The 288,358-nt window shown below is 44.1% G+C and overlaps 1 protein-coding gene across 3 annotated transcripts; it reads right to left on the bottom strand.

The window, feature by feature from the left end:
- Positions 1-78,783: 78,783 nt before the first annotated feature.
- On the bottom strand, positions 78,784-227,747 carry AQP4 (aquaporin 4). 3 transcript variants are annotated; one of them, XM_063923639.1, is made up of 6 exons: positions 227,682-227,733; positions 227,126-227,200; positions 153,666-154,080; positions 151,667-151,831; positions 112,012-112,092; positions 78,784-84,558 (listed from the first exon to the last, which is right to left on the bottom strand). In XM_063923639.1, the coding sequence occupies exons 3-6, from the start codon at positions 154,044-154,046 to the stop codon at positions 84,295-84,297; spliced, it is 891 nt and encodes a 296-aa protein (XP_063779709.1). In that variant the 5' UTR covers positions 154,047-154,080; positions 227,126-227,200; positions 227,682-227,733; the 3' UTR covers positions 78,784-84,294. The 3 variants fall into 3 exon arrangements, with proteins under 3 accessions (XP_063779709.1, XP_063779706.1, XP_063779707.1); XM_063923636.1 differs by lacking the exon at positions 227,126-227,200 and having other exon boundaries at positions 227,682-227,747; XM_063923637.1 differs by lacking the exons at positions 227,126-227,200; positions 227,682-227,733 and adding an exon at positions 181,884-182,041.
- Positions 227,748-288,358: the final 60,611 nt, after the last annotated feature.

Below are 288,358 nucleotides of genomic sequence, written 5' to 3' on the forward strand. Positions count from 1 at the left end.
GATTGGGGAATTTAAAACAAGTCTATCTCACTAGTCACCTGAATACAATGATACTGTATATCATAAATAAATAATATTGCCTTTTTCCATGTCGATCTAGTGATCATGTCGACCTAGTGGTCGACACAATGTATGTCAACCTAACTCATGCCGACCTAATGATTGCCATCCCTTAGGACCACATGTGTTCAAAATTAATCTCAGTCCACATAACGGTTAATGTTCTCAATAATAGTCCCAGAATAATATCCAGCAATACTGGGTGATGTTACCAACTTATGAAGAAACTCCACATGTCCGTCCTGACGATTAGCAGTCACTACAGTTTATGAATGATAGATGGTAAACATTGATGCAGCTGGATTAGTCCAGTGTTCTGGTCCAGAATGAGTTGATGTAAGGTCCAAAATGTTCAGAGAGTCCAAGTGGGGTAAGCTCAACGTGCTTCATCGTGTAAGGAAACCACAACTTTCTCAGAAGCATGTACTGTGTCCCCAAAGATGGATGTCCTTATATACCTGAGAACAGGTACAAACAAGAAGCAGTTGGATGTAGCTCATACTAATTATCTAATTAACCAAGCCACATTTAAAAATGCGATGGATATAAGTTAGTAGTATACCAAGGCCGGGATCCCTGCTGTCAGGGGGGCAAGTACAACAAAGCCTCTTGCAGGCTCACTGCACTCGCAACACTGAGGGCTCGGTGGCTTTCTGCACTCACCACAGGTTCTGTTTCCGCTCTATGGGTGTCGTGGAAACCCACAAGTGGGAATAGCCACTGTTAGCCGGGATTCCGGCTGTCTGCATTGTCAGCGGTCGGGATTCCGGCATCTATATCCTGACCGCCGGAATCCCAGGCTCCGGCAACGTTACTGCATCCCTTAGAAACATGTGCATTACATTCTTAAAATGAGACATTTTAATTACATAGGGCAGTATGGATGGTGTAATGGTTAGCATTACTGCCTCACAGCACTGAGGTCATGGATTAAATTCCCACCCCAGCCCTGACTGTGTGGAGTTTTTATGTCATCCACATTTTTGCGTGGGTTTCCTCCGTGTACTACAGTTTCCTCCCACAATCCAAAAATATACTGATGTTCATTGGTTCCCAACAAAAATTAACCCTAGTGTGTAAATGTGTGTGCATGGGCAGACTAGATGGGCCAAGTGGTTCTTATCTGCATTCAAATTTTATTTTTTCTATATACACTAGAGATGAGCAGGTTCAGTTTACAGAAAACTGAACCCACATAAACTTATTCAATCCAAGCCGATCTAATTCCCAACTTGGATCTCCCTGCCATTTTCGGATCCTGAAATGAGGCAAAATGTAATCTTCCTGGCACTGGATTCTATGTGTTTGGATGGTATATAAAAGTCCCTCCCTTATGATCGGCATCATTTCAACACTGTAGACCATATGAAGAGTGTGTTGGTACTGTGCTGAACATTTTAGGGGGCACTTAAAAAAAAAAGCAAAACATAAAATGATAAGGAACACAGGAGAGGGTGTTGAGACTGCGTTGAATGTCTTAGGGGCACCTTCCAACCCCCCCCCCCCCCCCAAAAAAAAAAAGAAAAGAAAAAAAAAAAAGATAAGGAGCACTGTTCTGCAGGCAGTGGTACTATGGGGCAGTGGCACAGTGGGCTGGCTGCAGCAGGAGAGGGTGTTGGGCATTGGGGACTGGGCTGGAGCACTTATTCCTAGGGGCACTTTGTAATAAAAAAAAAAAGAAATGATTAGGGGCACTGTTGTGCAGGCAGTGGTAATGTGTACTGTAAAGCAGGACCTTCATGCACAGTTTCAATTAGGTGCCAGTATGCCTATAAGTGCGTGAGTCACAGCAGTGTGTGAACAAAAGAGAAATAAAAAACAAAATATAAACCGAAAAAACTTGTTTGTGTTCAAGGAACGGCAGTGGCACTGTGTTAAACAATAATGCTCAGTAAGTGTCAAGCTACCATGTTAATAACATAAGCGCTGTGAGTTGCAGTGTGAAGTTGTCATTTGTTAATAAACTGAAGAACTGTTTTTGTTTTTAAAACTTGTGTGTGTTCAGAGCCATACAGTGACACTGTGTTACAATAATGCTCAGTAGGTGCCGTGCCACCACATTAATAATATAAGCGCTGCGTAAACCAGTTTGAAGTTGTTGTTATTTGTTAAAAAAACAGAAAATGCTTGTTTTTTTCCCCTAAAACTTGTGTGTGTTTAGTGCCAGGCAGTCTTGTTGTGTTAAAATAATACTCAGTAGGTCCCGTGCCACTGTGTTAATAATATAATTGCTGTGAGTCGATATGAATCACAAACAGTTGATAGAAGAGCAGGCACAGCAAACAATTATGTGTGCTGTGGCTGCTGCCAGTCATGATGATGATACTAGTACTTCAACATCTACTAAAGCCGGTGCTCAAGGGCATAGAGGGTTTATGAAATGGCACCTGTAATCACAATGATATTTTACAATATTAAATATACAACATACCATACACAACATAGTGGCAAGGAAAGGCTCAGACCTTGGCCTTTGTTTGTGATTGGTGGTTCTAGAACTGCTGTCAGTCAGGCATCTTCTGTGACCTCACATGATAATGCAACACATTCTCTCATAGACTAGAAGAGGTGTCAAATGAAAAACAGATAAATCAGTTCAGAAACCCCCCCCACTAAAAAACAAACTCTGTATTCAGAAACATTAGAAATCCTTGAGGAGAGTAAAAGGGCATCCATGGGATGAATAGCACAAGTATAGATGGTGACATACAAATTGGGGATGTCACTGTGGAAGTGCAACAAGATGAGGGGGATATTAGTGGAGCTGAAGCGGTTAATGAGGATGTTGATGATGAAGATGCTGTTTATGTAAATCAGGCACCATTGGCAGCAGTTCTTTCATAAGACAAAAAAAAATCCACATCATATGTGTGGAATAAGTTTTACCCAAGTCCTGACAACAATTGCAAAAGTCATCTGTAGTGTTTGTTGTGCCAAAGAAAGTAGCGGTAGAAACATTAACCATCTAGGAACCTCCTCACTGTTATGTAATTTACTGCAAGTTCATGCAAAGTTATCAAAATCTGAAAAATCTGCTAAAAAAAATACCAAACAGTCCTGCATCAGCTACAGTAGCTCTCTCTCAACTAGATCCCTGCACATGGAACCTCCACCGCCAATACCTTCATCATCAATCTCCTCGGAAGTAGTCCTCTTGCATTGCTAATGCTAACTGACCCCTGCTAGTGATCTTCTTAGGATTTGTCATTTCTGATAATGCCAGTAATATTGTGAGAGCATTACAACTAGGTGAATTTGAACATGTCCTATATTTTTTGCACATACATGGTGGTACAGAATTTTGGCATTCAGTAACAGCATGTTGAAGATTACAGCAGCTGCAAGAACAGTTCAATTTGCCATGTCACCAACTGAAGCAAGAGATAAGAACAAGGTGCAATGCCACTCTTTCTATAATTCAGAGAATGAAGAAACAGCAAAAAGTCATCCAAGCATACACAGCAAGCCATGACATAGGGAGAGGGGGGGAAATGTACCTTAGTACAGTACAGTGGATAATGCTTTCCATTCTATGCAAATAGGAATAAAGCAATCTACTCCTCCAACCCAGAGGTATTGTTTCTGCGGGCAAAGGGAATAGGAAGCATATCCACAGCAACAGAAGATAATTCAGATCAAAACCAAATAAACATAGGCAGAGAGATGACCATAGCTAGGAATAGGAAAAGTACAAACAAAACTCTAAAAGCTATGTGTGCAAAATGCTAGGAGCTTAGGAAATAAAATCCAAGAACTAATTGCAATAATGACAAAGAATGATCTAGATATTTTGGCAATTAGAGTCATGGTACAATGAAAATCATGACTGGGACATAGCTACTTTATTTAGGAAGGAAAGAATGTGAAGAATAGGAGGAGGGGTAGCAATGTATGTAAAAAAAAAAGCATAAATACTACCTTAATACAAAGTAATGAAGAAAAAACTGAGGCCCTTTGGGTAACCATAGAAACAGGGAGAAGTCGATTCTTCGTATTGGTGTAATATACAGGTCATCAGGTCAGGAAGAGGAACTGGACAAGAACCTATTGCAGGACATAACTAAAATGGCATTAAAAGGACAGGTAATAATCATGGGAGCCTTTAATCTTCCTGATGTAAACTGGGAGGTGTCTGTTGGGGTTCACTACGGGTGGCCGGCGGTCGGGCTCCCGGCGACCAGCATACCGGCGTCGGGAGGCCGACCGTCGGCTTACCGACAGTGTGGCGAGCGCAAATGAGCCCCTTGCGGGCTCGCTGCGCTCGCCACGCTACGGGCACGGTGGCGCGCTACGCGCGCCACACTATTTTATTCTCACTCTATGGGGGCCGTGGAACCCCACGAGGGAAAATAAGTGTCGGTGTGCCAGCTGTCGGGCTCCCGGCGCCGGTATACTGAGCGCCGGGAGCCCGACCGCCGGCATACAGAAGACCACCCGTCTGTTGCTAGTTCCACTAGAAGTAGGGACATTTTACATTCCCTGCAGGGAGCATCCCTCCACCAATTGGTGAGGAAGCCCACTCAGAAAGACTCCATATTAGACTTAATACTTACAAATGGAGACAGAATATCGAACGTAAAAGTGGGTGAAAACCTGGGATCCAGTATGGTTCAGCATAAAGACAGAGACTGACTAATCCCATACAAAAATAAAGGTGTTATATTTTAGGAAGGCTGATTTTGTAGCGACGGAAAAATGTCTGCCAAAGCGATTCTTTGGCAGAGTGGAGGAACTTGGAATCTGTGCAGGAGAGGTGGGAAACACTAAAAAGTGCAATATTAAAGGCAACAGACCTTTGTATCAAAGGTGTTAGGAAAAGGAAGCCAGTGTGGTTTGCTAAAGAAGTGGCAAGTATTCTGAAAGCATAAAAGATGGCTTTTAGTAAATATAAGCTGGCACAAAATAATGAAGACAAAGAGATATATCTTGTTAGACAGAAGGAGACATAGGGGTACATTTACTAAGCAGTGATACGAGTGGAGAAGTGAGCCAGTGGAGAAGTGGCCCCATCAACCAATCAGCACTGAAGTAACATCTATAATTTGCATACTATAAAATGATACAGAGCTGCTGATTGGTTGATGTGGAAATTTCTCCACTGGCTCACTTCCCTGTTCTTATCACTGCTTAGTAAATGTACCCCTAAGAAGGTAATCAGATGTGCAAAGGCACAAGCTATGGAGAAAATGGCCCAGTCAGTGGGTAAAGAAGGCAAAACTTTTTTCAGGTATATAAGTGAAAGGAGGAAAACAAAAGGCGGAATAATAAAACTTAAGACAGACTGGGAGTCTTGTTGAGGGAGACTATGTAATAGCAGATCATCTTAATAATTATTTTTGCTCAGTATTTACTACTGAAAGAGAGGTTAAGGGGCCACAGTTAAGTTGCAGGGATATTCAGGAAACACATTTACAGAGGAAAAAGTCCTAATAGAACTCTCTAAGCTGAATGTGGATAAATCTATGGGGCCAGATGGAATACATCCAAGGATACTAAAAGAGCTTAAATAGGTTCTGGTAGCACCAGTAACAGAATTATCCAACCAATCATTAGCTACAGGAGTAATTCCAGAGGACTGGAAAAGAGCGAACATAGTTCTACTGCACAAAAATGGAAGCCAGGAAGAGGCAAATAACTACAGACCAGTGAGGTAGTAGGGAAACTGATGGAAACACTCTTAAAATAAAGAGTTGCAATTATCTAAAATCCCGCAATTTACAGGATCCCAAACAGCATGGATTCACTGGGGGGAGATCATGTCAAACAAACCTTATTGACTGTTTTTGACTGTGTGATGATTAAAGGTGAAGATGTGGAAATAACTTATCTAGACTTTAGTAAGGCTTTTGACACTGTTCCACATTGCAAATTGCTAAATAAACTCAAAAGCTTGGTATTGGATACTAAGATTGTTGAATACATAAGATCTTGGTTGCAGGATAGAAACAAGAGAGTTGTAGTAAATGGAGTACATTCACAGGAGGGAAATGTTACCAGTGGAGTACCACAGGGATCTGTACTTGGACCAGTGCTTTTTAATATATTTATTGGGGACATTGCAATGGCATTAAAGGGAAAGTATGCCTTTTTGCAGATGACACAAAGGTATGCAACAGAGTAGACACACCAGGAGTTGGAAAACTAATGATTGAGGATCTAGGTCAATAGTGTGGCAATTACAGTTTAATGCCAAAAAATGCAAAATCATTTTCTTGGGTCTCAAAAATCTAAAGGCTAAATATAGTATTAATGGCACTATGCTGGAAACTACTGAGGAGGAAAGGGATTTAGAAGTCACTATTTCAGGTGACTTAAAGGCAGGTAAGCAATGTAACAAAGCAATGAGGAAGGCTAGTCAGATGCTTGGCTACATTGGGAGAGGAATCAGCAGCAGAAAGAAAGTAGTAATAATGCCACTGTATAGGTCATTGGTATGGCCTCATCTAAAATACTGTGTTCAATTCTGGAGGCCCTATCTTCAAAAGGATATTAATACACTGCTCAAAAAAATAAAGGGAACACAATGTAACTCCAAGTCAGTCACACTTCTGTGAAATCAAACTGTCAAGCAACACTGATTGACAATCAATTTCACATGCTGTTGTGCAAATGGAATACACAACAGGTGGGAATTATAGGCAATTAGCAAGACACCCCCAATAAAGGAGTTGTTTTGCAGGTGGTGACCACAGACCACTTCTCAGCTCCTATGCTTTATGGCTGATGTTTTTATCACTTTTCAAAGCTGGCGGTGCTTTCACACTAGTGGTAGCATGAGACGGAGTCTATAACCCACACAAGTGGCTCCGTTAGTGCAGCTCATCCAGGATGGCACATCAATGCGAGCTGTGGCAAGAAGGTTTGCTGTGTCTGTCAGCATAGTGTCCAGAGCATGGAGGCGCTACCAGGAGACAGGCCAGTACATCAGGAGATGTGGAGGAGGCCGTAGGAGGGCAACAACCCAGCAGCAGGACCGCTACCTCCACCTTTGTGTAAGGAGGAACAGGAGGAGCACTGCCAGAGCCCTGCAAAATGACCTCCAGCAAGCCACAAATGTGCATGTGTCTACTCAAACGATCAGAAACAGACTCCATGAGGGTGGTGTGAGGGCCCAACGTCCACAGGTGGGGGTTGTACTTAAAGCCCAACACCGTGCAGGACGTTTGGCATTTGCCAGAGAACACCAAGATTGGCAAATTCGCCACTGGCGCCCTGTGCTCTTCACAGATAAAAGCAGGATCTCACAGAGCACATGTAACAGACAAGTCTGGAAACGCCAAGGAGAATGTTCTGCTGCCTGCAACATCCTCCAGCATGACCGGTTTGGCAGTGGGTCAGTAATGGTGTGGGGTGGCATTTCTTAGGGGGGGCCGCACAGCCCTCCATGTGCTCGCCAGAGGTAGCCTGACTGCCATTAGGTACCGAGATGAGATCCTCAGACCCCTTGTGAGACCATATGCTGGTGCGGTTGGCCCTGGGTTCCTCCTAAAGCAAGACAATGCTAGACCTCATGTGGCTGAAGTGTGTCAGCAGTTCCTGCAAGACGAAGGTATTGATACTATGGACTGGCCCGCCTGTTCCCCAGACCTGAATCCAATTGAGCACATCTGTGACATCATGTTGCACCACAGGAGCATGCCCAGGCGTTGTAGGGAGGTCATACAGGCACGTGGAGGCCACACACACTACTGAGCCTCATTTTGACTTGTTTTAAGGACATTACATCAAAGTTGGATCAGCCTGTAGTGTGTTTTTCCACTTTAATTTTGAGTGTGACTCCAAATCCAGACATCCATGGGTTAATAAATTTGATTTCCATTGATAGTTTTTGTGTGATTTTGTTGTCAGCACATTCAACTATGTAAAGAACAAAGTATTTAATAAGAATATTTCATTCATTCAGATCTAGGATGTATTATTTTAGTGTTCCCTTTATTTTTTTGAGCAGTATACATTAGAGTCTGTACAAAGAAGGGCATCTAAAATAGGTACATGGCCTACATCACAAAACTTACCCAGAAAGACTAAAAAATCTCAATATGTATAGTTTGGAGCAGAGAAGGGAATGGGGGGACATGATAGAAACTTTGAAATATATCAAAGTCCAGGAGGGAAACATTCTTCAAATGAAGAGAAGCAATAGAACATGAGTACATGCAATGAGACTGGAGGATGATAGGTTCAGTGGAAATTTGAGGAAAAATTACGTCACAGAAAGGGTAGTTAACAAATGGAATAGCCTCCCATCAAAGGTGGTAGCGGCTAATACAGCAGAGTAATTTAAACATGCATGGGATAGACCTAAGAATATCCTTACAAAAAAATAAGGATTAAATAAGGTTTGCGATAAAAAATATGGTAAAAAAGGGCAGACTAGATGGGCCAAGTGGTTTAATCTGCTGAATTCTATGTTTCTATGTTTACTGAAACATTTTGAAGTAGCAGCCTATGAAGTAAGTTCATACATTGCCAGCTTGCATCAGATGATTCCCTTAATTAGACTAATAAAAGACAGTTCAAGAAACTGAATGAGGAGATGAAGTGAAGCAATTCCATCAAGTATGTTGAACTTGTAAATCAAGTTCTTTATTCACTTCACCAGGAACAAAGGGTTGTCTATTGTCTTGAAATCAGATCACTAAATTTTTGCAACTAAACTTGATCCTAGGTTTATGTCATACATAATGATTTTTCTCTCCAACTGGCACAGATCTTCTGAGATGCAAAGAGCTCCTTGTGAGCAAGTTGGCAGCTTAAGTGGCACTTGACACAACAATGTCTCCACCTTCAGCTTCTCCTGAAACTACTGCTGGCAGAAAAAAACAGAGCTTTTTCAAGATACCAACTGGTGATGCAGATGTGTCAGTTCATAACTAGAATGTTGTACTTGCCAGGTCACATGATGTATACAAAATGCATGTGACTCTGCGGAACTTTTGAGGAAGTTGTGGGTACTATTTATTTATTTATTATTTATTATTATTTATTTATTTATTAACAGTTTCTTATATAGCGCTTTACAATTGGAAATAACAATGATATAACAAACTGGGTGATAACAAACAGTCATAGAGGTAGAAAGGCCCTGCTCGCAAGCTTACAATCTATAGGGAAATAGGCATGTAAACACAAGGAAAGGTGCTATCTATTGCATAGTTGTCCACCAGATAGCAAAGGCTCTTGGTTGGCTGTATGATATGGTCATACAGCAATGAGGAACCGGGTTCGAGAGGAAGGGAAAGTGAAGAATGAGAAGACATGTGAGGATATGTGTGGACTGTACAGAGTGGATGCAATTTGATAGGAAGGTTTATGAAAGTTATGTGGGCGGTTCTGGAATTTGATACGCTTGCCTGCAGAGGTGAGTTTTCAGGGAACACTTGAAGGTTTGGAGACTAGAGGAGAGTCTTATTGTGCGTGGTAGGGTATTCCACAGAGTGGCTGCAGCCCGATGAAAGTCTTGCAATCGTGAGTGGGAGCGAGTAATGAGTGTGGATGAGAGACGCAGATCTTGTGAAGAGCGAAAAGGTCGGATTGGGAGATATTTTGAGATAAGCGAAGTGATGTACATTGGTGTAGTTTGGTTAATGGCCTTGTATGTGAGTAAAAGTATGTTATACTGAATACGGTAGAATACAGATAACCAATGGTGGGACTGACAGAGTGGATCTGCAGATGATGAACATCAAGCGAGGAAGATAAGCCTCGTTGCTGCATTCAGAATGGATTGTAGTGGTGAGGGTCTCGTTTTGGGAAGACCAGTTAGGAGACTATTGCAATAATCAATGCAGGAGATAATGAGAGCGTGGATTAGAGTTTTAGCAGTGTCTTGTGTAAGGTATGGTCGTATTTTGGATATGTTTTTTAGATGCATGTAACATGATCTTGAGACAGATTGAATGTGGGGAACAAAGGACAGATCAGAGTCAAGGATGACACCTAGGCAGCGAGCTTGTGGGGTACGGTAGATAGTCGAGTTTTCAACAGTGATAGAGATATCAGGTTGGTACCTACTATTGGCCGATGGAAATATAATTAACTCTGTCTTTGAAATACTCAATTTATGATGAAATGCATTAAGCTGTTACCCTTACCTGCACTCTCTGGACATTTTGGACCTTTCATGAACACATTCTGGACCAGACTAATCTATTTACACTAACCGTCTTTCATTCATCTATTGTAGAGACTGCTTTGCTAAACGTCAGTATGGACAGTTGGAGTTTCTCCATAAATTGGTAATATCATCCATTATTGATGGGTATTATGCCGTTACTATTTGTTATGATTACACTCAGTTCTGTAGGTTTATAGGCAGTGCCTTGTGATGCTCATGCAATTACCCACTGCCCAACAGTCTTTTAGCCTCCTGCAATGCTAGGCTTTTCCTATAGCAGCCACCTTTCCAGGGTGAATTATGTCCACCCCATACTCAGATGCCCCCAGATTTTACGTCTGGACAAGGTGACTATCAGAGGCTGGGCAGGGTTAAATGAAGTACGGTGAGATGTTCACTGGACACAACCTTACTACTATACTAAGGCACAGACTGATTAATATATAAGGACTGCACATGACTACAACAATGCACAGGATGTTATTAACAATGAGTCAGTATATACAAATGATTTGTAAATGCAACAATGCACAGGATGTAATAAGCAACTTAATAAAATATTAATGTAACAATGCACAAGGTGGATACAATAAATAAATGTAGGCAAGACAGTGCCTGTGTGGAAACTCCACACAAAAACCTGAATACAAGGCTAGCTGGATCAGATCAGGAAATCAGTCAGGCAGGGTCTCAGAATCATGGGTATTTCACAGACTGACAGGTTCTCACATGAGCAGGAACTATCACCAGTGATTTGGGAGAGACCAGGAAGGGAATATAAATGGTGCTTGCACCAATGAGAATGCTGTAATCTAATTATCAAAATTCTATGCGGCTGCCCTGCTGCACGTACATCAGCTCCTAAGCAACGGGGAATGCCATCTGCTTTGGGCGTCCTCGTTGCTAGGAGTCCGGTGGCTCCCATTGCCCAGCATCCGCCTGTTGCTAGGCGCCGGGTCGGGGACCAGGAGGCATTGCGCCCGGTATCAGCCTGTTGTTAGGCGCCGGGCAGAGATCAGCGGGAGACGCGGCGTCCCGGATCCCAGGCAATTTCCGGGACGTGCGTCTCCTGCTGCAGCTGCCGCTGACACTATTATTTTGAACACTAACCATTATGTGGACTGAGATTGATTTTGAACATGTGTCCTAGTGTAAGTCCATGTATTGGCTATATAATGCTACTCATATATGCTTATTTACTTTGACGGTTTATGAAAATATCCGTTTTACCTGCAGTTAATAAATAATCCACTTATTTTAGCTTGATCAAGCCATATTTGGACTCCTTTGTGCAGTGATGATTATAGACAATACTATTTATTTATGATATATCATTGTATTTGGGTGACTATTGACAGAGAATAGCTTAAAATTCTCCAATCTTTTAACTGTATCCATCTCTGTTTATTCTTTTTTTGTGTGTATTTACTCTTTATATTATAGGCTGACATCCTCCCTGAACTAGCTGCTGGTTTAAGACAGTGCCATTTTTCATCTGTTTTTCTAATATTCAGAGACTCTCTTTGCTTGGTCTGCTCTGATCACTCTCCACAGTCACCTGTCCTCATCCTGTTCACCAGTCCCTCCTGGCAATCAGTGACTGTAAAGGGGGGTACACACGGAGCGATAATCTAAGCAATCTGACTAGATTACTTAGATTTTCAGCAAGATCACTCCATGTGTAGCCCTAACAGCTATAGCTATGCGCAGCCCCATGCATCATTATCGCTGGTGCTAGATTGGCCTGCCGCGCAGGCCAATCTAGTGGGTCGCTCACTTCACCCGCTGGGTGAAGTGAGCAGCCCCCCCGTCTCCCCCCGCACGCTCAGCACAGATTGCGCTTTGCTGAGCGGCGGGAGAGATGTGTGCTGAGCGGATCGCTCAGCACACATCTCTCCCGCATCGACCCATCTATATGGGCCTTTATATTGTTTCTACTCAGATCGCTATCTGTGTCTGAGCCAGTATCAATTCCACTTCACCTATGATAGGAACCCTCATTAAACCTCCAAGTTTTCTATATCCTTTATGGCCTCCAACAATGGGGGTCTTTCTGAGTTGAATGCATGCTACCGATTTTCGCAGCGATCAGGTAAAAAAACGGCAAAACTGCACATGCACTGCAATGTGCACACGCGTCGTACGGGTACAAACAGCATAGTTGCTGTGCAATGCTTCTAGCGACTATTCCATTAGCACAGCAGATCGCAGTGAGATTGACAAAAAGAGGGCGTTTATGGGTGTCAACTGACCGTTTTCTTGGAGTGGTCGGGAAAATGCAGGCGTGACCAGGCATTTGCAGGGCGGGTATCTGACGTCAATTCCGAGACCTCCGTCGCTGGAATCATCGCACAAGATTAGTAACTACAGGGCTGGTATGGTTTTGCGCAAAATGTTTTTGTACCGCTCAGCTGCACATGCGATCACACACTTGCAAAGCACAAATACACTCCCCAGTGGGCGGCGACAATGCGTTTGCATGGTTGCTAAAGGTAGCTAGTGAGCGATCAACTCGGAATGAGGGCCTATATACAACCTACAGGTCCTGCTAGATTCCAGAAAAACTCCCAGATTCTGACAGAGCAGTCCTACGAGATGGTTGTTTTCCAAGCATATGCTCATCTGCCACCCAGTTTTAATCTGCAAAAGCTAATTTCACAGATGATGATAAATGTCTGAGAGTTGTCCAAGTTAAAATTTGCCAGACATGGTGTTTGTAACAACCTAGTCCCCACCTTTTCATCTCCAACATCGTGCATCTCCTAGCAATTACTGAAACCTGGATTACTCCGCCTGACACCACTTCTCTCACTGCTATCTCTGCTGGGGTCTCACAGTCTCACCAGAGCCGGCCCTAACCAATATGATGCCCTAGGCAAGATTTTGTCTGGTGCCCCCTAGCACCGCCGCTAGTTCTGAAGGAGATGCCTGGCATGAGTCAGCTGGCAGCTCTGCTAACGTCGGTTGCCTTTTGTTTATGAAAATGCATCTTATTTGCATTACTATGTGGCTAGGATGCACAAGCAGCTTCTGCTGATTAAAATGATATGCAGCATGCCTATATACTGTGTACGACTGTGGCTGTATCTGCATACGAAATGCTACATTACAGTGATTTCCAGCAATACACTGCAACGTAGCATTTCTTATGCAGATACAGCCGCAGTCACACACAGAATATAGGCATGCCGCATATCATTTTAATCAGCAGAAGCTGCTGGTGCCCCTAAGCATACCAAATGCCCTAGGCATTTGCCTAGTTTGCCTATACCTAAGGCCGGCTCTGAGTCTCACACACATCCTACCCAGAGGTCACCATGGTGGTGGTTTCAGGGTACTTTTACCCTCATGCTCTAAGGCAGACTTCCTCCAGTTCAAACTCATGGGATATATTTACTAAGCTCCCGATTTTGACCGAGTTGGTGTTTTTTCATCAAAGTGTCATCTCGGGAATTTACTAAACTCAAATCTCGGCAGTGATTAGAGCATTCATATTTTTTTTTTAAGTCAAAGAAAAAAAATACGAATGAATACACCATCGGTCAAACACGCCTGTTATTTTATACAACTCGGTAATTTACTAAAAATTAGAATTCAAAATCACTGCCGGCAATGGTCAAACACTGCCATGAAAAAATACAAATCGTAAAAAAAGCAGTTTTCAAATAGACCTGCTTTTTTTTTTACCGTGATCTGATAGTCATGCACGGATCAGTGAGATCCGTGCATGTTTATCAGTGGGAAGGGGTGTGAAAGAGTTAAAAATCAGGAAAAAAAATTGCGTGGGGTCCCCCCTCCTAAGCATAATCAGCCTCAGGCTCTTTGAGCCGATCCTGGTTGTAAAAATACGGGGGGAAAATTGACAGGGGTTCCCCTATATTTTAACAACTAGCACTGGGCTCTGCGCCTGGTCCTGGTGCAAAAAAATATGGGGGACAAAAGATGTAGGGGTCCCCCGTATTTTTAACAGCACCGGGCTCCACTAGTCAGAGAGATAATGCCACAGCTGGGGGAAAAATTTTTATTGGTCCCTGCAGCCCTGGCATTAAATCACCAACTAGTCACCCCTGGCCAGGGTACCCTGGAGGAGTGGGGACCCCTTAAATCAACGGGTCCCCCCCTCCAGCCATCCAAGGACCAGGGGTGAAGCCCGAGGATGTCCCCCCACCCAAGGGCGGCGGATGGGAGGCTGATAGCCTTTTGTGTAAAAAAAAGAATATTGTTTTTTGTAGCAGAACTACAAGTCCCAGCAAGCCTCCCCCGCAAGCTGGTACTTGGAGAACCACAAGTACCAGCATGCGAGGGGAAAACGAGCCCGCTGGTACCTGTAGTTCTACTAAAAAAAAAATACCCAAATAAAAACAAAACACACACACCGTGATAGTAAAATTTTATTAAACATACATGCCTGCTGTCAAAGATGGTCCCTTCAGCCAATCAGGGAGCGCCACGTTATGGCACTCTCCTGTTTGGCTGTGCGCTGCTGAACTGTCAGTCAGGCTGCGCACTGTAGATACAATGTAGCGCAGAGGCGCTCCCTGATTGGCTGAAGGAACCCTCTTTGACAGCAGTCACGGGGGGTCCCGCCAGTCGGGGAAATGGGATCCATGTGTAAACATGGATCCCCTTTCAGTGCGTGGTTCAGGTATTCCGTTTTTTTATTTTACCATGTCCCTGGATTATAATTTATAAGAAGAGGACCAATCTACCCCGGATTCTTTGTAAGTATAATTTTATTAACAGGTACCCCTGGATTCTACTGGACAAGGGGACCGATTGCTTCGTGTCAACATAGGTAAGTATGTATGTATGTATGTATGTATGTATGTAAGTGTGCATGTATGTTTAATAAAATTTTACTATAACAGTGTGTGTGTTTTGTTTATATTTGTGTTTTTTTTGGTAGTAGAACTACAGGTACCAGCGGGCCCATTTCCCCCCGAATGCTGGTACTTGTAGTTCTCCAAGTACCAGCTTGCAGGGGAGGCTTGCTGGGACTTGTAGTTCTGCTACAATTTTTTTTTTTTTTTACACAAAAGGCTATCAGCCTCCCATCCGCCACCCTTGGATGGGGGGACAGCCTCGGGCTTCACCCCTGGTCCTTGGGTGGCTGGAGGGGGGGGGACCCCTTGATTTAAGGGATCCCCACTCCTCCAGGGTACTCCGGCCAGGGGTGACTAGTTGGTGATTTAATGCCAGGGCCGCAGGGACCAATAAAAAAGTGTCCCCCGGCTGTGGCATTATCTCTCTGACTAGTGGAGCCCGGTGCAAGTGTTAAAAATATGGGGGTCCCTACGTCTTTTGTCCCCCATATTTTTTGCACCAGGACCAGGAGAAAAGCCCAGTGCTGGTTGTTAAAATATAGGGGAACCCCTGTCAATTTTCCCCCCATATTTTTTACAACCAGGATCGGCTCAAAGAGCCTGAGGCTGGTTATGCTTAGGAGGGGGGTTCCCGCGCAATTTTTTTCAGGTTTTTTAACACTTAAAACACTTTTTATAAGGTACACAATGAAGCCCTGCACAGATCTCACTGATCTGGCCGAGATTAATTGTGTTAAGTTTGGCAGTATTTTAAAAATCACTCCCGTAAAACACTGGCCAAAATTACGAATGACCTCGACATCGGAAAACACGAAAATGCAGAATACGACAGCATAGTAAATGAGGCGTAAAAAAATCAAAAAGTTGCAAATTCACACATTCGATGTCATTCGTATTTAATCTCCCACCAAATCGACACAAATACGAATCTTAGTAAATATACCCCATGCTCTCATCTTTCCGTGCTACCCTTTCCCTCACTAAACAGTCATACGTCAATAAACTCATCTCCTCCTAATCTTCGAACCCGCGGAGCCTCTTTGTCACTGTGAACTCACTCCTCTGCTCACCCCAATCTCATCTCCTTTTCTCACATTCTGCCCTTAACTTTTCCACTTATCTTACATTCAAAATTGACTCTATACGTCAGGACATCCCTCCAGATCATAAGCAACCAGCCACCTCCTTTCCCCTACCACCCCTCCCCATCCCTCTTACCAACTCTGACATCTTTCCCCTATGAATCTGGTGAGGAAGTTATGGTCCTCATCCATTCCTCCTGCCTTCACCTCACCACATGATCCTATCCCCTCCCACCTCCTTCGCTACCTCTGTTCTTCTGTCTGTTCCCATCTTGCCCACCTCCTCAATCTATCCCTCTTATCAGGCACTGTCACCTCTGCCTTCAAACATGCACTTGTGTCCCCTATTTTTTTTTAAAACCTACTCTTGATCCTAACACCCTCTCCAACTACTGACCCATCTCTCACCTCCCTTTTGCCTCCAAACTTCTTGTGTGTATTGTCTACAACCGCCTTACTGGCTTTCTTTCCTCAAACTCACTGCTTGACCCATTCCAGTCTGGCATCCATACTCTCCACTCCACTGAATCTGCCCTCACAAAAGTCTGCAATGACCTCCTTGCTGCTAAATCCAAGGTCCATTACTATCAGCTTATTCTCCTTGATCTCTCTGCTGCTTTTGACACTGCGGACAATCCTCTCCTTCTGAACATCCTTCACTCCTTTGATCTACATGATACTGCCTTCTCCTGGCTGTCCATCTACCTCTCTGACTGTTCCTTCCCTGTCTCCTCTCATGACTCCACCTCCCCCACTTCCACTAACAGTTTCTCCACTAACTGTCTCTCTCTCTCTGGTATCTCTTCTTGAATGTCCGAGTGCTTTCTTAAGCTCAAGACTGAGCTGATCATCTTCTAACCCTCCTGCACAACCTCCCCTCCCACAATTTCATTATCTGTTGATGGCACTACTACAACCTATAGCTCCCAAGCGCACTGTCCTGGAGTAATCCTTGACTATTCCCTCTCCTTCAAACCAAACGTTCAGTACCTCTCACAAAGCTGTCGTTTCCAAATTTCTTTCCAGGATCAGACCCTTTCTCACCCAGGATGCTACTTAGACCCTTATCCACTCACTGGTTGTTAAAATATGGGGGAACCCCTGTCAATTTTTCCCCCATATTTTTACAACCAGGATCGGCTCAAAGAGCCCGAGGCTGGTTATACTTAGGAGGGGGGTCCCCACGCAATTTTTTCAGGTTTTTTAACACTTAAAACACTTTTTATAAGGTACACAATGAAGCCCTGCACAGATCTCACTGATCCGGCCGAGATTCATTGTGCTAAGTTCAGCAGTATTTTACTAATCACTCCCGTAAAACACTGGCCAATATTACGAATGACATCGACATTGGAAAACACGAAAATTCAGAATACGACAGCATAGTAAATGAGGCGTAAAAAAATCAAAAAGTTGCAAATTCACACATTCGATGTCATTCGTATTTAATCTCCCACCAAATCGACACAAATGCGAATCTTAGTAAATATACCCCATGCTCTCATCCTTCAGTGCTACCCTTTCCCTCACTAAACAGTCATACGTCAATAAACTCATCTCCTCCTAATCTTCGAACCCGCGGAGCCTCTTTGTCACTGTGAACTCACTCCTCTGCTCACCCCAATCTCATCTCCTTTTCTCACATTCTGCCCTTAACTTTTCCACTTATCTTACATTCAAAATTGACTCTATACGTCAGGACATCCCTCCAGATCATAAGCAACCAGCCACCTCCTTTCCCCTACCACCCCTCCCCATCCCTCTTACCAACTCTGACATCTTTCCCCTATGAATCTGGTGAGGAAGTTATGGTCCTCATCCATTCCTCCTGCCTTCACCTCACCACATGATCCTATCCCCTCCCACCTCCTTTGCTACCTCTGTTCTTCTGTCTGTTCCCATCTTGCCCACCTCCTCAATCTATCCCTCTTATCAGGCACTGTCACCTCTGCCTTCAAACATGCACTTGTGTCCCCTATTTTTTTTAAAACCTACTCTTGATCCTAACACCCTCTCCAACTACTGACCCATCTCTCACCTCCCTTTCTCTAACGTCCTAGTGGATGCTGGGGACTCCGTCAGGACCATGGGGAATAGCGGGCTCCGCAGGAGACAGGGCACATCTAAAAAGCTTTTTAGGTCACATGGTGTGTACTGGCTCCTCCCCCTATGACCCTCCTCCAAGCCTCAGTTAGGTTTTTGTGCCCGTCCGAGAAGGGTGCAAACTGGATGGCTCTCTTAAGGAGCTGTTTAGTAAAGTTTTTTTTTAGGTTTCTAATCAGTGATTCCTGCTGGCGACAGGATCACTGCAACGAGGGACTTAGGGGAGAGACTTGCAACTCACCTGCGTGCAGGAGGATTGAAGTTTTAGGCTACTGGACACTGAGCTCCAGAGGGAGTCGGAACACATGTCAGCCTGGGGTTCGTCCCGGAGCCGCGCCGCCGATCCCCCTTACAGACGCTGAAGAAAGACGGCGGAACGGAGGTCCGGAAACAGGCGGCAGAAGACTTCACAGTCTTCAGAGAGGTAGCGCACAGCACTGCAGCTGTGCGCCATTGTTGTCACACGGCTCACTGACACGGTCACGGAGGGTGCAGGGCGCTGCTGGGGGCGCCCTGGGCAGCAATATAAATACCTATTTGGCAAATAAATACATCACATATAGCCATTAAGGCTATATGTATGTATTTTAACCCAGGCCAGTTATTAAAAAACCGGGAGGAAAAGCCCGCCGAAAAGGGGGCGGAGCTTATTCTCCTCAGCACACGGCGCCATTTTCCTGATCAGCTCCGCTGGTGAGGAAGGCTCCCACTCTCCCCTGCACTGCACTACAGAAACAGGGTTAAAAGAGAAGGGGGGCATAAATTGGCGATATAATTATATATTAAGAGCGCATATATAGAAACAACACCTTCTAGGGTTGTTATATACATTATAGCGTTTTTGGTGTGTGCTGGCAAACTCTCCCTCTGTCTCCCCAAAGGGCTAGTGGGTCCTGTCCTCTATCAGAGCATTCCCTGTGTGTGTGCTGTATGTCGGTACGTGTGTGTCGACATGTATGAGGAAAATGTTGGTGAGGAGGCGGAGCAAATTGCCTGTAATGTTGATGTCACTCTCTAGGGAGTCGACACCGGAATGGATGGTCTACTTATGGAATTACGTGATAATGTCAACACGCTGCAAGACGGTTGACGACATGAGATGGCCGGCGGACAAATTAGTACCGGTCCAGGCGTCTCAGACACCGTCAGGGGCTTGTAAAAACGCCCATTTACCTCAGTCGGTCGACAGACACAGACATGGACACTGACCCCAGTGTCGACGGTGAAGAAACATACGTAATTTTCCTTTAGGGCCACGAGTTACATGTTAAGGGCAATGAAGGAGCTGTTACATATTTCTGATACTACAAGTACCACAAATAAGGGTATTTTGTAGGGGGTGAATAAACTACTTGTAGTTTTGCCTGAATCAGATAAATTAAATGAAGTGTGTGATGATACGTGGGGTTCCTCCGATAGAAAGTTATGGGCGGTATACCCTTTCCCGCCAGAAGTAAGGGCGAGTTGGGAAACACACCTTAGGGTGGATAAGGCGCTCACACGCTTATAAAAACAGGGCGTTACCGTCTCTAGATACGGCCGCCCTCAAGAAGCCAGCTGATAGGAAGCTGAAAAATATCATGACAGTATATACACACATACTGGTGTTATACTACGACCAGCAATCGCCTCAGCCTGGATGTGCAGCGCTGAGGGGGCTTGGTCGGATTTCCTGACTGAAAATTTTGATACCCTTGACAGGGACAAGATTTTATTGACTATAGAGCATTTTAAGGATGCATTTCTATATATGCGTGATGCGCAGAGGGATATTTACATTCTGGCATCAAGAGTAAATGTGATGTACATATCTGCCAGACGAAGACACGACAGTGGTCAGGTGAGGCAGATTCCAGACGGCATGTGGAAGTATTGCCGTATAAAGGGGCGGTCCATCGGACCTGGTGGCCATGGCAACAGCTGAAAAATCCACCTTTTGTTACCCCGAATCACATATCGGCAAAAAAGGACACAGTCTTTTCAGTCTCAGTCCTTTCGTCCCCATACGGGCAGGCGGGCAAAGGCCAGTCATATCTGCCCAGGGGTAGAGGAAAGGGAAGAAGACTGCAGCAAGCAGCCCATTCCCAGGAACAGAAGCCCCTCACAGCTTCTGCCAAGTCCGCAGCATAACGCTGGGGCCGTACAAGCGGACTCAGGTGCGGTAGGGGGTCATCTCAAGAGTTTCAGTACGCAGGGGGCTCACTCGCAAGGGAGCTCCGGGATCCTACATGTAGTATCCCAGGTGTACATTGGAAATTCGAGACATCTTCCCCTCACACAATTCACAGGCTGTATTCCCAGCAGGTGATAATCAAAGTACCCCTCTTACAACATGGAAGGGGGTAGTATTCCACACTATATTGTGGTACCGAAGCCAGACGGCTCGGTGAGATCTGAAATATTTGAACACTTACATACAAGCGTTCAAATCAAGATGGAGTCACTCAGAGCGGTGATAGCAAACCAGGAAGAAGGGGACGATATGGTGTCACTGGATATCAGGGACGCTTACCTACAGGTCCAAATTTGCCCTTCTCACCAAGGGTACTTCAGGTTCCTGGTACAGAACTGTCACTATCAGTTCAGACGCTGCCGTTTGGGTTGTCCACGGCGCCCCGGGTCTTTACCAAGGTAATGGCCGGAATGATGATTTTTCTTAAAAGGAAACATGGACGCTTTCCTGATAAGGGCAAGGTCCAGAGAACAGTTGGAGGTCGGAGTAGCACTATCTTAAGTAGTTCTACGACAGCACGAGTGGATTCTAAATATTCCAAAATCGCAGCTTTTTCCGATGACACGTCTACTGTTCATAGGGATGATTCTGGACACAGTCCAGAAAAACGTGTTTCTCCCAGTGGAGAAAGCCAGGGAGTTATCCGAGCTAATCGGGATCCTCCTAAAACCAGGAAAAGTGTCAGTGCATCATTGCACAAGAGTCCTGGTAAAAATGGTGGCTTATTACGAAGCAATTCCATTCGGCAGATTTCCCGCAAGAACTCTTCAGTGGGATCTGCTGGACAAATGGTCCGGATCGCATCCTCAGATGCATCAGCGGATAACCCTATATCCAAGGACAAGGGTGTCTCTCCTGTGGTGATTACAGAGTGCTCATCTTCTAGAGGGCCGCAAATTCGGCATTCAGGATTGGATGCCGGTGACCACGGAGGCCAGCCTGAGAGGCTGGGGAACAGTCACACAGGGAAAAAATTTCCAGGGAAGTGTGATTAAGTCTGGAGAATTCTCTCCGCATAAATAAGCTTAGAGCAAATTTATAATGTTCTAAACTTAGCTAGACCTCTGCTTCAAGGTCAGCCGGTATTGATCCAGTGGGATAACATCACGGCAGTCGCCCACGTAAACAGAAAGGGCGGCACAAGAAGCAGGAGGGCAGTGACAAAACTGCAAGGATTTTTCGCTAGGCGGAAAATCATGTGATAGCACTGTCAGCAGTGTTCTTTCCGGGAGTGGACGACTGGGAAGCAGACTTCCTCAGCAGGCATGACCTCCACCCGGGAGAGTGGAAACTTCATAGGGAAGTTTTTCAACATGATTGTGGACCGTTGGCAAAGACCAAAGGTGGACATGATGGCGTCCCGCCCGAACAAAAAACGGGACAGGTATTCCGCCAGGTCATGAGACCTTCAGGCGATAGCTGTGGATGTTCTGGTAACACCGTGGGTGTACCAGTCAGTGTATGTGTTCCCTCCTCTGTTTCTCATAACCAAGGTATTGAGAATTATAAGACATAGAGGAGTATGAACTATACTAGTGGCTCCGGATTGGCCAAGAGGGACTTGGTACCCGGAACTTCAAGAAATGCTCACAGAGGACTAAGGGCCTGGGGAGCTAAGAAGGGACTTGCTTCAGCAAGTACCATGTCTATTCCAAGACTTACCGCGGCTGCGTTTGACGGCATGGCGGTTGAATGCCGGATCCTGAAGGAAAAAAAAGGCATTCCATAAGAGGTCATACCTACCCTGGTCAAAGCCAGGAAGGAGGTGACCGCACAACGTCATCACCACATGGGGTGAAAATATGTTGCGTGGGTGAGGCCAGGAAGGCTCCACGACGGAAATTCAACTAGGTCGATTTCTACACTTCCTGAAAACAGGAGTGTTTTGGGCCTCAAATTGGGGTTCATTAACATTTAAATTTCGGCCCTGTAGATTTTCTTCCAGAAAGAATTGACTTCAGTTCCTGAAGTTCAGATTGTAAAGGGTGTATTGCATATACAGCTTTTTTGTGCCTCTAGGGGCACCGTGAGGTTTCAACATAGTGTTGGGATTTCTTAAAATCATATTGGTTTGAACAGCTCAAATCTGTGGATTTGAAATATCTCACATGGAAAGTGACCATGCTGTTGACCAATATCTCACATGGGAAGTGACCATGTGTTAGCCCTGGCCTCGGCCAGGCGATTGTCAGAATGGGCGGCTTTGTCTTACAAAAGCCCATATTAAAATTTTCCATTTGAACAGGGCAGAACTGGGACTCGTCTCCAGTTTCTTCCTAAAGGGGTGTCAGCGTTTTCACCTGAAACAAACCTGTTGTGGTGCCTGCGGCTACTAGGGACTTGGAGGACTCCAAGTTACTAGACGTTGTCAGGGCCCTAAAAATATATATATATATATATATATATATATATATATATATATATAGTTAGGACGGCTGGAGTCAGAAAGTCTGACTTGCTGTTTATATTGTATGCACCCAACAAGCTGGGTGCTCCTGCTTCTAAGCAGTCTATTGCACGCTGGATTTGTAGTACAATTCAGCTTGCACATTCTGTGGCAGGCCTGCCACAGCCGAAATATGTAGATGCCCATTCCACAAGGAAGGTGGGCTCATCCTGGGCGGCTGCCCGAGGAGTCTCGGCATTACAACTTTGCCGAGCAGCTACGTGGTCAGGGGAGAACACGTTTGTAAATTTTACAAATTTGATACTCTGGCTAAGGAGGACCTGGAGTTCTCTCATTCGGTGCTGCAGAGTCATCCGCACTCTCCCGCCCGTTTGGGAGCTTTGGTATAATCCCCATGGTCCTGACGGAGTCCCCAGCATCCACTAGGACGTTAGAGAAAATAAGAATTTACTTACCGATAATTCTATTTCTCGTAGTCCGTAGTGGATGCTGGGCGCCCATCCCAAGTGCGGATTGTCTGCAATGCTTGTACATAGTTATTGTTACAAAAATCGGGTTATTACTATTGTTGTGAGCCATCTTTTCAGAGGCTACTTCGTTTTGTTATCATACTGTTAACTGGGTTCAGATCACAAGTTGTACGGTGTGATTGGTGTGGCTGGTATGAGTCTTACCCGGGATTCAAGATCCTTCCTTATTGTGTACGCTCGTCCGGGCACAGTACCTAACTGAGGCTTGGAGGAGGGTCATAGGGGGAGGAGCCAGTACACACCATGTGACCTAAAAAGCTTTTTAGATGTGCCCTGTCTCCTGCGGAGCCCGCTATTCCCCATGGTCCTGACGGAGTCCCCAGCATCCACTACGGACTACGAGAAATAGAATTATCGGTAAGTAAATTCTTATTTTTGCCTCCAAACTTCTTGTGTGTATTGTCTACAACCGCCATACTGGCTTTCTTTCCTCAAACTCACTGCTTGACCCATTCCAGTCTGGCATCCATACTCTCCACTCCACTGAATCTGCCCTCACAAAAGTCTGCAATGACCTCCTTGCTGCTAAATCCAAGGTCCATTACTATCAGCTTATTCTCCTTGATCTCTCTGCTGCTTTTGACACTGCGGACAATCCTCTCCTTCTGAACATCCTTCACTCCTTTGGTCTACATGATACTGCCTTCTCCTGGCTGTCCATCTACCTCTCTGACTGTTCCTTCTCTGTCTCCTCTCATGACTCCACCTCCCCCACTTCCACTAACAGTTTCTCTACTAACTGTCTCTCTCTCTCTGGTATATCTTCTTGAATGTCCGAGTGCTTTCTTAAACTCAAGACTGAGCTGATCATCTTCTAACCCTCCTGCACAACCTCCCCTCCCACAATTTCATTATCTTTTGATGGCACTACTACAACCTATAGCTCCCAAGCGCACTGTCCTGGAGTAATCCTTGACTATTCCCTCTCCTTCAAACCAAACGTTCAGTACCTCTCACAAAGCTGTCGTTTCCAAATTTCTTTCCAGGATCAGACCCTTTCTCACCCAGGATGCTACTTAGACCCTTATCCACTCACTGGTTGTTAAAATATGGGGGAACCCCTTTCAATTTCCCCCCCATATTTTTACAACCAGGATCGGCTCAAAAAACCCGAGGCTGGTTATGCTTAGGAGGGGGGTCCCCACGCACTTTTTTCAGGTTTTTTAACACTTTAAACACTTTTTTTAAGGTACACAATGAAGCCCTGCACAGATCTCACTGATCCGGCCGAGATTCATTGTGCTAAGTTCAGCAGTATTTTACTAATCACTCCCGTAAAACACTGGCCAAAATTACGAATGACATCGACATTGGAAAACACGAAAATGCAGAATACGACAGCATAGTAAATGAGGCGTAAAAAAATCAAAAAGTTGCAAATTCACACATTCGATGTCATTCGTATTTAATCTCCCACCAAATCAACACAAATACGAATCTTAGTAAATATACCCCATGCTCTCATCCTTCAGTGCTACCCTTTCCCTCACTAAACAGTCATACGTCAATAAACTCATCTCCTCCTAATCTTCGAACCCCCGGAGCCTCTTTGTCACTGTGAACTCACTCCTCTGCTCACCCCAATCTCATCTCCTTTTCTCACATTCTGCCCTTAACTTTTCCACTTATCTTACATTCAAAATTGACTCTATACGTCAGGACATCCCTCCAGATCATAAGCAACCAGCCACCTCCCCCTACCACCCCTCCCCATCCCTCTTACCAACTCTGACATCTTTCTCCTATGAATCTGGTGAGGAAGTCATGGTCCTCATCCATTCCTCCTGCCTTCACCTCACCACATGATCATATCCCCTCCCACCTCCTTCGCTACCTCTGTTCTTCTGTCTGTTCCCATCTTGCCCACCTCCTCAATCTATCCCTCTTATCAGGCACTGTCACCTCTGCCTTCAAACATGCACTTGTGTCCCCTATTTTTTTTAAAACCTACTCTTGATCCTAACACCCTCTTCAACTACTGACCCATCTCTCACCTCCCTTTTGCCTCCAAACTTCTTGTGTGTATTGTCTACAACCACCTTACTGGCTTTCTTTCCTCAAACTCACTGCTTGACACATTCAGTCTGGCGTCCATCCTCTCCACTCCACTGAATCTGCCCTCACAAAAGTCTGCAATGACCTCCTTGCTGCTAAATCCAAGGTCCATTACTATCAGCTTATTTTCCTTGATCTCTCTGCTGCTTTTGACACTGCGGACAATCCTCTCCTTCTGAACATCCTTCACTCCTTTGGTCTACATGATACTGCTTCTCCTGGCTGTCCATCTGCCTCTCTGACTGTTCCTTCCCTGTCTCCTCTCATGACTCCACCTCCCCCACTTCCACTAACAGTTTCTCCACTAACTGTCTCTCTCTCTCTGGTATCTCTTCTTGAATGTCCGAGTGCTTTCTTAAACTCAAGACTGAGCTGATCATCTTCTAACCCTCCTGCACAACCTCCGCTCCCACAATTTCATTATCTTTTGATGGCACTACTACATCCTATAGCTCCCAAGTGCACTGTCCTGGAGTAATCCTTGACTATTCCCTCTCCTTCAAACCAAACGTTCAGTACCTCTCACAAAGCTGTCGTTTCCAAATTTCTTTCCAGGATCAGACCCTTTCTCACCCAGGATGCTACTTAGACCCTTATCCACTCACTGGTCATTTCCAGACTGGCCTACTGTAATCTCCTCCTATGTGGCATCACTGACAAATGCCTCTCTGAACTCCAATCTATCCTCCGTGCCACAGCCAGACTCCTCTTCCTCACCAAATGTACTACGTCCACCTTCCCTCTCTTACATGTCCTTCACCTGGCTCCCCTTCCCTTTCAGAATTCAAGCTTCTCACAATCACTTACAAAGCCCTCACCCACTCATCTTCCATTTACATCTCTAACCTTGGGGGTAATTCAGATTTGATCGCTGCTGTGCGTTTTTCGCACAGCGGGCGATCAGGTCATAAGCGCATCCCAGCATTCACAGCGGCAGAGGACAGCCTATGGTGAAGGAGAGGGACAGCTGCAGCAGTGCCTCCACCAATTACACTGCGCTGCTGCAGCTCCCTCCTCCCCCTTCCTCCTCCTACTTCTCCTCTGCCCGGGATCTGCCAGAAGCTGCTGCACAGAGGAGCATGACTGCCAGTGGAGACAGTAATTATAATCAATCTTTCTTTCTTTCTTTCTTGTCTGCCTTAATGTGTAAAAAGGGAGACGCTGCCTGCCGTAATGTGTAAAAAGGAGGACGCTGTCTGCCGTAATGTGTAAAAAGGGGGACGCTGTCTGCCGTAATGTGTAAAAAAGGGGACGCTGTCTTCCATTATGTGTAAAAAGGGGACGCTGTCTGCCGTAATGTGTAAAAAGGGGACGCTGTCTGGCGTAATGTGTAAAAAGGTGGATGCTGTCTACCATAATGTGTAAAAAAGGGGACGCTGTCTTCCATTATGTGTAAAAAAGGGGACGCTGTCTGCCGTAATGTGTAAAAAGGGGACGCTGTCTGGTGTAATGTGTAAAAAGGTGGACGCTGTCTACCATAATGTGTAAAAAGGGGATGCTATCTGCCGTTATGTGTAAAAAAGGGGACGCTGTCTGCTGTAATGTGTAAAAAAGGGGACGCTGTCTGCCGTAATGTGTAAAAAGGGGGACGCTGTCTGCCGTAATGTGTAAAAAGGGGACTCTGTCTGCCTTAATGTGTAAAAAGGGGAATCTGTCTGCCGTAATGTGTAAAAAGCGTACGCTGTCTGGCGTAATGTGTAAAAATGGGACGCTGTCTGCCGTAATGTGTAAAAGGTGCACGTTGTCTGCCGTAATGTATAAAAAGGGGAATCTGTCCGCCGTAAGGTGTAAAAGGGTCTCTACCTGGTGTAGTGGTGCTACTGTGTGGCATAATTTGAATAATGGAGACTACTGTGCACCGTTATATGAATTGGTATTATTTTGTGGCCACACTCCTTCCCCACAAAGCAACACCCCTATATTTTTTGCGCGTGCCTGTGGCACGCACTGCCCCTGTTTTACATAGGAAGGGGGCTCCGATGCTGTTTCTTGCACACAGTGCTAAAATGTCTAGTTACGGCACTGTTGCTAGGTATCCATTTCTATGGCCCTGAGCAGGTCCCCCTCACCAGATCCTCTCCAGGTGTGAGGGGGTGGACTTGGATGGGATGAGGGGGGGAAACCCAAAGCATTTTGTTGCACCTGGGCCCACCGCTCGCTAGTTCCGCCACTGATCAGTATGATATATCGATGGTTGGGATGCCGACCGTCCGTATGCTGACAATGGCATCCTGGCCATTAGTATACTGACAATGGCATCCCAGCTGTTCATATGCCGGCAGCGGGGCAAGCGCAAAGAGTTCCCTTGTGGGCTTGCTGCATTCGCCACGCTGCGGGCTTGGTTCTCTTCCCACTCTATGGGTGTTGTGGACACCCACGAGTGGGAATAGCTCCTGTTAGCTGGTCTGTATTGTCAGCAGTCGGGATTCTGGCATCTGTATCCTGACCGCTGGGATCCTGACCACTGGCAAATTAACCGCATCCCCTGATTACTTCCTCCCTCTACTACCGCCAAGATTTTTCATGTGCTGCTCTCTATCTCTGGAATTCTTTAGCTCTCTCTGTCACTCTCCACCTTTCTACAGAACTGTAAACAGGCTTTCAATACCCACTTCTTCACCAAACCCAGCCAACTCTCATTGTAACCCTCTGTCCCAGTTTCACTGTCTACCCCATCTGTGTCACCCCTATCTATCTGACCCTCCCCTTTAGAATGTACGGCCCTCTTCCCTCATGTGCCTTTCCTTCTCTTACTTAAACCATCTTCTCCATACTTCATTGATGGCATGAAATCCCTCGGTTTTCTGCCACCCTAATACTTATTTCAGTGCCGTCTGCTGATGCAGCTATGTTTATATAACCTGTACTTGTCCTATATTGTCTTGAACTGTAAGTCACTGTTTTCCTGTATTGCTTATTTGTTTATGTACTCTGTAACTGGGCACTGCGGATTCTTTGTAAATTAATAATAATAATAATAATAATACAAGCCAATTGCTCTGGTATCCTCTGGCAAGGTGCATAGGCATGGGGCAATGCATGGGCAATCTGCTGATAATCTCAGTATCAGGCCCTTTGTTGTAATCTTTGATGTAAAAGAAACTATGTTGAATGTGAATATTTGATATACAGTAGTTCTACTGTATTTTGCAATAATTTTCAGAGTTGATGCACCATTTTCCAAGCAGGAATGTTTTTAAGTATGCATTTAATTGTCAAACACCATCATATACTGTTGGTGGTGTAGGACTGTTTAACCCAGGCCATACTAATAGTAATGTGACTGATGCCCCCACCCAGCGCGCAAAGATAAGGAGAGTGCCAATATGGCTTCTGTGCCCAGGTCAGGGGACATCACTGCACGGCACCCGAAAGACCAGCCCAGTGAAGCTTATTGCAGGTGATAGGCTGAAGTGATCACAAGCGCTGAGAAACTGCACAAACTGTTTTTGCAGATCTCGGCTGCACAAGTGTTCACACTTCTGCTAAGCTAAAATATACTCCCCAGTGGGCGGCGGCATAGCGTTTGCACGACTGCTAAAACTAGCTAGCGAGCGTGCAACTCGGAATGACCCCCATAGCACTTGGATCTGCAATGCTAGCAGTGAGTGTCTATTGCCTTCATACACCTCCTGAAGCATTAGCATATTTATGCACAGCTGTTGCATCCAAAGATACAGCTGCTGTGAAAACTGTATCCATATCTTAATCAGGCCCTGACTATGTAACAATATGGTCATATGCTAAATACCCAGGATTGTGTACAATGGGGGTCATTCTGACCCGTTCGCTCGCTGCTTTTTATCGCAGCCGAGAGAACGGGTACCCACTGCGCATGCGCCGGTGCATGCCAGACGGCCGAAGGCCGTAGCTGGACTGCGATTGCCTCTGCCTGATTGGCTGGCAGAGGCGGTCGCTGGGCGGGAGGGGTTGAATGGTTGAAACGGTGGTGTTTGGCCGCCGTTTCGTGGGCGCGGTCCGGCCAATGCAGGCATGGCCGAACCATGCGGGGAGCGGCCCGCAGCGGCTGCCTAATGTCATACGCAGCTGCTGCGGGCTGAGGAGCAACAAGTTGCTCTTGGCCAGCGCACTAAAGCTGCGCTGGTCAGGAGCTACTCTTGAAGTGCAAAGGCATCGCCGCTGTGCGATGCCTTTGCACTTCTTGGGGGGGCGGCACTGACATGCGGAGCGGACTAGCCCTTTGATGGGCGTCCCCCCGCATGTCAGTGTGAATGATCGTAGCTGTGCTAAATTTAGCACAGCTACGATCATCTCGGAATGAGGGCCAATAACATTGTCTTGTCCACCTACAATTATGTGAAATATAGTAGTGATGTGCACCGGACATTTTTTGGGTTTTGTGTTTTGGTTTTGGATTCGGTTCTGCGGCCGTGTTTTGGATTCGGACGCGTTTTGGCAAAACCTCACCGAAATTTTTTTGGCGGATTCGGGTGTATTTTGGATTCGGGTGTTTTTTTCAAAAAACCCTAAAAAACAGCTTAAATCATAGAATTTGGGGGTCATTTTGATCCCATAGTATTATTAACTTCAATAACCATAATTTCAACTCATTTCTAGTCTATTCTAAACACCTCACACCTCACAATATTATTTTTAGTCCTAAAATTTGCACCGAGGTCGCTGGATGGCTAAGCTAAGTGACACAAGTGGCCGACACAAACACCTGGCCCATCTAGGAGTGGCACTGCAGTGTCAGGCAGGATGGCACTTCAAAAAAATTGTCCCCAAACAGCACATGATGCAAAGAAAAAAAGAGGCGCACCAAGGTCGCTGTGTGACTAAGCTAAGCGACACAAGTGGCCGACACAATCACCTGGCCCATCTAGGAGTGGCACTGCAGTGTCAGGCAGGATGGCACTTCAAAAAAATTGTCCCCAAACAGCACATGATGCAAAGAAAAAAAGAGGTGCACCAAGGTCGCTGTGTGACTAAGCTAAGCGACACAAGTGGCCGACACAAACACCTGGCCCATCTAGGAGTGGCACTGCAGTGTCAGGAAGGATGGCACTTCAAAAAAATTGTCCCCAAACAGCACATGATGCAAAGAAAAAAAGAGGCGCACCAAGGTCGCTGTGTGACTAAGCTAAGCGACACAAGTGGCCGACACAAACACCTGGCCCATCTAGGAGTGGCACTGCAGTGTCAGGCAGGATGGCACTTCAAAAAAATTGTCCCCAAACAGCACATGATGCAAAGAAAAATGAAAGAAAAAAGAGGTGCAAGATGGAATTGTCCTTGGGCCCTCCAACCCACCCTTATGTTGTATAAACAGGACATGCACACTTTAACGAACCCATCATTTCAGCGACAGGGTCTGCCACACGACTGTGACTGAAATGACTGGTTGGTTTGTGCCCCCACCAAAAAAAGAAGCAATCAATCTCTCCTTGCACAAACTGGCTCTACAGAGGCAATATGTCCACCTCATCATCATCCTCCGATTCCTCACCCCTTTCACTGTGTACATCCCCCTCCTCACAGATTATTAATTCGTCCCCACTGGAATCCACCATCTCAGGTCCCTGTGTACTTTGCGGAGGCAATTGCTGCTGGTGAATGTCTCCACGGAGGAATTGATTATAATTAATTTTGATGAACATCATCTTCTCCACATTTTTCTGGAAGTAACCTCGTACGCCGATTGCTGACAAGGTGAGCGGCTGCACTAAACACTCTTTCGGAGTACACACTGGAGGGAGGGCAACTTAGGTAGAATAAAGCCAGTTTGTGCAAGGGCCTCCAAATTGCCTCTTTTTCCTGCCAGTATACGTACGGACTGTCTGACGTGCCTACTTGGATGCGGTCACTCATATAATCCTCCACCATTCTTTCAATGGTGAGAGAATCATATGAAGTGACAGTAGACGACATGTCAGTAATCATTGGCAGGTCCTTCAGTCCGGACCAGATGTCAGCACTCACTCCAGACTGCCCTGCATCACCGACAGCGGGTGGGCTCGGAATTCTTAGCCTTTTCCTCGCACCCCCAGTTGCGGGAGAATGTGAAGGAGGAGATGTTGACGGGTCAAGTTCCGCTTGACTTGACAATTTTCTCACCAGTAGGTCTTTGAACCTCTGCAGACTTGTGTCTGCCGGAAAGAGAGATACAACGTAGGTTTTAAATCTAGGATCGAGTACGGTGGCCAAAATGTAGTGCTCTGATTTCAACAGATTGACCACCCGTGAATCCTGGTTAAGCGAATTAAGGGCTCCATCCACAAGTCCCACATGCCTAGCGGAATCGCTCTGTTTTAGCTCCTCCTTCAATGTCTCCAGCTTCTTCTGCAAAAGCCTGATGAGGGGAATGACCTGACTCAGGCTGGCAGTGTCTGAACTGACTTCACGTGTGGCAAGTTCAAAGGGTTGCAGAACCTTGCACAACGATGAAATCATTCTGCACTGCGCTTGAGTCAGGTGCATTCCCCCTCCTTTGCCTACATCGTGGCCAGATGTATAGGTTTGAATGGCCTTTTGCTGCTCCTCCATCCTCTGAAGCATATAGAGGGTTGAATTCCACCTCGTTACCACCTCTTGCTTCAGATGATGGCAGGGCAGGTTCAGGACTGTTTGGTGGCGCTCCAGTCTTCTGTACGCGGTGGCTGAATGCCGAAAGTGGCCCGCAATTCTTCGGGCCACCGACAGCATCTCTTGCACGCCCCTGTCGTTTTTTAAATAATTCTGCACCACCAAATTCAATGTATGTGCAAAACATGGGACGTGCTGGAATTTGCCCAGATGTAATGCACGCACAATATTGCTGGCGTTGTCCGATGTCACAAATCCCCAAGAGAGTCCAATTGGGGTAAGCCATTCTGCGATGATCTTCCTCAGTTTCCGTAAGAGGTTGTCAGCTGTGTGCCTCTTCTGGAAAGCGGTGATACAAAGCGTAGCCTGCCTAGGAACGAGTTGGCGTTTGCGAGATGCTGTTACTGGTGCCGCCGCTGCTGTTCTTGCTGCGGGAGGCAATACATCTACCCAGTGGGCTGTCACAGTCATATAGTCCTGAGTCTGCCCTGCTCCACTTGTCCACATGTCCGTGGTTAAGTGGACATTGGGTACAACTGCATTTTTTAGGACACTGGTGACTCTTTTTCTGAGGTCTGTGTACATTTTCGGTATCGCCTGCCTAGAGAAATGGAACCTAGATGGTATTTGGTACCGGGGACACAGTACCTCAATCAAGTCTCTAGTTGCCTCTGAATTAACGGTGGATACCGGAACTACGTTTCTCACCGCCCAGGCTGCCAAGGCCTGAGTTATCTGCTTTGCAGCAGGATGACTGCTGTGATATTTCATCTTTACTCGCAAAGGACTGTTGGACAGTCAATTGCTTACTGGAAGTAGTACAAGTGGTCTTCCGACTTCCCCTCTGGGATGACGATCGACTCCCAGCAGCTACAACAGCAGCGCCAGCAGCAGTAGGCGTTACATTCAAGGATGCATCGGAGGAATCCCAGGCAGGAGAGGACTCGTCAGACTTGCCAGTGACATGGCCTGCAGGACTATTGGCTTTCCTGGGTAAGGAGAAAATTGACACTGAGGGAGTTGGTGGTGTGGTTTGCAGGAGCTTGGTTACAAGAGGAAGGGATTTAGTGGTCAGTGGACTGCTTCCGCTGTCACCCAAAGTTTTTGAACTTGTCACTGACTTATGATGAATGCGCTGCAGGTGACGTATAAGGGAGGATGTTCCGAGGTGGTTAACGTCCTTACCCCTACTTATTACAGCTTGACAAAGGCAACACACGGCTTGACACCTGTTGTCCGCATTTGTGTTGAAATAATTCCACACCGAAGAGCTGATTTTTTTTGTATTTTGACCAGGCATGTCAATGGCCATATTCGTCCCACGGACAACAGGTGTCTCCCCGGGTGACTGACTTAAACAAACCACCTCACCATCAGAATCCTCCTTGTCAATTTCCTCCCCAGCGCCAGCAACACCCATATCCTCATCCTGGTGTACTTCAACAGTGACATCTTCAATTTGACTATCAGGAACTGGACTGCGGGTGCTCCTTCCAGCACTTGCAGGGGGCGTGCAAATGGTGGAAGGCGCCACCTCTCCCCGTCCAGTGTTGGGAAGGTCAGGCATCGCAATCGACACAATTGGACTCTCCTTGGGGATTTGTGATTTAGAAGAACGCACAGTTCTTTGCTGTGCTTTTGCCAGCTTAAGTCTTTTCATTTTTCTAGCGGGAGGATGAGTGCTTCTATCCTCATGTGAAGCTGAACCACTAGCCATGAACATAGGCCAGGGCCTCAGCCGTTCCTTGCCACTCCGTGTCGTAAATGGCATATTGGCAAGTTTACGCTTCTCATCAGACGCTTTCAATTTTGATTTTTGGGTCATTTTACTGAACTTTTGTTTTTTGGATTTTACATGCTCTCTACTATGACATTGGTCATCGGCCTTGGCAGACGACATTAATAGCATTTCATCGTCTCGGCCATGACTAGTGGCAGCAGCTTCAGCACGAGGTGGAAGTGGATCTTGATCTTTCCCTATTTTAACCTCCACATTTTTGTTCTCCATTTTTTAATGTGTGGAATTATATGCCAGTATCAATAGCAATGGCCTACTACTATATATACTGCGCACAACTAAAATGCACCACAGGTATAGAATGTAGATGGATAGTATACTTAATGATGACACAGAGGTAGGTACAGCAGTGGCCTTCCGTACCGTACTGCTATATATAGTATACTGGTGGTCACTGTGTCAGCAAACTGCAAAACTAAAATGCACCACAGGTATAGAATGTAGATGGATAGTATACTTAATGACGACACAGAGGTAGGTACAGCAGTGGCCTTCCGTACCGTACTGCTATATATACTGGTGGTCACTGTGTCAGCAAACTGCAAAACTAAAATGCACCACAAGTATAGAATGTAGATGGATAGTATACTTAATGACGACACAGAGGTAGGTACAGCAGTGGCCTTCCGTACAGTACTGCTATATATAATATACTGGTGGTCACTGTGTCAGCAAACTGCAAAACTAAAATGCACCACAGATATAGAATGTAGATGGATAGTATACTTAATGATGACACAGAGGTAGGTACAGCAGTGACCTTCCGTACCGTACTGCTATATATACTGGTGGTCACTGTGTCAGAAAACTGCAAAACTAAAATGCACCACAGGTATAGAATGTAGATGGATAGTATACTTAATGACGACACAGAGGTAGGTACAGCAGTGGCCTTCCGTACCGTACTGATATATATAGTATACTGGTGGTCACTGTGTCAGCAAACTGCAAAACTAAAATGCATCACAGGTATAGAATGTAGATGGATAGTATACTTAATGATGACACAGAGGTAGGTACAGCAGTGGCCTTCCGTACCGTACTGCTATATATACTGGTGGTCACTGTGTCAGCAAACTGCAAAACTAAAATGCACCACAGGTATAGAATGTAGATGGATCGTATACTTAATGATGACACAGAGGTAGGTACAGCAGTGGCCTTCCGTACCGTACTGCTATATATAGTATACTGGTGGTCACTGTGTCAGCAAACTGCAAAACTAAAATGCACCACAGGTTTAGAATGTAGATGGATAGTATACTTAATGACGACACAGAGGTAGGTACAGCAGTGGCTTTCCGTACCGTATTGCTATATATAGTATACTGGTGGTCACTGTGTCAGCAAACTGCAAAACTAAAATGCACCACAGGTATAGAATGTAGATGAATAGTATACTTAATGACGACACAGAGGTAGGTACAGCAGTGGCCTTCCGTACCGTACTGCTATATATAGTATACTGGTGGTCACTGTGTCAGCAAACTGCAAAACTAAAATGCACCACAGGTATAGAATGTAGATGGATAGTATACTTAATGATGACACAGAGGTAGGTACAGCAGTGGCCTTTCCGTACCGTACTGCTATATATAGTATACTGGTGGTCACTGTGTCAGCAAACTGCAAAACTAAAATGCACCACAGGTATAGAATGTAGATGGATAGTATACTTAATGATGACACAGAGGTAGGTACAGCAGTGGCCTTCCGTACCGTACTGCTATATATAGTATACTGGTGGTCACTGTGTCAGCAAACTGCAAAACTAAAATGCACCACAGGTATAGAATGTAGATGGATAGTATACTTAATGACGACACAGAGGTAGGTACAGCAGTGGGCTTCCGTACCATACTGTTTTATATGTAGTATACTGGTGGTCACTGTGTCAGCAAACTGCAAAACTAAAATGCACCACAGGTATAGAATGTAGATGGATAGTATACTTAATGACGACACAGAGGTAGGTACAGCAGTGGCCTTCCGTACCGTACTGCTATATATAGTATACTGGTGGTCACTGTGTCAGCAAACTGCACAACTAAAATGCACCACAGGTATAGAATGTAGATGGATAGTATACTTAATGACGACACAGAGGTAGGTACAGCAGTGGCCTTCCGTACCGTACCGTACTGCTATATATAGTATACTGGTGGTCACTGTGTCAGCAAGCTGCAAAACTAAAATGCACCACAGGTATAGAATGTAGATGGATAGTATACTTAATGACGACACAGAGGTAGGTACAGCAGTGGCCTTCCGTACCGTACTGCTATATATAGTATACTGGTGGTCACTGTGTCAGCAAACTGCAAAACTAAAATGCACCACAGGTATAGAATGTAGATGGATAGTATACTTAATGACGACACAGAGGTAGGTACAGCAGTGGCCTTCCGTACCGTACTGCTATATATACTGGTGGTCACTGTGTCAGCAAACTGCACAACTGAAATGCACCACAGGTATAGAATCTAGATGGATAGTATACTTAATGACGACACAGAGGTAGGTACAGCAGTGGCCTACTGTACCGTAATGCTATATATTATATACTGGTGGTCCCTGGTCAGCAAAACTCTGCACTGTACTCCTCCTATATAATATTATACTGGTGGTCCCCAGTCCCCACAATAAAGCAGCACACTGAGCACAGATATGGAGTGTTTTTCAGGCAGACAACGTATACTGGTGGTCACTGTCAGCAAAACTCTGCACTGCACTGTACTCCTGCTATATAATACAGCTGCTCCCCAGTCCCCACAATTAAGCAGTGTGAGCACAGATATATGCAGCACACTGAGCACAGATATGGAGTGTTTTTTTTCAGGCACACAACGTATTACTGGTGGTCACTGTCAGCAAAACTCGGCACTGTACTCCTCCTATATACAGCTGCTCCCCAGTCCCCACAATTAAGTAATAAGCAAGCACAAAATATTTGCAATGCATCAACATAAACGGAGAGGACGCCAGCCACATCCTCTCCCTAACATTTCCAATGCACGAGTGAAAATGGTGGCGACGCGTGGCTGCTTATATAGAATCCGAATCTCGCGAGAATCCGACAGCGGGAAGATGACGTTCGGGCGCGCTCGGGTTACCCGAGCCATACGGGAGAATCCGAGTATGGCTCGGACCCGTGTAAAAAGGGTGAAGTTCGGGGGGGTTCGGTTTCCGAGAAACCGAACCCGCTCATCACTAAAATATAGTAGTTATAAAGATATTCAAATAGCTATTGCCAAATTTGCATAAATTAACTGAGTCTGGTATAATCCAAGGATTAAAACATAGGGACTATCCAATTAGCCCCGATGCCAGCACCTATCTGGGATTTTCTTGGGGACCTGCTTTGGTCCCCAATAAATGACCTGTTTTCACGGCCGCAGTTGCGTAAAAACACATAGGTATGGGAACTTATCCAGGATCCTATGTGTTTTTGCCCAAATAAATGGTAAATTTTTGGCCGAAAAAAAAATAGGCTTCAGTTGAATTGCCTGAAAAAACAAAAACAAAACATAGGTGAAAAAATTGCGGTAAAGACCATTTTATTTCTACTGATAATTGTTCGCACATAGAGTAATTTAATTCCCCCATAGTGGTAATGGGTTACGGTCGTTAGGTCGACACAACTTAGGTTGACACTCATTAGGTCAACCACTGAAGGTCGACAATGCCATTAGGTCGACATGCATTAGGTCGACGTGGCTGTTAGGTCGACATGTACTAGGTCAACAGGCAGAGGCGTAACTAGCATCGGGCGAGCAGGGCACGTGCCCTGGGCGCCATAGCAGCCCCAGCAGAGGGGGGCGCCACCGCCACCTGCACGGCCCGCTCGCCCCATGCGACATGGTTTCCGCCGGCGGGCTCTCCCTGGCTCCCCAGCCCCGGCTGCTGTGCCTGTCACACTGTACAGGCAGCAGCAGCTAGGACAGAGCTTCCCCCTACTCCCCCCCCCCCCCCCCAAGCAGTGTCTAATTGTGGAGGCGCGCGTGCGCGACCTCGGAGGTGCGCGCGCACGGAGCTTCGGAGGCGGCAGGTGAGCAGGCAGACGGCGGCGGCAGTAGTTTATTGTCGGGAGGGGGGGTGCGGTACAGTGTGTGTGTGCGTTAAGTGTGTGTGTGTGGGACAGTGTGAGTGTAAGCGAATATTTGTAGTCCTGTGTGTGGGGGGGAGGCGAAAGTATGAGAATGTGTGTGTAGTCTGAGTGGGTGTGTGTGGGGTTTGGGGGGTGGCCAGTCTGTGTGTGTGTGTAATCTGTAGATTACACACACAGACTGGCCACCCCCAAACTCCACACACACCCACTCAGACTACACACACATTCTCATACTTTCCCCTCCCCCACACACACTGGACTGCAAAAACTGACACACACTCACACTGTCACACACACACACACACACACACACACGGGAAGTTAGTAATTTAGAACTAATGGAAGACTGACAGTGGATGAGACCTTAGAAGTATCATCCATTTTGTCGTAGTCGGTCTTCGAACTATAACAAGAATTTCCAAAAGTCAGTTACTAACCCTAGGATTTCCCACCTGATGGTGTGCTGAGTGACGACGCAGGTGGAGGTGATGGTGTGCTGAGTGAGTGACGACGCAGGGGAGGTGATGGTGTGCTGAGTGACGACGCAGGGGGAGGTGATGGTGTGCTGAGTGAGTGACGACGCAGGGGAGGTGATGGTGTGCTGAGTGACGACGCAGGGGGAGGTGATGGTGTGCTGAGTGACGACGCAGAGGTAGGTTATGGTGTGCTGAGTGCGCAGAGGTAGGTTATGGTGTGCTGAGTGACGACGCAGGGGAGGTGATGGTGTGCTGAGTGACGGCGCAGGGGGAGGTGATGGTGTGCTGAGTGACGACGCATGGGGAGGTGATGGTGTGCTGAGTGAGAGACGACCAGAGTCGTAACTTACTTATTTTTTAATTAGCAGACAGCAGCAGCACGTAGGAAGGAGGCCCTGTAGGATTCACGCCTGCACCTGTCACCAGAGCGACCAGAGCCATCCGCGCTGAGTGGAGAAGATGCCGCAGAAGAGTCCAGCCAGATGCAGGACCGGGGAAGGACATCCAACCTTCGGTGGACCGGGACACTGCAGCAAGGGAGGAGACTGACCAGCAATGGGAGCACCGGCAGAAGACCCTGGCTGGCTTAAAGAAGACGGCACGGAACAACGGGGAGGATGGCGCAGATCGGGATCCTGCAGCAGGAGAGAAGATTCCCCTTCGGAGCGTAGCAGACCACACTGAAAAGGGTGCATCCCCAATGCGGTGCTCTGCATCCCGGGTGGCGCCGAAGATGTGGAGTGTCGGAGGTGGCAGAAGCGCCGCAGCTTGGGGTGAGAAACCGCTGCAACCCTTCCACTGCTAAACTCTGCAATTAGTCGATTAAGGGGGTAGGCTCCCCTCACCACAGTGCCCCACAGGCCTTGTTAATTAAGGGGGTTGAATCCCCTCACTCTATAATGTGAATTTCGGCTCCTACCGTGTGTTATAATATGAAAGGGGCACCAGTACTTGATAGTATAATGGGTCCTACTACACTGAAGGCCAAGCCCCTTCTGAGTGGCCACGCCCCCTTCTCCAGGGCGCGCGCGCGCAATGCAAACCTCCACTTTTTCATACCCCCCTTCAAAAATTAAACTTCGACCACTGTACCTACATCTATACATACACACCCTGACATCTTTATACACAGTGACACTTATTTGTGTAGGAGATGATGATGGTAAGGTGCATGTGGAATTGAAAAGAATGTTCCCAGTATGACCTGAAACAGCTGGCGTGTCATGTTGGCACATCGCCATTAGCGTGCGCACATACTTTCCTTTTGTATTTTATTTATTATTATTTATTTCTTTATTTTTTTTGGGGGGGGGGGGGCGCCATTTTTGATCTTGCCCTGGGCTCCAAAACCCCTAGTTACGCCTCTGTCAACAGGTCAAAAGGTCGACATGAGTTTTTCACATTTTTTTAAATTTTTTGTATTTTTTCATACTTAACGATCCACGTGGACTACAATTGGAATGGTAATCTGTGCCGAGCAAAGCGGTAGCGGAGCTAGGCAACTTGCCCGAAGGGGACACGGTGCACTAATATGGGTTCCCCGTCACTTTACGGAGAAAACAACACCAAAAACAGTCAAAAACCTCATGTCGACCTAGTACATGTCGATCTAACGCACATGTCGACCTAATGCACGTCGACCTAAAGGCAATGTCGACCATCAGTGGTCGACCTAATGAGTGTCGACCTAAGTTGGGTCGACCCAATGACTCATACTCATGGTAATAAGGCAATGGAAATCAGTTGCACTTTTTTATGTATAGATCATGCAATAGCTTGTATTAATATTTAAGATATATATATATATATATATATCTATATATATATTTTTTTTTTTTTTTTTTTAATTATTAAATAAACTGCTATTGGTTTGAAAATTGAAAGCTATCTACATGCTATTTTAGGCCGTGCATTACTTTAATCATCTGATAGGAATAAAACATGAATATTAAAACTGTGCACATGTAGAGACTTTTCCTATAGCAAAAAATATCTCACAAAGTCCCTTTTTTGCCAGGAAACTGAACAGTTTGAGCTGCAGTGGAGGAAACCACTATTAGGAGAAAAAGAAGGGAGAACAGCAAGGCACAAAAGGGAATGGATACTGTACATAGCTGGCAGGCTTTCCCTCCCACACATATGATTTACTGTTGTTCAATGTCTCACATGGGAAAATGTTGCCCTGCTGACAATATAACTTACAGGCAGAACTGCCTCAGAGACATTCCATATGCATATTGATAACATGCACTTTGTTTTGCCTGAAGATGCTGTTAGCAAAGCATGCTTAAATGTACCAACACTTCTTATTTATATCATTCTGGCAGCCACAGATGATACAAATGCTGGCTTCCTGGTGGCCTGTCTTCTGCAAGCGATATATGTATTTTACAACATAATAGACCATATGTACAGTATGTCTAATTTATAGCTGGAGTCAATATAAACCTGCTTTGAACTTTAATAAAAAGAATATACCGTAATTAATCTAGATTATTTTTGTGTTTGTAGCAACTGTTCAAATTGTAAGAAAGGTGATCAGAATTTAAATATTATTTGACAGTATCAACATAACATCTGCTGTATCTCTTCATACAGATACAGTATTGACCTGTTTACATGGAGATGCTGCAACTGTAGAAAGGATTTGTGGATTAGAGTGCATGTATAAGAGTAGCACTGAGGTGTCTGGGTTAGTCAAGACTAAAGGGTTGTTTTATTCACAAACAGAAAAATGAAACTTCTATATGAATAAAATGGGGACGACTCAATCACATTCTGTATGAACTGCTTAGCATGTTATTTTCAACGTAATCCATGTGCACTAAAACAGTTGCGTAGCAATAGCCCCTGCAGCCCACGTGGTGGCTTGGGAGTGCAGAAGCCTTGTTTATGCAGATGAAAATGTCCCTTCAAAAATGGCAGCTGGCTTAGGAGACCGATGCAAGAGGTCCTACTGGACCTCTAGTGTCTGCAGAGAAGCACAACGTGTTTAGCTTTAACCAGAAGTGAGGGAGGGAGGGGGTAGTAGCTGAAATCTTTTTTGTCAGAGTGTGCAAAATTTATAGTATGGGGGGTTAGGGTTAGGCTGCTCAAGGGGGAGATTAGGGTTAGGCTGCAGGAGGGGGAGGTTAGGGTTAGACTGTGGGAGGGTGAGGTTATGGTCAAGCTGCAGGAGAGCCGGGTTAGGGTTAGGCTGCAGGAGGGGGAGGTTAGGGTTAGACTGTGGGAGGGTGAGGTTATGGTCAAGCTGCAGGAGAGCCGGGTTAGGGTTAGGCTGCGGGAGGGGAAAAAATACTTAACGCCATGTGTCAGGATTCTGACTGATGGTATTTAGTACCCAATCCAATTGATTAGCTCTTAATGTAGTCCTATCTTAACTCTTTTAGTATCTTACTCTGAAAAACCTACGTGCCACACTGTAACTGTAGGTGCACTTTAACAAACCAAGAATAGCAGCAAGTCTACCTGTGCGCTGTGCTTCCTAACTGGCTGCTTTGTGCTTCAATCAGGTGTGTATGGAATTGCTATCATTTAGCTACTATTACATAAAGGGGGACATGTACTAAGCAGTGATAAAAGTGGAGAAGGGAGCCAGTGGAGAAGTTGCCCATGACAACCAATCAGCTTTGACATAACATTTATAATTTGCATTCTATAAAAGTATACAGAGCAGCTGATTGGTTGCCTTGGGCAACTTCTCCACTGGCTCCCTTCTCCACTTTTATCATTGCATAGTACATGTCCCCCTTAATGTGTTATGTAAAATATTTTCTGCCTTATAGTTTTTAATCTGCTATTGACATTTTCCCACAGACTGAAATTTAGCAGTTAGTTCTGACCTATTTAGTCTGGCAATGCGATGTATACACATTTGCCTGTAACTCAGAATCAGCCCTTTATTACTTGGCATGAAAAAACTCTGAACAACTCCTCCATCGGCTGGTGCAAGATTCAGCTTCTCAGGAAACCCTTCCATTTACTCCACAAACCATGAGCGCTGGTAGAACTTTTTTGCATATTGGAGTAGCTCAGCTCCCATTAAGGGGATTTTTCTAAATCACTTCCTTTGTGTCTTCTTAAGCTGTGTATATTCATTGATTACACAGTATCTGTCTATAAACATCAGTTAGCAAGATGACCCAGCCATGCTTTTGAGAAGGCAAGACCTCACCCCCTTCATTGGGCTGCACACCATGTAAAGAGGGCATCAGTATTCATGGTAGGGTGTGGCCATCAGTGGCGGATGTTACATATGTACTACAGGCCTGCATTCCCCCCCAGTAAATTCCGCCACTGCAGGGAGTGAGCAAGTTGCAGTCTGTGACTGCACTGGCTACACAGTGACTGGCAGTTATGACTTCTATTAGAAGTCCTACCTGACAGTCAACCCCAGCACAGTAAGTCTCATTAGGAAGGGTTTCCTCCCTTCCAGACTGTCAGACTGGGCTGCGATCCCCTAGGAGAGATTGGCGCATGCGCAGTCAAGTGGTGTCTTGACTGCACATGCGCAAACCCTGGCTTCTATATACTTCAGCCAGTACAGTCCTTAGATGCTGGGGGTCTGCACATGCGCAGTCAAGCCACTGCTTGACTGATCATGTGCGTCCCATGGGGACCTGTCTGGCGGCAGCAGCAGTGGCTATCTTCCTCTCCTGGGACCTGGACCCGGCAGCCCCCCTCCTCCTCAAAGGTATAAGCCACAGTTGGTGGCCATAAACTCACATGGTTGCACACATGCCCATATTTCAGGAGCTGTCTAAGTGGATGACACTGAGTAGAGTGATGAAAATGGGGGCAAGCCATGAAGCCACGTTCCCTCCACATGAAGCCATGCCCCCTTCCTCTTTGCACTAGGCGACACTATGCCTAGAGACACCACTGCCCTTGTTCTAAATTGTAATAGATCTCTGGGGAATACTGAAAACAGTTACAGTATGTATTTATACATCAATCTTTTTTTTTATTTGCTCATTAAAATCTGCATCTGGTTAGAGACACATTCTTATTTCAGGAAGAAGGAGGAAGGGGGAAAAACCTGGGTACTGGTTTTGAATGAACAAAGATATGGTAGATTTACTCAATGGTAAACACATATCAGTTAAATACATCCAATTTGACCATGACAGTGCAGCTATTAAGAAATCCTCACAATGAGGTGAAACGTGTGTCTGGCAACCGGAGGGGTAGTCAGTGCTGCTACTACCCTCCTTGTCACCCCCAATACAAGATGAACATCACGCAGTTATTTTCTTTCTTTTCTGTACACTGTGTCACTGCTCCATTAGGCTAGCCTAGGCTGCTCACATAGCATCAGGCAGCCTGGGGTCACCGGTAAAACACAGTACATGCTCTACAATCTACCAAATCAGAGTCAGGGGCTACATTTGGGGCCGCTCAGCCTTAGTCCAAATTAAATTTTTATTTTTTTTTAAACTCAGGACAACAGAACCCCTCTGGAAACCATTTCCTCACTATCCTGTATCTTCTACTCTGGTACTCTCATTAAGAGATAGATTTCCTATATACTGTGGCATTGCCTGCACTACTTAGTATCAAACAGCTGGGAAAGAGTCACTTAACAGCAGATACCCCTCACCCTTTCCTTCTACACCCTCAGATAAGAACAATAAATCCGCTCACATGTCATCTAATGCTTTGCACATGAAATGCAGCAGCCATTAGCATTCAAGTTATCAAATGGTATCTATCTCTTGTCTGTGGGGGTGATTCAGACCTGATCGTAGCTCTGCAAAATTTTGCAGGGCTACAATCAGGCACGCTGACATGCGGGGGGAGACGCCAAGCACAGGGGCAGACTAGATGGGCCAAGTGGTTCTTATCTGCCGTCAAATTCTGTGTTTCTATGTTTCTATGTTGGTCTGCCCTACATGTCAGGCTCACCTCCCCTTCCCAGCAGAAGTACAAAAGCATCACAGAGTGGCGATGCTTTTGCACTTCAGGAGTAGCTCACGGCCAGTGCAGCTTTTGCGTGCTGGCCGGGAGCTACTCGCCTCTGCCCGAGTCGCAGTGGCTGCGTGTGACATCACGCAGCTGCTGCGGTCCGCCCCCCGCACAGTCCAGCCATGCCTGCGTTGGCCGGACCGCGCCCACAAAATGGTGGCCAAATGTCGCCATGCCGCCCCCTCCCACCCAGCGACCGCCTCTGCCTGTCAATCAGGCAGAGGCGATCGCTGGGCAATGACAGTCGTTGGCTGTCAGCGCACTGCGGTGCCATTGCATGCGCATTTCTGACCTGATCGCTGTGCTGCGATGAACGGCAGTGTGCAATCAGTTCAGAATGACCCTCAATAAACGGATCAGACTGATCTCTGTCAGTTATAGGTGTCAATATTTACCTGAGCTCACACATTGAACTATGACCTTGTATTTACTGGTACAATGTATTACATGAGTGGTCACATGTAAATCACTATATACTATTGCAATGTGCAAAATGAGAACTGGTCACGTTTAAATTACTACATGACTGGTCACATTCAGATCATTATATTCTGCTACAATGTGCTATATAATGACCCATATTAGACACAATCCAACATTAATGGTTGCCATTTAAATTTATTCAGAATATGGGCCAGATGTAATGACGTCTGAGTACTGCGGCTGTGCGGATCCCAGCTGAAGTTGGACTTTTTTTTAAAGGGGCAATAACTTATAAGGCAAAACCATACCTTGTAAGTAATTGCCCCTTTAAAAAAAAACGCCTGAGTTCAGCTGGCATATCGCATAGCCTCCTAACTCAGATGTCATTACATCCGGCCCTTTGTATCTGTTTATTGTAAAAATGTTTCTTTATTTTCACCAGGGAAAGACACTTGGAGCCTAATTCTGACCTGATCGCTAGGGTGCGTTTTTTCCTTCCGTGCGATCAGGTAGTCGCTGCCTACAGGGGGAGGGGGAAATCGCTGTGCAGGGGTGCGATTGCATGTGCAGGAGAGCTGCACAAACAGTCTCTGCACAAACCAGGACTTACTCTTCCAGTGCGATGAATGGGGCTGGAGCTGACGTCAAAAACCCTCCCTTCAAACGCCTGGTTCCTCCTGCGTTTCTCCGGACACTCCTTAAAAATGGTCAGTTGCCACCCACAAACGGCCTCTTCCTGTCAGTCACCTTGCGATCGCCCATGCGATCGCTTTTATGGCACCATCCCGTCGCTGCCTGGCGCTCCCCATCGCTGCGGACCGACGCACCTGCGCATTGTGGTGCATACGCATGTGCAGTTCAGACCTGATCGCAGGCTATACGAAAATGCAGCCTAGAGATCAGGTCTGAATTAGGCCCTTACTCCCTAACTGGAAATTAGTTAATACAGTATATAATATCTGTCAGCCTTGGTTCCCTTGCTGGTGAACAACTATTCCCAATAAGGAATTACTTTCTATACATTTTATATCAACTCTGCTTCATTATATGCTTTTCCTATATTGGTTATCATGTGTACTCTGATGGATAGCACCATTCTAGATCATTGTATCAGTCCATGGAAATTATAAACGAGAGTATGATGTTTACATTTAATTATATATGTTCTCTATGTTGTGCATCATATGAGGTTTCAAATATGATTTTTGAACTTGTACCACTAAAATGTAAAAGTGATATATTTATTTGTATTATATCTCTATTTGTGGTAGATTAGTGCCCCAGGTAAGAGCGTACCTTTTTTTGTCTCTCTCTTTTTTTTGTACCTAGAAAGATACACATTCTACCAAAAGACACATTTTCCAGAGAAGTACCGTATACTGCTGCACACTACATGTAAAAAAGTGTATCCAGCAGAGTATCCTTTTCATAATATCTTAGGCAGTGACCTCTCCTGCTTGAACTGTCTCAAGAAACAAGCGTCTTTGTAACATATGCGGTTTTCTGTATATATAATAGACAGTACAGCTGCCTCAGTTGTATCTTGGTGGATTCTATGCAGCTGTTTCTCTGGAGCTGTACCTAAGGCAAGGAACAGCGCAGTCCATCACTTGTGTATGTATCCCAATCCTTCTGGTCCATTTTATCTACAGTCTGTCGTGTTTAATCATTAAGTCTTACTACTTAGTTGACACCTTTCTCTTACTGTAAACCGACTGGCTTCGTTATTTGCAGGATGAAGGGACAAGTTGGACAACTATGTACAATGGTTCTTTTATAATCACTTTCTTTAGAGGTCACAGATCTTGGGGATGTCATGACTATTGTGCTATGCCTTTAGCAATGAAATATGTATTTATATTGCATTGTGCCCATATCCAACTGTAATTTCTTTTGACTACTGATGAACTTGCCAGACAACTTATATTTCCCAGTAAACCACAAAACATAACATACAGTAGCATTGAATGAAGTACTGTACTGTTTTATTCTAAATTGTAAATTATAAAAATAATTGTGAAAAGTAAAATGAGTTACTTAGTCTTAGAATATACTGTGCAAATGAATCAAACTTTTTGCAATCTGAAATATCTCTTTATAATTATAGTCAAACTCCCAATTGCATGCTTTTATAGTACCAGGAAAAAATGGTGTAAGATCCGGGAAAGGAGAAAGTCTAAAATAGTCCACATTTAATAAAGTAAGACACAGTAACACAATACATGGCAATTTGCAATTGATTACTTTGTATTACAGTAGTTTGAGCAGTTACAATGTTTGTACATAGTATACAGGTTGAGTATCCCTTATCCAAAATGCTTGGGACCAGAGGTATTTTGGATATCGGATTTTTCCGTAATTTGGAATAATTGCATACCATAATGATATATCATGGCGATGGGACCTAACTCTAAGCACAGAATGCATTTATGTATCATATACACCTTATACACACAGCCTGAAGGTAATTTTAGCCAATATTTTTTATAACTTTGTGCATTAAACAAAGTGTGTGTACATTCACACAATTCATTTATGTTTCATATAAACCTTATACACACATCCTGAAAGTTTTTTAATACAATATGTATAATAACTTTGTGTATTAAACAAAGTTTGTGTACATTGAGTCATCAAAAAACAAAGGTTTCACTATCTCACTCTCACTCAAAAAAGTCCGTATTTCGGAATATTCCGTATTTCGGAATATTTGGATATGGGATACTCAACCTGTACTTCCTGTCGTCTAAGGAAATGTGAATATTGCGTCAAACCTGTACTTACTGTATCAGATAACAGATATTTAGACAAATAGGGCTTTACTTCGCTTACAGGCCGCTATGAGGACATTTTATATTGGCGCTCACAGTCAGTGTTAAGTGTGGTGTACTGTATACTGACTGTGAGTGCGGTTTTACATTCACCTCCAGCCCGTCAGGAACAGCCACCACTGAGTAAATAAAGCCTGTAGGGGCTGATACCGAGAGGAAAGTTCTGTACATCCATTTGAGGATTGCACCGTTCAATTTCTGAATTCACACTGCGCACATTGAGAAAACTTGTCACAAGCAAGTGCAGGAGATGCATTTCATTTTTAATCACAATAAGCAGAACTGAGTTGTGCTGAGGCACTCTCACATAAGCAAAGCTCGGTGTGGGCGTGTCCATGCATGTGCTGGCTATGCAGATGTGGATGTAAGCAAAAACACACCTGTTTGTAGACACATTTTTTTGCACCTAGTATAGGGAAGATGCAAGTGCACTTTGATTGTGATGATCACTAGTAGCAAACAGGTGCATCTGCTACACATGCATTGTTTCTTGTCATGTGACTCCTCTGCATATTTGCGAATATGCATGTTTTTTTTAACCATGTTTACCAGATTTACTACCTTTGCATTAACCCCATATGTAATACCCAAACGTAAGTATCACACAGCCTTGTAAAAATAAACATCAATGTCAGTACACAACACAATACAATACAATACAAGGTAGATTACACACAGACGGTCATTTTACGACTTCTTTGTAGGAATGTATGTATGTGGAACGCTGCAATGAAGCTCTCTCTGTTGTGAATAAAGCATGCACGACCACTGTACAAAACAGAAGACTACATTTCAACATTTGACATCTTAACAAACTAATAGAGGCAAATATAAATGATCACTTATGAGTTGTACTACTAATAGGGGCCCCATATACTAGTTTATGTCCACTAAATAGTTCACATTGACATACCTCCCAACTTTTATGCCTATGGAGTTGGGACGCTTGTGCCCAGAAAGGGGGCGTGGCCTTATGTGAAGTGGGCATGGCCTTGTTTGAGTGGGCATGGACTCATGGCACTGACCTGGGTCTGGCATTTTGGGGGCGTGCCCAGCACTACCGGAGCAGCTAGGTAGCCCCCTTCTCACCTACCAGCACTGAATAGATGATGTGCGCAGCATCTATTCAGAGATCACTGGCTGCTTTACAGAAGAGAGCAGAGGGTGATCAAATCCTCCCCAACTGCCCCCTCCCACCCGTGGGACACTACTGCCCGTGGGAGGGACAGGGGGACAGTATCTGAATAGTGGGACTATCCCGCTGGATTTCGGACAGTTGGGAAGCATACATTGATGTACTCAACTGTAATCCCTATAGTGCCTTATCTGGTTTTCCCAACTCATTCCGATCCGTCCGCACACTGCTTTTTTCACAGCCGTGCCAATGGATCCAAACTGTGCATGCTTGTGGGCGCATCGTTGCCCAGGGGGACAGCCTTCACCGGGCAGCGACCATCTCAATGAGGAATGCATTCGTGGCGGCGAACTCAAGAAGATTGACATCAGAAAAACATTCCTGGGTGGCAACTGACTGTTTTCTGGGAGTGGTGAGGAAAACGCAGGCATGTCCAGGCGTTTGCAGGGTGGGTGTCTGACGTCAATTCCGGGACCTGACAGGCTGAAGTGATCGCAGTGGCTGAGTAAGTTGAGAGCTACTCAGAAAATACACAAAACTTTTTTGCTCAGCTCCCCTGCACATGACTTTGCACACTTGCTAAGCTAAATTATACTCCCCCATAGGCGGCGACTATCTGATCCCACGGGCTACAAAAAGTTGCAGCGTGCGATCAACTCGGAATGACCCCCAGAGTCTGATGCTAAATATGTACATTCTGCAGGAGTAGGCTAATTATGGTCCAAAGGGGAAAGTTTCCCTTTCTTTGTATTAAAAGATGGCACTGTTCAGCTCATAGTCCGGTGTAACTTTGTAACTTTCTCCAGGTATCTTTCGCAACAAAAGTGTCTTCTTCCAGCTGATATTTGGAATCTATAACTCGGTCAGATCTGGGGGAGAGACTGTAAAATTCCTGCTGCTCTGGCACATATAATACACAGGTGGTGCAGAAGTCACTCTCTCTCTATGTATGGTTGGTTCTATATCGGAGGGGCTGAAGGGACCTTGTGACGTTTTGAGGGGAGGAGCAACGTCACCAGGGGGAGGAGCTACGGGCGAACAGGGTACCCGAAAAGTACCCTCGCGGGCTCGCTTCGCTCGCCACGCTTCGGGCACGGTGGCTCGCTCCGCTCCGCTTCGCTCACCAGCTAATTAGTAAAGGTAATAGTTGGTGGCGTGGATAGTAGAGGAACTATCCCGCTGGCCTAGCTCCTCCCCCTTGCGCCGTAACTCCTCCCCCTTATAGAAAAGGTCCCTTAGCCCACTTGATTCTAGCATCTACCCTCTAGGTATGCCAGTCACTCTGTCTTGCATTCAGCAGCATCTAATCAGAATCACTATCACTGTCCTGAAGAAGTGTAATTGGCTGTGCAATGTTCACAATGTCTCAGCTACTGTGGCAATGTATCTCCTCCTCCTCACTAACAGTGTAGGGCTTTGCGCTGTGAGGTTAAGGCTTCCTATATGTCCTGCAATTACCTCCTCTGCTCCTCCTATTGGCTGTCACTCCAAAGCATGGCCGCCTCCAGAAGCTGTGACATTCCAACAGGAGGCTGTTACTCCCGATCGGTTGCTGCATTGGTGATCTCCGGTCACCAGGAACAGAAGTTGGTTTTCCGTAAGCTATGCAATGCTCCCATAAAAAAATGGCTACCACATTCCCCTGTCCCATTCCCAGAAATGCCATGCTTAACTGCTACAACTGCCCTGTATGGCTCTCTAACAGCACAAGTTCTCTGTTCCCTGTCAGAACCGCTGGTCACTCTCAGTAGCCGGCGCATGAGTGAGAGCTCCCAGTCATCACGTGCCGGTTCTGTAGCTGTTGCCTCTACTTCCAGCATCGCACTTAAAGGTTCCAACTTGGGGCCCATACTGACACACCAGCAGTGGGGCATCACACATACAGTATACCTGGTTTTGCCTTTAAATGATTGACGCTTTATATCTGCAGCTGAGATCGCTGAAATCACGCTGCTTCACAGAACTGGGACCCGATTACATAAACCCTGTAGTGTATAATTCTAGAAGTGGACCATTGAGAAATTCAAACAATATGAAATGGGATTCGGCTGCTTTATTAAAGTACAGATGTTCCCATACTAAGTTTTGATAAATTTGCACAATAGACCCCTCAGTAGTCGCATGTGTCTGTATTGGCGCAATGTTTGAGGCTGTTTCTCTCAAAACATGCCTGTTTGTATACATGAAATATGCAGGAAAATAGCACTTTCAGTGGTGTAAAGTAGCCTAATATTAGCAACCATCTAGCATCATATTAGTAAAATATAATAATAATAATAATAATAATAATAATAACAAATAACAAATAGTGTGAAGTCCCTGTAATCAACATTACTTTCTATCCATGCATCTAAATGTGGAAAATCATATCATACTGTCAATGCTGAAAGTAGGGTGGTACAGAGTACCATTAAGAAATATGGTGGCGGTACTCAGTACCATAGCCCACCACTGGGGCATAATTTATAAGGGACATTTTTTGTAAAATGGTGTCAGTGACATAACTGTATGTGTCATAATATGTAATAGGCATTATGGTGTGTGGTATAATTAGGGTTACCTCCTCACCCCTTTAATTCTGGACACATATTAATTACACAGGTTCTGTGGCTGATTAAAACCAGGTGAACTGGAGTCTTGAAGTCAGCCAGCCACAGAACCTGTGTAATTATTATGTGTCCAGAATTAAAGGCATGAGGTGATAATTTATTTATTTATTTATTTATTAACAGTTTCTTATATAGCACAGCATATTCCGTTGCGCTTTACAATTAGAACAGTAATAGAACAAAACTGGGCAAAAACAGACAGACATAGAGGTAGGAAGGCCCTGCTCATAAGCTTACAATCTATAGGGAAATAGGCATTGATACACAAGGATAGATGCTACCTATTGCATAATGGTCCACCAGATTGCTAGGTTCTTAATCGGTTGTATGATATGATCACCCCGCAATGTTGGCCAAGTGTCAGGAGGGTGTGAGAGTAAAGAAAGACAAGATATGTGATGTTATGTGTACTGTACAGAGAGGATGTAATTAGATAGGGAAACACTGAAGGTTATGTGTGTGGGTCTGGAATTTGATAGGCTTGTCTGAAGAGGTGAGTTTTCAGGGAACGTTTAAAGGTTTGGAGACTAGAGGCAAATCTTATTGATAGCCCTAGGCATAATGTGTAATGGGCATTATGGTGTTTGGCATAATGTGTAAGGGGGATTACGGTGTGTGGCATTATGTGGCCATGCCCCTATTGACATGTAAACACTCCCCTAGTTTTTATGACCATGCCCCCATGACATGTGGTCACGCCCATTTGTTTACTATCAGTACCAATAAGAAAAAAATTCTACTTGCACCACTGTACGGTACATTGTTTTACATCATGTATGTCATAGATCATGGTATGGGGTATATTTACTTAAATTCGTATTTTTCTGAATTAGGTTAAAGTTCAAACACGAATGACATCGAATGTGTGAATTTGCAACTTTTTGAATTTTGTACGCCTCATTTACTATGCTGTCGTATTCTGCATTTTCATTGTTTCCGATGTCGATTTCATTCGTATTTTCGACCAGTGTTTTACGGGAGGGACTAGTAAAACACTGCCGAAATTAACACAATGAATCTCGGCCGGGTCTGTGAGATCCGTGCAGGGTTTCATTGTGCACCTTTAAAAAAAAAAAATGAAAGTATTAAAAATCAAGAAAAAAAATTGAGTGGGGTCCCCCCTCCTAAGCATAACTAGCCTCGGGCTCTTTGAGCTGGTCCTGGTTGTAAAAATACGGGGAAAAAATTGACTGGGGATCCCCCATATTTTAACAACCAGCACCGGGCTCTGCGCCTGGTCCTGGTGCAATAAAATACGGGGGACAAAAATCGTAGGGACCCCCTTATTTTTTGAACCTACACCGGGCTCCACTAGTCAGAGAGATAATGCCACAGCCGGGGGACACTTTTATCTTGGTCCCTGCGGCTCTGGCATTAAATCACTAACTAGTCACCCCTGGCCGGGGTACCCTGGAGGAGTTGGAACCCCTTAAATCAAGGGGTCCCCCCCTCCAGACACCCAAGGGCCAGGGGTGAAGCCCGAGGCTGTCCCCCCCACCCAAGGGCGGCGGATGGGGACTGATAGCCATAGTTTAAAAAAAAGAATATTGTTTCTTGTAGCAGTACTACAAGTCCCAGCAAGCCTCCCCGCAAGCTGATACTTAGAGAACCACAAGTACCAGTATGCGGTGGAAAAACGGGCCCGCTGGTACCTGTAGTTCTTCTACAAAAAAAATACCCCCCAAAAAACAGAACACACACACACCGTGACAGTAAAACTTTATTACATACATGCACACCTACATACACACATACTTACCTATGTTCACACGAGGCTCGGTCCACTTCTCCACGTAGAATCCCGGGGTACCTGTAAATAAAATGATACTCACACAATCCAGTGTAGCTCCGTCCTCTTTGTAATCCACGTACTTGGCAAAAAAACAAACCGAAAAACCCGATCCACGCACTGAAAGGGGTCCCATGTTTACACATGGGACCCCTTTCCCCAACTGCCGGGACCCCCCGTGACTCCTGTCAAAGAGGGTCCCTTCAGCCAATCAGGGATCGCCACGTCATGGCACTCTCCTGATTGGCTGTGCGCTCCTGAACTGTCAGTCAGGCTGCGCACTGTAGATACAATGTAGCGCAGATTGGCTGTGCGCTCCTGAGCTGTCAGTCAGGCAGCGCACGGCAGAGATACAATGTAGCGCATAGGCGCTCCATTGTATCCAATGGTGGGAACTTTGCGGTCAGCGGTTGAGGTTACTCGCGGTCAACCGCTGACCGCAAAGTTTATAAAGTACCAGCCAATCAGCTCCTAACTACCATGTCACAGGCCGGGTTTGAAAAATGACAGTTAGGAGCCGATTGTCTGGTACTTTATCTCCATCCACCTTATCTTCATCCAAGGCTTAGTAAATAGACCTCTATGATTGAATCATAATTGGATTAACTGTAATTTTCAGTAAAGAAAGAATGATCTAACTTCATTGCAGTCTGTGGCATGAAATACTGCTCTGCAGAGCTTCATGAATGTGTAACATAAGTCATTAGAGGAAGGGCATCTGTACTCTCTTTATTTCCTGTGTTACTTTACTGTAAATGTAACTTTTTTATGACAATGTTATTTGTGATGTAAGTATAAGCTTTCTCAGTAAAAGCGCTCCTTGTTGGTGCAAAATGTGCCAATTAAAAGTATTGACTGATACTCGATCTCCAGATCAGAGAATGGCAATTGCTCAAATCAATATATGGGCCTAATTCAGACCTGATCGCTGTTGTGTGAATGCAAAAGGCGTCCGATTATCAAATGACTGTGCATGCATATGGGCCCTCATTCCGAGTCGTTTGCTCGGTAATTTTCTTCGCATCGCAGCGTTTTTCTGCTTAGTACGCATGCGCAATGTTCGCACTGCGACTGCGCCAAGTAATTTTGCTATGAAGATAGTTTTTTTACTCACGGCTTTTTCTTCGCTCCGGCGATCGTAGTGTGATTGACAGGAAATGGGTGTTACTGGGCGGAAACACGGCGTTTTATGGGCGTGTGGATAAAAACGCTACCGTTTCCGGAAAAAACGCGGGAGTGGCTGGAGAAACGGAGGAGTGTCTGGGCGAACGCTGGGTGTGTTTGTGACGTCAAACCAGGAACGACAAGCACTGAACTGATCGCAGATGCCGAGTAAGTCTGAAGCTACTCTGAAACTGCTAAGTAGTTTGTAATCGCAATATTGCGAATACATCGTTCGCAATTTTAAGAAGCTAAGATTCACTCCCAGTAGGCGGCGGCTTAGCGTGTGTAACTCTGCTAAAATCGCCTTGCGAGCGAACAACTCGGAATGAGGGCCATGGATCATAATGCATGCGTGCAAGGCCAAACTGCAAAAGAAATCCGCATCTTTTTTGATCGCTAGGAGAACGCAGGTTGATTGACAGAAAGCGGCCGTTTGGGGGTGGTAACTAGCCGTTTTCTGGGAGTGTAGGGAAAAACGCAGGCCTTCAAAAACGTTTTTAGGAAGAGTGTGTGACGTCTGCTCTGGCCCGATCAGCCTGTTTCTTTCACACTGTAGGCATAAGTCCTGGGCTATGCACAGACTGGAAAAAAAAACATTAGATGGTGAGTGAGTTGCGAACGGATTTGCAGCTGATAGGTGTTTGGAAAGCTTTGTGCATGGCGCAAGCAGACTTGCACAAAGTGGTATTTCACTCTGTCTGGGCGGCGACTATCCAATCACAAACTTCTACAAATTTGCAGAGGAACTATCAGGTGTGAATTAGGCCCTATGGTCCATCACAGGTGCATATAAGGGAGGGGTCAATCTAGCTTAGGAAACATAAACAACATATTCCCCCAGCACACCATAATGGACCAGCAAATGAGACATACATCCTGCATAATAGCAATGCAGAGATCTTACATACATTTGCAAATATACTGTACGGTAAGCCACAAGCCACGGAAAGGCGTCTCTGCTTTGGTGTTCCTACACTACATGATGATATTATGCACATACAATAATATACTATGTCTATAATTAATATTAAGGAACAAAACTTTGCATGCTGCTAACAGGATGTGCCAGGTCTGTTTATACGGATTCAGTATGATATCCCGATAGACGGGATGTCGGTGGTCAGAATACTGAGAGCGGCATCTCGACCATCAGAATCCCGACAGCCCCCAGAAAGTACCCTAATCCTCCCCGGTGGTGCCTAAGCCTAACTCTCCCCAATGGTGCCTAACTAGAGCCTGTTTAACAATGGGGCAGATTGAACTGCAGCTCCAGGCCCACCATTGAAAATAGGCCCACAGAAGGAGGCTGACAGCGTTGACAGGAAAAACGTAATCCTGTCACAAACTGCCAATGGCCATCCTCTCTCACATGCCCGCCTCCTCCTGCACTCTCACCTGAGATCTCATGCAGCCATGCAGGCAGTGTGATGGCTGCCCTCTCTTCTCCTCCAGTCTCTCCTTCACTTGGGGTCCTGCTGTCACTCACAGTCCCAAGCTCCACCTCCAGATTGCATGGGGAGCTTCTGCTGCATAAAGCCTGGCAAATTTAATGCCTTCTTGATTAGTGTGTGTATACTGTTTGTGTGGTGTGTGTATGGGTTGTGTGTACTGTGTGTGTATACAGTATGTGTTGGGGGTGTTTGTGTGTTCTGGTGGAGGTATTTGTGTGTTCTTATTGTGTGTGTGTAGTTTGTATTGTGTGTGTGTGTCCTCTGTGTATATGTGATGGTGGGTGTATGTGTACTTTAGGTGTGCAGTGTGTACTCTGTGGGCGGTATTCAATTCTTTTCACCCTCTTGCACACCCGTTCTGTTTCTGCTGATGGGCATGGTATAATCATTTCAGTTTGCTACCCCCGCGGTAGCAAGGGCATCCAGCCTGTTATGCAGCTAAACCTGATTACTGTGGGCGATATATGCACGATAACAGGGACCATGTTAGAAAGGAAATTGGGCATGATATATCATTTGAATTCCCCCTGTGTGTGTATATGTGACGGTGTGTGTGTACTTTATGTGTGTGTGTACTATCTGTGTATATGTGGTGGGGGGTGTTTGTGTGTACTTTATGTGTGTCTACTGTGTATGTGTTATGTGTATTTGATGGTGGGTGGGTGTGTACTTTATGTGTGTGTAGTGTGTGTATGTATGTGGTGGAGGTGATGTTTGTGTGTGTACAGTGTGTGTGTGTATATGTGGTGGTTGGGGGAGGTGAATGTGTTATGTTAATGGGCACTGGGATGTTGAAATTGATCAATGAATGGCTAATGAGTGCTAAGGGGGGGTAGATAATGGGTGCTGCTGTGTGTGATAACAGGTGCTGCTGTATGTGTAATAAGGTTTTCTGCAGTGTGAGTGTAGTAAGGGGTGCTGCTGTATGAGTGTAGTAATGGGTGCTGCTATGTGTGTAGTAAGGAGTTCTGCGATGTGAGTGTAAAAATAGGTGTTGCATGTGAGTGTAGTAATGGGTGCTGCGTGTAAGTGTTGTAAGGGGTGCTGCTGTATGTGTTTAGTAAGAGGTTCTGCTGTGTGAGTGTAGTAAGGGGTGTTGCTGTATGTGTTTAGTAAGGGATGCTGCTCTGTGAGTGTAGTAAGGGGTGCTGCTGTGTGAGTGTAGTAAGGGATGATGCTATGTGAGTGTAGCAAGGGGTGATGCTGTGTGAGTATAGTAAGGGGTGCTGCTGTGTGAGTGTTGTAAAGGGTGCTGCTGTATGTTTTTAGTAAGAGATGCTGCTGTGTGAGTGTGGTAAGAGGTGCTGTTGTGTGAGTACAGTAAGGGGTGATGCTGTGTGAGTGTAGTAAGGGGTGCTGCTTTATGAGAGTAGTAAGGGGTGCTTCTGCTTTGTGTGCAGTAACCAGTGCTGTGTGTGAGTGTAGTAACGGATGCTGCTGTGTGAGTTTAGTAACAGGTGCTGCATGTGAGTATAGTAACGGGTGCTGCTGTGTGAGTCTAGTAACAGGTGCTGCTGTGTGAGTGTAGTAAAGAGTGCTGCTGTGTGAGTTTAGCAATGGGTGCTGTTGTGTGAGTGTAGTAACAGGTGTTGCTGTGTGATTGTAGTAAGGGTTGCTGCTGTGTGAGTGTGGTAAGGGGTGCTGCTGTGTGATTGTAGTAAGGGGTGCCTCTGTATGAGTGTAGTATTGGGTGCTGCGTGTGAGTGTAGTAGTGGGTGCAGCTCTGTGAGTGTAGTAGTGGTTGTTGCTGTGTGAGTTTAGTCATAAGTGCCACTGGTCATGCCCCCCACATCGCTAGTCACACCCTCGGCAGTCTCATATAATAGGCCCTTTGTAAATTTCAGCTCCAGGCCCATGTGGACCTTAATCTGGCACTGTGACTAACCCTAACCATCCCTTCCCCACTGCCTAAACCTAACCTTCCCCACTTGGTGCCTAACCCTAACCATCCCTTCACCGCTGCCTAAACCTAACCTTCCCCACTTGGTGCCTAACCCTAACCATCCCTTCACCGCTGCCTAAACCTAACCTTCCCCACTTGGTGCCTAACCCTAACCATCCCTTCACCGCTGCCTAAACCTAACCTTCCCTACTTGGTGCCTAACCCTAACCTCCCTTTCTTAGTGGCTACACATAGCCCCCACTCACCGGTACCTAACCATACCCTTGCCATCCCAGCACCCTAACCACCCTTCTAATGCCTAAACCTTACCTCCCACTCCACACGTCAGGATGCGAGTGTGACCCACTAAAAGAACGATCAGGATTCTGGGCTTCGGTAATTTGACGCTGAGATCTTGACCTATGGGAGGTGTATATTTTTGTACATTACTGACATCAGTGAAACTATATTGATGCACAGTTGGCATAAAGTAAAGGTCAATCCGTATTTTGAGCGGGTCTTTCCACAAGATACTTACAGAGCCAAATTAATGTTTGCCATCTTCAGAGCAACTAATTTGTGGGCTCCTACCAATAAAATTGTCAATATGATATACTAGTGATGTAATTTAAAAGTAATGTATAAATACTCCCAGCACCACAAATGTGTTAAACACACTGTAATGCCCCCAGTTCACATTATGCCACACAGAAACACCAGTTCACATATGCCACAGTAACTCTATGCTGTTGATGTAGCTATGCCAAACAGCTATTAATCCATGCGCTTACCCCATCAAGGGGCTCCAAAATTGATATATGCTTACAAACATAAATAAATACATAATTAAGCTCTGGCTTGCCCTGCCAAAAGCAGTAGGAGGCATCTAGAGTAAAGTGACGCCTCCTGCATGCTTGTGTGATCTGCTGCTACATGAACAGTGGCCTTCTGAGTAACCCACACGTTATGCAGAATGGCCGGGCTGTACAGGCTGCTGGGACAAGGAAATATGCATCCAAAGACACAGACCCTGGGCTCACCACTCCTAGAGAACATGGGCAACAATCCCTGCCCACCCCTGGCCCCCAAACACCGTCTGTCTGTTACTCAGACTGCGGCTTGGGGGCACTGTGTGTGAAGACGCATGCACCCACCATCAGTGATGTTCGTAAACCATTGGGTCTACGCAGGCCTAGTGAACTTTTTTTGGTGCCCTAGGCAAAATTGCTGACTACTGCACCCCACCACGACCACCAATACCCACTTCCCAACTCCTTAAAGAGGCAGAGTCTTATAAGATTCACAGCCACCACCTACATAAAGTAAAACTGTAACGCAGTGGCGCTCCCCAAATCCCTGTGCCCCATGCAGCTGCCTAAATCTGCCTAATGATAGATCCGACCCTGGGTTTACCTACATCTTTGAAACAGGCCCTTAGTACACTCATTTTATGGGATTCATAATTAGCAAAATTAAAATTATGCCAGCACCTTTCCGATACCATGCTATATCTGCCTCTTATCTGGCCAGAGTATTACTGTGCAATCTTAGCAGGCAAGGCGGCTGGCTCAGTACAGTATGTGGGTGGACCACGGAATTGGATATGGAAAGTGGTGCCCTCTATACACCAGTCCTGTTATTATACACAGTGTATTGATATAATATCAGTTACAGTTTCAAAGAAATAGCATAAAATGACTGCTCATTAACAGAAAGACTGGCTGTCCATAATGGTGAGAAAAGCATACCGTATGTTAACTGAAGTAATGTGGTTTGAGCATCAGCAATTTCTCTGTACACTATTATCCTAATGTAATGTAATGCATTAGTGATTTCTACTTACATACCTGTACTTTGTTTACTTCAAAAAGAACCCCTAATTTAACAAGAGGGGAAAGAATGGCCATCAATACCCTTAAAAAGAATACTGAAATCATCATTAAACTGGCCGATAAGGGGGGGGGAGTGGTTATCCTTAATCGGGATGATTACCATCAAGAGGTCCTAAGACAGTTAGCTAATAAGGACACCTATAAGAAATTACGGGGAGATCCCACAAATAATATCCAGAAGAAACTTGAGGTTTTTTTGGCATTATATACCACTGTGGAAGTTCTCACAGAGGAGGAATCAGGCTTTATATTACTGGACAAACCAGCTGTCCCAGTGATATACATGTTGCCCAAAATACATAAAAATAAGGATAACCCACCAGGCCGCCCAATAGTGGCAGGAGTTAATTCAATTACATCGAACCTTTCCTGTTACCTTGACCATAAAATTCAACCTATGGTACATCTTACAAAATCTTACATTAAAGATACCATTACTGTAATTAAAAAATTGGAGGAAATAACATGGTTACCACACTATATATTGGTGACGGCTGACGTCACCTCATTATACACGGCTATTCAGCACACATTAGGATTGGAGGCAATAAAATATCATTTAAATAAACATCAGGTTAATAATAAGGAACAAGAATTCATTATGGAAGGTATCTCCTTCATTTTGAATAAAAAATTGTTTTGGTATGAGGGAGATTTTATCTTACAGACCTCCGGAACTGCGATGGGCACAAGGCTGGCACCCAGCTATGCTAATCTTTTTATGGCACATTGGGAGGACCTATGTGTGTGGGCAGGACACCAATGGGGTGCCAGCCTTGTGTCCTGGTTCCGGTATGTGGATGACAACATGTTTATATGGGGGGGTACGGAGACAGCCCTACAAGAGTTCTGTTCGTTTTTGAATTTTAACGATAGACATATTGAATTAACATTTGTTATAAGTAAAACAGAAATAAATTTTTTGGACCTAACAATCTTTCCGGAAGGTGACAAATTGGGTACTAAGAATTACTCTAAACCGACTGACTGTAACTCATATATTGATTCCAATAGTAATCATCATGCTAATTGGATTAGAAGTATACCTAGCAGTCAATTTCAGAGACTTAGAAGGAATTGCTCTAATTTGGAAACCTATGAAGAACAGGCTAATATTATGGAAGAACAATTCCGTAGTAAAGGTTTTGAATTGGAGACAATCAGAGAGGCCAGACAAAAATGCTCTAAGATGAATAGGCATAGTTTATTAAATGGCACTAATAAAAAGAAAAATAATTGGAGTCAAAATAAAGAGGTTTTATTTATTACATCCTACTCTTCACAGTACCATCAAGTGGAAAAAATTATAAAAAAAACACTGGGGGATCCTCATGAGAGACCCCCTTCTGAAAAAATATATTACAGACCGCCCGAAATGTATATATAAAATGGCAGAAAATCTACGGTCAAAATTGGTGAAAAGTGCCCTGCCTATACAAAAAATGACCACTAGAATTACCTCTAAGGGCTTCTACAGATGTGGGCAATGCCAAATGTGCAAAAGTTGTAAAACCCCAAACAAGGTGATCAGTTACAAATCCAATATTACGAATATTGAATACCCAATCAGGGAATTTATTTCATGTAATAGTAAAAATATTATATACCTTTTGGAGTGTAACTGTGGAATTCAATATATTGGACGCACAGGTAGAATGTTAAAGGAACGCTTGTCGGAACATGTTAGAAATATTAGAAAAGGGTTTGAGAATCATAGTGTGTCGGTACATTTCAAGGAAAAACATAGATGTGAAATTAAAGAACTAAAATCATTTTGTGGTATAAAAATAGGGAAATGTAACTGGCGCACTAAAGATGTAGAAGCAGCGTTAGCAAAACTTGAAATGCGCACTATTTATGACATGAGAACTTTAACACCGAATGGATTAAACATCGAATTTGAATCTAAATGGTTCCTTTAAATTAATGGTATTATTGGGGAAGGGATGTTGTCTATGATGAAATATCTGATACTTGTTCTTTTGTTTTCTTTTCTTGTCTGTTCGCAAAAAACCCCCGGCTTCTGACAACTTAGAAGGATTTTTGTGGGAGTAATCAGCTTTAATTAATTAATTGTTTCATGCATTGTTGGATAATCCAGTTAGATAAATTTTATGAATATTGTATATAATTAATTTTAACATTTTTTAAGCATTGTATAAATCATGTATGAAGGTTTTTATAGCCATCAGTATAGATGCCCTTATGTTAAACTAGCATGCTTGATTAATGATTGAAGAAGCCGGGTGTAGGTCTTTAATCATTGGACAATTTGAGTCAGATGACCAGGGACTCTATAGAATATATACCAGAAAGGATGGCTAGGACGGCAACTCTTGAAAAAGGATAAAGAATTATCTGAAACGCGTTGAGGCCGTCGTCCCTGGAAGCTGTGGAAAATCACTGCGGGGAGAGCGTGAGTGACATCTAACATCAGGATTCCACCGACACCGATCGTGATCTGCAGCACGTACGGAGATCGGGTGAAGCGCGCCCCATTCACCATTCTATCAGTGACTTGCACAGCAAACCAGGACTTTTTTTTACATGTCTGTCTAATAAATCGTTTTATCGTTGGACCCATGGGTTTCCTGTATTGCTCGGGAGGAGAGGAGTTTTAAAGAAACCTTTTGGTGCACGCGGGACAGAATTTAAATGTAAGTCTCGTTTGCTTTTACATATACCGTTATTGAGAAATCCGGTGCTGTGGAAAAAGATACCTTTCTTTTTCATCCACTAGGGGTCACTGGAGTACTCTTGGGATATGGACGGCTTCCACCGGAAGAAGGCACTGAATAAATTAATTTTGAGACTACTCCTCCCCTCCATATCCTGCAGCACTTCAGTGTTTTTTCTGTGCTCGACACAGTTAGAAGGCATAGTGGAGCTCGTCCACAAAGTATTGGAATTTTTTCTAAGTTTTTTTTTTCTTCAATTTCCACGTCCTTTCCCCCCTTCTAACAGGCGTGGGTCAGGGACAGTGGAAGCGGCTGAGTAGCCGTGAGTGTCGGACCACTCTGTAAAGAGCTCCCTCACTCCACTTGCAGGCTGCCTGCAGGAAAGCTGGACGGAGCTTGGATGAAAGCCCCGTCATAGACTTTTGTCACGGTCCAGGTATGTTGGGTTGGGGCGGTCAGCGCTTGCTGCCGCTCCACTGTTGGGGATTGTTGGGTACTCACCGCTGCCCGGAGCGCGTGTACATGGGCCGCTTCACGGTCCATGCGGCGCGCTCTCACTCTCCGGCTCCCAGCATCCTAAGAGACCGCTGTTCCCTGCGCAGCAGCAGCGCTGCTTGGCTACACAGACACGCCGCTATGCTGTGTGTGGCGGGCGGGAGCACGTGTGCATAGGCCGCTCCACGGCTCTATGCAGCACGCTCTCTGCTTCCGCCATCCGCCCGCAGCAGCCGAGGAGTTCCGTTGTCCGGGGTCTACAGGACAGGCCGCTCACACGGCCCTTTGCAAAACTTCCACAGGCCCAGACCCGGTGCTGTACACGGAGGTCGTGGGAGTGGGGGGGGGAGACTTTAACAGTATTTGGCAGTGTCAAGCTTTTAGGAAAGACTTGGTGCTTAGTATGTTTAATGTTCTCCTGTCTGTTCCAGGTTTCCTATTTTACATCTCGGCTAAGAGTGGTACTAGGGGAATTTTGGGGTCAGTTTTCGTATTGCTGGCAGGCACTGCACTTGCCTAGATATATACCAGGAACTTTGGTGTTATTACTGAGTCGTGCAGTCTGTCTGTGTGGAGTTTGTATTGTCTGTCTTCATAATGAGTAAGACACCAGCAAAATCTAAGAAACATTTGTCATGTCATGTCTGTAAGAGTGTGTTGCCTGATGGATCCACCACATGTACAGCATGTGTTGTTAATACAGCCATAAATACGATTTCCATTCCAGAAGTAAAGCCAGCATCTCAGGACCCTCCATGGGCTTTACTTGCAGATGTATTAGTTGGTTTACAATCAGAGCTGGCCGCCTCTCGTGAAGAAAGAGAGGCGGCAAGATCTGAGTTTAAGATGAGACCATTTGAGTTACCTGGGGAGTCTCAAACTGGTCATAAGTCCACCTTGAGTGGAAAAGATAAGTTTCCTTTTCCTACTAATTTTCCTGTCTCTGGGATACTAGATCTCACTGAACAGGAGTATGAGGAGGGCGAAATAGAACAACAGTCAGAAGGTGACGACTTTGACAGCCCAGGTATTGACAATCTCATCAGAGCAGTTCGTCAGTCGCTGGAGTTTACGGAAACTGAGGAGCCACTGACGAATGATGAAGTAGTCTTTACTAAACGACAGAGATCTCCGATGTGTTTCCCTATCTCGGAATCTCTTAATAAAATGTTACTGGAGTCACGGAAAAATCCGGACAAACGGTTTTCTATTCCTCGTAGATTTAAATCGAGTTACCCGTTTCCAGAGGCCATGACAGCTACATGGGAGAACCCACCATTGGTGGATTCATCCGTATCTAAACTTACGAGGAAGTTAACCATACCAGTACCAACTGCTACTACGCTTAAAGACCCTGCAGATCGTAAAATAGAGGCTATGCTAAGGTCCATGTATACAGCAACTGGAGTGCTGTTAAGACCTGGGTTGGTTGGCATTTGGGTTACTAAAGCTTTAATGGTATGGATAAAAGAGCTCAAATCGGCTCTGCAAGAGGATCATCTTATACTTCTCGCGGATCAAATCTGGGAAGCTGCTGAATATCTATGTACAGCTTCTACTGACGTCTGTCAGCTTACTTCTCGCCTGTCCTCATCGCTAGTCACAGTACGACGAGCACTTTGGCTGCGTTCGTGGCAGGCGGAGACGGAGGTTAAAAAAGGTATAGAGGCATTGCCTTATGATGGCGAGAAACTTTTTGGTCCTGAATTGGACAAATGGATTTCTGAGGCTACTGGAGGGAAGTCTGTTTTTCTTCCATCGCCTACAACTATACCTAAACGGAAATATTCTGGTCCGGCGTTCAAATCCTTTAGAACTCAGCCCTTTCGTGGGCAGGGAGGAGCAGTCACGCCGGGCAGAAGAGGTCGGGGACGTAGTGCCCGACAATCCAATGCACGTCGTCAAGACACCAAGACCACTAACAAACCAGTGGCATGACGGGCTCCCAGCCAATCTCGGATCTCCAATTGTGGGAGCACGCCTTCAGAGCTTTCAGGGGGCGTGGCTGCAGACGTCCACAGATGGGTGGATCCGCAATTTAGTATTAGAGGGTTACAAAATAGAGTTCGATTATCTTCCGACAGGAAGATTTTTCACGACAGGACTGCCTGTGTCGGACGACAAGAAAGCAGTTCTGCAGGTTGCCATTCAGTCTCTGCTGAATGCTGCAGTGATAATTCCGGTCCCTGTGCAGGAACAGGGGCAGGGTTATTATTCCAGTCTGTTTCTGGTACCAAAACCAGATGGCTCAGTCAGGCCAATATTGAACCTAAAAGGTCTCAATCATTACGTCACTTACCACAGATTCAAGATGGAATCTCTCAGGTCAGTAATTGCAGGGTTAGAGCCACAGGAATTCATGATTGCACTAGATCTCAAGGATGCGTATTTGCACATTCCGATCTGGCCACCTCACCAGAGTTTCTTAAGGTTTGCGATAAGGCGAGACCATTACCAATTTCAGGCTCTACCGTTTGGCCTCTCATCAGCGCCTCGGGTATTCACCAAGGTAATGTCCGTGATGACAGCTCATCTCAGGTCCCTAGGGGTAATAATTGTTCCGTATTTAGACGATCTACTCATAAAGGCTCCGTCTCAACAATTGCTTCTCCAACATGCCTTACTAACGTACAATGTACTAGTTCAGCACGGTTGGATAGTCAGTTTAAAGAAATCACATCTAATTCCGTGTCAACGACTTCAATTCCTAGGGATGATTCTCGATACAGTAAAACAAAGGGTTTTCCTGCCACAACAGAAAGTACAGGGCATTCGTCATCTGGTGCAATTAGTGCTCAAGCCACGCACAGTCTCAGTACATTTGTGCATTCGCCTTTTAGGCACAATGGTGGCGGCTTTCGAAGCACTTCAGTTCGGAAGATTTCACTCACGTCCGTTTCAACTGGAGGTGTTAGCACAGTGGTCGGGATCACATCTGCAGCTGCACCACAGGGTGAGGTTGTCACCACAAGTCAGGGTGTCTCTTCTCTGGTGGTTAAAAATACACAATCTATCTGCAGGGAGACGATTCGGCGTCGCGAATTGGATAATTCTGACAACAGACGCAAGTCTCAGAGGTTGGGGAGCTGTAGTTCAGAGTTATCGGCTCCAGGGCCTCTGGGCGGATCACGAAAGATCGCTATCCATAAATGTTCTGGAACTCAGGGCGATTTACAATGCTCTAAGACAAGCGGTGTACATGTTTCGTTTTCAGACTGTTCAGGTGCAGTCAGACAACGCGACGGCAGTCGCATACATAAACAAACAAGGAGGAACGAGAAGCCGCATGGCTATGCGGGAAGTAGCTCGGATCCTCAGATGGGCCGAATATCACCAGGTGATATTATCGGCAGTGTTCATTCCTGGAGTGGACAACTGGGAGGCAGATTTTCTCAGTCGTCGGGATTTTCATCCAGGAGAGTGGGCATTAAATCCAGAAGTATTTCAGATGTTGATCCAGAAGTGGGGTTACCCTCAGGTGGATCTAATGGCATCCCGCCACAATCATCAGGTGTCAAGATATGTGTCCAGAACAAGAGATCCAGGGGCAGTGGCGGTGGATGCTCTCACAGCCACGTGGCCATACAGCCTTGTGTATCTGTTTCCACCGTTTCCGCTGCTCCCGTTGGTGCTAAAACGGATCAAGAGAGGGTTCGTCACAGTCATTCTAATAGCGCCTCATTGGCCTCGGAGGGCTTGGTTCTCGGATCTCCTCGGGTTACTCGCAGACGATCCGTGGCCACTCCCACTACGTCCGGACCTGTTACAACAGGGTCCGTTCCTTTACCCCGATTTAGCGCGGCTGCGTTTGACGGGGTGGCTGTTGAAAAGGCCATCTTAAGGAAAGAGGGCATTCCTGAGTCTGTTATACCAACCATGGTACGAGCTAGGAAGCCGGTTACGGCAGCTCATTATTATAGAATTTGGCGTACTTATATAGGTTGGTGTGAAGCTCGGAAATTTCCGACATCGTCTTTTAAATTATCCCGTCTTTTGTTATTTTTACAAATGGGGTTAGATGGAGGACTACGTCTTTCCACACTAAAGGTGCAGGTATCTGCGTTGTCAATTTATTTTCAAAAGAAATTGGCCTCGTTGCAGTCAATACATACGTTTCTACAGGGTGTAAAGAGGATACAGCCTCCTTTCATTCCACCTACAGCACCATGGGACTTGAATCTGGTTTTAGATTTCTTACAGTCCGATTACTTTGAACCCTTACAACAAGTGGATATTAAATTTCTCACTTGGAAAACGATTTTTCTTTTAGCCTTAGCTTCGGCTAAGCGTGTTTCAGATTTGGGTGCCTTGTCATGCAAGTCACCGTATTTAATTTTTCATGATGACAGAGCGGAACTTCGGACGAATCCCGTTTTTCTACCAAAGGTAGTGTCGTCTTTTCACATCAATCAACCAATAGTAGTTCCTGTGTTAACAGGAGATTCTGGAACGTTGGATGTGGTTCGCGCATTGCGCATCTATGTTTCCCGATCGTCTACTGTGCGTAAGACAGATACGTTGTTTGTTCTCTATGACGCAGCTAAGAGGGGTTGGCCAGCCTCTAAGCAGACCTTATCCAGATGGATCAAACTGACTATACGTCAGGCTTACCTTTATGCTAAGTTACAGCCACCTACTTCAGTAACAGCTCATTCCACACGTTCTGTGGGGACGTCATGGGCAGCGAGTCGTGGGGCTTCTACGACACAGCTTTGCCGTGCGGCTACTTGGTCGTCAGTGCACACGTTTGTGCGCTTTTACAAGTTTGATACGTTCGCGGCATCAGCATCTAGCTTTGGCCGTTTAGTGTTACAAGTGCCAAACAGCTCTCCCGCCACGGAGGAGACTTTGGTACATCCCAAGAGTACTCCAGTGACCCCTAGTGGATGAAAAAGAAAATAGGATTTTGGTACTTACCAGGTAAATCCTTTTCTTTGAATCCATAGGGGGCACTGGACGCCCACCCAGAGCAGTTTACCTGTTTTAGGAGTCCAGTGGTTCTTATGGTAACACACTTTCACGACTGGTTTAAATTTAACAAGGGTTAATCAGTTATGGTGTCAACTGTTTAGTTGTCTGTTACGTTGTGTCAACTTTATTGTTGTCTGTGAGACTATATGTAATTCTCCTTTTGTCAATCTCTCTATCGATCCTGTTCGGCTCAGTAAAAAACACTGAAGTGCTGCAGGATATGGAGGGGAGGAGTAGTCTCAAAATTAATTTATTCAGTGCCTTCTTCCGGTGGAAGCCGTCCATATCCCAAGAGTACTCCAGTGCCCCCTATGGATTCAAAGAAAAGGATTTACCTGGTAAGTACCAAAATCCTATTTTTTATGACTGCGGGTGAGAACACTAAAGTAAGTGTCTGCCCATATGTTAAATCACAAAGAGGAGGAAAAAAAAGAAATCAAGTTTAAGCAGTAATTCAAGTGCTCATCTGGTTTGGAAGAACACTCCAACATTTTTATACTTTTAATATTACACATATATATTGTGGGCAAAAGAGTATAGGGGGAATTAAAGAAATAATTTGCCCACTCCAGACACCTATTGTGTGGGAAACAAGCTTTGGTTTTCTTGGTATATATAAATGGTATCTATATCTCCAATTAGAAGGTGTAGAACACTATAATTAAATCCATATATATAAAACCATTTGGTATAGCGCAGGTAACCTGAACTTTTCTTATTTCATAACTTTGTTACAGGAGTTTACTGAAACTATGCCACATAGTAATCTGGAAACATTTGCTAACCTTTAGCTTTTCGGTGTTAAAAGGCTCTCAAATTCTGCACATTTCCTCCCTGTTGTTTTGCTCATGACTTACCTAGATGGGTTGGGGATGGAATCCTGTCGGTTGGGATCCCATCCTACCTACAGGACTGCTAAACTCACTACTGATGTGGCTGGTATGTAGACATTTCTCTTTTCACAAATTCAACAACAGATGCATAAAACACATACTGTATAAACTTTATTTTAATACTACTGTTGTCTAAGCCACTATACAACTGATATAAATGTTTTAGTACACACTTTACAAAGAAAATAAAGATTTTTGGAATACAGTAACCCAGATAAACATTTCCCTTAAAATATAAAGCTGCATCTGTCTGAATTGCTGTTGTGAAATAATATTAGTTTAGTTATTTTTCAAGTATTAGAGCAAACTAGAATTACCCCCAGGGCACAACATGAATCCACAAAATTATGATTTCATAGAGTTTCATATTAAATGCCGTTGGGAATCTCCCCAGCAATGAAAACTTTGTATGTGTTGGTAGAGCAGTTCCCAGTGCAGAAGTAAATACATGGAATGGTTTAATGATTAAAAAAACTAACAATAAAACATCAACATGGATTTATAATTTAACCCGTTCATCTCTATAATGTGTTTTTGCAAAAGCCTGGTTGTCTGGTAATGTTGAAATTGTGCTTACAGATACTAATATCATTAATGACCACTCCATATTTAAAAAAAGTATTTAATAAAAGCTAATATTTGCCAAAAGAATTGTGTCTGTGTTTTTTTACATTTTCTTATTGTGAATCTATAAATGCACTAGAAATCAAGACAATAAAATATATAATACTAGCTGTTTTACGCTTTCTTCGCACAGGAGTTTCTGATTTTCACGGTTGTACATATACATAAGAGCTAATAATTTGGTAAATCTAGATATGTAAATTTGAGACGTGTTAATGTAAATACATATTAATCCATGGTAGTCATAGCAGATACAGTAAAAAGTGACAGGACCATTTTTGTAGTTTATGAAATTCTACCCACTGCAGGTGCAATCCAAATTTTGATCTGATTGTCCGTTTGGGCGTTATCGTTCAATCAATGCAAGCCGCGCATCGCTAATGACGTCATTATGTCAACCCCCTTTTCATCCCCTTAGGGGAGGTTTATTAAAAATCAAATTACTTAGTTTTCCTGGGGTCATTCCGAGTTGTTCGCTCTGTATTTTTTTTTGCATCGCAGCGATTTTCCGCTTAGTGCGCATGCGCAATGTCCGCAGTGCGACTGCGCCAAGTGAATTTGCTATGCAGTTAGGAATTTTACTCACGGCTTTTTCATCGTTCTGGTGATCGTAGTGTGATTGACAGGAAGTGGGTGTTACTGGGCGGAAACTGGCCGTTTTATGGGTGTGTACGGAAAAACGCTACCGTTTCTGGGAAAAACGCGGAAGTGGCTGGAGAAACGGAGGAGTGTCTGGGCGAACGCTGGGTGTGTTTGTGACGTCAAACCAGGAACGACAAGCACTGAACTGATCGCAGATGCCGAGTAAGTCTGGAGCTACTCAGAAACTGCTAAGAGAGGTGTAATTGCAATATTGCGAATACGTCGTTCGCAATTTTAAGAAGCTAAGATTCACTCCCAGTAGGCGGCGGCTTAGCGTGAGTAAATCTGCTAAAAGCAGCTTGCGAGCGAACAACTCGGAATGACCCCCAATGTATCGGTGATGATGTCATTATGTCAACCCCCTTTTCATCCCCTTAAGGGAGGTTTATTAAAATTCTGATTACATCATTTTTCTATTTTCCACCTGAAGAATACCTATGTCAAATTTCAGATTTCTAACATATCGGAAAGTAAGAGAATTAGTGATGAGTCAGTCAGTGAGTCAGTAAGAGATATGGTAAAAACTAACAGGACCATTTTTGTAGGACATTAAATTATACACACTGGAGGTGCAATCCAAATTTTGATCCGATTGTCCATTTGGGTGTTATCGTTCACGCAACGCAAGCCGCGCATCGCTAATGACGTCATTATGTCAACCCCCTTTTCATCCCCTTAGGGGAGGTTTATTAAAAATCAAATTACTTAGTTTTCCTATTTACCGCCTGTAGAATACCTGTGTTAAATTTCAGCTTCCTAACATACAGGGAAGTAAGAGAATTAGTGATGAGTCAGGCAGTGAGTGAGTGAGTGAGTAAGTAAGAGAGTGAGTGAGTGAGGGCTTTCACATTTGTATGTGTGTATTGTATATATATATATTAGTGATGAGCGGGTTCGGTTCTTCGGAATCCGAAACCACCCGAACTTCACCCATTTTACACGGTTCCGAGGCAGACTCGGATCCTCCCGCCTTGCTCGGTTAACCCAAGCGCGCCCGAACGTTATCATCCCGCTGTCGGATTCTCGCGAGATTCGTATTCTGTATAAGGAGCCGCGCGTCGCCGCCATTTTCACTCGTGCATTGGAGATGATAGGGAGAGGACGTGCAGCATTCTCTCAGTTTCTGTGTTCAGTGTGCTGCAAATATCTGTGCTCAGTGTGCTGCAAATATCTGTGCTCAGTGTGCTTGCAAGTATCTGTGCTCAGTGTGCTGAAAATATCTACATTCTCTGCCTGAAAAACACTCCATATCTGTGCTGCATTGTAGTATATAGTAGGAGGACAGTGCAGAATTTTGCTGACCAGTGACCACCAGTATTATATAGCAGTACGGTACAGTAGTCCACTGCTCTACCTACCTCTATGTCGTCAAATATACTATCCATCCATACCTGTGGTGCATTTTAGTTGTGCGCAGTATATATAGTAGGACAGTGCAGAATTTTGCTGACCACCAGTATATAATATATAGCAGTACGGTACAGTAGGCCACTGTCTACCTACCTCTGTGTCGTCAAGTATACTATCCATCCATACCTGTGGTGAATTTTAGTTGTGCGCAGTATATATAGTAGGAGGACAGTGCAGAATTTTGCTGACCACCAGTATATAATATATAGCAGTACGGTACAGTAGTCCACTGCTCTACCTACCTCTGTGTCGTCAAGTATACTATCCATCCATACCTGTGGTGCATTTTAGTTGTGCGCAGTATATATAGTAGGAGGACAGTGCAGAATTTTGCTGACCACCAGTATATAATATATAGCAGTATGGTACATTAGGCCACTGCTCTACCTACCTCTGTGTCGTCAAGTATACTATCCATCCATACCTGTGGTGCATTTTAGTTGTGCGCAGTTTATATAGTAGGAGGACAGTGCAGAATTTTGCTGACCACCAGTATATAATATATAGCAGTACGGTACAGTAGGCCATTGCTATTGATATATTACTGGCATATAATTCCACACATTAAAAAATGGAGAACAAAAATGTGGAGGGTAAAATAGGGAAAGATCAAGATCCACTTCCACCTCGTGCTGAAGCTGCTGCCACTAGTCATGGCCGAGACGATGAAATGCCATCAACGTCGTCTGCCGAGGCCAATGCCCAATATCATAGTAGAGAGCATGGAAAATCCAAAAACAAAAGTTCAGTAAAATGACCCAAAAATCAAAATTAAAAGCGTCTGATGAGAAACGTAAACTTGCCAATATGCCATTTACGACATGGAGTGGCAAGGAACGGCTGAGGCCCTGGCCTATGTTCATGGCTAGTGGTTCAGCTTCACATGAGGATGGAAGCACTCATCCTCTTGCTAGAAAAATTAAAAGACTTAAGCTGGCAAAAGCACAGCACAGAACTGTGTGTTCTTCTAAATCACAAATCCCCAAGGAGAGTCCAATTGTGTTGGATGTGATGCCTGACCTTCCCAACACTGGATGGGAAGAGGTGGCGCCTTCCACCATTTGCACGCCCCCTGCAAGTGCTGGAAGGAGCACCTGCAGTCCAGTTCCTGATTGTCAAATTGAAGATGTCACTGTTGAAGTACACCAGGATTAGGATATGGGTGTTGCTAGCGCTGAGGAGGAAATTGACAAGGAGGATTCTGATGGTGAGGTGGTTTGTTTAAGTCAGGCACCCGGGGAGACACCTGTTGTCCGTGGGATGAATATGGCCATTGACATGCCTGGTCAAATTACAAAAAAATCACCTCGCCGGTGTGGAATTATTTTAACAGAAATGCGGACAACATTTGTCAAGCCGTGTGTTGCCTTTGTCAAGCTGTAATAAGTAAGGGTAAGGACGTTAACCACCTAGGAACATCCTCCCTTATACGTCACCTGGAGCGCATTCATCAGAAGTCATTGACAAGTTCAAAAACTTTGGGTGATAGCGGAAGCAGTCCATTGACAACTAAATCCCTTCCTCTTGTAACCAAGCTCCTGCAAACCACACCACCAACTCCCTCAGTGTCAATTTCCTCATTAGACAGGAAAGCCATGTCACTGTCAAGTCTGACGAGTCCTCTCCTGCCTGGGATTCCTCCGATACATCCTTGAGTGTAACGCCAACTGCTGCTGGCGCTGCTGTTGTTGTTGCTGGGAGTCGATGGTCATCCCAGAGTTGAAGTCGGAAGACCACTTGTACTACTTCCAGTAAGCAATTGACTGTCCAACAGTCCTTTGTGAGGAAGATGAAATATCACAGCAGTCATCCTGCTGCAAAGCAGATAACTCAGGCCTTGGCAGCCTGGGTGGTGTTAAACATGTGTCCGGTATCCACCGTTAATTCACAGGGATTTAGAGAATTTATTGAGATTTTGTGTCCCCGGTACCAAATACCATCTAGGTTCCACTTCTCCAGGCAGGCGATACCGAGAATGTACACAGACGTCAGAAAAAGAGTCACCAGTGTCCTAAAAATAGCAGTTGTACCCAATGTCCACTTAACCACGGACATGTGGACAAGTGGAGCAGGGCAGACTCAGGACTATATGAATGTGACAGTCCACTGGGTAGATGTATTGCCTCCCGCAGCAACAACAGCAGCGGCGGCACCAGTAGCAGCATCTCGCAAACGCCAACTCGTTCCTAAGCAGGCTACGCTTTGTATCATCGCTTTCCATAAGAGGCACACAGCTGACAACCTCTTACGGAAATTGAGGAACATCATCGCAGAATGGCTTACCCCAATTGGATTCTCCTGGGGATTTGTGACATTGGACAACGCCACCATTGTGCGTGCATTACATGTGGGCAAATTCCAGCATGTCCCATGTTTTGCACATACATTGAATTTGGTGGTGCAAAATTATTTAAAAAAACGACAGGGGCGTGCAAGAGATGCTGTCAGTGGCCCGAAGAATTGCGGGCCACTTTCGGCATTCAGCCACCGCGTGCCGAAGACTGGAGCACCAGCAAACACTCCTGAACCTGCCCCGCCATCATCTGAAGCAAGAGGTTGTAACGAGGTGGAATTCAATCCTCTATATGCTTCAGAGGATGGAGGAGCAGCAAAAGGCCATTCAAGCCTATACAGCTACCTACGATATAGGCAAAGGAGGGGGAATGCACTTGACTCAAGCGCAGTGGAGAATGATTTCAACGTTGTGCAAGGTTCTGCAACCCTTTGAACTTTCCACACGTGAAGTCAGTTCAGACACTGCCAGCCTGAGTCAGGTCATTCCCCTCATTAGGCTTTTGCAGAAGAAGCTGGAGAGATTGAAGGATGAGTTAAAACAGAGCAATTCCGCTAGGCATGTGGGACTTGTGGATGGAGCCCTTAATTCGCTTAACCAGGATTCACGGGTGGTCAATCTGTTGCAATCAGAGCACTACATTTTGGCCACCGTGCTCGATCCTAGATTTCAAACCTACGTTGTATCTCTCTTTCCAGCAGACACAAGTCTGCAGAGGTTCAAAGACCTGCTGGTGAGACACTTGTCAAGTCAAGTGGAACGTGACCCGTCAACAGCTCCTCCTTCACATTCTCCCACAACTGGGGCTGCAAGGAAAAGGTTAAGAATTCCGAGCCCACCCGCTGGCGGTGATGCAGGGCAGTCTGGAGCGAGTGCTGACATCTGGTCCGGACTGAAGGAACTGCCAACGGTGACTGACATGTCGTCTACTGTCACTGCATATGATTCTGTCACCATTGAAAGAATGGTGGAGGATTATATGAGTGACCGCATCCAAGTAGGCATGTCAGGCAGTCCGTACGTATACTGGCAGGAAAAAGAGGCAATTTGGAGGCCCTAGCAGAAACTGGCTTTATTTTACCTAAGTTGCTCCCCCCTCCACTGTGTACTCCGAAAGAGTGTTTAGAGCAGCCGCTCACCTTGTCAGCGATTGGCGTACGAGGTTACTTCCAGAAAATGTGGAGAAGATGATGTTCATCAAAATGAATTACAGGTTGAGTATCCCATATCCAAATATTCCGAAATACGGAATATTCCGAAATACAGACTTTTTTGAGTGAGAGTGAGATAGTGAAACCTTTGTTTTTTGATGGCTCGATGTACACAAACTTTGTTTAATACACAAAGTTATTAAAAATATTGTATTAAATGACCTTCAGGCTGTGTGTATAAGGTGTATATGAAACATAAATGCATTCTGTGAATGTAGATACACTTTGTTCAATGCACAAAGTTACAAAAAATATTGGCTAAAATTACCATCCGGCTGTATGTATAAGGTGTACATGTAACATAAATGCATTCTGTGCATAGACTTGGGTCCCATCACCATGATATCTCATTATGGTATGCAATTATTCCAAAATACGGAAAAATCCCATATCCAAAATACCTCTGGTCCCAAGCATTTTGGATAAGGGATACTCAACCTGTATAATCAATTCCCCCGTGGAGACATTCACCAGCAATTGCCTCCAGAAAGTACACAGGGACCTGAGATGGTGGATTCCAGTGGGGACGAATTAATAATCTGTGAGGAGGGGGATGTACACAGTGAAAGGGGTGAGGAATCGGAGGATGAGGAGGAGGTGGACATCTTGCCTCTGTAGAGCCAGTTTGTACAAGGAGGGATTGATTGCTTCTTTTTTGGTGGGGGCCCAAACCAACCAGTCATTTCAGTCACAGTCATGTGGCAGACCCTGTCGCTGAAATGATGGGTTTGTTAAAGTGTGCATGTCCTGTTTATACAACATAAGGGTGGGTGGGAGGGCCCAAGGACAATTCCATCTTGCACCTCTTTTTTCTTTTATTTATCTTTGCATCATGTGCTGTTTGGGGACTATTTTTTGAAGTGCCATCCTGTCTGACACTGCAGTGCCACTCCTAGATGAGCCAGGTGTTTGTGTCGGCCACTTGGGTCGCTTAGCTTAGTCACACAGCTACCTCATTGCACCTCTTTTTTTCTTTGCATCATGTGCTGTTTGGGGACTATTTTTCAAATCGGCCATCCTGTCTGACACTGCAGTGCCACTCCTAGATGGGCCAGGTGTTTGTATCGGCCACTTGGGTCGCTTAACTTCGTCATCCAGCGACCTCGGTGCAAATTTTAGGACTAAAAATAATATTGTGAGGTGTTCAGTGTTCAGAATAGACTGGAAATGAGTGGAAATTATGGTTATTGAGGTTAATAATACTATGGGATCAAAATGACCCCCAAATTCTATGATTTAAGCTGTTTTTGAGGGGTTTTTGTAAAAAAAAAAAATTGAATCCAAAACACACCCGAATCCGACAAAAAAATTTCAGGGAGGTTTTGCCAAAACGCGTCTGAATCCAAAACATGACCGCGGAACCGAATCCAAAACCAAAACACAAAACCCGAAAAATTGACCCCCAAATTCTATGATTGAAGCTGTTTTTGTGGGTTTTTTGTAAAAACAAAAATCGAATCCAAAACACACCCAAATCCGACAAAAAATTTTCTGGGAGGTTTTGCCAAAACGCGTCTGAATCCAAAACACGACCGCGGAACCGAATCCAAAACCAAAACACAAAACCCGAAAAATTTCTGGTGCACATCACTAATATATATATATGGGGAGAGCAGGAACCCAGCGGCAGCGTCCACCCGGCTCCAATAGCTAGGTCGCGGCCGTAGCAGGAGAATGGGGCACTGCCACCGCTGACGGCAGCGTCCACCCGGCTCCAGTAAGCGAGGTCCCACTTGCTGGAGCTGAGTGGACGCTGCCGTGAGCCTCCAGTTACACTGCTGCAGCCGCTTCTCTACCCGTCTCCTCCTCTCCTCCCCCGTGTCCTCCTCTCTTCCGCTCCATCTCCTCCTCCTACGCTGCTCTCCCCGCTGCTCCCCCCACCACTGCAGACATCTCCCCCCCCCCCCGGCACCGCAGACATCTTCCCACAGCAGCCACTGACAGCTCCCCACCCTCGGCGCCGCTGACAGCTCCCCCTGCTGCCGCTATCAGCACACCAGGACAGGACACCGGGAATGGCCAAATCCGGCATTCGGATTTGGACGGTTTTTGAATAGGGGTTGTCAGGTCTATTCCGATCAACTGCATGTTGGAATGGACCCGACTCTTATTGAATATACCCCTAAGTCTTGTTTGATTTATTTCACTGAGTGCTGACATAAGCTGGTCACTCTTTCTCTCATTCTCTCTCTCTTTCTCTTCTCTCCTTAATACTCCCTGTCATACCAGTTTCAATACAAAATATATCATCAGACCTCATATCCACACCATTATCATTGTGTCATCACACAAATATAACCCACACACACAAACTCATTTAATGGAACCATTGCACTAGTTTATTCTACAGCCACAGTAGGTAGAATCATAATTTTCTTGTACAGGTGAAAAGAGCAAACATTACTGTACATGTAAAATAGTTTCATATGGGCAGAAGTAATGAAGAAAGGTCCAAGAAGCAGCTACAGTAGTTTGTGCTGCCAATTGTCATCCATGTACACTTGCTGACTTTTAGGTTCTTGTATCTCTGTAAGAAACCCGGAAAGCAGGTGCAAGTGGTCGCTGAAAGGAGCAGAGCTGGACTACTCATGTCATTAGGTATAATCTATGAAGAGGGGATGGGGCTAGAATTACGTGATTCTCATAGAAAAGCATCATATTGCACTCTTTGGGTTGATTTTCGTGCCCGATCTCCCGTCTAAAGTGATCGTGCCCATAAAGGTCGGGTTTAGCCACGTAAAGCAGCTAAACCCAACCAAAGTGTTGGAAGCGATTGCAAAAAATGCCATTTTGGCACCCAAATTGGTCACTTTTCTGCTCACCACCCCGGGGGGGTAGTGAGCTGAAATTCAGTTATCAGCAGCCATTTGTTCCCGAACGGAGCTACAATTGAATAGCTCTCTTCGATGCCATCAAAAGTTTCCAGTTCCCCCCACGGCTAATTGGAAATAAAATGTTATTGTTTTTTATAAGCACAATCCCTGGTAACATATTCTGAAATTGATAGCTGCAGTTGCCGGTAAGGTCAGTGCTACTGACTGTTCATAACTGGCCACATCACTTTGGTGTCCCATCTAGAGCTCTGATAGTGACAGTGGCGCATCATTCTGACCACTTCAGGAAGGCGTTAACTGCAGCACATAATGTGCGCAGTTACTGATTATAGAAATAATACCACTTCTAACATCTCCCCCATGGTCTGAAACTGCAGATCGCCTGTGCTTTGAGAATATTTGCTAGCTCAGAATTCTGCAGTGAGTTTACTTGGCATTGGTCCTCCTGAGAGGATGGAGCAGCTGATAACGAGTAGGTAAGTAAGTGTTTTGCATTTATTTTTTTGCTGCAATGTCAAAAAAATTTTTTTCTCATATTTCTCCTGCAATTGCCTCTAGGCACCCTCCATGGAGTGCTGGGATTTGATGGGTTTAAGGTGGGGAGAGACCCCTACAAGTATATTGTCTAGGGGCCCTATGGAGTCCTGACTTGTACATTTACTTTGACCATCAAAAAAACAAGAAGGTGGTGGTGGTGGTGGTGGGGTTTCTCATGTGCCACACATAGCTCCATGGTCCCTGCTTGCTTCATTTGTAGTGGGTCCCACTTTACTGGCAGCAGCCCTAAATTTAGTAGTATTGACAAGTGCTGAATTGGGTGGTCTTTAGGTTGCAGAATGTCGGGATCCCGGCGCACAGTATACCGGCGCCGGAATCCCGACACCCGGCATACCGACAGATATTCTCCCTCGTGGTGGTCCACGACCCCCCTGGAGGGAGAATAAATAGCGTGGCGCGCGTAGCGTGGCGTGCATAGCGCACCACTGTGCCCACAAGGGTCTCATTTGCGCTCACCACGCTGAATTAGAGGAATTAGATTACAGAGACCTGTTGTATTTATCTCTGGTATGGGTCACATAATCATTAGGATGCAGATTACAAAAATACAAACAATAATTATTTACACCTTCTGATTACCACCAATTCAATGGCATCAGCAGGACTACACTCAAATTTGGTATTGCATGATACATGATTGGATTAAGATTGGTATCGCATTCATCTGATCTAAGGAATTGGTCACAGAAATGAAAATGACTAATAAATCATTTTATTCAAACATGACACAGATAAACATGAAGTGTAAATCAAAGCACCACACACCCGGCACTCAATTGTAAAATAGAATGGAGATATAAAGTATCTCTTGTATAGGTGAAATCCAGGTCATATGATTTAGATCAATTATTAAGTTGCTTCATTATATTTAAAACTATCTCTCAAAACAGTAAACAAAGGAAGAATAAATTAAGTAAACATAAAATTACAATTTCTCTTGATTCAACAATGCAGAACAAAACAATTGAAGCAATATATGGCATACAGAGATTTTGTTGGATTACATTTTAAAGATTGCAAACAACATATTGGGATCTACAGCATCACAATCTTTTTGAATGTAATCACAATTTTTTTTGAAAGTTTGCTATCTGGTTGTCTGGTTAGTGTTGTGTATAACTTCAATTTCTGCCCTGTGGTACTTGTTGTGGATGGCTGTGATGAATTCTTAAGCTGGCAACTAGCTGCAGCTTATTATATATTATTATTAGTGGAGTTGCAGGTATGTATGACATCTTAGATGACTTGTTTTTCCAAAAAAAGAAGGTAGGTTGTTATAAACAAACAATGCAATAAAGCAAACAGTCACTCACTATAGGTTCCTTCCCAAAAGCCTCAGGAGCAACTGAGAAAAAATATGGAGTCCTCACAGAACATTTAGCCCATCTTCTTCAGTCCAGGCAATAGAACAGCTCTGAGAGTCTTTTACAAAGAAACCTGTAATGAGGGACTGTTTGCCTCTTGCATTGCTTCTACATGCTATACTGAGATCAGCTCACATTAGGCTAGTACAGAGAACCATGGTTATTGTATTACTGATGATGTGGTGTACGAGAATCAGACAGTTTACACATTATTATAGGTAGGATATCATTACTTTAACACTTGGGTTCCTTTGCTGTTTGGTAACTTCTCTCTGTTTTTATTATTTTCCTGAATGTACTGTAGCAACTCCACCTAACCTTAGCTGGGCATTCTATAGCCCCCTCTACATCCACTACTCCATGTCCCTACATTTAGATTCCAACCCTATCTAACAACACTCAGCATCTTGGTGACCATTTATGTCAGTTTCTTACTAATAGACTTTCTGCTAACTGTAATAGCCTCCTAGAACCTGGTTGGTTTTGGCTTGTAAATGATTGCCACTTTAAAAAAAAACGTGCAGACTCACAAAAAACTTCCTGCACCTCTGGAACTCGGAGGCTATTACATTTAGCAGATTGTGTTGGCCTTATGGTGGGGCATGGGACATTTGCTGTTTACTAGGTTCCAAGGAATAATTTTTTTCCCCCCTTAATACATTTTTTAATAACATTTTTCAAAACATAGAGAAAGGGGTAGAGACACAGGGCCTAATTCATGCTTGTATGGTATTGCACAGCCAATAACTGTAGCCAATCAGCGCGTGGATATTTCTATGTTTGGAAAAAAGGGAAATCATGGGTAAGCAATCTGTGGCACCCATTGGCATATTTACAGTGGCTGCAGTGGGTGCTGTGCACACAGGCCCCCGTGATCCAGTGGGGCCCACACCGCACACCCTGTACCCATTATTTTTAATACTTACCCTCTGGAGTCCCACGTCGCAGCAGCAGTGCTGTAGAAATCACTGGGAACATTTTCCCAGTGTTTCGTGCCTGCGTAGTAGGAAAATCACTGGGAAAATGGCTGCCGCGCCATTTTTCCCAGAGATCTGCGCATGCACTTTAGGCTCTGGGACAGCCCTAGGGGCCTCATGAAACTGTTGTGCCTTGAGCAACAGTGCTGCCGGCTAAAAAGGAGGGGGCCAAGACAGATCCTGCACACGGGCCTCCTCCTCTCTAGATATGTCCCTGGTGACACACCTGTGAAACTACACATCCCAGCATGCTCTGCCACCATTTTAGCATTCCCTAACACTTAATCTTTGGCATGGTATAATGGAATCATTGTTACACTGCAGCTGGGATGCTACCTACCCCTGCACGAATGACTGTAAATTGTCACTGAGGACAGGGCTATATTTGATGGGAACATTTTATTGATCAGAGGAAGTCAATGGAGACAGATGAATGATGAATAGTAGAAAGATCAAGGTTCCACTACAGCACAAACTAATGTTGATGCTCCTGGTAAACTGTTACAAGAAGATTGTAAAGTCAAAAGAAGATATATAAAATACGGTACATATATTCAATTTACTGTATTTGTCAATTAGCTGCATTTCCTTTAGATTGTAAGCTCTATAAAGCTAGGCCATCTCACCTTGCATACTTATTATGCAGAGTTAATAAGAAATGTTTTGCAATAGAAAAAAAAGACATCAATTAGGATGGTGCTATGTGGATGCAGTGGTGAATCTCCCATTAGGCATGTGCCTAGGGGCGCCACTTGAAATAGGAGTAGGCACTTAGACACTTGTTCTTTTACTGTCAGTCCAAAATTTTTCTTAGTAACTACAAATTATTTACACTATATTGTACAAGGTGTGTGCAATAAGTTTTCGGATGTGCAGTGCATAGGTAGAGTAGACACAATCTGACTGTCTGGTAGTGAACTGTAATCTCTTACTAACGTTCTTGTGAAATGTCAAGGCACTGTATGCCATAGTTGTCAGCATATTCATTACCTTCACAAACTCATTATGGAACTCATCAGAGGCCTCTGGAGAGCTATTATCTTCTATGACTATAAGAGTGGTCAGCGACAGCAGGAGAGTTTTGAACAACTGCAAGTTACTCTTGGTAAGGAAGCATCATTCTGTACCACTTTGTTTGAGTGCTTTGCAGAATTTCAGTATCGAAGACGGTCTCTGGAAGACAAGGAAAGATGCCGCCAACCCGTGTCTACAATCCCCAAGGACAACATATGTGCCATGAGGGCCAAGCAGATGGTCTCTATTTTTGTGGCCAATACTGGCCATGTAGCTTCCGTACCACTTGTACAGCAGTGCACCATCACTGGGGACTGGTATGCCAACCAATGCTTGCCGTACATGCTGGAAGCCATTTCTAGGTGCTGTCCAAGAACTTGCGCTCGTATGCCCTTCTCCATCATGACAATGTACCTACCCACAAGTCCAGGACAGCAGTGGATTTTATGGCACATTAATGCATCCAGGAGTTTAGTCACCTGCCGTACATTCCAGAACTGGCCCCCTGCCACTTCATCATATTGCTACAAATCAAGCACAAGATGCATGGGATTCATTTTGAGTCACTGGAAGCTGCAGTGGAGACGTCATCCAGTACGTAGAAGACATACCTGTTTTGGACTGGTCGAGTTGTTTTAGTTTGGGGGGAATTTAATTAGCCGCAGTAGATTACTGTACCACAAATTCATTGATCCCCCAGGGTTATTTAATCAGCCCTGAGGCCAGCAGTCATTGGAGATCTTTTTTCACTTGTCTCAGTGGGTCGAAAAAAAATCCCACATGACTTGGGGGTAAATGGGTGCCGCAACCACGTTAATGATCAAATCCGTATACTCCTCTGGCATATACTTTTAAAAAATGTAATATTAAATTTGTTTGCAAATCTAATACTTTTTGTGCATCCAGAAACTTTTTGCACACCCCTCGTACCTTACACCAACTTAGACTGAATATAATGTCATAGGTTATGACTTGTTTATTAGCATATTATTTTCAACTTCCAATATCCAATTAGTGTTTACATATAATCAAACAATGAAAATCTCATATAAAGTTGGGAGGTGAACACTAGTGTTGTGCCTACGGTTGCCCTGACCATTAAATCTATCCATGGATAGATTAATATTTTTAGGCCTACATCCTAATGGCATTAATGCATAAGACAAACACACTCAAATAGTTTTGCATGTTAGCTCAAATATATCTATTTTTAAATAATTGTCTGAATAACCTTTTTCCTTTCTAGATTTCCACAAAATGACAGCAAACAACTGGAAAGCATAAAAGCATGCTACTGGCAGTATAATAAAATATACAACCAATAACGTGGTTTTTACATTAAATGTAAATAAGTTGCACTTTTTTTAATTATGTACAATAGCGTCATCGAAGTCCCACCCCCACTATACAGTGCCTGTTTTTTTGGTGCTGTATAGTGGGTTGTATAGCGGGTGTTGGCAGAGCCACGATGACAGACCATAGGCAAGTATGCATTGAAGCCACACCTCTTGACATATTCTTGGCACATCTTCCCCTGTAATTTGCAGGGAATTTAGGAGCATTTACGTGCCTACCTATGCATCATCCATTTGCATCCAACTCTGCATCTGTAGCAAAATGCTAATTTTTTTGATTTTAACCCAAATTGCGTCTAATTCTAATAAGGCCCTCAATGTGTATTCCCAAAGTATCTCTGCAGCATAGTGCACTAAGAGGCTAATGTATCAAGCAGTGAAATGAGTGAATAAGTGGACCAGTGGAGAAGTTGCCCCTGGGTTGTTAATAAGCACTTCCAAAGAGTTCCACAGAATTCCATTATATTTTACTGGGCATTAATATTTGTGAATTCTGAATGTACTGTTGTTATTGCAAGATGCAAAGCAAGTGCATATTAGAAAGTATGTGTGTACACATCCATTCACTTGTATTGCTTATTGCACATCTGTGAGAGCTTACTTGGCTTGGTTGCTTTGTGTTAAATACGCTTGGAGCAGTTGATTTTCATATCAATGAATAAAAGGTCTTAGATAACATCAAAGGATTTAAATAAGTTAATTACAATAAAATACATACACTGTGCTTATAACATACACTGGAAACAGACAATCTTTTATAAAACTAACAGAAAATGCCTTTTCTATTTTTAGTGTGTGAATCAGACTATTTTGTGTGGTTCTGATAAATTGCTGCAGTCAGTCAACAGATCAAACAAAGGGAAAGATACATGGACAGGAAAGATAGAACGGTGCTTAAAGATTTTCTCTTTTCCTGAAGCCATTTGATGTTTTTCAACCTGTTTCTTCATCTGTAAACTACTTTTTCAAAACTTTACTGTAATTAACAAAAAGTGAGAAGTAGACTAATACATTTTTAATAATTATTTCATATTTTAACTTTCATTGTTTTGCCCATCTGCTGTTGCAATGCTCCTGGATAGTGATTAAATAGGGGCACATCTTAATCAGTGCTGACAACAGCCAATTATGTGCCAGAGGGAAAACCATTTGTTTGAATTTGCTAGTGGGTGTTCTAAACTAATGTGCACTGTCAATCTAAATGCTAAACGGGCAGCTTTTAGGCTCAATATTGACTACTTGTTAAATTAAAGATCACTCTTATTTACCTTAGATTTTGCCAAAAGGACATAGAACTAATGTATAAATGTTATATAGTGATACAGGTTTTACATAATAGCATAATTTGATATAAGTTTGGTAATATATTCATTTAGTTAAGTGATTTAGACTGTAATATACGTAGCTGCTTTATAATATATCAGTTTCTTTAATTGAAAAATATTTTGGTGATGTTGTTGGTGATGGTTTTTCTATGGCTTCAGTGACCGGTGCTAGTCATACCGAAGATAAAACCTCACCAGAGGGGTCCTTTCCTTTTGTCACATCCAAAACATGAACAGTCCCTGCTTTCAGTAATAGATCATCCGACTCTATCTGACTTTTACTCTCTTCCACTTCACTGTATTTCCCCTTGGATTGTTGCGTTGCCTTAGTTAAGACATCTTTTAAGCGATTCTTCAGTTCAACATCTGGACAGAAGATATATTCATATAGGGTTCCTGCAAGAACTGCGCCTATCACTGGTCCAACCCAATAGACCTAAGAAATAAATACAATTGATATTATTTGTAAAATGGTTCCAGAAAAAAAATTATACTGTTTAATTCACTTTTAGCTTTATTAAAAATATATTGGCCCTCATTCCGAGTTGTTCGTTCGTTGCCTATTTTCTCTATATTGCGATTAGTCGCTTACTGCGCATGCGCAATGTTCGCAGAGCGCATGCGCTTAGTTATTTTACTCAACAGTTAGGTATTTTACTCACGGCATTACAAGGATTTTTCTTCGTTCTGGTGATCGGAGTGTGATTGACAGGAAGTGGGTGTTTCTGGGCGGAAACTGGCCGTTTTATGGGTTTGTGTGAAAAAACGCTGCCGTTTCTGGGAAAAATGCGGGAGTGGCTGGAGAAACGGGGGAGTGCCTGGGCGTACGCTGGGTGTGTTTGTGACGTTAAACCAGGAATGAAACTGACTGAACTGATCGCAGTGGCAGAGTAAGTGACAAGCTACTCAGAAACTGCTAAGAAATTTCTATTCGTAATTTTGCGAATCTTTCGTTTGCAATTCTGCTAAGCTAAGATACACTCCCAGAGGGCGGCGGCTTAGCGTGTGCAATGCTGCTAAAAGCAGCTAGCGAGCGAACAACTCGGAATGAGGGCCATTGTTTTGTCTCGTTTCACTGTTTGGTCATCTGATCACTTCATGGGCTGAGCTGGCCCATATAGGGCTTAGTCTCACCATTCCACATATCTCGCACATTAAAGGGTTGTCTCAGAGAAGTTGTGGATGAAGATCAGAACTTCAGGCCTTTGCATGACTAAATACTGGTATTGTGGTGCAAGTGCCCTGGACAAAAATTATCCTTAAAAGAAAAAGGTCTGTATTCAAGGTACTGTCCCATGTCATCAAGCGAGAAATAGAATTAGAAGACAACCACTTTAGAAGATGATGGTTGATGATGACAACAAAATGAACTTGCCCCAAGGCAATATCACAGAGCCCAGACTACCCATATCACAGCAAAGTATTTATTAGAGATGAGCGGGTTTGGTTCCTCGGAATCCGAACCCGCCCGAACTTCAGGTTTTTTTACACGGGTCCGAGCGACTCGGATCTTCCCGCCTTGCTCGGTTAACCCGAGCGCGCCCGAACGTCATCATCCCGCTGTCGGATTCTCGCGAGGCTCGGATTCTATCGCGAGACTCGGATTCTATATAAGGAGCCGCGCGTCGCCGCCATTTTCACACGTGCATTGAGATTCATAGGGAGAGGACGTGGCTGGCGTCCTCTCCGTTTATAGAGAAGAGAGGAGAGTGAGACTAGAGTAGAGAGAGACACAGTAGTAATTTTGGGGAGCATTAGGAGGAGTACTACTACTTGCTGAAGTGATAGATAGATAGTGTGACTGTATAATGTATATCTGACTTGTGGGGGAGACACTGACAGCGGGGAGCAGTTAGAGTCTGAGAGCAGGACTCAGGAGTACATATAACGTACAGTGCACACTTTTGCTGCCAGAGTGCCACACTGCCATTGTGACCACACTGACCACCAGTATAATATATATTGTGATTGTCTGCTTAGGAGTACTACTTGCAAGTTGCTGATAGTGTGACCAGTGACCTGACCACCAGTTTAATAATCACCACCAGTTTAATATATATATATATATATATATAATTGTATATAATATATATATAATATTGTATACCACCTACCCGTGGTTTTTTTTCTTTTTCTTTCTTCTTTATACATACTACTATAGTAGCTTACTGTAGCAGTCTGCGGTGCTGCTGAGCTGACAGTGTCCAGCAGGTCCGTCATCAGTCATTACATAATAAATATATATACCTGTCCGGCTGCAGTACTAGTGATATTATATATATATATATATTGATTTCATCTCATTATCATCCAGTCTATATTAGCAGCAGACACAGTACGGTAGTCCACGGCTGTAGCTACCTCTGTGTCGGCAGTCGCTCGTCCATCCATAATTGTATACCACCTACCCGTGTTTTTTTTTTTTCTTTCTTCTTTATACATACTACTATAGTAGCTTACTGTAGCAGTCTGCGGTGCTGCTGAGCTGACAGTGTCCAGCAGGTCCGTCATCAGTCATTACATAATAAATATATATACCTGTCCGGCTGCAGTACTAGTGATATTATATATATATATATATATATATATATATATTGATTTCATCTCATTATCATCCAGTCTATATTAGCAGCAGACACAGTATGGTAGTCCACGGCTGTAGCTACCTCTGTGTCGGCAGTCGCTCGTCCATCCATAATTGTATACCACCTACCCGTGTTTTTTTTTTTCTTTCTTCTTTATACATACTACTATAGTAGCTTACTGTAGCAGTCTGCGGTGCTGCTGAGCTGACAGTGTCCAGCAGGTCCGTCATCAGTCATTACATAATAAATATATCTACCTGTCCGGCTGCAGTACTAGTGTGATATTATATATATATATATATATATTGATTTCATCTCATTATCATCCAGTCTATATTAGCAGCAGACACAGTACGGTAGTCCACGGCTGTAGCTACCTCTGTGTCGGCAGTCGCTCGTCCATCCATAATTGTATACCACCTACCCGTGTTTTTTTTTTTTCTTTCTTCTTTATACATACTACTATAGTAGCTTACTGTAGCAGTCTGCGGTGCTGCTGAGCTGACAGTGTCCAGCAGGTCCGTCATCAGTCATTACATAATAAATATATATACCTGTCCGGCTGCAGTACTGGTGATATTATATATATATATATATTGATTTCATCTCATTATCATCCAGTCTATATTAGCAGCAGACACAGTATGGTAGTCCACGGCTGTAGCTACCTCTGTGTCGGCAGTCGCTCGTCCATCCATAATTATATACCACCTACCCGTGTTTTTTTTTTTTTCTTTCTTCTTTATACATACTACTATAGTAGCTTACTGTAGCAGTCTGCGGTGCTGCTGAGCTGACAGTGTCCAGCAGGTCCGTCATCAGTCATTACATAATAAATATATCTACCTGTCCGGCTGCAGTACTAGTGTGATATTATATATATATATTGATTTCATCTCATTATCATCCAGTCTATATTAGCAGCAGACACAGTACGGTAGTCCACGGCTGTAGCTACCTCTGTGTCGGCAGTCGCTCGTCCATCCATAAGTATACTAGTATCCATCCATCTCCATTGTTTACCTGAGGTGCCTTTTAGTTGTGCCTATTAAAATATGTGTCACAACTGAGGGCCTGAGCTGACAGGAGGCAGCCTCAGTTGTAGGGGCTGAGATGTACCGGAACCTGGGAGGTTGTATCAGACCCCTGGACATGTAAGTAACATGAATAATAACTGCCCGAAGGCGTGACCACGACAACTTGGCTAAAAGTCAATGATGTTTATTATGACAACTCCGCAACACAGCAGCAGTAAAAGAAAACGTAAAAGTCAGCAAAGAATAAATACAGTTCCTGGGTACTACAGGATGGCAGGAGCCACAGGGCACTGGTAGTGTGAGATAGTTCTTATGATCTTCTAGATGGAAAGTCCTTACCAGGCCCGACTGTAGCAATGGAGATAACCCAGGATTGTGCCAGCTGGTGTTCCAGGAAAAGCTGGGTTGCTGAAGATAAAACAGCTGCTGTGGATACTGGCTGGAACCAGACTGTTGTTAGCACGGAGTGGATACTGGCTGGAACCAGTTAAATAATAAATGAACTTGGGAGCGATGAAATATGAACTGAAATGTAGAACTTGAGAGCGGAGAAATAATAATACCGGTGGAGAGTGGTAAAGTGTAGAAAGGACACCGGCCCTTTAAGGGAAGCTGTACTCTGCTGGAAGCTGAGCTGGAAGCAGGTAATGTTGTAGCTGGAAACAGATGAATCCACAATGGATTGGAGAGTCAGGCTACACCGCAGGTGGAATGCTGGTGCGGGTCTCTATGGTGGAAGTCTTGAGACAGGAGCTGGAACCTGGAAGACAATCACAGGAGAGAGACAAACAGGAACTAGGTTTGACAACCAAAGCACTGACGCCTTCCTTGCTCAGGCACAGTGTATTTATACCTGCAGCAAGGAAGGGATTGGCTAGGCAATTATGCAGATTAACAATACTGACAACAGATTGGAGGAAATGATCAGCTGACAGAATCCAAGATGGCTGCGCCCATGCAGACACTTGGAGGGAAGTTTGGTTTGTAATCCATGTGGTAATGAAAACAGTAATGGCGGCGCCGGCCACTGGAGACAGGAGACGCCAGGCTGACAAGTGCACATCCAACCACGCGGACACAGCGGAGGCCGCGGCTGACGTAATCGCCACTCTGACACTCTGCATGCAGAAGCTCAGGGACGGCGGCGGAGGCCGCGGAAGACGCCATGCCAGATGTAATAAGGCGTTACTGTGACAGCGTCTCAGAGAGACAGGAGAGGATGCAGGAATGTGAACATTAGGATAACAGATGGGATCCGGTCCTGGAGCGCTGAGCCAGCCTTAGGAGGCATCTGATGGGTAAGAAATGGCGTCCAGATACCCGGATCGTGACAGCACCCCCCCCTTTAGGAGTGGCCCCAGGACACTTCTTTGGCTTTTGAGGAAACTTGGAATGGAATCTCCGGACCAAGGCAGGAGCATGGACATCAGAAGCATTGGTCCATGAACGTTCCTCAGGGCCGTAACCCTTCCAGTCAATAAGATACTGTAGTTGACCGTAACGGTGACGTGAGTCCAGGATCTTGGCCACTTCATACTCAACGCCTCGTTGAGTTTGGACTTTCGGAGTTGGAGGAAGTGAGGAATGAAACCGATTCAAGATCAGCGGTTTCAACAGGGAAACATGGAATGTCCTGGGTATTTTTAAGAAGGGAGGCAACTGAAGTCTGTAAGCAACAGGATTGATGACTTGTTCAATCTTGAAAGGACCGATATAGCGAGGTGCAAACTTCATACTGGGAACTCTTAACCTCAAATTCTTCGTGGATAACCATACCCGATCACCCACCTTGAGAGCAGGAACTGCTCGACGCTTCTTATCCGCAAACTTCTTGTACCTGAATGATGCCTTGAGCAGAGCTGATCGTACGCTCTTCCAGATATTGGCAAACTGATGCAAGGTGATATCCACTGCGGGAACAGAAGTTGCTGGAAGCGGTTGGAACTCAGGGACTTTAGGGTGGAATCCAAAGTTAGTGAAGAATGGTGTTGAAGCAGATGAAGAATGATACTGGTTGTTATGACAGAACTCGGCCCAGGGAAGTAATTGAACCCAGTCATCTTGAGAGGAGGACACATAGATGCGGAGGAAGGCCTCCAAGTCCTGATTCACCCTCTCGGTTTGACCATTGGTCTGAGGATGGTAAGCCGTGGAAAACTTTAGCTTGACTTGGAGGACTTGACATAAACTTCGCCAGAATTTGGCTGTGAATTGAACTCCTCGATCTGAGATAATTTCTTCAGGAAGACCGTGGAGTCGGAAGATCTCTTGTATGAATACTTGAGCCAACTTGGAAGCTGACGGAAGACCGGTGAGAGGAATGAAGTGTGCCATCTTGGTGAACCGGTCAACTACCACCCAGATGGTATTGAACTTGTTGCACATGGGTAAGTCTGTAATGAAATCCATCGACAAGTGGGTCCATGGTCGACGGGGAACGGATAGTGGAACCAGTTGCCCCGCAGGCGACTGGCGGGATACTTTATGTTGGGCACACTTTGGGCAAGATGCAATAAACTCCAAGACGTCCTTTTTCAGAGTTGGCCACCAATAGGACCTACAGATAAACTCCAGGGTTTTTTGGATACCTGTATGTCCGGCAAAACGGGAAGCATGGGCCCAATGCATGAGCTTCTTCCTTAGCATCGGCTTCACAAAACTTTTCCCTGATGGGGGCGTAGAGTCCATCCCTACCGTGGAGAATGCCAACGGATTTATAATAGGATGCTTGTCTGAAGACTCTGACTCATTTTCTTGCTCCCATGAGCGGGAAAGGGCATCGGCCTTGCGATTCTGAGAGCCCGGACAGAACTGGAGTTTAAAGTCGAACCTGGAAAAGAAAAGAGCCCATCTGGCCTGACGAGGGTTGAGACATTGTGCGCCCTTCAGGTATAAAAGGTTCTTGTGGTCTGTAAGTATGGTGATTGAATGAGAAGCTCCCTCCAACAGATACCTCCACTCTTCTAGAGCGAGCTTGATGGCTAGCAACTCCTGGTCGCCAATGGCATAGTTGCGCTCAGCTGGGGAGAACTTCCGGGAGAAGAAACTGCAAGGGTGTAAATGGCCATCTTTAGCCCTCTGAGATAACACCGCTCCTACTCCAACGGAGGAGGCATCCACCTCTAAGATGAAAGGAGAGTTGATGTCAGGCTGTTTCAGAACAGGCGCAGAGATGAACCTTTGTTTTAAAAGATGAAATGCTTGCATGGCTTCTTCAGACCACTTGGACGGGTTAGCACCCTTCTTAGTGAAAGCAGTAATAGGCGCCACAATGGTGGAAAAGTCTCGTATAAACTTTCGGTAATAGTTGGCGAACCCTAAGAACCTCTGGACCCCTTTGAGGGTTAAGGGTACCGGCCAATTTTGGATTGCTTGTAGTTTCTCAGGATCCATCTCTAGTCCGGAACCGGACACAATGTACCCTAGAAACGGAATGGACTTGACTTCAAAGACGCATTTTTCTAATTTGCAATAGAGATGATTGACACGGAGACGGGACAGAACCTCTTTAACCCAAAAACGATGTTCCTCTAAATCGTTGGCAAAAATGAGGATATCGTCTAGATAGACCACGACATGACGGTATAGAATGTCTCTGAAGATCTCATTGACAAAATGCTGGAAGACAGCTGGAGCATTGCTCAATCCGAAGGGCATTACGAGGTACTCATAATGTCCGTCACGGGTGTTAAAGGCGGTCTTCCACTCGTCACCCTCACGGATCCGGATGAGATTGTATGCACCTCGCAAGTCCAGCTTTGTAAAGATGGTAGCTCCGCTAACTCTGTCAAAGAGCTCAGTAATCAGGGGTAAAGGATAACGGTTCTTGATGGTAATGTCGTTCAAACCTCTGTAGTCGATGCACGGCCGCAGACCACCATCTTTCTTTTTTACAAAAAAGAAGCCTGCGCCGGCTGGAGAAGAAGAAGGTCGAATGAACCCCTTTGCTAGGTTCTCTTTAATATATTCCTCCATAGAATGCGTCTCAGGCAGAGACAACGGATAAGTTCGGCCTCGAGGTGGAACCTTCCCTGGAACGAGATCAATCGGACAGTCCCATTCTCTATGAGGAGGAAGGATATCAGCAGAAGCTTTACTGAACACATCCGTGAAATCTTGATATGGAGGAGGTGGAACATCAGACGACCTGGGGGAGGAAGAACAGACAGGCAATACTTTAAACAAACATGTCTCAGCACAGGAGGAACCCCATGCCAAGATTTGCGTAGTCGTCCAATCAATTGTAGGATTGTGAAGACGGAGCCATGGAAGGCCCAGGACCACAGGATGTGTGGCTCTTGGAATCACTAAAAAAGAAATAAGTTCGGAATGAAGAACTCCCACTCTCAGACGAACTGGTAGAGTCCTTAAAGAAATAACTGCATCAAAAATTTTGCTGCCATCCACGGCAGTTAAAGAAATGGACGAAGGAAGTCTCTCGGTGGGTAGGGACCACCGTTTAACATAGGCTTCGGTAATAAAGTTCCCAGCTGCTCCGGAATCAAGGAGGGCAATGACGTTCCGATAACGTTGAGCAACTTGAAGCGAGACTGGGAGATTACAATCTTGAGGAGATGGAGAGGAGATCATTACTCCTAGCCGGCCCTCTCCTTGGCGAGCTAGGATTTGGAGTTTCCCGGACGTTTGGGACAGGCATTAATGGTGTGAGACGGAGCTGCACAATAGAGACAGAGAAACTCGGAGAGACGTCTTCGGCGCTCAGCAGGAGTTAAACGGGAACGGCCAAGTTGCATGGGCTCATCTTTAGATGGTGACAGTTGACGAGGAGGAGGAGCAGAAGATTTTGGAGCAGATGATCTTCCACGCTCAGTTGCTCTCTCTCTGAAACGTAAATCAACTTTCGTGCAGAGTGAGATTAGCTCATCTAACTTAGAAGGTAAGTCTCTGGTAGCTAACTCATCTTTAATATGCTCAGATAAGCCATGCCAGAATGCAGCATACAGGGCCTCGTCGTTCCATGCCAGTTCGGATGCCAGGATCTGGAACTGTATCAGATATTGTCCTACAGTACGTGACCCCTGGAGTAAACGGAGAATCTCGGATGAAGCTGAGGTTACCCGGCCTGGCTCGTCGAAGATGCGCCTGAATGTTGACACGAAGGCAGTGTAGGAAGATAGCAGGGTGTCGGACCTCTCCCATAACGGTGATGCCCAATCAAGGGCTGAGCCACTGAGAAGAGAAATAATGTAGGCAATTTTTGTACGGTCACTGGAAAAATTGCCAGGTTGTAGCTCAAACTGAATCTCACACTGGTTGAGAAATCCCCTGCAGAATCTTGGAGATCCGTCAAATTTTGCTGGCGTTGGAAGATGAAGACGTGGAGCAGAAATGGGTAAGGTGGGTGGGGTTATAGCTGGAGTCACTGTGGTTGACGCACCAGACGCGCCTGATCCACGGAGAGTTGTCTGAATCCCATCCAGCCGAGTAGAGAGATCCTGGAGACAGCGGATGATGTGGCCCTGTGCAGCCTCCTGATGTTCTAGTCGGGCTGCCAGTTCTTGCATCGGCCTGGCCGCTTGATCCTGGTCTCCGGCTGGATTCATTAGGTCAGTGCTTACTGTCACAACTGAGGGCCTGAGCTGACAGGAGGCAGCCTCAGTTGTAGGGGCTGAGATGTACCGGAACCTGGGAGGTTGTATCAGACCCCTGGACATGTAAGTAACATGAAAAATAACTGCCCGAAGGCGTGACCACGACAACTTGGATAAAAGTCAATGATGTTTATTATGACAACTCCGCAACACAGCAGCAGTAAAAGAAAACGTAAAAGTCAGCAAAGAATAAATACAGTTCCTGGGTACTACAGGATGGCAGGAGCCACAGGGCACTGGTAGTGTGAGATAGTTCTTATGATCTTCTAGATGGAAAGTCCTTACCAGGCCCGACTGTAGCAATGGAGATAACCCAGGATTGTGCCAGCTGGTGTTCCAGGAAAAGCTGGGTTGCTGAAGATAAAACAGCTGCTGTGGATACTGGCTGGAACCAGACTGTTGTTAGCACGGAGTGGATACTGGCTGGAACCAGTTAAATAATAAATGAACTTGGGAGCGATGAAATATGAACTGAAATGTAGAACTTGAGAGCGGAGAAATAATAATACCGGTGGAGAGTGGTAAAGTGTAGAAAGGACACCGGCCCTTTAAGGGAAGCTGTACTCTGCTGGAAGCTGAGCTGGAAGCAGGTAATGTTGTAGCTGGAAACAGATGAATCCACAATGGATTGGAGAGTCAGGCTACACCGCAGGTGGAATGCTGGTGCGGGTCTCTATGGTGGAAGTCTTGAGACAGGAGCTGGAACCTGGAAGACAATCACAGGAGAGAGACAAACAGGAACTAGGTTTGACAACAAAAGCACTGACGCCTTCCTTGCTCAGGCACAGTGTATTTATACCTGCAGCAAGGAAGGGATTGGCTAGGCAATTATGCAGATTAACAATACTGACAACAGATTGGAGGAAATGATCAGCTGACAGAATCCAAGATGGCTGCGCCCATGCAGACACTTGGAGGGAAGTTTGGTTTGTAATCCATGTGGTAATGAAAACAGTAATGGCGGCGCCGGCCACTGGAGACAGGAGACGCCAGGCTGACAAGTGCACATCCAACCACGCGGACACAGCGGAGGCCGCGGCTGACGTAATCGCCACTCTGACACTCTGCATGCAGAAGCTCAGGGACGGCGGCGGAGGCCGCGGAAGACGCCATGCCAGATGTAATAAGGCGTTACTGTGACAGCGTCTCAGAGAGACAGGAGAGGATGCAGGAATGTGAACATTAGGATAACAGATGGGATCCGGTCCTGGAGCGCTGAGCCAGCCTTAGGAGGCATCTGATGGGTAAGAAATGGCGTCCAGATACCCGGATCGTGACAATATGGAGAACAAAAATGTTGAGGTTCCAAAATTAGGGAAAGATCAAGATCCACTTCCACCTCGTGCTGAAGCTGCTGCCACTAGTCATGGCCGAGACGATGAAATGCCAGCAACGTCGTCTGCCAAGGCCGATGCCCAATGTCATAGTACAGAGCATGTAAAATCCAAAACACCAAATATCAGTAAAAAAAGGACTTCAAAATCTAAAATAAAATTGTCGGAGGAGAAGCGTAAACTTGCCAATATGCCATTTACCACACGGAGTGGCAAGGAACGGCTGAGGCCCTGGCCTATGTTCATGGCTAGTGGTTCAGCTTCACATGAGGATGGAAGCACTCAGCCTCTCGCTAGAAAAATGAAAAGACTCAAGCTGGCAAAAGCACCGCAAAGAACTGTGCGTTCTTCGAAATCCCAAATCCACAAGGAGAGTCCAATTGTGTCGGTTGCGATGCCTGACCTTCCCAACACTGGACGTGAAGAGCATGCGCCTTCCACCATTTGCACGCCCCCTGCAAGTGCTGGAAGGAGCACCCGCAGTCCAGTTCCTGATAGTCAGATTGAAGATGTCAGTGTTGAAGTACACCAGGATGAGGAGGATATGGGTGTTGCTGGCGCTGGGGAGGAAATTGACAAGGAGGATTCTGATGGTGAGGTGGTTTGTTTAAGTCAGGCACCCGGGGAGACACCTGTTGTCCGTGGGAGGAATAGGGCCGTTGACATGCCTGGTGAAAATACCAAAAAAATCAGCTCTTCGGTGTGGAAGTATTTCACCAGAAATGCGGACAACATTTGTCAAGCCGTGTGTTGCCTTTGTCAAGCTGTAATAAGTAGGGGTAAGGACGTTAACCACCTCGGAACATCCTCCCTTATACGTCACCTGCAGCGCATTCATAATAAGTCAGTGACAAGTTCAAAAACTATGGGCGACAGCGGAAGCAGTCCACTGACCAGTAAATCCCTTCCTCTTGTAACCAAGCTCACGCAAACCACCCCACCAACTCCCTCAGTGTCAATTTCCTCCTTCCCCAGGAATGCCAATAGTCCTGCAGGCCATGTCACTGGCAATTCTGACGATTCCTCTCCTGCCTGGGATTCCTCCGATGCATCCTTGCGTGTAACGCCTACTGCTGCTGGTGCTGCTGTTGTTGCTGCTGGGAGTCGATGGTCATCCCAGAGGGAAAATCGTAAGACCACTTTTACTACTTCCACCAAGCAATTGACTGTCCAACAGTCCTTTGCGAGGAAGATGAAATATCACAGCAGTCATCCTGCTGCAAAGCGGATAACTGAGGCCTTGGCATCCTGGGTGGTGAGAAACGTGGTTCCGGTATCCATCATTACTGCAGAGCCAACTAGAGACTTGTTGGAGGTACTGTGTCCCCGGTACCAAATACCATCTAGGTTCCATTTCTCTAGGCAGGCGATACCGAAAATGTACACAGACCTCAGAAAAAGAGTCACCAGTGTCCTAAAAAATGCAGCTGTACCCAATGTCCACTTAACCACGGACATGTGGACAAGTGGAGCAGGGCAGGGTCAGGACTATATGACTGTGACAGCCCACTGGGTAGATGTATGGACTCCCGCCGCAAGAACAGCAGTGGCGGCACCAGTAGCAGCATCTCGCAAACGCCAACTCTTTCCTAGGCAGGCTACGCTTTGTATCACCGGTTTCCAGAATACGCACACAGCTGAAAACCTCTTACGGCAACTGAGGAAGATCATCGCGGAATGGCTTACCCCAATTGGACTCTCCTGTGGATTTGTGGCATCGGACAACGCCAGCAATATTGTGTGTGCATTAAATATGGGCAAATTCCAGCACGTCCCATGTTTTGCACATACCTTGAATTTGGTGGTGCAGAATTTTTTAAAAAACGACAGGGGCGTGCAAGAGATGCTGTCGGTGGCCAGAAGAATTGCGGGACACTTTCGGCGTACAGGCACCACGTACAGAAGACTGGAGCACCACCAAAAACTACTGAACCTGCCCTGCCATCATCTGAAGCAAGAAGTGGTAACGAGGTGGAATTCAACCCTCTATATGCTTCAGAGGTTGGAGGAGCAGCAAAAGGCCATTCAAGCCTATACAATTCAGCACGATATAGGAGGTGGAATGCACCTGTCTCAAGCGCAGTGGAGAATGATTTAAACGTTGTGCAAGGTTCTGCTGCCCTTTGAACTTGCCACACGTGAAGTCAGTTCAGACACTGCCAGCCTGAGTCAGGTCATTCCCCTCATCAGGCTTTTGCAGAAGAAGCTGGAGACATTGAAGGAGGAGCTAACACGGAGCGATTCCGCTAGGCATGTGGGACTTGTGGATGGAGCCCTTAATTCGCTTAACAAGGATTCACGGGTGGTCAATCTGTTGAAATCAGAGCACTACATTTTGGCCACCGTGCTCGATCCTAGATTTAAAACCTACGTTGGATCTCTCTTTCCGGCAGACACAAGTCTGCAGGGGTTCAAAGACCTGCTGGTGAGAAAATTGTCAAGTCAAGCGGAACGCGACCTGTCAACATCTCCTCCTTCACATTCTCCCGCAACTGGGGGTGCGAGGAAAAGGCTCAGAATTCCGAGCCCACCCGCTGGCGGTGATGCAGGGCAGTCTGGAGCGACTGCTGATGCTGACATCTGGTCCGGACTGAAGGACCTGTCAACGATTACGGACATGTCGTCTACTGTCACTGCATATGATTCTCTCCCCATTGAAAGAATGGTGGAGGATTATATGAGTGACCGCATCCAAGTAGGCACGTCACACAGTCCGTACTTATACTGGCAGGAAAAAGAGGCAATTTGGAGGCCCTTGCACAAACTGGCTTTATTCTACCTAAGTTGCCCTCCCACAAGTGTGTACTCCGAAAGAGTGTTTAGTGCCGCCGCTCACCTTGTCAGCAATCGGCGTACGAGGTTACTTCCAGAAAATGTGGAGAAGATGATGTTCATTAAAATGAATTATAATCAATTTCTCCGTGGAGACATTGACCAGCAGCAATTGCCTCCACAAAGTACACAGGGAGCTGAGATGGTGGATTCCAGTGGGGACGAATTGATAATCTGTGAGGAGGGGGATGTACACGGTGATATATCGGAGGATGATGATGAGGTGGACATCTTGCCTCTGTAGAGCCTGTTTGTGCAAGGAGAGATTAATTGCTTCTTTTTTGGTGGGGGTCCAAACCAACCCGTCATTTCAGTCACAGTCGTGTGGCAGACCCTGTCACTGAAATGATGGGTTGGTTAAAGTGTGCATGTCCTGTTTATACAACATAAGGGTGGGTGGGAGGGCCCAAGGACAATTCCATCTTGCACCTCTTTTTTCTTTAATTTTTCTTTGCGTCATGTGCTGTTTGGGGAGTGTTTTTTGGAAGGGCCATCCTGCGTGACACTGCAGTGCCACTCCTAGATGGGCCCGGTGTTTGTGTCGGCCACTAGGGTCGCTTATCTTACTCACACAGCTACCTCATTGCGCCTCTTTTTTTCTTTGCATCATGTGCTGTTTGGGGAGTGTTTTTTGGAAGGGCCATCCTGCGTGACACTGCAGTGCCACTCCTAGATGGGCCCGGTGTTTGTGTCGGCCACTAGGGTCGCTTATCTTACTCACACAGCTACCTCATTGCGCCTCTTTTTTTCTTTGCGTCATGTGCTGTTTGGGGAGTGTTTTTTGGAAGGGCCATCCTGCGTGACACTGCAGTGCCACTCCTAGATGGGCCCGGTGTTTGTGTCGGCCACTAGGGTCGCTTAGCTTAGTCATCCAGCGACCTCGGTGCAAATTTTAGGACTAAAAATAATATTGTGAGGTGTGAGGTATTCAGAATAGACTGAAAATGAGTGGAAATTATGGTTTTTGAGGTTAATAATACTTTTGGATCAAAAGGACCCCCAAATTCTATGATTTAAGCTGTTTTTTAGTGTTTTTTGAAAAAAACACCCGAATCCAAAACACACCCGAATCCGACAAAAAAAATTCGGTGAGGTTTTGCCAAAACGCGGTCGAACCCAAAACACGGCCGCGGATCCGAACCCAAAACCAAAACACAAAACCCGAAAAATTTCAAGTGCACATCTCTAGTATTTATTCTCTGTGATGGAGATAGAGTTAGGGATAGAGAATGCTCAACCCCCTTATAGTCCTACAAAGATGAGGTCTCTTTTCAGAATGTTTGACGCACTTCTATAACCTCTTACAATATCTAAAAACAAGCATTTTTTTCTTATAGAGCATCGAGGGATAGTCAGATTTATGAATTAACTGATTAAGATAAATATTTCCCTCAATATACTCCCTATTTTTGTCTTTATATTATTTTCTCAGGGCACATTTCTTGAAGTTGGCAGCGACGCATATGGGCCCTCATTCCGAGTTGATCGCTCGGTATTTTTCATCGCATCGCAGTGAAATTCCGCTTAGTACGCATGCGCAATATTCGCACTGCGACTGCGCCAAGTAATTTTACAATGGAGATAGTATTTTTACTCACGGCTTTTTCATCGCTCCGGCGATCGTAATGTGATTGACAGGAAATGGGTGTTACTGGGCGGAAACAGGCCGTTTTATGGGCATGCGGGAAAAAACGCTACCGTTTCCGGAAAAAACGCAGGAGTGGCCGGGGAAACGGGGGAGTGTCTGGGCGAACGCTGGGTGTGTTTGTGACGTCAAACCAGGAACGACAAGCACTGAACTGATCGCACAGGCAGAGTAAGTCTGAAGCTACTCTGAAACTGCTAAGTAGTTAGTAATCGCAATATTGCGAATACATCGTTCGCAATTTTAAGAAGCTAAGATTCACTCCCAGTAGGCGGCGGCTTAGCGTGTGTAACTCTGCTAAAATCGCCTTGCGAGCGATCAACTCGGAATGAGGGCCATGGTGCAGAGTTACTGAAGGATTGCACACAGTCTATTTAGAAAGACCTATTAATGGAAAATAATTAAGTATTCTTTATTATCCTTTTGGAAATATTGGTAATTGTATTGCTACAAATGCACACACTTTCTAGAGCAGGGGTGTCAAACTCGTGGCGTGCGGGCTACATGTGACCCCTACCACATCCTTTTGCGGCCCACAGCCAGGGTGAGGGTACCTTTTGCGGCCACATTGCAGGAATTATCTTGCGGCCGACCTGCATCCCCGGCATTCCGCCTCAACCCACATTGCCCCAGTGTCTGCACCGCCCACTGGCACACACCCGGCGCACCAGCAACAGATTGGACAGGGAGAATGAAGCCACTGCAGATGGCAGCTGGGGTCTGGGAGCTCTATTCCCAGCACCCCAGCATCACAGCAAATAGGGAGCTGGCACTATACTGGGAGCATTATGTGTAACTGGCACTATTATGGGATCAAAATAAAAATATTCCAAAATACAGAATAATACAATATCCAAAATGCTTCTAGTCCGAGTAAGGGATACTGGACCTATAGGTATAATATATATATATATATATATATATATATATATATACACTGCTCAAAAAAATAAAGGGAACACTTAAACAACACAATGTAACTCCTAGTCAATCACACTTCTGTGAAATCAAACTGTCCACTTAGGAAGCAACACTGATTGACAATCTATTTCACATGCTATTGTGCAAATGGAATAGACAACAGGTGGAAATTATAGGCAATTAGCAAGACACCCCCAATAAAGGAGTTGTTCTTCAGGTGGTGACCAAAGACCACTTCTCAGCTCCTGCTTTCACTCTAGTGGTAGCATAAGACGGAGTCTACAACCCACACAAGTGGCTCAGGTAGTGCAACTCATCCAGGATGGCACATCAATGCGAGCTGTGTCTGTCAGCGTAGTGTTCAGAGCATGGAGGTGCTACCAGGAGAAAGGCCAGTACATCAGGAGATGTAGAGGAGGCCATAGGAGGGCAACAACCCAGCAGCAGGACCGCTACCTCCGCCTTTGTGCAAGGAGGAACAGGAGGAGCACTGCCAGAGCCCTGCAAAATGACCTCCAGCAAGCCACAAATATGCATGTGTCTACTCAAACGATCAGAATCAGACTCCATGAGGGTGGTATGAGGGCCCGACGTCCACAGGTGGGGGTTGTGCTTACAGCCCAACACCGTGCAGGACGTTTGGCATTTGCTAGAGAACACCAAGATTGGCAAATTCGCCACTGGCGCCCTGTGCTCTTCACAGATGAAAGCAGGTTCTCACTGAGCACATGTGATGTGACAGACGTGACAGAGTCTGGAGACGCCAAGGAGAACGTTCTGCTACCTGCAACATCCTCCAGCATGACCGGTTTGGCAGTGGGTCAGTAATGGTGTGGGGTGGCATTTCTTTGGGGGGCCGCACAGCCCTCCATGTGCTCGCCAGAGGTAGCCTGACTGCCATTAGGTACCGAGATGAGATCATCAGACCCCTTGTGAGACCATATGCTGGTGCGGTTGGCCATGGGTTCCTCCTAATGCAAGACAACGCTAGACCTCATGTGGCTAGAGTGTGTCAGCAGTTCCTGGAAGACGAAGGCATTGATGCTATGGACTGGCCCGCCCGTTCTCCAGACCTGAATCCAATTGAGCACATCTGGGACATCATGTCTCGCTCCATCCACCAACGCCACGTTGCACCACAGACTGTCCAGGAGTTGGCAGATGCTTTAGTCCAGGTCTGGGAGGAGATCCCTCAAGAGACCATCCGCACCTCATCAGGAGCATGCCCAGGCATTGTAGGGAGGTCATACAGGCACGTGGAGGCCCCACACACACTACTGAGCCTCATTTTGACTTGTTTTAAGGACATTTCATCAAAGTTGGATCAGCCTGTAGTGTGTTTTTCCACTTTAATTTTGAGGGTGACTCCAAATCCAGACATCCATGGGTTAATAAATTTGATTTCCATTGATAGTTTTTGTGTGATTTTGTCGTCAGCACATTCAACTATGTAAAGAACAAAGTATTTAATAAGAATATATTAATTCATTCAGATCTAGGCTGTGTTATTTTAGTGTTCCCTTTATTTTATTGAGCAGTATATATATATATATATATATATATATATATATTTATTAGGGATGAGCGGGTTCGGTTCCCCGAGAACCAAACCCTACCGAACATAATTTCCCGAGCCAGGATCCGAGTCCGGCTCGGGACTTCCCACCAGATCCGGAAACCAGAATGAGTCAAAACATCATCATCCCGCTGTTGGATTCTCGTGGGTTTTGGATTACATATAAGGAGCCGCATGCCACCGCCATTTTCACTACAGTCCTGGAGAGTGTAGCAAGAGGACGTGTCTCCTAAGTGTGCGGGAAAGTGGTGTGGCTCGTGGGGTGATGACCTACTCGTTTGTGTCATTCCAGTGTTGTCTTGTGCTGCATCAGTCAAGTGGTGGTGTCATGTGCTGCATCAGTCCAGTCACAGTGGTGGTGTCCTGTGCTGCCATAAGTCCAGTGCTGCTGTATAAGTCCAGTCCAGTACAGTGGTACTGTCTTGTGCTGCATCAGTCCAGTGATGGTGTCCTGTGCTGCCATAAGTACAGTGGCGGTGTCCTGTGCTGCCATAAGTCCAGTGGTGCTGCTGTATATGTCCAGTACAGTGGTGCTGTGTTGTGCTGCATCAGTTCAGTGGTGGTGTCCAATGCTGCCATAAGTCCAGTGGTGCTGTTGTATAAGTCCAGAGGAACTGCTGTATAAGTCCAGTCCAGTGGTGTAGCTGTATAAGTCCAGGGGTACTGCTGTATAAGTCCAATGGTACTGCCATATAAGTCCAGTCCAGTGGTACTGCCAAATAAGTCCAGTGGTACTACTGTATAAGTCCAGTAGTACTGCCGTATAAGTCCAGTGGTACTGCAATATAAGTCCAGTGGTAGTGCCATATAAGTCCAGTGGTACTGCCCTATAAGCCCAGTCCAGTGTTACTGCCATATAAGTCCAGTGGTACTGCCGTATAAGTCCAGGGGTACTGCCATATAAGTCTAGTGGTACTGCCGTATAAGTCCAATGGTACTGCCACATAAGTCCAGGGGCACTGCCGTCCAGTGGGTACTGCCATATAAGTCCAGTGCTACTGCCATATAAGTCCAGTAGTACTGCCATATATGTCCAGGGGTAATGTTGTATAAGTCCAGTCCAGTAGTGCAGCCGTATAAGTCCAGTGGTACTGCTGTATAAGTCCAGTGGTACTGCCGTATAAGTACAGAGGTACTGCCGTATAAGTCCTGTCCAGTGGTGCAGCCGTATAAGTCCAGTGGTATTGCCGTATAATTCCAGGGGTTCTGCCGTATAAGTCCAGTGGTACTGCCGTATAAGTCCAGTGATGCTGTCCTGTGCTGTATATTATTTACTCCAAATAAAGGGGTTATTAATATTTAATCCAAATACATTTTACAGGATTTTCCCTGTGTGGTGTAGGGGTACGCTCTCCTGTGCCGCATATTGGCCCTCATTCCAAGTTGATCGCTCACTAGCTGCTTTTAGCAGCAGTGCAAACGCTAAGCTGCTGCCCTCTGGGAGTGTATCTTAGCTTAGCAGAAGTGCAAACGAAAGGATCGCAGAACGGCGACAACATTTTTTCAAGCAGTTTCTGAGTAGCTGCAGACCTACTCCTACCTTGCGATCACTTCAGACTATTTAGTTCCTGTTTTGATGTCACAAACACCCCTGCATTTGGCCAGCCACTCCCCCGTTTCCCCAGGCACGCCTGCGTTTGTATCTGACACGCCTGCGTTTTTCAGCACACTCCCTGAAAACGGTCAGTTGCCTCCCAGAAACGCCCCAATCCTCTCAATCACTCAGCGATCAGCAGTGCGACTGAAAAGCGTCGCTCGACCTTAGGGGTTATATACTAATATTCGTGTTTTAGCCATTTTTAAGGGTGTTTGAACTCGAATGGTATCGGGTGCATTTTACTGCAACTTTTTGAATCCTGATACTGTCATTTACTAAGCTGCCGAGTTTTCCTCATTCGTTTTTTCCGATGTCGATGTGATTCGTAATGTCAGGCAGTGTTTTACGGGAGTGAAGCGTAAAACACTGCCTGACAAAACACTAGGAATCCCGGCCGGATCTGTGAGATCCGTGCAGGGCTTCATTGTGTACCTTAAAAAAGTTTTTAAAGTGTTAAAAATTCTGAAAAAAATTGCGTGGGGTCCCCCCTCCTAAGCATAACCAGCCTCGGGCTCTTTGAGCCGACCCTGGTTGTAAAAATACGGGGGGAAAATTGACAGGGGATCCCCCATATTTTAACAACCAGCACCGGGCTCTGCGCCTGGTCCTGGTGTAAAAAATACGGGGGACAAAATAAGTTTTTTGTAGCAGTACTACAAGTCCCAGCAAGCCTCCCCTGCAAGCTGTTACTTGGAGAACCACAAGTACCAGCATGCAGGGGGGGAAATGGGCCCGCTGGTACCTGTAGTTCTACTACAAAAAAATACCCAAATAAAAACAGAACACACACACCGTGACAGTACAACTTTATTACATACATGCACACCTACATACACATATACTTACCTATGTTGACACGAAGAGCCGGTCCCCTTCTCCACGTAGAATCCACGGTGTACCTGTAAATAAAATTATACTCACAACAGTCCTGTGTAGATCGGTCCTCTTCTGTTTATAATCCAAGTACTTGGCAAAATAATAAAACGCATTACCCGGACCACGCACTGAAAGGGATCCCATGTTTACACATGGGACCCCTTTCCTCGACTGTCGGGACCCCCCGTGACTCCTGTCAAAGAGGGTCCCTTCAGCCAATCAGGGAGCGCCACGTCATGGCACTCTCCTGATTGGCTGTGCGCGCCTGAACTGTCAGTCAGGCTGCGCACTGAAGATACAATGTAGCGCATAGGCGCTCCATTGTATCCAATGGTGGGAACTTTGCGGTCTGCGGTAGACCGCGAGGTTAAGTGGGGCCAGCCACAAGAGTGACCCCACTTAACCTCGCGGCCCGTTTCCCCCCGCATGCTGGTACTAGTGGTTCTCCAAGTAACAGCTTGCGGGGAGGCTTGCTGGGACTTGTAGTACTGCGACAAAAAACAATATTCTTTTTTTTTACACTATGGCTATCAGCCCCCCATCCGCCGCATTTGGATGGGGGGGACAGCCTCTGGCTTCACCCCTGGCCCTTGATGGCTGGAGGGGGGGACCCCTTCATTTAAGGGGTCCCCACTCCTCCGGGATACCACGGCCAGCGGTGACTAGTTGGGGATTTAATGCCAGGGCCGCAGGGACCGGTATAAAATTGTCCCCCGGCTGTGGCATTATCTCTCTGATTAGTGGAGCCCGGTGCTGGTGTGAAAAATACGGGGGACCCCTACGTCTTTTGTCCACCATTTTTTTCTTACACCAGGACCATGCGCAGAGCCCGGTGCTGGTTGTTAAAATATGGGGGATCCCCTGTCAATTTTCCCCCCTATTTTTACAACCAGGACCGGCTCGAAGAGCCCGAGGCTGGTTATGCTTAGGAGGGGGGACCCCACGCAATTTCTTTTTCAGTTTTTACACTTAACAGACCCTTTCCCATAGATAACCATGCACAGATCTCACTGATCCGTGCATGATTATCCAAACTCGCCTGAAAAAAGCAGGTCTATTTTTTTTGCTGCTTTTTTTAACGAATCGCAAAAAAATATGACCGCAATTGAGCACTCAGAGACTAACACCCAAATACGAATGAATAGTGAATACCCGTGTTGTATGAAATAACAGCCGTGTTTGACCTTTGGTGTATTCATTCGTATTTCTGAACTTTGCCATTAAAACCATTACGAATAGCCCAAACACTGCCGAGATTTGTGCTTAGTGAATTCCCGTTTTGGGACTTAGAAAAAACAAAACAAATCGGACAAACTCGGATTATTAGTAAATATAGGCCCTTGTGTGAAACTACATCGGCTTTTGTGAAAGTACGTCGTGCGTGTGCGCACTGCGTGCATACACATGCGCAGAAGTGCCGATTTTATGCCTGATCGCTGCGCTGCGAACAATGGCAGCTAGCGATCAACTCGGAATGAGGGCCATTGTGTTATATTCATGACTAGTGGTTCAGCATCACATGACGATGGAAGCCCTCACCCTCCCACTAGAAAAATTATAAGAGTTAAGCTGGCAAAAGTACAGCTTAGAACTGTGCGTTCCAAGATGGTATCACAAATCTCCAAGGAGAGTCCAAGTGTGTCGGCGGTTGCGATGCCTGACCTTCCCAACACTGGATGGGAAGAGGTGGCTCCTTCCACCATTTGCACACCCTCTGCAAGTGCTAGAAGGAGCACCCACAGTCCAGTTTCTGATATTCAAATTGAAGATGTCACTGTTGAAGTTACCAGAATGAGGATATGGGTGTTTCTGGCGCTGAGGACGAAGTTGACGATGACGATTCTGATGGTGATGTGGTTTGTTTAAATCAGGCACCAGGGGAGACAGTTGTTGTCCGTGGGATGATTAAGCCCATTGTCATGCCTGGGCAAAATACCAGAAAAGCCAACTCTTTGGTGTGGAATTGTTTCTACACAAATCCGGACAACAGGTGTCAAGCCGTGTGTTGCCTTTGTCAATCCGTAATAAGTAGGGGTAAGGACGTTAGCCACCTAGGAACATCCTCCCTTATATGTCACCTGCAGCGCATTCATCAGAAGTCAGTGTCAAGTTCAGAAACTTTGTGTTAGAGTGTAAGGAGTCCACTGACACCTAAATCCCTTCTTCCTCTTGTACCCAAGCTCCTGCAAGCCACGCTACCAATTCCCTCAACGTCAATTTCCTCCTCAGTCAGGAATGTCAGTAGTCCTGCAGGCCATGTCACTGGCATGACTGACGAGTCCTCCCCTAACCGGGATTCCTCCAGAGGATCCTTGAGTGATACGCCTACTGCTGCTACTGCCGCTGCAGTTGTTGCTGCTTGGAGTTGATCTTCATTCCAGAGGGGAAGTCGGAAGACCACTTGTACTACTTCAACTAAGCAATTGACTGTCTCCAACAGTCCTTTGCAAGGAAGATGAAATATGACAGCAATCATCCTGTTGCAAAGCAGATAACTGAGGCCTTGACAGCTATGTTAGTGTTAGATGTGCGTCCGGTATCCGCCATTAGTGCAGTGGGATTTAGACAATTGAGGGAGGTAGTGTGTCCCCGGTATCAAATCCCATCTAGATTCCAATTCACTAGGAATGCGATTCCCGACTGTACAGGAACGTTAAGAAAAGTGTTCTCAGTGTCCTGAAAAATGCGGTTTTACCCAGTATCCACTTAACTACGGACATATGGACAAGTGGAGCAAGGCAAACTAAGGACTACATGACTGACAGCCCACTGGGTAGATGTATTGCCTCCCGCAGCAACAACAGCAGCGGCACTAGTAGCAGCATCTCACAAACGCCAGCTCGTTCCTATTCAGGTTAGGCTGTGTATCACCAGTTTCCGTAAGAGGCACACCGCTGACAACCTCTTACGGAAACTGAGGGACATCACCACACAATTGCCTACCCCACTTAGACTCTCCTGGCGATTTGTGTTATCTGACAACGCCACCAATATTGTGAGTACATTACATCTGAGCAAATTCCAGCACATCCCATGTTTTGCACATACAATTAATTTGGTGGTGCAGAATTTTTTGAAAAATGACAGGGGCATGCAGGAGATGCTGGCATTGACCCGAAAAATTGTAGGCAACTTTCGGCATACAGCCACTGAGTGATAAAGACTGGACCACTAGCAAACACTCCTGAACCTGCCCTGCCATCACCTGAAGCAAGAGGTGGTAACGAGGTGGAATTCAACACTCTATATGCTTCAGAGGATGGAGGAGCAGCAAAAGGCCATTCAAGGCTATACATCCACCTACGATATAGGCAAAGGAGGCGGAATGCACCTGACTCAAGTGCAGTGGAGAGTGATTTCAATGTTGGGCAAGGTTCTACAACTCTTCGAAATTGCCACACATGATCTCAGTTCAGACACTGCCAGCTTGAGTCAGGTCATTTCCCTCATCAGGCTTTTGCAGAAGCAGCTGGAGAGATTGAAGGAGGAGCTAAGATGGAGCGATTCCGCTAAGTATGTGGGACTTGTGGATGGAGCCCTTAATTCGCTTAACCAGGATTCACGGGTGGTCAATCTGTTGAAATAAGAGCACTACATTTTGGCCACCGTGCTCGATCCTAGACTTAAAACCTACATTGTATCTCTCTTTTCGGCAGACACAAGTCTGCAGAGGTTCAAAGACCTGCTGGTGAAAAAATTGTCAAGTCAAGCGGAACGTTACCTGTCAACAGCTCCTCCTTCACATTCTCCCGCAACTGGGGCTGCGAGGAAAAGGCTAAGAATTCCGAGCCCACCCACTGGCGGTGATGCAGGGCAGTCTGGAGCGAGTGCTGACATCTGGTCCGGACTGAAGGACCTGCCAACGATTACTGACATGTCGTCTACTGTCACTGCATATGATTCTGTCACCATTGAAAGAATGGTGGAGGATTATATGAGTGACAGCATCCAAGTAGGCATGTCAGACAGTCCGTACATATACTGGCAGGAAAAAGAGGCAATTTGGAGGCCCTTTATTTTACCTAAGTTGCCCCCCCCCCCCCCCCCCCCTCCAGTGTGTACTCCGAAAGAGTGTTTAGTGCAGCTGGTCACCTTGTCAGCAATCGGCGTACGAGGTTACTTCCACAAAATGTGGAGAAGATGATGTTCATCAAAATGAAATATAATCAATTCCTCCGTGGAGACATTCACCAGCAGCAATTGCCTCCAGAAAGTACACAGGGACCTGAGATGGTGGATTCCAGTGGGGACGATTTAATAATCTGTGAGGAGGAGGATGTACACAGTGAAAGGGGTGAGGAATTGGACGATGAGGAGGAGGTGGACATCTTGACTCTGTAGAGCCAGTTTGTGCAAGGAGAGATTGATTGCTTCTTTTTTGGTGGGGGCCCAAACCAACCAGTCATTTCAGTCACAGTTGTGTGGCAGACCCTGTCGCTGAAATGATGGGTTTGTTAAAGTGTGCATGTCCTGTTTATACAACATAAGGGTGAGTGGGAGGGCCCAAGGACAATTCCATCTTGCACCTCTTTTTTCTTTCATTTATCTTTGCATCATGTGCTGTTTGGGGACTAATTTTTGAAGTGCCATCCTGTCTGACACTGCAGTGCCACTCCTAGATGAGCCAGGTGTTTGTGTCGGCCACTTGGATCGCATAGCTTAGTCACACAGCTACCTCATTGCACCTCTTTTTTTCTTTGCATCATGTGCTGTTTGGGGACTATTTTTGAAATCTGCCATCCTGTCTGACACTGCAGTGCCACTCCTAGATGGGCCAGGTGTTTGTGTCGGTTACTTGGGTTGCTTAGCTTAGTCACACAGCTACCTCATTGCACCTCTTTTTTTCTTTGCATCATGTGCTGTTTGGGGACTATTTTTTAAACCTGCCATCCTGTCTGACACTGCAGTGCCACGCCTAGATGGGCCAGGTGTTTGTGTCGGCCACTTGGGTCGCTTAGCTTAGTCATCCAGCGACCTCTGTGCAAATTTTAGGACTAAAAATAATATTGTGAGGTATTCAGAATAGACTGGAAATGAGTGTAAATTATGGTTATTGAGGTTAATAATACTATGGGATCAAAATGACCCCCAAATTCTATGATTTAAGCTGTTTTTGAGGGTTTTTTGTAAAAAAAAAACACCCGAATCCAAAACACACCAGAATCCGACAAAAAATTTTCAGGGAGGTTTTGCCAAAACGCGTCCGAATCCAAAACACGGCCGCGGCACCGAATCCAAACCTAAAACACAAAACCCGAAAAATTTCCGGTGCACATCTCTAATTTATAAGGAGTTATATGGATTTATACTGCAGGATAACTGGAATTATACGGTAGTATTCCGAGAATTATATAGCAATATCACAGGAATTATACAGCAATATGATAGGAATTATATGGCATTATTCCGAGAATTATACGGCAATATCACAGGAATTATACGCCAGTATCACAGGAATTATACGCCAGTATTCCAAGAATTATATGGCAATGTCACAGGAATTATACGCCAGTATCACGGGAATTATGCAGCAATATAACGGGAATTATATGCCAGTATCACGGGAATTATATGGTAGTAACACTGGATATATGGCAGCAGAGGACACCACCACTGTGACTGGTCACTGGACTGACGCTGCACAAGAGACTTTCCCTGGTCTAATGCAGGACAACACAGCACCACTGAAAGGGACTTATACAGCTACACTGAATATATGGCAGCAGAGGACACCACCACTGTGACTGGTCACTGGACTGATGCTGCACAAGACACTTGCCCTGGTCTGATGCAAGACAACACGGCAAAAATGCAAGGGACTTATACAGCAGCCAGCAGCACTGGGGACATATAGCAGCAGATGACACCAACACTGTGACTTGCTGGACTGATGCAGCATAAGACACTGACTACACTGGACTGGACTGAGCAGCACCACACAGCACAATATTCGCCATCCCACTTTCCCGCCCCCACACAAACACTGAGGACGGAGACACGTCCTCTCGCTACACTCTCCGAGACTGGAGTGAAAATGGCCGCGACGTGCAGCTCTTTATATGGAATCCAAATCCCGCGAGAATCCGACAACGGGATGATGACGTTTTGCCTTGTTCGGGTTTCCGAGTCAGGCGGGAAAACCCGAGCCTGACTCGGATCCAGGATCGGGTGGTGAAGTTCGGGCGGGTTCGGTTCTCAGGGAACCGAACACGCTCATCTCTAGTTTTAACCAATTTGTATAAACGACAGGATTTGTCCATTTTCCAGTGTTTGGTAGCAAATGGTCGATTGTCAGTTGCTCTCATCCATTTCCAGGTTTTTAGTCTAACCACTTATTATCTCGCAGGTAATTGTATAGTCGACACACCCCTGACTAAGTCTAACGATGAAACCGGTTAGGCGTGGCCTGTGGACTGAAGCTGACAAACGTCATAGTCTGTGTCTGTGAAGAGCGGAGATCTGAGGCCCGGGAAACGCTTTAATACACTGCAGACAAGCGTTCTGCTAGCGAGAGACCTGGAGCCGGAGCCGCTGCTGCTACCTGCCATAGAGCGTTTACATTGTGAGCCATCCAGAGGTATCGCAGAAGGAGCATGAGGCTTATGATTTTTTTCTTGGATATATGTGAACCTTTTACTTTGTCATTAAATCATTGATACTTTTATACCTGGTGCGCCCCTCACTTTCTATCTTTTACATGTGTCCGATGAACCTGTGGTAAGGTTCAAACCAGAGGAGACAGCACTAAACATCTATATTAAGGACAAAGAACTTGCTTTGGAAGCTATAATAAGGACCTGAGTGGACACTGCGCAACATATTTCTTTGTATACAGAGTCGGACTGGGCCACAGGGGAACAGGGGAAACCACCGGTGGGCCCCACTACCTATGGGCCCTCCTCCTCCTCTAGGGATCAGGTTCCAGTCTCTATCCTAGTGCATATAAATTATGCATTATACTTATGTTACATTATACTTCACAAGAATACGGTTTATTATATATTTACCAAGGGTCACAGAACATGTACTCTGTAATGGTCAGCCAAACCTTTGTGGTGGCTGGCCACACCCTTAAGCATGGGCCCCTACAACAAGATTCCCCCGGTGGGCCCTTCATTCCTCAGTCCGACACTGTTTGTATATATATATATATATATATACCACAACAACCACCTAGGTGGAAGGTGCACTCACGGGGCGTGAGTGCACCTTCCACCTAGGTGGTTGTTGTGGTATATTGGTGGCCTCTCTGGTCATTAGGAGCACCCGCCGTCGTTATTACTTTTGATGAGAGTGCAGGATCTTCCAAGACTATATATATATATATATATATATATATATATATATATATACTGATCTTATTGTAACTTTGTTAATGTTTTTTGTTTTAAAAATGTATATAGCTGGAGTCCCTGTTAATTTTATTGAGAATTTTAAACACAACAGAACAGGCCATGTAAGAAAGTTCAATACTGCAAATCTACGGTCTATTTTCTGACAATATATATATGTATTTCCACATAAATTAATAATAATAATAATAATCCTCATCATCATCATCATCATCATCATTACTATTATTATAACCACCCTATGTAACTGCCACCTGTATTGCTTATGACTGTATTATACCAGTTGTGTTAATACAAGAGCAGACATGTATTACTGTTTTTCCTTAGCTCAGCAATCCCTCAGTTGTCATCTGCTGTAATGACACAAGTTACCTCCTGAATAAAACAGCACCAATTTGTTTTTTTGAGAAATTAGAAATGATACCTTAAACCTGTTTGCTTGCTATAGCCACCACTTTTAATTTAGAAGCTTTGTACTCTACTTCATAATATGGCAGTATTAATAAAATTGGCTGGTCTTACCCAATGATTTTCCCATTTATTCATAATGACTGCTGGTCCAAAAGATCTTGCTGGGTTCATGCTAGCTCCTGTATAATTGATCTATTGAAAAAATTAGAATGCACACAAAAATGTTAGTGGAAATAATAATAATAATAATAATAATAATAATAATAATAATAATAAAAAAAAGAATAATACAAGTGCTATGATGTTATTTATAAAATGTAAATGATATAGTATAACAAAAAATATTGATGTAAAACAGCATGATATATGATAATGTGCATCGACAATTCATAACAAATCATAGGCCTAATTATATTTGTTGTCAAATTATTGTTGTCAATTGACGATTGGTGAATCCTAATAATACAGTGCACCAAAAACATGAATGGAAGGTTTAACTTTTTCGGTGGTTCTGTAATAAAATGAATAATAATAATTAACAGCAGGAACAGAAAGAACTACAGTTAGATAGAAAGGGGTTCATTTTTTTAATTAAATGCCATCCACCCATTTTATGCCAGCATCATTACTATTATTATTATCATTATTATTATTATCCTTTATTTATATGGCGCCACGATGGTTCCGCAGCACCAAATTACAGAGTACATATACACATAATCAAAACAGGAAAACAGCAACTTACAGTTGACGACAGTATAGGACAAGTACAGGGTAAATAAACATAGCTGCATCAGCAGATGACACTGGAATAAGTATCAGGTGGCAGAGGACTGCTGGATTTGGTGCAGTTGAAGATTATTAAAGTACAGTAAGAAAAAGGATAAGCACATGCGGGAAGAGGGCCCTACTTGTGAGATTTTACATTTTAAAGGGGAGGGCTAGACAGACAAGGGTGACACAGATGGGGTACATAGAGAGCATGGAACAGAGGGTTAGGATGAGATTTGGCTGGGTTTGGTGAAGAAGTGGGTCTTGAGAGCCCGTTTGAAGTTTTACAGAGAGGTGGAGAGTCTGAGGGGGAGAGGTAGGGAACTCCAGAGAAATGGAGCAGCACGTGAAAAGGTAGGAGTGGGAGGAAGTAATCAGTAGACAGCAGAGTTGGCATGCATTAGAAGAGCAAAGAGGATGGGTGGGAGTGTAAAGGGAGATATGGTCAGAGATGTAGATGGGAGAGGAGTGGGTGAGGGCTTTGTAAGTGAGTGTGAGAAGCTTGAAATGGATTCTGAAAGGGAAGGGGAGCCAGTGAAGGTCTTGTAAGAGAGGAGAGGTGGACGTAGTGCGTTTGGTGAGGAAAATGAGCCGGGCAGCAGCATTGAGGATAGATTGGAGTGGAGAGAGTTATTTGTCAGGAATTTGTCAGGAATGCCAGTCAGGAGGAGATTACAGTAGTCCAGTCTGGAGATGACCAGCAAGTGAATAAGAGTATTAGTAGCATCCTGGGTCAGAAAGGGTTTGATCCTGGAAATATTTTTTAGATGAAAATGGCAGGATTGCGAGAGGTGCTAAATGTGTGGTTTGAATGAGAGGGAGGAGTCAAGGATTACTCCAAGACATCGCACTTAGGGGCTAGAGGAGATAGTAGTGCCATCAATAGATAATGAGAATGTAGGAGGTGAGGTTATGTGGGAGGGAGGGAAGATGATCACTCAGTCTTAGACATGTTAAGTTTAAGAAAGCGCTGGGACATCCAAACAGAGATAGCAGAGAGACAGTTGGAGATACGAGTGAGGAGAGCAGGGGAGAGGTCTGGAGAGGAAAGATAGATTTGAGTGTCATCAGCATAGAGATGATATTGGAAACCAAAAGAACTAATGATCTTACCTAGTAAGGACGTATAGAGAGAGGAAAGAAGAGGACCAAGGACAGAACCACCTTGGGGTACACCTACAGTTAGTGGAAGTGAGGGGGAGGTGGAGTCATGAGAGGAGACAGAGAATGAATGGTCAGAGAGGTAGGAAGACAGCCAATAGAGGGCAGTATCATGCAGACCAATGGAGTGAAGGATTTGCAGTAGAAGAGGGTGGTCCACAGTGTCAAAAGCAGCAGAGAGACCAAGAATAATAAGTAGAGAGTAGTGTCCCTTAGATTTAGCAGCATGGAGGTCATTGCATACTTTTGTAAGGGCAGTTTCAGTGGAGTGGAGAGGATGGAAGCCAGACTGGAATGGGTCAAGCAGTAAGTGTGAGGAAAGAAAGGAAGTAAGGTGGTTGTAGACAATATGCTCAAGAATTTTGGAGGCGAGACAAGGTGGAGGTGGGCAGAGGAGTGAGTAGTTGAGAGTGACAAAGAGGCGTCGGGGGTTGGAAGACTGGGAGGAGAGGAGGTTCTTGAAGTATGACTGTTTAGCAAGAGAAAGGGCAGCACTGAAGGATGAGAGCATAAGTTTGAAATGGAGGAAGTCTGCCTTAGGCGTGATTTCCTCCAGTGTTGCTCAGCAGTACATGAGCATTTTTGCAAATATGTGGTGCATTTGGTGTGCCAGGGTTGAGGTGTTAATTTGCGAGGGTGAATATTGGTTGGTGGAGCATCAGAGTCAAGAGCAGAAGTAAGGGATGCATTGTATATGGAAGTGGTTTCTTCAGGGCATGAGAGAGAGAGAATAGGAGAGAGAAGTGAGTCAAACAGGGAGGAAAGGAATGTTGTGTCAATAGCCTCAATGGTACGCTTAGTGATGGTAACCTTAGGAGGGAGAGATGGGGAAGCAGAGAGAGATAGGTTAAAGGAGAGCAGGTGGTGGTCAGAGAGGGGAAATGGGGAGTTGGAAAAATCAGAAATATCACAACGGTGTGTGAAGACCAGATCCGGTGAGCTCCCATTCACATGGGAGGGTGAGGAAGTCCACTAGGAGAGACCAAGTGAAGAGGTGAGGTTAAGTAGTATAGAGGCAGGGGATTGTGTGGGGATATCGATAGGGATGTTGAAATCGCCTAGGAGAATGGAGGTAATGTCAGAAGAGAGGAAGTGAGGAAGCCAGGATGCAAAGTTCGCGATGAATTTGGAAGCAATGCCAGGGAGGTTGGTAAATGACAGCTACTCTAAGATGAATCGGTTGGAAGAGGCATCAGTGCTCACACTTTAGCTCAAGCTCAGTGTGTCACAACTGAGGGCTGGGGCTGACGAGAGGAAGCCTCAGTTGTAGGGGCAGAGATGTACTTAAACTTGGAGGGCTATATCAGACCCTTAGACATGCAGGAAAAATGCAGTACCAATGCCAGAAGGCGTGACCACGACGACAGGAGTAAAAGTCAATGGGTTTTTTATTAAGCACAGTTCTGCAAAAACATTGGCCGTACTATTCAGGTATGGAATGAGCAAATAAAAACTATGAACAGTTCCTTGGAATGCTGCAGAGCAGAGAGTACCCCTGGGTGTGGTAATATCAGGTACAGTTTAAATAGACCAGGAGATGGAATATCCTTAGCCAAGGCCCGTCTGCAGAGTAATGAAATAAGAATGGGAACTGGCCAGCAGGTGTTTCACTGGAAGCTGGTAATATAGTTGAAATGAGAGTTGACTGCCGAGTATGCCGGGTGAAACTGGGTCAGATGATGAACTGTGGAATTATTATACACAAGCTAGAGATCGATGATTATGGAGATCGATGGTTTGTTGATAACCGATAGCGGAGCACTGATGATACTTGGAAGCTGGACACCGCTGGAGCTGAATGCTGGAAGTCGGTGTTAGTAAATAGCCAGGAGCAGAAGGCAATGGCAGACTGGGCACCGCTGGAAGCTGAATGCTGGAAGCCGGTGTTAGTATTAACCAGGAGTCAGGCTGCACCGCAAGGTGGTAGGCTGGTGCGGGTCTCTAATGGAGTTTGGAAGCAGGAGCTGGGAAACCTGAAGCAAAAACAACCACAAGTAGAAGAGACTGGTACACAGGGTTTGACAACCAAAGCACTGACAATTTCCTGGTTCAGGCACAGGATACTTATACCTGCAGCAAGGCAGGTATTGGCTGAGCAATTATGCAGATTTCAGTAGGGCAGCGATTTGGTGGAAACTGAAGCATGTGACTGAAACCAACATGGCTGCGCCCATGTCCGCACTTGGAGGGAAAGTTAGTTTGGAAAACCATATTGAGATTCAGCAATAATGGTGGCAGAAACCGCGGAGGGCAGGAGGCGCCACACTGGCAACCTGCACACTAGAACCGCACGGATGACAGCAGAGGCCGTGGCAGGCATGAGACGCCACACCAAGAAATCCGTACACAGGAACGGCGGCGTAGGCCGCGGATGACCGGAGATGCCACCCCGACATTTAACATGAGGCCGCTGTGACAGCGCTGCAGGATGACAGGAGAGAAATGCAGCATGTGGACATCAGCCACACAGGTGAGATCTGGCCCCGGACCACTGAGACAGCCTCAGGATACTAGAGATGTGCACCGGAAATTTTTGGGGTTTTGTGTTTTGGTTTTGGATTCGGTTCCGCGGCCGTGTTTTGGATTCGGACGCGTTTTGCCAAAACCTCCCTGAAAATTTTTTGTCGGATTCGGGTGTGTTTTGGATTTGGGTGTTTTTTTTACAAAAAACCCTCAAAAACAGCTTAAATCATAGAATTTGGGGGTCATTTTGATCCCATAGTATTATTAACCTCAATAACTATAATTTACACTCATTTTCAGTCTATTCTGAACACCTCACACCTCACAATATTATTTTTAGTCCTAAAATTTGCACCGAGGTCGCTGGATGGCTAAGCTAAGCGACACAAGTGGCCGACACAAACACCTGGCCCATCTAGGAGTGGCACTGCAGTGTCAGGCAGGATGGCACTTCAAAAAAATAGTCCCCAAACAGCACATGATGCAAAGAAAAAAATAGGCGCACCAAGGTCGCTGTGCGACTAAGCTAAGCGACACAAGTGGCCGACACAAACACCTGGCCCATCTAGGAGTGGCACTGCAGTGTCAGACAGGATGGCACTTCAAAAAAATTGTCCCCAAACAGCACATGATGCAAAGAAAAAAAGAGGCGCACCAAGGTCGCTGTGTGACTAAGCTAAGCGATACAAGTAGCCGACACAAACACCTGGCCCATCTAGGAGTGGCACTGCAGTGTCAGACAGGATGGCACTTCAAAAAAATAGTCCCCAAACAGCACATGATGCAAAGAAAAAAAGAGGCGCACCAAGGTCGCTGTGTGACTAAGCTAAGCTACACAAGTGGCCGACACAAACACCTGGCCCATCTAGGAGTGGCACTGCAGTGTCAGATAGGATGGCACTTCAAAAAAATAGTCCCCAAACAGCACATGATGCAAAGAAAAAAAGAGACGCACCAAGGTCGCTGTGTGACTAAGCTAAGCTACACAAGTGGCCGACACAAACACCTGGCCCATCTAGGAGTGGCACTGCAGTGTCAGACAGGATGGCACTTCAAAAAAATAGTCCCCAAACAGCACATGATGCAAAGAAAAAAAGAGACGTACCAAGGTCGCTGTGTGACTAAGCTAAGCGACACAAGTGGCCGACACAAACACCTGGCCCATCTAGGAGTGGCACTGCAGTGTCAGACAGGATGGCACTTCAAAAAAATAGTCCCCAAACAGCACATGATGCAAAGAAAAAAAGAGACGCACCAAGGTCGCTGTGTGACTAAGCTAAGCGACACAAGTGGCCGACACAAACACCTGGCCCATCTAGGAGTGGCACTGCAGTGTCAGACAGGATGGCAGATTTAAAAAATAGTCCCCAAACAGCACATGATGCAAAGATAAAAAGAGGTGCAATGAGGTAGCTGCAGAGCCAGATTAAGGGGGGGGGGCCCGGGGGGTATGTACCCCGGGCCCCCCTTCCTAAAAGGGCCCCCCCCAACAGCTCGGAGCTCTTACCGATCTGCGGCGCTGCGCTGCATTCCCGGCTCCCGTTTGGTTGCCCTGGCAACCTAACACCTGAGCCGTGGCGCCGGCGCCGCCTATTAGTACAGGACAGCTGAGCGACGGCTCAGCTGTCCAATAGTGTGTAATGTAACAGCCTGCGGCTCAGTCACCATCTGAGCGCGCAGGCTGTATGAGAGAATGTAGTGTAGGAAATGGCAGCAGGTACGGAGCGGTGTTTGGAGGAGAAAGAGAAGGAGATGAACGAACACTCACTCTCCTGTCTCCTGTACTACAGCAGCCTGCCAGTAAAAGTTAGGCTGGATGGCTGTATTATTATGGCTCACGTCAAGTTTGTGTCTATACATATGTGCATAAATGTTTGTTAGTATATATATATATATATATATACTTCACAAATGTACCGGCACTCCGAAAAAGTAAATAGATCTCCCTTGCTGCGGTGCCCTCCAGGTCAAAAGCTGACGAACATAGAGTGAAATGATGGCGGCACTCAGGCAGTCTTTATAAATGCAAAGAAAGTCCCTTTATTCGCCTACATGTTTCGGGAAACTCCCCGTCCTCAGGGCTAGACAAACAATGAATCACCACAAATACAAGCTTTAAATACAACACAAACATAGACATCAGTGTGAAAATTGTACTCACCTGTCCTCACGGCGCTACCATCCGCCTGCACACGTTGCACATTTCCATGTCGCCGGGCTATGACGTCACAGTGCGCCGCGGGGCAGGGAGATCGTCATGACAACGAGTACAACACCAGAATAACAATACAGACTCCCATAGAACGAACAGAGTCTGAAAGAAAGACATGAACATGAATAAAACAACACATTTAAAATACATAAACATTGCTGTTTAAGGGGAAGGTCCTGATAAATATTAGCTGTCACTAATAATAATAGTAATGAATTTATCTAGTGAAAAAATTCTTAAGGTATTAAAAATACAGAGACCAAACAATTATACGTGATCTCACTAGCTATAAATATTTCAGTGTGACCCTAAAAAATAGAGAACTCAAAGGAAACACTGTAACCCCAAATTTTCATTCAGGCCACCAGGGGACAGTGTTCCTAATTTGAAAATCCAACGAGATTCTTTCTGTAAAAGAAGTCTATCCCTATTGCCACCCCTCAGAGAAAGGGGGGTATGGTCAATAAGGATAGCACGGATGCTGGCCACCCCATGTTTGGCTATGAGACAGTGGCGCGCAAATGGCTGGTCACTGGACCCCTTCTCAAAAGCTTTTTCAATAGCACTCCTATGGAGTGCCATCCTTTCTCTAAATTGTCGTATGGTCTTGCCTACATAGGCAAGACCACACGGACATATAAGCAAATAGACTACATGTGTAGTGGTGCAAGTAAGACGGTATCGAATAGGTATCTTCTGACCCGTTTGTGGATGATTGAAAAAAGTACACGTTTGTAAAGTATTACAGGTGGCACATCCTAAACACCTGTAACAACCCATTTTTGGTCTAAGAAAATGGGTTTGGTCACATCTGGTCAAATCAGTGACATCCAAACGTACCACATGATCCCCTATATTATTGCCCCTAGTATGGCTGGGCAATAATCTAGTACTAGAGAGATTACTCAAAGCTGTCTCAGTTTGAATAATCGGCCACAACTGTTTAGCTTTTTTTACTGACCGTTTTGAGCATGTGGTGAATCGACTTACCCATGGTAATCTATCAGCTTTGATGGTCTGATCACTTCTGGGATCCAGTAACTGCTGCCTAGGGATGCGGAGAACCGCCTCTTTTGATTTCTCCAGTTCCCTAATCGGGTAACCCCTTTGGGCAAATTTTAACAGCATTTCATCAAGGGCCCTGATGGTATCCACTGTCTCATAGCCAAACATGGGGTGGCCAGCATCCGTGCTATCCTTATTGACCATACCCCCCTTTCTCTGAGGGGTGGCAATAGGGATAGACTTCTTTTACAGAAAGAATCTCGTTGGATTTTCAAATTAGGAACACTGTCCCCTGGTGGCCTGAATGAAAATTTGGGGTTACAGTGTTTCCTTTGAGTTCTCTATTTTTTAGGGTCACACTGAAATATTTATAGCTAGTGAGATCACGTATAATTGTTTGGTCTCTGTATTTTTAATACCTTAAGAATTTTTTCACTAGATAAATTCATTACTATTATTATTAGTGACAGCTAATATTTATCAGGACCTTCCCCTTAAACAGCAATGTTTATGTATTTTAAATGTGTTGTTTTATTCATGTTCATGTCTTTCTTTCAGACTCTGTTCGTTCTATGGGAGTCTGTATTGTTATTCTGGTGTTGTACTCGTTGTCATGACGATCTCCCTGCCCCGCGGCGCACTGTGACGTCATAGCCCGGCGACATGGAAATGTGCAACGTGTGCAGGCGGATGGTAGCGCCGTGAGGACAGGTGAGTACAATTTTCACACTGATGTCTATGTTTGTGTTGTATTTAAAGCTTGTATTTGTGGTGATTCATTGTTTGTCTAGCCCTGAGGACGGGGAGTTTCCCCGAAACATGTAGGCGAATAAAGGGACTTTCTTTGCATTTATAAAGACTGCCTGAGTGCCGCCATCATTTCACTCTATGTTCGTCAGCTTTTGACCTGGAGGGCACCGCAGCAAGGGAGATCTATTTACTTTTTCGGAGTGCCGGTACATTTGTGAAGTATTTTTGGACTGATACTTTTACAGTAGTCTTTCCTGTCATGGCACCCGCTGCTGAATAACCTATTCAGGATCTAGACATCAGCTGTGGCTGTACTCACTGGCAGCCTTTTAAAGTCACATCATTGTGTTTGGGGGACTGTACCGATAAATTCTGTCACCATCATTTGTTTGTCTCATTATGGAGCATAATCCCGATATGGACGCTACACTTGAACTGGTGCATCAAGATGCACGTGAGCGTTTGAGTTTCTCAGACGCTGAGGCCACTGCCATTCTGGTGGACAGGAGGTTGATGGATGAAACAGTTTCTAGCACTAATGAGGAGCTATTTCGACAATGGATTAAACTGAAACAAAGAGAATGTGATTACACTTACCACGGGATCACATTATCCGATTATTATCGAAGTAATCTGATTCCCCGTGGTTTCAGGATCACTAATTCGCCGACAATAGGCCGCTTTAATGCACAATTTTGCCGCCGGTGGGTGGCAATTTTGAATAAGTGCTCTATGGACCTCATCTTGTTGGTAGTGGAGGAGTCTACCCGAGAACTAAATCTGGTTAAAGAGCAGATACAGTCTTTTGAGCAGCAGCACAAAGCCAATATATGTGCGGACGCACAGGCAGACTGGATGAACAAACTGAATACCCAGATTGATAAATACCGTCAAGATCTTATACGGTTTAAAAAGGACAAACTTGCTAAAGTCCAGCGAGACTATGCACAAAGGCAGGTCTATCCCTGGCTGGGGAGCTCAAGACCTAACCAGCCTCCAAATCAAGCAAGACGCCGACAACAAAACTGGCGACGCAGAGATCAGCCCGGTATGTCGTCCTCTGCCAGTGACTTTGATGTAACTTCAGCTCCATCAACATCCACGGAGAGAACGGTCCCTTTAGGACAAGCCAAAGGGAGTGCTCAAGGTCGTCCCAACCGCAATCCTACAAGCGGACGCGGTCGAGGACGAGGAGGTCCAACCAAAACCAAAGGATCATACGAGCTAAGACCTCCACGACACTAAAAGAGCTTGTCTTTAATCTCTCATCAACTCCTCTTACTGATCAAGAATATGGCCTTTTGGCCAAAGGACTTTCATTTGTCCCTACAACGATCCCTGATCCACTGGAATGGAAAGCCGATATGTATCGTCTGAATAGGACTTTAAAACGAAAGGAATTCTTCAATTGTAGAGGTCCCCTGCAGACTCCTCGGGAGGGGACTTCCACTGAAATACCTTCACAGCTCCTGAAAATAACTCCTAAATCTCAATTTGACCCCCCCAGTCAAAATTCGTCCATCCGGACATTTATCCGCATGGTGGAGAGAGAAGGCCTTCAAGCAATGAATGAGCCGATATATCCTAATCTCACCGTTGAAGATCGTATCACACTTAAGAATTTGTCTAAAAGAACTGACATCACAATCCGTAAGGCGGATAAGGGAGGGTCTATTGTTGTCCAAGACATTGGGGTTTATGTAACTGAATGTGACCGCCAATTGAAAGATTCTTCTGTTTATAATAGCCTTAAAAAAGGTCCTACTAAGGACTTTAAAAATGAGTTGGACTTATTTCTGAGAGAGTCCTGTGATTTGGGGATTATATCCCATGAAATGCTTACTGCCCTTAGGGTGGACTTCCCGGTAGTACCGCTCTTCTATACCTTACCCAAGGTACACAAGACCCTGGAGAACCCTCCGGGTCGCCCAATTGTGTCAGCAAGGGGCTCGCTATATCAGCCTATTGCGGTCTACCTGGATGCCTACCTTAATCCATGTATTCAATCTTTACCTTCCTTTCTCAAGGATACCTCGTCCCTTTTACTGCAACTACAGCAATTGGGCACAGTTCCTACTGATGCCCTGTTGTGTAGTGCCGATGTTACCAGCCTCTACACCTGTATCCCACATGATGCAGGTGTGGAGGCGGTAAAAACACTTATTGAAGGTAATGCCTCTTATCAGGGCCCAGAGTTATCATTTTTTTTACATCTGTTGAGTCTGGTCCTGAAAAGAAATTATTTTTTGTTTAATGGGGCTTTTTATTTACAAATATCGGGGTGTGCGATGGGGTCTGCAGTGGCCCCGTCGTACGCTAATGCATTTATGTATCATCTTGAGAATATCATGTTCCACCTTGACCCCTTGGTAAGCTCGTATGTTATCTACTATAGGCGTTATATCGACGACCTTATAGTGCTTTGGAGTGGTTCTAGGGAAGATTTGATCACGTTATGGGATCAACATAATGCAACAGAACATGTGGTGAAATTCACATATGTTATTGATGATAAACAAATCAATTACCTGGATGTTTCCATTTCCCTTAATTCTGGTCAGCTTAGTACTTCCCTTTTTGTCAAAAATACAGATAGGAATACTTTTTTAAATTACCAAAGTTTCCATCCACTCTCATTAAAGAAAGGCTTACCATACTCGCAGTTTTTGCGGGTACGGCGGATCACGTCAGATCCACTGGATACCATCAGGGCCCTTGATGAAATGCTGTTAAAATTTGCCCAAAGGGGTTACCCGATTAGGGAACTGGAGAAATCAAAAGAGGCGGTTCTCCGCATCCCTAGGCAGCAGTTACTGGATCCCAGAAGTGATCAGACCATCAAAGCTGATAGATTACCATGGGTAAGTCGATTCACCACATGCTCAAAACGGTCAGTAAAAAAAGCTAAACAGTTGTGGCCGATTATTCAAACTGAGACAGCTTTGAGTAATCTCTCTAGTACTAGATTATTGCCCAGCCATACTAGGGGCAATAATATAGGGGATCATGTGGTACGTTTGGATGTCACTGATTTGACCAGATGTGACCAAACCCATTTTCTTAGACCAAAAATGGGTTGTTACAGGTGTTTAGGATGTGCCACCTGTAATACGTTACAAACGTGTACTTTTTTCAATCATCCACAAACGGGTCAGAAGATACCTATTCGATACCGTCTTACTTGCACCACTACACATGTAGTCTATTTGCTTATATGTCCGTGTGGTCTTGCCTATGTAGGCAAGACCATACGACAATTTAGAGAAAGGATGGCACTCCATAGGAGTGCTATTAAAAAAGCTTTTGAGAAGGGGTCCAGTGACCAGCCATTTGCGCGCCACTGTCTCATAGCCAAACATGGGGTGGCCAGCATCCGTGCTATCCTTATTGACCATACCCCCCTTTCTCTGAGGGGTGGCAATAGGGATAGACTTCTTTTACAGAAAGAATCTCGTTGGATTTTCAAATTAGGAACACTGTCCCCTGGTGGCCTGAATGAAAATTTGGGGTTACAGTGTTTCCTTTGAGTTCTCTATTTTTTAGGGTCACACTGAAATATTTATAGCTAGTGAGATCACGTATAATTGTTTGGTCTCTGTATTTTTAATACCTTAAGAATTTTTTCACTAGATAAATTCATTACTATTATTATTAGTGACAGCTAATATTTATCAGGACCTTCCCCTTAAACAGCAATGTTTATGTATTTTAAATGTGTTGTTTTATTCATGTTCATGTCTTTCTTTCAGACTCTGTTCGTTCTATGGGAGTCTGTATTGTTATTCTGGTGTTGTACTCGTTGTCATGACGATCTCCCTGCCCCGCGGCGCACTGTGACGTCATAGCCCGGCGACATGGAAATGTGCAACGTGTGCAGGCGGATGGTAGCGCCGTGAGGACAGGTGAGTACAATTTTCACACTGATGTCTATGTTTGTGTTGTATTTAAAGCTTGTATTTGTGGTGATTCATTGTTTGTCTAGCCCTGAGGACGGGGAGTTTCCCCGAAACATGTAGGCGAATAAAGGGACTTTCTTTGCATTTATAAAGACTGCCTGAGTGCCGCCATCATTTCACTATATATATATATATATATATCTGTATATATATATGTATCTGTGTATATATCTGTGTGTGCATATACAGTATATGTAAACATACTGTATTTGCGTGTGTATATATGTATTTGTATTTATATGTGTATGTATGTATACGTGTGTGTGTGTGTGTGTGTGTGTGTATATATATATATTTATATATTGTGACAAGAACACTGGGATAGTGTTTGAGGGCAGGTATATTTGTCCCAGGTTCTTGTCTTACATGTTTTAGAAAATGTTAACTTCTAGGAAAAATGCTTTTTGTTTTGTCTGAACCTTTTCAGTTTGCTGTAAAAGCTGGGTAAAGGCTCTGAGAGAGAGATAAGGCGAGTTCTAGACATTGGGCCCAGTTCGGGTCTTTGGCCTCACAGAGGGCTAATCAGGGTTTCAGCTGTGTAAGAGTGATATAGTGCTTCTAACCTGATTAGTATGGGCAGACTGCCTGGGAAGGCTGCAGGATCTGTGTGTGAGAGACACGCTTTCTGATGCAAGTAAGCTATACAGTATGTACTGAAGAACTCTGTGTTTTGTTTAGTGACAGTTAGGAACATCTTATGTTTAGTTAGTGCCGGACAGGCAAGGTATTTTTATTTTGGGGTTTGTTTTATTTTCTGTTTCAATAAAACTGGCCGGGGTCAGTTGTACCAGAAACTGGACTTGTGTTGTTCCTCAGCTGCTGCGTGCTGCCATATTCCCCAGGAAAAGGCACCTTGCACCCCTACAGTGTTACAACTTGGTGGAGAATGCGAGCAGGCCGTTCTGCGCATAAGTGAAAGCAGCAGCTTTGTGAGGCCTGCAGAAAACGGTGGTTTATGCAGATACAGCCCAGTGTGAAGTTACTGAGACTCACCCCTGAGGGTTTGATATATGTCCTGGGTGAAAGCAGCTGCAAAGCCGCCTGAAAAATCTGTTGACATGGAGGATCTGCTTAAAGCCTTGCTGCAAGCTACAGCGGCTCAGCAGGAGGCCAACCGACAGCAGCAGGTGGCAATGGAGGAAAATTGGAGACTACAGCAGGAGGCCAACAGACAGCAGCAGGTGGCAATGGAGGAAAATAAGAGACAACAGCAGGCAGTTGTTGATGAACTTTACAGGCAACAGCGTCAGGATAGAGAGGCCTTAGCAGAAGTGGTGCAGAGACTTGCAGCTCGGGTTGGAGATGTGGCCGTCAGTGCTCCAACCAGCTCTAGTTCTATATGAGCCAGTCACTTCCTGCAGAAAATGACAGAGGCTGATGATGTGGAGGCCTATCTGACCACGTTTGAAAGGACTGCCGAGCGTGAGAACTGGCCGAAAGCACAGTGGGCCAGTCTGCTGGCACCTTTCCTGTCAGGTGAGCCCCAAAAAGCTTACTTTGATTTAAGCCCTGCTGAGGCTCGGGACTATGATAAACTAAAGACTGAGATCCTGACCCGCCTGGGAGTCACGCTGTCAGTACGAGCACAACGGGTGCACCGTTGGCTGTACGCCATGGAGAAGCCTCCGCGCTCCCAGATGCACGACCTTATTCAGCTAACAAAAAAATGGCTACAGCCAGAGACATTAACTGGTCCCCAGATGGTGGAAAGAGTCGTCATGGACCGCTACTTGAGATCTTTGCCCATGGTCCTGCGCAAGTGGGTGAGCCATGGAAACCCGGGTACTGCTGACCAATTAGTGGACATGGTAGAGAGGTATTTGGCAGCAGAGGAACTACTGATGACCACCCAGCAACCCATAGATCCTCGACAGCGCCCTTCAGTAAAGACTGGTAAGACTGTTCCGTGGGAAAACGTTGCTGGGCGGTTAAGAGAACGCAAGGCTGGAGAGACTGTAAACACTGGCCCTGGAAACAGGCCAATGGGGCTAGAACGGTCTATGCTGCCCAAATGGGTTGATAATCGTGTGGTTAAATGTTTTAGGTGTGGTATGCCAGGTCATGTTATTGCCAATTGCCCAGTCACGCAAGAACCCATGCAATGTGATGCTGCCTTTGAATGTCGCAGAATGTCTTTCTTTGTTAGGTTAGCCTGTACTGTGGTACCTTCACCTGAGCTGGAAAAACAAATGTGTGATGTGTTCTTAGAAGGTAACCGGGTAGAGGCCTTGCTAGATTCAGGAAGTTTAGTTACCCTCGTGAAAGCTGGGATAGTGAACCCCTTAAAGGTCCAGCAAATACCTATTGGGGTAACTTGCATACATGGGGATACCCAACATTATGCCACTGCTGAGGTGAATATAGAAACTTGTTGTGGGTCAGCAATGGTTAAAGTGGGACTGGTCCCTACCTTGGTGCATGAGGCCATAATAGGGAGGGATTTTCCTCATTTTTGGAAACTGTGGGAATCACGGTTATCAACAGATGTGAGAAGTAAAAAGCCAGTTGATAATACCGGTGATTTTATGGATGTACGTGGGTCTTCGGAACTTTCTGGCCCTTTGCCTTTTGCTAGTTTGGCTGGGGAAGTGACAGATGGGGAGTCCAGTGAGGACCCTCTTGCCGGGAACAGAGACATAGTAGTTAGAACTGAAAGCGTGCCTGACCTGGAGGTAAAGAAGGATCTGTTTGCGTCTGAACAGTTAAAGGGATCCTACCTTAATAAAGGCTAGAGAGAATGTTAAGATTGTTAATGGGGAACCTGTGGTACCAGGTGACAGGGTTACGTATCCCCACATGGCCATCTGTAATGAGCTCTTGTACCACATTGTCAAAAGGGGTGAGGATGTGGTGGAACAGCTGGTAGTTCCCCAGCCTTATCGGAGAACGGTACTAGATTTAGCTCATAGTCACGTTACCGCAGGACATTTAGGGGCAGAAAAAAACCACTAAAAGAGTTTTACAAAGGTTCTTTTGGCCAGGGGTTTATAAAGAAGTGTCTGAATATTGTTCTTCCTGTCCTGAATGCCAGTATCATGCCCCTAGACCCCATTTCAGGAGCCCACTAGTTCCCATGCCTATTATAGAGGTCCCGTTTGACAGAATAGCCATGGATCTCGTGGGGCCCTTGTTAAAGTCTGCTCGGGGCCATCAGTATATCCTGGTAATTATGGACTATGCCACTCGATATCCTGAGGCTGTCCCTTTACGCACTATCACAACCAAGGCGATAGCTAGGGAGCTGGTGCAGGTATTTAGTAGAGTGGGAATACCAAAAGAAATTTTGACTGACCAAGGTACTCCATTTATGTCAAGGATCATGAAAGAATTGTGCAAGTTATTTAAGGTCACTCACCTCAGGACGTCCATCTACCATCCCCAAACTGACGGGTTGGTGGAAAGGTTTAATAAAACATTAAAAAGTATGTTAAAAAAGGTTGTTGAGAGAGATGGGAAAAACTGGGATTGTTTGTTGCCCTACTTGTTAATGGCCATCAGAGAAGTTCCTCAGTCCTCTACGGGGTTTTCTCCATTTGATTTGTTGTATGGTAGACACCCCAGAGGGCTGTTGGATGATGCCAAAGAGACGTGGGAAGGACAGCCCACTCCTTATAGAAGCGTTATTGAGCATGTAACACAAATGCAGGATAGGATTGCAGCCGTGGTACCTGTTGTCAGAGAGCACATGGAAGAGGCCCAAAGTGCTCAACAGAGGGTCTATAACCGGAGTGCCAAGATACGGGAATTTGCTCCTGGAGATAGAGTTCTTGTTTTGGTACCCACTGTGGAAAGCAAATTCCTAGCTAAATGGCAGGGTCCATTTGAGATTAGGGAAAAAGTGAATGAGGTTAATTACAAAATATACCAGCCGGGAAAGAGAAAACCCGAACAGATCTACCATGTTAACTTAATCAAACCCTGGAAAGATAGGTTGTCTCTGTCAGCGGAGCCTTGCCCTTCGGTGTCTTCACCCCGGTTGCTTCCCGCAGTGAAGGTGTCAGAGACATTATCAGCTGATCAGAACAATCAGGTTAAAGAATTTCTCATCCAAAATAGGGAGGTATTTTCAGAGCTGCCTGGCCGAACGACCATAATAAAACATGACATTGTCACAGAACCAGGGGTCAGGGTTCATTTAAAGCCATATAGGATTCCTGAAGCTCAGCGAGAAGCTATTTCTAAGGAAGTTAAAACCATGTTAGAACTTGGAGTCATAGAGGAGTCTAACAGTGAGTGGTCCAGTCCCATAGTGCTCATCCCGAAGCCCGACGGTAGCATACGCTTCTGTAATGACTTTCGTAAGTTAAATGAGGTGTCCAAGTTTGACGCATACCCCATGCCCCGTGTGGATGAGCTTGTAGAAAGGCTGGGAACAGCCAGGTTTCTCACCACATTGGACCTGACCAAAGGTTACTGGCAAATACCTTTATCTGATAGCGCCAAAGAAAAAACAGCCTTTTCGGTTCCGGAGGGGCTGTACCAGTATAAGATGTTACCCTTTGGGTTGCATGGGGCTCCAGCAACCTTTCAACGGGCGATGGATAAAATTTTGAGGCCCCAATTGAATAAAGTTGATGCTATTCAAAACTGGCCTCGTCCAGTGAATAAAAAACAGGTAAGGGCTTTTTTGGGAATTACTGGGTACTATAGACGGTTTATTCCTAATTTTGCGACCACAGCGGTGCCGTTGTCAGACCTTACCAAAGGGAAGCAGTCAAATGTGGTGAAATGGAACCCTGATGCAGAAAAGGCGTTCCAAGCGTTAAAAGTGGCTTTGTGTTCACAACCGGTGTTGATAACACCAGATTTTTCAAAAGAATTTGTGGTACAGACAGATGCCTCAGAGGTAGGGATAGGTGCTGTGCTGTCCCAAACCAGAGATGGGGACGAACACCCTATCATTTATTTGAGTAGGAAACTCAATGAGCATGAAAAAAGGTATGCCATTGTGGAAAAGGAGGCTTTGGCCATTAAGTGGGCACTAGATACCTTGAGATATTACCTCTTGGGTAGACAATTCAGACTAGTGACAGACCATGCCCCTTTAAAATGGATGTATGTAAATAGAGGCAAGAATGCTCGTGTAACTAGATGGTTTCTAGCGTTGCAGGACTTTAAGTTTACTGTCGAACATAGACCGGGAACACAATTGGCCAACGCAGATGCATTGTCTCGCATCTTCTGTTTGGAGGCTACAAGTGTTCCGGCCCCTAGGTCGAAACAGGGGAGGGGGATATGTGACAAGAACACTGGGATAGTGTTTGAGGGCAGGTATATTTGTCCCAGGTTCTTGTCTTACATGTTTTAGAAAATGTTAACTTCTAGGAAAAATGCTTTTTGTTTTGTCTGAACCTTTTCAGTTTGCTGTAAAAGCTGGGTAAAGGCTCTGAGAGAGAGATAAGGCGAGTTCTAGACATTGGGCCCAGTTCGGGTCTTTGGCCTCACAGAGGGCTAATCAGGGTTTCAGCTGTGTAAGAGTGATATAGTGCTTCTAACCTGATTAGTATGGGCAGACTGCCTGGGAAGGCTGCAGGATCTGTGTGTGAGAGACACGCTTTCTGATGCAAGTAAGCTATACAGTATGTACTGAAGAACTCTGTGTTTTGTTTAGTGACAGTTAGGAACATCTTATGTTTAGTTAGTGCCGGACAGGCAAGGTATTTTTATTTTGGGGTTTGTTTTATTTTCTGTTTCAATAAAACTGGCCGGGGTCAGTTGTACCAGAAACTGGACTTGTGTTGTTCCTCAGCTGCTGCGTGCTGCCATATTCCCCAGGAAAAGGCACCTTGCACCCCTACAGTGTTACAACTTATATATATATATATATATATATCTCAGCTGCCTGCCTTTTAATTAGGGGCCTCACTCTCTGAAGTGCCCCGGGCCCCCCCAGAGCCTTAATCCGACACAAACACCTGGCCCATCTAGGAGTGGCACTGCAGTTTTCTAGCGAGAGGATGAGTGCTTCCATCCTCATGTGAATCTGAACCACTAGCCATGAACATAGGCCAAGGCCTCAGCCGTTCCTTGCCACTCCGTATTGTAAATGGCATATTGGCAAGTTTACGCTTCTCATCAGACGCTTTTAATTTTGATTTTTGGGTCATTTAACTGAACTTTTGTTTTTTTGGATTTTACATGCTCTCTACTATGACATTGGGCATCGGCCTTGGCAGACGACGTTGATGGCATTTCATCGTCTCGGCCATGACTAGTGGCAGCAGCTTCAGCACGAGGTGGAAGTGGATCTTGATCTTTCCCTATTTTAACCTCCACATTTTTGTTCTCCATTTTTTAATGTGTGGAATTATATGCCAGTATCAATAGCAATGGCCTACTACTATATATACTGCGCACAACTGAAATGCACCACAGGTATGGATGGATAGTATACTTGACGACACAGAGGTAGGTAGAGCAGTGGCCTTCCGTACCGTACTGCTATATATACTGGTGGTCACTGTCAGCAAACTGCAAAACTAAAATGCACCACAGGTATAGAATCTAGATGGATAGTATACTTGACGACACAGAGGTAGGTAGAGCAGTGGGCTTCCGTACCGTACTGCTATATATACTGGTGGTCACTGTCAGCAAACTGCAAAACTAAAATGCACCACAGGTATAGAATCTAGATGGATAGTATACTTGACGACACAGAGGTAGGTAGAGCAGTGGCCTTCCGTACCGTACTGCTATATACTGGTGGTCACTGTCAGCAAACTGCAAAACTAAAATGCACCACAGGTATAGAATCTAGATGGATAGTATACTTGACGACACAGAGGTAGGTACAGCAGTGGCCTTCCGTACCGTACTGCTATATATACTGGTGGTCACTGTCAGCAAACTGCAAAACTAAAATGCACCACGGGTATAGAATCTAGATGGATAGTATACTTGACGACACAGAGGTAGGTAGAGCAGTGGCCTTCCGTACCATACTGCTATATATACTGGTGGTCACTGTCATCAAAACTCTGCACTGTACTCCTCCTATATAATACTGCTGGTCCCCAGTCCCCACAATAAAGCAGTGTGAGCACAGATATATGCAGCACACTGAGCACAGATATGGAGCGTTTTTCAGGCAGACAACGTATAATACTGGTGGTCACTGGTCAGCAAAACTCTGCACTGTACTCCTCCTATATAATACTGCTGGTCCCCAGTCCCCACAATAAAGCAGTGTGAGCACAGATATATGCAGCACACTGAGCACAGATATGGAGCGTTTTTCAGGCAGAGAACGGATAAAACTGGTGGTCACTGATCAGCAAAACTCTGCACTGTACTCCTCCTATATAATACAGCTGCTCCCCAGTCCCCACAATTAAGCAATAAGCACAAATATTTGCAGCAACATTAATAAACGGAGAGGACGCCAGCCACATCCTCTCCCTAACATTTCCAATGCACGAGTGAAAATGGCGGCGACGTGCGGCTCCTTATATAGAATCCGAATCTCGCGAGAATCCGACAGCGGGATGATGACGTTCGGGCGCGCTCGAGTTAACCGAGCCATATGGGAGAATCCGAGTATGCCTCGGACCCGTGTAAAATGGGTGAAGTTCGGGGGAGTACGGTTTCCGAGGAACCGAACCCGCTGATCACTACAGTAGACATCTGAATGGCAAGTAATGGCGTCCAGTTACCTGGATCTTGACACAGTGCCGGCAACAGAAATCTCGGGCCCGGTACACTGATACCTCTGGGGCCCTCCTCTTCTCTCCAAACACCTCCTCCCCAACCTTGACCCCAGACTCAAACATCCCTCCTTGCATGTGCCAATCAATGTATTGCCATATAGGTGTATTGTTCAGGTGCACACAAAGAAACAGAGAATTTGATGGCAGATAAGAACCACTTGGCCCATCCAGCCTGCCCTAAACACGTGTATACACACTGATTTACACACAGTATATTTTTGGAGTGTGGGAGGACACTGGAGAACCCAGAGGAAACTCACACAAGCATGAGGAGAATATACAAACGCCACACAGACAGGGATGTTACTATACATACACTGCACTACTGCTGAGTAAAGAGGACCACAATACATTATCTGCACTTTGAATAGAAGTCCTCTACCAGTGACATTAGTATTTTTATTAATATTGTTGAATTGCTGGCATAGTGTTATGTTATTCTAAAATAATATTATGCCAGCAATTCAACAATATTAATAAAAATCACTAATGTCACTGCCACCAGCTACAGAAGTTCTATTCAAAGTGCAGATAGTGATAATAATGTTATATCTTCCCCCCCTGCAGTGCACATGGTTTTGCCCAATTGCTAACAAACTTGCTGCTGCGATCAACTCAGAATTACCCCCAATACAGGTTGAGTATCCCATATCCATATATTCCCGAAATACGGAATATTCCGAAATACGGAATTTTTTGACGGAGGGTGAGACAGTGAAACTTTGTTTTCTGATGGCTCAATGTACACAAACTTTGTTTAATAGACAGAGTTATTAAAAATATTGTATTAAATGACCTCCAGGCTGTGTGTATAAGGTGTATATGAAACATAAATGAATTGTGTGAATGTAGACACACTTTGTTTAATGCACAAAGTTATTAAAAATAATGGCTAAAATGACCTTCAGGCTGTGTGTATAAGGTGTATATGAAACATAAATGCATTCTGTGCTTAGACTTGGATCCCATCGCCATGATATCTCATTGTGGTATGCAATTATTCCAAAATACGGAAAAATCCGATATCCAAAATGCCTCTGGTCCCAAGCATTTTGGATAAGGGAGACTCAACCTGTATTCACTATGCAATGTAATAAAACTACGCTGCATTATGGCTGAGCACAGTGGATCAAAATAGCACTAACTGCACTTTGATATAGCATTAGATTGCGACTATTATCTGGTATGCTCTGGCTCATGAAATACACTTACGCAGTGGCGGATCCTGGGGGGGGGGGGCACTCGGGCCCATGCCCCCCCTGTCATTTGTGGCCTTCTGTCCCCCCGTCCGGCGCCGGCGCTGCACAGGGAGATGACGGGCGCCTGCTGAGATTGTGTTACCAGCGGGCGCCCGTCTCCCTGCACAGCGGTAGCCCGGAGGCAGGAGCTCAGTACTGAGCTCCGGCTTCCGGCACTGTCACTGTGCGCTATGGGAGAGACGTCAGTCATGACGTCTCTCTCATAGTGCTGATTGAGGAGCGGACGCCCAGGGAGGAGGAGGACTGCAGCGGCCTGGAAGCGGGAACGGGGCTTGGTAAGTATGTTTTTTTCCTCCTTAATGCAGCGGGGGCATCTACTGGGGGCAAACTACGGGGGACATTACTACTGGGGGGCATCAACAAGGGGCATTACTACTGGGGGGGCAAACTACTGGTGGCATTATAACTGGGGGGCATCTACTGGGGGCATCTCTACTGAGGGGTCATCTATTGGGGGCAGCTACTGGGGGACATTTTTACTGGGGGCCATCTACTGGGGGCATTACTACTGGGGGGTCATCTATTGAGGCAAACTCGTAGGGGGCAATATTACTGGGGGGTCATCTATTGGGGGCAGCTACTGGGGGCATTATTACTGGGGGGCATCTACTGGGGGCATTACTACTGGGGGGTCATCTATTGGGGCAGCTACTGGGGACATTTTTACTGGGGGCAATCTACTGGGGGCATTATTACTGGGGTGCATCTATTGGGGGCATTACTACTGGGGGGTCATCTATTGGGGGCAAACTCCTAGGGAGCGTTACTACTGGGGGCAAACTACTGGAGGACATTATTACTGGGGGGCATCTACTGGGGGCAAACTGCTGGGGGACATTATTACTGGGGGGCATCTACTGGGGGAAAACTGCTGGGGGACATTATTACTGGGGGGCATCTACTGGGGGCAAACTACTGGGGGACATTATTACTGGGGGGCATCTACTGGGGGAAAACTGCTGGGGACATTATTACTGGGGGGCATCTACTGGGGGCAAACTACTGGGGGACATTATTACTGGGGGGCATCTACTGGGGGCAAACTGCTGGGGGACATTATTACTGGGTGGCATCTACTGGGGGCAAACTACTGGGGGTCTATTACTGGGGGCCAACTACAAAGGTGCTAACTACTGGCGGCGTAACTACAGGGGCATTACTACTGGTGGCTTAACTACAGGGGCATTACTACTTGGGGGCTAAACTACAGGGGGGCCAAACTACTGGGGGCTTAACTACAGGGTCCAAACTACTGGGGGATAACTACAGGGGCCAAACTACTGGGGGCATTACTACTGAAGGCTAAACTACAAGGGGGGCATAACTACAGGGGCTAAACTACAATGGGGCAAACTACAGGGGGGCATTACTACTGGTGGCTAAACTACTGGGGGCATTACCACTGGGAGGCTAAACTAAAGATGGGGGGTAAACTACTGGGGTCATAACTGCAGGGGAATTACCACTGGGGGCATAATGACTGGGGGCATTACTACAGGCAACATTACTACTGGGGGCAAAACGGGCATTGCAAAAGGGGCACCACTACTATGGGGTCTATATAAGGGGCACTACCAGTACAGTGGACATTGCATAATGAGCGCTACAACTGTGGGCATTGTATAAGAAGCGCCACCTCATGCCGCATGCAAATGTACTTGCCCCTTCCATGGTGCCCCCCCTATCATTTTCTTCTGGATCCGCCCCTGCACTTACGTGACAGCATTTTCACACTCTGACTGCTGTCACTTACCAAAACACCACTGCTGGCTTCCAGTTCCATGCTGCCTGGGCTGTTTCTCCTGAAGTCCTGGGTCCTGGACTGGGCTCCTCTTAGGACCGTCATGGCTTCAAAGACTAAACTGTGAAAGGCGGGGAGGAGGTAAAGGGCGCAGCGTCGTACGGATGTATCATGTGATGCACACAACAGGACCCGGACAGGTGACTGGGGACAGTAGTTGGGTTATCACCGTGGAGAGGGTGGCGGGGGGCAGGGTCCACCGTCAGAGTTAACAACTCTCCAGTGCCACAGCTCTCTTCCGGTTGCCCGTAAAAAGCAGAAACCAGCACCAGGTTCTGTCAGGTTGGGCTGGCGACATGTGGGATCCCTTGTTGAACAATCCCAGCCCATTTACCACAGGGCTGAATCCAATAGTGGATTTACATATACAGTACACCTGGAAAGTATTCACAGTGCTTCACTTTTTCCACATTTTGTTATGTTGCAGAATTATTCTAAAATGGAATAAATTCATTTTTCCTCTCAAAATTCTACACACAATACCCCATAATGACAACATGAAAAAAGTTTTTTTGCATTTTTGCAATTTTATTAAAAAGAAAAAAACTAAGAAATCACATGTACATAAGTATTCACAGCCTTTGCCATGAAGTTTAAAATTGAGCTCATGTGCATCCTGTTTCCACTGACCATCCTTGAGATGCTCCTACAGCTTAATTGGAGTCCACCGGTGGTAAATTCAGTTGATTGGGCATGATTTGGAAAGGCACACACCTGTCTATATAAGGTCCCATACTCGACAGTGCATTTCTGAGCACAAACCAAGAATGAAGTCAAAGGAATTGTCTGTAGGCCTCTGAGACAAGATTGTCTCGAGGCACAAATCTGGGAAAAGGTACTGAAAAATATCTTCTGCTTTGAATGTCCCAATGAGCACAGTTGCCTCTATCATCCATAAATGGAAGAAGTTCTGAACCACCAGGACTCTTCCTAGAGCTGGCCGGCAGTCTAAACTGAGCGATCGGGGGAGAAGGGCCCTAGTCAGGGAGGTGACCAAGAATCCGATGGTCACTCTGTCAGAGCTACAGCATTCCTTTGTGGAGAGTGGAGAACCTTCCAGAAGGACAACCATCTCTGCAGCTTCCACCAATCAGGCCTGTATGGTAGAGTGGCCAGACGGAAGCCATTCCTTAATAAAAAGCATATGGCAACCCACCTGGAGTTTGCCAAAATGCACCTGAAGGACACTTAGACCATAAGAAACAAAATTCTCTAGTCGGGTGAGACAAAGATTAAACTCTCTGGCGTGAATGCCAGTCGTCATGTTTGGAGAAAACCAGGCACTGCTCATTAGCAGGCCAATACCATCCAGCATGGTGTTGCCAGCATCATGCTGTGGGGATGTTTTTCAGCGGCAGGAACTGGGAGACTAGTCAGGATAAAGGGAAAGATGAATGCAGCAATGTACAGAGACATACTGTATGAAAACCTGTTCGAGAGCGCTCTTGACCTAAGACTGGGGCGACGGTTCATCTTTCAGCAGGACAACGACCCTAAGCACACAGGATATCAAAGAAGTGGCTTCAAGACAACTCTGTGAATGTCTTTGAGTGGCTCAGCCAGAGCCCAGACTTAAATCTTCTTGAACATCTCTGGAGAGATCTGAAAATGGCTGTGCACGAACGCTTCCCATCCAACCTGATGGAGCTTGAGAGGTGCTGCAAAGAGGATTGGGTGAAACTGCCCAAAGATGCATATGCATGCGCAGTAGTGACCTGATCGCTGTGTTGTAAAAAACAGCAGCGTGCGATCAGGTCGGAATGACCCCCTTAGAATTTTTTTGTTCTTTTTTTAATTTTAAATCCAATTGGATGAAACACTGTAAGACTGAATATTTAATGAAAAGACGGTGCGTGATTTATTCTTTATTTCAGCAATCTTTTTTTTTTCTTCACGGTGTTAGTGCAATTTTTTTAATTATCATATTTCCCTTTGCCATACAGGTTTCAGAGGCATTTCATACTGGTATTTGCAGTTCTACAAGTGCTATAGAATGTCTTGCCACCCATGTGTATGCTGGAACTTGTGGTTCTACAAGTATCAATATACTCAAATAGTTAATGTCTGCCAGGCTTGTTGGGACCCTCAGTTCTACAAGTAAATAAACAACCAGCAAAACATGCAATCAAAGGTGTTGAGAGAAGCCCAGAGCTTGCAGCACAGGTTTTTTTCTTCTTCTAGGGGTAGGCGGCCTCCATTGTTTGTAGTCTCAACTTTCTTAGATAATGCATATCCATTTTGTTTTTAGGGTATGGGACTTTGGACTATCTGCAAAAGGAGAAGGGCCTTTGGACCCGATGCAAAAGGGTCCCCTCAGGATCCCCATCCCCTCAGAGCCAAAATGAAGGGAAAAGAGATTCTTCAGGTATCCCCTTGCTGTAGTTTGGAGGGACCCCTTGAATCCCTGACCCCTGGACCAAAAAGACCCTTAAGGGGGCAAGGGTCTCCAGGCTTCTCTCCGCCTCATGGCTCAGGGTCCCCCTTTTCTCCAAATGGTTGGCCAAAGCTTTCCCCTGGGGAATGGAATCTGCAGCTCTCCCCAAAAGAAGAGAGCATCAGGAGACTTGGGGAGAGGGTGACCCATAAGGGTCTCGCCCAAACCTCAGAAACGTGAAAACGCACAACAGAAAACAAAAAAATTGTGTGGTAAAAAATTTGAAAAACTGCAAAAAAAAAAAAAAAAAAGTGCATGGTGCAATAAATAAACAAACCCCAGACAGAAGGCTATGTAAAAGAAAAAAAATATCCCTGCTCAAGTCAGAAGAAAATGGCAAAGGAAAAATAGTGCATCCTAAACTCAAAGTGCTGAGTGCATCGTGCCTCTGTGCAAAGGTATAGTCCTGACTCTGGAGGTCATTCCGACACGTTCACACGCAGCGGTTTATTGCTGCAGTGCGAACGGGTGTGGAATGCGCATGCGTGGCGGCCACAGTGCACGTGCACGACGTTGCCCGGCGACAGGGGTTGCCAGGTTACGTCGCGTCTTAAGAAGAAAGCGGTCTCAGAGCGGACCGCAAAGAAGATGGACAGGAAGAAGGCGGACATGGGCGTCTCCACAGCATTGGCGGCCATTTTCGGGGAGTGGTTTGGAAAACGCAGGCGTGTCCAGAACAACGGAGGGTGGATGTCTGACATCAGAAGCAGCTTCAGCATCGCAGGGATAATCGCACAGGGTAAGTAGGTATAGGGCTGGTCAAGTTCTGCTTGAAATTTTTTTAGCTTAGCAGGGCTGCACAAGCGATCGCAGCCCTGCTAAGCTAAAATACACTCCCCATATGCGTGGACTATTTATCGCAGCAGCAGCAAAAAGTTGCTGGCTGCGATCAACTCGGAATGACCACCTCTGTCACCAGTGCATTTTCAGGCACTCCTAGCTCAGGAGGTACAGGGTCAAAAAGCATCTTGGGTTTCAGGCTAATGGCCTCTTTGCCAGAGGATCAAGCGATCACCTACAGGAGGGCACCTTTAAGCCCACCAGTGTACTTGGTCTTAGCCAAAAGGCCAAGAAGAGAATGCATACCAATGCTGAACTGGTTGGGGTATTACATCAATGGGCCGTACCTGTTATAGAATACTTACCTACTACTGTCCTGGAAGGTCTGGGAGACTCCTGAATTTTGGGTGAATCCCTCAGACTCCCAGAAGAGTATGCAATCCTCCTAGTGAAGTGGGCTGGATGGGTGGGCAATTGCAGTTTCATGGGGAGGGGGTGAGACCAATAAGAAGTATTTCTATAAGAATCATGGAATTATGCCACGGGGGGTGGAGCCTAATAATGCAACATGCCTGATGCAGCATTCATCAGTAGTCAGCTGCATCTCCCCTCCAGCGTCTTTTGGAGGAGAGAAATTAAAAGTATACAAATATGTACTATAGTGACACAAGTGTCATTGTCTGTCGCTGCTTGAGTTTCTTTCAGTGATACCCCATGCTGTTTCTCCCCCCAAAATTGCCACAACCAGCACACTTTATCCTTTTTCCTGTGGAGAGTGGGGCACACAATTTGCAAAATAAATAAATAAATGCATTGATTATTATATTGAACATTAAAAAGTACACTCGATAATTGTGATGGCTGAGGTGATAAAATGATGTCTGTGACTATTAATATAGTAAATTATATAATATATAATATATTAATTTAGTAAATTATATATTAAATACTATTAAAATAGTATATAGTAAATACTATTAATATAGTATAGTAAATATAGTAAATTATTATTATTGTTTTAAATGCGATCCTGTTTATGAGATAAAAAGTAAAATATACCAAGCCATTATGCTCGATATAAGGAGCACATCTAATCTATATGAGATATGAATTTTATGCGGTGAGAAAAGATGCTGAGTATATTTAATTATTGATAAAGACACTATTGAACTTGTACTATATTGGAATGCATTGGATTTTAATTATAGTGATTTGCTGCATGTATCTAACGTGGCTGAACTAAGTGGTTAATGCAGTCACTATGGACTGAAAAGGACGCTTGGAACACAAGCGGTCTGTACATGCGCGCACCACAAAAATTTGAAATAAAAAGGGCTTCGGGATGCTGAGTATATTCATTAACTGAGGAAGCCCCCGAGGGTTTGTTAAGGCGGAGAAACGCGTTTTTGTGATATTAGCGGATCCTTACACGGACCTTAACCTCCTGCCAGCTGATGTGGAACTGGACACGGTTCTTCTGATACGGATCATTTAAAATGTAAATAGCTACCAGAGTCGGGAGCGTACACACCAGTATTTCCTAATCAAACGGGGGACGGATGTGGTAATTGGTTTTAAAGTAATACAATGGCCATGTTTTAAACTTTGAAGAAGTAGCAAATATATTATAACTAACTGTCTTGCTCTGAAACTGAGGATTTCAGCATGCCGCTGCTAATGTGCTAAGTGAAGCCTTGTTCTGGAATACAATAGATTGTGTCTGTGCGCTTCAGTGACTCCAAATACAGTGATAAAAGTGAGTATTTGCCTCTACTAAAAAACCAAGAGACTTTTTAAATTCTTATAATTTTACTAGGAACAAATCACATTACACTTAAATACATTTGTTAAAACATACATTAAAATATATCTGCTCAATTAATAGTATATTTCAACCGGAATGCATTCCTGACTAGGATATTATAATATGAAGCCGTTTTGACTTAATTGATTAACCCGTAATTCTTACAAAGATAACCAGTTGTTAGAAATCATTAATCAACTGTTTAAAGTGCCGTTAGTGCCACATTTTTCTCATCACTAATGCCGGTTTATAAATATATAGATATTAGTAGAGATGAGCGCCGGAAATTTTTCGGGTTTTGTGTTTTGGTTTTGGGTTCGGTTCCACGGCCGTGTTTTGGGTTCGACCGCGTTTTGGCAAAACCTCAACAAATTTTTTTTGTCGGATTCGGGTGTGTTTTGGATTCGGGTGTTTTTTTCAAAAAACCCTAAAAAACAGCTTAAATCATAGAATTTGGGGGTCATTTTGATCCCAAAGTATTATTAACCTCAAAAACCATAATTTACACTCATTTTCAGTCTATTCTGAATACCTCACACCTCACAATATTATTTTTAGTCCTAAAATTTGCACCGAGGTCGCTGTGTGAGTAAGATAAGCGACCCTAGTGGCTGACACAAACACCAGGCCCATCTAGGAGTGGCACTGCAGTGTCACGCAGGATGTCCCTTCCAAAAAACCCTCCCCAAACAGCACATGACGCAAAGAAAAAAAGAGGCGCAATGAGGTAGCTGTGTGAGTAAGATAAGAGACCCTAGTGGCCGACACAAACACCAGGCCCATCTAGGAGTGGCACTGCAGTGTCACGCAGGATGTCCCTTCCAAAAAACCCTCCCCAAACAGCACATGACGCAAAGAAAAAAAGAGGCGCAATGAGGTAGCTGACTGTGTGAGTAAGATAAGCGACCCTAGTGGCCGACACAAACACCGGGCCCATCTAGGAGTGGCACTGCAGTGTCACGCAGGATGTCCCTTCCAAAAAACCCTCCCCAAACAGCACATGACGCAAAGAAAAAAAGAGGCGCAATGAGGTAGCTGACTGTGTGAGTAAGATAAGCGACCCTAGTGGCCGACACAAACACCGGGCCCATCTAGGAGTGGCACTGCAGTGTCACGCAGGATGGCCCTTCCAAAAAACCCTCCCCAAACAGCACATGACGCAAAGAAAAATAAAAGAAAAAAGAGGTGCAAGATGGAATTGTCCTTGGGCCCTCCCACCCACCCTTATGTTGTATAAACAAAACAGGACATGACCACTTTAACCAACCCATCATTTCAGTGACAGGGTCTGCCACACGACTGTGACTGATATGACGGGTTGGTTTGGACCCCCCCCAAAAAAGAAGCAATTAATCTCTCCTTGCACAAACTGGCTCTACAGAGGCAAGATGTCCACCTCATCATCATCCTCCGATATATCACCGTGTACATCCCCCTCCTCACAGATTATCAATTCGTCCCCACTGGAATCCACCATCTCAGCTCCCTGTGTACTTTGTGGAGGCAATTGCTGCTGGTCAATGTCTCCGCGGAGGAATTGATTATAATTCATTTTAATGAACATCATCTTCTCCACATTTTCTGGATGTTACCTCGTACGCCGATTGCTGACAAGGTGAGCGGCGGCACTAAACACTCTTTCGGAGTACACACTTGTGGGAGGGCAACTTAGGTAGAATAAAGCCAGTTTGTGCAAGGGCCTCCAAATTGCCTCTTTTTCCTGCCAGTATAAGTACGGACTGTGTGACGTGCCTACTTGGATGCGGTCACTCATATAATCCTCCACCATTCTTTCAATGTTGAGAGAATCATATGCAGTGACAGTAGACGACATGTCCGTAATCGTTGTCAGGTCCTTCAGTCCGGACCAGATGTCAGCATCAGCAGTCGCTCCAGACTGCCCTGCATCACCGCCAGCGGGTGGGCTCGGAATTCTGAGTCTTTTCCTCGCACCCCCAGTTGCGGGAGAATGTGAAGGAGGAGATGTTGACAGGTCGCGTTCCGCTTGACTTGACAATTTTCTCACCAGCAGGTCTTTCAACCCCAGCAGACTTGTGTCTGCCGGAAAGAGAGATCCAAGGTAGGCTTTAAATCTAGGATCGAGCATGGTGGCCAAAATGTAGTGCTCTGATTTCAACAGATTGACCACCCGTGAATCCTTGTTAAGCGAATTAAGGGCTCCATCCACAAGTCCCACATGCCTAGCGGAATCGCTCCGTGTTAGCTCCTCCTTCAATGTCTCCAGCTTCTTCTGCAAAAGCCTGATGAGGGGAATGACCTGACTCAGGCTGGCAGTGTCTGAACTGACTTCACGTGTGGCAAGTTCAAAGGGCATCAGAACCTTGCACAACGTTGAAATCATTCTCCACTGCGCTTGAGACAGTTGCATTCCACCTCCTATATCGTGCTCAATTGTATAGGCTTGAATGGCCTTTTGCTGCTCCTCCAACCTCTGAAGCATATAGAGGGTTGAATTCCACCTCGTTACCACTTCTTGCTTCAGATGATGGCAGGGCAGGTTCAGTAGTTTTTGGTGGTGCTCCAGTCTTCTGTACGTGGTGCCTGTACGCCGAAAGTGTCCCGCAATTCTTCTGGCCACCGACAGCATCTCTTGCACGCCCCTGTCGTTTTTTAAAAAATTCTGCACCACCAAATTCAAGGTATGTGCAAAACATGGGACGTGCTGGAATTTGCCCATATTTAATGCACACACAATATTGCTGGCGTTGTCCGATGCCACAAATCCACAGGAGAGTCCAATTGGGGTAAGCCATTCCGCGATGATCTTCCTCAGTTGCCGTAAGAGGTTTTCAGCTGTGTGCGTATTCTGGAAAGCGGTGATACAAAGCGTAGCCTGCCTAGGAAAGAGTTGGCGTTTGCGAGATGCTGCTACTGGTGCCGCCGCTGCTGTTCTTGCGGCGGGAGTCCATACATCTACCCAGTGGGCTGTCACAGTCATATAGTCCTGACCCTGCCCTGCTCCACTTGTCCACATGTCCGTGGTTAAGTGGACATTGGGTACAACTGCATTTTTTAGGACACTGGTGAGTCTTTTTCTGACGTCCGTGTACATTCTCGGTATCGCCTGCCTAGAGAAGTGGAACCTAGATGGTATTTGGTAACGGGGGCACACTGCCTCAATAAATTGTCTAGTTCCCTGTGAACTAACGGCGGATACCGGACGCACGTCTAACACCAACATAGTTGTCAAGGCCTCAGTTATCCGCTTTGCAGCAGGATGACTGCTGTGATATTTCATCTTCCTCGCAAAGGACTGTTGAACAGTTAATTGCTTACTGGAAGTAGTACAAGTGGGCTTACGACTTCCCCTCTGGGATGACCATCGACTCCCAGCAGCAACAACAGCAGCGCCAGCAGCAGTAGGCGTTACACGCAAGGATGCATTGGAGGAATCCCAGGCAGGAGAGGAATCATCAGAATTGCCAGTGACATGGCCTGCAGGACTATTGGCATTCCTGGGGAAGGAGGAAATTGACACTGAGGGAGTTGGTGGGGTGGTTTGCATGAGCTTGGTTACAAGAGGAAGGGATTTACTGGTCAGTGGACTGCGTCCGCTGTCGGCCAAAGTTTTTGAACTTGTCACTGACTTATTATGAATGCGCTGCAGGTGACGTATAAGGGAGGATGTTCCGAGGTGGTTAACGTCCTTACCCCTACTTATTACAGCTTGACAAAGGGAACACACGGCTTGACAAATGTTGTCCGCATTTCTGGTGAAATACTTTCACACCGAAGAGCTGATTTTTTTGGTATTTTCACCAGGCATGTCAACGGCCATATTCCTCCCACGGACAACAGGTGTCTCCCCGGGTGCCTGACTTAAACAAACCACCTCACCATCAGAATTCTCCTGGTCAATTTCCTTCCCAGCGCCAGCAACACCCATATCCTCCTCATCCTGGTGTACTTCAACACTGACATCTTCAATCTGACTATCAGGAACTGGACTGCGGGTGCTCCTTCCAGCACTTGCAGGGGGCGTGCAAATGGTGGAAGGCGCATGCTCTTCACGTCCAGTGTTGGGAAGGTCAGGCATCGCAACCGACACAATTGGACTCTCCTTGTGGATTTGGGATTTCGAAGAACGCACAGTTCTTTGCTGTGCTTTTTCCAGCTTGAGTCTTTTCATTTTTCTAGCGAGAGGCTGAGTGCTTCCATCCTCATGTGAAGCTGAACCACTAGCCATGAACATAGGCCAGGGCCTCAGCCGTTCCTTGCCACTCCGTGTGGTAAATGGCATATTGGCAAGTTTACGCTTCTCCTCCGACAATTTTATTTTAGGTTTTGGAGTCCTTTTTTTACTGATATTTGGTGTTTTGGATTTGACATGCTCTGTACTATGACATTGGGCACCGGCCTTGGCAGACGACGTTGCTGGCATTTCATCGTCTCGGCCATGACTAGTGGCAGCAGCTTCAGCACGAGGTGGAAGTGGATCTTGATCTTTCCCTAATTTTGGAACCTCAACATTTTTGTTCTCCATATTTTAATAGGCACAACTAAAAGGCACCTCAGGTAAACAATGGAGATGGATGGATACTAGTATACAATTATGGATGGACTGCCGAGTGCCGACACAGAGGTAGCTACAGCCGTGTACCGTACTGTACTGTGTCTGCTGCTAATATAGACTGGTTGATAAAGAGATGTAGTATGTATGTATAAAGAAGAAAGAAAAAAAAACCACGGGTAGGTGGTATACAATTATGGACGGACTGCCGAGTGCCGACACAGAGGTAGCTACAGCCGTGGACTACCGTACTGTGTCTGCTGCTAATATAGACTGGTTGATAATGAGATGTAGTATGTATGTATAAAGAAGAAAGAAAAAAAAACCACGGGTAGGTGGTATACAATTATGGACGGACTGCCGAGTGCCGACACAGAGGTAGCTACAGCCGTGGACTACCGTACTGTGTCTGCTGCTAATATAGACTGGTTGATAAAGAGATGTAGTATGTATGTATAAAGAAGAAAGAAAAAAAAACCACGGGTAGGTGGTATACAATTATGGACGGACTGCCGAGTGCCGACACAGAGGTAGCTACAGCCGTGGACTACCGTACTGTACTGTGTCTGCTGCTAATATAGACTGGTTGATAATGAGATGTAGTATGTATGTATAAAGAAGAAAGAAAAAAAAAACACGGGTAGGTGGTATACAATTATGGACGGACTGCCGAGTGCCGACACAGAGGTAGCTACAGCCGTGGACTACCGTACTGTACTGTGTCTGCTGCTAATATAGACTGGATGATAATGAGATGTAGTATGTATAAAGAAGCAAGAAAAAAAAACCACGGGTAGGTGGTATACAATTATGGATGGACTGCCGAGTGCCGACACAGAGGTACCTACAGCCGTGGACTACCGTACTGTACTGTGTCTGCTGCTAATATAGACTGGATGATAATGAGATGTAGTATGTATAAAGAAGAAGAAAAAAACCACGGGTAGGTGGTATACAATTATGGATGGACTGCAGAGTGCCGACACAGAGGTAGCTACAGCCGTGGACTACCGTACTGTACTGTGTCTGCTGCTAATATAGACTGGATGATAATGAGATGTAGTATGTATAAAGAAGAAAGAAAAAAAAACCACGGGTAGGTGGTATACAATTATGGATGGACTGCCGAGTGCCGACACAGAGGTAGCTACAGCCGTGGACTACCGTACTGTACTGTGTCTGCTGCTAATATAGACTGGATGATAATGAGATGTAGTATGTATAAAGAAGAAAAAAAAACCACGGGTAGGTGGTATACAATTATGGATGGACTGCCGAGTGCCGACACAGAGGTAGCTACAGCCATGGACTACCGTACTGTACTGTGTCTGCTGCTAATATAGACTGGATGATAATGAGATGTAGTATGTATAAAGAAGAAAGAAAAAAAACCACGGGTAGGTGGTATACAATTATGGACGGACTTCCGAGTGCCGACACAGAGGTAGCTACAGCCGTGGACTACCGTACTGTACTGTGTCTGCTGCTAATATAGACTGGTTGATAATGAGATGTAGTATGTATAAAGAAGAAAGAAAAAAAAACCACGGGTAGGTGGTATACAATTATGGATGGACTGCCGAGTGCCGACACAGAGGTAGCTACAGCCATGGACTACCGTACTGTACTGTGTCTGCTGCTAATATAGACTGGATGATAATGAGATGTAGTATGTATAAAGAAGAAAGAAAAAAAAACCACGGGTAGGTGGTATACAATTATGGATGGACTGCCGAGTGCCGACACAGAGGTAGCTACAGCCGTGGACTACCGTACTGTACTGTGTCTGCTGCTAATATAGACTGGATGATAATGAGATGTAGTATGTATAAAGAAGAAAGAAAAAAAAAAACACGGGTAGGTGGTATACAATTATGGATGGACTGCCGAGTGCCGACACAGAGGTAGCTACAGCCGTGAACTACCGTACTGTGTCTGCTGCGACTGGATGATAAATAATGATATAAAAAATATATATATATCACTACTGCAGCCGGACAGGTATATATTATATAATGACGGACCTGCTGGACACTGTCTGTCAGCAGAATGAGTTTTTTATAGAATAAAAAAACACCACACAAGTCACACGACGAGTGTTTAACTTTTTCAGGCAATCACGATATAGTATACTATACTGGTGGTCAGTGTGGTCAGGTCACTGGTCAGTCACACTGGCAGTGGCACTCCTGCAGCAAAAGTGTGCACTGTTTAATTTTAATAATATGTACTCCTGGCTCCTGCTATAACCTATAACTGGCTGCTCCCCAGTCTCCCCCACAATTAAGCTGTGTGAGCACAGTCAGATATTATACATAGATGATGCAGCACACTGGGCTGAGCACAGATATGGTATGTGACTGAGTCACTGTGTATCGTTTTTTTCAGGCAGAGAACGGATTATATTAAATAAAACTGCACTGGTGGTCACTGGTCAGTGGTCAGTCACTAGTAAACTCTGCACTCTCTAGTACTCCTAAGCTCCATTAAATCAAGTGTCTCTGTCTCAATCTCACTCTCTCTCTTCTAATCTAAATGGAGAGGACGCCAGCCACGTCCTCTCCCTATCAATCTCAATGCACGTGTGAAAATGGTGGCGACGCGCGGCTCCTTATATAGAATCCGAGTCTCGCGAGAATCCGACAGCGTCATGATGACGTTTGGGCGCGCTCGGGTTAACCGAGCAAGGCGGGAAGATCCGAGTCGCTCGGATCCGTGTAAAAAAAGCTGAAGTTCGGGCGGGTTCGGATTCCGAGGAACCGAACCCGCTCATCTCTAGATATTAGTATAAAGGTCTCCACTTATCCTGTCACTGGCGTCCCAGTGCAGGATTAGTCCTTCCTGATGTGTTTTGCCCGATCAAACGGGGTTATAATGACCCTTTCCTGGGAATGTTCTCCGCTTTAGGCACTATAGCACAAGTGCAAAGATTGATTTTGAGGTGAATACCTTTAGGAGTTCCCGGCTGGTGGGCAGCGTTTACAAGCACACAGTCAGCTGTGGTGGAGACTTTGACAAGTTGTCAGCGCTGCACTAGGCAGCGTTCAAGGAGCCACAATAACGACGAGCCGTAGGTGTAGGTGTCCTAAGTGTAAAGACACTGTGAGCGGCAGTCCAATGGCACAGAGGATGCGGCAGGGTGAGCGGCAGAAAACCGGCACAGCTGAGAACGGCAGGAGCGGCCGAAGACACGATCACAAATGCAGCGGTTGAAAACGGGTGGTGACGTCAACGCGTTTCATCCCGTCAATTCTCGGGACTTCCTCAAGCCTTGTTCTAACTGACCGCTGGCGACTAAACAGATTCCTGACCTCTTAGTTAACAACAATACTGCAGTACTGCAGATGAAGCAAAGTCTTTTTAATAAGTGTAAATCATCCTTGCATCCTATTCATAATTTCATATAGATAAGCTTGGAATGTTTTAATATTGTAAATGATTGTATTGTGAAAGGTGGCTGTGTTACAGAGTTGAAACAATTGTGGCTTCTTTCTGACTCACAGAGACTGAGTAGAAACATTTAAAATCACATGTATATAAATGATATTCAGCTGAGAGGCCTCTGTGACTCGGAAAGGGCACGAAGCAATAATTATCTAGGGACGTGTGTAAAAATTTGTTTTAATATTGTTCTGCTGATATTATGATTTAAATTTGACTAGATAATACAATAATAATAAAAACAAAATAATACATACATAGTTTGCCAGCAATTTTCAATTTTGTTTTTTTGTTTGGTTCTAAAAAGGGTTGAGTACTCCCTGTCTGTGAAAGCTGCGGCAAATTTGTTACTTATACCTGGTATTTAATTGGCGCAAGAGAAACTTGTGTTTGTTTTACTATTAATATAGCTTTGCCTCATTTCCCATGTCAAATATGTACTTTTTATACCCATATCCGTATACTTTCAATTTGTCTGTTTGTTCAGTCTCCATAACATGTCCATTGTGGGTCACCCAATATTGTGGTTAATCGATCTTAATATTGTTAATTTATGCAATTATGTTATGTTATCTGTTACCCTTTAGATAATGTATTAATGTTAAGGGGGATACACACGGAGAGATCCGTGCTTAAAATCTAAGCAATTTGACTAGATTGCTTAGAACTTAAGCACGGATCTGTCGTGTGTATGCTCCCCAGCGATAGCGATGCGTTTTCCAGTGTATCGCTATCGCCGGTGCTAGGTTCCTAGCAGGTCACTCACTTCAGCGCTGTATGAAGTGAGTGTCCCCTCACCCGTCCCCTCCTTGGTCAGCACCCATCGCACTGTTCTGATCGGGGGGACAGATGTGTGCTGAGCAGTCTGTGATAGATCGCTCAGCACACATCTGTTTAGTTTGTACCCCCCTTAAAGCCCAGTACTGACGAGAGAGATGTGTGCTGAGCGATCTTAACACAGACCGCTCAGCACACATCTCTCCCCCCACTCAGCACAGCGCGATGTGCTGAGCGAGGGGGGATGACAACGGGGGGCTGCTCACGTCACACAGCGCTGAAGTGAGCAACCCGCTAGATTGAGCCTGCATGCAGGCTCAACCTAGCACCGGCAATAGTGATGCACAGGGCTGTGCATCGCTATCGCTGGGGGGCATACACACAACAGATCCGTGCTTAAAATCTAAGCAATCTAGTCAGATTGCTTAGATATTAAGCACGGATCTCTACGTGTGTACCCCCCTTAAATCCTAGTTTCCTATTGTTTACTAAACCACAGTGGACACTCAAAGGGTGAGTCATATAAGGTACCATTGTCCATTTTTGTTTACTCCTATTATCCAACAGTGAGCTGACCAGATATGGTGGCTCTCTGGCTGATGTAATCACCTTGATTAGAATATGTATTGTATTTCAATGCTGTAAAATCCTAAAACAAAGACAAAAGACAAAGAAAAACACACCTCTGCAATTTGAAGCTACTGGGGGTATAAGTAGAGCTACCCAGAGCTGAGGGAGATTCTATGCTCCTTGACTAAGAAGTAATGTTTTGTCAGGAGTTTGTGGTGGGAATAGTCATCTGGGATTGGATTACAGAGGTGTGCTAAACTGTTTATAACACATTCTATTCAATAAACCACTGTTGGTTTTTCATCTACCACCATGCCTGAGTGATTTGGAACCTAGTATCTTCACAGTTGACATCAGTAAAGCATTAGTATACACCTGAAGCACATCATAACATACCTCCCAATATCGGAAGATGGGGAAATGGGACTCCCAGGCGTGGCCACAGCAGAAATGGGGCATGGCCTGTATAATAAGGGGCGTGGCTTCATGGGAGTACCACAATTGCGAGCCACACCCCTGTTTTTCATCACTGAGGGGCATGCCTAGTGCACTGTGAGATGCTGTACATGCCCCCAGTCCTTCTGTCTCCCACAGCATCAATTCACCAATGCTCTACTAGGCAGAGCAGCGAGTTACAGGAGCCTCCCAACTGCCCCCCAACCAGCGTCCCATGGGTGGGACAGCGGGAAAATCCCCAAAAAAGGGATAGTCCCATGAAAATCGGGACAGTTGGGAGGTATGTTATAAGCTTATTTGTATGCATCAGAGATAAGTGATTTCTGAGTATATGCCAATTTAGAGAAATGTTCAGTTAATCAGCAGCGGCATCTACCTTCGTGGAGAAGGAGGGGTGCCACTGGCCATGCTGCCGGCTCCCTTGTCCCTGCTGCTGAGTCCCTGCTCCGTTGTATCCGCCGCCAGCCAGACAGGTCCCGGCAGCTGTAGTGTACATGTACAATGTCGTACTCAGATGCCAGGACCGGCGCATGCGCAGTAGCGGCAGGCTTGGACTGGCCCACAGGGGTACAGGGGAAACCACCAGTGGGCCCCACTGCCTGGGGGCCCACCTCATCCTCTAGGGATATGGTTCTAGACTGCAAAAATTATACATTATACATATGTTACCTTATACTGCACAGGAATATGGTACATTCTCTACAGTACATTGCTGTTATTAATCTGGTACATTATTATGCATGCACTAGCAGTATTTACTATGTATATTTATCAAGGGGCTTAGACTATACACTCTCCAATGATTAGACAAGCCTCTGTGGTGACTGGCCACACCCCTCTAGAGACTGACCTCACCCCTAAGTATGGGCCCCTACCAGGGGCGGATTGGGAACAAAAAGCGGCCCTGGAAAAATTTGTACTAGTGGCCCCACATGGGCAGCACCAGAGGTGTAAGGTCTAGCCATGGCAGCAGCACCCTCCCCCCAAGACTTTCCAGATAGTGGGCATGTCCAGCATCAAGGGGAGTGTTAAATTTTTTTTAATTTAAATATTATGAGCACATTATATGATACACCTTCAGAATTTAGGAAACTGTATCATTCTTTAGAAAGATATCTTTTCTTGCTTATTACACCAATCGTATCCCAATCACTATTCACTCAATTTTATATGTCAGCCAAGCAGGCACACGGAGCATACACTAGATCATCTGCAATCACAGGCTAAGTGGCAAAGTAATTTTCATATATTCAAATTATTTTGCATCTTATTCATTATGTCTATAAAAAGGACCACATGTCCTCAAACAAAACAGGCCCCATGGGTGCGTCGGCCCACCGGGAATCTTCCCTGTGAACCCTATGGCCAATCCGCCTCTGGCCCCTACCACTGCATTCCCCCGGTGGTTCCTTCATGCCCCAGCCTGTCCCTGAGTAGCGGTGATGCTTCTGCGCATGCGCATACACCCAGCTTCTGTGGACTGCATCGGTTGAAGCCCGTAGAAGCCGCCTAGGGCTGCCCGAAAGACAGAGTGTGGCTTCCTACAAGAAGACTGCTCTGCTATTCACAGCCCAGTCTGGCAGTCCCAGAGGGAGGCAACACCTCCCAATGGGACAGTCTGCAGTATCTCTGACTGGCAGGTAGGACTTCCAATAGCATCTGGCTTCACAGACTCTGTGCTGAGGTGGCGGATTTTACCTGGGGGTAAAAACCGCCACTGGGACATTGAGGCCATACACAAGCTTGTTCATTATATACACTCATAATATAAATTCACCTACTCCACAAAGTCACAGTAGATTTTCAGATTGCTCTGTAATATAACATCACATTAAATAAATAAAACTTTACATAATACACTATGCAGATATAGTTGCCATACTTACTGCAAATAAATGACCTATGGACACTGAAAATCCAATTGCTAACGCTACAGCTCCAGTGATGTCATTGCGCTTTAAGTCACAGCTTGCACAAATAGTAAAGAGCAGCTGGAAGGTGATTATTAATTCAACAAGTAGTCCGTGGAAAGGGGAAAGCATCTCATTCACCTAGGAATTGATTATAGAAACAGCAAAATAAGTCACATACAGTATATGTATTATACATAGCTCAAAGTCCCTCTGTATAATAAACAGCTTCACAAGGGAAATTACAGGTTAATAATAACACCTTGTGGTATAAGGTATTGCAAGGAAATGATTGTTTATTAAACACTGTTGAACTGTTAAAAAATGGGGGAAGTATTATGTTTTCTTTTGTAATTATAAAGTACTTTTACATTTTATACAATATTGACTTTTACTTCATTATTTATTATCAATCATAGTAAATAAAAAATACATCAATTGTACTATTCAGGAGTTTCAGAAATATATATTTTACTGCAATTGTGTTTTATTTTCCGTGTTTACCTTTATTACTTGGCACCCAAAATTCACTCATTGCACATGCATACTACTTGAACCTGTATTTAGAGTTGCATGTATCTGGCACCGGCGGAGTAGAGTAAGTTCATCCTAGTCACCCGGAGGCAAGTTCTACAGGGACCGGAGCCTGCAGTGAACTGGCATGGCTCCAGCTATACTATGTGACAACAGTCTTTGGGTCATAGTCAGACCCATGAGATTCAGTCATCTGCAGCATGCAGAATCAGTGACACTTGTGGGTCCCATCTCACATTCCAGAAGCAGTGGTGGGTGCACCGTTGCTTGCTGCAGCGCAGGCTGAGCAGTACCAAACAAGAGCTGTCCTGTTTCCTATTACAGGAGTTAGCAGGGCTACTGGGATAGAGCCAATTAACTACAGTATGCAGCAGCATTGTGTGCACCACAGAGCTCCGTTGGAAGAGCAGCAGTCACACTTGAATTACGCTGTGAACCACACAGGTGCTGCTGTACATGCAGGTGCCCCTTCAGGGTTTGGAGCCCAGAGGCAGTCGTCTCCATTGCCTCTGGGAGTTATGGCCCTGTCTGGCACTTGTGGCCCCTTGTTCTTAGATCAGTGGCATAAACATGCAAATACAGTAAATTGTGCAGACATAAATTAACGGTGTACTGTAACTTTAAGATGCACCTAATTTTAAATTACACAGATCTTGAAACACATTAGCTAAGTTATATCATTTTTGGACAAAAACAAGGTGACTGTCTTGGAGCCAATGATAATGACCATTTTATCTTTGTTCCAGATGCATTTATATGCTAGATATAGGGCTGGGTGTATCTTAAAATGAACAACTGAGCATATTTACCTTTAACTCTAAATTATTCCTCGTCAGGACTGGATTAAAGCTAAATGGGTCTGAGGCTGAAAATAATGAAGGGCCTATTCTGAGAAGTGGAGCTGCAGTGTGGGTGTGGCCTGTGCCATGTGGGTGTGCGCCCCCTACACTATCAGCCCCAAGGTCTCCCTATATACTTAAAGTAGAAAAACTGTATCAGTTTGCGAGGAAAATACAAATACAATTTTTATACTTCATTTTTATGGCAGACTGTGTGTCATGCTATCATGATGATGGGCCTACTTTTATGTGGAAGCCCTGGGGCTGTAGTAATCTGGCCCTGTGCCTAATGTACGCACAGGAAAAGGAGGAGACAAATTGACCAGGCTGTTTTTGTAGTTCAACCAGAAAGGTTAAATGCCCACTTTGGGTACAAGAATAAAATAAACAATCTAATTTTTTTTTGGTCAAAGTGAACTACATACAAAAAATGGTTAATCCATGCTTTAAATAAAGCAGTGTTTATATATAGGGATAGTATAGGAGACTTGGAAATTACATTAAGATTCAAAATAATTGTGTATCAATAAATGTTCTCTGTTTAATTGTGAAGGATATAAACAAAAACAGTTTTGTGCGCAGAGATCTGGTCTGATAATTACCTTGGTAACTCCCAAACTGCCAGCGACCTGTGATGGAGTGACTAAGTAGAGAATCCCTGCTCCTGCAATGGCTCCTAAGCACTGGGCAACAATATAAAATGCTGACTTTGCAATGCTGATCTTCCTCATGCAAACCATTGCAATAGTGACTGCTGGGTTAATATGGCCTCCACTTATGTGTCCAAAGCACTGTACAAGGGTTGCAATGCTAAGTCCAAAGCAGAGTGAAATAAGGACCAGGTCTGCTGGCTGAGGATCTTCTTTTGAACTCCAGTTGATAGTTGAACCAAGGCTCAAACAAACAAATATCAACATGGCCAGGAATTCGCCAGTCACTGCTTTCCAAAAAGGTTGTGTCCAAATTCCTTTGCACGCCACCATGATGGGATCACACTTGCACAGAGATGCACACTTACTAGAAAAAGAGTATATTGTCTTAGATACACATACAGACATATAGTAGTCTAGATACTTTTTCAGAATATTTGCATTTCATATGTATTTCATAATGTCATTTATTTACTATAGCTGCCATGATAAAAAGAAAGAGAAGTTTTATCCATAGGCTGTTTAATTTCATACCGCCCAGTGGTTATATTAGTAAAATTGCAATAAAATGTAAATAAAGCATATCCCAGGTATATAAATATCTGTTTTCCACAAAGATAAACAGATCAATACAATACCTACTGTACATACCCTATATACTGTAAAACAGAATCCCACGTAACGCAATAAAATCACCACTGCTCTCTCTATTGTAAAAAGAACGGAATTTACAACTCTCTGAGGATTTTTATTAGATGTTTTACATAGTTGCAGGAACTTTAGTACACATTTGTGGCAAATTGAATATTGATAAACTGTTAGCTCTTGATTGAAAGGGTATGTAAAGAGTTATGATGAGTATACCACCTGTGAAATGCATTCTGGAATATGTACAGAAGCGATGTGGTCCGAATTCCGGAGATCAGAATCCCGGCAGTTGGAATCCTGTTGCTGAAATCCTGACACTGCTTGGAATACCGACACTGTGATCCCGACATAGATCCAAATGCACTGTCCTCAAGGACAGTGGATTTCTGCACGAGTGGTATGGCAGCCACCATCTGCTTGACCAGGCTCCACTCACATCGGAGCTTCTGTGGTGGCACACCTCCAACTGGGGTCAACTGGGCCATTTGTTGTTTGGTTTCTGGGTCAAAACTGTAGATCCAGGATTCATCACCACTGATGATCTCCTAGACAGAGTTTGAGTGACAGTCATCAAACCTGGCCAGCATGTTGTGGCACCTAATCACCCAACCCTCCTTCTGCTCTCGAGTCAGTTGATGGGGCACCCAGCATGCGGAATCCTTACTCCGGTCAAGCTTTTCGTGGAGTATCAAGCATACAGACCTTAATGAGATGTCTATCTCCTTCTCTAACTAGGCCACAATCACCAAAGGGTCCACCTCAGCTATAATCTGCATGGCAGCAATGCTGTCCTCAGTGATGGTGGCACAGGTGGGCCGCAGCGCTCATTGTCTTGCAGGGATCCTGTCTCCAAAATTATGCAAACTACTCAAACACAGTGGTATGTGATGGTGCTTCCTCCCCAAACTCAGCTTGCAGTTAGTCAAAACTCTCCTGCTATTGCAGACCACTCTGCACCAAATCCAGCAGTCTTCTGCCACCTGATACTTATTCCAGTGTCATCTGCTGATGTAACTATGTTTATTTACCCTGTACTTGTCCTATACTGTCATCAACTGTAAGTTGCTGTTTTCCTGTTTGATTATTTGTTTATGTACTCTGTAATTGGGCGCTGCGGAACCCTTGTGGCACCATATAAATAAAGGATAATAATAATAATAATAGAAGATCATAGATGTTCAGTGGCCTCTTTTTGAGCTCCATAACGAATTTGTGCAGGAAGTGAACATGCTGATTTCTTCGGTGTGCATATGTTGATTTCTTCGGTGTGCTTATATACAGATCTGTGCCATGACATTTCACAGGAACTTTAGTCAGAGATAACAGTTCATAACCAGACAGTCAGATTGTGTCTACTCTATCTATGCAGTGCACATCTGGAAATTGACACTATTGCACACTCGTAAGACAGTGAAAAATTAAAACGTCAGTGATCGCAGTCTGAATTACTGTGTGGAGTGCGCACGCGTAGCGGCTGCACTGCGTGTGCGCACCCCAGGAGCCCAGTGAGATGCTATCCGCATCTCACTGGCTGCGATCGCCCCTGCCTGATTGACAGGCAGAGGCAGTCACGGGGTGGGAGAGGGCGTGCCAATGGCATTAGAACGCTGTTGGCAGGGCGCGGTCTGTACAACGGATGCGTGTCTGGACCATTGATGGGGCAGGCCGCGGCGGCTGCGTGATGTCACACAGAGCCACTGCTTCCTGGGACGTGGCCGGTAGATCCCTGCAGGCGCGCAGGAACTGCGCTGGCAGGGAGCTACTCGCCAGGTACATAAGCATTGCCGCCATGCAATGCTTTTGTACATGTGCGGGGGTGGGGGGGAAGGGGGCAGGGCCTGACATGCGGGGCGGACTTGCCCTGTGCTGGGCGTCCCCCCGCATGTCTGAATAAATGATCGGAGATTTGCTCAATTTAGCACATCTACAATCAACTCTGAATTACCCCCTAAATCATTATGCAATTGCTATAACCTATCCTTATGTATAAATGCCTAGTTCAGTGGCCTAGTTGAGCAGGGCCCTCTAACCCTGATATCTATCTATTACCTAGTCTTGTTTTATTACGGTTTGTTTTCAATTTTAAAGTACAAAAAAATATGCTGACACTACACTATATAAGTAACTGTCAATAAATAATTGCATTGCTTTATATGAACTGACTTTCAATAATGACTGGAATTTGTTTTCTTTGGGCCACTGTTATCATTTAACCAGTCTGGTAGAAATACTGTAAGTAATATATTTCAAAACCTGCAGTATGCTAAATTAATTTCCCTTGTGGCAGATGGCTTCAAAATGTAGCACTTTTCATCAGCATTTGGCCTGACTGATTCCAGTCTCAGCCCAACCATACCACACATCTGAATGACAGAGGTGTAACTAGGGTTGATGGAGCACAGGGTAAGTAAAAAAAACCTGGTGTCCCTTGAAGAACGTGCTTTAAAATCTTAACTGACTCTTTTACTGGTAGTCAAACAGTGTAAACACACACTCTGAAGCTCTACACTCTGAAGCGCTACATACCTAAAGCAATATCATAACAAAAAATCCTAAGTTACAATCAGTGGCAAATTTCCCACTAGTCACGTGAGGCTCGTGCCGAGGGGTGGCACGTGTTGTGGGGCAGCATTTGGATGCTCGTGTTGGTAATGTCAGCACAAAAAGTAGCAGTAACTGCAAATATTTCCACTGTACTGTACCATATGCCATCTTGAATGGAGTGTAAATGGGTAGGACATGCACATACTGCTCCGATAAGCTGTCCAATTTAGTAAATACGTATACATAATAATAAAAATAAATAAATCATAGTTTGTGGCTTTTTCTTTATTATTCAATTACAATGGCTATCATCAAATGAGGGCTTATAACCTTTCAATAAAAATAATAAAATTATGCAGGTGTGGTGCGGACGTTACTGTTGTGACTAGGGGTGCCCTCACCCCTAAATCTGCCACCTGGTTTCAATAGCTACTGTGTCCTTCATTAGCATAGATTAAATAAATATAGATGGAATAAATATAAATATGGTGTATGAAATACCGTATATACTCGAGTATAAGCCGAGTTTTTCAGCACATTTTTTGTGCTGAAAAAGCCCCCCTCGGCTTATACTCGAGTGATGTTCCATAAGTGCAGCCTGGGAAAACTTACCCTCCTACGCTCCCCCGATGTTTTGTGAAGGGGGGACATGGAGGGCACAGCGCGCGCCACTCCTGTGTCCCTCCTGTGTCCTTCCTGCGTCTCCGTCGGCAGTGGCGGGTCTAAATAAAGTACCCATTCGTGAGCTCTGATTGGCTCACGAACCGGCACTTCATTTAACAGACCCGCCGCTGCCGCCGGAGACGCAGGAGGGACACAGGAGAAGCGCGTGCTGTGCCTTTCATGTCCCTCCTTCACAAAACAGCAGGGAAGCGCGGGAGGGTAAGTTGTACCTGGCACTGGGGAAGCATATTTGGCACTTGGGGGGGGGGGCATATGTGGCACTGAGGGGGCATATCTGGCAGTATGAGGGCATATCTGGCACTGTGGGGGGCATGTCTGGCACTATGAGGGCATTTCTGGCACCATGGGGGAATATCTGGCACTGTGGGGGCATATCTGGCAGGATGAGGGCATATCTGGCACTGTGGGGGCATATCTGGCACTATGAGGGCATTTCTGGCACCGTGGGGGAATATCGCACTGTGGGGGCATATCTGGCACTGTGGGGGCATATCTGGCAGTATGAGGGCATATCTGGCACTGTGGGGTCATATCTAGCACTATGAGGGCATATCTGGTACCGTGGGGGAATATCTGGCACCGTGGGGGCATATCTGGCACTATGAGGGCATATCTGGCACTGTGGGGGACTATCTGGCAGTATGAGGGCATATCTGGTACTGTGGGGGCATATCTGGCAGTGTGAGGGCATATCTGGCACTGTGGGGACATATCTGGCAGTATGAGGGCATATCTGGCACTGTGGGGGCATATCTGGCACTATGTGGGCATATCTGGCACTGTGGGGGCATATCTGGCAGTATGAGGGCTGTGTACGGCTAGAGCTGCATTTCCCACCCTAGGCTTATACTTGAATCAATAAGTTTTCCCTGGTTTTTGTGGTAAAATTAGGTCCTCGGCTTATATTCTAGTCGATTTATACTCGAGTATATACGGTAAATAAAAACAACTACTTATAAAAAAAAGTGCCATTCTCCCGATGACATGTCCTGCCACCTTGAAATTCACACCCTGGTCAACGTTTGGAGCAACTGACATATTCACCAATCAGTGAAGAATCAGGAACAGACACATGTGCTTGCCAGCATGCCTTTCTACAGTGAAGGACTGCCATTCACAATGTCTCATCGAGATAAAGGGGTGGAGGTGAAGTGAGGCAGACCTATGTTTTGCAGGACCCTGGGCACACAATTGAATGTTGCCCCATAAAACAAAGTCCTCATATCTCATTATCACTGAAATACTCCTCACTCGCCACCTCTCAGGCACCATATGTCACTTACTATAATTCCCTTCACTTACCATCACTCCCTGACCGTATACCTCACCAGTCTAAAAAAGGAGAAAGAAAGAATTCCCTATATTGGGCACACACGGACTGTATTATTTACATAAAGTCAACTATCTGTCACGATAGATGACCACTAATCTAAAATTTAACTTTTATTGAAGTCTTTTAAAACATGAGCGAAATATAGTGCACGTGAATAAATTGTGAAAACATAATAAAGTGAATTTAAAAAGCTTAGCCACTGTAGTTGTTGTATTTCTTCACTGTCTCCAGTATCTAAACAATGTTGCAATATTTGTAGCAATGCTCGTTACTTTGTGTCTGCTATTGATACCTTTGTATCTAGGAGTAAAAGTGCTGCAATTTCAATATGCCACCATTGTTTTGATTTCTACAGTGTACACATCACTGACTAATTGTACTTATGGTGGATCATAACTTGAAGTGCCTCCTGTTATAAGGAAATTTGCTTATCCTAGAAAAATTCCATGTGCTGCTATATATGAAACCTGAATTTATTCAGGATGTCATTATTCATGATTTATGTATCACCCCCAAATATACATACGCGTGGCATGTGGAGATGTTTCACACGCCGTTTTTCATATGCTGCTGACCTTAGGGCATTTGTGTTTCTATGTTGTATGGTTTTAGTTAGCTAAACGCTCTTTTACTATGTGGTTATAATCCACACTTGTTATTTCGTCAGCTCCTCTTGCACACACGTGTATAATATATTGCAGGCTCTATGATACTTTCATATATATTTTAACAATTTTTTATATATTTGCTGCACACAGTGGGAAAATAATTCTATGTGCACACACTGGGAGATTTATTCAAGGCAATATATGTGTTGCCCCTCCTCTTACATACGGTGCAGCAACCCCTTATGGTATGTTCCTCCAATTAGGCACTTATCACAAATCCCACACTGGGATGTATGTAGATATATACCCAGTTGTCGGGGCCCCACATACAGTGACTGCACAATGCAGCTCTGTTGTCCTGCAGCGTGTTATATAATAACGCCGCACGTGTCAGCTGGAAGCCGCTGACCGCGGCTCTCCTGTGTGGAAGCCCCGACTGACTCTGTGCAGTGTGAGGGCTGTCTGCAGCGCAGTGTGCACACGGATGTATCCCACGTATGAAGCAGCAATTAAACCTTTAAACAAGCACAATTTTATAACAGACTAGTAACATTGTTGCATATGTACAGTGGCTATGCTAAGTGGTGGAAAGGACACATAGTGGTTGTGACCGATCCCCGTATACCTCACCAGCCAACAATGCTGCCAGCCAGAATCCCGGTGCAACAGGGCTACTCCCACTCGTGGGTGCCCACGACACCTAATGAGTGAGAATAGATCCTGTGGCGAGCGCAGCAAACCCGCATGGGGACTCTTAGCATTTGCCCCACTGCCGGCATTCTGGCGGGGGGGATACCACTGTCCCATCCGTCGGTCATCCATACCTCACCCTACCTCACCCAATACCACTGTCTGCCACCATACTGCACTGCACCCACTAAAATTCCACTCACTTATTATCACTCCCTAATCTTATAGCTCACCCGTTTAAATACCCCTCACTGACCACCCGTGCTTGACTTAGAGACTTGCCCAATGTAAATTCTTAGCAATTGGCAAATGCAGTATACCCCATTATTCCATCCATTAAAATATTCCTTCCCTACAATCATTCCCTGGCAACATATTTCACCTGCAAAAATGTCCTTTCAGAAATCTGACCAACCCCCCCCAAAAAAAATAAAAAAAAATTCGTAAAACATTTTTCATTCGTATATGAAATTGTCTTACCTTTCCATGAAATCATTGCTATTCATTCCTCCTCCTGCTGGCTGCATTGCAATGATGCTTTTTTCAGCCTAAGGCTCCTGCTGTATACCATGGCCTGGCTACACGTAAATGGAATATATAATATGATTGCAATAGTAGAGTTAGTATAAAGTCTATCTATCTAAATGTCCTCAAAATATCTTATAAAGAAGGTAAATGGAGTCTTGAACCAGACAAAAATAATTATCTAATAACAATAACATACATGTAATTTCTTACTGTTATTCATCTATTGTGGCTTTCAACTAGAGATGTGTGGTTCAGATTTATCCGGATTCACTGAAATCTGAAAATGGTATCTTATTCGCTCTCGGATGTCATGTGTTTTGGATAGCCAATAACAAAAATCAGGATTAATCCGAACTCGCATTAATTCTGGGGTTAAGAACCGAGTAAATCCGAGCCCATACAACTCTACATTCACCCCCATTTACATTTTTTATGAGATGTTTTATGGCATACAGATGTAGCCACATTTATTGCACATGTAGCATAGCCACATGGGCACACATGGTGTGCTCTGCCGTGGGTGAGACTTAATACACCGGGCTGCAACCAGCCCCTGCCCAATGTATTTCCTGTGGCGGCATCATAGTACATGGGCACACTAGCCATTCCAGCATTGCCACAACTAGGATGCTCAGTGGCAAAGCTGAGCGTGGCTACATCTGGATAATTGGATAAATAGACTTTATACTAGCTGCACCCCCCCACCATCTTCTATTTTCCTGATAGTGCATCACACATCTTCTGTCCTGTTATTTTTAATGTGCACTCCCCCCACAACACCTCTTTGTATGTTATTTAATTAATGTGCTCTGTCTCTTAACCACACCCTGCATCTGTAGTTAGCAAAATGCCCGCCCCAATGTTCCTCATTGTATTCTCCGTTTCCCCATCTACGTTTTGCTTCAAGGACCCATAACAGTTCACGTTTTCCTGGTCACCAGGCTGCTGCACTGTGTATCACCAGCTGTCCTATTTTAAAAATCCACAGGTGACCTGGAAAACCTGGACTGTTAGGGTTTCTTGAGGACCAAGTTTGAGGACCAATGCTCTAGAGCATTGGCAATTGGTGATCTGCCAATGGACAGGAGTATATGGGACTCTCACACAGTAGAACTCACCAGTATTATGTGAGTCAGGTTATGCCCAAAACTGGTGTCCTCATTGCACTGGTGGAAGGGAACATGCCCCAATTGCCCAGTTACTATTTGGGCTGACAGTGCCAATACAAGAATTCAAGTGCCGCCCCCAAACAAGTGCCACACCTAGGCATGTGCCTCATGTGCCTAATGGGAAATTCCCCACAGGTGACTTAATTAGCACCTCAGTCAATCTGATTTAACCATCTGTACTGTCATGGATATACTTATAACCTGGATAGATCCTAGTTAAAGGGCATAAAGCCTGAAACGCGTTGAAAGACCACAGAGGTTAAGGAGAGAGGCACACAGGTGACAATCACGTCAGTGGTCCGTCATAGCTGTGAACCGCATTGAGGAAACCAAGCCGGAGCCAAAGCTGTAAGAGATATGGGAGCCGCTGGAGCAAGCACGCAGCGGACAGGCTAATTAAACATCAAAGTTGTCACAGCGGCCGCTGCATGTAGGGAAAGAAAGGATAGCCACCTTACACCCAGGCATAAAACCGGAATTATGGAATTTTTGAAACCAAAATCTCCTTTTTAAAGGACTATTTAACAAAACTTTTCAAAAAAGAGCTGTTACATTATCAACTAATCTTTTTTGTTTACAGGTAAGAGCATTCTTTTAATACTGTACATTGAAGTGCTCCTATTTTCTACATCTTATAACCTGGACTGTTGGGGTGCCTTAAGGACCACATTTGAGAACCTCTGACATATATATGTACACACAGAGCAGAATGGCACTATGTAGAATTGTGAAGCAGAAGCTTGGTTGTACCACCAGAATTTCATATCTCTGTGATTTGGTTGTTGTGTTGCATAACTTGATTCATATAGCTTTTTAAACTATATAGTAGCTAGTGGGCAGGTCTTTCTTAACAGCATTGTAGCCCTGGGCAAAGCAAAGCACTGGGGACCCTACCAACCCTTTCATGGGAATACATTTAAAAAAAAATCATAACTTTCTCCTCCTATGGTCTTGCGCCATCTCCTCGCATGCTTCCATATAGTGAATGTCTGCTAGCACTCTGATTGGTGGATAGCTCTAACCATCAACCAACCAACCAACCAACCAACCAACCAACCAACCAACCAACCAGCATGCTGACAGCCATTCACTGTCTGGATGCAAGCTGGGAAGCAGATAGAAAATGCTGCTTTGTCAGTCTGATTGTGTGTAATTCAAATCAGAGCATCCAGGTAGCACTCTACCTGCCATGCAAGAATCTCCGGAGACACCAGCCTGGGGGAATATGCCTTTCAGCCCGGTCCAGCACTGTTTGAAGGCTACTTGTATTATGGGGCCCTGGCAACTGCCCACTGTGGCCATACATTAAGATGGTACTGCAAGTGGGTTTTAAAAAGTAAAATGGCTGACAAATTCAACAACCAACACTGCTGGTGGCATCCGCCTCAAAAGTTTTATTGTGGTGAATAAAATTAAATCAGGAACAGTCTTGGGATATTGTTGACAAAGACTAAACTTTTGGAAAATCACATTGTGCTTCCACTCTAGCAGATGAAGAACATTACTATTTCTTATTGATTAATAGTTTGTTTAGACCCACTTCTTCACCAAATCCAGTCTAATCTCATCTTAACTCTCAATTCCTCGCTCACTGTCTACCTCATCTGCATCACCCCTGTCTGTCTGCCCCTCCCCTTTAGAATATAAACTCTCAAGAGCAGGGCCCTCAACCCTCATATGCTTATCCTTCGCTTACTTAAACCATCTTCGACGTCACCAAATCCCATGGATTTCTGCCACCCTAATACTTATGTCAGTGTCGTCTGCTGCTGTAGCTATGTTTATTTACCCTGTACTTGTCCTATATTGTCTTCAACTATAAGTTGCTGTGTTCCTGTTTTGATTATTTTGTTTATGTACTCTGTAATTGGGCTCCGCAGATCCCTTGTGGCGCCATATAAATAAACAAATAATAATAATAATAATAATAATAATAAATAGAAGACGAGTTGAAAGTTTTCTGGAGACCCTATTCTACTGCATTTCCCACGATGGCTAGCACAGTGGTCTTGCTGTTATAGAAACCTGTTTTGGTACTAAAGCGAGACCAGTGCACTTTGTTTAATTTTATTTATCTATTCTGTGGCTTCAGCTGGAGCATCTTACTGCGAGCTTCCCAACAGGCATTTGTGCAGTCAGATCTTAGCAATGTCACACCAAACAGCTCTATGCTTGCCACCATGAATGACAATTCTAATTCACACATAGAACTGCAACTTGTTTGGGAATTGCCAACTTAAGGGGCCGCAAAAGTGGAATTTGTCACATGCATTAGGTTCCAGCAGCTGCAGAAGCCTGATTTACCATTTTAGGCTCATTTGAGATTCTGTACAACTAATGCAGGGGGTCATGTGAGTGTACAGCTGGAAACCTGTGCAACCCATTACTTTCCGACTGTTGTGTTGCCACAACCATCATTATTATTAGCATTTGCGCCAGCACTATGCTTGGTGCAAGAGATGCATCAGAAACAGGCTTCCCTTCCCCATACGCACAACTCAGAATCACACAGAGCTTTTGATACACAACTCTGACACTCTCACAAGTCAGTGTAGTTCTGTGTGATCACAATGTCACTGCCTAGTTCCTGCCCTGAATACACCTTATTTCATGGAAAGACAGATCAAGCCATCTTCCGTCCAACTCAGAGTAGGACTGACATACACTAAAATGCTGGAGGAAGAGAGATGCAGATGCACACTCCTAGCACTAAGAACACTGATAGTAAAAATAATTGAAATAAACCCTCACAATTAGCATGGAGTATAATTGAAGTTCTTAGCACACATTTGCGCAAATATGCGGGCCCATGTACCACGGCCAGGTGACTTCATCACATGGGTCCCTAACTCCTTCCATTCACACTCAGGTGTTTTAATTAGCTGGGTTCCTGCACTTCAGATCACACATTGATAAGTCCCTATTTAGAGGTAAGTCCTGAATAAATTTATAGAATGTGATAATATTAGGGATGTTAGGGACCCATGTGATGAAGTCACCTGGCTGCGGTACATGGGCCCGCATATTTGCACAAATGTGTGCTAAGAACTTCAATTATACTCCATGTTAATTGTGAGGGTTTATTTAAATTATGGGCCCATACAGAGACCGCACAACGGTGACCCCTCCTCTCTTAAAGCACCCATGGATGTAGTGTAAATAAGAGGTACAGATGTAGCCAACTTTATCTTGACTGTTTCTCCGCCGAGACGGGCGTTTAGCTACGCTAAGGCGATAGCTGAGTTTAATCACAGGCAGGCGCGTTGAGACGATCTAGATACTCATCATGCATTACACATCTCCACCACTGTGTGGCTAATGCTCCACTAATCCAGTACTTTCGATCGTACAGTATAGCGGCGGATTGATCTACAGCTCTGGCAATACTGTAGGCGTAACGGGAAGCGGTGGAAAAAGTATGGAGTACAGTACTGTATGTGTATGGAGACGCAACTACAGTAATTGTGTAAAAGGAATAATGTACAGTACAATGTATAAACACCGTGCTTTTTAAAATATAAAATATACTGTATGAGCGTCTGAGTTCGCTAATGCATAATGGGAATGGAGGACTAGCAGGAGGCGGAGGAAAACACCGTGCTTTACAAATGCGAGCGTCCGAGTCCTCTAAGGCATAAACCAACAGCAATGGGGCGAGGGCTGGGCGCTGTTTGCAGTACTTTCACACATGAAATTAGAAATCTCTCATGAGGCGTCGTGGGCTAGGGGTGAAGGCTCCCACCTCCCTCACTGGGGGTCCAGGGTTCGAGACATGATGTGCTTTCTTTCTTTTTTTTTTTTTTTTTTTCTGTAATAATGCACTGTATTATTTTATTTCCATTGTAAGACAGTCAATGGAAGGATGCACACAGGTTTCACATAAATCAAAGTACATCTGCAGGAGCGATTCTTTACGCTAAATGCACCCAAACAGCGTGAATGAAATGAGTGTACTGTATTCTGGCGCTACCAACTAAGCAAAACAGTACTGTAGATCTTCAGCGTTTGTGCATTGCACAGGACCTGAATTTCCTCCCTGTGCAGGCCCCCAGGGGGGAAGGGCGATGGGGGTAGGGGGGAGACGATGGAAAATACTGTGCCTTTGAAATGCAATTACATGAGCGTCCGAGTACACTACGGCATACTGTAAACCAACACCAATGGGAAGGAAGTGCCAACCTTATTTTTAATGTGTTCCCGTGACATTCACTTTAACATTTTTTTTTTTCTCTCCAATACAGTACTGTACATCCAATGGAAGGATGCACACAGGTTTCACATAAATCAAAGTACATCTGCAGGAGCGATTCTTTACGCTAAATGCAACCTACAGTACGGTACTGTAAGTGAGCAAAATAGTACTACAGTGGGCGTTTGTGTATTGCACATGACCTGCATTCCCTCCCTGTCTACTGCATGATCTGTGCAGGCTCCCATGGGGGAAGGGCAACAGGCTAGCAGGAGGCGGAGGAAAACACCGTGCTTTACAAATGCGAGCGTCCGAGTCCTCTAAGGCATAAACCAACAGCAATGGGGCGAGGGCCGGGCGCTGTTTGCAGTACTTTCACACATGAAATTAGAAATCTCTCATGAGGCGTCGTGGGCTAGGGGTGAAGGCTCCCACCTCCCTCACTGGGGGTCCAGGGTTCGAGACATGATGTGCTTTCTTTCTTTTTTTTTTTTTTTTTTCTGTAATAATGCACTGTATTATTTTATTTCCATTGTAAGACAGTCAATGGAAGGATGCACACAGGTTTCACATAAATCAAAGTACATCTGCAGGAGCGATTCTTTACGCTAAATGCACCCAAACAGCGTGAATGAAATGAGTGTACTGTATTCTGGCGCTACCAACTAAGCAAAACAGTACTGTAGATCTTCAGCGTTTGTGCATTGCACAGGACCTGAATTTCCTCCCTGTGCAGGCCCCCAGGGGGGAAGGGCGATGGGGGTAGGGGGGAGACGATGGAAAATACTGTGCCTTTGAAATGCAATTACATGAGCGTCCGAGTACACTACGGCATACTGTAAACCAACACCAATGGGAAGGAAGTGCCAACCTTATTTTTAATGTGTTCCCGTGACATTCACTTTAACATTTTTTTTTTTCTCTCCAATACAGTACTGTACATCCAATGGAAGGATGCACACAGGTTTCACATAAATCAAAGTACATCTGCAGGAGCGATTCTTTACGCTAAATGCAACCTACAGTACGGTACTGTAAGTGAGCAAAATAGTACCACAGTGGGCGTTTGTGTATTGCACATGACCTGCATTCCCTCCCTGTCTACTGCATGATCTGTGCAGGCTCCCATGGGGGAAGGGCAACAGGCTAGCAGGAGGCGGAGGAAAACACCGTGCTTTACAAATGCGAGCGTCCGAGTCCTCTAAGGCATAAACCAACAGCAATGGGGCGAGGGCCGGGCGCTGTTTGCAGTACTTTCACACATGAAATTAGAAATCTCTCATGAGGCGTCGTGGGCTAGGGGTGAAGGCTCCCACCTCCCTCACTGGGGGTCCAGGGTTCGAGACATGATGTGCTTTCTTTCTTTTTTTTTTTTTTTTTTTCTGTAATAATGCACTGTATTATTTTATTTCCATTGTAAGACAGTCAATGGAAGGATGCACACAGGTTTCACATAAATCAAAGTACATCTGCAGGAGCGATTCTTTACGCTAAATGCACCCAAACAGCGTGAATGAAATGAGTGTACTGTATTCTGGCGCTACCAACTAAGCAAAACAGTACTGTAGATCTTCAGCGTTTGTGCATTGCACAGGACCTGAATTTCCTCCCTGTGCAGGCCCCCAGGGGGGAAGGGCGATGGGGGTAGGGGGGAGACGATGGAAAATACTGTGCCTTTGAAATGCAATTACATGAGCGTCCGAGTACACTACGGCATACTGTAAACCAACACCAATGGGAAGGAAGTGCCAACCTTATTTTTAATGTGTTCCCGTGACATTCACTTTAACATTTTTTTTTTCTCTCCAATACAGTACTGTACATCCAATGGAAGGATGCACACAGGTTTCACATAAATCAAAGTACATCTGCAGGAGCGATTCTTTACGCTAAATGCAACCTACAGTACGGTACTGTAAGTGAGCAAAATAGTACCACAGTGGGCGTTTGTGTATTGCACATGACCTGCATTCCCTCCCTGTCTACTGCATGATCTGTGCAGGCTCCCATGGGGGAAGGGCAACAGGCTAGCAGGAGGCGGAGGAAAACACCGTGCTTTACAAATGCGAGCGTCCGAGTCCTCTAAGGCATAAACCAACAGCAATGGGGCGAGGGCCGGGCGCTGTTTGCAGTACTTTCACACATGAAATTAGAAATCTCTCATGAGGCGTCGTGGGCTAGGGGTGAAGGCTCCCACCTCCCTCACTGGGGGTCCAGGGTTCGAGACATGATGTGCTTTCTTTCTTTTTTTTTTTTTTTTTTTCTGTAATAATGCACTGTATTATTTTATTTCCATTGTAAGACAGTCAATGGAAGGATGCACACAGGTTTCACATAAATCAAAGTACATCTGCAGGAGCGATTCTTTACGCTAAATGCACCCAAACAGCGTGAATGAAATGAGTGTACTGTATTCTGGCGCTACCAACTAAGCAAAACAGTACTGTAGATCTTCAGCGTTTGTGCATTGCACAGGACCTGAATTTCCTCCCTGTGCAGGCCCCCAGGGGGGAAGGGCGATGGGGGTAGGGGGGAGACGATGGAAAATACTGTGCCTTTGAAATGCAATTACATGAGCGTCCGAGTACACTACGGCATACTGTAAACCAACACCAATGGGAAGGAAGTGCCAACCTTATTTTTAATGTGTTCCCGTGACATTCACTTTAACATTTTTTTTTTTCTCTCCAATACAGTACTGTACATCCAATGGAAGGATGCACACAGGTTTCACATAAATCAAAGTACATCTGCAGGAGCGATTCTTTACGCTAAATGCAACCTACAGTACGGTACTGTAAGTGAGCAAAATAGTACCACAGTGGGCGTTTGTGTATTGCACATGACCTGCATTCCCTCCCTGTCTACTGCATGATCTGTGCAGGCTCCCATGGGGGAAGGGCAACAGGCTAGCAGGAGGCGGAGGAAAACACCGTGCTTTACAAATGCGAGCGTCCGAGTCCTCTAAGGCATAAACCAACAGCAATGGGGCGAGGGCCGGGCGCTGTTTGCAGTACTTTCACACATGAAATTAGAAATCTCTCATGAGGCGTCGTGGGCTAGGGGTGAAGGCTCCCACCTCCCTCACTGGGGGTCCAGGGTTCGAGACATGATGTGCTTTCTTTCTTTTTTTTTTTTTTTTTTTCTGTAATAATGCACTGTATTATTTTATTTCCATTGTAAGACAGTCAATGGAAGGATGCACACAGGTTTCACATAAATCAAAGTACATCTGCAGGAGCGATTCTTTACGCTAAATGCACCCAAACAGCGTGAATGAAATGAGTGTATTCTGACGGACTGTGCATCTTCGGTATTTGTGTATAGCATAAGACCTGTGAAGGCTCCCAGGAGGGAAGGGCGTAGGGCAAGACAGTGGAAAATACTGTGGTCAAAGAAAGGGCATATGTAAAACTAAGGGAAACTGTCACAAAGTACAGTAACTACAGTACTGTACGTTGAATGCCTGGAACGCACGACGCCTGAGACGCACGACGTCTGAGACGCACGACGTCTGAGACGCACGACGTCTGGATCGCTCATTGAGCATAATCATGGCAGCTGTACCTGTAGTACCTGTACGTGACCGTCCCTATGCTATGGGTGAGCTGCGTCTCCTCGTTCGCTGGCGGGACAGAACTCTCGCCAGCAACGAGGAGAAAGTAAGGGCATATAGGAGGGCCAGCAGGGATATCCTCCGGACCTACAACCGGAGGAGAACGGTGAGGTCTCTCCAGAGGAGGTGGAGTGACCTCGTGAGGCGGACCCCACGACGCCTGCAGGCCATAAGGGATTGTAAGTACAGTACATTACTGTAGATTACTGTACTTTAAGTTACTGTAGTTACAGGTACAGTACATTATAGCAGGGGCTGCTGTAGCAGCAGGTATCCGGTCTATACAGCACTGTACAGTATTTGTGGTAAACAAATGGTTAAACAAGGACCAAACGTTAACCCGGGTCAAAAGGTCAATTTGTTTTTTTGCGTCGACCTAGATGGTGCGGCTTTTGAAATTGGTTGACACCAGTTACTGTAGGTTGACATGGTCGTTAAGTTGACATGGAAAAAGATCGACATGCGTTTTACAAAAACAATTGTTATTTTTTTAAACTTGTGTATATACAGTAGTTCTTTACAATCCAGGTGGTCTACGATTGTGCAGTGTACAGTATCATGCAGTGTACAGTATATGCAATGTATCACAGTGTATCGTGCTGCGTAATTGCAGCGTGTCATGCAGTGTACATTCAGAATATGGTATTGTGCAGTGAGTGTAATACATAGTGAATCACATCGTGCAGCAGAGCCGGCCTTAGGCATAGGCAAACTACAGTAGGCAAATGCCTAGGGCATTTGCTATGCTTAGGGGCACCAGCAGCTTCTGCTGATTAAAATGATATGCGGCATGCCTATATTTTGCGTGACTGCGGCTGTATCTGTACCTGGCTAGGGCCAGCACTGTCGTGCAGTGTACTGTATACACATGTGGTAATTGCAGTTTTTTGTGTAGTGTACATTGTATCATATTTTGCAGGGAAATGTGCAGTTTGTCATATCACGCAGTCGTGCAGTGCATTGTGTGGTTTAATTGCAGTGTGCCGAAATTTGTGTTTCAGATAGTACAGTGTTCTAAGGGATGTTACTTTGGCAGAAATTATTCTAAGGGATGTTACAGTGGCCTAATGTGTTCTGACGTGCATTACTCTTGCATAAGGTTCATGACTGGCAGATCTCTACTTTGTGACGTAATGTGGATATACTACTGCACTACTGTGACGTACAGTAACGTGAATAAGGTGCTCTACTGTGTGACACAACGTGAATCAAGGACAGTACTGTGACGTGAATACGGTGCTCTACTGTGTGACACAACGTGAATCAAGGACAGTACTGTGACGTGAATAAGGTGCTCTACTGTGTGACACAACGTGAATCAAGGACAGTACTGTGACGTGAATACGGTGCTCTACTGTGTGACACAACGTGAATCAAGGACAGTACTGTGACGTGAATAAACTGCACTACTGTGACATGACGTGAATAAGATGAATTCAGGTGAGTACTGCATCATCTGTCATGAAATCAATTTGTAATGTAATGAACAGTACTGAGATGGTTAAGGGTGGGAGGGCTGCATGCTGATGTGTGTCATAATGTTTATAAGGGCAATGCTTATGTGTGTTACAATGTCTATAAAGGTAGTGTTCTGTCTAATACCCTGGACCTACTGTACTGTAGCGATACTGTAAGTGTACTGTACAGTATGTCACATTTAGAAATGTGCCCCTTAAGTTTTGAAGACAGTACAGTACACTATGCCCTCCTGAGTGATTAGGTGCAGGGTACTAGAATGAACAATTCCATTTATTGTGATGTCATAAAGATGCTGTCAATGTTGAATTTCATTGGCTGTACAGTATGCTGCATTATACTGTATATATATTTTTACAGGGCTGGTAGCACGACGTCACAGGAGGCGGGACAGGCGCCGCCAAGCTGGTAAGTATTGTCAAATACAGTAGTGTACAGTACATAGTGATTTCTATAGTCCCAACCCCCTGTCCTGACCATCACAGATAACTCGCTGCAATCCGTTAATGTTAAGAATGTCTGTTTACAAAACTAAATGTAAATATTAAACACAAAGTATAAATAACATTGTAGATAGCTGAATACCCGTGCTTCGCTACGGGATGAGGATGGTAAATTCCAGTGATAGTTGTTTGTTAATTTACGTTTGTTGGCGATCTACTGTAGTATATACCGTAGTACTGTATACTTTAAGCATACTGTATCTTGCTTCTCTGATGCAGATTGTTTATTGGCCGGACCCCTTTTTGGTCCTGGATACTGTGCAGTACATGTTTCAAATTGACAGCTTCACTTACAGTACTGTTATTTTTTTTCCCACAGTACCACCACCACCACCACCTGCTGCGCTGCCAGGTATTGTGTAACGAGAATTCTGGTGCTACTGTCATCGTTGTTACACTACTGTACATGTGTCTTGGATACTGTGCAGTACATGTTTCAAATTGACAGCTTCACTTACAGTACTGTTATTTTTTTTCCCACAGTACCACCACCACCACCACCTGCTGCGCTGCCAGGTATTGTGTAACGAGAATTCTGGTGCTACTGTCATCGTTGTTACACTACTGTACATGTGTCTTGGATACTGTGCAGTACATGTTTCAAATTGACAGCTTCACTTACAGTACTGTTATTTTTTTTCCCACAGTACCACCACCACCACCACCTGCTGCGCTGCCAGGTATTGTGTAACGAGAATTCTGGTGCTACTGTCATCGTTGTTACACTACTGTACATGTGTCTTGGATACTGTGCAGTACATGTTTCAAATTGACAGCTTCACTTACAGTACTGTTATTTTTTTTCCCACAGTACCACCACCACCACCACCTGCTGCGCTGCCAGGTATTGTGTAACGAGAATTCTGGTGCTACTGTCATCGTTGTTACACTACTGTACATGTGTCCTGGATACTGTGCAGTACATGTTTCCAATTGACCGCTTCACTTACAGTACTGTTATTTTTTTTCCCACAGTACCACCACCACCACCACCACCACCTGCTGCGCTGCCAGGTATTGTGTAACGAGAATTCTGGTGCTACTGTCATCGTTGTTACACTACTGTACATGTGTCCTGGATACTGTGCAGTACATGTTTCCAATTGACAGCTTCACTTACAGTACTGTTATTTTTTTTCCCACAGTACCACCACCACCACCACCACCACCACCTGCTGCGCTGCCAGGTATTGTGTAACGAGAATTCTGGTGCTACTGTCATCGTTGTTACACTACTGTACATGTGTCCTGGATACTGTACAGTACATGTTTCCAATTGACAGCTTCACTTACAGTACTGTTATTTTTTTCCCACAGTACCACCACCACCACCACCACCACCTGCTGCGCTGCCAGGTATTGTGTAACGAGAATTCTGGTGCTACTGTCATCGTTGTTACACTACTGTACATGTGTCCTGGATACTGTACAGTACATGTTTCCAATTGACAGCTTCACTTACAGTACTGTTATTTTTTTTCCCACAGTACCACCACCACCACCACCACCACCTGCTGCGCTGCCAGGTATTGTGTAACGAGAATTCTGGTGCTACTGTCATCGTTGTTACACTACTGTACATGTGTCCTGGATACTGTACAGTACATGTTTCCAATTGACAGCTTCACTTACAGTACTGTTATTTTTTTTCCCACAGTACCACCACCACCACCACCACCACCACCACCTGCTGCGCTGCCAGGTATTGTGTAACGAGAATTCTGGTGCTACTGTCATCGTTGTTACACTACTGTACATGTGTCCTGGATACTGTACAGTACATGTTTCAAATTGACAGCTTCACTTACAGTACTGTTATTTTTTTTCCCACAGTACCAACACCACCACCACCACCACCTGCTGCTGCATCCGAGAGCTCCGGAAGTGGTAATAATTACTTTTTGTTACAGACACACTAGTTTCCTACAGTATTACTGTAATTTTTGTATTTTACAATACTTGTCATCTTTTACACACAGACCGCCTCGTAATTGATACAGAGGAGGAGCTCATTCCCATTGATTCGGGGGAAGAGGAGCCAGATTATAGTAAGTACAGTAGGATTTTCTCAAGCCCATTCTTAAAAGTATTGACCAAGTCCACTTTTATTACTTTTCAGGCAGGGAATTCCAAACATGTACTGTACAGTATTTCCCTCACTGTGAAGACCCCTTTTCGCCTCTGTGCGAAATCGCCTCTACTTCAACAAGAGTTACTGTGCACGTGTCCTCTGTGTCCATCTTATCAAAAACCGTTCCTGTGTATTGTCCCCTTACTGTATACAGTATATTTGTAAAGGTTAATCATGTCCCCTCTTAATCTCCTCTTTTCCAATGTAAACATGCCTAGCCTGCCTTTCCTTGTATTCCATCTTCTCAATCCACTTCATCACTTTGGTCGCCCGCCTCTAAACCTTTTGTAGTTCCACGATATCCATTTTGTATTATGGTGCCCAAAATTGTGCATCCGACCCACCCTCCACTAGCCTAACCCTCCAATCATACTCTGAATCCACACTCTGCATTCTGAATGCCGGGATCCAGACAGCAGGTCTTTTAAATACAGTACTGTATGTCCCCTACCGCTGGACAGTCATTCTGCTCCTACTGTATTATGAATATATCTCTGCCTCCTGTAGCACTGTACTACTGTGCAATTTTGTAGTAACTGTACTCTACTGTATTTTGTTTATAATATTTTTTTATTTTCAACTCAGTAATTATTGACAGTGAGGATGAGGATGAAAAACCCTCTCCCCAACAACCCTCTCCCCAACTTGGTAAGTAAACTGCAGTATTGTACTGTACTGTACATTGTGTTAAACCAATGGGTTGGGTTTGCGTGACCAGCAGTCAGGATTCTAGCGGTCAGGTGACCGACAGTGGCATCCTGATTGCAGCAATCCCAACAGGGTGAGGTACGGTATCCTAACCCTCCTCCACTACCCCCTGATTCTGGCCTCGACATTCTCGTCTCTGTGTGCGAAATCTACTCTCTTTTTTTATTTATTTATCTTTGCATCATGTGATGTTTGGGGAAAATTGTTATAAGGTTTGATGTAAAAAAAAGGTTAAAAAAAAGAGGCAGATTAGATGGGCAAAGTGGTTCTTACAGTATTTGTCATCAAATTCTATGTTTCTGTATGCAGACCCTCCAACATGACCCGCCGCACTGCTCTGTTTCTAGACTTCCCTCTTAATTTATGATTTCCATCACCTGTGTTGAACTAGTTATATGATAAGAAAGCTGTTTCTTCACAGGTGATGGCAATAATAAATTAAGAGGGAAGTCCAGAACCAGAGCATTTTGTACCTAGTGGGGCGGGTCATGTTGGAGGGTATGTGTATTTCCTGGAATGAACCTTTTTTTTTTTCACATTAATGTTTTTTTTCACAGGCCCTACACTGGAACAGGCCATGGAGGAGGAGGAGGATGATGATGATGCTGCTGCATTTAGTGGTAAGAATTATTACTGACATTGATCTGATGCCATCAGAGTAGCACTTTTCATCAGATTTTTCTGGCAAATGCGTAGAAATCGGATGAAAATTGTTTTTGTTTGAACTGGTGATATTGCCCATACAGTAGCAACCGATCACATCCCACATTAACATTTACAGTATCTAGTTACACTTACAGACGATAATACAGTACAGTAGGTAATATTTGATTGGTTGCTACTGTATGGACAACATCCTGTTCTAAAAAAAACACCCATCTTACTCAATTTCTCTCTCTCTCTCTCTCTCTCTCACCCCTTGTCACTGTCTCTCCATTCATCTCTCTAGATACTGTCAGTGATGAATTTCCCATTAGGCACGAGAGGCACGTACTGTACCTAGTGGCGGCATCTGTTTGGGGGCCTCAGTTGGATGCTTACAGTATGCTAATACTGTCATCCCAAAAATTACCACTACAGTAACTGCTAAATATTTTAAGTGTACTGTACAATATGCACATACAGTACTGTACAGTATACATAATTCAAAAGAAAAAAGAGTTGCTACCTTATTCTAGTCATAATCACCGGCATACGGGTCACTCACAAATTTTCTGATGGTCTCGGTGGGGTCCCTTGGAATCACCATGCCTGTCACAAGCATACCTTTTTTTACCCACCTGACACTGGGCCTGGACACTAGTGTACTATTACTATACTTTTTACTGTATACTGTATCTTATAATATTCTTCTCTTTTACCCACAGACGACGAGCCAGAATACATTTTTGGTAAATATACTGTACAGTAGCAATAGTTGGTACTGTAATTACAGTATTTTTTTTTCTCCAACATTATTTTAAGTCAAACTGATATGACTAACTGTACTGTATTTTATCTTTTTACAGTCCGTCGCCAACCAGTGGAGGAGACACCTGGTAATAAAATAGAAATACATAATGCACTGTACTGTATTCTAACTTACTGTAACATGTATAACACTGAGCTGATCATCTTCACACCCTCTGACATAACCTTACAGTACAAACTGTACTTTCTCTCCTTTTTCACCCTCTTCACTCCACAAATGCATGCTGCGTTTCCTGACTACTGATATAATAGTGTGTAGAGCGTAGCGAGGCACCGTGCCCACCGCGTGGCGAGCGAAGCAAGCATGCAAGGGGCTGCTTTCCGCTCGCCGCCCATGTCGGGATTGTGTGGTCGGGATTCCGGCGTCTGTATTTTGACTGCCGGGATCCCGTCCAGCGGGATTACGTACTGATCTCCAGTCTGAGCCTGCCCTAGGCATAGGCATACTTGCCAAATGCCCAGGGGCACAAGCAGCTTCTGCTGATTAATATGATATGCAGCATGCCTACAGTATATTCTGTGCATACAAAATGCATTACTAATGTGCAGCATTATGTGTATACAGTACTTTGTTGTGTAACATATACTGTAGCAAGGGCACTACTGTGTGGTCTAATGTGAACAAAGAGCAATATGATGAGATGCAATGTGAATAAGTGGGAATACTTTGAGGAGTAATGTGGTACTATCATATGATGTAACGAGAAAAAGAGACACTATTGCATGATATGTTGTGAATAAAGTTGCAGTACTGTGTGGCGTCATTTCAGATTGGGGAATTACTGTGTGGCCTTGCCCCTTCCCAGCAAGAACATGCACCGTTTTGGGATGCACACCGAATGTGCACACTGTTGCTATTTTAAACATACAGTACAGTAAGTTGGAGGAGCACCAAAATGAGGACTGCTATGGTTGAGGGGTGATGGTGCTGGGAAAGGGGTACAGGCTCAGAGGCGGAAATAGCATCTGTGCAAGGGGGCAGCATCCAAAAACTTGACTAGGGAATCATATTATTTATGGCTGGCTCTGAGTACAGTCCACTATTATGGATAGTACTCCCTACAACACCACCTACAGTACTGTAACCCTCTTTTTTCTGAAGCGGTCATGAAATGTCATGACTGCTAATACATACAGTAAATGTCTACAGTATTTGTACTGTGGTGTTTAATTCCTTTGACAATTTGTTTATGACCTATTGAAGCTAAACTCTTGTACAGTACTTTATATTTTGAATACCAGCAATACAGTATAATACTGTACCTACAGTATACAGTAATAATTGTTTACTATTTGAATGTGACTAAATGTTTTTTTTTCTCCAATATAGTGCCAATTATTTATGGGGGCCCCAGACAGGGGCAAGATAGGTGGGCTGGCCCAGAAGCGGGCAGGCAGCAGCCCACTTATACAAGAGGTAAACTAAAGCAATGTTTAAATTACCTCGACAGCGTACAGTAGTGTTTGATTTACTGTACTGACAATACAGTACTGTACATTGTACAGTAAATAACAATATTGTCTAATATAGAGTAAAGTACTGTATTGCCATTACTACACTGTAAAGTATTCAGTATTTGTTTTGTAATACTGTCCTTTTTTTCCGACAGAACAGTTGCAGCGTGCCATCCAGCTCCTGCGGGTGGTGGTCCACCTCCTAGTGGACCACTTTTTTAATTTGTTATTGCGATTAATTTAATTTTATTTAATAAAAATTTTTGTTCTTGTACTCCATTGTATAGTATCTTTTTCTACTGTATAAGATAGGCATACTGTACACCATACAATTATCTGGCAGATAATCTGCAAGATCTGGCTGTTTGTAATGAAATTCTCTCCTAATTTAGCTGTGGTGTACAGTACCTCCTGAGTGTGCTGGGGTGCTTTCTGGCCAGTTTGGGGTGATTTGGAGCAAGTTTGGTCGGCCATCTGGCCGACATGTGCTGTCGACTGTTTGGCAAACATGTGTTTTCACTCCAGCATGTGTGTGTCAGGCATTTTGTGTGTGTCAGGCATTTTGTGTGTGTCAGGCATTTTGTGTGTGTCAGGCATTTTGTGTGTGTCAGGCATTTTGTGTGTGTCAGCCATTGCTGTGTGGTTCCACAAATGTTAGCGTGTCAAAGTGCTGACCACTGACACCACTATTTCACTTTGTACCGCATGCCTTTTGTGGAACCACACAGCCCAGCATGACTTATTGCTGGGCTGTGTGGTTCCACAAATTTTCTTGGAAAACAAATGAACATGAGTGTCTTTACTTTAATACTTTTTTTTTTTTTTTCCCCCACAGATATCTATATACACAAGAAAAGAATGTAACGAAGAACAAACTACTTTTTTGTTTTAATTAACTTTCAAACTTTATTTAAAAAAAAACACCTTTTTTTTCTTCAATAAACTTTTAAAAATAGAAGTTTCCTGTGGTTTTTATTAAAATATGAAATGCAAGATGCCTAACCAAGTTGTTTTACATACAGTATACCACTCTTAATTGAATTCCCATCATACAGTAGTACTAATTTATACAGTACAGGAAGTTGGGAATACAAACATTGGAAACCACGTCATGTTTATTTTAAGAAACACTTTATTTACGGACAAAATCATTTGGAACATGTAACATCACACATACTGTACTGTATTGTAATAAAGCCAACATCACACATACTGTACGGTACTTTAATCAAAAGGTAACAGCACAAATACAGTAACAATATCAACTTTAACATTTTTATAATTTATTTTTTTGTGGTGGTGGTGCGGGGTAATGGTTTTTGTACTTTATTTTTAGGTTTTGCTTTTTTGAATTATTTTTCGTTTTTGTCTTTTGCTTTTTAACACTGTCGCATACGGACACCAGAATAGAGGACTGACAACAGCAGCCCCTGGATGGAAACGCAGCCCAAGGCCCCAGATGGACACAGCACAATGGACTCGGCTGCTACTGGATAGATACAGCAGCGCCCAAAAAATCAACAGGAATAAAAGGGGCAACTTGTAACAGGCCCTTACATTACCAGGAATGTGGTGAGCCAAGTTCATGCACTCCCCTTTGAGTAACCGAGCTGCTCCAAGTGGATTCAGCACAGTGCATGCAGCCCCAGAAAATGTACAGGTCATACAGGTACATTGACACAATTTTTTAGCTTCAGCTGTGTGAAGCTGATGTGCTGAAGCTAGGAGGTAGGTAATGATCTGGTTTCATCATAGTCGAGCTTCCAAGTCATTTTCCTCTTCGTTCTCAGCACAGAGTTTATGGTATCCCTTATCTTCCTCTTTTCTGGATCACCAATCCTCACGCGGCGTTCACACCTAGCCATGATGTCATGTACCAGATTTTTGGGCAGCGGAAGTTTGCCCTTGGAACCATCAAAGTTCACACGATTGGCCCACGTCAAGTATTTGTCGTACCGTACATGGTGCTGGAACAGAGAATATGCATATTTCTGAATATGTCCATTTGAAGCTCTGTACAGATGGTCGTCCAGGGAAGTTGAGATGACAGCCAGGGCAATATTGTTCAGAGAGCCTCCGAATGTATTGCGAAGTGGCCTGTGAGCAGGTGTGCTGGTCATCATTGGTGTTCCTGGCAACAGCACACTTGAATCCAGGCCTCTGCGGTCGTCCAGCCCTCTGCGGTCGTCCAGGCCTCCTCTGCGGTCCTCCAGGCCTCCTCTGCGGTCCTCCAGGCCTCCTCTGCGGTCCTCCAGGCCTCCTCTGCGGTCCTCCAGGTCTCTTCTGCGGTCCTCCTGGTCTCTTCTGCGGTCCTCCAGGTCTCTTCTGCGGTCCTCCAGGCCTCCTCTGCGGTCGTCCAAGTCGCTGACTTCGTCCAGTCCGCTGCTGTGGTCCAGGCCTCTGCGGTCCTCCAGGCCTCCTCTGCGGTCCTCCAGGCCTCCTCTGCGGTCCTCCAGGTCTCTTCTGCGGTCCTCCAGGCCTCCTCTGCTGTCCTCCAGGTCTCTTCTGCGGTCCTCCAGGCCTCCTCTGCGGTCCTCCAGGCCTCCTCTGCGGTCCTCCAGGCCTCCTCTGCGGTCCTCCAGGCCTCCTCTGCTGTCCTCCAGGCCTCCTCTGCGGTCCTCCAGGCCTCCTCTGCGGTCCTCCAGGTCTCTTCTGCGGTCCTCCTGGTCTCTTCTGCGGTCCTCCAGGTCTCTTCTGCGGTCCTCCAGGCCTCCTCTGCGGTCGTCCAAGTCGCTGACTTCGTCCAGTCCGCTGCTGTGGTCCAGGCCTCTGCGGTCCTCCAGGCCTCCTCTGCGGTCCTCCAGGCCTCCTCTGCGGTCCTCCAGGCCTCCTCTGCGGTCCTCCAGGTCTCTTCTGCGGTCCTCCAGGCCTCCTCTGCGGTCCTCCAGGCCTCCTCTGCGGTCCTCCAGGCCTCCTCTGCGGTCCTCCAGGCCTCCTCTGCTGTCCTCCAGGTCTCTTCTGCGGTCCTCCAGGCCTCCTCTGCGGTCCTCCAGGCCTCCTCTGCGGTCCTCCATGTTTCCTCTGCGGTCCTCCAGGCCTCTGTGGTCGTCCAGGCCTCCTCTGTGGTCGCCCAAGTCGCTGACTTCGTCCAGTCCGCTGCTGTGGTCCAGGCCTCTGCGGTCCTCCAGGTCTCTTCTGCGGTCCTCCAGGTCTCTTCTGCGGTCCTCCAGGTCTCTTCTGCGGTCCTCCAGGCCTCCTCTGCGGTCGTCCAAGTCGCTGACTTCGTCCAGTCCGCTGCTGTGGTCCAGGCCTCTGCGGTCCTCCAGGTCTCTTCTGCGGTCCTCCAGGCCTCCTCTGCGGTCCTCCAGGTCTCTTCTGCGGTCCTCCTGGTCTCTTCTGCGGTCCTCCAGGTCTCTTCTGCGGTCCTCCAGGCCTCCTCTGCGGTCGTCCAAGTCGCTGACTTCGTCCAGTCCGCTGCTGTGGTCCAGGCCTCTGCGGTCCTCCAGGCCTCCTCTGCGGTCCTCCAGGCCTCCTCTGTGGTCCTCCAGGCCTCCTCTGCGGTCCTCCAGGTCTCTTCTGCGGTCCTCCAGGCCTCCTCTGCTGTCCTCCAGGTCTCTTCTGCGGTCCTCCAGGCCTCCTCTGCGGTCCTCCAGGCCTCCTCTGCGGTCCTCCAGGCCTCCTCTGCGGTCCTCCAGGCCTCCTCTGCTGTCCTCCAGGCCTCCTCTGCGGTCCTCCAGGCCTCCTCTGCGGTCCTCCAGGTCTCTTCTGCGGTCCTCCTGGTCTCTTCTGCGGTCCTCCAGGCCTCCTCTGCGGTCCTCCAGGCCTCCTCTGCGGTCCTCCAGGCCTCCTCTGTGGTCGTCCATGCCGCTGACTTCGTCAAGTCCGCTGCGGTCCTCCAGGCCTCCGCTGCGGTCCTCCAGGCCTCCTCTGCGGTCCTCCAGGCCTCCTCTGCGGTCCTCCAGGCCTCCTCTGCGGTCCTCCAGGCCTCGGTCGTCCAGGCCGCTGACTTGAACCGCTTGGTGGTGTGTTGCAATGATGGTGCGGCAAACTCCAACTTGCCATTCTTCCCTCGTTTGTTCAATAACTTTCTTCATGGCTTCTACCATCTGTTCCTTTATGCCTTCTTTAAGGCCAGCCACATCGGTCTGCAGCTGATTGACCTGTCCACCAACTTCTGACTCCATATTGGTCACCTTACTGAGTAGCTCCTTTAGTAAAACAGGACAGGTACACTGGCAGTCCTGCACTTTGGTGTTCACATCTGTGAAATGCAACCTTCTTCGTGGTGAATGTGTCATGTCTTCTTGTCCAGGGGTGGCTACATGGTCCAAAAAAGAAGCTTCCTGATGCAGCGTGTTTGTCACGTCCTCTAGCACCGGTATTTCCAGATTCATTGGCTGAACACTGTGATCTGCAGGAGATGGAACAATTACATCATTTGCCACACCACATATCATCTCCAACGTATTATTCTTTGCCTTGGCATTTTTTCGTGGTTTCACCACATTTTCTTTCTGAGCCGCCTTGGCAGTTTTCTTCTTCTTTTGTGGGACTAATGCAGCAAGTTTCTGTGCCACTGATGGGTGGGTTTTGGCACTCCCGTAAAATCTGGTAGTCTGCATTCTTTGTCTTTTGTCTAAAAATATAAAAACCACAATAAGAAAACATGTAAAGCACAGCATGCTAAAAATAGCAAACAACTGTACATTTTCAAATAAAGTGCACAACAGTAAAGTGCAAATACTGTACAGTATTTGCCTTTTTTCCCTGTGCCTCCCAACAAGAACCTCTGCAGGAGGGACAGAATGCTCTGTTACGGACTTCAGTTTAAATATACAGTATGATTACCATCACCTGTGCGAACAACTATACTGTACAGTAGTTACTGTATTTGATAAGATAGGTGTTTCACCACAAGTGATAGCAATCATTCAGTACTACTGCACATACCTGTAGTACACCGGGATAAGCAAGGTCTATGTACATTACGTTATACCGAGCTGGATCGCTTAGCAACCTGACAAAATGGCCACCGACCGTGAACTCCCAGCACGTGGCAGCGCTTGGATATGGAGTGAGATACAGTATGGTACAGTCCAGGGGCAATGCTGAAGGAGCATCACAATCCCCTAGCTCAATTACTAGAGCCATCTTAACAGCAGTGTGGGCCCCTGGACACAGCAATGCACTGGGGCCCCTACCCACTCACCAGCGGAAGGGGTGGGGGGAGCTATCAGCGGCAGCTTTGATGCTCCGCGGGGAATAGGGGGGGTTCTATCTTTCGCTCAGTATGTACAGTAGGACCTGGAGAAATAATTTCTGCTAATTATTCCTTTACTGCACAGATGGGGCAGGAAGGAGAACACTAAACTGTAGAAGGGGGCATTGTGCTGAATGAAGGGGCCCTGGTACATGACTTCCAGGGTGGTAGGGGGTGTTTAATACACAGGGGAGGAGTGGATAATGGAGTGGGCTTAATATTAGTGTTATGGACTGCAATTAGTTTCCTGTATGAAACAGATACAGTACAGTAAATAACCCTCCTTGGAAGTGCATGGGCCCTGTGAGACTTACAGTAGTGTACAGCATAAGGGTCGACTGACATGATGTACAAGCATTACATACAGTACATGTCAGTACTGTATGTAAATTCTTCAATTATTGCCTAACAACAATGCTGCTTACTGTATATTAAATACTGTAGGCCTAGAAATGTGCATCTCAATATAGTAGTTAAAAACACAGGGGCCTATGTGGATAAGCGAGTTCTATGCACACTAAAAATGGCCACCGACCGTGAACCCCCAGCACGTGGCAGCGCTCGGATATGTAGTGAGATACAGTATGGCATACATTTCACAGTTCAGGGGGCAATGCTGAAGGAGCGTCACAATCCCCTAGCTCAATTACATTGGGATAAGCGAGGTCTATGCACATTACGGTATACCGAGCTGGATCGCTTAGCAACCTGACAACATGGCCGCCGACCGTGAACTCCCAGCACGTGGCAGCGCTCGGATATGTAGTGAGAGATGGTATACATTTTAAAATACACCGGGATAAGTTGTACAGGCCATGGAGCAATGCACAGGGACATTCATCATTTACGTACAGTACTGTATATAAATAATTGTAAACCGTAAATGAAAGAATTACCGGTCAAATACTGTATGACGAAACTGTGTCAATGAGCTGGAACAGTATGGCCTGTGAAGAAGTTTTCGAAGGCAGAAACGGAGAGCAAATTATCAGGAGATTTCTGAAAGGTCGGAGAAGATCCACACAGCAAGTCTGCCTACGAGGAAACAGATTTGCAAAGTGGGTAGCGTAAAGCCTAACAACAATGCTGCTTACTGTATATTAAATACTGTAGGCCTAGAAATGTGCATCTCAATATAGTAGTTAAAAACACAGGGGCCTATGTGGATAAGCGAGTTCTATGCACACAAAAAATGGCCACCGACCGTGAACCCCCAGCACGTGGCAGCGCTCGGATATGTAGTGAGATACAGTATGGCATACATTTCACAGTTCAGGGGGCAATGCTGAAGGAGCGTCACAATCCCCTAGCTCAATTACATTGGGATAAGCGAGGTCTACTGTATGCACATTACGGTATACCGAGCTGGATCGCTTAGCAACCTGACAAAATGGCCGCCGACCGTGAACTCCCAGCACGTGGCAGCGCTCGGATATGTAGTGAGATACAATATGGCATACATTTCACAGTTCAGGGGGCAATGCTGAAGGAGCGTCACAATCCCCTAGCTCAATTACATTGGGATAAGCGAGGTCTACTGTATGCACATTACGGTATACCGAGCTGGATCGCTTAGCAACCTGACAAAATGGCCGCCGACCGTGAACTCCCAGCACGTGGCAGCGCTCGGATATGTAGTGAGATACAATATGGCATACATTTCACAGTTCAGGGGGCAATGCTGAAGGAGCGTCACAATCCCCTAGCTCAATTACATTGGGATAAGCGAGGTCTATGCACATTACGGTATACCGAGCTGGATCGCTTAGCAACCTGACAAAATGGCCGCCGACCGTGAACTCCCAGCACGTGGCAGCGCTCGGATATGTAGTGAGATACTGTACAATATGGCATACATTTCACAGTTCAGGGGGCAATGCTGAAGGAGCGTCACAATCCCCTAGCTCAATTACATTGGGATAAGCGAGGTCTATGCACATTACGGTATACCGAGCTGGATCGCTTAGCAACCTGACAAAATGGCCGCCGACCGTGAACTCCCAGCACGTGGCAGCGCTCGGATATGTAGTGAGATACAGTATGGCATACATTTCACAGTTCAGGGGGCAATGCTGAAGGAGCGTCACAATCCCCTAGCTCAATTACATTGGGATAAGCGAGGTCTATGCACATTATGGTATACCGAGCTGGATCGCTTAGCAACCTGACAAAATGGCCGCCGACCGTGAACTCCCAGCACGTGGCAGCGCTCGGATATGTAGTGAGAGATGGTATACATTTTAAAATACACCGGGATAAGTTGTACAGGCCATGGAGCAATGCACAGGGACATTCATCATTTACGTACAGTACTGTATATAAATAATTGTAAACCGTAAATGAAAGAATTACCGGTCAAATACTGTATGACGAAACTGTGTCAATGAGCTGGAACAGTATGGCCTGTGAAGAAGTTTTCGAAGGCAGAAACGGAGAGCAAATTATCAGGAGATTTCTGAAAGGTCGGAGAAGATCCACACAGCAAGTCTGCCTACGAGGAAACAAATTTGCAAAGTGGGTAGCGGGCGGTGACTGAGATGCTCTTTTATTCACATTCAAAAGTACCTGTACAGTATGCTCTGTGATTGGTGTAAGGATGAATGCGCCTATATTGGCACCAATCACAGCGGTAAGAATTCCTTTTGTGTGAATGTGAATAAAAGAGCGTCTCAGTCACCGCCCCGCTACCCACTTTGCAAAGCTGTTTCCTCATAGGCAGACTTGCTGTGTGGATCTTCTCCGACCTTTCAGAAATCTCCTGATAATTTGCTCTCCGTTTCTGCCTTCGAAAACTTCTTCACAGGCCATACTGTTCCAGCTCATTGACACAGTTTCGTCATACAGTATTTGACCGGTAATTCTTTCATTTACGGTTTACAATTATTTATATACAGTACTGTACTGTACGTAAATGATGAATGTCCCTGTGCATTGCTCCATGGCCTGTACAACTTATCCCGGTGTATTTTAAAATGTATACCATCTCTCACTACATATCCGAGCGCTGCCACGTGCTGGGAGTTCACGGTCGGCGGCCATGTTGTCAGGTTGCTAAGCGATCCAGCTCGGTATACCGTAATGTGCATAGACCTCGCTTATCCCAATGTAATTGAGCTAGGGGATTGTGACGCTCCTTCAGCATTGCCCCCTGAACTGTGAAATGTATGCCATATTGTATCTCACTACATATCCGAGCGCTGCCACGTGCTGGGAGTTCACGGTCGGCGGCCATTTTGTCAGGTTGCTAAGCGATCCAGCTCGGTATACCGTAATGTGCATACAGTAGACCTCGCTTATCCCAATGTAATTGAGCTAGGGGATTGTGACGCTCCTTCAGCATTGCCCCCTGAACTGTGAAATGTATGCCATATTGTATCTCACTACATATCCGAGCGCTGCCACGTGCTGGGAGTTCACGGTCGGCGGCCATTTTGTCAGGTTGCTAAGCGATCCAGCTCGGTATACCGTAATGTGCATACAGTAGACCTCGCTTATCCCAATGTAATTGAGCTAGGGGATTGTGACGCTCCTTCAGCATTGCCCCCTGAACTGTGAAATGTATGCCATATTGTATCTCACTACATATCCGAGCGCTGCCACGTGCTGGGAGTTCACGGTCGGCGGCCATTTTGTCAGGTTGCTAAGCGATCCAGCTCGGTATACCGTAATGTGCATACAGTAGACCTCGCTTATCCCAATGTAATTGAGCTAGGGGATTGTGACGCTCCTTCAGCATTGCCCCCTGAACTGTGAAATGTATGCCATACTGTATCTCACTACATATCCGAGCGCTGCCACGTGCTGGGGGTTCACGGTCGGTGGCCATTTTTTGTGTGCATAGAACTCGCTTATCCACATAGGCCCCTGTGTTTTTAACTACTATATTGAGATGCACATTTCTAGGCCTACAGTATTTAATATACAGTAAGCAGCATTGTTGTTAGGCAATAATTGAAGAATTTACATACAGTACTGACATGTACTGTATGTAATGCTTGTACATCATGTCAGTCGACCCTTATGCTGTACACTACTGTAAGTCTCACAGGGCCCATGCACTTCCAAGGAGGGTTATTTACTGTACTGTATCTGTTTCATACAGGAAACTAATTGCAGTCCATAACACTGAAGTTGTATTTTCAGTACTGTACAGTATACAATACTTAAATTTGAACATCAGGTACTGGATAGTAAACATGTACAGTATTAACTTCTATCATAAAACTCTTATGCATTTTCAGATGTGTAAATTTTAGACTACAGTATTCACAAATGTTTTCTCTCCATACAGGAATTATAGTTGGACAACATGCCAGTAACTATCAACAAAACGATGAGCAAGATAATCGCCAACATGAAAAAAGAAAATAAAACCATCAAAGAGATCCATGCATGGCTCAAGGAAAGTGGCATTATAGTCACTTTAGAAACGGTGCGCTATCATGCATTCGAGAGAACAACGCCCAGATTTGTATTTCCTACAAAATGCACATGGTACGTACTGTACACTACTGTAATGTTTAAATGACTTGCTTTATACCATAAACAATTTTTTTGAAATAAAATTAAAACTTCATCAATTGTAACTGTGATTGTGCTGTTCATGAATTCATATTTTTCATACTGTATTGTACTGTAGGAGAGTGCAACAAATTGTGGAGGAACTAACTCGTGAGGATGATGAGCGTACTGCTCTGCAAATAAAACGAATTCTCCATTCCAAGTATGACCTGGACATATCGGCCACCAGCATCAGAAGGATGCGACGGAAAATGGGATGGACCTTTGGCGCAACAAGGTAAAATACTGAAAGCAGTATAAACCATACAGTAAATGCACTGTTAATAATCCCTTGATACGTGATATAATAATGCCATAAATCATTATACAGAGTGTGTACTTTATACTATATACAGTATGTGTGTGTGTATATACTGTATATACAGTATTCTATCCCAAAAGAGATACCTACTGTATAGGCACTCAGAGACAGCAATGAAGCATTGCCGGCTTATTGTGATGATTACATACTGTATACTGTGTGTGTGTGTTTGTGTGTATGTACAGTATGTATATATATATTACTCTGTATGTAACTTAATGTACTGTATGTACAGTTTAATGTATACAGTAGGTATATAATACAGTATACTGCACATACAGTCTACTGTATATACAGTAATCTGTAAATCTGTAATTTCATAACTGTATCTGATTTCATTATTTTTGGCTCTTCACAGGATATCTCCAATGATAAGAGATGTGAATAAAGAAAAGAGAGTGGAACAGGCACGGCGATGGATTGAGAGTGGTGAAACATTTGATGATGTCATTTTCACAGATGAATCGTCTGTTGCCCTTGAGCGGTTCTCCAGAATGTCATTCAGGAAACGTAACCATATCTCTTTAAAACCACGCCCAAAGCATCCATTGAAAATCCATGTATGGGGAGGCATATCACGATTAGGAGCTGGTCCCCTATTATTTTTCGAAGGTACAGTACAGTACTATACTTTATTCTGTGCCTGTGTTCTGTAAAAATACATGTTGTACTGTAGAGTACGTGTAACTGCACAATAAAAGGAGTTGCTTATTAATGAACAACATTTTTTGATTTCTGTAGGAATCATGGATAAGAAATATTTCCAAGAAACAATAGTAGAGAAATGTATGGTGCCATTTGTGAATAAATATTACCCAACTCACCATAGGATATTCCAAGACAATGATCCTAAACACTCCGCCTCAGCCAAATTTATGGAAGAGAAAGGTATGAATTGGGAACGCACACCACCAGAGTGAGTATTCTTTCAACAGTGTACAAGTAAAATTTTGGATAGCACTCTAGTACTGTAAAAAAAAATTTTGTTTAATAAACAGTACAATATTGTATGTTTAATTTTCTCTATTTACTGTAATGTACTGTAATTAATTTTTTCTATACGCTTTTTTTTTTTTTTTAATTAGATCACCAGACATGAACCCAATCGAATTAGTGTGGGCTCAATTGAAGAGGTACGTTAGGAGTGTTGCAAAGCCAACAACAAAACAGCAACTGGTGGATGGGATAAAGAAATTTTGGCTAGAAGTACTCACACCTGAACATTGTAATAATTATATAAATCACCTGTATAAAGTATTACCTGTTGTAGTTGAAAGAAATGGTCAAGCCACAAATATGTAGTTCTGTATTTTCTGTTTAAAATTTTAAATTGGTGCATTATTAAAAAAAATGATAAAATTGCCTTTGTCTGATTATTGCATAAACTAATGTAGAATATTATACAGTAGTAATGTTATTGATGTGTACTGTATGAACAGTTATTTTCAGTTTTATAAGTCCTGAATAAGAGTACTGTACATTTTGATCAGTGCAGTACATGGAATCGGATGTTGTAATACTTTATTTTTACATTAATATTGATGTTTTTCCAATAAATATTCAATTTTACAGTATGGTACGGTACAGTACATGAGGGTACCTGTACAGTATGATACGTCATTATGGGGGAGAAATACTGTATCCACTAAATGTACAGTAAAATGTTTTTTTCTTATTACAAACACACAAATGCATCTCAGATGGAAATATGCTATACACAGCAGACAGCTTATGGTGACAGAACTTCCCTACTGTATCCCCACCCATAGTCGTGGTATATTTTAGATTGCCTAATGAGACACTCCTGCAGCATTGCCAATGATTCATGTAAAACCTGTGTGCAAACAGTATCTGTATTGAATGCAAAGTACAGTAAGAGTACAGTATACAGTATTATCAGAGCCAAACCTGACCAACATGATGCCCTAGGCTAGATTTTGGCTGATGCCCTCTTGCACAGATGCTACGTAGTTCCGCCTCTAACCCTGCACCCCTTTCCCAGCACCATCACCCATTTTGGCGCTCCTACCCCCTATAATCTAAATAAGAACAATGTGCACATTTAGTGCCAGCCCAAAACAGTGTACAGTATGTTCTTGCTGGGAAGGGGCATGGTAACACAATAATACCCGAAGATGAAATGACACAACACAGTACTGCAACTTTATTCACATTATATCATGCAGTGGTGTCTCTTATTCTCATGACATCATATCATAGTACCACATTACTCCTAACAGTAATGCCCCTTATTCACATTACACCCCACCACATTCATCTTTATTTACATTAGACCACAGGTTCTCAAACTCAGTCCTCAGGACCCCACACAGTGCAGGTTTTGCAGGTCTCACAGAATCACAAGTGAAAAAATTAGCTCCACCTACTGTATGGACCTTCTAAAATGTGTCAGTTAGTAATGAATACATCTGTGCACTTGCTGGTTTACCTGCAAAACATGCACTGTGTGGGGTCCTGAGGACCAAGTTTGAGAACCACTGCATTAGACCATGCAGTAGTGCCCTTTCCTTATGTTACACCAGAAAATATTGTAGTACACCTTATACACATACAGTACAGTAATGCCACACATTAGTAATGCATTTCATATTTAAATTTTCTGATTTAATTTCATAGAGCCGCAGTCACTCACAGAATATAGGCATGTACTGTAGCATCTCATTTTATTCTGCAGAAGCTGATTATTCCCGTTTGGCTAGTTTGCCGCCTCTGTACAGTACAGTACTGTATATCACAATAGAAAAAAGTTATAGTGTCAGTGAAAAAAGCACCTCATGACAGATACTGTACACAAGCTCATGTCTAAATACTGTATACTGTAAGCAGTGACATTAAGGGGTACAGTACTGTATATGCAATTGCAGTCGAATTCCGGAAGGAATACGGAAAAAATGGACACGGGATCCCCCATCTTTTTAGAACCAGCACCGGGCTCTGCGCCTGGTCCTGGTGCAAAAAATAAGGGGGACAAAAAAAGCGTAGGGGTTCCCCATATTTTTTGAATCAGCACTGGGCTCCACTAGCTGGACAGATAATGCACAGCCGGGGGAGACTTTTATACAGGTCCCTGCGGCCATGGAATTAAATACCCAACTAGTCACACCTGGCCGGAGTACCCTGGAGGAGTGGGGGCCCCTTAAATCAAGGGGACCCCCCTCCAGCCACTCGATTATCTCTATCACCCCTGTGTATTGTAGCTAGGGGATTGTGACGCTCCTTCAGCATTGCCCCGTAGCCTGCAAAATCTGTGCTGTTATTTGCTCCATAGCTGAGTGCCTCCTAGGAGCTACTGTAGGAGTCACAGGCGGTAGCCATTTCAATTGAGTCTGCCCTGCTATAGAATTGTACAGGTATGTGTACATTACCGTACGGTGCATAGAACCTTTACAGTAGAAACTCTCCTGCAGCTTTGGCCTGCTTTACTGTATGTACTGTAAAACTTGTGTTTTGTCAGTTTGCTATGCGACCGAGCCCGGTGTAACGTACTGTACAGTACTGTAATGTGCATAGACCTCGCTTACAGTATCTCTGTGTATTTTGGCTAGGGGATTGTGACGCTCCTTCAGCATCGCCCCGTAGCCTGCACAGCTTATGCCATTTCTCATTCCATACCCAACTGCTGCCTGCCACGAGGTGGGGGTTCAGGAGGTGGGGGTTCATGGGTAGTGGTCGTTTTGACAGTGTGCTATGCGATTGAGTCCGGTGTACCGTAATACTGTATGCAATCCTACAGTAGCTTATCCCTCCCCTGTGTATTTTGGCTAGGGGATTGTGACGCTCCTTCAGCATAGCCCCATAACCTGCACAAGGGTTCAGGGGCGGCGGCCATTTTGCCAGTGTGCTACAGTATGTCATCGAGTCCGGTGTACCATAATATGCATACTGTGTATTTTAGCTAGGGGATTGTGACGCTCATTCAGCATTGCCCCATAGTCTGTACAATCTGGACTATTACTTGCTCCGTAGCCTAGGGCCTCTGTGGGGCAAGGAGTCATAGGTGGTAGCCATTTCTATTCAGTCTGCCCAGCTACAGAATTGTATGTGTACTGTGTACGGAGCATAGTACCTTAACCTGCATAGAACCTGCAGATTATGGTACTGTACACCGGACTCGATCGCATAGAACCGCTCATGCAGCTACTGTATGCCCTGGTTTGCAGTATGTGAATAAAAAAAATAATAAAGTGTCTGAAAAAAACTACAGTAACATGCATTCGTACAGTACTTAAGGAATCGAACCCTGGACTCTGAGTATAGGAAGCGAAACACTTCACCACTTCGCCGCAGACAAATGTATAAATCCGTTGGTTTTGATTATGCTGTAATGGCTACGGGATTAGGACGATAACACTGTAGAAAATTCCTAATCTTGAGAGGCAATAGTGAACTTGTAACACACATCCATTTGCGACAGTGTACACTACTGGTTTTACAGTACTGTGTTTTGTCTGCGGGACTTGCACGCTCACATACAGTATTCATAAAGTATTGTAGATGGATCATATACTGTATGCTGTACTACTGTATTTGCGTCGGTGTCGTACTGTATATACTGTACAGTACTGTATTAAATAATGCAGCGTAATGAGTACAGTATTTGCTGTATGCAGCGTAATGAGACGCCTTAGTAAAGTAGTCCTTATTATGTATGTCAGTATTGTATTTTACGGGAGACCACACGCATGCGCAGTGGTGATTGTAAAAAGCGACATCTGGTGGCTGATCGCAGGTATTACACGTAAAGGTAACGCCAAACGTCAAATGTCTGTCTCCGTGCGATTAGATAGCCTCTCTGTGGCTAGGCGCGCCTCGCTACGCCACAGTACGCTGCGTATGGTCGAACGGGACAACCGCCGCGGCCACTCAAGATAAAGGTGGCTACATCTGTAACCTCGAGTTATAAACTAAATTGCATAATAAATATGCAAGTTTTAAATGAAAGGAGTGGACTCTACATTACCATCTGCTGGTTATAGGTGTTATTGAACTGTTATTTTCCCAATATCTTTAGGAAAATAGCTTGTGCGGATTTTAGACATTTTACATCTTTGTTCACGTCATAGCTGTGATTTAATTATTATATTGCATTAGATATATGAATTCTTGCTACAGTGTAAAAGTTCCAGAAAAAGCTGTGGTATACTGTAGGATTGTTTTACTCCTTTCAAGAAATATATCACTGGAAAGGCTTTTTGACTATTACTCTACAGCACAGCGCATTAAATTCAATATGTCTGCAGATTTTGTTGTTTTCTCTGTAAAGGATGAACTGTACACACGCACCTGCGAACGCCTTGTATTGTGATACCGTGAACACTTGTGAAAACGTGTAAAGCGGTCTTGTGTGTACGGCTCCCATGCAGGAGTTATCAATCAAAAAACAATCTGCAATAGTTGCTTTGAGAAATGCAGGTCATAGCTTGTGCGATATTGCTTGCATGGAGAAACAGTGTTCCCTCAGAAGATACGCTGTAAACTACAGTGTACATGATTGTCCGCAACCTGGGCAACCTCAAGTGACCACAAAAACAGGAACACAAATTTATCAGAGGACACATTTATCAGTGTGTGTATTATAACAATAATTTATTTGACAGAGTATCTAGATTTCACTGAAACACAATCCCATAGGTACTGGTATACACTGTATACACATTCTGTTAATTATCTAGTTTTATTATTAATCATTAGTCTAAACCAACTACTCATCTTTTGATAAATCAGCCTCTGTATTCTATTTCTAAAACCCCCATTTAAGCATGGCCCATTCATTATGGACCAGTTCTGTGTCCTAGCCCTCAGGCTAACATTTGCCAGCCAGTCTGACTTTGATTCGGTAAGAGGAAGTTATTTAGTTAGTAGACATATTTATTGCCCACAAAATGCTCTGGGCAGTGCTCTCAGTGGAAACGGTTTGGGGACACCATGAAAACTCAATACAATAAAACAGAAAAGTATGAATTCTGTACAGAACAGATGCATTTCCAAGTCCTGGTTAAAAATAGATGAATTTGTGCTTGGGTGTTGGAAGCATATCAACAGTGTGTTTTTACAGGAAGCATTTGATTAATACTTCAGATTTTTAGCAAAGGGCGAATCAACATGGAATCATGCCAATTGTGTTTAAAAACATTGATGAATTCATCTATAAATGTTAATAAATAAATAGCAATATGATATTAACCATTTTTTATTTTAATATGTCTTCATGCTGTGTTTATGAATCTGACTAAATACAAATGAAAAATGTGTATTATTAGTTGTCATTTAAAATAATATATGTGAAATTACTGTATATACTGTATACAATTATACAATTGGGCCTACTCAAATAGGGGGTAATTCCAAGTTGATCGCAGCAGGAATTTTGTTAGCAGTTGGGCAAAACCATGTGCACAGCAGGGGGTGGGGGGGGGGGGGGCAGATATAACATGTGCAGAAAGAGTTAGATTTGGGTGGGTTATTTTGTTTCTGTGCAGGGTAAATACTGCCTGCTTTATTTTTAACCAATAAATAACAAGTGGCGCTTGACAATCAGACAATTAAAAAACATTTATTTATATAAAATGTATGTAAGTTACAACAACCTCCCGGGAGTAAAAAACAATGATGAGAATGTCACAACAATATGAATGTGCACTAGATTAATACTTCATAATCAATTAAATAAAAACATAATTAATAAGTAAATAGTCTTACTTGCACGTGACTTATTTAATAGCAACACCTGGAAGGTTTTAAACCGTGCTGGGTTCACTCAGTATGCACAAGTAGTAATATATATGGCTGTTAAGTGTTAGATCTAAACAAGAGTCACTCACTCACAGTCAGTCGCTGTATGTTTAGGAAGAATTGCATATAGCACAAATCCATAGCAGTAATCAGCTGGTGTATAGAAAGTTATGTGAAAAATACAACCTCCGCTGGGCAGGAGCCTGTTCTGTCCTTGCTCCCTGGTGTCGTCCCGCCGTCCCGTCAGAGACACACACCAGAGCCTCAGCGGGTATGACTGATGCTGCGCCGTGCAGGGAGCCCCGACAAGCCGTCCCCGATGGTCCACGCCACCTCCGGTACCTCCGCACTTTCAAAACGGAGGCTGTAAGCTGATACTCCGGAGTACACCGGTCTGCGCCGGGCTGGGAGGGAACGGCACCTGTTGCTTCTACCTCCCCAAGTTAAGTGGACGGCTGTGGTTACAGGGGTTAGAGCTGCAATGAAGATGTTCCTGATTGCGGTGGTTGGAACCGGGCTCCTGTGCACGGATAGGAGATATATATGCAGCCACTACCAGTGTTGATCCTTGGAAGAAAAGAGCCTGTGTCCTTAACGCGTTTCAACGCCAACAGGGCGTCTTTTTCGAAAGGCAGGTATACCTGGGAATAGGAGTGGTCTGTTCTTATACCTGTTCCACAGGTGAAAATGATTTTCAGCGATTGGATTCAGCCATTTCTATATCATCAATTTATATGTGGTGTATTGAGCTCCTAATGTTATGGAGCAAACATGCACATTTATAAAAAACATCACTATAATAATATCATTTTAATACCTTAATCTGGTAGACAATAACACAACATTTATCACATTCAATACATAAAAAAGAGAACCCAAATATAATATGAGACTGGGAACACTAATCCTTGTTTTGTAAGATACTAAGGCAATCTACAATTGTCGTGCTAATTTGCATATCTTTCCGTGTGTACATTTAGGTAAATAGGCTTTCTCAGGTTATCGTAATATTAATGTACATGACTATAATAGGAAAATTAATTTTCTTTTATATAATCCTTACTTTCACTTGTATTTAAAATCCGTTCTAACAACAGAACAGATACCTAAAACGAAGAAACACCCCAATGGCCCTCCAGTGGTATTGTATTGGGCAACAAAGGAACAAAAAAGAGAGAGAGAGGGGTAAAAACAGAGACAATAGAAATGGAATGCAAAATACAAAAATATATATATATGTGCACACACGCACTGTGCACATACACATATGCATACAGACATAAATGTTTGTGTCTTTCTCTAGAGATAGCCCAATTAACTACAAAATAGTTCCATAAGAACCAAATAGTCATATGCAATATACAATGCATATTTTACAATACACATTGTATATAGTGTCATGGAGAAGGAGGAGAGAATAAGGGATATTGTATGTAACTGGTGATTTTGAAAAAACCCAGTATATTAAACATAGAGCAAGGGAAAAAAGCTTTTCATGGTGGAGCTGTGTGACCAGATCTATATATACTCCTGTAAAGGTGTTTAAATAAAAAAATATATGCACATGTATGAAAAATATACATATGCATATATGTATCGATTCCAAACAGCTAATACGGATTTCAAACATTCAGTTTTAAACCTTTAGACACCTTCTATCATACCACCTTGGAAGAATTTCGCAACTTATGCGATCATAAAATACATCCCTGTCTATATAATTTGAAGCCTGATGAAAGAAAAACTCTTAAAGGACTTTCCGACAATTAGGCACTCACTATTAAACCTGCAGATAAGGGAGGAGGAGTGGTGGTACAGAATACTGAAGACTATGTTAGAGAGGCTAAAAGCCAACTTACTGACACTACTTTTTATAGAATTCTAGGACAAGATCCAACCCTTGATTATCAAAAACAATTAAAAAACATGCTTACATCGGCTCGTGCTAACGATATCATTACATGTGATGAACTTGAGTTCCTCTACCCCCTCCACCCAATCACTCCCATTTATTATCACCTTCCCAAAGTACACAAGACACTGCACGAACCGCCAGGTCGCCCTATTATTTCAGGGATTGATGGCCTTACATCAAATTTGTCATATTATGTTGATCACTTTTTACAACCACGCGCTACCTCTCTGAGATCCCATATTAGAGATACCACTGAGTTTATTAAACTGGTAGAAGGTCTGGAATGGAGCTCTGATTTTATGTTCGTCAAATGTGACGTTCAAGCTCTTTATACCAACATCCCACATATAAAAGGGATAGACTGTGTGGCAAAAAGCCTATGTGAGGATATGGGTATCTCAGAGGGGAAACGTCAATTTATTCTTTCTGCAATTGCTTTTATTTTGTCTCACAATTATTTTTTATTTGATCACTGTTATTACCTTCAGGTCCTCGGCACGGCGATGGGGACCAGGTTCGCACCCTGTTTTGCCAACATTTATATGGGCGACTTCGAAAACACCTACATATGGGGAGGCGCCCATAGTGCGAACCTGGTCCTCTATGGTCGCTATATCGAAGACCTGTTTTTTGTTTGGAATGGGGATTCTGCTTCAGTCACTGAGTTTGTTAGGTATATTAATAATAACACTTATGGTTTAACCTTCACGTGCACTCACCATCCCTCACAGATTCATTTTTTAGATGTAACGGTGGAGGTGGTAGAGGACATCGTCACAGTATCACCTTTTAAAAAATCAGTGGATGTATGTAATTATATTCCTTATTCTAGTAATCATAATAAAAACTGGCTCAAGAATGTACCAAAAAGTCAGGTACACAGGATTAGGAGAAATTGTACTTTTGATAAAAAATATCATGAACAGGTTAAGGAACTGGTGGATACATTTAAGGGTTGTGATTATCCACAGGTGGTATTGGATGAGGCCTTGGTTTATGCTTCTAAACTTGTGAGAAAAGATACGCTTGCTACGAATAATGAGAATTGTGCTAATATACAGGAATCCGGCCATTTAAGTGATGAAAACTTGGAGGTTAAAAATAAAAATAAAAATAAAAGTAAAAACGAAATAATGAAGAAGAACAAAGATAAATACAGTTTGGTATTTAAATCAAAATTTAATGTAGCAGCCAATAAGATCAAGGGCATAATTAACAAAAATTATAGATTATTATTTACTGATTCTGTTCTTAGGGAACATCTAGATGAAACACCTATGATTGTTTTCAAGAAAGCTAAAAATCTGCGCAATATCCTAGCTCCAAGTTTCTTCAAAGGACAGTTAGATCGATCTTTAAAAAACACACAAAGAACTCTCATTGGACCGGAGGTCACAGGTTTCTTTCGATGTAATCATAGGAGGTGCACTACGTGCTCGTTTGCTTTGAATAAAACCAAAAGTGTGGTGTCAAGTGTCTCTAAAAAAGAGTACACAATTGATACATTCATTAATTGTAGCACTCAATATGTTATTTATTTACTGATATGTCCCTGTCAATCATACTATGTTGGTCGAACTATACGTTCCCTGAAGCTCAGATTTATGGAACATAGAAGGAATATCCTTAATAACATCATGAACCATAGCGTACCCCGACATTTCTCTGAGCTTCATGGAGGCGATCCAACAGGGCTTCAGCTGATTGGGCTGGAACATATTCCAGCAACCAGCAGAGGTGGTGATCGCTTTAGAACTTTATGTAGACAGGAGGCAGCATGGATTCTAAAGCTACAGACATTGAATCCTCAGGGTCTTAATGAAACCATCGATCTGGAGTTTATCTAAAGGTTTAAAACTGAATGTTTGAAATCCGTATTAGCTGTTTGGAATCGATACATATATGCATATGTATATTTTTCATACATGTGCATATATTTTTTGATTTAAACACCTTTACAGGAGTATATATAGATCTGGTCACACAGCTCCACCATGAAAAGCTTTTTTCCCTTGCTCTATGTTTAATATACTGGGTTTTTTCAAAATCACCAGTTACATACAATATCCCTTATTCTCTCCTCCTTCTCCATGACACTATATACAATGTGTATTGTAAAATATGCATTGTATATTGCATATGACTATTTGGTTCTTATGGAACTATTTTGTAGTTAATTGGGCTATCTCTAGAGAAAGACACAAACATTTATGTCTGTATGCATATGTGTATGTGCACAGTGCGTGTGTGCACATATATATATATATATATTTTTGTATTTTGCATTCCATTTCTATTGTCTCTGTTTTTACCCCTCTCTCTCTCTTTTTTGTTCCTTTGTTGCCCAATACAATACCACTGGAGGGCCATTGGGGTGTTTCTTCGTTTTAGGTATCTGTTCTGTTGTTAGAACGGATTTTAAATACAAGTGAAAGTAAGGATTATATAAAAGAAAATTAATTTTCCTATTATAGTCATGTACATTAATATTACGATAACCTGAGAAAGCCTATTTACCTAAATGTACACACGGAAAGATATGCAAATTAGCACGACAATTGTAGATTGCCTTAGTATCTTCCAAAACAAGGATTAGTATTCCCAGTCTCATATTATATTTGGGTTCTCTTTTTTATGTATTGAATGTGATAAATGTTGTGTTATTGTCTACCAGATTAAGGTATTAAAATGATATTATTATAGTGATGTTTTTTATAAATGTGCATGTTTGCTCCATAACATTAGGAGCTCAATACACCACATATAAATTGATGATATAGAAATGGCTGAATCCAATCGCTGAAAATCATTTTCACCTGTGGAACAGGTATAAGAACAGACCACTCCTATTCCCAGGTATACCTGCCTTTCGAAAAAGACGCCCTGTTGGTGTTGAAACGCGTTAAGGACACAGGCTTTTTTCTTCCAAGGATCAACACTGGTAGTGGCTGCATATATATCTCCTATCCGTGCACAGGAGCCCGGTTCCAACCACCGCAATCAGGAACATCTTCATTGCAGCTCTAACCCCTGTAACCACAGCCGTCCACTTAACTTGGGGAGGTAGAAGCAACAGGTGCCGTTCCCTCCCAGCCTGGCGCAGACCGGTGTACTCCGGAGTATCAGCTTACAGCCTCCGTTTTGAAAGTGCGGAGGTACCGGAGGTGGCGTGGACCATCGGGGACGACTTGTCGGGGCTCCCTGCATGGCGCAGCATCAGTCATACCCGCTGAGGCTCTGGTGTGTGTCTCTGACGGGACGGCGGGACGACACCAGGGAGCAAGGACAGAACAGGCTCCTGCCCAGCGGAGGTTGTATTTTTCACATAACTTTCTATACACCAGCTGATTACTGCTATGGATTTGTGCTATATGCAATTCTTCCTAAACATACAGCCGTGAGTGACTCTTGTTTAGATCTAACACTTAACAGCCATATATATTACTACTTGTGCATACTGAGTGAACCCAGCACGGTTTAAAACCTTCCAGGTGTTGCTATTAAATAAGTCACGTGCAAGTAAGACTATTTACTTATTAATTATGTTTTTATTTAATTGATTATGAAGTATTAATCTAGCGCACATTCATATTGTTGTGACATTCTCATCATTGTTTTTTACTCCCGGGAGGTTGTTGTAACTTACATACATTTTATATAAATAAATGTTTTTTAATTGTCTGATTGTCAAGCGCCACTTGTTATTTATTGGTTAGTTTTCGTTTTAAGGGATTGGCAATTCCCTTTATCAGGAGGCTGCTGACAATCAAAGTGCAGTGCTACTCACCTGAGCGCTTAGTTTTTTTCTTCCTGCTTTATTTTTACACTGAAAATTAGATTGCAGATTGAACACACCACACCCAAATCTAACTCTCTCTGCACATGTTAAATCTGCCTCCCCTGCAGTGCACATGGTTTTGCCCAACTGCTAACAATATTCCTACTGCGATCAACTTGGAATTACCCCCATAGTTACTACAATGTTTTTCATTTACCTTTATTGTGTAAATTTTCTTGGATCACAGCAAAGTACAGCATAAGCTTCACATGCAAAATTATACAAGTATAAAAAGCAAATAAAAATGTAATGAATGGTTAGAAGATACATGGCAACAAAACACTGATTGTTATAAAAATCAATAAGATATATATTGGTTCAGGTGAGAAACAATATAATACTAATTGCTACATTGGTAGTCAACTATGAATTGAAATTCATCGAAAAGATTTGTAATAACGAGCAATTTAACTTACAAAATAAATATCTTACCTTAGTGTTCCAGGAATACATGAGACCTCAGGGCCATAACTAGTGGTGCGCGAGTGGTGCAGTCAAAGCTGACCCTAGCCAATTTGATGCCCAAAGCATGATTTTGGCTGGTGCTCCTTAGCACCGCCACTAGTTCCGCATCTGACCCAGCATCATTCAGGCAGTGGGGCCCACCGGGGGTTTACCCTTTGCCCCTGTGGGCCAATCCAACCCTGCATAATGCTCACAGCAATGCACCTTACACATATGCCCCACATTAGTAATGCCAATAATAAACATAATTCCACACAATAATGCACCTTACACATTTGCCCCACATTAGTAATGCCCATAATACACATAATTCACACAATAATGCACCTTACGCATATGCCCCACATTAGTAATGTCCATAATACACATAATTTCACACACTAATGCACCTTACATTGTTGTTGTTTTTTTTTTTCTTCCTCTCTTCCACCCCACCGTGTTTTTTTCCTGTAATGTTTACCTCCACTGATTGCACACCCTGCCATTGCGCCCTACATACAGGGTACAACATACTACTACATAAGCGTCAGTTTTCCCATATATGAACTTGGCCCTTGTATGGCTCACCTCCCACAGTGTAACCTTCCAAGTGCGCCCAACATGGCTGCCCCATATGGTACACTTGTGGTTGGGATGAAAAATACATAGGCCTGATGGTTTTGATGGAACCCTACTCTGAACTGTAGGATTCTGAAATCACCCCCATTTTGTGTCATCTCTTCTAGGGGTGGACTATTCCACCCTGGGTAATCCTACGCTGAGCGCCCAAGATGGCTGTCGCACTTGGTACCTTGTGAGGGTGGAATACACAACCCTTGGAAGTTATTACCCAAAATGCCTAAACCAATCCTGCATTATGATTTCAGTGTGCTTAAGGTTTTCTTTTATGTCTGTATGGCTTATCTATTGCTGTATTACTCAAATCCTCTGCATCATGTGCATTGTTTTTAATATCTGTAAAGCGCCTTGAGTCCTGTTGGAGAAAAAGCGCTATATAAATAAAATTATTATTATTATTATTATTACACATATGCGCCACATTAGTAATGCCCTTAATACACATAATTCCACACAGTAATGCACCTTACACATATGCTCCACATTAGTAATGCCCATAATACATAATTCCACACAATAATGCACCTTACACATATGCCCCACATTAGTAATGCCCATAATACACATAATTTCACACAATAATGCACCTCACACATATGCCCCACATTAGTAATGCCCATAATACACATAATGCCACACAATAATGCACCTTACGCATATTCTCCACATTAGTAATGCCCATAATACACATAATTCACACAATAATGAACCTCACGCATATTCTCCACATTAGTAATGTCCATAATACACATAATTTCACACAATAATGCACCATACACATATGCTCCACATTAGTAATGCCCATAATACATAATTCCACACAATAATGCACCTTACACATATGCTCCACATTAGTAATGCCCATAATACACATAATTTCACACAATAATGCACCTTACACATATGCTCCACATTAGTAATGCCCATAATACACATAATTTCACACAGTAATGCACCTTACACATATGCTCCACATTAGTAATGCCCATAATACATAATTCCACACAATAATGCACCTTACACATATGCTCCACATTAGTAATGCCCATAATACACATAATTTCACACAATAATGCACCTTACACATATGCTCCACATTAGTAATGGCCATAATACACATAATTCCACACAATAATGCACCTTACACATATGCTCCACATTAGTAATGGCCATAATACACATAATTCCACACAATAATGCACTTTACACATATGCTCCTCATTAGTAATGCCCATAATACACATAATTCCACACAATAATGCACCTTACACATAAGCGCCGCATTAGTAATGCTAGTAGCTTTTTTTTTAATATAAAATTTAGTTTTGCTTGCTGCAGTCAGTGTGTGTGCCCATGCAGCTCCCTGGATCCATGACTGTGCTTTGTGAGGTAGGGGTGGCAGGATGGGTGGATGCGTGCTTGCACTTGCACCCATTAAAGGGGTAAGTCGTCACTACAAGGGATGTGACCTTACAGGGTATGCCATCCTTTATTTTCACTTGCTGGTTGGACACAGATAGCCAACCCAACATGCTGGATGGACACAGAAGGCAGCAATGTCCAGATACTGCCATACTTGCTGGTTATACAAAAAGACCAATAACAAACATGTAGCAACTGTCCATTCTCTACATTGTTCAGTGTGTTTGCTGATGTCTGTTACTCCTGGCAACTGCATGCCCTTTATTTTCTACTGTGGCAGTGGTATGCTCTGCCCTCCAGTCTGACGCATCCAAAAGTCACGCTGCACTGATGTTTCATATAAAAATAATGCAACGCAACTTACTGACCATGTTACAGTGCTGGGTGGCAGGGGAATTTTATGGCATGGACTGACTGAGAAATAAAGTGTTGGGAGAACACTGTGGATTACATACGTAATCCCGCCAGACGGGATGCCAACTGTCATTATCCCAACAGCGGAAACCCGTCCAGCAGAATGCCATCAGCAGGGTGAGCGGTGCGAGTCCCCTTGCGGGCGTACTGCACTGGCCATGCTGTGGGCCTAGTAGCGAGCTGCACTCACCACAGGTTCTATTCCCACTCTCTGGGTGTCATGGACACCCAAGAGTGGAAATAGCCTCTTTGCACCTGTATTCTAGTGTCAACATCCTGACTGCTGGGATTCCGACATCCGCCAAATTGAATGGATCTCAACACTGCCCATTTTACGCTCCTGCAACTTAGGGTTTACACAGATATAAGGGATATACACACAGCATGGCTGGGTCCCCCTCCCCTATGTGCACACTTAAAGCACAAGCAGTATAGGTGATGTTGGTATTATGTGGAGCCGTCTTCCAAAATGCACATGTGATATCACAAGAAGCATTTCAGTAATAACCTTATATAGTCAGTGAAAATATCACAGTGAGGTCCAGGAATTGCAGTTACCTGGCTTCTGCTGTCTGTGTCTCTCACAAGTCAGGTGCATTCAGATCTAATGCTGGGATGGAATTTAAGGGGCTGACTACAATTTACTTGACAAATGTAATCAGCAGAGTATACAAGTAGAGTTGAATACATTTGGAAAGTAACAGATAGTTTGCAGACTGTCCCTCCCAGCATGAGATCCTGCAGTCATGCTTGAATGTCCCTAGACATTCCAAATGCCCTAGGCAAATGCTTAGCCTGCCTGCCTATAGCTAAGGCTGGCTCTGGGTGCAGTCATACAGGGCACAAGACCCTGCTGGTGACACCATTGCTGCCCCATAGCACCTGCATGTGACTTGCAGAGTACTTGGAACAGCACTCTGCAGCCAGCCAGTGCTACCCTTGTAGACCTCTACTTCCCAGAGATGGCAGCTCCGCTCGCTCTTACTGAGCAGTTAAACCCTCCATCCTTTCCTCTTCTGCCCAATTCCACCTCATTCCATCGACCCTGTCACAAGCTGGCACAAGTGGCAGGATCATACAAATGTGCATATGCATGCACCCACCCTCTTTGGGTACATGCAGTGTGAATTGACACAAGATACGTTATGCTAACCAATGTAGACATGTGTGGCATGGGATGCAGTCAGTTTACCTACAATCAAAATCCCCACAAACAAAATCCCAACAACCATTAGCCGACGGTCAAAATCCCGACAAGGTCAAAATCCTGACATGGTCAAAATACCGACATTTAAAATACAGACAAGGTCAAAATACCGACATTTAAAATGTCGACAGGTGAAAAAGTCAACATGAGTTTTTCATGAGTTTTTTTATTGAAACCAACTTGTTCATACTTTACTATCCCAGTGTACCTAAAGGGGAATATAATAGTGAGCTGCGAGCCATGCGAGGGGACGCGGTACACTTATACGGTGTCCATGTCAACCTGTGTCGACATACACACCAAAAACAATGAAAAACTTGTCGACTTTTTGACCTGTCAAAATTTGAAACTTCGGTATTTTGACCTTGTCAATATTTTAAATGTCGGTATTTTGACCTTGTCAATATTTTGACCTTGTCAATATTTTAAATGTCGGTATTTTGACCTTGTCAGTATTTTGACCTTGTTGGGATTTTGACTGTCGGTCAATTGTTGTCGGGATTTTGACCGTCGGGATTTTGATTGTAGGTATTTTATACTGATCCCGTGTGGTATTATGCCTCAACCCCTCTGTGTCTGAAAAGATAATTGTTTAATTGTGATTCTTGCATAATAACAATGGGGCTCATTCTGACCCGTTCGCACGCAGCGGTTTTTCGCTGCGGTGCGAACGGGTGCAGAATGCACATGTGCGGCGGGTGCAGTGCACGTGCGCGACGTTGCCCAGCGACAGGGGTCGCCAGGTTACGTCGCGGCTACCCACGGAAGCGGTCGCAGCAGCGACCGCTAAGAAGATTGACAGGAAGGAGGCGTGGCTGGGCAGATCCGGACCGTTTGGAGCCGTTTTCGGGGAGTGGCGAGTAAAATGCAGGCATGTCCAGGGCAACGGAGGGCGGAGGTGTGACGTCAAAGCAATCGCAGCCCTGCTAAGCTAAAATACACTCCCCTATAGGCGTGGACTATTGATCGCAGCAGCAGCAAAAAGTTGCTGACTGCGATCAACTCAGAATGACCACCAATGTACATACGTATAGTTCCATGTTACTTTTTAGTATTTGTTTATTTTAATGCAGTGACTAAATTACCAGTTGTGCACTAATTACTAAAACAAAATGCTTATTTTTTTGCTACACTTTGTAAAATAATACTGTAGCTAGGTACAAACTTATTCAATCCTCAGCAGATCAGTCTCCTGATCAGATTGTTTATACAATCCTACTGCAGACCCTCATGCAGATTCTACATCCAATCCGTGCATACACACTTGTCCAGTTTATCGGCAGACCACCAGTTAGCATCCACTGAAACAATCTGCTAAAAAAATATAATTTTGGATAGAACGGAGGCAGAGACGTATTTATTATGTCGTGTGTGTGTGTGTGTGTGTGTGTGTGGGTGGGTGGGGGTGGGGAACTATTGATATCATTGAGGCCAGGGGACCCCTCCTTCATCAATAACCAGCCTGATCTGACCTTTGAACCTTTGAGCCTGATCTGGTGGAAAGTAGACGGGAAAATGCCGTAGTGTTCCTCCTATTTTCCAATAACAAGCACCAAGCTGAACCCACAGGTGTGATAATGCTATAGCATTGGGACACTCAGTTTGGAGACCCCTGTCACCACATTAACCAGCCCCAAAACTAGTCAGCCCAGGGCTGGAACTCCTCAGAAAGTGGGGACCCTATATAATATAATATGGGTTCCCCCCTTCCAATCAACAAACCCCTGGTGGCGGTGAGTACGGCACTCATGGCACATTAAAATTGTTCTTTACAGGCAGCCTACAAGTCCCAGCAGGTGAGCTCCAGCATGTCAGAATGTGGAGAAGCACAAGTACCCACATGCCCAGGCATCAATGGTCTGCTGGTACCTGTAGTCCTTCTGTAAAGAAAATATAAAATATAGATAAAACACAGAATAATGTAATACTTTATTGGGCAGCACCTTCATCTGGTGGGCGGCAGCCTTTAAGCGCTTTTGCTTAGCCGCAGCCTCCCCAGGATGTGCAACATCTTCACTAATCTCAACTTGGGGAGCAGCCATCTCTCCAGGGCTTGCGATGACAGCAGCATCCTCTTCCTTTATCTTCACCTGGGGGGCAGCGGCCAGTAAGCCCTTTTTGCAAGGCAGCTGCCTCCCCAGTGCTTGCAGCTGCTTCATGTTTGCTTCATCTGGGAGGCGGCGGTCCGTATGCTCTTTTGCATGGCTGCTGCCTCGCTAGGGCTTCTGACATCTTCGATATTCAGGAGCTATTCCTCAATCCTACGCCACTGTCAGACAGACAGCCGCTGCCTTGCGATCACTAATATTAGTTGGCACAAAGATGCGGAGCAGTGATGCGGCAACCCCCGATTGGCTTATTGCGGCCGTCTGGAATTTTAAAAATTGCACCATGGTGACATTTTTGAAAAGGGAAGCCGCTGCCATTGTGCATGCTGCCAGCTGATGAACTCTGCAGGCAAAGGCTACAGTCTCACTGTCATTCCCTCCACCACATGCCTACATTTTGAGGAACAGACCTGTTTGCTTCCTCCTACCCGCCCCCAAATTCCCTTACTGACCCTGTCAATCAGGCTGGAGCTTAAGGGGCTCTGCGTGCGAGGACTTAGGACCCATTTTACACATGTGCAGAATGGGTCCTGCACATGCGCATTGTCCTTAACATTGGTCTTGTATGCTAGTCAATGGGTTAGTGTACAAGTTTGAATCAGGTCCAAAATGAGAAAGGTAGGGATTACTTGCCCATGTAAAAACTTCTGCTGAGTGTCACCTGATGTCTTGAGCCATGCCTATTTGTTGACTGGTTAATCAGAGTTAGCCTATCCCCACACTCCTAAGCCAGCCAATATATAAAAGCAGCTTGAAACACTGATCTGAGGAAAAACACAAAACATTTAGGGGGATATTCAATTACTGTAGGTCCGGTAAAACATCAGGACCGAAAAACGTATGTTTTTCATGATTTTTCACGATGTTTCACCGATTTTTTCTTTCCAGTCTATCCAGATTGATCGCCTGTAAAAAAACCCCTTTCTCCCGAAAACACACAGGTACAGTGAAACCTGTGTGTTTTCGGGTGAAATTGCCCCGTTTTCGGATGAAAACAGGGCTGTTTCTGGGGATTCTGCTTCGCCTGCCTGATAAGCCGCGGCACATGCCGGCTCTTCGGGCTAATTAGATAGCCCCCGGCGGGACAATTAGCCCCGGTAAATTACTGGGGCTAATTGAATATCCCCCATAGTCAGCAGAGGCTGAGAGAATTTGTGAGATAGAGTGCAATGTGAGACAAAGTAACAAGATGCTATTTTGTTGTGTTCTGATATCATTGAGAGCAATCCTGTGCTTACACCATTATTCATACAGTATGTGATGATAGTCAGGGGTTAAAGTGAGCCGGAACGGAGCGGAACTGCATTCAGTGAGTTCTATTTGGAGACGGAACACAGTTCCGCCTCCTCCAGCTCACATAACCTGATGTGTGCCTGCCGCCGCAGGGAGATGAAGGTCGCACGCTGAGATTGTGTTACCAGTGGGCACCCGGATCTCTCTCCACAGCGGAAGCCGGAGGCAGGAGCTCACTACTGAGCTCCGGCTTCTTGCTCTGTCAGTATGCGCTATGTGAGAGATGTCATGTAAGCGGATCTTCTACTGGGGGCAAACTACTGGGGGTGAACTACATAGGTGCTAACTACTGGGGGTAAACTACATAGGGGCTAACTACTGGGGGCGAACTACATAGGGGCTAACTACTGGGGGCAAACTACATGGGGGCTAACTACTGGGGGCGAACTACATAGGGGCTAACTACTGGGGGCAAACTACATAGGGGCTAACTACTGGGGGCAAACTGCATAGGGGCTAGCTACTGGGGGATAACAACTGGGGGCAAACTACATAGGGGCAAACTGCATGTGGGCTAAACTACTGGGGGCATAACTAGAGGGTCTAAACTACTAGGGGAATTACCACTGGGGGGGCTAAACTACAAGGGGTGGGGATAAACTACTGGGGGCTATGACTACAGGGGCATTACCACTGGGGCTAAACTACAGGGGGGCATTACCACTGGGGGCATTACCACTGGAGGCATAACCACTGGGGGTATTAACACTGGGGCTTAACTACAGGGGACTAAATGACTGGGGGCATTACTACTGGAGGCAATACTACACTGGTGGAATTACCACTAAGGGAATTACTACTGGCGGCACTATTAATGAGGGCATTGTATAGGGGGCACTTCATAAGGGGCAACACTCCTGCAGACATAAGGGGCACTACTACTGGGGGCATTGCATAAGGGGCACCACTACTATGGGCTCTACATAAGGAGCACTACCACTGTGGGCACTACCAGTACAGTGGACATTGCATAAGATGCACTACTATTGTGGGCATTGTATAAGAGACGCTACTGCTGTGGGCTTATGTGTATTAGGGGTGCTACTACTGTGGGCATTATGTGCATTAGGGGTGCTACTTCTGTGGGCTTTGTGTATAAGGAGCACTAATGTGTGTTATAAGTTGAATAAGGGACACTATGTGGTGTAATGTGAATAAGATTGTACTTCTGTGTGGCATCATTTTAATTTGGGCTACTATTGCATGACCACGACCCTTTATTTTTGAGACCATGCCCCTTTTTTAGGCCACATGCCATAGGATGCGCGCAATCCCTTTATTACATGGGCGCCGGGGGGAGTGGGACCACTTTAAGCACTGATGAAAGTGATACTATTAAGCACTAAGCATCATTTAGGAACAAAGTATTTAGAGATGATACATATTAATGTAAGTTATGTTTATCATTATTATAATTAGTTGTGATGTCGTATTTTATTATATGGAAATTGTGGCATCATTACACTTGTACAGTACTTTGAATAAAAGAACATTCATCCAACTGCAAGTGATGCAGTGTGCATATGAATGTCCTCAGAGGTAATTGATTATATTTTTTTTAATCTATTTTCTATAGACCTACTTTTTTTTTCATTTTGGAAATACAGACATTATGGTTTAAAAACAGTTCATTTGCAATAATATTAATAGGTACACTTTACATCAGCTTTAACCATCACTTTATAATTTATGTTTCTAACAAATAAAATAGTAATAGTGAATGCTGTAACAACTCAGATCTGGCATTCCTGAACTTCATTCTATACTTTTATCAGGACTCAATCTATGCTTTCTAATTGCACTTTGGATCATATTTCTAGCCAACTATAATTTATTGTAATGAAAATAAATGTCATTATTATAGTCCAGATGTCCCTTTAGCGTATCAGTTTAACTAATCCATACATTAGGCTAAACTCACCTATATTTTAGTTTGAAAAAAAAAGTTTTATTTTAATAAATGGAATGTTTTTTTTTTCACTTTTGCACCATTAATGTCTTCAGATCAGATATGCCCTCTTCTTTGAGTGCTTTGAGGTAATTCTAGTTTTTCAGAGGCCACTAGTGAGGGCAGAGAATACGTGTGCCCCTTGGCATGCACTGGTATGCACTGAGTGGTCCAGCTGTGCTCCAATGCATAACCTGAGTGTACTTTGTAAATGAACCCCTCTGACTTACCTACAGTAGGTTATACTACACAGAAGTACCACAAACACAATGAGGCCATTTATTTATATATGCAGATTTCTTTACATTGAGTTGCATTATATAAAAAAAATGTCATTGTATAGTAAAATATAATACAATGAAGCACATTCTACAGTCATTGAAATTCAACGTTCAACTGAATTATCACAAATTCATCAATAGAGGGCGCTTTTGCATCACAAACCAATATCAATGGCAATAAAATTCAATGTTTCACGATATTGCAGTATGTTTCGATTCACATGACCTGTTCAAAAGCTTTATTTATATAGGAAATAAAAAATAGTAATGTAATATATAATAAGTATTTATTAACAATATTTCCATGTTTAGACTTTGTGGCATTTTGTTTATTTATTAGTCTTATATGTTAACATATTTTCAATTAGCGATAAGATGTACATTTTATTGTTATGTAGCAAAACAAAATAAAAGTTTACATCATTGAATAATGACTACATGAATAAACGGGCATTTTAACACAATGACTTTCCACCGTAGCAATTTTGGTCTCCAAAGCCAGATTTATTTGTTTTACCCTTTTGCCTATTTCAACATTTTTTGTGATAATGAATCAGATTTTTCCCACCATTTATAAACATAACAACACCAGAAACAAAAGGCATTCCACTGGGTAAGTACTGTATACATGAGCTCAATTAACTGGATTTATCTATACAGTACAAACTGTAGCAATGCACAGCAACTAAACCCATTCACTATAGGGATACAATTATTTTCAGTGCAAATAGAGACCTAGCAGTAATAAAAATGGAACATAAACAAACTAAAATTTCTTCTATAGCTCCAGGGTAATTTCTGCCTATTAAAGTATATCTCACCCTTCATATAATGTTTCCATTAAACCATCTTTTGCAGCCTGAAATTTCTGTGCAGCATTACAGTATTGTGCTTGTGAAGAAGAGGTTACATCACCTTTTCTTTCAGCTTTTCATTTATGTTTTATTTCCTAATTCCACATTTTAAAATATCAAGTTAGGAGCAAATAAAAAAGGAACAATTTGCTGCTGGCCAAACCATGGGGTAATTCAGATCTGATCACAAAAGCAAAATCTTTCTGTAATGGGCTAATCCATGTGCATTACAGGGGAGGGTGGTGGTGGTGGTGGTGGTGGTGGTGGTGGTGGTGGTGGTGGTGGTGGTGGGGAGCGGATATAATATGTGCAGAGAGAGTTAGAGTTGGGTGGGTTATATTGTTCCTTTGCAGGGTAAATACTGGCTGCTTTATTTTTATTATGCAATTAAGATTTCAGTTTGAACACACCCCACCCAAATCTAACTCTCTCTGTGCATGTTATATCTGCCCCACCAGCAGTGCACGTGGTTTTGCCCATTAGAGAAAAAGTTTGCTGTTGCTATCAAGTCTGAATTAGGCTACATGTTGCAGTGCAAAGGGTGCACATTTATTTATTTATTTATTTATTTTGCATACTGCTTCTGCAGGTAGTGGGCAAATACTACGCTGCTTTGTTTTTATAAATCATTTTAAATCTGCCCCACGTACAGAGCAACATGGTGTTGCCAAGATGAATATTTGCTCCTTTCTTTGATTTGCTCCAAATTCTGCATCAACCCCACAATGAGACATCCTAATATTATGAAATCCCGTTAGTGCCATCTATCAAAGAAATCTATTTTGTATTGTTAAAAATGCTTTGCTAAGTATTGAAATGGTTAAAATGGGTGCCATGTAGTGAAGTCCGAGGTCAGCGCCGTGTGGGATGCAGGCCGAACTCGGACATTTTTTTAAAGGGGCAATCATGTACAAGGCTAAACCATGCCTTTACATGATTGCTCCTTTAAAAAAAAGCATCCCTCATGACCGCTGAACTGGGACTTCATTACATCCCTTCCAATATGTCTTAACCCTCACGAGCCATATGAAGCGATATCCGGATTATAGGTCGACAGTCAATAGGTAAACCACTATTGGCCATCAACCATTAGATGACATAGACAAAAAGTCTACATTGTCAAAAGGTCGACACAGCAATGGTCTACACAGGAAAAGATCAAAATGAGCTTATTACATCTTTTTATTTTTTATTTTTTACTTTTTCATACTTTACCATCCCAGTGGACTACAACTAGGAATAGTAACCTGTCAACAAAGCAAGCCATGCAAGGGGACACAGTGCACTAATTGGGGTTCCTGGCTCTTTGTGGAGAAAATGACACCAACATATTTTTAAAAATCCTCTTGTCAACCTTTTCCTGTGTCAACTTTTTCATGTGTTGACCTTTTTACCATTTCAAACTTTTTACCCATATCGACTTTGTGCATGTTGACCTTTTGGGGTCAACCTAGACACTGTCGACCTTTTTCAGGTTCACCCACTGATCCATAGCCATATGCAGCATATTACGTGTGGGTATTCCACTTTACTTTTCGTACTCTGATCATCCAATGTCCAATGAGGTCTGTCCATCACAAAAAGCAAAATAATTGGTGTTCAAACAGTACAAGACATTATGTCCTTATGTGTGCACCACTACATCTGCAAAGTGGCCATTGGAAAGGGTGCAACAGTGTACTGACAGAAGCATGATGTCACACAGCACAAAGGCATGGCTTGCTGCGGCCGTGAATTTATCCACATGCGTAAATAACACTCAAGATCTTGACAGCACAGCTTAATAGACGTGTTTTTGGCAAGTTTTCTTAAATTATTATCACCTTATTTATTCTTTCAACTATAAAAAAACACAATATGTATAAAAGTGTTGATGACATGACGTGTTTCTGCTCATGCAATACTAATTCCAGCATTTATTTTGAAACTTTAGACTAAGTGCTTAGGGCATCCTTTTAACCCATCTCTTTTCCATCTCATTGTGTGACAGGTAAATTATTTTTTTTTTTAAACAATTTTCTTTATTAACACCAAGATAGACTGAAGGATCAACAATTCGTATCACAATAAACAGAAAACAGAAAAAAAAAAAAAAAAAAACAGTGGTATAATAAAATGTACATAGCAGTCTTCAAGGTGTCCGTTTTTTTTTCCAATTATTTTGTGGAAAGTTAAACAGTGAAACAAAATTACTCCTCATATAAGGAGCGCATAAGAGGAAAAACTGGGAACATCAACAGGTAGAGGGAGGGGGGGGAGGTGGGACATAGGGAGAGAAAGGGAAGAGGAGAAGAAAAAAAAAAAAAAAAAGGGGTGAGGGGACAACAAGTCCGTTCTATGTAGTTATGGCGGTACAGCAACTGGATTATCCACTATGGTTATAAACATTTCTTCTGGGATAGACATACCTGTATAGTATGTGGTAATGTAGGGGCACTCAGGTCCCAAGACTGCGTGGCGGTGCCCGGAGGGAGAGTCCAGGTGCGTCCCGCTCGGAAGTCGGTGAGGTACGGTCGGAGGCCTGGTTTGAATCTTATATTGAGCGGGGCCGTACAGTTAACCATGGACCCCAGACTAATTCAAATTTATGAGGGCAGTCATGCAGGTAATAGGTGATTTTTTCCATGTTGGCTACGAACCATATATGATTGTTCAGTGCAGGGATCGTGGGCGGGGCGGCGGTTTTCCAGTTTTTGGCTATCAGTGATTTAGCCGCTACTAATATATGGGAAAATAATTTATTCAATAGTGGGTCAAGGTCCGGATGTGGGCGGGCCAGTAGAAACATCCATGGGTCTAGTGTAAGCTTAAGCCCTGCTAACGAGTTCAATATGTCGAGTACCCTCTTCCAGTAGTTAACGATACGTGGGCATGTCCACCAAATATGGAGGAGAGTACCCCTTAGTCCGCAGCCCCTCCAACATACCGGGGTGGCGGAAGGGAACATCCGCGAAAGTTTGTCTGGGGTATAGTACCACCGGTAATACAATTTATAGGATGTCTCCTTGAGTCGGGTAGATATTGAGCTTTTAGCAATGCCCTCCCGTACCTCCTCCCAACAGGTTTCGTCAGGGGGGGGGCCCAAGTCCCTCTCCCACTCCCGCTCATGGCGGGTCTGCCGCCCAGAGGTGGTCCCAACCAACAGGGTATATATTTGCGAGATCAGGCCTCTGCTTATGGGTTTTGCAAGACATATAGCCTCAAAGGGAGTAAGGTCTCTCTGGGCGTCGGCCTGTGGCAAGGACAGGAGGAAGTGGCGAAGTTGGAAATATTCAAAGAAGGGAGGGGACATTGAGGGGAATTTGGATTTGATATCATCTAATGACATCCATTGGCCTTGTAGGGATAAGTCGTGGACCACAAGGATCTGGGCATTAAACCAGGGTGTAAACTTACGATGGGGGATCCCGGCGGGAAAGTCTGGGTTGTCCCACAGGGGTGTAAGAGGGGAGATTGGGGAAGATAAGCAGAATTTCGTAATAGATTTGTGCCATGTAGATAAGTGGAACTTAAGGGAAGGAGAGATGACCCCAGGGGCCAGCCGGTGTGATTTGCCCAGGCCCCACAGCGAAGCCAGTGAACGCATCCCTATAGAATTTGCGGCAAGATCGACCCAGGCTATATAGCCACGTGGTGCAAATGAGGCCACTATTTGACTGAGGTGGCTAGCCATGTAGTAGAATTTGATATCAGGGAAACCTCGGCCTCCCTCAGAGCGAGGAAGTCGAAGTATATTGAATGCAATCCGTGGGGGTTTGTCGTTCCAGACAAACTTCACAAATGAGGCCTGGGCATCTCTGAGGACCCTCTCCGGGACCCTCACAGGCAGGGTCTGAAAAAGATATAGGAGTTGTGGCATAACTGTCATTTTGAGGGCAATTATCCTACCCAGCCAGGATATGATGTGGGTCCTCCATCTTAACAAATCTGATTTAATCTTGTTCAGTATTTGTGGAAAGTTTTCAGAGTATAGGGAGTTGTAGTTGGAGGTAATATAAACTCCAAGGTATTTGATCTTATTAGTCTGCCAACGCAAGTCATAAGAGGACTGTAGGGAGCGCCTGAGGTCTCCAGGGACATGGAGCAACATGGCCTCCGATTTAGAGTAGTTTATTTTATATCCCGAGAGGGAACCATACTCCTCTATGATCTTGTATAGGGCGGGAAGGGAAGACTGCGGTTGGGTTAGAGATAGTAGAACGTCGTCGGCGAAGAGGGAGATCTTGGACTCCTGTGAGCCCATCTGTACTCCCCGGACACTGCCGGACCTCCTTATCATGGCTGCTAATGGTTCAATGACCATGGCAAACACCAGAGGGGAAAGCGGGCATCCCTGTCTAGTTCCATTAGTCAGTGGGAAGGAGGGGGATAATATCCCATTAGTGAGGACTTTTGCTATTGGAGAGGAATAGAGTGCTGAAACCCCTGTAAGAAACTCCTCCGATATCCCAAAAGCCTGAAGTGTCTGCAAAAGGAACGGCCAAGAAATGCGATCGAACGCCTTCTCAGCGTCTAAGGAGAGGATAATAGAGGGGGTTTGTCTGTTATTCAATAGGTGGATAATGTCGATCGCTTTTCTAGTGTTATCTCTTGCTTGGCGTCCTGGGATAAATCCCACCTGATCATAGTGTATCAGTTCAGATAATACACCGTTGAGGCGGGTGGCCAAGATCTTCGCATATATTTTTATATCCAGATTCAATAAGGATATGGGACGATAGTTAGCACAATTTCTCGGGTCTCTGCCCTCTTTATGTATAACTATTACTCTGGCCTCCAACATGGTGCTCGGGAATGGGGCGCCGTGTAGGACTGCGTTAAATAGTACCCGCAGGTGAGGGACCAACAAGGGGGCAAATTTTTTGTAATATGAGGCCGAGAAGCCATCTGGGCCAGGGGCCTTGGAGGATTTAAGGTTTCTCAGGACGGCCGTTATTTCCTCCTCCGTGATGTCTCTATTCAGAGCTATCGAGTCAGTAACCGATAGTTGGGGGAGGTCTGCTCGTCGGAGAAATTCTGAGATTAATGCATCAGGGGGGTTGGGGTTTGGTGTCTTAGGGTTTAAGTTATATAGCTTGGTATAGTAATCTTGGAATTCCCTGTTTATACCCCTTGGGTCATATGTGAGTTCACCAGATTCGGAATTTACTGCTAAGATATTGTTGCGGGATCTTTGTGCTTTAAGGCGAGATGCCAGGATTTTATCGGCTTTGTCACCTTTCTCATAGAAGGTCTGGTTAAGCCTCTGAAGAGTCTTTGCCGTACGTTCCGACAGAGAAAGTGACATTGCGTTCCTAGCCTCTAGTAGGGGCTCTAGATTAGACAGGGTAGGGGAGAGTTTATGTTGACGCTCAAGGGCCTGGAGTTTCGTAGAGAGGGAGAGGAAACTAAGCTTCTGGGATTTTTTAAACCTAGCCGTCTGGTTTATCAGATGGCCTCGGAGGACAGCTTTATGTGCTTCCCACAGAGTAGTAGAGGAAATCTCTGGGGAATCGTTAAGAAGGAAGTATTCGGCCAGGCAGTCTTTGATTTGAGTGGTGACTTCTTGGTTGTGTAAAATGGAGTCATTCAGACGCCAGGAAACTGGGGGAGGTCGTGGGGTGATGGATTGAAGCTCGGCAGTGATCGGGCAATGGTCAGACCATATCATAGGGAGGATCCCAGCAGATTTCATTTTTGAGGATAAATCCCGGCTGAGTAGGATCATGTCAATTCTCGAGTAGGTTTTGTGTACCGAGGAATAAAAGGTGTAGTCTCTGGTCAGTGGTTCAGATACCCTAAATGAGTCGAATAGCAGGTGGGTTTTCAAAAGGTTTAGCAAAGCAAGGGACGCCAAGGTCGGGCGGGGATGGTGGGGGGACCGAGGATGGGGAGGGTTTGTCCTATCCAGGGAGGCATCTAGTACCTCATTAAAATCTCCAGCCATGATGACCTCACCCCGGCCGAGGCTAGTCAGCTGTGTACTTATTCTCCTGAAGAATGTAGCTTGGTTTTGGTTTGGGGCGTAAATGTTAATTAGGGTACATAGGCTATCGTTTAATTTCCCCACTAGGATAAGCCATCTACCTGCTTTATCTGCATGTCTGTCCAGCAATTCGAACGTGAGGTGAGCAGCTATGAGGATGGAAACCCCTCTCTTCTTGTGTGTGGCATCGCATGCATGGAACGTAAGAGGATAAGCTTTGGATTTTAAATCGGGGTGTAGGGACTTCTTAAAATGCGTTTCCTGTAGGAAGACTAAATCTCCCTTGGCCTGTTTAAGGGAGAGGAATAGTTTAGTGCGTTTGTAGGGGCTATTCAAACCTTTAACGTTGTGCGAATAGATTTTAAGAGCCATATCCGACCGGACCTCGAGTCGCTTCATCACCTCCCTCCAGACACCGCAGCTCTACAAAGAACCAGGAGAAAAACAATATGAGTGTATGCAGTAATTGATTGGTATTTATGTATAGACGGACAGAAGAAAAGGAAAAATACAGATGCCAAGATGGTGGTAGGAACCGGGGGGACCAAACGTGGGGGAGACAGGAAAAAGGGGTGGGTTGGAGACCAGACGAGATAGCATCTGGCCATACGTGCCGGTCAGGGGGAAACCATAGGGGGTCGCCAGGTGGCAACGACCGGGCAAGGGTATAAGACCCAAATGTGGGGATGCGGCCTGGCCGAGTCAGACACATCAAAAGTGGCGGGCACTCAGCTCAGTGCCCCGAGTCTGGGAGCCTATAATTGGAGAGAAATATACATATATAGCTGCTCCCCAACTCCACCGTCCCCTCAGTTAATCAACGGTGTGACAGTGGCCAATCTAGGTTAACGAACCCAGCTGGTGGTGTATTGGATGCGGGGGGGGTGGGATGTTGTTGGGGCGGATGTGGGGGAAGGCCACATCTGGGAGAGATAGACACGCATGTAGGCAATGTAGGACAGAGGAAAAATATAACAATTAGGCCGGGCTGTCCTCAAGGGATACGACCAACAGAGGCAGCTTTCCGTGTTGATGGGACACGTGTCCAGTCGCGATTCAGAGAGCGCCTCGGAGTGTCGGGCGATTCTGCGGGGGGAGTCGCTTTCATCCGCTGCGGGGATTCAGGCATAGGCAGAGACGGGGTAACGCCTAAGTTACGTAGGAGGTCTTTAGCTTCATCTAGGTCCCTAGCTGAATGTAGGCGGTTATGGTGCCACACAAGTATGCGGAAGGGGAATCCCCATCTATATCTGATGCCCTTATCCCGCAGAGCCATAGTGATAGGACGGAATTCCTTTCTCTTAAGTAGCGTACTGGGAGCAATGTCCTGAAATATTTGCAGGGAGTGTCCTAGGAAATCCAGCTTGGGAAGCTTTCTAGTCTCCCGCAGCAGGTCCTCCTTAGCCGAGTAGTAGTGGCATCGTAGAATAACATCTCTGGGTTGCGCTTGGTCTTGAGAGCGGGGGCGAAGAGCTCTGTGAGCTCTATCCAGCAGAAATTGATCTTCCGGCGTTGAGGGCGAGAGATGAATAAACAATTTCTTGAGGAAGCCGGGGAGGGATGTCATATCCACTTCCTCAGGGATCCCCCTGATGCGAAGATTATTCCGGCGCGCCCGATTATCCTGGTCTTCCTGATGTTCCAGGATTAGGCGCATTTCTTGCTTCAGGGTATGGACATCGTCCTCCACCCCCTGCTGGAAGGCAACCACTTCGTCCATTTTGGACTCCAGGTGGTCTGTCCTGTCCCCCAGGTCTGAGATATCGGCTTTAAGGGAGGTAATAGCGGTGTGGACCTCCGCCTGTACCGCTTGTACAGATCTCCTTGTCTCCTTGATTTCGCAGAAAAGCAGATGGAGATCTTTTCGTGTCAGAGGAGAATGATCGGAGTCCTCCGAGTCTGAGACGTCGAGTTGTGATGTGGTCTCTTGATCTTTTGGTTTGGAGTTTGAGTATGCGTATTTCTTCAGGTTCGGAGTGGCCGCTGCCGCTTGTTGCTTTTTATTGCCTTTAGACATGTTGAGCATGCGTGTGTAAATGTTGGATTAAAGAGAATCACTGCATCAGTGTATTTGAGAGCGTCCCGGTGGCGGAGACGGAGCAGCCTCTATTTTATGACATAGGAGATCCCGAGACTCAGGGCATACTCCGGCTGGTCACATTATGAAAGTTAAAGTACACAGCTTGCAGCTGGGGTCATATATAAGGGCTGCCAGTAGGTGGAGCTCCAGGCTCATATATCATAGGTGAAACAGAGCTAAGTAAATGGTGAGCAATATTTGCGGTGAAATACTCTGCCCTGGTTGAAAAATAGGGCCCCCCTGTACTTATTTATTTGTATACCCGGGTGAGCTGGGCTCCTCTAGTGGGCCTGTGATGGGGGGCAGTGAGCCAGTGCCATGTGGTGTGCTCCGGGTTCACCGGGGATCTCTTTCCAATCCTGCAGATCAGGAGTGTTATTTTTGAGGTTCACTGTAGGTATCCACCGGGGGGGGGGAGGGGGGAGAGGGGGGTTCCCTGCCTGTGTTCCAGCCAACTCACAGGGTCCCCTAATCTCACCTCCGGCCGCCGGGGGCCGCACCCGCGTCCGTGCTCCCCAATCCAAGATGGCCGCCAGCCGCGGGATTGCCTTCTTCAAGCCCTCGTGAGGGGCTCCGTCGGGCAGCGAGGTTATCACTCGTAGACGGTCCCGGCTTAGAGGGGGAGAGCCGCCGCCGCCGTCAGCTGCAAGCCGGAAAGGCCCACTGCTCGTCTTCGGCGGCTCGCGACGGTCGTCCCGGCAACCGCAGGGCTCCGTGCAGGCAGCCGCCCGCACCCGGTCTCACCCTCCGCCTGGCGCCGACAGGTCACTGCACTTACAGGTACTGCTGGTAAGGTTGTAGTGCTGATAGCTGAGTCTCGCCACCTCCCGGCGGGTCCCTCAGCTCTCGTCCACCGCGGGCCGGGTCTCCACTAAAATTTAGCCCCCTGCTTGTATATGGCGCCTAGGCCCCAACCCGCAAGGAGGCAGGAGGCCTCCTCCGGCTCCGGGACTCGATTTGTCAGGTGCAGGGGGGGTTATTTGAGGCAGCAGGGGTTATGTGTGCCGGAATACGGGCCATATGGAGGGTAAATTGGTACCTTTACAGCTCTGGTGCCAGGAGCTACACACAGGCACGTCTCTCCAGCTCGGCTACCAGGCCACGCCCCCCGACAGGTAAATTATTTTAAACCCTCACAATGTTTCTATGGAGAGAAGCAGGAAGAGAGCACACAACGGACTTACCAAAAAATAGAGACATCTAATAACTAGGGATGGGAATCATTTGATGTTTCATTGGAAACATCGGATATATGGTCCCAATGGTCGCTGTTTAACCCTGCAATGTTGAGGATCCAATGTTTCCGCACCATCGCTAAATTTCTCCCCCAATGTTTTTCTCAATTTTCCAATGTTTTGTTTTTTGTGTGAGTGTCACTGTGTGGTGCTTTTACTGCTTTGGCCAGCCAGCTCACTCTCTCCTTGTTTTATAACCAATAACAACTTAAGAGACTGAAACAAAACAGCAACCCACACTGTCATTGACTGGACTTCTGTGTGAGCATTGCTGCTGCTGCTGGAGGTGGTGGCTGACAGAGTGAACGACACTCTGGTCAGCCAATCAACTCACTGCATGTGCTAGATAGACAAGTACATAGATATATAGATAGAGACTGGCCTACTGTGTGCTACAGCAGTGTGTGTGAGCAATGCCGCAGGAATGTGATTAGTGATGTTGAGCATACCTCCCAACTGTCCTGATTTCAGTGGGACAGTCCCGCTATTCTGACACTGTACTGCTGTCCCACCCACGGGCAGCATTGTTCCACATGCGAGGGGACAGTTGGGGGAGGCTTTGATCACCCGCTGCTCTGCTCTTCAAAGCAGTGAGTGATCTCTGAATAGATGCTGTGCACGAGGGAGGGGTGCAGGATATGCTGGATAACTTCAAGCTCCTCCCCCAGCTTTGCCCCATCCTGTCCTCTACTCTGTTATACCCTGCATTGTGCTGTCCACTCCCTCTCTAGCTCTTTTCTGCATTGTGGTGCCTGCCCCATCCCCATCTCTATGTCCTGTATTGTGCAGCCCCCCCTGCCATTGTCTTCATTATGAGGTCCGCCCCCTCCCGAATCCTCATCTGTATGTCCTGCATTGTGCTGTCCGCCCCCTCCACATCAGTATGCCCTGGATAGTGTGTACCCCCCCCCCCCCCATATGTATATCTTGCATTGTGCTGTCATTTCTGTGTTTCACAAACCCTGACTCATTGGCACTGCTAGATCCTGCACACTACCATCCCTGACATCCTGGCATTGCCAGTCCTCACCGATACATCACCTCTAGGTACTGGTTCACCCTCTGAGGTTTTGTATTTTCTTCTCTCTCCTCATGTTTTGTGATTGTCCTCTACTCTGCCCTATTTTAAATTGTTAATTCCCCCTATTGTTTTGTACTGCCTGCTGGAGTCTACTGCGGGGTCCACCCGGAGGTGCACATGGGCCCCCTCCTCTGTTAAAATGTCTGTTTGTGCCACTGCCTGTGATCCAGAGTTTCCTACCCTTGCACAGTCAGTGGGAGGCTTCTGTTCTTTAATTGAGCCTCCTGCTGCCCCACCAAACCCTCATCTTGCTCCCGGTTTTAGCAAGGGGTTGCACAGCATGTCTCTTACAGTCTAATGCCATTTCTGGGGCAGGGAGGGTGCGTCTGCCTGCATTTGTGAAAATGGAGGCATATAGCTGCCGATTAAGGGGAAGGAAGATGCCAGGGATCTCTGTGGTAGCACAGAGATATCCTGGCCTCTGCGACAGGGTGCTGCCCAATGGTGTGTCAGTGATCCGATGCTGCATCCTTGGAAGCAGGTGGGATCAGTAATGCAGCAGGAGATGTCTTTGTGTAATAGATGCCTCCTGCTGCATCACCATACAGAGCTATCTCTGCTGCTTCCAAGGAAGTGATAGCTAATCCAACCACCCTGAATGACCCCCCTATATTCATTATCTACCACCCACATCAGTGAGACAGGGGCAGATTGCTCTGTTATTGCAGGGACCCTGAGGGACATACGCTGTCCCCGTGCCCCTACTATCCAAGATGCTGCTTGCTGTTATTAGACTGTAATCTGTGCATAAATCATATATTAGACTTTGATATGTTTTTACATGCAGCATGATATTTTTTTCAAGGGACAGTATATTTATTTCACAGGGTAGTATATTTATTTCAGGGGCAGAATATTGAGTGGTAATAGATACGCCCATAGGTGGAACATGACACGCCCCCTCAACAGAGCACCTCACCTACAATCTACAAAACTAGTTTTCAAAAATAGGGAAGTATACTGTGATCCCGGTGGCAGCTCCCAGGACACGTTACTTGGGACTGTGGGAGGAGAAGAAGTGGGTCACCCTGATGGCACACTGGATAGTGACACTTATCCGTCACATGGCAGTTACCAGTTCGGCCACACTTGTAGGCAATGTGGATTGGAATACTGGCCCATTCCACCATATGTAAAATAGACATTCTGTTGACCTATATTAAATGGAGGGCCTGGAGCTGTAGCTTCACCTGCCCCATAGTTAATCCAGCTGTGTTAATAATATATATATATATATATATATATATATATATATATATATATATTGTGTACAAAAAGGTGCAAATAGCGCTACAACCTGAATATTCTATAACCAGATATCCCTGAGATGGGAGATCTTAAATTACACGTGAATTGGTGCAAAGGTTAGCAAATTAATAAATTAGTTAAAAAACACTCCCAAGACAAATGGTGTCGCAACCAGATTTCAAAATGTCCAATTCCCAAGGGAACTTAGTTTTCAAAATTGTTCTAGTGGTAAATCAGATGCGCCTTCAGTGTTCGTGAGTAATACGTTGCAAATCCTTAAGTGATAGTTAAAATATGCGTACCAGACATACGTGGAACAATCACCTTATTTAGGGTGTCTTTGCATCTGGATGTTCCTTACTCGTACTGACTCTCCGTTCCCATCCGTCCAGATGTTGGTGTGGAGTTTGTACGTATATGCAAGACAGTGTATCAATATACTGCTCTTAGAAAGTGACTTGGTGCTACTTTTGTGCAAAATTTGCAATAAAGTGAATATGTGCAGAAGAAGTGCTGTAAGTGTTTGTTTAAAAATATATAAAAATGAATAAAAATGAATATATTACTGGCAGTTTTTCCTTAGGTAATGTGCTTAAATACCATTTACTAAGGGTGCAACACCATATAGTTCAATACCTGCAGACACAGCTCCTTAGATCGTGGCGGTAAGGAGCTGTGTCTGCAGGTATTTAAGTCTGATGACGGAATGACGGCAGCATCGTTTAATTTATTGCAACTTTAGATGTAAGTGCCTCATATCAATATACCTCCTCTCTAGATCTCCTCTGAATTACTGAACTATATGGTGTTGCACCCTTAGTAAATGGTATTTAAGCACATTACCTAAGGAAAAAAGGGAATCAGCACACTGCCAGTAATATATTCATTTTTATTCATTTTTATATATTTTTAAACAAACACTTACAGCACTTCTTCTGCACATATTCACTTTATTGCAAATTTTGCACAAAAGTAGCACCAAGTCACTTTCTAAGAGCAGTATATTGATACACTGTCTTGCATATACGTACAAACTCCACACCAACATCTGGACGGATGGGAACGGAGAGTCAGTACGAGTAAGGAACATCCAGATGCAAAGACACCCTAAATAAGGCGATTGTTCCACGTATGTCTGGTACGCATATTTTAACTATCACTTAAGGATTTGCAACGTATTACTCACGAACACTGAAGGCGCAACTGATTTACCACTAGAACAATATATATATATATATATATATATTCTCTGTGGTGGAGAAACTGATATGCAAAAAAGCAGCTGCACTCCTTTTTTTATAAAAAAAATAAGTGTATCAACACTTTATTAACACATAAAGAAACAGAGTTTCTTTATGTGTTAATACACTTATTTTTTGATAAAAAGACCATTTATATATATATATATATATATATATATATATATATATATATATATATATATAATGTGTGTAAACTTAGCCTCCAACAAGATAAGCATAATAGAAGGATGATTTCTCATTTCAGAAGATGATTAGTGTATTATAAGCTTAGGTAGTCAGTTTACTTACAAAATAAATAGAAACATTGGTTAACATTGTTTAACATCGGTCTCACAGTACCAATGTTTAGGTCTAAACAATGTTTTGTAACCAATGTTGAAAAACATAATTTAACAGATGTTTTCCTTCAATGTCCCATCCCTAGTACAAACTGATGTTACTTTTCTATTTCTGGAGTATTACATTGTATTTTTCAGTGATCTAAAAGCTAGCATTTATATATAAAGAGAGTCTTCCTCTGTTAACCTGTGTACCATGTATGAGAAAGCGGCTTAGTCTGTTTGGTAAGCAGGCAGCACATATTTCTGTTGGTTTGCTGCTTCCCTCCCTCTATGGAATTTTGTTGTTTTCTGAAATGTCTCTTGACATATACACATAGACATATATTGTCCTGTTTTTTTGTGAGCAGATATTCACAACATAATAGTCTATTCTCAAGAACTATCAAAACAAAGTTCACTTTTTTTTTAAAGTGTTATTTTTTGGTATATGGACTAGTACTAGTATTTTATATTTGTTTAAAAAAAGCATATACTGTATATCACTAATCGCATTTTTAATGGTGAGGTGAAAGTTACGCTACAAAAGCCTTGTCTGGTCAATGGTTTGGAAGCAAAGTGACAGGTAGTGCTATCAGATGGCTTCTGGCTTTGAACCCGGCGTCTGTACTGAGCATGTGCGGCCATCTTACTGCAAATGCGCCAATGCGAGCCGATGGATCGGAATTCATTATGTTGTACATGATGTCAACAGCAGTCATTTTAGTGTATCCTAAAACTAATTTTACATTTCTTTAAGAATTGTCTGAAAAGCTCCCAAAATCTTGCTTTTTGTGCTAATATTTGGAGATATTAATGTATTACATAGTAGGTTAAATCACCAACTATAAAACATTGCTCTATATTTACAATTGTAGGTCATAATGAGAGTAGAGTGCAACTTCTTCCCTGCAGTGAGCATATGTTTTTGTAGGCTATCATATGCCATGCATATCCATCAAATGTCAGCACCTTGTATGACATCTGATGGATGCATACACGTCTGCCTGTGCTATATTCAAACACATAGTAGGATAATTGTCAGCAATGTAAAATTCATACACCCTCTTAATTTTTTTTTTTTTTGCATTTGTGACTATGGGCCTAATTCAGAGTTGATCGCAACAGCAAATATGTTAGCAGTTGGGCAAAACCATGTTCATTGCAGGGAGGGGGGCAGATATAACATGTGCAGAGAGAGTTAGATTTGGGTGGGGTGTGTTCAAACTGAAATCTAAATTGCACTGTAAAAATAAAGCAGCCAGTATTTACCCTGCACAAAAACAATATAACCCACCCAAATCTAACTCTCTCTGCACATGTTATATCTGCCACACCTGCAGTGCACATGGTTTTGCCCAACTGCTAACAAACTTGCTGCTGCGATCAACTCTGAATTACCCCCAATGCTCGCATGTTCCTTAATAAAAATGTAATTGTGAAAGCAAATAATTAAATAATTAACTTAGCTATGGGGATTACAGAACCCCAAATATATCAAATGTACTAGTAAATATATCATTAGTAGTATATTATAATAATGTTATATATTGCAACATTTTTTAACAGTATGATATACTGTATACCAACAAGATAGAATGTCTCTGCGGTTATAACCATGACAGATCACTACAGTATCATATATCATCAACACATTGGACAGTTTCTTCAATACATATTGCATACACACACAAGTATTTATCAATGGCTTCTAGCTACAGATACATAATGTAAAATATACAGTTACAGATGAAACAACTGTGTCTTGTAGAGATGCCAAGTATGTACAGATTACAAATGCTTGGGAATGTCATGGAAACCACACGGTGGCCGGAGCTAACTGGGGAAGCAGAGTGATAGTTTGTGGCAGTGTACATATTCATATGCCACTGTATTATAATTGGGGTGAAGCCACCCCTATACTTGGCAACTCCCTACCTTTGGAATCAGGACCTATGAGATGTCTTAGTTTCTGATTAGTAGAACAATATGGATTTCTCCCATGATGTCCAGACATTGCTGAAATATAAACGTATGAATGTTCTCATTTCCAGGCATGTTACCAAGAGAAGTTTTAAATCTGTTGGGGTTTTGTCTACAAGACTGTAGCAACAGATTTAATGGGCAGAAGACAAATTAACATAGATGCTCTGCTTTTCAGATCTATCCAGGCTTAGTGTACACAGGCTGATGGAAGCAGTCTTGATGCCCTGGCGGTACTCACTCCTTCTGCATCTTAACTTAGTACATGAGAATGAAAGGTTAGTGACAACTTTTGCTCACTTCAGTCTGGGAGTCTGATGATGGTCATTTAATTCCTAGCCTATTGCCACTCTCTCAGCCCATCACTGACACTGAGGACCAGATGCTGGCAGCTGACAGCTTCATGGGTAAAAAGCTACCCCTCCATGCCATTGGAGACATGGGACATTGGAATCACTGGTTAAAGAATATTATACAGTTTGTATGTGCCCCTAAAAACTGGTGCCTTAGGTTCACCATTGATAGCATCATCCTTGAATGCTCCTCTGATATCCCAAACACTGTAGGATGGTAGCGGTGATAATGTGAGAGGTTGTTGGGGCTAGTTCTGGAAACTCTCAATATTGTTATTCAAAAATAGGCATAAAGTAACTGAGTAAATGTAGTTGTTTCTAAAAAGATTAATGTATGTCACTTTGTAACATTTAAGAACCAATATTGTCAGCTGAGAAGGACTGCATTACTGTCTACTCTGATTACAGTATGTATCCTCTTCCCCAGACTCTGTTTAGAACACTTGATAAAACATTTGTTCTAACTGTAGGTAGGGAGGACCTCCCCGGAGAAATAATCTCTAACTTATTTTCACTGTATCTGATAACAATTAATAGTTATTATTCCATTAATTTCAGGGTTCTGTTTTCTATTAGCATTTTTTCCACACTGATTGCTGAGGGGCACCTACATTTTTGCCGATGTTTCTACCAAATGCAACTTTTTTTTTTTATTAATAAAATGTAAATGTTTTACAGGGATGATCTATCAATTGAAACTAATCATCTCAGATAGTTCAAAATGTATAAAATAAATGCTATACAAACTATTAAATATAATAATAATTTTGATAATATATAATGACTTTATAACACTGAACTTAAATCTCAGGTACTCTACTGTAATGTTTGTTAATTATCACTGTCACAGCTTAATGCTTAGAACTGTCTTGATTCTAGTGACCCACTGACTTACCCATTTACAGCAAATCCAGTATTAATATAAGAGATAATATTACCTTGTGTCAGGCTATTCCAGCTTGGATGTCATTTATAAAGCATCAAGTATCATACCATAACCATCGCAATGCATACTGATCCAAAATCAAAATTGAAAGGACAGCTTGTTAATTATTACACTGGAGGTAATTTACATACAAATTTGCCATAACTTTGTTTGATCTGTGTGTCAAAGGAAGTGAATGCTATTGGTTGCTATGCATTGAATTACTTATGCAATTTGTACCATATAGTAAATGGCCTTTAATGTCTGAGAGCACATCATATAAAACATATAGTAAATCATGAACAAGCATAGAACAAGCTGTGTCTCTGTTAAGTCATTTAAACCATCATACTTACTTAAGAAATAATATAACAATAATTACCGTACTGTGCAAATAAATCAACAATAGGGTTATACATAATAATATTAACCTCCAAACTGGTACATTTAGCATTATTTTATTACATAGACTGCAGAATCCAGCAATAAAAAAAGATAATAAAGTGTCATCTGCACTCCTAAAGCATGATGTATTATGTATATTGGCTAACAGAGTTTAAAGCACTTACCCTCGGACTCTTGTCTCAGGTCTGTCACTCATTCCTCCTTAGGATAGAATGAAATGTTTTAATATCACACACTAGAAGAACACAAGGAGTCAGATTACAACAAGTGGCCTGATTGGGTTTTGCTAGAGTAGGGGTGGAAATGAACAGTGCTGTGTGTACCAGATATGATGAAACAGTAACATTGATGCCAAATAGTATTCAAATATAAGAATATCTTATCAAAATTGGTTGACAATTTCTATCGCAATTTAATTTAAGGGAATAGTTCTGCATACGGGGGGTCATTCCGAGTTGATCACTCGCTAGCAGTTTTTAGCAGCCGTGCAAACGCTATGCCGCCGCCCACTGGGAGTGTATTTTAGCTTAGTAAAACTCGGAATGACCCCCACTGGGAGTGTGCTTATATTTATTAATGCAGTGATATAGCACCTACTGAGCTTTATTGAATGCACAAGTTGTAAAAAATAATAATAAAACATTTTTTTTCACAAATCACAACAACTTCACTAAAAACTTTTGTGGCACCAGCATGTACTGTGCACCAATAATTGTGTAATGCTGCCCTGTATTGAGGGCTCTGGGAAACAGTGTAGGCAGTGACAAAAAATCACCAGTGTGCTTTGCACGGTATCCTGTCTCTAGGTCGACCACACTTAGGTCAACAATGTCTAGTTTGACCATTATTGGTCGTCAGTAACTAGGTCAACAGGGTTTCTAGGTCAACAGCGTCTCTAGGTCGACATGTTCTAGGTTGACAGGTCAAAAGGTCGACATGACTTTTTTTTCTTTTTTTGAACTTCTTCATACTTAACAATCCACGTGGACTACGATTGGGAAGAGTAACACAGTGAGGCACCTTGCCTGAAGCATGGCGAACAAAGCAAGCCATGCGAGGGGACACATTGCACTAATTGGGGTTCCTGGTCACTGTACGAAGAAAACAATACTATTTTTTTTAAAAAACTCATGTCGACCTTTTGACCTGTCGACCTAGAACATGTCGACATACAAACCCTGTCGACCTAGAATCCCTGTCAACCTAGATACTGTCGACCAATATTGGTCGACCTAGACACTGTTGACCTAAATGTGGTCGACCATCCATACCACACCCGCTTTGCACAAAGGGTTAATACTGCCTTACATGGAGCTTTGGGCTGCAGCTACACTGCGGGCAGTGACAAAAAAATTCCAGTCTGCAGTGACACACTTAAGGTTACAAGCAGCACCATTGTGACACACTTAGACAATAGATGTAACTTCCTGCACTATAAAAAATAAAAAACATGTTTTGCTAGATGCCTACACATCAACAGTAGCTTCACCAGTATTAACACAAAAAAATAGTAGGGGACATGTTGTGCCACTGCCCATCAAACAGTGTCCTCTATCTGTATATATGGATTGAATGCCTGACAGCCAAAAAACACATCCAGCGGTCCAGTGTGAAATGGCACTCGAATCCACAGCCGTAACTAGGTATGGGCGAGAGGGGCATTGCACACAGCGCAATGCGCAGTGAATCGGGAAAATCTCTGCATGCACCCGCCGGGCCACACCACACTACCGCCCGCCATCGTCGCTAGTTAGCTGCAGCGCTGCCCAAGGAGCACGGTATGGTCTACCAGGTGCCGTGCTCTACATCACACTTCTCCCCACCCACCCCAGACTGGGCTGCACCGCTCCGCTCACCAGCGTTACTAATGGACTGGAGGATGAGGACTGTGTCACCGAAGAGCAACTGATCTTGGGGAAGGAGGCTGAGGCATGCTCTTCACCAATCCCTTCTCCCTTCAGCTGCACCGGGCATGACGTCATCATGCGCGCCCACACAGCGTTCAGCACCTGAGAGGGGGAGCTGCAGCCGCAGAAGAGCTGGGGAAGGCATGGATGGAGCAGAGACCCAAGCACCAGAGCCTGTCAGCGCTGCACTCCTCACTCCAGGGATCAGATTCACAGGAGCACACACCACCACCACCACCACCACCACAGGGCAGGGACTCATTGCAACCCCCCATCCTCCCCTCCCTGGTGTGTCTCTTGCTTGCTCTCTCCATAGCTCTTCCCTCTATATGCTGCTCACCTCTATCCCAAGCCCTACCCCCATGTTAGTCTCACCTACTCTAACCCTAGCCCTCCCTACATTCCTCACACCTGCTCTCTCCCTAGCCCTCCCACATGTTAATCTCACCTACTCTCTCCCTAGCCCTCCCACAAGTTAATCTCACCTGCTCTCTCCCTAGCCCTCCCCCATGTTACTGTTACTCTCACCTGCTCTAACCCTAACCCTGCCTCCATGTTACTCTCACCTACTCTAACCCTAGCCCTCCCCACATTCCTCACACCTGCTCTCTCCCTAGCCCTCCCACATGTTAATCTCACCTGCTCTCTCCCTAGCCCTCCCACAAATTAATCTCACCTGCGCTCTCCCTAGCCCTCCCCCATGTTACTCTCATCTACTCTAACCCTAGCCCTCCCCCATATTACTCTCACCTACTCTAACCCTAGCCCTCCCCCCGCGTTCCTCACACCTGTTCTCTCCCTAGCCCTCCCCCTGTATGCCTCTCACCTGCTCTTACCCTAGCCCTCCCCCCGCGTTCCTCTAATCTGCTCTCTCCCTAGCCCTCCCCCAGTGTTCTTCTCACCTGCTCTCTCCCTAGCCCTCCCCCCACGTTCCTCTCATCTGCTATCTCCCTAGCCCTTCCCCAGTGTTCCTTTCACCTGGCCTCTCCCTAGCCCTGCCAGCGTGTTCCTCTCATCTGCTCTCTCCCTAGCTCTCCCCCTGCGTTCCTCTCACCTGATCTCTCCCTAGCCCTCCCCCTGCATTCCTCTCACCTGCTCTCTCCCTAGCCCTCCCCCTGCATTCCTCTCACATGCTCTCTCGCTAGCCCTTCCCCTGTGTGTCGTTCACCTGCTTTTCCCTATTTCCCTAGCCCTCCCTCAGTTTTCCTTTCACCTGCTCTCTTCCTAGCCCTCCCCCTGTGTTCCTCTCACCTACTCTCTCCCTAGCCCTCCCCTGCATTCCTCTCACCTGCTCTCTCCCTAGCCCTCCCTCATGTTACTCCCACCTGCTCTCTCCCTAACCCTCCCCTGTGTTCCTCTCACCTACTCTCTCCCTAGCCCTCCCCTGCATTCCTCTCACCTGCTCTCTCCCTAGCCCTCCCTCATGTTCCTCCCACCTGCTCTCTCCCTAACCCTTCCCCGTGTTCCTCTCACCTACTCTCTCCCTAGCCCTCCCCCTGTGTGCTGCTCACCTGCTCTATCCCTAGCTCTCCCCCAATGTTCCTCCCACCTGCTTTCTCCCTAGCTCTCACCCAGTGTGCCACTCTGTAATATGTAAAAAAAAGAGGGACTCTGCCTGCCTAATGTGTAAAAAGGGGGACTCTGCTGCCTAATGTGTAAAAATGGGAGTCTGCTGCCAAATGTGTAAAATGGGGGACTCTGCTGCCTTAATGTGTAAAAAGGGGACTCTGCCTGCCTAATGTGTAAAAGTGGAGACTCTGCTTCTGTAATGTGTAAAAAAGGGGACTCTGCCTGCTTTTACAGTATGTGTAAAAAGTGGTTCTCTACCTGCTCTAATGTGTAAAAGGGAGCTCTGTGGCCACACCCCTTCCCCATGAAGCCATGCCCTATACTTTTTGCATGCGCCAGCAGCGTGCACTGGCCCTGTTTTGTATATGGGGGGGGGGCGGGGTGCTGGTGCTGTTTAGTTATGGCACTGCCCGAATCAGTGTGGGATGGACTACATCGAATCCAAAACACAGAAGATCCTAGATCAGAAAGATAATGTTTTACCTCATTTTGAGATCCAAGCATGAACGGGAAACCCAGAAACGGCGCTAAGATTCTCTTGGATCACTGGAGTTTGGGCAGGCTCTGTTTTCTGAAAACCAAGCCCGCACAATTCTAATTCAAACTCATCCTGCCAAATTCAGAATGCAAACAAAAGCTTTGGATTGGTTTAATATTTTTGTAGAATCTTTAATAACTTGATCTGATTTACTGACAAGCTTTCAATTATCAATTCTGTTAACCCCTATTCACAAAGCAACTACTTATATAGATCTTAACAGGATTGTGAAGTTGCTGCAGCACATTACAGTCCTTCATATGCAGAATTTGTTGAAACAGAGTTATACTCAGAAGCTGGTGTATGCAGCCTGGTTTGTTTAGATGATGGGCCTGTTACTGTAACACCCCCAGGGTGTCAGATAGGTCTAAGTGGTTGAGAGAGGTATCACAGTTGTTGGGTGGCTGTGTGACAGACCTTTCCCTGGAAATGTTCTTCCCCATACCTTGTTTTGTAGTATCTTGGTAGGATAGATTGATATGAAACAGGAGTGAGTCAGCAATTCCAACAGGATGTCTTTTTATTGAGCAGCAATGAACTCTGGATTGAGGATGATGATTGGTTAATTGGCAGAAAATATAAAAAAATCACAAGAAGAATAGGGCATAAAGAAAAGATAAACAGTGGACAATTGACTACAGTTTGCATTACATTAAATCATTGAAAAATGCAAAAATCAATCAATTGAGTCACAGATATTGGCATATTATAATCACAAGCTATAATATTATGATGAGAAGAGTAATGAAAAACACACCTTTTTAATAGCAGTTGCTAAATTTCTAGCTTTCCCTAACCTATATATAATAATCTTCACTAGCAAATAACATTGGAGCTCTTTTTAAATCCTGTGGTGCCACAGCATTACAATGGTGGGAATGACACACATGTACACAAGTAATCTGGGATTGTAAGAATGTTACTGTATCTCTGTCTTATTCCAAAGGGGATGTACTGCACTGTAGCTAGCGAAGGGATTTTAGTTTCTCTTGAAAAATATAGCTTACTTGGCAATAAGGGTTTCTTGTGAAAATAAACTCAGTATCTGTCTCCAGATAAAGTAACACACTTTCACTTGCATGAATAGCTCAGTCTTTTGTTCCCCAAGAGTGTTTAAGCATGAGGTGGCTGTCTTTGCTATTCCCCAACAGGGGCTGATTTGTAAGATATTGCACTGCCAGACTGATATTCGATTTTGAGTGCAATTTGGTTTTATAATTGATTTTACATTCAATTTTGACTTGAGCAAATTTCCAAATGCAAAATTGAATGAACATCGAATGTAAAATCACCAAAACCCCCAAATCAAAATTTTTAGTAAATATACCCCATATTTTCTAACACTAGGGGGAGACAGAGATCATCATATTCCTGTAATTAAATCCAGCCACAGTAATGTGATTTAGATCTAGTTTAAAGTGTGATCCCTTGCTGTGTATCAGGAAGCTTTTGTCACTGTATCACTTGATTGTGGTTACTATCAGCAAGGAATCTTGTGACTGCCTGTTGACATAAGTAAGATATTATAAAATGGCGTAAGGATCTAAAAGTATTGATGCCTCTGTCAAAGTGTCCTATTTGCTCCATTTTTAACATCCAAAATCTGACTTTACAGTAGTGTCATTTCATGATGTTTAGTGCGAAAGGCGTATAGGTTTCAATAAAAGTAAACCTGCATAGGTTTTAATAAAAGAAAATATTGCCATTAGTATTCACTCTCGCATCCAAGTACTAATACTCCTGCAAGTTCTGTACCTGACATATCTGTTAAAACAAATGAAGAGTCATTTGGCAGAAACCACTGCCATTGTATTTCCTGTTTATTTACAGTATTACTCAGAATTATATGTTTTGAATAGTCTGTGATTACTGAGGTACAATATATTGGTGTAAGATATCCCTCCACTGGTTGTATTTTGATATGACTAGATTAATATACCTCTCCTGACATTCAATGCAAGTATTTTCTGTTCAATCATTCAAGAAATGCTAACACCCATGGCCCTCATCCAAAGGCTCACTTGACACCTCCAATCAATTCAACTGGACTGGTCTTGGCTTCCTCTAGCTGTACTTCTGGAACTGCTGTACATATCATTCTAAAGAACCACAGTTTACTGTGTTACAGTTACGTAATATGTTAGTTACAGTTTTTATACATTGTATAAAACAAATAATACATTTCTGTATCACAAGAAATACATATTACTGGATAAAGGTGAAATTTGTATATTCCAAAGTTTGTTGTGGTTCTTACTGTACATCAGCAATATTTTGAACAACATATCTACACTCAAAGTGTAGCCCCCTGCAAATGCAGGACCATCTTCTATAGTTGCTAGTGATTGAGCTTGATAGCATGAATGTATGACTGTTAAATTGCAGGAGAGAGAGATGTTAAGAGATAATTTGGGAGTCAGAGGAAGATGAAACCAATGTTTTCCTAATGGCAATATGCAATACACTAATACCCCTTTCACACTGCACAAATAACCCAGTATCAACCCGACATATTGGCGGTCGACACAGGTCAGCGTGCGGTGTGAAACGGGTATAGCTGAAATCCCGGGTCGCCTGACCTGGCAATTCAACCCGGGAATAAAGCAGTGTTATTCCCGGGTTGAATACCTGGTCAATGGCAGTGTAAACGGGCTCCCAGTTCGATGCGACCTGGGACCCATTCACTACAACAGGGAGAGGCGGCGCAGAGATGATCTCATCTCCCAGCGCCACCTCCACCTCCGCTCCCGGCTCCACCCCCGCCGTTATGGCAATTCGCCCGGCACATTGCCGGGTCAGGGAAGCCAGCGGCAGCATCCAATGTCGGATCCCACCTGGGAAGGACCCGTTTCCACGGGCATTGGCAGTGTGAAAGGGGTATAACACACTTCTCTTTGGTATTTTGTACTACTGGTGGCCCATTCTTAAATTATAATGGATTTTTCCCTTCCCATCTTTAATTTTCAAGATAAAAAAGTGATGAATTATGCATATTTACTAATTTTGTCATTGCTTGTAACCACATACAGCTGTAGCCATTCTCATCTTTGCTGCGATGAAGCATGCTATTCAATTAGTCGCAGCCTGGCATGCCATGCAGCATGCTGTGATGCGGAATGCCACATCGCTGTAAGATGAGCATGGCTGCATCTGTACTTCAGTTTTCACTTACCTCGGGGGTGGCCGTGCCCCTCTGACATACAGACAAGTCCACTCCTTGACTTGGCCATAACCTCTGACCCAAGAAGCCCACCTATAATGTTTGGAGGTATGCAGGAGTCAGGACAGTGGAGGGAGCTCCATAGCATGCGCTTGCTCCAGGTGCTAGTGCTCCACGTTACACCACTGCATCCACCATGACATTGTAGGACATACAGTAAGAACAGGACCTGTGAGCAAACTGCATTTCCAAGCTGCTGATTTTACTCAGGAAAACCACACACCTTCTAATTATTTATCTGAATCCCACCAATTATCTAATTTACATGGAACGTATTTAAACACATTTATCCCTCCAAGCAATGAACAAACAAACAAGCATCACATTTCTGTTTGCTCTTTTTAATATATGACAGAAACAAAGAAAAAAGCGTGAAGGTTACTGTCTTAAAAATGTCACATTAAATATATATGCAAAATACAAACCAAATAACATAAGCACTACACCAACATGCCTGAACACATTGAAACACAACTCTCACTATTCTGTTGTAAGTTTGAAGTAACCAGAAGAAATTTTTTTCTTTATGACCTTTGTTTTATTCTTGACAAATGACTTTGATGGAGATGTTTACTTAAAATTCATCATTCTAAAAATCATTTAATTACTTTGGATGTGTTTGCAAAAAATGACAAATTATACATAATGTGGGGGTAAATCCGAATTGATTGCAGAAGCAAATTTGTTAGCAGTTGGGCAAAACCATGGGAGTCATTCAGACCCGATCGCTGCTGTGTGTTTTTTCGCTCAACAGCGATCGGGTATGAACTGCACGTGCGTATGCACCGCAATGCGCAGGTGCGAGGTCCCCCTAGTGGCGTGGAGTGCAGTACAGCGATGGGATGGACAAAGAGAACGATTGCAAGAAGATGATTGACAGGAAGAGGCCATTTTGTGGGTGTCAACTGACCGTTTTCTAGGAGTGTCCGGAGAAACGCAGGCATGTCAAGCCATATGAAGGGAGGGTTCCTGATGTCAGCTACGGGCCGGATTATTGCAGTGGAAGAGTAAGTCCTGAGCTGTGCAGAGACTGCACAAAATTTTGTTTGTGCAGCTCTCTACACATGCGATACCACCCCTGCACAGCGATTACCCCCTCCCTCTGTAGGTGGCGACTACCTGCAAAAGTCGTCTGCTTGAGATCAGGTCTGAATGACCCCCCATGTGCACTGCAGGTGGGGCAGATATAACAGGTGTAGAGAGATTTTGATTTCCGTGGGTTATTTTGTTTCTGTGTAGGGTAAATACTGGCTGCTTTATTTTTACACTGCAATTTAGATTTCAGTTTGAACACACCCCACCCAAATCTAACTCTCTCTGTACATGTTCCAGCTTAGTCTCTTTGCAGTTTGGGTGATGATACGGATTACACCAAGCTGTGGTGAATGTCTTGTCATTTCCTTTAGATAAGTGAAATTAAGTTAAGAGTTATTTAAGGTAGATAATTACAATAAAGCAATGGACGTCATAGAAAAACATAATAATACTGCATTTCTGTGTGTAGCTCTATTGGAACCTGGCAGGAGTTTCTCCAAGTATAAAATGCCTGCTTGAGAGGGGTCAGGCCATACAGTATGTTCTGTAGCTTGGAAAGTAGCCATGAGATCTGCAGAATATAGGACAGGGGTTAATAGTGTGTTTATGTAAGCAAGTTACAGTAACAGTGCAATATGTCTGATTCCTGCTAATAGTGTACCAGGAAATATATTCTATGTTTTAATCTCTGCCTAGTTGGGATATTGTGTACCTTTTTCCACATGTTCTGATTAAATTGAACATTTTTAAATGCTTTGTACAGCCTAGTCAATTTCTATTTTAGTTTATATAGTTAATTCATAAATATATGTACATATATATATATATATATATATATATATATATATATATACACACAATAGGAATAGTTAGCACTCAAAAGCACATAGATACAGACCGGGGTGCCCTCCTTGCATCAATACACAATATGGGTGTTTGCAGTGTCAGAAGCCACAGTCCACTGACCCCCTCTCCACAGAAACAGGCGGCACTCCACGGATTTGATGTGAAATATAGATTTATGAAACAAACAGCATGACGAGTCCAACGTTTCAACACCGCGGCGGGTGTTTTTGTCAAGGACACATGGTGAAAACAAACATAGTGTGCATAGTTCTTTCCTTAAGTACCCTTCTCTTGTCAGTGCAGTCAGGCAGGTGCGGCGGGCGGGAGAGTCGCCGGTGGCTCCGGCATCGGGCGGCTGAAAATGACGTCACCGTTGCTAGGCTACCAGAGGACATCAACACCCGGCACATCCCGTTACTGCGCTGTAGAGAAGAGGCATTGTTAAATACAAAATATAACAAAGTGATACAGTGATACAATGAAACTGTATGAGGAAACAAAATAGAGTTTCCAGCGGTGTAAGTGAAAAAGTACTAAAATAGCTGAGCGATCGTGTACAAGGGATCCAATCTAAACATCTTTCAATAAAACTATGTATAAATCAAAAAGCTGTACGCTGTACAATATGTAATTGTCAACCATGATAATCGAAGCCACAAGAGCTACACACTGCTGCAAATGACACACTAGACATAGACATATACTCATCACTCCAAAATGGGTGCACTAAACTAGCTAGTGTAATAACATTTAAAGAAAGACACTTCATGTCAATTTTTCATTCAGTCCCTGAGGGGCTACAGAGTTCAACAAAGAAATCCATCGCATTTCTCGTTGTGACAGAAGTTTTTGTCTGTCACCACCACGGTTAGATATAGGGACGTGGTCCACAATCTGGTACTTCATGCTCGAAAGAGGATGTCCGGATAACTTGAAGTGACGGGCGACTGGCTGGTCATTATCCTTGCCTTCAATGGCAGCTTTAATGGCTGATCGGTGAAGAGCCATCCGTTCTTTGAATGTTCTAATCGTTTGACCAACATACAATAGTCCGCACGGACAGATAATGACGTAAATGACGTACTGAGAACTGCAAGTTACAAAGTGATGTACTGTATGGTATACTTTTTGCCCGTGGCTGGATGTTGAAAGAAAGAGCCAGCAATAAGGTAGTTGCATTTCCGTCATTTACGTCATTATCTGTCCGTGCGGACTATTGTATGTTGGTATGTATGTTGGTCAAACGATGTTGAACTCTGTAGCCCCTCAGGGACTGAATGAAAAATTGACATGGAGTGTCTTTCTTTAAATGTTTTTACACTAGCTAGTTTAGTGCACCCGTTTTGGAGTGATGAGTATATGTCTATGTCTAGTGTGTCATTTGCAGCAGTGTGTAGCTCCTGTGGCTTCGATTATGATGGTTGACAATTACATATTGTACAGCGTACAGCTTTTTGATTTATACATAGTTTTATTGAAAGATGTTTAGATTGGATCCCTTGTACACGATCGCTCAGCTATTTTAGTACTTTTTCACTTACACCGCTGGAAACTCTATTTTGTTTCCTCATACAGTTTCATTGTATCACTGTATCACTTTGTTATATTTTGTATTTAACAATGCCTCTTCTCTATAGCGCAGTAACGGGATGCGCCGGGTGTTGATGTCCTCTGGTAGCCAAGCAACGGTGACGTCATTTTCAGCCGCCCGATGCCGGAGCCGCCGGCGACTCTCCCGCCCGCCGCACCTGCCTGACTGCACTGACAAGAGAAGGGTACTTAAGGTAAGAACTATGCACACTATGTTTGTTTTCACCATGTGTCCTTGACAAAAACACCCGTCGTGGTGTTGAAACGTTGGACTCGTCATGCTGTTTGTTTCATAAATCTATATTTCACATCAAATCCGCCTGTTTCTGTGGAGAGGGGGTCAGTGGACTGTGGCTTCTGACACTGCAAACACCCATATTGTGTATTTATCCAAGGAGGGCACCCCGGTCTGTATCTATGTGCTTTTGAGTGCCAACTATTCCTATTGTAGATATCATTGGGGTGTGCAATCATTCCTAAAGAAGTGAGGCACCGCTCTATTTTTACAAAATTTAATTTGGATTGTTTACATTGACTTTGTTTGTTCTTAACAATCAAACACGGTATTTTGTTTTTATCTTACTATGACTTTCGTGTCACTGGGATCATTAACATACATGATGATGGAATCCGTGGAGCCGACTGCCGCCAATGCACCGGATTCAGACCGGGTTCTCAGTTACACGGACGCAGAGGCCTCAGCCATCTTGTTTAAAGAAGATTTTCTCACTCACCAAGACAACACCTCGGCTGATGAGGTGTATCATCATTTATTACGCTTAAAGAAAAGGGAAACGGATTATCTGCTGCATGGCACGTCACTATCCGATTATTATCGTGCCAAGAAGATCCCACGTGGGTTTCGGGTCAAAAATATCCCGACCATTGGTCGCAGCAATATGGACTTTTGCAGAAAATGGACATCCATATTAAACAAGTGTAGTATGGATTTGATGCTCCTCATCATTGAAGAATCCGGGAAGGAACTTGCCAGATACCGCTCTAACATCATTGCATATGAAGCGGTTAATAAAACATTATTAGAAGATGGCTCACATGCAGCAAAATGGGAGAAGTTAAAGACTCAAGTCAATAACTACAAACGCGATCTGATACAATACAAGAAAAGCAAATTATCAGTGGTATTGGCCGATTATGAAGAACACAAGGTCTACCGTTGGCTACATGGCTCTGAAGTCACCTATTCGAGGTTTACTAACAAGCGGCAATCATGGAGAAATAAACAGTATAAGAATCCCAAGAGACAGGATTCAGACAACAGCGACAGTGATTTTTTAGTACAGGACTCAGACGATGCATGATCGCCCAACAGACTCACTCCAAAAGCAGTGACCAAATCACCCGCCGACGCTATTCCTTCTACCAGTGCACACGAAGGGGGCAACAGAACCAGAGGCTCTACAAAACCTCCCGCCGGCAGCAAGACCAAAAAGAAAACTCCAACTTAATATTCAATCTATCCTCTCGATCCTTGTCTGTAGATGAAACGAGATTGTTAAACAAAGGACTGTCTTTCATCCCTACCAATAAACATGATGCATTTAAATGGTGCACTGAACAATACCGCTTTGAAAGGTCTTTAAGACTGCGTGAATTTTTTCAACACCAACCCAGTATACCACAGGGAGCCATATTCACGAAATCTACTTCTACCTTCGACCCACAAAGCACAAATGCATCCATTAAGTCTTTTTCAAGATTGTTAGATTGTGCCGTTGATAAATATGAGAAGGCAAAACCTAAGATCTTTTCCAATCTCACGCATGGGGAACAAATAGCTTTAAAATCCCTTTCTCAGGATTCTTCAATCATTGTCCGCCCAGCCGATAAAGGCGGTGCAATTATTATCCAAGATAGGACACAGTACATCAAAGATCTAGATGAACTTTTATCTGATAATACCACTTATAAGAAGCTCCCTGGCAATCCTACCGTCCGCTACAAATTAGAAGTGGACAGAATCCTTTCTACAGCTCAGAATCAAGGAAAAATCGATGAGAAAAGTAGATTGGGACTAATGCAGAAACATCCTAAAGTGCCTGTGATTTATTCTCTGCCCAAGATTCACAAGGATGCGGTTAGACCGCCTATTAGACCCATTATTTCAGCAAGAGATTCCTTATACCATCCGATTTCCAAATTCCTCGATCTTATGGTACAGCCATTGGTGATCAAGCAATCCTTACACTTACGGGACACTACAGATCTTTTAAATATCTTAAACAACATGGACACTTTGCCCGCTAACACCATCATGTGTACCATGGATGTGAAGAACCTATATTCAGTGATTCCACACACAAAAGGTTGGCCACCATGAGAGCATTCTTGGAGTGCAATAAGTTCCAATGAATCGACATTGATTTATTCATTACCTTGTTGCAATTGACTCTCCAGCGTAATTATTTCATACACAACGGGAAATATTACGAACAAACAAAGGGCTGTGCAATGGGTTCTTGCATCGCACCGTCGCTAGCCAATGTATACATATTCGCCAAAGAACATGAGCTATTCTTCTCAGATGTCTCCATCAGTTCCAACATCCTGTTGTACAACCGGTACATTGACGACCTGATTTTGTTTTGGATTGGAGACGAAGATAGCTTAAAGCAACTTCTGTGCTCCATCAATTTGGTAGACTCACCAATTCGGTTCACCCACCATTACAGCAAAGAAGTGATCCAGTATATAGATGTCTCTATTACCATCAAGGACTGCCATATACATATGGCTGTCTATCACAAACCGACAGACCGGAATACACTCCTTGAGCAGTCTAGTTTCCACCCGCCAGCTTTGAAGGCAGGACTGCCCAAGTCCCAGATGACCAGGGTGGCTCGTATCACAAGCAATCCGGGAGAGTTGGATCAAGCGCTAATACAGGTGGTAGATAGATTTAGAGCCAGAGGATATCCATACAACAAGCTTCTACAACAGAAAGCTGAGGTTTCAAAAAAAAACCGCGGGCAATGCTACTACAGCCCAAAAGGGACGACACAACATTTGAGAAGATCCCATTAGTCACAGAGTTCACTACAGCAAGTTCAGTTATCCCCAGGGCCGTTAATGCTCTTTGGCCGATTGTGAAAAGTGATCATATGTTGCCGTGCTTTCACAATAAATCAGTGATGCCTAGCTACAAGCGTGGACGCAATCTACGCAACCTTTTGGTTCATACAGATGTCTCTCCGAAGGTTAGAACATCTACTCGTAAAGGGTGCTATAAATGCCCCTCATGTACCACATGCAACTACCTTATTGCTGGCTCTTTCTTTCAACATCCAGCCACGGGCAAAAAGTATACCATACATCACTTTGTAACTTGCAGTTCTCAGTACGTCATTTACGTCATTATCTGTCCGTGCGGACTATTGTATGTTGGTCAAACGATTAGAACATTCAAAGAACGGATGGCTCTTCACCGATCAGCCATTAAAGCTGCCATTGAAGGCAAGGATAATGACCAGCCAGTCGCCCGTCACTTCAAGTTATCCGGACATCCTCTTTCGAGCTTGAAGTACCAGATTGTGGACCACGTCCCTATATCTAACCATGGTGGTGACAGACAAAAACTTCTGTCACAACGAGAAATGCGATGGATTTCTTTGTTGAACTCTGTAGCCCCTCAGGGACTGAATGAAAAATTGACATGGAGTGTCTTTCTTTAAATGTTTTTACACTAGCTAGTTTAGTGCACCCGTTTTGGAGTGATGAGTATATGTCTATGTCTAGTGTGTCATTTGCAGCAGTGTGTAGCTCCTGTGGCTTCGATTATCATGGTTGACAATTACATATTGTACAGCGTACAGCTTTTTGATTTATACATAGTTTTATTGAAAGATGTTTAGATTGGATCCCTTGTACACGATCGCTCAGCTATTTTAGTACTTTTTCACTTACACCGCTGGAAACTCTATTTTGTTTCCTCATACAGTTTCATTGTATCACTATATCACTTTGTTATATTTTGTATTTAACAATGCCTCTTCTCTACAGCGCAGTAACGGGATGCGCCGGGTGTTGATGTCCTCTGGTAGCCTAGCAACGGTGACGTCATTTTCAGCCGCCCGATGCCGGAGCCGCCGGCGACTCTCCCGCCCGCCGCACCTGCCTGACTGCACTGACAAGAGAGGGGTACTTAAGGTAAGAACTATGCACACTATGTTTGTTTCACCATGTGTCCTTGACAAAAACACCCGCCGCGGTGTTGAAACGTTGGACTCGTCATGCTGTTTGTTTCATAAATCTATATTTCACATCAAATCCGTGGAGTGCCGCCTGTTTCTGTGGAGAGGGGGTCAGTGGACTGTGGCTTCTGACACTGCAAACACCCATATTGTATATATATATATATATATATATTTATATACATACATACATACATACATACATACATATATTAAATTCATGGCACATGGAAATAAATGCAAAATTAAGAAAACGAAGAAGAAGTAAAGGAATAATTAATGAATAAAACAAATACAATAATTTCTTAAATGCTGTTTTCGCACAGTTATTACATTTAGTACAACCTTACAAAATTATCTTCAACATGGATTCTTTCTAAGAAAGTATCTATGGATACCATTGGTGGATTCATTGTAACCTGTAGGTACAGTAACATCAGTCATAAGTAGATTCAGGTTACACAGTATTAGATATTTTAGTGTTGAAAGCTCATCCCTGATAGCTAGATAAGTCATACTTGGGGCCGGATGTAATGACGTTCGAGCTGGCCGGAGGTGCGGATGCCTGGCTGAACTCGGACATTTTTTTAAAGAGACTATCATGTAGAAAGCAAATCCATGCTGCTTTAAAAAAGTCTGAGTTTGGCACGGAACCTGCACTTCCGTTCAACTCTGACGTCATTACATTAGTAAATAGATGCCTTAATGTCTAAATGGAATTACCTGTTACGAAATACTAATTACAGTTCTTGATTGTTTGACTACAGATAGTGAGTCTGACACTCTGCATTTTTATTTTCCGTTTGACTTTGGATTGGATTCTGAATTTACCCTAGGCTGTCTGGCATGATTGTGTCCTGTATCCTCCATTTTCCTCTGAGATATCGCCTAGTAAGATTAGGCTGTGTGCCAAAACCTGTGAATTCTTTTATCTTTATCACTGGTGAGAGGGTCCTTGTGTAGTCTCTGCCTGGTAAACTAGTGCCAATCACCAGTGACTAGTGTCCACATCTGGGATCTTCTGTCACATTATGCTTGTGACAGACATAAAGTACATTTATAGCATAATACATCGTACTTCTTCTATTTCCTTTATACTGTATGACACAAATCAGGCTCGTGATCAGTATGTGTGACTTGGAGATGGGATGCCGGCTGTCACAATACTGACATCAGCAACCCGATGGTCACGATCCCGACAGGGGTAAGGTAAGAATTCTAATTCCCCACTACCCCCATATCCCTCCCTTACCAGACCCTAACCCTAACCTCCCCCTTAGTGCCTAAACCGAGTCCTACCTTTCAGCAGCCTAAACCTCACCCCTTAGTGCCTAAACCTTTCACCCTTCCCTGGTGCTGCCTAACCTAACCCCCCTCCCCGCACTTATAACCTTCATAGTCTCCTTATGCAGCCTAACTCTACCTCACCCCGGGTGGCAGCTAAACCTGACCCCTACCCCCACCTTTGGCAGCAAAACCCTAATCATCTCAGCTATACTTACCTTTGGGATTCTGGCTGTTGGAATTCTGGTGTTAGGATTAGAGATGAGCGGGTTCGGTTCCTCGGAATCCGAACCCGCCCGAACTTCATGTTTTTTTACATGGGTCCGAGCGACTCGGATCTTCCCGCCTTGCTCGGTTAACCCGAGCGCGCCCGAACGTCATCATCACGCTGTCGGATTCTCGCGAGGCTCGGATTCTATCGAGAGACTCGGATTCTATATAAGGCTAAGGAGCCGCGCGTCGCCGCCATTTTTCACACGTGCATTGAGATTCATAGGGAGAGGACGTGGCTGGCGTCCTCTCCGTTTATAGAGATTCGAGAAGAGAGTGAGACAGAGAGAGACACAGTAGTAATTTGGGGAGCATTAGGAGGAGTACTACTACTACTAGTACTTGCTGAAGTGATAGAGAGAGATAGTGTGACTGTATTATCTGACTTGTGGGGGAGACACTGACAGTGGGGAGCAGTTAGAGTCTGAGAGCAGGACTCAGGACTCAGGAGTACATATAACGTACAGTGCACACTTTTGCTGCCAGAGTGCCAGCCACACTGCCATTGTTTGTGACCACACTGACCACCAGTATAATATATATTGTGATTGTCTGCTTAGGACTCAGGAGTATTACTTGCAAGTTGCTGATAGTGTGACCAGTGACCTGACCACCAGTTTAATAATCACCACCAGTTTATGAGTTTAATATATATTATATATATATATATATAATTGTATATAATATATATATAATATTGTATACCACCTAGCACCTACCCGTGTTTTTTTTTTTTTTTTCTTCTTTATACATACTACTATAGTAGCTTACTGTAGCAGTCTGCGGTGCTGCTGAGCTGACAGTGTCCAGCAGGTCCGTCATCAGTCATTACATAATAAATATATAATATATATACCTGTCCGGCTGCAGTACTAGTGATATTATATATACATATATATTGATTTCATCTCATTATCATCCAGTCTATATTATCAGCAGACACAGTACGTTAGTCCACGGCTGTAGCTACCTCTGTGTCGGCACTCGGCAGTCCATCCATAATTGTATACCACCTACCCGTGGTTGTTTTTTTTTTCTTTCTTCTTTATACATACTACTATAGTAGCTTACTGTAGCAGTCTGCGGTGCTGCTGAGCTGACAGTGTCCAGCAGGTCCGTCATCAGTCATTACATAATAAATATATAATATATACCTGTCCGGCTGCAGTACTAGTGATATTATATATACATATATTTTGATTTCATCTCATTATCATCCAGTCTATATTATCAGCAGACACAGTACGTTAGTCCACGGCTGTAGCTACCTCTGTGTCGGCACTCGGCAGTCCATCCATAATTGTATACCACCTACCCGTGGTTGTTTTTTTTTTCTTTCTTCTTTATACATACTACTATAGTAGCTTACTGTAGCAGTCTGCGGTGCTGCTGAGCTGACAGTGTCCAGCAGGTCCGTCATCAGTCATTACATAATAAATATATAATATATACCTGTCCGGCTGCAGTACTAGTGATATTATATATACATATATATTGATTTCATCTCATTATCATCCAGTCTATATTATCAGCAGACACAGTACGTTAGTCCACGGCTGTAGCTACCTCTGTGTCGGCACTCGGCAGTCCATCCATAATTGTATACCACCTACCCGTGGTTGTTTTTTCTTTCTTTCTTCTTTATACATACTACTATAGTAGCTTACTGTAGCAGTCTGCGGTGCTGCTGAGCTGACAGTGTCCAGCAGGTCCGTCATCAGTCATTACATAATAAATATATAATATATACCTGTCCGGCTGCAGTACTAGTGATATTATGTATACATATATATTGATTTCATCTCATTATCATCCAGTCTATATTATCAGCAGACACAGTACGTTAGTCCACGGCTGTAGCTACCTCTGTGTCGGCACTCGGCAGTCCATCCATAATTGTATACCACCTACCCGTGGTTGTTTTTTTTTTCTTTCTTCTTTATACATACTACTATAGTAGCTTACTGTAGCAGTCTGCGGTGCTGCTGAGCTGACAGTGTCCAGCAGGTCCGTCATCAGTCATTACATAATAAATATATATACCTGTCCGGCTGCAGTACTAGTGATATTATATATATATATATATATATATATATATTAATTTCATCTCATTATCATCCAGTCTATATTAGCAGCAGACACTGTACGGTAGTCCACGGCTGTAGCTACCTCTGTGTCGGCACTCGGCAGTCCATCCATAATTGTATACCACCTACCTGTGGTTGTTTTTTTTTTCTTTCTTCTTTATACATACTACTATAGTAGCTTACTGTAGCAGTCTGCGGTGCTGCTGAGCTGACAGTGTCCAGCAGGTCCGTCATCAGTCATTACATAATAAATATATATACCTGTCCGGCTGCAGTACTAGTGATATTATATATATATATATATATTAATTTCATCTCATTATCATCCAGTCTATATTAGCAGCAGACACAGTACGGTAGTCCACGGCTGTAGCTACCTCTGTGTCGGCAGTCGCTCGTCCATCCATAATTGTATACCACCTACCCGTGGTTTTTTTCTTTTTCTTTCTTCTTGATACATACTACTATAGTAGCTTACTGTAGCAGTCTGCGGTGCTGCTGAGCTGACAGTGTCCAGCAGGTCCGTCATCAGTCATTACATAATAAATATATATACCTGTCCGGCTGCAGTACTAGTGATATTATATATACATATATATTGATTTCATCTCATTATCATCCAGTCTATATTAGCAGCAGACACAGTATGGTAGTCCACGGCTGTAGCTACCTCTGTGTCGGCACTCGGCAGTCCATCCATAAGTATACTAGTATCCATCCATCTCCATTGTTTACCTGAGGTGCCTTTTAGTTGTGCCTATTAAAATATGGAGAACAAAAATGTTGAGGTTCCAAAATTAGGGAAAGATCAAGATCCACTTCCACCTCGTGCTGAAGCTGCTGCCACTAGTCATGGCCGAGACGATGAAATGCCAGCAACGTCGTCTGCCAAGGCCGATGCCCAATGTCATAGTACAGAGCATGTCAAATCCAAAACACCAAATATCAGTAAAAAAAGGACTCCAAAACCTAAAATAAAATTGTCGGAGGAGAAGCGTAAACTTGCCAATATGCCATTTACCACACGGAGTGGCAAGGAACGGCTGAGGCCCTGGCCTATGTTCATGGCTAGTGGTTCAGCTTCACATGAGGATGGAAGCACTCAGCCTCTCGCTAGAAAACTGAAAAGACTCAAGCTGGCAAAAACACCGCAAAGAACTGTGCGTTCTTCGAAATCCCAAATCCACAAGGAGAGTCCAATTGTGTCGGTTGCGATGCCTGACCTTCCCAACACTGGACGTGAAGAGCATGCGCCTTCCACCATTTGCACGCCCCCTGCAAGTGCTGGAAGGAGCACCCGCAGTCCAGTTCCTGATAGTCAGATTGAAGATGTCAGTGTTGAAGTACACCAGGATGAGGAGGATATGGGTGTTGCTGGCGCTGGGGAGGAAATTGACCAGGAGGATTCTGATGGTGAGGTGGTTTGTTTAAGTCAGGCACCCGGGGAGACACCTGTTGTCCGTGGGAGGAATATGGCCATTGACATGCCTGGTGAAAATACCAAAAAAATCAGCTCTTCGGTGTGGAAGTATTTCAACAGAAATGCGGACAACAGGTGTCAAGCCGTGTGTTGCCTTTGTCAAGCTGTAATAAGTAGGGGTAAGGACGTTAACCACCTCGGAACATCCTCCCTTATACGTCACCTGCAGCGCATTCATAATAAGTCAGTGACAAGTTCAAAAACTTTGGGTGACAGCGGAAGCAGTCCACTGACCAGTAAATCCCTTCCTCTTGTAACCAAGCTCACGCAAACCACCCCACCAACTCCCTCAGTGTCAATTTCCTCCTTACCCAGGAATGCCAATAGTCCTGCAGGCCATGTCACTGGCAATTCTGACGAGTCCTCTCCTGCCTGGGATTCCTCCGATGCATCCTTGAGTGTAATGCCAACTGCTGCTGGCGCTGCTGTTGTTGCTGCTGGGAGTCGATCGTCATCCCAGAGGGGAAGTCGTAAGCCCACTTGTACTACTTCCAGTAAGCAATTGACTGTCCAACAGTCCTTTGCGAGGAAGATGAAATATCACAGCAGTCATCCTGCTGCAAAGCGGATAACTGAGGCCTTGACAACTATGTTGGTGTTAGACGTGCGTCCGGTATCCGCCGTTAGTTCACAGGGAACTAGACAATTTATTGAGGCAGTGTGCCCCCGTTACCAAATACCATCTAGGTTCCACTTCTCTAGGCAGGCGATACCGAGAATGTAGACGGACGTCAGAAAAAGACTCACCAGTGTCCTAAAAAATGCAGTTGTACCCAATGTCCACTTAACCACGGACATGTGGACAAGTGGAGCAGGGCAGGGTCAGGACTATATGACTGTGACAGCCCACTGGGTAGATGTATGGACTCCCGCCGCAAGAACAGCAGCGGCGGCACCAGTAGCAGCATCTCGCAAACGCCAACTCTTTCCTAGGCAGGCTACGCTTTGTATCACCGCTTTCCAGAATACGCACACAGCTGAAAACCTCTTACGGCAACTGAGGAAGATCATCGCGGAATGGCTTACCCCAATTGGACTCTCCTGTGGATTTGTGGCATCGGACAATGCCAGCAATATTGTGTGTGCATTAAATATGGGCAAATTCCAGCACGTCCCATGTTTTGCACATACCTTGAATTTGGTGGTGCAGAATTTTTTTAAAAACGACAGGGGTGTGCAAGAGATGCTGTCGGTGGCCAGAAGAATTGCGGGACACTTTCGGCGTACAGGCACCACGTACAGAAGACTGGAGCACCACCAAAAACAACTGAACCTGCCCTGCCATCATCTGAAGCAAGAAGTGTTAACGAGGTGGAATTCAACCCTCTATATGCTTCAGAGGTTGGAGGAGCAGCAAAAGGCCATTCAAGCCTATACAATTCAGCACGATATAGGAGGTGGAATGCACCTGTCTCAAGCGCAGTGGAGAATGATTTCAACATTGTGCAAGGTTCTGATGCCCTTTGAACTTGCCACACGTGAAGTCAGTTCAGACACTGCCAGCCTGAGTCAGGTCATTCCCCTCATCAGGCTTTTGCAGAAGAAGCTGGAGACATTGAAGGACACAGAGCGATTCCGCTAGGCATGTGGGACTTGTGGATGGAGCCCTTAATTCGCTTAACAAGGATTCACGGGTGGTCAATCTGTTGAAATCAGAGCACTACATTTTGGCCACCATGCTCGATCCTAGATTTAAAGCCTACCTTGGATCTCTCTTTCCGGCAGACACAAGTCTGCTGGGGTTCAAAGACCTGCTGGTGAGAAAATTGTCAAGTCAAGCGGAACGCGACCTGTCAACATCTCCTCCTTCACATTCTCCCGCAACTGGGGGTGCGAGGAAAAGGCTCAGAATTCCGAGCCCACCCGCTGGCGGTGATGCAGGGCAGTCTGGAGCGACTGCTGATGCTGACATCTGGTCCGGACTGAAGGACCTGACAACGATTACGGACATGTCGTCTACTGTCACTGCATATCATTTCTATCACCATTGAAAGAATGGTGGAGGATTATATGAGTGACCGCATCCAAGTAGGCACGTCACACAGTCCGTACTTATACTGGCAGGAAAAAGAGGCAATTTGGAGGCCCTTGCACAAACTGGCTTTATTCTACCTAAGTTGCCCTCCCACAAGTGTGTACTCCGAAAGAGTGTTTAGTGCCGCCGCTCACCTTGTCAGCAATCGGCGTACGAGGTTACATCCAGAAAATGTGGAGAAGATGATGTTCATTAAAATTAATTATAATCAATTCCTCCGTGGAGACATTGACCAGCAGCAATTGCCTCCACAAAGTACACAGGGAGCTGAGATGGTGGATTCCAGTGGGGACGAATTGATAATCTGTGAGGAGGGGGATGTACACGGTGATATATCGGAGGATGATGATGAGGTGGACATCTTGCCTCTGTAGAGCCAGTTTGTGCAAGGAGAGATTAATTGCTTCTTTTTAGGTGGGGGTCCAAACCAACCCGTCATTTCAGTCACAGTCGTGTGGCAGACCCTGTCACTGAAATGATGGGTTGGTTAAAGTGTGCATGTCCTGTTTATACAACATAAGGGTGGGTGGGAGGGCCCAAGGACAATTCCATCTTGCACCTCTTTTTTCTTTCATTTTTATTTGCGTCATGTGCTGTTTGGGGAGTGTTTTTTGGAAGGGCCATCCTGCGTGACACTGCAGTGCCACTCCTAGATGGGCCCAGTGTTTGTGTCGGCCACTAGGGTCGCTTATCTTACTCACACAGCTACCTCATTGCGCCTCTTTTTTTCTTTGCGTCATGTGCTGTTTGGGGAGGGTTTTTTGGAAGGGCCATCCTGCGTGACACTGCAGTGCCACTCCTAGATGGGCCCGGTGTTTGTGTCGGCCACTAGGGTCGCTTATCTTACTCACACAGCTACCTCATTGCGCCTCTTTTTTTATTTGCGTCATGTGCTGTTTGGGGAGGGTTTTTTGGAAGGGCCATCCTGCGTGACACTGCAGTGCCACTCCTAGATGGGCCCGGTGTTTGTGTCGGCCACTAGGGTCGCTTATCTTACTCACACAGCTACCTCATTGCGCCTCTTTTTTTATTTGCGTCATGTGCTGTTTGGGGAGGGTTTTTTGGAAGGGACATCCTGCGTGACACTGCAGTGCCACTCCTAGATGGGCCAGGTGTTTGTGTCGGCCACTAGGGTCGCTTAGCTTAGTCATCCAGTGACCTCGGTGCAAATTTTAGGACTAAAAATAATATTGTGAGGTGTGAGGTATTCAGAATAGACTGAAAATGAGTGGATATTATGGTTTTTGAGGTTAATAATACTTTGGGATCAAAATGACCCCCAAATTCTATGATTTAAGCTGTTTTTTAGTGTTTTTTGAAAAAAACACCCGAATCCAAAACACACCCGAATCCGACAAAAAAAATTCGGTGAGGTTTTGCCAAAACGCGGTCGAACCCAAAACACGGCCGCGGAACCGAACCCAAAACCAAAACACAAAACCCGAAAAATTTCAAGTGCACATCTCTAGTTAGGATGTTGACCTTTTCGGGATTCCGGCATCGATGTTCTGACTGGTGTCGGGATTCCGGCATCAGGATTTCAACTGCAAAGATCTTGAACGCATACCTCAGGTACAGTACATACAGTCTACATAACAGGATAGTAATATTCCTGAGCTTCATCCACCGTATGGTGAACATCACTAAAAGCAGGGTTTCTTTTGTTATAGCGAGCATGGGAATGCAGTTAGAGCACTTCTTTTGGTACTGGTCTATTTAAATATGAATTTTAACATCCTCTCAAGTTTGGACTTCTATTTCTTTTTCATCTGCATTCGACATGCTATTAATGTTAGATTATGCAAAACATAATTTTACTGAAGTGTTTTTTGACTGCACATGCTTGAGAGCCGAGTTTTCTCACAGGTGATGCAGAGTCCAACGCAACTCAATTGCATTGTCACTTGTGGCTGAAGAGGCACAACCGGGCATTCACACATTGGTTATGTTTATTATGGCCAGGTGTGTTGAACTGTGGCTATGCAAAATTCTGCATATATATAAATATGCAGAATATATGGCAGCAGGGCAGTAGAGAGCCTGGGTGGGCCCAGGTACTTTTCAGGGTGCGTGGCCTAATCACAGGAGGTGTATCCATGCACCCTTAGGAAAAAAATACTAAAAAAAAAAAAAGATATTCTAAGAACCTTCATGGCCACACTGCAGCCCAGCATACAGCAGTATGTGTTGGGCTGAGGAGAAGAGCTGTAGCTGCTGCTGCCAGGTAAGGGGCAGGGGGCCTGCGGCCCTCACTGGGCCCTTCCATCAGACCAGGGCACAGGAAATTTGTACCCTCCCCCCCTCTCTTGGCAACACTGTATGGCAGGTGCGTGTGCATCCGGATAAGGATGATGGCAGATCTGTGTGTGTCCTGATATTGATGAGGCAGGTGCGTGTGCTTCCTGATTATGATGATAGCATGTGCATTTGCATTGTGATAATGATAATGGCAGGTGTCTGTGTGTACTGATGATGATGATGATGATGTCAGGTGCGTGTGCATTCTGATAATGATGATGGCAGATGTAAGTGTGACCTGACAGTGATGATGGCATGTGCGTATGCGTCTTTATGATAATAGCAAGTGTGTATGCATCCTGATAATGATGATGGCAGGTGTGTATGGATAGTGATAATGATGATGGAAGGTGCATGTGTCAACCTGATAATGATGATGGCAGGTGTGTATGGATAGTGATAATGATGATGGCAGGTGCATGTGTCGCCTGATAATTATGATGGCAGGTGTGTATACATCCGGATAATGATGATGGCAGGTGTCTATGCATCCCGATGATGATGACGGCAGGTGCATGTGTGATCTCATAATGATTATGGCTGGTGTGTATGCATCCTGATAATGATGATGGATAGGGAAGCAAGCATATGGATGGGGGTTATACAGCTGCATTGATGCTTGTGTGATGAAGTAATTATGGCTGACTTGCTCTCATATCTGCATCAGCCCCAGTGAATGTGGTAATTACTGTAATTAATGATAAGCACAGTCATTGAAGGACTGAAATGCAAGGTAAGACAGTTTGACCTGTTCTTTAAGCTATATGTATATTTCTTCTGGCATTAAATATAATGACAAGCATATGCAGATGTGTCATTATTCATCTCTTCTATATGGAGCAGGATGCCTGGTGCCACACTTTGCTACAGGTAGAGATTCTCAGACATACTTTTGGCATCTTATTTACATAATAGCTGCATCCAAAGTTGCTTATAATATACTAGGCACTTAGGATTAATATTTTGGTTGCAAAGTAATTAATTTAAAGAGGTGTATGTACTAAGCCTTGGAGAGAGATAAAGTGGAGATAAGTAAAGGGGATGGAGAAAAAGTACCAACCAACCAGCTCCTAACAAACACAGGCTGTAATATGGAAGTTATTAGCTGATTGGCTGGTACTTTATCTCCAACCACTTAGACTTAGGGGGAGATATATTAAGCAGTGAAAAAGTGGAGAAGTGAGCCAGTGGAGAATTTGCCCAAGGCAACCAATCAGCATTGATGTAACATTTACAATGTGCATACTATAAAAGTATACAGAGCAGCTGATTGGTTGCCATAGGCAACAAATACACTGGCTCATTTCTCCACTCTTATAACTGCTAAGTACATCTCCCCCTCACACACACCATCTGCATGCAATGCCAGTATCCAAGGTTTCTATGTATTGTACATTTGTTGCATTAGTGATGTGGATAAGACACATATTTTATAAATAAAAGTGTGGTGTACAGTAAGATAGCATTGCAAATGGGGCTATTAGGCACAATTAGAGGACAGGTGTTTGTGGACATATCTGTACATTCTAATTATTGTTATCAGTGCAGTCCAACTTCTCCAGTATGGAGTGACAGTTTTTTTTACCTAAAAATCAGATGGCAAAAACTATCATGAGAAACATTTATATTTATTTATTATTATTATTATTATTATTATTATTATTATAAAGTTTAATGGGAGGTACAACACAGTCTGTAGTAGTCAAAACACAGATTACAGCATAGTGACCAGTTTTATAGTTAGCAGAAGGGATAGAGTGGAAGAAGAAGCTTGAAAAGTGAATGGTGTAGCAGACCATGAAGAGAAGAAAGAGGAGAGTCACACAAACAATGATAAAAGACAGAAGAAAAATCATGATGGGTGGATACATATCTAAAGTTGAGAACGCACGTGCTGATAAAGTAAACAATGTCGCTCCTGAGCAGTTGTTTACCATATCGATACGGAACAATGTACATGATGTGTCATTCTGTTTGATCGGGTACGCCCACATCATGGCTGTAATCGTTCCGTGTTTACCCACCTTAAAGAATCAGGGAAGATGTGCAACTATTGATCTATATAGAAATGCTTGCAAATGTTAGGTGTCAGCAGGAATTTTTAATGTCCATTGGTAACCTACTGTAGTTCATGGGATTTGTCCTGCCTTGCTTAGAACAGACAAAAGACGTACAAACATTAAGTATACTGTACAATTGTAATTTAAAATGTCAGTTATTAAAAATGAACTTAAACAGCTGATGAGAGCTGACTTACTAAAGGTAAAATGCAGTCAAAACCCGAAAATGACTGTTTTCAGACTTTGCCCACATTTCCCATATGTACTAAGCCCCTTAATGCCTGGCTTTCGATGCAGTGGCTTATGCCAGCTTTTGATGACGTTACCCTATAGAAGCCCATGTCCTTTTTTCTGCATTCTACCCTGAGAGCGATCCAATCGGATCTCTCCCAGCAATCCCCCCCACAGCGGCCACTGTGCAGTGATCGCACAGGAGAGCTGTCCCTTACATTACTATTCACATTTGTAAGTACATAGTATAGATGTGTTAAGTGGCGGATATACCGTATTGCAGAAGCAATGTTTAGTAAATTCCAAAAGCTGTTCAGTTACACAAAACAAGTAGTATAATACTATGTGTTGTGGTAGTGTGTCCTTTGTAGTGAGAGCGGGGTACCAGGCCAGTAAACAAAAAAGTTAAGCTTGCTTAGCAGACCAACTTAAATGTGTATGGGTACTGCTATAATATGTTTCTATTGCCCAATTCCTAATATCACCTGTGTGTTCACTGAGTAGTACTTTATCCTACATAAGTTTCAATGAAATAAAAAAAAACACATTTGCTTTTAGTAACAAATGTGTCAGGTTGTCGCTAGGCAAACCACTAAGCTGGCAGTGTAAAAGAGTTGAATGCTAACCCGGTATTTTCAAAGTTTCTAGTGACCACAATGTAAGTACAGGGGGTGCTGTTGGTATGGGGCCCAGTTATCTAAGGGCCTGCCTCTCCCTGAACCCAATTCACCTCCCAGTTCATGCGCCAATTAAAAACACTGCCTGCTGAGAGGGATGACTGTGACATTCAAGCCTCAAGCTGTTCCCTTCACAGAACATCGGGAGGACACAAGGGAGCGCATGAAGAAGAGAGATTTTTTGAAAACTGTACAGCTGACACCTGGACAACACAGCGGTTAGCTCTAGAGGTGAGCTGCAGTTACAGAAATCATCAGGAAGTACTTAACAAAGCAGGGACTGGATGTCACGGCGTAAGCAACGACACATGTGACTATTGTCCGGTTACACTTGGGCTCTCATGTTTTGGAACAATCTACAGTAATATATGTTATTCTGTATCAAATGGTCTGTCTCTATAAGCCACGTCCTTTTTGGAAGTTATAAAATCTGATCCCTACATTTTTTAATCTACATCTGTTAATCTAATTAATCCAATTAAGTTGAAAGGTAACATTCTGGGAAAATTATTATTGTAATTTACAGATTTCAAATTTTAAAAACACAGACAAGGTATTATGTGCCCTAGGCTAATTATTTTAATAATATTTCTACAGTCAGAATTGGTGGGTGCAATTGGCGATATATTGGGTAGTGGGTTTGTAGTACAGTGTAAGTGGTTAACGCCTGTTTTAAATTTATTTATACATTTTAAATTATAAATCATTGTTTTCATCGTAAATTTTTGTATACTTGAATACCTACCAACTTTGCTTTTCAGGGAAGTGGGACTGTACACGCGTGTGCCCAAAAAGGAGGTGGGCTCTCTGGAAAAGGGGCAGGGCCTCACGGCATCCCTATTCATGTCACTGTGGGGGCATGCTGAGCATTTTCTGTGGTGCTAGACTGCCCCCAGGCTTCAACTACACTCTAAATTGATTCTCCTGCTGCTCACTCATTTTTGTCATCCTCCCCCAGCTCCACTAGGACAACACACATATGTCACAGTGCTGGGGCTCCAAAGAGAAAACCACTTGGCTGGAGTAGAACATACAAAATATTTTTGAGCCCCCCTTTACACATTAAGCGCAACAAACAAAGGAATATGGATACGTCCCTTGGTGTTTTGAACGTAGATAAGGGTGTTCCTGTCAAACTTCTTTCAGTTCTTGTCAGATGTATGAGCTCCAGATATGGAAAGTAAAAATAGAAAAACAACCAATGTGTAGTATATTCAGGATAACAGAAATAGTTATTAACATGAGTACAGATGTTGAACTCTTGCGTACCCCACTCACAAAAAAAGAAGTAAATATGTGCACATCAAGGTATCTTCACACCATCAACCATCTAGTGATATATCCATCCATCCTCAAGAATGTAAAACGGAAGTGAATCGTATATATGCAGTTGTCAGTATTATGGTAGATATGCACTGCCTGGTTTATCACACTTATTTAAGTACAGTAGTTATTAAATAATTAAATAATCTTTAAATAATCTTTATATTAAATAATCTTTATATTACTAGACTACAGCACACCCAGACCCCTAACTCAGTGGTTCCCAAACTTTTTTGAGTCACGGTGCCCTAGAGTATCAGAATTTTTTTCATGACACCCAAAAAAAATCTTATTGACAAAACCAGAAAAAATGTCATCCTTAGGTTCAGTTATGTGGAGAGGGACAGGGTTCACAAATTTTATGATTGGAAGCCACAAGCACTGGTTTTGTCTATTACATTGGCCATAAATAATTTGAATTGGTCCTGGACAACCAACCCAGGGCACCCCTGCAAGAACCCTGAGGCACCCCAGGGTGCCTAAGCACACAGTTTAAGAACATCTACCCTATCTCATGGTCAACTGTGACTGTCAGCCAAGTACTCACTGTCCCTGTATCACTCAGATGCTTCTAGCATACATTTTCACTACCTTCATACACTGTTTCAATGTTCTCTTACCTCAGTCTTGGAAGCTTCCTTTTCTCACTGCTCTCTGCTCCCTCCATCGCTCTACTACAGAGGGCAAGAACAGTGCATATAACATTTACTCAATAAGACACAGATGTAGACCCAGGGGCATCTTAAGTGAGGAGAGGGGCCTGTTTGCAGACTCCGGGTGGGCCCCCTCCTCTCCATGGCGCTGTAGGCGCTTGCCATGTTCCGGAGACATGATTCAAATGTGCGGTGGCCATTTTGGAGGGGATTTTTTGCGAGATGGATGCGGCTGCAGCACCCAACACTGGACTCCAGAGTGGTGAGTACTAAAATATGGGTGCAATGTGTGCACTGTGGGGCCCCCTGGACCCAGGGGCCCATGTGCACCGCACACATTGCACCCATGATAGAAATGCCAATGCGTAGACCATATTACAGCACTCAAAATATGCCTTGCTTGCTCCATTCCCTGAACCAGACTTGCATTCCCTATCACTTGCAACAATTCAGAACTCTTGAACAGAGACAGGACAATAGAAGAACGAGGACGTGAAAATAGCCCACTTACTAGCCAGACTGGAGACATAAGTTCCTATTATCCGAATGTTCTTGGGACCATTACTGCCACTGTTCTCGTGCCCTTTTCTTTTTTGTACTAAGACGTCCTGAAGACTTAGGGCCCAATTCAGACCTGATCGCTGTTGTGTCAAATCGCACAGTGGCCGACTATCGAATGACTGCGCATGCGTATGCACTGCGATGTGCAGGTGTGTTGCCAAACAGCGACAGAATGGTGCAAAAATTTTAATTGCATGGGCGTTTGCAAGGTGATTGACAGGCAGGAAGCGGACATTTGTGGGTGGTAACTGGCAGTTTTCTGGGAGTGACAGGAAATGAAGACACATCTAACCACAGCATCTGCTCTTATGAACTAGGGGCCCAATTCAAATCTGATCACAACAGCAAACTTTTTCTCTAATGGGCAAAACCATGTGCAGCGCAGGTGGGGCAGATTAACATGTGCAGAGATAGTTAGATTTGGGTGGGGTGTGTTTAAACTGCAATCTAAATTGCAGTGTAAATATAAAGCAGACAAAATTTACCCGTCACAGAAACAAAATAACCCACCACAATCTAAATCTCTCTACACCTGTTATATTTGCCTCACCTGCAGTGCACATGGTTTTGCCCATTAGAGAAAGATTTTCAACACAAGTTCACAATTTTGCAGATGCGCGCTCCTTCTGGAATAACTCGGTAGTCATTCAATCTCGAAATAAAAAAAATATATATATGTAGCTCTTCTCTAGGATCTTATCTCACTTGTCCGTATTCCTCAAACAAAACAAACATAGGGAATAATAGTGAAGTACAGTTTATTATAATAAAGATAGAATAGCTTCAATAAAAACAACTCCAAAATATGAATCCACCAAAATTCTAGGTAGAGTGTGCATACCAAAAAACATGGGGTGTCATGAGGACCTTGAAAAAGGCTCTTAGGAGCAGAAGCACGTTGGTGGTATCTGGGACAGACTGTAGCAGACCAACTACAGGGGAAATAAAAGGTGCCTGGCCAGCGGTGAAAAGGTGCAGATATCTTGGGAGGTACCTGAGTAACGTTATACAAACGCTAATGGGTGGGCATCTCATGACACCCCATGTTTTTTGGTACACACACTCTGCCTAGAATTTTGGTGGATTCATATTTTGGAGTTGTTTTTATTGAAGCTATTCTATCTTTATTATAATAAACTGTACTTCACTATTATCCCCTATGTTTGTTTTGTTTGAGGAATATGGACAAAGGGAGATAAGATCCTAGAGAAGAGCTACATACAGTATACTGTATATATTTTCTATTTCGAGATTGGATGACTCTTGAAGATTTCCCAGTGCTTATTATCCTGAGTTATTCCAGAAGGAGCACGTATCTGCAAAATTGTTAACTTGTATTGAGGACTTTTGGAAGTGGAGGTGACCACTTCAGCAGCTGCTGCAGTACCATTGAGTTGGAGTGTGGGTTTGAGACTATATTTCTTTTAAGAGAAAGATTTTGTTTTTGCGATCAGGTGTGAATTAGGCCCAAGAACCTGAAGACAAGGAAGGTTTACTGAATGACTGGGATGAAAGGCTTAGTCTTTCTCACTAAACAGGTTGCATTCTTTGACCCATTTTCCATGAACAATGTTGCCTCATGTCTACTCTTCTCTCTTATCACCATTAATTGTTTGCTTTCATCATGTTTATATATTACATAGTCTGCATTTTCTCACCTACATTTTCTTCTAATGCCTTCCCCTAAAGGTGCATACACACTGGACGTTTTTTGCCCAGTGTGTATGCAGAGCGATGATGTGAAAATCGCTGTGTGGAAAATCGCTCAGTGTGTTTTCACCCAGCCCAGCGATTTTCATGGGGGTGAACCACTTTTCACAGTAGGAGACTGTGGAAAGTGCTTCAATTGGCTGGTAAAACAGGGCGACGGACTGGGGCGGCCAGCGATTATGCAGTAGCGCACATCAACACTATCCGCTCATCGCTCAGCTATACACACTAGGAAGCTCTGTGCTTAAAATCGCCTAGTGTTTATGGGTCTTTAGTCATAACTTTGTCTCCACTAGAGCAGTTACCGCTAACACTCTCGCTTTCTCTATTTCCTAGTGTCTTGCTTGATAACCCATACCCCTTGCATGCATCTCTTGCCAGCTGCATCAGGAAATCTGTTCTGCCATGTCTCCAGCAAATCTTTTCTTTTAAAAATAGAGGATATTCAGGTTCTCTACACATGCAGGAACAGTTTCCAGAAGTGACTGTAACAGTAAGCACCTCAGTCTACACAGCTGCTGACATTAGTGGTATGGGACACACAGCAGTGGGAGACTTAAGTTAGGAAAGGTGGCAGTGGAAAACACAGATGTGAGTGGAAAGTGGAAAATAAATGGAAAATATGGAGTGAGGTGTAGCATTTCTCTTAGCTCATCTCAATGCCTTGTTCAGAAGAAACATGTCTCCTTAAACAGTCCTAAATGAGGAATCTGGTGGGTCCAGGGAATGGCACACTGTAAGTATAATTTATGTTTATGATTTCTTCAAGCTGTTTACATTTTATTTCAGTTTTTATCTACATTTTTCAAAGCTATTGTGTCTTATGGATCAACCATTTTAGGCTCAGGCAGGTGTCCAGCAATGTCTCTTAAAGTAGGTTTATTAACAAAAATTCAGAAGTACAAAGAGAAAATTGCTTACATTTTAATATGTCCTTTAAACATTTCCAACATATTTGCAAATTTTATTAATGACACTTTCATATATAATAGCTTCCATTTTTGACTTACTGGGCACTTTTAATAATCTTGCTTTTTAAGTAGCAACAATGGGCGGATACTGTAAATCTTAAAATTGAGCATTATGAAAACCTTTGTTGATGTTGTATTCCATAGACAGATTAAGTTTGTTTTCCCACATTTGGTTCAAACTTATTCCAGGAATATTAAATGTCTGTTTACTTGCAACCATAGTGAACTCGGGTGAGTTAGCTTCTTTTCCCTATAGTAAGATTTCGAAACTCAATTGTCACTCATGCACATCTCTGTTTTTGATCTGTGATCTTTAATTAACAGTATTGCACAGCCAAATATTGTAGCCAGGACAACAAGTTACACCAATGTACGTGCCCTTTCAGTGAATCAGGTCTTATATAAAATTACCTAAATGGCAGGTATGTGTGGTGAGGTAAATGCTGTGGAGGCACTGGCTAGTACCAGAGCCAGATTTACACACAATATATGAGCCAAAGGGTTCATATGAGCATTATACACAGGTGCAGCAGTATAAACTCTTGAAAATTTGGTGAGTTTTGGTCAGAGATGTGCAGAAAAAAATAGGCAGTGACTCACCTGCCAAAGACTTTTTTTCTCCAGAGTTTTGACTCTAAAAATGATTAGAATAATATAAAGAAGATATTTCTAGCATATTCTTTGTATTTTTCATATACTTTATAAAAACTCTTACGCAAATGTTAGTATGACAGGAAAGGCCCTGCCTCACCCCTACCGCGCGTCACTGCTAAATGGTATATAACATAAAATATTCTAAAACCATAAGAAAACATTAAGGGGGAGATTCAAATGTTTGAAAAGTCGGTTGGGTGTCTGTTTTTTCCTGTCTTTTAGATAGGAAAAAACAGACTCCCAACTGACTTTTCAAACATTTGAATCTCCTCCTAAGTGTCAGATGCATCATCGCTTGGAATGTGATAAAATTGAGAGTGAAAATGTACCAGCCAATCAGCTCCTAACTGTGACACAGCAGTTAGGACCTGATTGGCTGGCACTTTTTCTTTCTCCATTTTATCACTCTCCAAGCGATGATGCATCTAATCCTAAATCCTTAGAGTAAAAAGGAGAACAACTGCAAATTACTGAAATATGAAAAGGCGAATTTGGTTCTAACCTAGAGTTGGCAACATATGGTACAAATAGACACAAAAATATTGCACACTTATACTTATGGCTTCTGTATTTTACATTTGACTTATCTTAATATACTGTATTTTCACGTTAAAATAAAGCATGTTGTTGCAAGCCGAGCAAAGTTGCATAAGGAATGTAGATGAAGCTGGAGAAAAGAAATGGCTTGATTTAAGTATCATATGTAGATATTCTGGTACAATTATATTCGGTGCATTGTGTGCAGTGTACATTGGTCTATGAATCAACAAGGCCTGCAGAAGCAACCATGAGGTGGACTGGCGAGGTATCTTAACGTTTGTGAGTGTACACATGGGAAATTGTGCATGCTACAGTATTTGGAATATCTTTGCTATACTCAACTATCAGGGGTGAATTTACTATAGCTTAATTTTTTTGTTTGTTGTTGTTTTACCATTGGTTTTTGCAACTGATCGTAAAGTCCAAAATCAATGGAAAAATGCTAACACCCCCCCCCCCCCAACACGACTTTAGAACACTTTAGAATGTCGAACCAACTATCGATATTTAAAAAATAGACAGGTATAGGAGACACAGATTTACTAATGGGATCAGTTTCCAAACCAACTAAAAACAGACTGGAAAATGATGGCAACCCCGTTCAAACAAAAGAGCTGCCTGTTGCAAGCAAGTCTGAGTGAAGCATTGCAGATTACTATGATCTATGCAGACTTCACTAGGTTTAAAAGTAAAGAAATTATCAAACCTTTTTTTAAAACAAATGCATGAAATCCCCCCAAATTCTTAACCAGACCCAGACCCCTGAGCCTAGGCTGGTATTGGAAGTAATGGGTGAAAATGGCATGGGGCTTCCCCAGCACCAGGATGAATGAGCCAGGGGGCTGTCTCTATAGCAGGGAAACAACACACAGTGTGGGGTCTTCCTGCCACAGTGGCAAGCAGCCCCAAACTGTTCAGTCCACAGCTGGATACCTCACTGAAGTGCCTCTTCCCAATGGACACGATAAAAGTCCAGGGTTCTTTCCCACACCTGTGGCGGAGGTGGGTGTGGGGGTAACTCTCATTAACCCATTCATTCATAGAAGCTGGGTCTTCAGACGCAACAGTCGGATCTCACAGATGCATGCAGGAGGTTTCTACCTCCTACAGATGCCTCCTGCTGTAGTTGCATTTTATTTTTATGGAATTGCACAGCTGCTTCCCAGTGGCTGTGCAATTCATTACAAATCTGAATCGGACCCTAAGTTGGATTTCAAAGCATCCATTGCTTGAGCATTGATCAATGCTGGCTCTATGGAGCAACGTCAAAGAGGAAGACCAAGTGAGACATGACCTCAACAGAAGAGCAGGGCCATGCCAGAGGCACCCAATGAAATCAGGTTCAGTGTAGGAAAGCATTGCCCAAAACTTCTGAATGCAATATATACTAACAGGTTGCACAATACAGGTTGCACACATTAAACTAAGTAGATCTACATTCAGGGTTTTGAACCTTTGTGTCCAGGGTGATTTACCAACTTTCAAGTGTTAAAATCAGTTTGGAAAAAATGGTTAACTTTCTAGGTATGAAGCAACTCAGAAGTAAATGAAAATATTTGTATTATAAATACAGAGGACATCTTTCTTTCCGAATGAATACAGTATATCCATAAATAGACATGCAAAAAAATATTCTTTTCAACTTAGTTGATTTTACAGCAAGCAATATGACAACAAATTGGAACCATACCATATCTTTGTTTTTTTATTTTACTTGAATTTTTTGCAAAAAACTCAAAACCCTTTCGCGGTTAAAATACTGAGAATAGGGCAATGTTTTATGTCACAGATGTTTCTTGTCCACTCAAGTGGACACATGTATAACTTTTTTTAGTTTTATAACATAAAAAAATCTAAAACTGTTTTGTGTTTTAGAAGCCCTGAAGACAAAAAAAAAAAAAATTACATATTTTTTCCATTAGGTTAACGTGATTCATGCATGAAAGGGTTGAAGAATTAAAATACTATTATTTTTTACAAAAAGCCTAAAAAACTTGTGCTGGCATGATGGTACTTATCGATCCCACATAAATATCTAGAATATGGTCATAACCAAGTGTATAGAGAAAAGGATATACGTAGGTAGGTGGAAATGATGGTATAGGTCACACGAAAATAAATAGATCCAATTACTTCCCTTGAAATTATAGCAGGGATTTGTTTCCATATGAAAGAAATTCAGATAGTGATTTCAGTGATAAATATTTAATCAAAATAAGACCAAGAAGGCGCCAGGCCAAAACTAATCTACAACACCCTGGAAGTGAAGTTGAACAACCCAGGCCGCATACCCCTGAAATTCAAGAATTTCAGACACTTCTGGCGCAAGTCATCAGCAACACTAGAATTCATCATATAGGCAAGAGACTTGTCTATTTGAGTCCCTATTATCTTTTTGAGCCAGCCAGATCAGTGCATTCACCTTAGATGTACTGTTGGTGATGTTAGCCGTGGAAAGTTTTTATGGGTGACAAAGGGAGGTACGACAGCCTCGGACTTTAACGCCTATGTCTATTCAACTGCACTCCCTTTTTCACCATACAGCCTTGTTAACACCCATCAAAGTACTTTGTTAACAGGTTCACGGATTTGCAAGTAAACAGGTGCGTGCCACCCGTTAACACACTAGTTATGGGGGATTTTCTTTCGAGCTGTTGAGGCTGGTGAAAAAAAAAATCCCTTATAACTCCTGACTTTGGGGTCTAATTGGATAGCCCCGGGGGATAAATTAACCCGTGGTAGGCAGTCAATTCAAGACATTGACTCATGACTTGCTGTTAAACAAGTGTAATTTGTTGCAACAGGGTTCATGACTCTACAGCAGGCAATTACATATTAATGCAAATATATGCCCCCACCTTAGTAGATGTACAACTCCATTCTATTGTACCTGAGGCTACCAGGTTAAAGTTGCTTCCTTTAATTATAATAATTATCTTTATTTTTTAAGGGATGCATTTCATTTGGTGACTATGCATAGAAAAAAATGCCTATTGGAAGCATACTTATTGCAGGGGTGGTATTCATGTGACCGGCGGTCTGCTGACCGACAGTCACATGACCTCCTCCACCATCCCGCCGGCTCAGTATCCCGATGGTCGGCATGCCGACCAACAGGGACTAATTCCACTCGTGGGTGTCCACGACACCCATAGAGTGGGAATAGAACCCGTGGCGACCGCAGGGCGCCACCGAGCCCGCAGCGTGGCGAGCGCAGCGAGCCCGCAAGGGGCTTGCTGCACTCGCCCCTCCCTGCCGGGATCCCGGCGTCGGTATGCTGCCGGGATCCCGGCGTTGGTAAGCTGACCGGCGATCAGGAGACCGCCGGTCAGCCATACTACACCCCTATTGCAGATGGTGAGATGCTGTGTATCAAGTGTGGAACTAGTATAAATAAGATCATCCTATACTTGAAATGGGATCTGGAAAAGGATCTGAACCGCGTTGTCAAGCTGCTATGTTGTATTGGTTGATCATATGAATTAGACTCTCCCACAGATGATCGGGCAAGCTTGGTGGTATGTAGCCAAACATGCCTGCACCCTCAGGACTTTTGGCTACTCGCACGTTTTCTCACACCGCCAGCCTAATAAGATATGATCCGAGGGGATTTTTCCATTCAATGTTATTTTGCACCTTATGTATGTTGTCAATGAATTTTAATATATAACATTTGCACTATGCCATTTTAATGTTAATGAATCTGTTTATATGACATTCCAATTAGTGATAGATTATTACCATAGGACAATACGCCTTTAGAAATATTAAAGGTAACGCTGTTCACATCCTTCATGAAAGTATACCCCAATTATCTTTGTTTTTGTTATTTGTCACAAGTTACAGGTGTGTGACTTGTTTTTTTTTTTTTTTTTGGAGAGTACAGTGTCTAAGCTGCTTATTTTATTTTCACTGCACAATTTATTCTCCCTACCAATATTTTCTACTGTGCATCACGGCTAGTTATTCAAGTTTGCTATCGATCACACGCAACTGGGACTTAATGTAAATAAGTGAGGTCACGCACCTGGTGTATTTATAATGGGTGCAGTCCAGGAGAGCCCACACAGCACACCCTATACCTATTATTTTCAATACTCAGCCTCCGGAGTCCTGCAGCGCAGCCATTTTTCCGGTGTTTCACGCATGCACAGTAAGAAAAGTCACTGGGAAAATGGTGCTGCACCATTTTCCCAGAGACCTGCACCTGTGCTCTAGACTCTGGGACATCGCTCGGCTCCCCTAGTGACCCTAGTGCCCAGAGCTACAGCACTGCCGGCTAGAGAGGAGGGGTCCCAGATGGAGCTGGCACACGGGCCTCCTTCCTTCTAGAGCAGAGGTCTTCAACCTTAATTGGGGTGTGAGCTACTTTCGGAAAATAAAACCCCTGAAAGAGCTACCCCCTCCCCCAATGCGCGTACGTTCCTGGGAAAGTGGGTGTGGCCTCCCAAAAGTGGGTGTGGCCTCACAACTACTAGTAATGCACTCCAGCAGTGCCAGATACACAAATAATGCCCCCTAGCAGTGATAGATACACAAATAATGTCCCCCCAGCAGTGCCAGATACACAAATAATGCCCCCAGCAGTGCCAGATACACAAATAATGCCCACAGCAGTCCCAGATACACAAATAATGCCCTTCAGCAGTGCCAGATACACAAATAATGCCCCCCAGAAGTGTCAGATACAGCTCCAGGCCCCCCATGAAAATAGGCCCACCGCCCACAGGATCCTCTGCAGACAGTGTTGACAGGAAAAAAATTATTCCTGTCCCCATCAGCGGCCATCCGAATCTCAGCACAGCCACCCCTGGCCAATTCAAAGCTCTGCCTTACCAACCCACCCTGGCGTCGTGTGCCTGAAGCCCCACCCACTCACAGGTATAATCTTGAACCGAAGCCCTGCCTATTCACCATTGGCTGTCTGAAGCACACTCTAGAAGCCCTCCCATTTAACCTCCGATCTGAAGCTCTGCCCATGCTGCTGGTTGTTAGAAGCCCCGCCCCCAGCCAACCAAACCACGCTCATTCATTTTTGCTGGCCGAAGTCAAGCCCCCAGGAGGTGGAAAGTACAGTAGTACTAGTAAGCAGTGACGGATTTGGGTGCTACATGCACAGGGCGGCATATAAGACCATCTCTCCCCCTCCTCTCTCCCCACGGCCCACCAGCAGAAGGCTTGTTTTTTGTTTATATTTTTTACTAAGTTGGGAGATTGAGATTCTGGAGAGGCCGGGAGGAAGAAGGAGCTATGAGCAGGGGCCGGAGCTACACGGGACCCAGGCAGAGCGGGCTGCTGCTACACATGTGCCTGCTAAAGAAGATCCCCAGGGGCTGCATATAAAGTAAGCAGTGTATGTGGGCAGTGTTTGTCTGTTTACACTGTGTATACTGTATGTGTGCAGTCTGTGTGTGTGTGTGTGTGTGTGTGTGTGTGTGTGTTTGTGTGTGTGTAGTGAATGTATGTATGTATGTAAGTATGTATGCATGTATGTATGTATGTATGTGCAGTGTGTGTGTGTGTATGTATGTGCAGTGTTTGGATGTGTACAGTGTGTATACTGTATGTGTGCAGTCTCTGTGTGTGTGTGTGTGTGTGTGTGTGTGTGTTTGTGTGTGTGTAGTGTATGTATGTATGTATGTATGTATGTAAGTATGTATGCATGTATGTGCAGTGTGTGTGTGTATGTATGTGCAGTGTTTGGATGTGTACAGTGTGTATACTGTATGTGTGCAGTCTCTGTGGGTGTGTATAGTGTATATATGACTGTATGTATGTATGTATGTATGTATGTATGTATGTGCAGTGTGTATGTGTATGTATGTGCAGTGTTTGGATGTGTACAGTGTATGTGCAGGGTGTGAGCAGTAGGGGAACAGTGTGTGTGTTTGGGGGGGTGATTGGGTAATGTGGGGTGCTGTAACTAAGGGTGGGTAGACGCGACGGTGCATTTGTCCTGTGGGCGCACAGTCTGCATCCTCCCATACTTACTAGTAGTACGTTTTTCTTACTAAACTGTTTTCTAAGGACTGCAGCAGCAACCCTGGGGTACTGCACTCCCCATGTGATTTGGGTAATGGTCTGGTGTTCCTGCACTCTGTGGTAGCAGTGAAATTAAGATATTGTTGGAGCTGCCATGAATCAGTGTATATATATATTTTTTTTTTTCCCCTGTGTCAGACAGTGTGTGTCTGTGTTTTTTCCATTAGGGGACAATGGGGTAGATGTATTATACCCGCACTTAATGCACAGGTATAACGCTTCCTGTTTCGCCTCTTTACTGAGGTGAAGCAGCCGCGCCAAAATGTATGAACATCTCAGTCACTGAAGCAGGGCAGTGAAAACTCCCCCCTCTGGTGATCCCTGCCGGCCTCCCCACAGCGCATCAGCCTAGTGCGGATGCACGGTCTCTCTCCCTCAGCCTGCTCTTTGGGCATGCGCAAGATGTTGTTACTCACACGAGATCTCCTGTGCAGCCCGGAATCTGGATGCCTCCACAGCCAGGCACAGCTCTGTCCCTACTGTGGTGTATGGGCAACGCCACCTGCAGCTGTCAAAATCGATAGTTGCAGGTGGCGGAACAGTGTTGCTGACCGTTCATACATTGCCCTCGCATATCAGCGTGCTCCCCTACCCCATGACTACTTAAGCAATTGGAAGTTTCCAATTAGCTTAATTAGTTTATAATTACTCACCTTCTGAAACGGTGTCTTATCCTCCAGTGTCGGGATCCGGACTCCTGCAGCGGTAAGTGTGTAAAAGTGCACACGAGGGTGCGTGCATGACCCTCAGTAAATGTGTGTGTGTGTGTGTGTGTGTGTGTGTGTGTGTGTGTGTGTGACACCCCTATCCCTCCCCCCCACACCCCGTGAGAGTGTCATCCCCCTGGAGGACTACATCTCTCAAAAGAAAATGGATGTGAGACCACTGGGAGTCGCGGTAACCTACCAGAGGGGTAAGTATCTTTTTATTTTCACGCATCACAGGATTTTCAGCGTTGTAGACCAATTTTTTTAATGGATAATGTAAGTATCGGAAGCAGAGAAAACCTCATGCTAAATTCAATTCCCCCCAATGTGTGTGATTTTTTCCTGTGGTGGACAGTGTGTGAGTATTTGGGGGGGGTTGCTTTTTTGTGGGGGACAGGGTGTGTGTGTGTTTTCCTGTGGGGGCTACTGTGTCTTGACTTCTCTGAATTTATTTATTTGCGTTCTGTGGAATAATTTGTTTAATTATAAACTGTTTTGGTTAATAAATGTATAAATTATGAATATAGCTGGATATGGTAGGGGGTACAGTGTCAGTTTTGGGGGAGAGGGGGGCAGAGTGTCATGAGCATAGTGTCAGTTTCCGCAATCAAATCCGGATGGAACCTGCAGGAGAAGGATTAGATGATTTCTCTCTTGCGAGTAAAGGGCCCCATACACTACAGCGACATGTCGGAGGCTAAAGTCGGATGCAATTTCCCTTGAACCGCCCGTCAGCTTCCCGGGTGGCAGGATAACATACGATACATCGTATGTGATCCTTTTGCATCCGATGTATCGTATGCGATCCCAGCCATGCCTGCAGGATCCGGCATGTCACGAGTGCAGCACTAACGACCTAGGAGCTCCGATCCGATGCTCACAGGAACACACTTCAGATCGGATGTAAAACACATCTGATTTGCCACTTTTCATCCGATTTATCGGCCTGAAAGGTCGAAATTGGATTAAATCGGGCATTATCATTCTATTGTATGGGGCCCTTAAGCCTCCATAGGCTTAAAGCAGTTTGCTCCAGCTGAAGATGTTGTAAACTAGCGTAGTACATAGGGGGTCACATCGTAGTCCCCATTACTAATAATGGGGACTGTGATCTGCAGCACTAATTAGCCTTCTGCAGGTGTTTTCTGTGTAAGTCAGATCCCATGGCACAGGCCACACACCACTGTGCTGACCACACGCACACAGAACTGGCCATGCCCCAACATCACTGCTCACACCCCCTGAAGCAGCATACAATAGGCACTAAATAAATGTCAGCTCCTGGCCCAATTGGACCTTAATCTGGCAATGCTCAGCAGTGCCAGATACACAAATAATGCCCCCCAGCAGTGCCAGATACATGTTATGCCCCACAGCAGTGCCAGATACATAAATAATGCCCCCAGCAGTGCCAGATACACAAATAATGCCCCTCAGCAGTGCCAGATACACAAATAATGCCCCTCAGAAGTGTCAGATACACAAATAATGCCCCTCAGCAGTGCCAGATACACAAATAATGGCCCCCAGCAGTGCCAGATACATGTTATGCCCCCAGCAGTACCAGATACATAAATAATGTCCCCAGCAGTGCCAGATACATGTGATGCCCCCCAGCAGTGACAGATACATGTAATTCCCCCATTAGTATTAGATACAAATAGTGCTCACAATTTCTGAACTGTGCCCCCGCAGCCGCTGCTCTCTTGTGTGTGTCTAAGGGCAGGAGATAGTGCCTCCGTCTCCTGCTTTGTCCTCACTGCTGCAGCTGAAGTCCTGGGCCCCGGCGCTGACGACTCCAGGTGCGTTGCCATTTCAAATATGGTGCGGACCGGCAGCCAATCAGGAGCCAGTGCGCGAGCTCTGATTGGCTGACGGCCGGCATCATATTAATATGCACCCACCGCCGCTAGCCCCTTAGAAAGCGACGACCACTGCTCTAGAGGCACCCTTGCTTAGGCACCACAGATGGTTGTGTACCTTGGATTAAAACATGTAGTCTGTGGTCGTAAAAAGAGTGGGCAGGATCTGTTCCATGAGCCAATGCACGGCTCTTCAGCGTATATGGGCAGATTCTCACACTAGCATAAGGAAGTAGCCCGTTTTGGCCATATGTAAACGGTGTATGCCTCCGCCTCTAAGTGTGCAAATATTTTGAAACTTTGACCTTTTTTGTCCATTTACTTTTAATGTTTATTTGCTAAACTGACTTCTAAAATTTTAGATTATCATTTTTTTTTCAAACATTTTTTCCTTATCAGCTTAAACAAATATTTGGTTAAGGACCACATTCCATTCCAACCTTGTTCATATCTTAGCTGCTAAGACTTAATTGATGTCCTCAGGAAGAATCAGAAAAATTCTAAATCACCAAGTCAATTATGTTGGTGATTTTATTTATGAAAGAATATTAAATATTTTAGCCTAACATTACTGTAGTAGTTTATTTTTTGTGCTGCAGATACATTAGACACTCTTTTCATTGATTTACAGTTATGATTATATGCATTGAAGCTGAACACTTTAAGAAGGTATATCTGTACGATATAATTAAGTTACAAATGATATAACCACATAAAACATCTACTGTACATGGTAATGAAAATGGTAATAAACCTTTTCAAGTGTGTTTTATTTCCATCCTCAAGACAGAGCCTGGATCATATAGCAATACACTTGCAAATGTGTTGTCTTGGTGATAATTAAGGCTGAAACTCCTGGAAACAAGAGTAATTTAACAGAAAAAAATGAAACAAAGAAAAAACCTTATGTCTTACAAAACATCAGTTTTATTGATCTGCAATACATCTGCAATTAAAAAAAAATCAAAAAGAGAGTCACCTTTAATTATTTTAATTAAAATATTGTTTCTCCTGCCATAACCAATATTGTTATCTGTCTTTAAAGATGTGTTAAAGACCTTTTACTGTACTATTCAACTTGTTCTTTATTTTCTACTCAAGGGGCCATTTATTAAAACTGCTCCACTGGTATCTGTGCATAAAAGACGTTAGCCATAGCAACCAGTTATAGTCCAAGTGTAATTTGGCTGAAAAAAATGTGTATAATTTTTTTAAATTATCTGATACAGGCAACATCACTCTTATTTGAGATATCTGTGGAACAGTTGATCTTTGGATGTTCCCAAATTAATAATGTGGGTAGGGATGGGAGTGCAGAGTTAGGGGGTGAAGTCCAGCCCCCCCCCCATACATTGTATTCTATATTGTGTACATGTATGTGTACACTTCAAGGTGGAGACTCCTATAGCTGGACTAGCACCTCTCCCACCTGCCCAAGGATGCTTTTAATTATCATTTGGTCCTTGCATTTGCAGACTACATATTGGAATAGGTACTATAAATGGTAAGTTTGGATACATATATATATATTTCAGTATTAGGATTAGGTTCGTGGCATGGGGTTTCCTGAGTGGGTATGGCTGGGCTGCTTTGGGGCATCATTAATGTAACACTTAATCTTAAACTTTTTAGCACCTAGTCCTAAACTGTTTTTACTAAGTAACAATTTTAAACACTCTAATTACTAATTCTTTCCTATGTAACTGTTCTAGCACAAAGCTACTACTTCTTATTGATGTAACTCCTTTTAACACTTAAATTGCTACTTCTCACTAGTGTAATGTCTTGGGGCGTTTGGATTGTGCTGGCCCTGGGGGTCATGTGCTTTGGACTTAAATATTATGAATGTTAGGGACCCACCTGATGAGGTCACCTGGCCATGGTAGGTGGCCCATATGTTGGCCACAAATTATGTTAAGAACCTCAATTTTACTACATGTTAAATTGCAGATTTTGTTATAATTGTTCTGATTATTAGTGCATGTGCCTAGAGTGTGCACCTGCATTTTCTCTTTTTTGTATATTCCCAAATTTGTTTTAAGGGTGTTTTAGCAATTAGAGTCTGCTGAAGGCAAGTTTTGTTACTCTAAGGGGATGCTGGCTGGGCTCTAGTGTTGCTGCTTCTTACAGGCCACAAAAGCCAGTGCTGCATATGCAGTCAAGGTGTGACCACGCTGACCCCCTTCAAATTGTGCATGCAACTTTGGTGCTGAACATGCAGCCTAGGGGAGTATTACTCCCAACCAATAGGAAGCTATTGATCAGTGCAGTGCCAGAGACAAAGGCAGGATTTCTAAAGAGGGGTTTCCAGATACAGTATGTGCTATATATGTAAATACATATACTCACAAAATTGAATGTATATATATATATATATATATATATAAATATAGAAAAAAATACTCCTGATGAAGTCCTAGACTGCTATCATAAAGGATAGAACACATTGAGGGAACTGCACTCCTTCATTTGATGCAATAATGCAATAATGTTACAAGCCACTAGCTGTGTTTGCTTGTTACTACACTCCAGCAGCTAGGTTCCTGCATGTATCCCTGTGTTCAGCCTCAGCTGCTTTAAAATTAGTAGTTTGTCTCAGTGTGTCTAGCTGTCCAGCTGCATTGTATCCCCTCATCAGGAGGCTTGGTTTTTCTGGCTATTCTGATTGGGAGTGTCTCCCTTTATATTCCCTTGCTGTTTCCGCTCCTGTGCTGGTTATAGTTCCTGCTACATGTGAGAACCTGTTAGCTCAGTGTATTCCTGTAGTTGGTTACCCAGTCCTGTTCGTGTTCCTGATCAGATCTAGTCCACCTTTAAATCAGGTTTTGTGTGGAACTTCAGATTCTTCTTATTTGTTCTGTTATTGGTTACCATCTTGTGCATTGTTGCATTCACGTAGAGTTTATACTCAGTCGCTAATTCCACCTTGTGCATTGTTGCTTTCATATACAATTTATAATTAGTCACTTTTTCCACCCTGTGCATTGTTGCATTTTTATTTAGTTTGTGTTTAGTTTTAACACCATCCTGTGCATTGTCGCACTTACATACATTCTGTTACTTTTATCAGTTTGTGTGTTGGGCAGTTTATCTAGGTTGCATCCTGTGAGCGTCTCTCTGCACTATACCTTACTCTTGCCCAGCTTTCAATAGTTGCCTTGTCCATCCATAAGTCCTGGGGGCATCTGAGTACGGGGTGGACCTAATTCACCCTGGAAAGGTGGCTGCTAATGGTTAAGCCTAGCTTTTCAGGAGGCTAAAAGACCGCTGGGCAAGTGTAATCATATGAGCGCCACCCGGTGCCACCTGGTAGTCCTTGTAACAGAGTAAGTTTTATAACAAATAATCAGATAAGTATATGTTATACTTTTAAATTGTATGAGTTCATTACCTATTTTTCAATGTTTGTGCAATAAATGTGTTAAACTTATTACGCTATCTGTATATTTTTCCTCTTCGGAGTTTGCTCCAAATTTAAGGTGGAGGATTAAAGTCCTCAGAAGCAAGTACAAGATAACAGCATTTCCTACCATGCATATTGTTGCAACCCCAAAGAGGTACATATATATTTTTTATTAAAATCATTGTATTTTCCCAGTGCTGTGGGCTTATTGTGTTAATTGGCACAGTTTGTGTAGCATTGTCTTATACTGAGTGCCTTTGGTGAGCTCTAATTGAGAGTCATTACTTTTATGCATTTTTTCACTTTTTATATGTGAGCACAAGTCACTTTATTAATTTTCTCCTTACCCATGATCCAATGTGCCAACCGAGTATTAGAGTTATAAGAGGGACAAGTGGAGAAAAGGGATGAAAGACACTGCTACAAGCTGGAAACACTTTGATTGTTGATATGCATATATTTATAATTTTTAAGAATTGTTGTACATTGAAGATGCCAAGTTTTACTACTATGTGGACATTTCATTCTAGCTTGTAAAATACAAGCTAACTTGAGGACTTTCGTGGCGGTCAGTTTAACTGGGAGTGTTATATAAATTGTGATATGCAATAAGTCTTCATTGTATTTTTCGCTTCATTATTCTCCTATTTTTCTCGTACTCAGTACTCACATACATAAAAATACATGCACACTTATGCTTCTTTATCACCCATCACTACCAGTCTCACACTGCAGAATGCCCGCCTACCCTGCTAGTGACGAGTGCCTGCAGCTCCATCTGCTGTACTTTATCTTGAAATCAGCAGCATGTAAAGAGCTGCCTCTGTCCACAAAAAAACAACTTTGTCCGTCAGGGAAGGTTTCTGGGCACTCAGAACACTCAGAACAGCACCCCCCCCCCACCCCCCGCATGTGTCACTGGTGCCGACACAGCAGATTGACATGACCTTTCTCTATTAGCTCTATTCATTAACAAGTAAAATATGAATTTAGAAAAACTGGGCAGAATAAAGAAGCAAAAGCAGAATATTTTATCAAAGGAATTTTAAAACTTTACAAAGCAACCTACAATATCCTTCACAAACCTCGATTTGCATAAAAATTCATTACAAATATGTTCATCTCTAAATAAATCTGGCTTTAAATAATCTGCCTGATGTAATAATGGAAAAATAAACCTTCAGCATACATTTACCATATGTTTTTATACTGTAGGTGTAAATCTCCTTGCAAATTTTAATACTGCAGATTGATGTATATAGTGCATTTAGGGCCTTATTCAGGTTTGTTAGCAAACCAAAAAAAGCATACTAATGGGCAAAACCTTGTTACATTGCAGGTCGGGCAGATGTATCATGTGCAGAGAGATTTAGATTTGGAGGGGTGTGTTCAATCTTAAATCTAAATTGCAGTGTAAAAAGAAAGCAGCCAGTATTTACCCTGCACAGAAACAATATAACCCACCCAAATCTAAATCTCTGCACATGTTACATCTGCTCCACCTGCAGTGCAACATGGTTTTGCCCTTTAGTGTGCTTTTATGGTTTGCTAACAAACCTAAATAATCCCCATAGTGCATTTAGTGTTGAACCCAATTCATTTGTAATCTAGACAAATAGGAAATTAGAAGATCAAGAACTACTGTCGATTTGAAAACACAATCTGGGTGAGAGTAGTAAATTGCATAAAAAAAATTCAATGTTATCAGAGTCAGCACTAAGAGGTCTGTGTACAGATGTCATCTTACATGTGATGCGTACGCAATGCAATAAGACAATCATGACAGGAGTACATGAAAATTGGTGCGGCTAACACGCGATGTGCATGCACGAACATAGGCATCGCGTGTTAGACAGAGTACACATCTGTACTAAGCCTTGGCGAGAGAAAAAGTGGAATGAGATAAAGTACCAACCAACCAGTTCCAGTCATTTTTCAAACACAGCCTGTAACATGGCAGTTAGGAGCTGATTGATTGAAACTTTACAGTATCTCCATCCACTGTATCTCACTCCAATGCTTAGTACATACTGTAGATGCCTAAAACACCAAAAACATGTGATTGTTGGATGTAACTTAAGGTGGGTACACACTATTAGATATATCTGCAGATCAATTGATCTGCAGATATATCTATGTACGGATCGGGCAGTGTGCTGTGCATACACACAGCCCGATCCGTCGGGGGACTGACGTCATGAACTGGGCGGGCGGGCGCTCGCGCCCGCCCAGTTCACCTGTCAATCACCGCGGGCCGCCGCAGCATGTGTACGGGCGGTCGGACGACCACCCCGTACACACACAGCGACGGGCCAATATATCGTTAGATATATTGGCTGTCGGCTGTGCTGCGCGGCCGACGCGATACGTCTGTGAACGACGGAGTTCACAGACGTATCGCCCGTACACACTGGCCGACGGTCCCGCGATGTATCGGCCGTTCAAGAGAACGGCCGATACATCGACCAGTGTGTACGGGCATTAAGTCAGTAGCCATATACATAGCAGTTTGTCCAGTACTGAATAAGAAAAGAGGAAATTCACTGCTTCAACATAGCGGAATTTCACCGCCATATAGGTAAGAAACCTATGCAAACAAGGTCAGACAAGGTCACACAGGTGAGAAAACGCTGAAGTAAATTTACACAGAGGCCACTAGATGTGAGAACAAAATAAACTAAAGCTTCCAGTGCATAAAGGCATGTTTAAAAATCTGAAATAAACTATATAAAATGACACTTATAAGCAATTGCACTGCTGTATATAGTGAATTTGTCACTTAGGGACAATGTTTGTGCTATCTTGTGTTCCGTATATGTTGAGAGGCAGCCACTAAAGTATGAAAGCAATGAAATATCATAATGTGCACATTTTATATCTTCTACTACCATGTTTCACAAATTCAGCGTTCTACAAGGAATCTTACTTTGAAATCAAATTGAGTTAATGTGGAATTGCAGCAGAAATCTTGTGAAATGAATTACTATTCTTTTGTCATGTGATAGATGTTTGTCTTAGGGGTTCTGATTGGTAATCCACAGTTGCAAGCAACTAAAGTGATTTCCCAAAGAGAATAAAAAAAATACAAGGAGCGAATGCCATTGTTCCTTACAGAACCCAGCTGCTAAATGAAATACTGTACAACTCAATAGACCTGGAAAGTCTTTATATCATCTACTTACTGTAGGTATAGTTTTACATTACATGTATGATGCATCTTTGTACCAGACACATCCATAACCCAATATCTACAATATAATGTAATACAATAATATTTCCTTATCTAGTGTGTAGAGTTATGATGATATGTGTATGGTTCATTTTTCATACCTCTTGTCTCTGACAATGTACAGTATTATCTTATCCATAAAAAATGACATATGATGGTGTAATCTAAATATATAAAGTCCAATAAAAAGAGCTCAATGCTATTGTTACATTTTCTACCAGGAAGATGCAGTAGCATGTTGTGATGCTGCAGGAGCAGGAGGCAGGCAAAAGTAGCTGAAAGGTGGAGAGCAATGTAAGTATTCTATATTAACTAAAATATATCATGGAACTATTTACATATTGCATGCATGACACTGTATCTGTGCAACATCAGATATTATTGTGCATTTAAAAAAAGTTCAGTACCGGAAGAGTAACATTATTTGTCCTCAAATGCTGCATTGGAAATGATTAAAAAAATGTAATTTACTGAAACACTATAATTTTATTGTACTGTATTGTGCTATTACTTCAAGGCATACTTACCTACTTTTAAAGCCTCCTCTCCGGGAGATGCCTGTAACAGCAAATTGCCACTCTTCTGTGAGTGCAAGGGACTACAGCAGCTGAAAAACGTGAGTCTCCTTTAACTTGCAGGAGAGAAGGCAAGTATGACTCAGGACCGGGGTTAGTGGTGTTTTCCATGTGCTAAGCGACATGAGCTGTTAGCCTCTAAGGCACATATTTATTATTGGGTTGTAGTTCCTTATCGCCTCTATTTGTGGGATTTGGCCAAATGTATTGAAAGACATGCAGGGGACAAGTCCCCTGAAAAGGACTTCACCCCTGCAATGTGTTAGAGGTGAAGGGAGTACTGATGCGGGTATTGTCATCCAAGCAGAGGAAACACGTATCAATACATCTGGCTTTGGTCCGTCAGTGCACTGACCAGAACAACTGATAGTATTAGCCACTTGCCTGGCATGGCCGCATCAGATGCAACCATACCAGCAAGTGTTTTATCTGACCTGGTCGCACAGGATGCGACCAGTCAGATAACCAGTGTTAGCAGAGGCAGGGAAGAAAAACTTCCCACTGCTGCTGCTTTCAGAGGGACCGGAAGCAGGGCCGAAACTAGACTTGTCATCACCCGGGGCAAGGAAGCATTTTGGCGCCCCCCTCACACACACCCCTCCCCCTTCCCCTCTCATTACACAAAAAATTATCATGTTATCAAATATTTAGAAAGGGGAAACCATTGAACAAAATTGCGCCTCATGTGCTCCAAATGTCATAAGCATCTGTCACATAGCCCCTGTGTGTCCCCACACATTGCACCACATCACTGCACTACATGATTACACTAAGTGCCCTTTATATTGCACTACACTACGTACATGCCCCTATATGCTGCACTACATTACTACACTATCCCCCATACACTGCACTACATTACGTGCTCCTAACACTACGTACATGCCCCTATATGCTGCACTACATTACTACACTATCCCCTATACACTGCACTACATTACATGCTCCTATACACTACACTACGTACATGCCCCTATATGCTGCACTACATTACTACACTAACCCCTATACACTGCACTACATTACATGCTCCTATACATTACACTATGTACATGCCCCTATATGCTGCACTACATTACTACACTATCCCCTATATGCTGCACTACACTACTACACCATCCCCTATATGCTGCACTACATTGCATGCTCCTATACACTGCACTACATACCCTATATGCTGTACTATATATTACTTCATTACACTACACTACATCTGCATTACCAACAATAACACTACCTTACTATTACTACACTATCCCCTGTACGCTGCACTACAATACATGCCTACCATGAGGAAGATCTTTACTCCTTTGTCCTGTGGAGCCCCGGACACAGTTGAATGATGGACGGGGACGGGCCTGGTCCGCAGCAGCACATGGGTGGCTGGTCCTGGAGCAGGGACCAGCCACCACATACAGCAGATCACTTGCAGAGGAGGCGGGTGCAGCAGAAATTGAATACACTCACTGATACTCTGCTGTCCCGCCACTTCTCCTCCAGCCGGACTGTCTTCTAGTAACTGGAGGGCGGAGGCTCGCTGCCGTATAGCTGGGACAGCGTGCAGGGATAGAACAGTGTGTCCCTGAGCGGCTTTGGCAGGCGGAGCATCGAGGGTGAGTGGCGGCTGTGAAAGGCAGACTCGGGAGGCGCGGCTTCAACCAGTGCTCCAAGGAGAGCCCGGCTTCTGTGTAACAGCTCCACCCCGGGTCCGCCTCTCACAGCTGCACAGCTCTATGTTCTTCTGCTTCACTGACATGCACCAAGCCGAGCTGTGCTTGCATCGCAGCTGCTGCGTTGGACTGTACCCAGGTCTCTCTCTCAGCGCCCCTCTAAATCCTGCGCCTGGGTCACATGCCCCCCCTAGCCCCCCATAGTTTCGGCCCTGCCGGAAGGTCCCTCTGCCTCCCTGCACCCTCCCCCAGTGTTTGCGGTGCTGACCGGTCAGCACGGCAGGACCCCCCCAGCCCCCCCACCTGTGTTCCTGACAGCTGTCTGGGATGTAAAAAGTAATGTGGCGATGTTACCGATGTCCTGATGTTACAAGTCTTTCCGACCGATGTTCTGATGTTTGAAAATTTATTTTTATTTATTTTTTTATTTATTTTTTAAACTTAAATCATTTTGGATAAGGTTAAAGTCATGTTCTTCAACTAATTCACTCATAAAAAAAACCAACAATTTCTGAGCGTTTTTTGGGGGGGGAAAATCATCAGTTAAGTGGTTAATCCAGTTATACACCCTATGGTTTACTTTACTATTTATAATTATCGGTTTAGAAATTGCATTATTCATTATTTACTTAATACCATCTACAGCACCTTCTTTTGGACTTTACTGTTAAACTGTATACATCACATTGTGGTATACACTGCGATTATACATATTACTGTAATACTGAAGATTTATGATATTACTCTCCCTGTTCATGGTGGACTTTCATTAGCTTATTGTACCTCCTGCACTAGTTCACCCACCTCACATTCACTCTATCTGGGTTGGACTCACTTGTGCATTCACCCAATTGTTCACCGGTATAAGTACACAGGGGAGCAGTATTAACAGGAGCTTTTCCTGATAACCTTAATGATTTATCTATTGCAAAAGTACTTATAAGGAATTAGGGATGTGCGCCGGGCCATTTTTGCTGGATTTGGATTCTATTCTGATTCATCTGCCGGCTTTGGATTTCCCCCCCAAAATTGACAAAAAAAGCAAAAATCATTTAATTAGGGCCTTTTTTTTGTATTACAGGTTGAGTATCCCATATCCAAATATTCCGTATAAACGGAATATTCCGAAATACAGACTTTTTTGAGTGAGAGTGAGATAGTGAAACCTTTGTTTTCTGATGGCTCAATGTACACAAATTTTGTTTAATACACAAAGTTATTCATAATATTGTATTAAATGACCTTCAGGCTGTGTGTATAAGGTGTATATGAAACATAAATGAATTGTGTGAATGTAGACACACTTTGTTTAATGCACAAAGTTATAAAAAATATTGGCTAAAATTACCTTCAGGCTGTGTGTATATGGTGTATATGTAACATAAATGCATTCTGTGCTTAGATTTAGGTCCCATCACCATGATATCTCATTATGGTATCTAATTATTCCAAAATACGGAAAAATCCCATATCCAAAATACCTCTGGTCCCAAGCATTTTGGATAAGGGATACTCAACATGTACTAACCTCAATAACATTAATTTCCAGTCATTTCCTGTGTTGTAGGGATCCGGGGTTTGCTACGGGGTTCTGGCAGGTGTCACATGTGTGTGCGGGGGAGGGTGGTCTCGGCAGAGTGGAGGAGATTTAGAAGCAGCTCCTGGTGAGAGAATTGCCCGAACCACCAGTCATTGGCCACTGACACTAGATGACGTCATGATATCAAGACACGTCATGCCATCATGGCTGCCCTGAAATATTCTGGTTTTCTGAAAATTTTTGTTTTAACTGTATGGTTACTGGAGACTCAACATGTACTGTGTTCTGTACGCTGACTTTATTGTGGAAACAAAATGTCCTTTTATTTCTTCTGATGTTCTGTAGTATTTGACTTTGAACGATCAGATTGTAAAACACTTGCTATTATTCACTTGATTGTGGTTTTCATAAAAAGATTTTGTTGGGGATTAAAGCTTGGTACACAGTATACAATATATTATGCAAAATTGGTACTTTTGAGCTATCTACACAACCATCGTAGTTGTTCATTGAATTGTCCCATTGGACATTCTGCACATCCATTGAGAATATTCCACGGCTGACGTGGTTTTGTTAAGTGTTGTTAAATGCAGTGGGGATGCAATGTATTGTTATATCACATCGCTATGTCACTAGGTCGCACCATCATTTACTGTAGGTGTGTGCCCAGCATAAGCCTACTTACTGTCTTGAGAAAATTTGTCCCCACACAAATATTATTACAATATTAATGCATACATGTATGGTATTACTGTATCATTTTTGTTTCCCTTGATATTTGTCATAATTACACATTTTAAACCATTTGAGGTCTTGTAACTTCCAAGAGCTCCTTTTAACTATTTAATTGGTAGATATCTATTTTGATATTACCACTGCAGTATTTCACCTACAGTATATCAGCTATCATGGCTACAAATTTTGGGACTATGGAGTATACACTATGGGCCTAATTCAGACCTGATTGCAGCAGCAAAATTGTTCTCTAATGGGCAAAACCATGTGCAGTGCAGGGGGGGGGGGGCAGTTATAACATGTGCAGAGAAATAAAGATTTGGGTGGGTTATTTTGTTTCTGTGCAGGGCAAATACTGGCTGCTTTATTTTTACACAGCAATTTAGATTTCAGTTTAAACACACCCCACCCAAATCTAACTCTCTCTGCAAATGGTATATCTGCCCCACCTGCACTGCACATGGTTTTGCCCAGTAGAGAACAATTTTGCTGCTGCGATCAGGTTTGAATTGGGTCCTATGTACTAAGCCTTGGAGAGAGATAAAGTACAAACCAACCAGCTACTGTCATTTTTCAAACACAGCCTGTAACATGGCAGTTAGGAGTTGATTGACTGGTACTTTTTCTCTCTCCACTTTATCTCTCTCCAAGGCTCAGCGCATACTGTATGCCCCAAAGTCCCGTTTCCACACTCAATATCTTGTAAGAATATATCTATATAGGATAGTTCCATGTCTACTTATAGAGTGTGATCTATTTATAGTGTTTAACCTGACATTATGAGAGTATGGGATACTAGATTATACTATTACTATTTCTAACCATAATATTAAAAATTACATTTTATAAGTCAATTCTGATTCTAAACAGTATAAATGCTACAAATGACTCCTGTGTGAGCCACTACTTTCACATAATATCACCTATACATATTAGAAGGTTTTAGGTATTGATACTGTTTGTTCTCTTTCCTATACATTCCTAATTTTGTCTGATCTGGTGCATAACCACTCTAGCCTTCATCATACAGTATTATTATCATCCAGGTAATCAAATAACTAGCTGACATTTATTAGATGCATGATAGTATTTTCTGTAATAAGTTTAGATAATACATAATTATATATTACACTCTTCCCTACACTATTTCTCTGGCTCCCACCACCTCAGAGGTGCTGATTATCCTATGGGGCACCACAAGATTTTTGAAGGACCTAATTCTTCTAGAAAACTTCACAGAATGCTAACCAGGTTGGTCCTGGGTTTCCATTATAACAGAGGTGCAGTATATGTGGGTTTCCCTGTTAGAGTGTGCCCAGCCCAGCTTGGTATAGTCCTCTGCTGGTTCTGCTATAGCAGGAAGTACCAATGCTTATTGTTCTCCTGATTTTCATGCTACCATACTAATGCTGGATTCTGAGTTGTGGGAGGAATGCTTCCCATTTTATTCTATTAATATTTTTATGGGTAATAGGATTTTTTGTTAAACTATATGGTAAGAGTCCCTCAAGAGGCCAGTAATAAGTGCAAGACAATATGCTGACTTAGACAATTGCATTATAGTCTTTCAATTTAAACTTGTAATTAAAGAACAGTGAGATACGCTACAGTAAAATTGTCACACACCATGGGGTCTGTTTACTAAAGTGTGGATTTACAGAAGTGGAGATGTTGCCCATAGCAACCAATCAGATGCTACTAATCATTTATCTAGCACCTTCTAGAAGATAATAGCTAAAATCTAACCGATTGCTATGGGGAACATCTCCCCTTCTATATAGCTACACTTTAGTAAAAAAGCCATTAATGGCCAATTAATACCCTATACATTTTTTTGTACACAAAAGTTTATAGAGCCTAGTATTGTACCTAAATTAACAGGTGCTTTCTACATCAATGCTATAGCCTCCTCATTTGCATTCTGCAGAGACAAATTAAACAGATCTAGATTTATATCATTATAATGATAGCCATCTGCTTTATAAAGATCTTCTACAGCATCTTTTCCAAAATGTCTCTGTTACTACTATGGTCCCAGTTTCACTCACAAATTTTGCCACAATCCTGTTGGAGATTAAGGACCTACCGTATATCTGAAACCTCCTCACTATGATTATAAACCTCACTATTCTAACACTGGAAGAGCACCATAATCTGCCAAGACCTTCTACTATATATAAGTAATGACAAAAAGAAAATATATCTATTTTTGAAATAGGTTAAAAATGTTTTCTGAAATGAAAAAAAAAATTCACTGACTTCTCAACATCGATATTCTTTTGTTCTGTGTAATTTTTGAAGACTTTAAACATACATTCTATTGTTCTATTTAAAGTCTATATTTGCAGTAGAAATCATTGTATGACACAATTCCGATCAATTTCTGGAGGCTACAAACTACACTAAAATGCTAAAGTGGAAAAAAAATCCCTATGGATGTATTTTCAGCAGGAACAAAGATTTCAGATTCATTTATATCTGAAGTGGGATTAAAAACTGTAAACTTCAGCAGACAGGAAGCCTGAGATATCAAAATGGATTGTATCACTTCCAAAATAATAAAATGTATTTTCCATTTTAAATGTATCAATCCTGTACGTCATTAACATTTTTTTACCATTGAATATTTAGAATTTGTAGATGTTACTTCTCATAATTACTACTTGTATCAATTATGAAATGTGGTTCCTTACATTTCCCCTGACAACTTAAATACATTTTTCTTTAGTATAACAATTATTGTTTTATGAATCCTAGAAGTGCTTGTCTGTTGGAAGAGTAATTGAACTGACCTTTACTATAGCTGTGTTTGCTGATTTTATTAGCTAACAGACATGGTTTTATAATGGACTTTTAAAAAAAATATATAGCCATATAAATATTTAGCAAATAAAGTTCACTGCATAGTATATTTGCAAACTTCTAGATGCATGTTGTCACATCTAGGAGAATATATTGGGAACATTAGATCGTTCATTTACTTACTGCAGAATAAGTGGATGTACAGCAAATTCAGTTGTGTATAAATACCCCAAACATACACTGAATGGTTTCTGTTTACTTTCCTTTTGCAAAGTGCCCCCATGAAACTAATCTATGCAACAATTTAAAGGATACCCATATGGAAATTTATAAAGTGGAAAAGTAAGTATTTCTCTAATCACTCTATTACCATTCATTAATTATCAACTTCAACCTCTAGCCTTAGTCAAGTCTTAAATACACTGTGAGAGTGAAATACTGTAATTAACAGAGTGTATTTATCAATATGCCTTTTTTCAACATAAGAAATAATTTATTATGTTCGTGTTTATTTCATCACAAAGGGTAAATTGAACTCATCCCTCTCTCTCTCTCTATACACTGTATATATATATATATATATATATATATAATTTTTTTTTAAACTGCTGAGGATGAGCCACACATTCCCAAAAAGGCTGGATTAAATAATACATAATTGAAAAAAAAACTATTGCCCATTGGTCCAGACATCAGCTAGGGAGTCAGATTAAAGTGCAGGGAGTGCATCAGCTCAAAGTGCGTTTTGGCCACACACAGGATCCTAGAAAGTCTAATAGCTGAAGGCAGAGACAACAGATTAATTACATTTGATACCGACAAAGTTGAAGGAACAGGATTCCTAGTAGTTGACAATAAAGGTTTTTTGGATGCTAATTACCTAATTGGTGGGTGTGACTGTACTGATGGTATATATGGCCCCAGTGTTATGATCTGGCATTCTGGTAACCTGGTCTTGAAAAAGGCTCTCCTGTGAGCTGAAACGTTGACCATGACCCTGTGAGTATGTGCTGTTGGAATTAAAGATTTGTTTTGTTCACTCTGGAGAAGTCTGGTGAGTGCATCCATATTTTGCAAATTATATATTTGGGACTTTGTCCGGATTGGACTTGACCCTGGATTCTGCACCCCAGGAGCTGTGAATGTGGATACGCGAGTGCGGCTTTTTCACTTCCACTATATATATATATATATATATATATATATATATAATTTTGTATTTTTTTTAAGCTTCTGAGGATGAACACCACATTCCCAAAAAGGCTGGATTAAATAATACATAATAGAAAAAAAAAAACTATTGCCCATTGGTCCAGACATCAGATGGGGAGTCAGATTAAAGTGCAGGGAGTGCATCAGCTCAAAGTGCGTCTTGTCGACACACAGGATCCTAGAAAGTCTAACAGCTGAAGGTGGAGACAACAGATTAATTACATTTGATACCGACAAAGTTGAAGGAACAGGATTATATTGTGGAAAAAGTGGCTTGCTATATGGACTAAATGAACTACAGTATTAATTTTAAAGGAAAGACTTTTCATGACTACAGTAACCAGGTTTTTGGTTTATTTCTTGGAAACACGTAGTGATGATAAATTCACTGCATACCTTATTGACAAGTGCGCAGGAACTATTGTATTGTATTTTATGTATGTTTTTGTGATTGGTGATATTCACACCCAGTTCCAGCAGCCTTTCACAGCTAGGCGCACAGGTGTTTTACTACTTTCTAACCAGATGGGGAGTATCTGCAACAGTGGAGGTGGATCGACATGTGAAATAATGTCACTTTTGTATTAACAATAAAAAATAATTGGGAGCAATTCAATTGCTTTGACATGGTAATAATTAATGAGCAACACATGTAGCAAATCAGCTGTTTTGGGTATTTTGGGTGCTCATTAATTATCACACTTGAACTTGTTCCCCCATAATCTCCGTATATGGCTAAACCCAACTATAGACCTGGTTAGAGCCCTCAAACCACAGACTTTTCATACATTTCTGCTGACCACCTCAGGAGGCTGCAAGCAGAAACATGGGGGCCACTGGAGCTCGCACCAGATTGGAGCTGACAGTTACCCTAAAAAAAAAAAAAAATGATTCCCCCCAATGAATGTACAAGTATGTAAACCTACAGATGGGAGTTACCTTGTTTGAATGAGAGGAGTCACTTAAAGCAAATGTTTTCACTTTTAAATCAACTTACATACACTGTACAAGTGGATAGTACAATGCACAAAAGTGACGTCTAAAAAAGATGCACATTCTACAGTTTTTACATTTGTATACTTAAATAATTATTTTACAGTTTTAGTAAAACAATACATATTTGCCACAAGAGAAAATATAACATTGTAAAGACTCTACTGTAAGTTATGAATGAAATCAACATACTTTTTATTTTTCACAATAAAACAGTAGTGCTAAATGCTAATGGAATGTGAAGAGCAGATTGGAAGAAAAATGTTATCCTATAATACTTGGAAGCCTGAAAACAAATGAGACATTCAACCTAATAAAATAGTTTTTTTATGAACTGTTTTTAACTTTTGGAACTAAAATAAAAATAATATATTACATTTCAAAACACCGCACAACATTAAATGTAAATAAACCATGATATACAAGGGCATAGCTACCATAGGTGCAGGCAGTGCAGCTGCAATGGGGCCTAGAGCTGAGAGGGGCCCACCTTCCCTGTCAAAGTTACATGTGTTATATTAATTTTTCGCCATTGGGTGGTACGTAGGGGTCCTTTCAAAGTTTTTCCTTGGGTCCTGCAATATATCTAGGTTTGCCCCTGGACCTGCTCATTGTAGTTTGGTATAAAGTAAACTGAAGGGCATTTTAATGTTATATAATATGAACCAAGGCACTGTAATGAGACACAATATGAACTGGGAGCACTATATGTCATAATGTGAATTGGGGGTACTGTGCGGCATAATGTGTACTGGCAGCTCTGGAATGTGACATAGGGTGAACTTAAGCACTACTGCGATTCATAAAAGAAACTAGGGCACTACTATGGGGCATAACATTAACCACTTAACTGACGATTTATTTAGCCGAAAACTGCTCCGAAATTGTCGGTTTGTTTTTTATGAGTGAATTAGGTGAAGAACATGACTTTAACCCTATCCCAAATGATTTTAGTTAAAAAAAGGAAAAAAATATTTTATTTTAATTTTTTAAATATTTTTCCCAAACATCGAAACATCAATCGGGAACATCGTGACCAGCGGAACATCGGGAACATTGCGACTATCGCGGCTTTCATTTTGAAAGCTGGGACCGCCTGCAGGTATACAGGGGGGGTCTGGGGGTAGCTTGGGAGGGTTCATTTACTCTCCCCAGCGGCTGCCATTGTCTGCAGCCGCTGGAGGGGGGGGGGGATCCTGCCATGCTGACAGATCAGCAGTGATTGGCAGCACGGCAGACACAGGGGGAGAGTGCAGGGAGGCAGAGGGACCTTCCGGTCCCTCTGACAGCAGAAGTGGAGGGAAGTTTATCTTCCCTGCTGCTGCTAACACTCTCTATCTGACTGGTCGCATCCTGTGCGACCAGGTCAGATAGAGCACTTGCAGGCATGGTCGCATCTGATGCGACGATGCCAGGCAAGTGGTTAAATAAGGCTCCACTATGGTTCAGAAAATGAACTAAGGCACTATTATAGGGCATAAAATTAACAACTGCTGCAGAGAAGTGTCTCTCTAGAAGCACTGGGACTCGAGCCTCTTCAAAATGTTGCTATGGGGCCCACAAAGTTTTGGCTACGCACCTGATAATTTATATATTAATTAGATTAGATTAATCAAGTGCTGGCACATTGCAGAGTACTGGGGGAATGTTTCTTTCTCTTGTATAGATTAACCCTTCCTTACACGCACCAGTTATAGGTTAATAAATTAAATATGAGCAACTTCCACTTTCAGTAGCTGGAGGGAATACTGATCCTTGTAATGCTATATTGGAGGATACTAGGGTACCACCAACTATGTTGGCTGTCAGTTTAGACACACATGAATATTACCCAAAGTGGTACTTTTATTAAGTAACATAGAAACATAGAATTTGACGGCAGATAAGAACCACTTGGCCCATCTAGTCTGCCGCTTTTTTTATCCTTTAGGTAATCTCAACCCTTTTTGAACCTTAATTCTGTGTTAATCATTTGTAAGGATATACATATGCCTATCCCAAGCATGTTTAAATTGCTCTACAGTCTTAGCCTCTACCACCTCTTATGGGAGGCTATTCCACTTATCCACTACCCTTTCTGTGAAGTAATTTTTCTTTAAATTTCCCCTGAACCTCTCCCCCTCCAGTTTCAGTGTATGTCCTCGAGTTCTAATACATCTCTTCCTTTGAAGAATGTTTTCCTCCTGAACTTTGTTAAACCCTTTGGTATATTTGAAAGTTTCTATCATGTCCCCCCTTTCCCTTCTCTCCTCCAAACTATACATGTTAAGATATTTTAGCCTTTCCGGGTAAGTTTTTGTGATGTAGGCCATGCACCATTT

This window comes from Pseudophryne corroboree, chromosome 5 (assembly GCF_028390025.1).
Source record: "Pseudophryne corroboree isolate aPseCor3 chromosome 5, aPseCor3.hap2, whole genome shotgun sequence".
NCBI classification, from domain to species: Eukaryota; Metazoa; Chordata; class Amphibia; order Anura; family Myobatrachidae; genus Pseudophryne; species Pseudophryne corroboree.

Coding starts and splice junctions, on each gene's coding strand:
- AQP4 (XM_063923636.1), bottom strand. CDS start 227,713: ATGAGTGACAGACCTGAGACAAGAGTCCGAGG. Junction 154,081..227,681: donor CCTGAGACAAGAGTCCGAGG/GTAAGTGCTTTA, acceptor CTCTTTTTCTAG/TAAGTGTGCATCTCTGTGCA. Junction 112,093..151,666: donor CCATAGGTCATTTATTTGCA/GTAAGTATGGCA, acceptor TTTTTTCAATAG/ATCAATTATACAGGAGCTAG.